The sequence below is a fragment of the Antedon bifida genome, chromosome 3, assembly GCF_963402885.1.
Source record: "Antedon bifida chromosome 3, ecAntBifi1.1, whole genome shotgun sequence".
NCBI classification, from domain to species: domain Eukaryota; kingdom Metazoa; phylum Echinodermata; class Crinoidea; order Comatulida; family Antedonidae; genus Antedon; species Antedon bifida.
Window position 1 is genome coordinate 9,181,187 of NC_136228.1, and position 243,793 is coordinate 9,424,979.

The 243,793-nt window shown below is 34.3% G+C and overlaps 20 protein-coding genes, 4 long non-coding RNA genes and 1 other non-coding gene across 31 annotated transcripts; 15 read left to right on the forward strand and 10 right to left on the reverse strand.

Annotated features, from left to right (window-relative positions):
- Positions 1-8,225: 8,225 nt before the first annotated feature.
- LOC144838121 (protein mono-ADP-ribosyltransferase PARP14-like) lies at positions 8,226-30,103 on the reverse strand. The gene is made up of 21 exons (XM_078693480.1): positions 29,983-30,103; positions 29,531-29,773; positions 28,997-29,254; positions 28,544-28,837; positions 27,892-28,134; positions 25,614-25,850; positions 23,727-25,358; positions 22,542-23,137; positions 22,140-22,373; positions 20,978-21,193; positions 20,759-20,855; positions 20,055-20,246; positions 18,577-18,648; positions 18,132-18,302; positions 15,862-16,065; positions 15,578-15,738; positions 15,300-15,377; positions 14,725-15,079; positions 14,238-14,392; positions 10,404-10,578; positions 8,226-9,868 (listed from the first exon to the last, which is right to left on the reverse strand). The coding sequence occupies exons 1-21, from the start codon at positions 30,101-30,103 to the stop codon at positions 9,606-9,608; spliced, it is 5,997 nt and encodes a 1,998-aa protein (XP_078549606.1). The 3' UTR covers positions 8,226-9,605.
- Positions 30,104-41,407: 11,304 nt separating this feature from the next.
- LOC144838122 (uncharacterized) lies at positions 41,408-41,997 on the forward strand. Its single transcript, XM_078693481.1, has 2 exons — positions 41,408-41,556; positions 41,706-41,997. Exons 1-2 carry the CDS (start codon positions 41,408-41,410, stop codon positions 41,995-41,997), a joined length of 441 nt encoding a protein of 146 aa, XP_078549607.1.
- Positions 41,998-46,863: 4,866 nt separating this feature from the next.
- Positions 46,864-66,847, reverse strand: LOC144837057 (protein mono-ADP-ribosyltransferase PARP14-like). Its single transcript, XM_078692040.1, has 25 exons — positions 66,622-66,847; positions 63,948-64,039; positions 62,313-62,697; positions 61,853-62,092; positions 61,236-61,547; positions 60,787-61,026; positions 60,133-60,390; positions 59,626-59,922; positions 59,108-59,356; positions 58,591-58,827; positions 56,796-58,439; positions 55,879-56,462; positions 55,537-55,770; positions 55,080-55,295; positions 54,645-54,735; positions 54,034-54,240; positions 53,593-53,664; positions 53,236-53,403; positions 52,924-53,127; positions 52,180-52,340; positions 50,846-50,923; positions 50,319-50,685; positions 49,221-49,375; positions 48,453-48,627; positions 46,864-48,252 (listed from the first exon to the last, which is right to left on the reverse strand). Exons 1-25 carry the CDS (start codon positions 66,830-66,832, stop codon positions 47,990-47,992), a joined length of 7,140 nt encoding a protein of 2,379 aa, XP_078548166.1. The 5' UTR covers positions 66,833-66,847; the 3' UTR covers positions 46,864-47,989.
- A 361-nt stretch (positions 66,848-67,208) lies between these two features.
- LOC144837060 (uncharacterized) lies at positions 67,209-75,651 on the forward strand. The gene is made up of 9 exons (XM_078692048.1): positions 67,209-67,273; positions 68,214-68,278; positions 68,695-69,085; positions 69,603-69,682; positions 70,003-70,183; positions 70,508-70,581; positions 71,975-73,681; positions 74,008-74,219; positions 74,621-75,651. The coding sequence occupies exons 2-9, from the start codon at positions 68,228-68,230 to the stop codon at positions 74,694-74,696; spliced, it is 2,772 nt and encodes a 923-aa protein (XP_078548174.1). The 5' UTR covers positions 67,209-67,273; positions 68,214-68,227; the 3' UTR covers positions 74,697-75,651.
- Positions 75,652-77,159: 1,508 nt separating this feature from the next.
- LOC144837065 (cationic amino acid transporter 4-like) lies at positions 77,160-80,910 on the forward strand. 2 transcript variants are annotated; one of them, XM_078692052.1, is made up of 4 exons: positions 77,160-77,200; positions 77,609-79,428; positions 80,009-80,117; positions 80,586-80,910. In XM_078692052.1, the coding sequence occupies exons 2-4, from the start codon at positions 77,866-77,868 to the stop codon at positions 80,753-80,755; spliced, it is 1,842 nt and encodes a 613-aa protein (XP_078548178.1). In that variant the 5' UTR covers positions 77,160-77,200; positions 77,609-77,865; the 3' UTR covers positions 80,756-80,910. The 2 variants fall into 2 exon arrangements, with proteins under 2 accessions (XP_078548178.1, XP_078548179.1); XM_078692053.1 differs by lacking the exon at positions 77,160-77,200 and having other exon boundaries at positions 77,474-79,428.
- Positions 80,898-82,670, reverse strand: LOC144837075 (uncharacterized). Its single transcript, XR_013611439.1, has 2 exons — positions 82,548-82,670; positions 80,898-82,094 (listed from the first exon to the last, which is right to left on the reverse strand). It is a non-coding gene; the product is annotated as an uncharacterized LOC144837075 (long non-coding RNA).
- Positions 82,671-85,610: 2,940 nt separating this feature from the next.
- Positions 85,611-121,043, reverse strand: LOC144837059 (uncharacterized). Of its 4 annotated transcripts, none has more exons than XM_078692045.1 (5): positions 121,002-121,043; positions 119,452-120,808; positions 117,697-118,281; positions 116,561-116,721; positions 85,611-86,884 (listed from the first exon to the last, which is right to left on the reverse strand). In XM_078692045.1, exons 2-5 carry the CDS (start codon positions 120,802-120,804, stop codon positions 85,699-85,701), a joined length of 3,285 nt encoding a protein of 1,094 aa, XP_078548171.1. In that variant the 5' UTR covers positions 120,805-120,808; positions 121,002-121,043; the 3' UTR covers positions 85,611-85,698. The 4 variants fall into 4 exon arrangements, with proteins under 4 accessions (XP_078548171.1, XP_078548170.1, XP_078548173.1 ...); XM_078692044.1 differs by having other exon boundaries at positions 119,257-120,808; XM_078692047.1 differs by lacking the exon at positions 117,697-118,281.
- Positions 95,717-100,161, reverse strand: LOC144837472 (uncharacterized). The gene is made up of 2 exons (XM_078692606.1): positions 100,120-100,161; positions 95,717-98,638 (listed from the first exon to the last, which is right to left on the reverse strand). The coding sequence occupies exon 2, from the start codon at positions 98,632-98,634 to the stop codon at positions 95,824-95,826; it is 2,811 nt and encodes a 936-aa protein (XP_078548732.1). The 5' UTR covers positions 98,635-98,638; positions 100,120-100,161; the 3' UTR covers positions 95,717-95,823.
- Positions 98,864-98,935, reverse strand: Trnad-auc (transfer RNA aspartic acid (anticodon AUC)). Its single transcript has one exon. It is a non-coding gene; the product is annotated as a tRNA-Asp (tRNA).
- Positions 121,044-122,176: 1,133 nt separating the features above from the next.
- LOC144837069 (ES1 protein homolog, mitochondrial-like) lies at positions 122,177-128,469 on the forward strand. Its single transcript, XM_078692060.1, has 6 exons — positions 122,177-122,371; positions 124,050-124,102; positions 124,948-125,058; positions 125,591-125,710; positions 126,289-126,381; positions 127,390-128,469. The coding sequence occupies exons 1-6, from the start codon at positions 122,258-122,260 to the stop codon at positions 127,673-127,675; spliced, it is 777 nt and encodes a 258-aa protein (XP_078548186.1). The 5' UTR covers positions 122,177-122,257; the 3' UTR covers positions 127,676-128,469.
- Positions 128,470-129,243: 774 nt separating this feature from the next.
- On the forward strand, positions 129,244-131,982 carry LOC144838570 (uncharacterized). Its single transcript, XR_013611658.1, has 3 exons — positions 129,244-129,968; positions 131,643-131,717; positions 131,883-131,982. It is a non-coding gene; the product is annotated as an uncharacterized LOC144838570 (long non-coding RNA).
- Positions 131,983-138,711: 6,729 nt separating this feature from the next.
- Positions 138,712-142,492, forward strand: LOC144837556 (ciliary-associated calcium-binding coiled-coil protein 1-like). The gene is made up of 8 exons (XM_078692728.1): positions 138,712-138,833; positions 139,225-139,331; positions 139,684-139,853; positions 140,235-140,379; positions 140,784-140,856; positions 140,959-141,145; positions 141,693-141,796; positions 142,267-142,492. Exons 1-8 carry the CDS (start codon positions 138,717-138,719, stop codon positions 142,351-142,353), a joined length of 990 nt encoding a protein of 329 aa, XP_078548854.1. The 5' UTR covers positions 138,712-138,716; the 3' UTR covers positions 142,354-142,492.
- A 5,462-nt stretch (positions 142,493-147,954) lies between these two features.
- Positions 147,955-150,663, forward strand: LOC144838123 (aqualysin-1-like). Its single transcript, XM_078693482.1, has 8 exons — positions 147,955-147,969; positions 148,289-148,412; positions 148,494-148,603; positions 148,877-149,024; positions 149,173-149,357; positions 149,643-149,814; positions 150,096-150,231; positions 150,648-150,663. The coding sequence occupies exons 1-8, from the start codon at positions 147,955-147,957 to the stop codon at positions 150,661-150,663; spliced, it is 906 nt and encodes a 301-aa protein (XP_078549608.1).
- Positions 150,664-151,036: 373 nt separating this feature from the next.
- Positions 151,037-159,121, forward strand: LOC144837487 (ornithine aminotransferase, mitochondrial-like). The gene is made up of 9 exons (XM_078692624.1): positions 151,037-151,139; positions 153,198-153,375; positions 153,973-154,197; positions 154,563-154,786; positions 155,211-155,333; positions 155,616-155,744; positions 156,158-156,271; positions 157,035-157,179; positions 157,492-159,121. The coding sequence occupies exons 2-9, from the start codon at positions 153,201-153,203 to the stop codon at positions 157,653-157,655; spliced, it is 1,299 nt and encodes a 432-aa protein (XP_078548750.1). The 5' UTR covers positions 151,037-151,139; positions 153,198-153,200; the 3' UTR covers positions 157,656-159,121.
- Positions 159,122-159,375: 254 nt separating this feature from the next.
- LOC144837635 (transmembrane protein 127-like) lies at positions 159,376-165,197 on the forward strand. The gene is made up of 5 exons (XM_078692833.1): positions 159,376-159,480; positions 159,934-160,394; positions 161,713-161,883; positions 162,433-163,116; positions 163,733-165,197. Exons 2-4 carry the CDS (start codon positions 160,088-160,090, stop codon positions 162,741-162,743), a joined length of 789 nt encoding a protein of 262 aa, XP_078548959.1. The 5' UTR covers positions 159,376-159,480; positions 159,934-160,087; the 3' UTR covers positions 162,744-163,116; positions 163,733-165,197.
- A 219-nt stretch (positions 165,198-165,416) lies between these two features.
- LOC144838554 (transmembrane anterior posterior transformation protein 1 homolog) lies at positions 165,417-173,790 on the forward strand. The gene is made up of 12 exons (XM_078693964.1): positions 165,417-165,769; positions 165,971-166,101; positions 166,969-167,087; positions 167,793-167,955; positions 168,580-168,715; positions 169,386-169,483; positions 170,239-170,389; positions 170,504-170,613; positions 170,988-171,047; positions 171,416-171,484; positions 171,824-171,900; positions 172,597-173,790. Exons 1-12 carry the CDS (start codon positions 165,520-165,522, stop codon positions 172,907-172,909), a joined length of 1,677 nt encoding a protein of 558 aa, XP_078550090.1. The 5' UTR covers positions 165,417-165,519; the 3' UTR covers positions 172,910-173,790.
- Positions 173,791-174,242: 452 nt separating this feature from the next.
- LOC144837592 (uncharacterized protein C6orf163 homolog) lies at positions 174,243-180,704 on the reverse strand. Its single transcript, XM_078692779.1, has 4 exons — positions 180,536-180,704; positions 176,522-176,724; positions 176,022-176,224; positions 174,243-175,555 (listed from the first exon to the last, which is right to left on the reverse strand). Exons 1-4 carry the CDS (start codon positions 180,651-180,653, stop codon positions 175,180-175,182), a joined length of 900 nt encoding a protein of 299 aa, XP_078548905.1. The 5' UTR covers positions 180,654-180,704; the 3' UTR covers positions 174,243-175,179.
- A 153-nt stretch (positions 180,705-180,857) lies between these two features.
- LOC144838553 (HEAT repeat-containing protein 4-like) lies at positions 180,858-192,598 on the forward strand. The gene is made up of 15 exons (XM_078693963.1): positions 180,858-180,924; positions 181,405-182,356; positions 182,860-183,003; positions 183,580-183,794; positions 184,273-184,384; positions 184,926-185,099; positions 185,817-185,870; positions 186,673-186,842; positions 187,154-187,168; positions 188,596-188,895; positions 189,270-189,453; positions 189,852-190,037; positions 190,591-190,780; positions 190,999-191,197; positions 191,555-192,598. Exons 2-15 carry the CDS (start codon positions 181,411-181,413, stop codon positions 192,467-192,469), a joined length of 3,804 nt encoding a protein of 1,267 aa, XP_078550089.1. The 5' UTR covers positions 180,858-180,924; positions 181,405-181,410; the 3' UTR covers positions 192,470-192,598.
- On the reverse strand, positions 192,570-194,293 carry LOC144838558 (large ribosomal subunit protein bL35m-like). Of its 2 annotated transcripts, none has more exons than XM_078693968.1 (4): positions 194,153-194,293; positions 193,505-193,747; positions 193,253-193,381; positions 192,570-193,104 (listed from the first exon to the last, which is right to left on the reverse strand). In XM_078693968.1, coding segments are annotated over exons 1-4 (660 nt in total). In that variant the 5' UTR covers positions 194,155-194,293; the 3' UTR covers positions 192,570-192,818. The 2 variants fall into 2 exon arrangements, with proteins under 2 accessions (XP_078550094.1, XP_078550093.1); XM_078693967.1 differs by having other exon boundaries at positions 193,505-193,749; positions 194,135-194,293.
- Positions 194,294-194,347: 54 nt separating this feature from the next.
- Positions 194,348-198,697, forward strand: LOC144838555 (copper homeostasis protein cutC homolog). Of its 2 annotated transcripts, XR_013611655.1 has the most exons (8): positions 194,348-194,486; positions 194,956-195,015; positions 195,482-195,650; positions 195,992-196,032; positions 196,396-196,431; positions 196,593-196,754; positions 197,249-198,060; positions 198,232-198,697. XR_013611655.1 is itself a non-coding variant. In XM_078693965.1 (7 exons), exons 1-7 carry the CDS (start codon positions 194,435-194,437, stop codon positions 197,467-197,469), a joined length of 741 nt encoding a protein of 246 aa, XP_078550091.1. In that variant the 5' UTR covers positions 194,348-194,434; the 3' UTR covers positions 197,470-198,697. The 2 variants fall into 2 exon arrangements, 1 of the variants encoding a protein (XP_078550091.1); XM_078693965.1 differs by having other exon boundaries at positions 197,249-198,697.
- On the reverse strand, positions 198,172-199,754 carry LOC144838556 (coelenterazine h 2-monooxygenase-like). Its single transcript, XM_078693966.1, has one exon. It carries the CDS (start codon positions 199,435-199,437, stop codon positions 198,745-198,747), a length of 693 nt encoding a protein of 230 aa, XP_078550092.1. The 5' UTR covers positions 199,438-199,754; the 3' UTR covers positions 198,172-198,744.
- Positions 199,755-200,099: 345 nt separating this feature from the next.
- On the forward strand, positions 200,100-214,264 carry LOC144837061 (armadillo-like helical domain-containing protein 3). Its single transcript, XM_078692049.1, has 24 exons — positions 200,100-200,125; positions 200,730-200,891; positions 201,091-201,147; positions 201,427-201,492; positions 201,943-202,023; positions 202,527-202,634; positions 203,051-203,143; positions 203,310-203,384; positions 203,834-203,920; positions 204,231-204,287; positions 204,671-204,714; positions 204,964-205,030; positions 205,565-205,611; positions 205,984-206,065; positions 206,465-206,627; positions 206,916-206,974; positions 208,097-208,232; positions 208,372-208,432; positions 208,880-208,968; positions 209,564-209,773; positions 210,599-210,674; positions 211,059-211,137; positions 211,734-211,850; positions 213,508-214,264. Exons 2-24 carry the CDS (start codon positions 200,796-200,798, stop codon positions 213,598-213,600), a joined length of 2,043 nt encoding a protein of 680 aa, XP_078548175.1. The 5' UTR covers positions 200,100-200,125; positions 200,730-200,795; the 3' UTR covers positions 213,601-214,264.
- Positions 214,265-217,177: 2,913 nt separating this feature from the next.
- LOC144836774 (negative elongation factor A-like) lies at positions 217,178-224,617 on the reverse strand. Its single transcript, XM_078691625.1, has 10 exons — positions 224,402-224,617; positions 223,623-223,794; positions 222,941-223,102; positions 222,404-222,493; positions 221,676-221,867; positions 220,589-220,710; positions 219,656-219,785; positions 219,002-219,282; positions 218,593-218,692; positions 217,178-217,922 (listed from the first exon to the last, which is right to left on the reverse strand). The coding sequence occupies exons 1-10, from the start codon at positions 224,615-224,617 to the stop codon at positions 217,744-217,746; spliced, it is 1,644 nt and encodes a 547-aa protein (XP_078547751.1). The 3' UTR covers positions 217,178-217,743.
- A 5,652-nt stretch (positions 224,618-230,269) lies between these two features.
- On the forward strand, positions 230,270-232,338 carry LOC144838559 (uncharacterized). The gene is made up of 3 exons (XR_013611656.1): positions 230,270-230,429; positions 231,050-231,190; positions 231,713-232,338. It is a non-coding gene; the product is annotated as an uncharacterized LOC144838559 (long non-coding RNA).
- A 7,563-nt stretch (positions 232,339-239,901) lies between these two features.
- Positions 239,902-241,945, forward strand: LOC144838647 (uncharacterized). The gene is made up of 3 exons (XR_013611682.1): positions 239,902-240,060; positions 240,696-240,830; positions 241,369-241,945. It is a non-coding gene; the product is annotated as an uncharacterized LOC144838647 (long non-coding RNA).
- The last annotated feature ends 1,848 nt before the right edge of the window (positions 241,946-243,793 follow it).

Sequence of the window (243,793 nt, forward strand, 5' to 3'; positions counted from 1 at the left end):
TTATAGCGGAAGCCATCACAACAGCAATTGTATTTCATTATATTTAATATGACTATCCATGATATTGTGTCTCATAACCAGCAGACTATTATATATGCAAATTTCTGAAAACAGTCACTTGTTGCATTTGTTATTACCCTTATAACATAAACCTTAAAATACGATTCCAATTGTCAGCTGCACCGTAACGCAGGGGAAAAAGTCGACTGGTTTAGCACTCCCAAGGGGCCCTCCAACACGAAAGTAGTTGCATTGAGGTTTTTCATAGTCGGGGCCCCTGGGTTTAGCCAGTGAGAGCTCATAGTGGCCACGTCATGTATCACTGCACATTGGCACAAGGCACTGAACAAACAAAGAGAAGAATATCGGATGAATATGTCAGTTATAACAATTAGGCCAAAGTGCTGTAATTATTATAACAGTTTAAATCCTAATATATAGGCCTAGATTAAAGCTATAGATCTCAAACAAGAATATTTTAGGGGAATTTTTGAAAAATAATTGCACACACAAGAAGTTGGGTCCAATTTCAAAAGTTATGACATTGTTCAGGGCAATAAACAAGGTAATAAATTAAAGGAATACCTCTCTTTCCTGGCTTTATGACTCGAATACTGTATCATATGGATATTATCCTTGTAGAGGGAGACATACACAATAACAACATTTAGTGATCAATCATTTTATTGTTATATTAACGATTACTTGTTTAAATTTGTTCTGTACCTTTTACTTTTTACTACCAGATAATGAACCACACACAAGTAAAACAGCTCAACAGCTATTCCAAATTTAAATTGTGTGAACTAGAAGTAAGTAGAAGACCTACACGATATTGTTATAAAGATCAATGACAGTAAGGTTACTTCGTCACTATTTCCCTTCTACAGAAATTGGAAAGGGTTTAGCTTAATCCCTTGCTTGTAATCGATAACATACTTTTCAAGTAGTTCTTTTATATTTTCTCATTTGACAGCAAGAAACATGATTTTCATGATATTTATTATGTTGTTGCCATGTGCTCTCAGTTGTCTTTAATTTTAACTGTTCTAGCAATTTGAAAATCGACTATGACATTCCTCATCTAGTTGTGTAGTTGTTCTGCTTGAATATTTAACAATCTTCTTTAACAACTCCCATAGCAGGTTCAACAACTAATTTCCCCATGTTTTTATAACACGTAGAAACTGAATCTTCTCCACCAACAACCGGTTCAGCAACTAAATCAAGGTTTTTCTCTTCCAAATATTCTTTAAGAATATCAAATTTGTCCTCTTGATCTACAGAAACTGAACTTTTTCTAACAACTTTCCACGTCAGTTTAAGAAACTGAACTATGCCGATCACTAAGTGATGCTTTAGACATTCTTAAGTTTTCTTCATTTATCTGATCTCCAGAAGCTGGATTTTCACTAACATTTCCCACAACAGGTTCATAAACTGAATTACGTCGATCACTAAGTGATACTTTAGACATTCTCAAGTTTTCTTCATTTATCTGATCTCCAGAAGCTGGACTTTCACTAACATCTCCCACAACAGGTTCATAAACTGAATTACGTCGATCACTAAGTGATGCTTTAGACATTCTTAAGTTTTCTTCATTTATCTGATCTCCAGAAGCTGGATTTTCACTAACATTTCCCACAACAGGTTCATAAACTGAATTACGTCGATCACTAAGTGATACTTTAGACATTCTCAAGTTTTCTTCATTTATCTGATCTCCAGAAGCTGGACTTTCACTAACATCTCCCACAACAGGTTCATAAACTGAATTACGTCGATCACTAAGTGATGCTTTAGAAATTCTCAAGTTTTCTTCATTTATCTGATCTCCAGAAGCTGGACTTTTTCTAACAACTTCCACAACATGTTCATAAACTGAGTTACGTTGATCATTAAGTGATGCTTTGGAAATCTGCAAATTTTGGTATATCTGACCTCCAGAAGATGCAGAGCTTTCTCTTACAATTTCCACAACATTTTCAGGAACTGTGTTTCGCCTATTACGCATGTTTTCCTTTTTTAGTGGTTCAGGTTCTTGTTTCTTTCATCTACAGAAACCGAATTATCTTTTTTCATAAAAGTAGGTCTCATAGTGGAATTATCTTGTTGTTCTGTGCTGATTTCAAAAGAGGCTGATACCGTTCTTATCGCCGGGTTACTTGCAGAGGAACGAACTGAAGCCTTGTGCGAAGCTGACTCGAAGTAAGAAATAGACCGGCGTTGAGTGTGCGCCAAAGTCATTCGCCTGGACTCTTCAATTGTGTTTCTTTCCGGACAACATATTATTACGTAAACTTTCGGCATAAAAAGACATAGTAACAATGTATATGCAGCAAAAACAAGAACCGCTAGTTGTAATAACGTCTTGAGACGCCCTTTTAAGAGTAAATATGGCGGTAAAAGTGTAAGCCAGACGGTATAATATGCTGCCATTGTGATTGTCATGTGACGAGATTCGTTGAAGTTTACCGGAAGATGTCTGGCTCGAAAAGATAATATGAAACAAAGAGTAGCAATGATCCAATTGTATGAGTATACAGCAAGTATAGCAACACCTGTGTACTGGCACTGTATGTATGTGATATTAGGTTCTTCAATGTAAACAACATACGGTGGTTGGTAAATTAAATAAACTGTTACAGATACAATTTCGATTAAAGTGAGAATAAACACGAGGATGAATTGTAAATGATGGCCCATCAACCATTTTTTGTTCAGAGATGGTAAACGAGATTCGAAGATAGTCAACACGCGATGTGTCTTTACAAGAAATATCGATAAAGCGATGGTGACAGACGGGCCTTGTAATGCGACTGCTAAAAGGCATTTGAAATGTGACGGCAATCCAATATGAATGAAAGGAAGAGAAAAGTCTAATAAAAGACTAAACAGCAGAAGCATGCTGAGGTGATAATTAGATGCTTTAACGATGGGCGTGGCTCGATATTTAATAAATATCACCATGACGACTAACGTTGTCAAATGACCAATAAACGCTAGAATGAGTCCAATGTACGTGCCGATATCTGTCCATTCTAAGTAATCGATAATATTACTTTCGCATCTCCCGAGTTGTACGTCGAAATATTGATGCGTTTCGCACTCTAAGCATCCGATTAAACCTGAAAATACGATTACAAATTAATTCAAACTATCAAATTAAGTTGATGGAAATGATGCAACCTATAAATAATGTATAACACGTAATTGTTCACAATAGTAACAGAAGCGATTTAAAACACATCTTACTAAAATTACAAAAGCGACAAGTTTATGGTTTAATTATTGAGTAATAAAGTTCCGTTAATAACAATTTTATAACTTGTCTGGCGCATGTTTGCTGAAAGTACAGCAGGACAAAGGCTATTTAATAGGAGTGTAATTAAAACAACTTCAGCACAGCAATACATTATCTCACACGGAGAGATAGATAATCTATACGGTTATTCGTGAATTGCCTGATTGGAAGTAGGGTTAGGCGAGGTAGCTACTGTTGGGGATTTTAAAGAAAGATTGTACTGATAGATTATAAGCTACATTTGAACTATCCCGATAATGTGGTTGGTGGGGTGGAGTGTACCCGCACTGGAGACTATCTTTTCTAGCAGCATTATAATTAATGTACTAACAAATGGTGTTTATGGAAGATAATATTAAAATTAGTTATTTGAATTTATACTTTTATGTTAATTATATTCTATAGGCCTATTCAATAATATCATAAATCACGATAGCTAAACATATTTTGCGAGTGAATGTCCCCTCTCAATTTCCATTCATTTAATCAGTGGGATAAATTAGTACATTTTTGCGTTTGCGATACAACTTACCTGTTGAACTATTCAGAAATGGAATAGAATTTTCGCATTCTAGGCAAATAGTACAGCACTGCCGCGAGTGATGTTGTTTAATCTCATAAGAACCCGTCTTGCATGGCTCATGACATGTTGAAACTGGTATCTAAGAATAAAAAATAACGTCCTTTTATTATTTACTTTTTTTTCCTTTTTTTAAAACCATACTGTATTTAATGAGGGTGATCCATCCAACAATTGCTGATCATTAGGGACCCTCAGATGTTCACAAGACAAACATATACACAAGATGCTCTACATAAACAAAGTCTTATTACAAGTCTTTAGGAGTGGAGTTGTAATTGTGTCCTTACATGTCCTTACATGTGACGGGACTTGAACCCAGGACCCTTGGAGTGGTAGTGGAGACCCAGAAGCGAACATTTATAATTTAAATGGACGTTTACCATATATGAAAGATAATTTTTAGATAATTAATATTTGAGTCAGACTCTTCAATTTGTGAAAATCAGAACATATTGCAAATTTACATTACGTGTCATCCTCTGTGTTATATGTATGTATACGTTGTTTGACTTTCGTGAGGTTAACATGGTATCTAAATATAGCTGATTTAATTTGAAACTGAAAATTGTATACAATGTTTAAACTTCGTAGTGTTGTCAATGCTTTCGGTTAATTTAATCACAGACAATATGTTATAATTTGACAAAGCATTATTGTTTAGAATTAGAATGTCACATTGAATCTTGTTTGATTTTTTATCCAACAAATATTAATCGTTCAGTATTTCACCAAAGTGGTAAATATAGTAACATTATTTTATAATAATGTTTAAACTGCGTGATATTATTAATGTAATATCAGCCAGGCACGTGATCTTTAATGGACTATTCTTCAGTATGAAAACATGTCACTATTTGTTTTAGATCTATGGTAAATAATTGTTATGTTCGTGATATCCAATTTGAGTGCTTTACAAACGCGATAACATACACTACTGTTGAAGAGGAAGATTCAACTAAATAAATATCTAAAATCTAAACCAGAACCATTAACACATACATTCAGTTATGTTATTCAGTTATTTTGAAAAAAAAAGAATAAATAGGCTACTGTACTGTCTGGAGCATGAAAGCACAAGATTGGTGCATTTTTATATCAACTTAAAAGGTTCTTTCTCCGGAATTTCAATCATTGAAAAACTGGGTAATCCCTGTGGCATCCAACATATATAATTTCTTGTTTGCTTCAACCTCAAAAGGCCGTAGAGGAAAAATATTAATTCATAAAAACAAAACTTACGTTTTCTTCGGAATTTTGAAATACTGTTTCTGAAATGTTGATTCTTAATTCATTGCTGCCCGACATGGTTTCGCTGTACGTGCCAACAAACTTTCTTACTACAGCATTTGTTTGTTGTTCCGTGATTTCTGTTTGATAGTTTACCAGAATAAAGTTAGTAGGAGAGTAGTTGTTTTTGTCAAAATAAAACTGCTTTCCGTCTGAACCGATGAAGTTCACCTAAATAAAAACGTGAAATTGAGTAAGTTTATTGGTACTATATATTATTGAACAGGCCTATAAGTTTAAAGGAACTACTACGCAACATGGATGGATCAACTTCTCTGTTAAAAAATTTTGAAATAAGAAAAATAACTCGATGATTAATCACAATGAGTAATCTCCTAATGTCTGTATTACTGCAGTTGTTAATATTTATGAAATACCATCTTGCTTACCTTTTGTAGATTGTTTACGAACGCAGTCTTATTTAATGTTAAACTACCTTGGTGGTCATCTAGAGAACTTGTCAATGAATGCGCTATGGCTTCTACGGCTCGTTCCACATTTCTGTTTTTAGATTGCACATTTCCATGTAAAGATTGTAAATCATTACATATAAAATCTGTTGCAATATATTTACTACAAGCTAACGCATTGTCTGTGTTTTCACCAAACTGGTTGCCACGTGAGCTGTTGCAGATGCTTTCCAAAACGGTGTACCAATGAGTGCCAGTTTCATACTGGTCATGTGGTTCTCGGGTGATGCCCATTCCTTGAATGTATGGTGGTATGACAGAGTTCGTTCGGTCTTTAGGTATAACCCAAACGAGGTCTGTAATAAATAAATATGTTATTCTTACTCTATGTCATGCGATTGATAGAAAATTTATATATATGTGATAAGTAGAAAGCAAAAAAAGGAGCAAAATAGCCTAGTTTGTAGTAAACATACCTAAAATACTATTAAATTGGTGAAAGAATAGCGTTTTGCGAAAATTGGCTTATGCCGTGAAAACTACTGAACATTGTTGTTGGAGATTTATGAAAAACACCATGAAAGGAAATGTATTAAATAGATTATGTTGAATGAATGGTCAAATATTATGTGACAATGCTTACCAAAAAAGGTTTCATCCGATGGCAAACTTATAATATCCTTAAAGTAATAAATATCTAAAAGCGAAATTATTACTCTAACTTTCGCAAAATCTTTTATAGTCTGTTTAAGTGACATTTGATCCTCTGAGACGTAACCTGTCATGAATACCTCGAAAGCAGAACAGATATTATACATTGGAGCTTCTGATAACACGTGACTAACAAACAGACGACTGTCTGATGTATCGGGAGCAATTATACCTATCCAATCCCAAAAAAATTGACTAAGAAGCTTTAAAATCGCGCTAATAATCGAACGCCAATTTTCTCCAACATAAAAAACGTTTTCGTTAAAATCTTGAAACATTTCCTGATGGTTATCAATTATTATTGGAGTATGAAACGCTTTACAGATTTCCATCATAGTTTTGGTAATGCCGCTGCTTTTCGTTGTTGCAACCAAACTTATCAAGTTATCTGTTGTAGGCCTAATACATAATCCTTCAAGTTGTTCAATATCATTCCTTATTAAAGATATATCGCTAAACATGACGACTCCTAATGTTATGTTTTGCAAAACATCTTCGTTAACATAATCTACTGCCGCTAACATGTTTATAGTGATGTTCAAAATCGACTGCGAATCGTCTGAAAAATCTGATGTTTCTCCAGAATCTACGTATCCAATGAGATAGTCTCCTGGTTGGTAATAGATGACTTTAGATGATATAGATTTAACATGTATTATTATATATATTATTATAACTAAAACATACATACGAACGTAAAAAGAAATATTTAACCGGCCATGAACCATTGTTCTAAGAGACTTTGAGTACGATGCAAAAATCCATCACTGCAGATAAGAAAGTCTATTTCATTAGAAAACAAGATAAATGAGTCAGCGCTTTTTGTAAGCAATAAATGCAGGTTAACTGATGCTTTCAAATATAAAATACAGCATTATTGAATTTTGTCTTAAACGTATGCAAAAATGCCACTTAATAAAATAACGACTATTCAAGAAGCACTAAATAAAATTACTTGTTTGTATCATTGGCTCCATAAAAATTCAACAAAATAATAAATACAACTCAGCCAAATTGTATCCACTAAGCTGATGACCGTTGGACAGTTTCTATACTGGAAACCGTTAGTAGGCCTGTTGTAATTTCTCTTCAAGTGACATCAATCCTTGTATACCGTCTTTAGTACAGTAAATCGGTGTCTCTCGTTAGGCCTAAATCGGTTTCTCTCGTTAGGCATATTGTTCTTTACAAACGTACATTAAAGCGACTTGTTACCTCAAACGCATCCATTTGGAACGTAACTGTATATAAACGTTGAATGTTGCCAGCATTAAGGCTCAGATTAGACTCAATTATCAGTCTGAGTTGAAAGGCGGTAATAGGTATATTCATGCTTTAATACAGTTACTATTATTGATTAATTTAGATGAATATCGCCGACCGCGGTATTAATAGAAGTAGTCATCTTCAAGCGTGTTTAATGTCATCTCATTGTACTAAATCTTATTAAACAATTCGCACAATTGTGTTGTCCGTAACCATAAGAAACAGAAATACATGATTGTATTATCATCGCCAAATCATCTAAACAAAATAGCTAAAAGAGGGATAATTCTGTACATTTTTCTTTTGTGCGATCTCGTTATGCGTTGATGTTTTTTGTTCAATAGAATAGATAAGTAACAGGTTAATTTTCGATTTTCAATTCAATTAAAGTTTATGGTATAATGTGCAAATTCGCATACGTAGGCCTACGTTATGTGGAATTCTAATATAATCTCTGTTATGGGTCTGAGCTTTCAATAGTAGTGTGATCCTAGAGGAATCTAAATAATTCCTCCAGGATTTAAGAAATGTCCGTGCTCAGTGTTAATCTTAAGGGGATGGCTAACAATTAAATTATAGTAACAAACATCCTTTCTCTTCAATTCAATATTATATAAATGATATATGCCAACTATTAAAACAAATACAGCCTTGATTTCATTGGATATAGTAATTTTAATTAATTTGTAAATATTATAGTGTATAGTATCATAGTGATTATTACATAATTATCCACCAAGCGACGTTCTGATGCTTAATATATAGCGAAACTACCATTAACATAGTCTGTCATAAAAAATGTTCTTAACGTTTGAATGAATCTATTTATATTTCCTTAGTTTTTAGTAGATCTAATGTACCATGTTTGTCTAGAATATTACTACCCAGTGAATTTAACCATAATTACAATGCTATTATTTTATATATAACATTTTCTCAAATGATTAGACGTTTTATAGTTGAATGATCATTTCTTAACAAATCTATATTGGATATGGAAACAATTCTATTGTCATGATTACACAAATGATTAACACATAACATTTTCTTATAATAATATAGGCCTAAATAATTCTTGTATGGAATACATTTAGTCATTTTTTTAAAAGTTGATAATGAAAACTATAATTAACAGTTTTGTTTAATCATCAAGGTTTAAGGAACAAGGTAAACACTTTATTTAAAATTATAATTATTGGAATGAAAAAAGTTTTTACATAATATTAAAAATACGCTCTCACATCTTAAATTCGAATTGGTCACATTAAAACTGAATTAATTATTTGTGCAGAAAATGTAAAGTCTTTCGTTTCTTATATCGTTTAATAGATAAAAAATAGCAAAAAGTATTTTTTTATTTTACTTTCATTTTGGCAACCTGATATTTGACTTACATGAAAATGATTTAACAATATGTGCTCTATGTGTAGAAAACAACAAAGAAACACAAGAAAGTCGCACTAGAATCAACATTTCTACAAAATTGTAAAACGTTCGGAGTTTATCAAATATTGAATAATATATGTTTAAACAATGCAATTAATAAAAAGATATCTAATATATAAATACACTTACATCTATTGTCCCTTATATATAGAAATAAACTACATTATTGTAGGGCCTACTACCAGTAGTATAATCATACATGTATTGTCTAAATTTTAGTCCAGTTTCAAAACTAAACTAATTTCAGTATAAATTATGTATTCTTTAAAATCATAGTTTAGTATAAGAAAATTAACGCTTTCTATGTAGATATAATATAATAAAAGTATTAAAATATTTAGTAACCTAAATAGGTCTGTCTACTTACAATGGATTGACTTAATATTAAAAGTAATATTTGACTACTAAATTTGCTTAATGTTTAGCTTTAGGTTTTTTGTTCTTAAAAGTTCAGGTTTATTAAACAAATGTTTAGTTATGGTAATACTCCAGACAATGATGCAATGATTAGCGATTAATGTATATTAGTATATATACATTCATATAAAATATGTTTAGTATTAATATATCTCAAGAGTAGAGATGACACTTAGGTTTACTTAAAGGTAATAAGATAACTTGAATAGGCTTGAACATCATTAAATATGACGATAATTTGAGGATTGTTAGGATCATTACAAACACTGTGAAAGCCATCTGGTGGTGCCAACATGTCAGGTTTTCCTTGTGTACATTTCCCCACAAGAACATGACACATGTAGATGTGTTTTTGTCCGTTTGCATTTCGTACTGAATATTTGTCACGAGCAGAATAACCAGCAGAGGTAGCGAAGTAGGTTCCTTGCCCATAATAAGTTGCTGAAAGAAATAAACAAATTTTAAATAACTTTATAGCTAAAATAATTACAATGGTTAATAATAATGACAAAAATATTTGAAAAGTAATAACAAAAGCGACTGAAATAATATGGACATGTGAAAATACTTATACTGTAAATAATAAATATCAATAACATATCATAATAAAATATTCTAGAAAAGTTGCCAACCTTTCCAATATTCAAACTCATTATTTGTTTTAATTTACATTTTTTTACAGAATTAATATTATGTAAAGATGTAAACATTATTAGTGACCATGTTTGAGCGCATTACATTACAAAGCTGATAGAAAAGAAAAGATGGAAAGGTCTCTAGAAATAGTTTTAAGATATAAAAAAAATCAACAAAATTAAAAAGAGACTAGGCCTATATATTAAAAATAAACTTGACGATTATTTATAATAAAAAATTTCGTCATCATTTTGAATGGAAAGGCCACCATTTCAATGGAAGTGCTTTTATTACTAGGCCATTATTAAATTTTATTAAATTTTATTTTATGTGGAAATACCATTTTTTCCAGCATAGCTTCTGTTGAAACCTCCTATGTTGATCTTTTCAATGGTTCCATCATCAGTACCGTGGTACAGAACTTGTTCAAATGCTTGACTGGGCATAGTCTTTTCAAATGTTTCTTTTTTAGCAGCATATTGTTTCCACAACTCAATATTCTGAATGCGACTTATCTATAATGAAAGAAATAATAGCAGTTTGACTTTTGTAGCTAAAATTGACTGTAGTGTTTAAAGATGTGTTGTTCCCTAAAACATGTGAACTTTAGATTGTAACAAGCGCTTGTAGAGGCAATTTGCATATGTGTTAGCAGGTGTAACGAATGGCATGCAAACCTTTTTTATTCTTTGTCTCTCTCTCTCAACTATACCGACCGTCGAACAAGCAGGACGTATTTGTTTTATTTACTACCGTTGTTTGTTAACTCAAGAAACTTTGCGTATCCTGTACATGTACAGAAGAAACTATATTATCGGAATATATTATGTGTATATAATTACGGAGCCAAGTATAAGAAGCTACTGATGATATTTGAACCCAATGCATGCTCTCACAACACAGTATAGTGGGTAAGTTGGATCTCACTAAACGCTGTTTAACTGCCGCTCAGGAAATTTCTGTTTTTTGGTGCCTTTTTAGATTGAATTTACAAGTTTTTTGGTGTTTAAAGTTTCCGTGGAACTATTGTTTATACGTTTTGTGAAGAGTTTGGTGATTCTATTTTGTGGATAGTGTCATTTAAATGTGTTTTGATCTCTGTAGCCTCACTACAGATACCTGGTTGGTTAGCCGCTCGGACCCGCATATCGTAAATCGTTTCGATTTTCGATTGATATGCAAAGTGGGCTACTGGAGCAGTCTAGATAACTCATTCGAAAGGCCGCCTTACATTAGGCTACACAGGATGATTGTTGTTCTAATGTGTATTTGGACTAGTCAAATGGAAATACGGTTTTAGATTCATCTTAGTTATTACGGAGTCTTGGTTAAGCGACGGAATTTCTTTTCGATTAGCGAGGAGTGCACACCTGACGGGTTTAGTTTTCAAAGTTTCCCACGCCAAGGAGACGTGAGAGTCGGGGAATACTGATTATATATAAGTCTGAACTTAAGTTTAACGCATGAATTTAAATCGTTTCAGCATGTTTGTATGACAGTTCTCACTAAATCTTTTAGATTGATTGCCGTTTACCGCCCCACTCCTTCACAGAAAAATGGTATAGAACCATCGCAGTTTATTGACGAATTTGCCGATTTCTGGGAGAAATCGATGGCCTACCCCTTGTTGTTGGTGACATGAATGTCCACGTTGACCAGCCTGAGAAAAGTTTTGTGTCAAAATACCTACAGAGCATGACTTCAAACAAACCGTTGATGAGCCCACGCAAATCAGAGGTCATATTCTTGATCATGTCATCTGTCGTGAAGATGATGGTGTCGTTGCGGACTGCGCGGTTTTGCCACATAGATATGGTTCGGATCACCACCTCATAAGGGTTAGGCCTACGCTAGACATCAGTAAAGCAGATCGGATGAAGCGGATCATAACGTCTCGCTCTTTTAAAAAAACTCGTTTAAGTAAGAACTACAACACGAGCTTAGTATTATTTTTGGACTAGAGGATCCTAAGCACAATCCAAGACGTATAATCATGTGATTAAATCAATTCTCGACAAGCATTGCCCTGAAAGAACACGCGTGCGCAAAATAGACAGTAAACCAAGTTGGTATACTAGCGAGGTTGAGGTTGCGCGAAAAAACCGGAGGATACTCGAACGCAAATGGAGAAAAACAATGTGTGTTTAGATAAGTCTAACTTCGACGAACAGCACAAACGTGTCTGTGATTTAATTAAATTAGAGAAAACAAATTTTGTCAAATCTGTCTTTTTAGATGCAATCCAAAAGAAATGTATCATGTTCTCTATAAATCTAAACGTAGTTTACCATTGTGTATTTCTAATAAATCACTATGTCAAGAGTTTGCTGACTATTTTAGAAATAAAGTAGTTAATATCCGAGCATGCATAGATGATCGTGTGATTGAGACCAATGATGGCCTGGCTCTTCCCCCTGTAGAAATGTCAACCAATGTTTGCTTAGAAACTTTCCCACGCGTGGAGGTTGAAGACAGTTATTAACAAGATTCCAAACAAAACAAGCCCCCTTGACCCATATCCACTTGGCTACTTAAAGAATGTTCGGAACAAATTTACCCTGTCATAACCCATATAGCAAATTGCTCCTATGCTTCCGGTATTTTCCCACCGAGAAGCTGCTGTAACTCCCACAATCAAGAAAGCTTCACTTGACCCAAATGTCTTGTCAAACTGTCGTCCCGTTTCGAACTTGCCTATTCTTGGCAAGATTTTAGAAAGACCGATCATTAAGACTTTTAACCAGCACTGTCTTTTAAACAATTTAACAGAGCCCTTACAATCCGCTTATAAAGCTACGTACAGTACTGAGACTGCATTGTTGAAGGAAAAAACCGATATCTTACAACATTTTGCTAAAAGTCGTGTTGTGATTTTGGTGATGCTTGATTTGTCTTCAGCCTTTGATACGGTGGATCACCATAAAAAAAATTGTTTTGGGATTACTCAAAATGCTAATAAATGGTTTAAGACATATATTGAAGAGAGAAATTGTAAGGTTACATTAAATGCTTTGGAATCGAGGATATCATCCCTAAAATTGCTGATGTCATTAAACGTTTTTTATTTCATCTTTATGCAGATGACATGCAATTATATACCAGTTTTGACCCTAAACTACCAGGTGATCTTGAAGTTGCTTTGTTTAGAAATTACAAAATGTATAGGGGATCTATTAAGTATATGGATGTGTCAAAACAAACTGAATGAGTCAAAGACAGAGTTGCTTGTTTTGTCTCCATCGAGAGTTGATGTCAGTAACAGACATATAGAACTTGTTATTGGCGACGTAACTCTGTGACCATCCATTACAGTTAGAAAACTTGGGGTAATTCTTAATACTTAATGAGCTACACTAGTTACCAGTTAAGAGTAGAATTATGTTCAAGGTTCTATTGCATTACATTACAACCGAGCACCAGGTTATCTTAAGGATTTCATTAAGCTCTATAATTGTGGGAGGCGTGGTCTCAGGTCGGAAAATGATCCAACCAGGTTGAGGACCACCTTGAAAGGCGTGTCTCAGGGGACATTGCTTTCTCCAAATTTGGAGCAAGTTTCTGGAACCCTCTGCCAAGAGACTTAAGGGAACTAACATCGATAGATCTATTTAAGAAAGGCCTTAAAACTTACTTGTTTCCTATGCATTATAATGTAAAGCGCATTGATCAATTTGGAGGCGCTATACAAATTGTATTATTATTATTTAACATGAACAATTCGGATAACAAATCAAACTTTGAATAGGCCATTTTGTAGTTTTAATAAAGTTATTCACTTCCAAAGAAAAAAAAACACTTATAAAAAGAAAAAAATAAACAGTTAAATTCAACCGAAAAACCATTGACTGGCAGCCAATTTGCCTATTTTTGGCTTTAAATTATATTTTTTTCGGGTATATTGTTTTTTCCAATCTAATTTTTGGTCAAAGTGAAAACTATTTTGTGACATTAAAATGGCATATTCTACAAAAAAAATTTTAACAAATTATTTTTTCAAGAGGAAATATATTTAACAATCTATCTAACTAAAGATTGAAATGTATTAACCAATAATTTCCAGTTCTTTAAATATCATATTGTTTAGAAACAGATCAGTATTCACATACGAATACTATTATGAGAACAAAAACTTAGAGGAGAAGTAGTATATTAAGAACAAATTATTTGTACAAGCCTTGTCAATAGACTGTGGTTGATACTCAGTCTTCAATGAAGTAGTAAACTCTGCCTCCACAAGTTCATATTCATTACTACCTGGCTTAACTTCCTCAACTTTCAGATGTTCATTTTCCTTCATAGGACTCCAATTAGGAGGAAGACTCATCCCAGCTTAAATAACAAATAGAATAACAATTGTTTATAATCATATAGGTATCTTTACATAAAGTATCCTAGTCCGGTTTGTTTGATTTCATTGTTTTTGTAACCACAACACTGTAATCCCAAAATAGTTGTGCTATACAGCCATTACCAAATACCAGAAAAGATATGTATTACTGTAACTGTTTACTATCAAACCCCTGATCAACTTATTCTTCCCGGCCTAGAAAAAACCCCAATATTTAGTCTGATCCTGTAAAGCTACCATTTGTTTACCAACTGAAGTAACAGATCCTAAAATAATTCTTTGAAAACAACCAAAAATTTGTTTAGAAGTATACCTTTGAATTCTTTACGAATAACACGAAATGTTTTCTTCAACTTTAAATCAGTTCCTTCCATCTTATTGAGGTTCACCTTATATGTGTGCTTATTTGAAGTAAACGTTATTTCTTTCTTGTTGTGTGGGTAGCCCTTTTCAAGCAAAACTGTAATATGACCACCAAATTCAACCATGTCATCCTTGTCATCTAAGTAAAACCATTTAACATCTTTTAAAATTAACTCCTTTTCTTTTTCTGCTTCATGTATTTTATCAGTTAAATCAAATATGGCACGTTGAGCTTCCATCACATTAACAGGCCTGCCTTGCAATTCAATGGTGTTTGACTTGACGTTTTGAGTATTAATATAAACCTAATGAAGAGACAATAAAAACATTTCATGTAAAAGCAAAATTTGAAAACCTTTAAAAGCCACACTTTTATTTAAACACAAAGAATGATAAACAAAAATGTACAAGTATTTTAACGGAAGTACTGATATTTGCTACATTTTGAACAAATATCTTTCTACTTTTCCTGACACAAAATGGTGGAATCGATGTTCTGAATTGCTAAAAAGTATCATACTGCACCTCATAGTTGCCAGCAATCTTGTTTAACTTTGCAATCTGTTGTGGAGTAAATCGACTGAAAACTTCTTTATGTACAATCTTGAACAAAAGAAACTTTAGTCAAGCTTTCAGACTTAAACTACCCAAGTTACAAAAGCTTTAATACTAGATTAATAATTAAGGCTTGTACAAAATATTAACTTACTTGAATTTCAATGAAACCAAAACTTATCATTTTTAAATATTTCATATTCATTTTTCTAAATATATCATTATTTTATTTTATAATTAAAACAAACCTGGTTTGTCATTTCCTCAGCTATTATTGATTGTATTTTACTCTTTGCTTCTTTTATTTGCTTCTCATCTAGTGATAGAATTCTTAAGGCGAGTTGTGGGCTAGTATTAGCATCTTCGTCGGTTACTTCCTCTGTTCCTAGGACTTTTGCCTTCATATAATCTGTAATAATGAAAAAGAAAAATAGTTTTTTTTTTTTATTATATTTTTGAGTATGTGTAGACTAAATAACTTTTATCAATGCCAACACATTAATTGTTTGTACATTTTTGGATTTATATTTACCATAACCTCTCTGAATAATGCCTTTGTGCTGAGGCTGCTGTCCTTGCATAGCTTCCATAGTAGAAATGAATTCTAAAGTCATAGGCATTTCAAACACAATGATCAGGATCTTTCGTAAGTTGGTTGGATTTTCTTTCTTTGAAAATTTTTGGATGCATTCAAAAATGAATGTAGCTGCTTCTTTAGGTGATTTTCCAATGTTTCCTACAAATAAAAAATTCAAAATAACATGCATGCATGACCGCAAAACTAAAAAAAAAAATACACGAATACAGATCAATTCCTTTTTTATGATAACATGGTAAGTTTCTGCACACTTCTAATTTGGGCACATTCAATTCAATTCAATTCAATTCATATTTATAATGCGCCAAATTCTTTCCAAAAAGATAAGTTCTAAGGCGCAACGCCAGAACCGCTAGCACTCATAAATTTGTTGAAATAAATATGTTTTCAGATGCCTTTTAAACAAGTCTGTAGATGTTGATTTCCTGATGTTAATCGGAAGAGTGTTCCATACAGATGGAGCGCAGACACTAAACGTACGATCACTGTACGTTTTTAGGCGTGATCTAGGTACGTGTAATCTTATATATGTTATCATTAGATGATCGTAGTGAACAATTGCTGTGTTGGTAGCTTAGCAATTCGCTCAGGTCAGTAGCAGAATTTTGTATTCTATGCGTTTCTTTATTGGTAACCAGTGCAGTTTGATCAAAAGTAGAGTAACATGGTCATACTTCCTGCGCATATATATGATACGTGATGTTGAGTTTTGAACAAGTTGTAATTTTCGGATCGTAGTCTCAGGTAGGCCATAAAGATATTACAGTAATCTAGCCTTGATAACACCAATGAGATTAGGGTGTCTAGAAAACTCAGATCTAGAAAACTCAGATCTCAGATATATCTGAGTTTTCTAGATCTAGAAAACTCAGATATCTGACTTTTCTATAGATCTAGAAAACTCAGATATCTGTCCAGATCATCAAATGGATCGTTCCATTATTATTAGAGGGTAGCTTGTTTGAAATTCTCAGTATTATACGTTTTCTTACTAATAATAATAATAATTATTGTAACTAATTGTAATAGCAGCCTACGACTGAAATCATAAAAAAATACAGTATACACCTTTTAAAATGTAGGCTTAGCATTTAGGCCTAGCCTATAGCTAAGCAAACTCAATTCGAGGCTCAACATGTGGGCGCTATCGCGATGTATTGCGAAGAGTAGGCCTGGCCCTACTAGGCTAGAAGTGGTCAACTCGTACCCAAAATAGCTTCTACATGTTACAATATTAGTAAGAAAACGTACACAGTAATCAGTTTTAATAATAGTATACTCTAGTATTTCAAATGACCTACCTTCTGATTAATAATGTAATGATCCAAATGACCTACCAACCAATCATTTGATGATCTGAGTTTTCTAGTTCCATTTTGGAACTAGAAAAGTCAGATATCTGAGTTTTCTAGATGTAGAAAAGTCAGATATCTGAGTTTTCTAGATCTAGAAAACTCAGATATATCTGAGATCTGAGTTTTCTAGATCTGAGTTTTCTAGACACCCATGAGATTACTGCCTGTTTCGTCGCTTCGACAGTAAGAAACGGTCTGATATTCGCTATATTACGTAGATGATACATTGAAATTTTTACGATATTGGACACTTGAGGTTTCATCGATGTATTACGATAAAAAATAACCTCAAGATTTTTAACCGGGAGTTTTGTAATTACTATATCACTATCTCCAATACGAATGGATTGAATATTGATTTTGGATAAAGAGATATCGGATCCGATGATTAAAATTCCGGTCTTGTCAGAATTAAGTTTTAACTTATTTTGAGACATCAAAATAGATATGTCACTCAGACATGCCTCAACTTTACGTATAGCTTGAACGATGGAATCTTTCGGAGAGACAGTCAAATATAGCTGCAATGCGGGACGATTTCGTGATTTATTATTATTGTCGCTAGCGGTAAGATATAGATGAGAAAGAGTATCGGTCCGAGAACGGAACCTTGTGGCACGCAATATGACAGATAGTAAATGATCGATTTAACGTCATTGATTTTAATACGTTGCGAACGTCTGGTTAGGTATGATTTGAACCACTTAAGACTGTCCCTTCAATACCTAGGATAGGTTTCATTCTTTCAAATAAAACGCTGTGGTCAATGAAATCAAACGCAGCACTCAGGTCTAATAGTGTAGACAGAGATTTAGTCCTCTCGAATTAGACAATATTATTTTATCTTACCTGTACCAATAGCTGGCAATGCTATTGTCTCATTCTTCCAATTGTTGGCTGTTGTCAATATTCTGACTAGCATTGCTTTAAGCTGACTGATGTCGCCCCTAGGAATAGGTAGATGGCAAATTGCACCACAGTTCAGTCTACCTGAACCTGTCCACACCTCTTCTGAATGGGCTGAGAAAAGGAATACAATATCAATCTGTAGCATATTTTGAAATCAATTTAGAATGCAGGTTCTAACTTTGCATATTTCTTTCTTACACATATTTTCAGTCATTTTTAATGTAATGTATGAAAAGTTACTGTAAAGTTGCAGTTTGTGAATTGAGCAGTTGCTCGAACAACAATTTGTCAAACTTCCTTTAGTGTAAAGGGTTTCAAAGTAACAATTGTATCAGCATCTATATAGTATTAGGAAATAAAATCAATTTGCATGGGCGAATCTTACATTTAATATTGTTTTTACATTCTGTTTGAATGGCTGATCCTCCTGCTTTAAGGATTGCATTTGAGACAGCTCCTATAAGTAAAAAAAATGTTACTGACCACAAATTAATAAACAGAATACTCATCAATAAAATGGAATTATATAGCACACATGGTATTGTGTTAGACTGTGTTGTGTTCAGGAGTTACCTAAACCACAGAACTCGGTATGTTACTATTGAATCATGCATAAATTAATAAAAAGAGAAATAAAAGTTGGTGTTCTACAGGGATCTACCATTGCCCAATTGTTATTCTTATTATTTATAAATAAAATCTTTTGTGTACTGTAAGCAAACATGTCAAACTTATTATATTTGCGGATACACACATTTACGACTGAACAACAAACTTTCAATACAAAAAAACTAAATATACAATCTGTAGAGGGTAACATACAACTATACGTTAATAATACTACACTCGAAGAGGTAACCCATATCAAATTTCTAGAAGTTAGCTTAGAAAAATTGTTGTCCTTTTGTAACCAATAGCATTGCAAACAAAGAATCCTGATTAAATTAAAGTATTTTCACAATATATGATTCTATTGCAAATCTATAAATCTATATCCTTCCCCATTTAAGGTTTGTAATAGTACTGTAGTATGGGGCACTTTCAGTCCAAATAAATAAACCGGCTTCACATTCTCCAGAAAAAAAAACTATCAACATCCTTCCCAACCGTTATTTATACAAACCAACACATTAAATTTTAACATTTTATTATTTATATTTATATTTTTACTAGTTCATTTTATTGTATATCTTTGTGTTTTTATATTTTTTATATTTAAATGACTATAATGAATTTAATTGTCAATTATTTGTCACCCATGATGAATGAAAAAAACAGACAGATAATCAAGGTTCAATATCAATAAAGTTAGACTGAATCCAACTGTAACGTGGAAAGTAAAGACCCTATATGTCTTACAGTTGAAAAATCAAATCTAAACATCAACAATGTCAAATGTTTCAACCAAGACTAATGTGTTTTTGTTGATCTGTGTCCATTACATTCATCTTGAGATTTACCAAGATGAGAGCTTACTCAAATAATTATTTTGGTAAAACAATAAATTATAATTATTATAATGATAATTTATTGGTTCCTCATTTGACACAGAGGAATACTCTCTTGAAACAGAAGAATAACCCCTTGAAACAGAAAAATACTGTACTCCCTTGTAGAAGAGGTTCGTCGACCATACAATATTTCCAAGGTAGGGCCTATACAATTGAAGTAATAAATACAAAAAGAAAAACAAATATGGAAAGCTCACTCTCGATCAGGAGAGGAATATACAACAAAAATACTAGATTTGAAACCTGCATCAACATTCACTTCCACACTTGCACAATTTTTAGAAGCCAGTTGTCACACCAAATACCTTTTCCTATAGTACAGTATAATAGTGTTGTATACAGAAAGACTTACCAGCACGTAAATTGAAATCACTTGAGGTTAAATTGACAATTGAATCTGCATCACTAGCTGTTATATCTCCTTGTTCAATTCTAACAGTTACACATCCAATTTCCATCTCTGCCTGATATTTACTTAACTGTTTGAAGTGCTGGTATGGTGATGAAGTTACATGGTCTGCTGCAGTTTGTTTAACTTGGTACACTAGCATTATAATTAAATATGGCTACTAGTTTAAATTACTGTTACTATTAAAAAGCTAAATATTACAGGATTACAGATAATCTAATCTTTACTGACTGAAATGAAAATCTTTTGGATCATAATTAGTTTGGACAATTCACTTGTCTATGTCAAATACAGTACCGTAGACAAGTGACTTGTGCATTATGATAAATTTTCATAGAACAAATGAATGGCTCAATTTGTTTATTGATTATCCGCACTTGCCGGATAATGTTAATGTCAGGATCTTTTTTTTTTCTATCTTATTCTTCTTTCTTTCCACGAATTTTGTTCGCAGCATATCTCTAATTCTTGTTAACATAATATAAAGTTTTACTTTTTTCAGGTCACAATGGCATAATCGTTTTTCTGTGCGCAATATTCTAACGTATGACATGCACAAGGCATTTGCACAGCGGATAATCTAACTCATCCATAGTGACGAGTTCGAATCTAGTAAAATTTGAAATTTTAAACCAAATTAGACCTACTTCTTTCAGGATCTTCTTTAATTTGTTGTGGTGTTTCTTTTATTTGTTCTTCTTCATTCGCTGGAGATCTTAGATTATTTATCTCAGAGTCAAATGCCTATGAAAAGTTTAAGAGTATAGTATCAATTTACTGCAGCCTAGAGGTTTGATAACACTAAAAATAATTGGATACATGAGGGATTTCAGAATATCAATCCGAAACATAAAAGCAAAACAAACCTGAATAGTTCTGGTATCTTTGAAATAAACTACAAAATGTATTTCCTTCAGATTGCTTTGTGGCTGATTTCCACTGTAATCTATGGCTTCCTCATACATGACTTTGGCCACTTGATCAGCTGGATACTTCAAGTTCCCAGTCCCTAGTGCAGGAATGGCAATTGAGCTCATATCAGATGCCGATGACAATATCGTCTTGAGAAGTACTCTTATATTCTGAAAGAATCAATAACTTTCAGTATATCACCTGGCGGTTTAGAAATAATGTTCTATGCCTAATGTATATATAAAAAGTATCTCTACGGAAATCCCGCTTAGTGAATAAAAATACTGATAGATGGAGGGCATATCAATTTGATCTCTGGTGCGCGTGCGTACAATTGAGGAACTATAGTGCTGTTTCGCCGTACCACGCCGAGAATGTTAAAGAGTCACTATCCAATCGGGTTTGAACTATACTATGAAAGCCCCAGTGGTCTAATGGTTAGGACATCTGCATATCAAGCAGAAGGTTCCGGGTTTGAGTCTCGGTTGGGGCGACTTTTTCTCATTCTTACAGATTTCCTCATTTTTATCGCTTCAAATTAATTAATTAAATTTCAGTATATTACCGGGCGGTTTAGAATTCATGTTCTGTGCCTGATGTGTTTATATATATATATATATCATGTTTATTTGAATAAATTCCCTGGGGCGTATATTGTTCAGAAGGGTTTTTAGGGGGGAGTTTATTCGGGAGAAGGTGTAATATGGTATGTATAATCAAATAAATACCCCCTAGATATGAAAAAAAACAACACAATTAATATCGAGAAGTGATAAAATACAGTAAAAATTGTATCAAAATGTAGATCATGTCAATCAATAAATTCTACTAGACTAAAAATAGAAATGTGTTGTAATACAATATATTGTATATATATTGTGTATATATGCATGTGGAGGAAATAAATAAAGGTCCCAGGGCGTCTATTCGAGGGAAGGGCGTTTATTTTTTTTGAGGGAGGTGTTTATTCAAAGCAGGGCGTTTAATCGAATATATACGGTAATTATGTTCCACCAAAAAGAATTAGAAACTCGTAATTTGCCTTCAAATGTTTAGTTCTGATAAATAAATTAGGCAAAGGAAATGGGTATAATAAATAATAATACTGTATCAAACCTGAATTGAGGTTGGTCCTTGATATTGTTGTGATGATGTGTGGAATACTTTCTGACATTTCAAAGCAGCAGGACCAGTTTCAACAAATCCATTTACTGGAATATTTCCATTAGTAGCTTTTATAGCACTGCATTCTTGTTGAAGTTGAGGACCTGCAGCTTGAAGAAGAGCTTTGGAAACATTACCCTTGGTCAGATTAAGATCGCTTGAAGTTGTATTTACAATGACATCCACCTGGAGAAATTATCATTTGTGGTGCAAGTATTATAAATGCAATTTCAGTGAGTTTTACTTTAGAGCAATAATTAACATACAATTATTTTAACAAAGTATTTGTGTATTCATTCCATAAAATACCAACAAATAATATAACAAATTATATTAAAACAAACAAAATTATACCTCAGAATCTTCAATTTTCCCCTTGATTAGCTTAATATCAAAGCCTTCTTTCGGTGTTACTACATCATTATTTATTTTCAGTCCAGAATTCGAAATAGTTGGTATGCCCGAAGCTGCTGGTAGGTCAACGAAATCATCATAATCCTCAACCATGAAAAAATCATCCTCTTCTTCCTTCTTAACTTTGAAGACAGATTTCATAGCTGATTCAAAGGCTTTGCAGACTTTCATATCAACACTTACAAAGTATACGTGCTGTAGTGTCGATCTAGGATTATCCTTAAAATACTCTTTAGTTGTTTCTAAGATTATCTGTGTACATGGTTCTAAAGGGTAGCGATATATACCCGAACTAATGGCAGACATTGCAATAGAAGTGAATCTAATATTATCTGCTTCTTCAAAGGCACCAGTCACTGCCTTCATGAGCATCATTTTCACTTTGGGCTGGTTTGGTTTATACATCGGACCAACAGTGTGAATAACCTTTTTGCATGGAAGTTTGCCAGCATTAGTCACCACTACCTCTCCTGACAGAAGCAAACCTCTTTGAGTTGACATTATTCTGTCACTTTCTATCTGTATTTCTTTTCCTCCTAAAAAAGATTGAAACATAAACATGTACAGTTAACAAAATAAGGTTGTAATTATACTACTAGTAATTAACAATTTGTTGCAAAGACATACTATGTATTTCTTCTACTATAAAACAATGAGATTGGATGAGAGTGTATTTACAAATGCATATTTGATTGGGATTTTTTTTTTTTTATAAAAAATGCATTTTCAATTCTTTCACCAGCATTAGGTATAACTTTATAAAACATAAATAAACTATAAAATGTGTCAATATAAAAAAATTGTATAGTGCTAATAACTTGAAGTCGCAGATCTCTAAGCATCTGATTAATTGACAAAATATGACTTATGGCAATATATATAATATTAGTATTACTTTTTAATATCACTTGTTATTTTGCATGGGGTGGGTGGGCAATGTAATTGTATTTAAGTGTCATTTTTGTTTTTGTTCTTTCTGTTTTTGTTAAAGGTGTACAATGGTTTTTTCATGCTTTGCCTTTATTGTACAGTATGTCCTTTATCTTAGTTTTGTATTTGATTTTTTTTTTGTGATTATGGTGGAAATAAAGGTTGATTGATGGATGATTGACATCAAATGAATACCTGCATTAACAATAGCTTTAGCTAATCCACCGACATGTTGAAGTCGGTCATTTGCAGCATTCACAATAGCATCAACATTCATTTCTGTCATATCTGCTTTGCATATGATCAACTCAACTCCTTGCATCTTGTGTTGCAACAGTACTTGCATTGATGATTCAGTGCCTGTGAACTTGCCATCAACCTCTATAATACATTTGAAATTATTTTCCACAGATTTTAGTGCTGTTCTTCCTTTATCTTCTTTAAAATAACTTGCCATACCTGGTTGAGATATCAGGTGTTTGCCTGTCTGCACATTTCTTTCAAATTGTGTTATCTTTTCAATCGCTTTATCTATACCGCTACGATTACCTCTGATTACAACACAGCTAAGGTCTGCCTTAGGTATTAACTTTATAAAATGTGCATTCAAAGCTGTTTCCATAGTATCAATTTCATGTGAATGATGTTTCTCCAATAAGAGGACTACTCCTTGGTTCACAGGTTTGTTTTTCTCCAATATCTGGTTGGTGAATAAGAAGTCATCCAATTTGTTGATAACTTGATCTACAACCATGTCAAATCCTGTAATCACGATGCATGCTTCACCCTTTGCTTGAGATATTCCAACTGTCACCAATTCGAATGCCTTAAAAGATTCAAGTACTTCTTTGCCTTCAGCAGATTTAATTACTTTGACTTTATCACTTGAAAGAGGATATTTCTGACATCTTATTTTCTCAATAGAGGATTTTGCAGCCTTGGCATGGTCAAGAGACTTAGAATACACCTTCACACGGTTTTCCTCAATAACATACTCAATGTGAAGATGATTATCCTTTTGTACACAATGTATGACATCATCATAGAATTTCAGCAGAAATTTGGAAACTTCTGATTCACATATGAAAGAGATCTCAACAATATTCTCAAGATCTCTGTAAAGACACAACGATGCTGAGTCTATGTCAATAGGAAGTCCCTTAAATTTTACTGTACTGCTTTTATCATCAACGACAAAATCGACTCCAAATTTACTTTTAGCGGTTTCTTCAAAATGAAGCAAATGGATTTTTTTCAATTTTACAGGTCCACAGTTTTCATCTCTTTCTACAATGTTCTTTTTTCTCTTGATGTCATCATTCATAACATCGAGTTGTTTTGAAAGTTCACACAAAACTTCTTCAACAATATGCCTTACTCCTACAATTAGTAGGGATGAATCATGATGTTGCAATTCCACACCTTCTGTCTCTGCCTTTTCAATGTATGGCTGGAAATCTCCAATGCATTCATCCCCAATGTCCAACCACTGTACATCAAATTGGTCACAGAGGTGTTTGAAGGTACTTGCAGCATATTCATCCCAACCATAGATTTTTTTAAGATCCAATTCAGAACCAACATGCAATTTTACGACATCACAAGCTTCGTTATACTCCATCTGTATTCCAGCAGCAGACAGTTCATTCATGAACTCTTGATTCTTACAAGCAAAGGTCAAAAGGTAAGGATCAACCTTAACAGAAACTGGATCTGGTATCCATTGAGAGCCATCCGACACAACTTCACCAATTTCATCATAGTATAGACACATTTCTAGATCTTTTTTTTGAAGTTCATGTTTCATATTACAGACAGATTTTACAGCTAAAATATAGAAAAAAAAGATAACAAAAAATCATATTACTTTCACTTTTATTTAAATATTTGCTTGTCTATACATGAAAAAACAATAATATAGTATTTTTTTAACAAAGCAGTTGCAACAATGTTGCCTTTTTGTTGTATGTTGAAATACAGACTATAGTCCTAATACTACCAAATTATCGTTTTGTATCACCACTTACATTATGTTTACTTTTTTTAGTGGGGTGAATGCAGTTGAATGGATCAGCCACATACCTTTGTAGTTTTCAAATTGTATTTTTCCTTCTTGTCTTTCTTTGTCAATATACAGTTCTTGAATTGGTCCTCCACCACTTCTGCTAGGATTTTCAAAATAAAGCATCAGCATCTCCTCTGTACATGACTTGTTCAGGTTCTTCACAATGACTGTGTCAACATCAAACACTTTCCTTGCATCGATTGTTACACCAGAAAGTTTCTGTTCTTTAATCTTTGATATGACCATATCAATATCTGTTAATATACAAAACAAGATGTCAAATAAACTATACATACAGGTATATAGGGTGCCATTTCCTGCAGAAGAATTATACCAAAGGCGGACATGTAACCACCATTATTTTGTTTTTTTAATATAGGTAGGTGTATCTACATCATTTATGTTGTGGTGCTTGTGATTTTAGGTAATGTATGTGAAGGTGGCTTTGTGATGGATTTGATAGTAGGGATGAAGGGCAAAAAATGAAAACAGACATAATCTGATCAGTGATGGCGCCAGGTTGTGGGGGGTAATTGGGGGCGCTACAAGGAATCAGGCCCCCTCATAAGGGAATGTAATATACAGTAAAAATCATTGTTTGTCATCGATCGCAGATGTTTTTTCGTTTCGTGAAAAAGGCGTATTATTAAATTTACGATTAACCCTCTGTACTGTGCTGGTACCGTGGGGTATATATAGACGTTTCATTGCAGGCCTACATTACTAAACAAAAAACATGCAATTTTCATTTAGCCAACATCTTATTATAGCTACGTTATTACATTTTCCAATGTCCTATATGTCATGAACTTATCGCACTTTTGAGAAAATGGCTGTTAGGTAATAAACTGATTTTCCCGATGGAAAATGGTCTGTTTACGCATGATTTTTGTTTTGTTGTTTGTTTCGCAAGTCACGCATGCTATCAGACCTCGCCGAAATGCAATGTGTTTTGAAAATAACAAGTGGGTGTTTACAGATTTTTTTTAAAAACTTGGATCGTCAGATTTTTTGTACCTGATTTTAAATCCCATTTTCTCTTTAAATTATATATAAAAAAATATATTACTATAGGATACTAAAATAAGCTCTTTCACTATGTATTTATTACATAAACAGGCCTACTAATATTGTAGAATATATTTTATCAAACTAATTTCTAGTAAACCAATATATTTAATATTATAGTAAAACGTCTAATTTACAAACTTATTTTCATTGTGGTTCACGTGTCGATATCTGAGCTGTATCAAAGTTACAAGGACCAAAATGTAAATCAAGTTATTTCTTCTTTTTTACTACTTCATCCTGGTCTGGCAGTGTCCCTTTGTACGAAACATTTATACGGTAACTCTATATTTAAAAGTTGGCCCATCTGGGTTCATTCTATACACATCCAGGGACTAACATTCATAGTTACGAGAGGCTGTATCTTCCCGTTGTAAGAATCGGCCATTCATTCGCAACTATCATTTACAGGTCTGCCCACTGTCACTTTCGTTGGGTTGTTTACTACTCTAGAATATAGCATGTACTAATATCGCGCACGCTCGCACATCTTATACAACAAAAAGTTGCAAAGGGTCATGATTAACGATTTTTAAAAATTAACGAATACCTCTTTGCTCGTCGGTACGTCTTATGTTCGCGGTTTGCGTATATTTTCTATGCTAAAATTTACCCGATAAATATAGGCATATTGAACTTTAAAGGTCACTTCATTTTTTAAAATTGAAAGAATGTATTTAAACACAGTCACATATATCGGCCCTCTTGCAATGTGTTTTGCCTACAATATGCTATTTAATAAATGTACCATAAAAAAATGATAAAAGTGCCTCCCCTAAATCTGATTAGAACAGACTCAAATTACGCTAGAACGCATTGCTTCCCAGGGCTTCAAACCCTGGACCCCCACCAGCCAAGTGATGCTCACTTCGCCACGTCCCAGTGAGGAAATTAGACTGTACTATAATGATATGAGAGAACAGAATTGGAAGTGTTGAAATGAAGTTACTGTCGTTGTTGCTCTTTTGGTACTCTAAATATGAACCTTATCGTATTTGAAAATATTGAAATACAGTACGTCTGTAACATGATGACTTTGTAAATCTATGCAATTGCAACAAATACTACTGTGGGTGGTGATGAACCAGGTCAGTGTTTACATGTCAGTGAAAGTCACAGTGAAATACAGAAAAGTGAAGTTTGTTTATATTATTCAGCTGTCGTCTCACTTATTTATTGATATCAAAATTTAAATCTATCTACAGTAGGTAGAGTAAATAATAGTACCATTAATAGGGTCTGCGTAAGTCACCATAGCTTTTGTGGGATCTTTTCCAAACTCGACTCTTGGGTTATTCATTGAAGTCATTTTTTCCAAATAGAGATCAAATACATCCTCGTCTAAAGGTTTTGGAAGATCAGTAATCAATAAACAATTCTTTTTGATAGGCCTTTTAACTTGTTTCGTTCCAAGTTTAACTGTCAATCCTCCACACAGCTCATGTTTATGTTTAACCACTGCCTCAGCAACTAAAAATAAAGATACATATTACTGTAGCAAGATTAATTGTTTTTGTGCTTTTCATGTGTGTAGACTTTTAAAATAATTATTTTGGAATATTTGGCTTGATTAAGTTCAAATCACTTTTAAATATATTAAGATAATTTTATAAAAGAACTATATTTCTTGTATTTAACCAGTCATATGAACTCACTTAATACTTCAAAGCTAAATATGAATTTCTTTCTTCAATCATAGATGTTTTAAAAGCACATATCATAATCAAGCCGTAAAACAATCATAAAATAACTTGTTACAAAACTTTATGGCCTTCTTCTTCACACATTTTGTATCATTTAATGATGATGAATTTGACCATTTGTGGGGAAAATCAAACAAACAAATCATTACAAAGTAATATCCAACCCATTAATATACCTCTATTTTGTTGAAAATGTATTATCCAACTATCAGGAACTTTCTGGTTCTTCTGCATTAAAGCAATTGGTCCTCCACCAGATTTATTCTTGCTTTCAAAGTACAATCTCAAATAATCCTCTGATATTGAAGATTTCACGTTCTCAACTATTAATGGAACAGTTTCATCATCCTCTTGTTGTTTTGCTTTCTTAGCATTAGGCTTGATGGTGTTAAAAACCTTTCCTTTTGGTTGTGGCCTCAGAACTTTAATATTCCATTTATGATTTGGCTTTTTCAAGACACTGTCAGCAACTGAGATCAACATAAATAACATTTAAATGTATGATTTGATTGTTGGAAGTCAATACAATAATTTATATATTGAATTTGTTTAGATTTTTTATGAAAAAAATAAATTAGAATTGTTTATTGTTGTGTTGGTGATATGAAATCATATCACATAAGACCTACCTTCAGAACTTGAAAATCTGATTGTCCACACACTTTTATCTTTATCATACTCAGCATTAACCTCTTTACCATTACCACCTGATTTTGGGGATTCAAAATACATTTCTAAAATCTCTTCAGTAATATTTTCTTCAGCTCCATGTACTTCAAGTACTGACTTATCCACACTATCCTTAAACTTCCACTCTTTATTGGGGCGTTTAACAGCAAGTGGACACTTGCTAATCTTGTGATCTTTTGCAAGAACTCTTTTCACAACTGAAATGTTAAAAAAATATGTGCTTTTGTCACCAGCATCGTTCTACCAGTTATCCTACAGTGATATGGCCCCTGGAATTATCTAACTTCCTTAATTGTCTACGAAAATTCTACAATTTTTAGTCTGAGAAAAAACAATTATTTGAAATTATTGTCCCAGCAAGTTCTTCGTAGGCACTGGCACTACATACATTATACTGGTAATTTATTTGACTTATCAAATGGTGCACCAGACAATTTTAAAATGAGTACATTTGAATAATAACTTGTACTTACTTTGTTCATTTTCAAATGTTACAATAAATTTACTTTCATCTTCACTCATTTTAGAAGATACTATTTTTCCTCCACCCGATCGATTTGTGTTTTCAAAATACATCTCAAGAGTTTCTTCTCCAATCATGTGGAAACATTCACTCACTTCTACAGTGTTTGGTGCAGGATCAGTTTCCTCAATTAATGAAACGTCTAGATGTTGACCTTGCCAATTATGTGACCGTCTGGAAACATTTTCTGCAACTAATTTTTTAAATAAACTTGACTAATCAATATATAATAACTACAATTAAAAAAATTCATCTGTGTTAAAAAGTTCTACTTATAGTAACTGACAGCATTAATATTTCAGACCTTTGATGATGATGGCAAAAAGAATTATCAAGAAAAATCAGAACTTGAATTTAAAATAATCAGAAATGGTTATGTGAAATAATAATATAAAACGCTACCTCCAATCTCGCTGAATTTTATTATTACATTTCCTGGTTGATGTAAATTTGATTTCGAAATGACTCCACCACTGGAATGTTTCACACTCTCAAAATACAACAAAAGCATATCCAGCTCCATCTTTTCTTCATCGAATGTGACCAGAATACATACACTGTTATCAACTGTGAGAGAAGTTTGCTCATTCTCAAAATGTGTAGAAACAACTCTTGACAACCTTTTTCCCTGCTGCCTATGGTAAATCTCTTTTCCAGGACGATTAACAACAAGCTTGCAACTGCTTAACTCATGTTTTTGTCCAAGAACATCCTCCACAACTGAAAAAAACCAAGTTAACACCATTATCATTGTAAAGGATAAGTTTACAAGCTGAAATGTTCAAGTTCAACAGCAAAGGCAAAATTAAGAAAAAAATTGAGTCAACATTACTGTGACAAAACACTAAAAAAATACTAGAAAATAAAATTTAATTTGCGAATTTCAACCATTGCCCCTAAATTAAGTTCCTTAGCCATCTTTGAGAATGTCTCTTAAATACAGTATTATCAAAAATACATTATGACCAAGGCGTACCTTTTTCATCTGAAAACTTGATGGTGAATTTAGTTTTGTCTTCATTCATGCCAGAATTTAAAATTTCGCCGCCACCAGATTTCCTGTGATTCTCAAAATATAGCTCAAGCACATCTGAGGAAATTGAGGAAGTGAAACCACTGATCTCAATGGTGTCTGGTTCTGGATCTCTTTCTTCCATTAAGGAAACACCTAAAGGTTGTTTTTCCCAAATATGTTGTCTTGTAGAAACATGTTTCACAACTAAAAAATAAACAAAATAGTATATATTTTAATGTATTCCACGTGGTTTACAATGTAAATACAGAGGCCTATTTCTTATCTGTAGATAAAATTACAGTTTCAGTTCACTAAACATTTTCAATAAATTAAACCTATTCATACAATTCAAACAGAATGTATGAAAATAACCTTTCTATTCCGAGAAAAAAACAATTTCCTAAATTTACCAGAAAACACGCCAACCGTGAAATATATTGATGAAATAAAAACCAACTATGCTAACTATGCTACTCAGGAAATAACAATGCAAGCAACTACTACTAAACTATTACTACATGATAACTAGGAAATGACAGTGAAAATTACTAATGCATTATAACAAAAAATATCTCTGCTGCTCGACTTTTTGAAGTTTAGTTAATGTTCTTTCTTCATTAAATGATGCTTTTTTAATTGATATTCTATTTAATAATTAAGAAATAATGATTTATCATTAATTATGCCCAATCCTAGTTCCCATTTTTTAAGCTTCTGCATAATACAGTTTCCTTATGCTCTTCTGTCCTCTTGTGTGCGAAAATGTAAGCTACATCATTCCACAGGATACTAATTTATCAGGAAACAATCATCTAAACTACTGCTTTTTTTTGGACCATATTTAATGATGAGGGTGATCCATCCAGCAATTGCCGATCATTAGGGACCCTCAGAGGTTCACAAGACAAACATATACACAAGATTTTCTACATAAACAAAATCTTATTACAAGTCTTTGGGGATGAAGTTGTAATTTTGTCCTTAGAAAAAATCCTGACATTTTACAGGATAGTTTATCAGTAGGAAACAATCATCTAAACTATTGCTTTTACAGGATAGTTTATCAGTAGGAAACAATCATCTAAACTATTGCTTTTACAGGATAGTTTATCAGTAGGAAACAATCATCTAAACTATTGCTTTTACAGGATAGTTTATCAGTAGGAAACAATCATCTAAACTATTGCTTTTACAGGATAGTTTATCAGGAAACAATCATCTAAACTATTGCTTTTACAGGATAGTTTATCAGTAGGAAACAATCATCTAAACTATTGCTTTTACAGGATAGTTTATCAGGAAACAATCATCTAAACTATTGCTTTTACAGGATAGTTTATCAGTAGGAAACAATCATCTAAACTATTGCTTTTACAGGATAGTTTATCAGGAAACAATCATCTAAACTATTGCTTTTACAGGATAGTTTATCAGGAAACAATCATCTAAACTATTGCTTTTACAGGATAGTTTATCAGTAGGAAACAATCATCTAAACTATTGCTTTTACAGGATAGTTTATCAGTAGGAAACAATCATCTAAACTATTGCTTTTACAGGATAGTTTATCAGGAAACAATCATCTAAACTATTGCTTTTACAGGATAGTTTATCAGGAAACAATCATCTAAACTATTGCTTTTACAGGATAGTTTATCAGGAAACAATCATCTAAACTATTGCTTTTACAGGATAGTTTATCAGGAAACAATCATCTAAACTATTGCTTTTACAGGATAGTTTATCAGTAGGAAACAATCATCTAAACTATTGCTTTTACAGGATAGTTTATCAGGAAACAATCATCTAAACTATTGCTTTTACAGGATAGTTTATCAGGAAACAATCATCTAAACTATTGCTTTTACAGGATAGTTTATCAGTAGGAAACAATCATCTAAACTATTGCTTTTAATTAAAAGATAATTTACTAGAAATCAACCAGAATAAAATCTTCATAATTGATTCAATTACCAACTGAAAAATGAATAAAAGACCTACTTGTTGATTGCTCAAATGTGATGTGTACCACTCCTGGTTTAACCAGCTTATGCTTTGCAATAGGTCCACCACCAGAACGTCTCTTACTTTCAAAGTACATTAATATCATATCCAAGGAGAGATCACCAAAAGACACTTCTAGAAACAGCTGTGCATCATCACCACCATCACCTTCCCGGTCATTACCAAAGAGGTCTTCAGCATCACTTCTGGTGTCAAAAGGTGTACTTGTACTTTCCACTGAATGTGAAGGCACATCCTAAATTATTAAAGTACTAAAATATTAGTATAAATGGAGTACTGTATTACTATTAGTATAAATCAAACATAATGTGTCTTTTTTTCTGTACTGTTTATATGAACTGTAGGAAAAACATTCAATTGAACACATTATACTTATATAAATTTGTATACAAAGGAAACAAGTATGAAATCTACTATTTTTGTCATATATTACGTTTCAAACAACTACACATAACATGTCACAGCATTATCCATGCTTCTTTTTTAAACTTTTGACAACCACCATCCCACTTTTAGTATGGAACAACTTTAAAAACCCACTTGTTTAATTGTCTTGGACAATAATTTGTAGGTAATTTGATTTATTCTTAATTGAATGTTCTCTTCACTTTATTTATAATTATTATAGTTACTTTCTATGTTGATGGCTGGTAGCAATATCACAATTACAATTACAAGAGCAATCGCAGAGAATTGCAACCTCCGGCAGAAGTAAATAGAGAAAAAATATTAAGAATTGTCATCCGGGTCCTACCTTGCGCAGTATATGTGTAAATATGCGAAACGTTTAATAATTTAAATAATGAATGTTTATGAGTGTAATGGTACAAATAATGGCATGAGGAAAGGTTATATTTCAACGAGGCGAAGCCAAGTTGAATCGTTCACCAAATGGCATTATTTGTACCATTACACAAATATAAAACATTCATTATTTGTTTTGTATAACATCTAAATAGATTCCTGTCATTGGAATCAAATAAAAGGTTAGGCTTACATTTGATTCATATTGATTAATAATAAAACAATAACATTTGGTTTTTAATAATATATTAAATATTATATTTATTTGGATTTTATAAACACACCTACTGTAGTGTAAATTATGTCAACAAACGACCAAACAATCCTAGGCCTAGCAAGGCTAAAACGCCTAGGCCTAGCCTAATACTCAAGGCCTACTATAGAAGAAAGGCAGCAATACCAAATACGAAACTTCGACAGGCAACTGGAATTTATCTAATCTAGGATAATTATGTTTTTTCCAATGATTCCACGTCTTGTAGAGATTAATTAATTAAAATCAATTAAACAATCTAAAGATATTTAAATGCCTTTTTGATCTAAATTAGCTATATCTCTCCAAAAATGTACTTCCATCGCAAAACCAGCAATAAAATTCAATCTTCTCGGCGAAAGTACAAAATAGGTGGCGCTGTTGTATTTCAAAAGCAATTGTATAAAAAAATATTTTCCAAGCGCGAAAAAATTGTTTTCTATTAAACAAATAAAGGTGCGTACTATTGCACACCATTTCAGACACACAATCATCCAATCAAACGACAGGAATTTATTTAGGTGTTACATAAATATTATACAGATATTGCCTGCTTAGAGGTAAAATATAAGATTTGAAATTCCAGAGTGAATAATATTTTGCTCGAGGGAATATATTTCCCGAGGAAAAGGCGATTATCTGTTATATTATATAGCCAACAACAAGTAGAATATCTACTAGGTAGGGTAGCTAGGCCTCCTTTATGTAATAAGCCTGCCTAGTTAGGCGTTGCATTCACCTTACCTTGCGAAGAATAATATACAGATAATTACTAATTAATGATTCCTTGGCAATAAAATATTCACTTAGGCCTAGGTCGTTTAAATTAACAGAAGAATTTTCCATCAATGCCTACATCAATAATAATAGTATTATTGTCATGTAGGCCGAATAAATAATAATCCGTCTTCTTCAAGCCGAATCACCGGATGTTCAGCGCGCTGCGCGTACCAGGTTACTACCATGAGTATTGACCAATCACAAAAAGTCTTTCTTCAAGCAAGTTACGTGGCGTGGCGTGTAAAACGCAGTGGCATGATGATGTGGAATAATCTTTGCAAGTTCAAGTCCCAGACTTTTGTTTCTTATTTATCGCCAAATGTGAGTGTTGCCACACGTAAATTACACAGTCAATATCAAACTCGTCAAGAATTTACTGGATTTGATATACGATCCTCACAGCAGTAGTCATGTGATGCAGTTTCAACCAATCACATCACATATTTACATAGGCTATGTAATATATATATATATATCTAACATCCTTGGCAGAGGTAAATTATGTAGGCAGCATCCAGTTGGTAACAACAAAAAGAATTGAAATCCTGGTCTGGATTGCCTCGAAAATGGAGTCTTCAGTCACCACATATCTATCTATTTAGTGGTTTACAAGATCCGTCTTTTAGTTTGATAGACACACAAATATAACTTCCTCAATGATAATAATAATAAGTTATTTTATTTAGTTTTCCCAATGTGTTAATATATTTGTCTATTTTGGGAAGTAATGGGTAACTGTCTGAAAAAATAGCCTTAATTGTTGGAATGGGATTTCTGAAAATAAAGTTCAAACATAATTCAATAATCATAGATTGCAATATCTCTATAGTCAGGTTTTCATGAATATTTATGAGTTCAGAATATTCATACCTACTGTGGCTTTCTATTGTTTGTTGTTTGTTTGAACTTTGAGCAATTTATATATTATAGATAACATATTTTATCTCACTGCTTCTAGCTTTTTTTAGGTAGAATTATTTTGAGTTAAAATTGTTTATATAGTATCTACACAGGAACACTAAATCAAGTTTATTAGTTGATGTTGTTTCTATATACTCTACCATTTTTCATTACAAAATTGTTGGGTGTGACCCTAATTTTCTATTGAATATATTATATGTTCTAACTAATAAAAATTACTTTTGAATTGCTGATAAAATTAAAATTTGTATAGAAAATTACATTTGTAACACTAAGAAACAAAATACCATTTTACTTTAAATTAAAATTGTGGTTAGAATACGAATTAGTCTATAAATTAAAATATTAAGTTATGTATGGATGAGGCTGAGAAAGGAAGAATTGAATAGTAGGCCATAGTTTTTGTGCTAAACAAAGTATTAGTGTTTTAATTATATGCCAAAGTCATTTAGTTTATTCTTGTTATAGTATAGATCTAATTTTATTCTACAAAACATTCATCACATTACCTTCGATACCTATATAAAATGTAAAGATACTTATTATTGGAACAAAATCCATAATTTCAATATATAAAAAAGACATTATGTTCAGTTAATTCTACCATTTTGAGATTGCCAGGCTTATAAGGTGTGGAAGAGGAAAGAGGAAAGGGATTTCTCTTGGCACCACAGCCATGATCCTTCTCTTCTCTTTCTCTCATCATGACAACCTACCTCAGACATTCCAGCTTCTACTAATAACCCAATTTTCTTGTTATCAATCATCAATGAGTGATTTTTCTTTGCCAAGACATTTTGTACACCTAAAAATAAACACATACTTTATGTTAGGTACTGCTATTCAACCCATCGCTATCTTCTACAACCAATCTCAAATCATACTGTAACAACTTTTTTTTAAATCATAGCAATTTTACCGTAACTTTGCAGAGAAGTTTTTTGCAGTACCGTATGCCTAGACACAGCAAAAATACAAATGTTCCATCAAATTCACAATCTATATATAAATTATGCTTAATTCTGACATAGGCGAGCACAATGGAAAAACTTTGGGACAAATCTCTGCCTTGGATACATACCTCATCTATCTCAGATGTACCACAAAACGTAGATATGATAACATAACTTATTACGATATTGTTCCATATTTCTAACTTAGGAAGATATCGGTAGATTTTCAACCGTGTACAGTAGAAGTAATGCCGGGTTATGGTGAATTCACTGGTTCACCTTGCAACTTCTAGCTGGTTTCAACTAAGTTAGCCATTTTAGATTTTGTGAAAATCCTGATAGCCGAGTAATTGTTGAGTAAGCTGGCAGGAATAATTGTGGGCTATCTGTGTCCCGTTAGGTCCTTTAGGACCGGGATACGTCTGCCCATGTTGCAAGCCGCCTATAAGGGCCCTAGCAAAAACATCCAAGCGAGCCAGAACGTCCTTTTAAAACCGGTTTACCCGAGTCATCCGAGAACCATCGTCTACACTTCCTACTAGTATTAATAATGAACTACAGTTCCTTACTTTTTCCTTGTATATTTCTGCCATAACAGTGAATGGGCTCAATAGTACAATATTGTAGTTATTGATTTTTCACTGATAAATAGAGTTTTTTTTTTTGGTATTTTCTAACTTTTTTCCGAATGTTTGAATTAACACCAAATGTGTAGGTCACTTAAAGTATACTGTACTCACTTTCTAGATCATCAAAAATGATAATTGCAAATGGAGCATCATCCTGTGTGTGTATGTTCACAGAATCTATATCACCTCCTCCAGATTGTTTGGAACTTTGAAAATAAAGCTGAAGTTTGTAATCTAGGTTCGGTGGATATGGCTGAGAAAGACCTTCAAATCTTACACAAACTTCTCGAGCTCCACCTGTGCGGTTTTTAAATGCTGCCATATTGTATGTTGGTAATTTAAACCTGTCCTAGCTAGGTTCAGGTCTGTGTGGAACCAAATCATTTACATTCACTCACAAACATTAAAACCTCATGTCCGAAATTCAGTAGGGCCTAATAAACAAGTTTCAACGTAAATAATGTTTCTTTTGCGAGCACAACGTACTTCAACCTGTGCTAACACCAGCAAAATACATTTTTTTTGTGGAATTAGCTCTTTTTTCGAAAGCCTGGAAATTCCCAGAGTTAATAAAGATTGCATAATCTTTTTTATGACGTTTAGATTGAACTGTCCAATCAAATTTAAGTTGGAATTTCCCTGTTTTTATGGGGCGCCATAAGCAGCAAAACTATGTAGACATAAACAACACGGCTAGTATTCATTGACAAAACGCAAAATTAACAAGAAATATTTCTTACAAAAAACGCCGCTCGACATTTTAACAGTAATCATTGTTCTTTTGATTAATTTATGATTAATTATTAAAAAGATGTCCTTTAATCACAAAATACATACAAATCACAGATAGTTCTTTAATTATGAATTAGTCAAGTCAAACTGTTTCAAATTACCCCAAAAAAATTGCAAGAAAATGTTTTTTGATGAATTACAATAAAATATGGTCTTAAAAACATGTATCAAAAGTTTACCAAATCGGACTACCGCAAAGGTTCAAAATTTGACGTTAAAAAAGATGGCCGCCAATTTTTGAAAATTGGTAACCGCTTGTAGTAGACAGCTGTATTTGGTGTCAAATTGTTCCAAGTATATATGTTTATATTTACACTTTTTGAACATTTTGTTAAAACAGGACCGGAAATTCCATTTTGTGACCTTTGACATTTATGGAATGACGTTTTTATATTCAAATGGTGTCAGATGAAATCGGTCGCGCTTGAAATCGGTCGCGTTTGAAATCGGTCGCGATAAAATCAACTTCCGGTATTTTGTATGGCGCGCCGCTAGAGCTATACTTTTGATTATATCGGTCGCGTTTGAAGTCGGTCGCGTTTGAAATCGGGATCGCGCTATTTTGTATGGATCGAGCGGGATGCATGCTAGAGCGGGATATACATTTTTCGTTTATATAGATTTAATTGCTATTTTTTAGGAACTAGATTATTTTTGTGGATATTTTTTATTTGGTTAATAAATATTTATTGTCAATCATTAAATAATTAAAATAATTTAAATAATTTTTTTGTATTTCACAGGTCTCGGAGAAGGACTGTGTCTGTTTAAAATGGCCATTTCTGAACACGTTTAAATATTATATTAGGCATAATAATTTACCTCTATTTATATGTACTGTAAATCATATATTATATAGAGAATATACGTCTGTTGTGTCTTTTATTATGCAAACAATTACGTATGGTTTTAGGATATTAATAAAATATATAGATAATATGCCGTTATAAATCAATCTACCGGCCTACAGTAGGACTATGATGTACAATGATAGATGTGAGAATAATAATGTATGGATAATAAAGGTGGACACGATTCTCAAAGAGGTAATGTGCACTGATATTAATTAAACATTTATATTTACGAACGGGGTAAGAATGTGAGACACTGAGTTGCACTTACTTAATTATTTACATTAAATGATTATTATAAATGAAGAAATAAAAGATATTCAAATTAAAATCTATAGTATCGCCGACGTATATACGTAAATTATATATAAATCATACTGTCAAATTATAGAAAAAGTGCTTTATTCGGAATTATTATGGATAAGCAAGCCTGTGAGCTACAGCGATTTTAATTGCTTTTGCTTATCCTTGCCTCCTTAGATTTCCACGTGTCTTGATTTGGTTACCTATGTTTTAAATGTATTTCGATTTTAAAGGCTAAGTAAAGAACGAATGAATGAATGAACATGATCTCATAATCGCGTCGAGCATCTATAGCTCATTGGATCGTTTCACAAAAACACGTGCAGAAGGCCTATAGACGTTTCAAACGTATGGATGGTTATTAGTAATAGACGTCATCTTTACCTCGCCATGGACAACGATCGTACGTGTTTTGTCCATGATTTGACACACTAACAAGTGCGTGTTTTTTAAAAAGGGCAAACCCCGTCAGCAAAATAACGTATTGTTAGAGGAAACAGCTGTACTGCACGATCACATTTTACTAAAATCTATTTTAAACATTAGAAATAAAAATATACACGTGATTTGCCTCAACAATAATCATTATACACTTAATATTATCCTACATACCGGAGAAATAAAATAGAAATAAAAATAAGGTGATCGAATAGTATGTTGTTAACGACATGGATATGATATAATCTGTCACAGTATGCATAAGTATAAAAATGGATACGCTGGCTTTACGGGCTATATTGTAAAAATTATTGTTTTTAAATAAATTGTTCTCTTTTACGTAATTGTTTGCATAATAAAAGACACGACAGACGTATATTCTCTATATAATATATTAATTACAGTACATATAAATATAGGTAAATTATTATATGCCTAATATAACATTATGCCTAATATAATATTTAAACGTGTTTAGAAATGGCCATTTTGAACAGACACAGTCCTTCTCCGAGACCTGTGAAATACAAAAAAAAAAATTAATTTAATGATTGATAATAAATATTTATTAACCAAGTAAAAAATATCCACATAAATAATCTAGTTCCTAAGAAATATCAATTAAATCTATATAAACGAAAAATGTATATCCCGCTCTAGCATGCATCCCGCTCGATCCATACAAAATAGCGCGACCGATTTCAAACGCGACCGATTTCAGACGCGACCGATTTCATCGTACCCTGCAAATCACATGCCCATTTTTTCACTAGTTAATTGTATACACAGCATTTGAAAGAAGACATGTGTACCTTTCCAACAATGTGAAGGATCTCGGAGTAGGTTGGGCCCAGAGGTGCAGTGTGCAGGCCCACCGGCGTGTGGACACGTCCTGGCACTCACTAATCAACCACCCGCTGCCTTGCGGATAAAGCTCTTGAAGCAAAGGCTAAGAGAAGGAAAACTCTGATTTCAAACCTGGGCAGATGAAGCTCGTTAGCCGTGACATGGCAATTCTTATAGGAGAAGGACACTCTGACATAACACCTACGATCCAAGGAACTCGCTGTCACCGTCCAGTTTTCTAGGCTATGGCAGATGAACCCTGGGTTTAAAGGAGTGGGGAAAGTAGTGCGCACACTGTACTCCACTCCATTGCGCAGGCGTGAAGGACAAGTCACCGTCTTATATTTTATATATTTTTTCTCAAGTCCTACAGCGATGGGAAAGGGCCAAGATCGGCAGGTGGAAGATGTCACTGGAAGCCGGTTGTTCCAATCCTGCATGTAGGCGGTTCAGGATATTGGTCGCTTGTTGATGACCTGGAGACAACAGCAGCATTCGGCAGCACCCTGATTGTCCAAGCAGCCTTCTCTAGGGATAGCACTGCTTGCTCCACACGATGATTATGATCAGGAACTCCATTGCTTCAAGACTCGTAAATTTACCAACTGGCGACTCTGATCGAATCATCTCCATGCGGATGTTACTTAGAAACAAACAGCATGTCCCCCTGTTAAACCTACCTGCCCCACAAACCCCTCTCCAGAGCTGCTATGGAAACCTGAAAACTGCTATCCAGCAGGCCTCTGAAGAAGTCTTAGGGTTCTCCACAAAGAAGAACAAAGACTGGTTTGACGAAAACGACCAGGAGATCCAGAAACTGCTGGCAAAAAAGAGATCTGCCCACCAGGCGCACCTTACTCAGCCATCGTGTCCTAGAAAAAAAGCAGTTTTTCGTCTTATCTGTAGCAACCTTCAACGGAAACTTCGAGAGATTAAGAACAACTGGTGGACCAAACTCGCCGAGAGAACCCAACTTTACGCAAACAGTGGTAACTACAATGGTTTTTATGAAGCTTTAAAGGCAGTCTATGGCCCATCATCACACCAGGCACAATCGCCTTTGCGGAGCGCTGATGGCCAGATCCTCATTACAGATACAGAAATCCATCCTGAAGCGCTGGTCAAACCATTTTCAATCCCTCTTCAGCGATGAACGCATAGTACAGGATTCAGAAATTCTTTGTATCCCAATCTAGCCAGTAAAAACAGAGCTAGAGATGGTTCCAACTTTTGAGGAGACTGTCAAAGCTATAGAACATCTAAAATGTGGCAAGGCAGCAGGAGCTGACGGATTCCACCCGAGGTCTGGAAACATGGTGGACCAACATTACACACTAAGCTACACGAGTTCCTTGTCTGCTGCTGGGTAAAAGGGAAGATACCATCGGACCTTCGAGATGCAGTGATCATCCCTCTCTATAAGAAGAAAGGGGAAAAATCTGATTGCTCAAACTACCGGGGGATAACCCTGCTGTCCATTGCTGAAAAAATCCTGGCAAGAGTTCTCTTAAATAGATTAGCGCCTGCCATCGTAGAACACAACCTCCCAGAGAGTCAATGTGGCTTTCGAGCCAACAGAAGTACAACTGACATGGTATTTGTGCTCCGGCAACTCCAAGAGAAATGTAGAGAACAAAACATGAGGCTGTATGTGTCTTTTGTCGACTTGACGAAAGCGTTTGATACCGTAAGCAAGAACGGTTTATGGAAAATCCTAGAACGCCTGCGGTGCCCCATCAAAATTCCTCAGCTTGGTCATCCAGCTACACGAAGATCAACATGGTCAGGAGGTCAGGCACAGCAATGAACTCTCAGAACGCTTTCAAATAGCAAATAGTGTCAAGCAAGGTTGTGTGCTAGCGCCAACACTCTTCACCATTTTCTTCAGCATGATGCTCCAAAGAGCCACCGCAGATCTTGATGATGAAAATGGTATCTACGTACGTTATCGTACCGATGGCAGCCTGTTCAACCTCAGACGACTGCAAGCCCACACAAAACTTCAGAGCAACTGTTTCGAGAGCTACTTTTTGCTGATGATGCTGCCCTTGTTGCACATACAGAGACAACACTGCAACGTTTGACATCCTGTTTTGCAGAGGCTACAAAGCTCTTTGGTCTGGAAGTTAGCCTGAAAAAGACAGAAGTTCTCCACCAGCCTGCACCTCGGACAGAATACCGTCCCCCTCACATCGCCATCGACGAGACCGAGCTGAAACCAGTACATCAGTTCTGTTACCTGGGATGTACCATCTCCTCAGATGCCAAACTTGACAGAGAAATTGACAACCGACTGGCAAAGGCAACCAGTGCTTTTGGTAGGCTGTACAAAAGACTCTGGCACAACAAACATCTAAAGAAAAATACGAAGATCAGTGTATATAGAGCTGTTGTAATGACCACCCTCCTGTATGGTTCTGAATCATGGGTCCTGTACCGTCACCACCTCCGACTCCTTGAGCGTCTCCACCAACGTTGTCTTCGCACTATCCTGAACATCCACTGGAGTGACTACATCCCCAACACCGAAGTCCTCTTATTTTTTTTATTTTATTCAATTTTCAGGCACAAAAATACATGACAACAAGACAGCGGTGCAGCACCCTGAGGATTGCCATGAGTGCAAAGCACTATCGAGATGGCTCTCCATATACTGCACTTGAACATATAAGTAAACAATAAAAATACAAAGATATAACAATTTTAAAATTGCGAGGCTAAAAGTTGAACAATCATTAAAATTGAATCTAAAAAATATATATATATAAATATTATGTACAGATAAAAATGATTGTTTAAAGATAAAAAAAATAAACAGTTTAAAGTTGCCTGACATAAGACCGGAGAGCTGTAACAAATGTGTTAAAACTAAATAAAGAATGTTCTCTAATATAATTAGGAATCTCTTGCCATACACGGGGAAAATTAGTGAACAATGAATATTTAAAAGAATTGGTTCTGGCATATTTGTGTTTAAAAATAACTGATTCGGAATACCTTGGATTAAAATCAACAAAATCGTGAATATTAAGATCAACATACATTTCATAATAAAAAGTATACTGAGAAAACACACTCTCTGGTCCATAGATGGCAAATTTAAATGTTCGAGCCGTTGCTCGTAATCGCCCTTAGCACACAATTTTGTGATCCTTCGAAGAGGTTTATTTATGCTAGTAATATGTTGTTTTTGATGAGGTACCCAAACAGGGGCAGCATACTCAAGTATGGGCCTACATAAACCGTTAAAAAGCCTCATCAAAATTACAGGGTCGTTAAATATCACAAAACGCTTTATGAATCCGACAATTTGGAGAGATTTTGTGGTAATTGCGGACACATGCGTTGACCAAGAGAGATTGCTTTCAAAGTGAATACCAAGGTATTTGTAGGAGGTAACTGCTTGAAGGTCATTAGTGTGAATATGATAACGAGCATGAATGGGATTACGTTTGCGAGTAATATGGAGAACTTTGCATTTTTTAGCATTAAGTCTCATCATGTTATTTTGACACCATTCATCGATGTTATCTAGATCTTTTTGAAGTAATATCGCATCATATTCACATCTAATTGGCCTAAACACCACCGTATCGTCGGCATATTGTCTAATTTGAGAGGTGATCGACATAGGGAGGTAAAAAACGAACGAGTTGAAAAGTAATGGGCCAAGTACCGAGCCTTGAGGTACACGGTCAGATATCAGTCCATTGAGGACAATCTGTTGGCAACGGTCAGTAAGAAATGAGCCCATCAATTTCAAAATTGGTCCACATAGACCAAAATTGTGGAGCTTACGTAATAGTTTACGTCTTAAAAGCTGATGTAACCAGTATTGAGTCCATGTTGATGAAGATGCAGCTACGATGGGCAGGACCTATCTCCAGAATGGAGGATCACCGATTACCAAAAATAGCACTATACGGAGAACTATCTTCCGGTCATCGAAATATAGTAGCTCCAAAGAAAAGATTCAAAGATAACCTAAAGAAAAACCTAATTTCTGGTCACAACAACCATAACAAATGGTCCACTCTAGCCACAAACCGTGTGGCATGGCGTCACACCACCCATCAAGCGGTCAACTCCTTCGAAAACACACGCAGGATAGCCCTTGAAGAAAAAAGAAAAAAGAGAAAAAATCGCAATGCTGAACCACAACCACAAGAGCTGCACCCGACATTCCTCTGCAGCCGCTGTGGACGGACATGCCTTTTTCGCATTGGACTTGTCAGCCACAAACGAGCCTGTGACAGACGTGGACAAACTTCTTCATAAAAATCTTCGTTCGCGAAGCAAAGCCAAGAAGAAGATTATTTGCAAACAAATTTCATTTCATTTTCATTTCATTATTTATTTGGTCTATTTAAGTATATACAAAACAAAAAAAATGAAATTGGGGAGACCAGGGTCAACCTAAGTGAACTTAATCACTGTAGCTGAGCCGGTTGACCCAACCCCAAAGTCAGTTTACACATAAAAGACAAAATACAGCGAATCAAAATGAATATGAACTTTTATAATGAAGGCTGATGGGCTTTCTAGGACTGCAGCATCTGTCAACGGTCTGGGAAGCTGGTCCCAGACACGGGATAACCTGATTGCTATAGAATGGAAAAAAGCCAGAACCTTAAAACAAAATATAATAAGAAATTTATCTCTTCTAACAGACTGAAACTGAAAGCAAATTTAACCTCTCCTCATGGCACATCTGTCCACGATGCTGTTTGAGAGCAAGACGAGTTGCTCTCCTATTGACCCCCTCAAGCTGATCTGACAAAGACTTCGTCCATGGAAACCAAGCAGGTTGCGCATACTCCAGACCAGGCAAAACAAGACTTTTGTACAAAGACAAAAATGCACTGGTCGAAGCATGTCCAGCCACACTCCAAACAAAGCCCAACATACGTTTAGCTTTGGAAACAATGACATGGACATGGTCATCCCAGGTCAATTGTCTCTAGTTATTATAATATATTAATCTACGTCTAATTCAAAAATGGCATTTAAAAATGGTCAATTTTGAACTTCAATGTGCTGTAGCCTGTTTGTGTGTGACTTCAACCTGTACTGTAGGCATGCAACTGAATACCCTCTAGAGACAACGTGACTTCACGGTGGTACAAGTGATAAAATTCTTCCAGTCTGTTGATTCACGTCAACCAATCAAAGGGCGAGAATCCAAAATCGTTCAACCGTGAGCCCTCATAGACTCTCTTTTCCCAGACGTTTTTAGGGTTCAGCAGCTGGGACCTATAAATTATAGTCGAGTTTACAAATTCGCAAAATTGTCATACTAAAGCTACCGCTATGAAACAGCTTATTAATGAATATGTCCTCTTGGGACATAGCTGGCTAGAGCCGCGGCGCAAAACGTTATGCAAGTGTAGGGTAAACATATTTATGTAGGCCTAAGTTTTAAAAAATGCATTTATATTTTAATTTTAAGTCAACTCTTTTGATCCTTTAACTTAGTGGGGGAGATGTAAAATTTTGAAATATCTTCCTGGTAAATCTAATGAAATCTGTAATAGCATAACAGTATTCATCACAAATAAAAAAAAAATAAAAGTTAAATATAAGAAATTTGCAGAAAGAAGCAAAAACACTGTTATTTCAAAGTTCGGTCTAATGTTACGGACGTTCGGAAATACACAAATATAATTTGGCTTTAAATTATAAGAAACCCCTGGAAAAACGCAATATTTATGGACAAAGAAATGACGGGTTTTTCCCTCGAACACAGTGTGTGGTGGTCTTTCGTACCTTCTCATGACGCACCACAAGCAACTAGGTCAGAAATGTATTCTGTGCATGCTCAGAAACATAGACCTATATACAAAAAAAAATGCCAACCGCCGCTACTCTGTGTGTGGTATTGTTTTTCATTTATTACCTCCTTGGCACAATATAGCTATTTTTGTCTTGTTTGTGTGTATAAATAGCAAAATTAATAAAATTAAAAAAAATTAAGGGTCGCGACAGCAACAATGCCATAACACATGAGTGTCCACAACGCCTACAACAAACTACAAAATACAAAAAAAATGTAAAAAAAACATTTAGGCTAGACAAGATAAAACACACATAAATAGAATAAAATATTATATTATAAACAACAATCATTAATTGAAATATAATGCACTCATATAATCTGTCCAAGTCTCAATTATCACAATGTTGACTGCTGGTTAAATTTTACGCTGCAGTCTGTCAATTTAAAGATATTCTCTTCCAGCCCTTGACTTCTATAACGTTATATGGGTATTATTTGCGATGAAATTGGATCTAAATTTTAATTTAGTGGCAGAAAAATCATTAGTATGAAATTAAGGGTGTTGCCTGATTAACTAGGGCAACATCTCTGATTATATTATCTTTTTAGGCACAAGATATTGGTTTCCTATGACTTTATTTTAAGCGAAGGGGGAAAAATATATAAAAATTGCTAATAATTAGAAATCCGACAGTGGACAGTTTTTGACAAATACACTGATCTCAAAGCTCTCACAGTAAGTCGAGAATCCATTATGAATTATTACTTCGGACTTTCCGCAGTTGAAAGTTTGGCTTTAGTGGTTTCTGTGCTGATACTACTAGTTGTCTGTTAATTGTCTTAAATTACTTTTATTTACAAACAATAATGTAAAACAAACAAAAAGAGAATTGAACAGTTCACATATAGTTTTATTGGTAAGATAACTTTTCTTTAATTTCCATTCAATGCGTATGCTTAACATACATACAGTTCCTATCGTATATCTAATAGCATAGCTCTATCTCCTCATAAACCGCATGACAGATTATTAATTTATACTTAGTTGTACTTATACTTAGCTTAGTTGTAAAGCTTTGCTTGTTCGTGGTTGCCCTATTCATTTTCATATTAATATTATTATTATTGTCATTTGATTTAAAATTGTTATGTAAAACAATTATGATTTGGAATAAAGTGAAATGCAAACTTCAGCTAAGTAAAGTAAGGAAGTAAGTAAGTAATTCTCCTTTAGCTATTTGACTAAATGTTTGAACAGCAAATGTTTGTGAAAAATGTGCTTTTTAGACACATTTGTCACGCCGTGCCTTTAGGCAGTTACATTTAAAAGGACGGAAGCATTAGGAAACTGTATCACGCGGAATCTTTTACTTACTATGGAAAAATGGATATTTGGAAACTCGGACTGGGTATTGGTTGTCAATTTATCTTTGTCAAAACAATCCTTCCTCTATAATAAATTTTTTTGCCGAATGGTGTGTATAGAAGAATTGTTTGATTGATTATCGGCGGCTGGGAAATTATAATTTTTGTTTGTTGTTAATTTTTGTTTGTTGTTTGTTGGGGTCCCACGGCCTTAGGAAGTAACGCCTCAACCCCACAATATGTACTGTACAGTACTATATTTTTAGTTTTCATTTCAGACTATATTTACGTTACACAACATTTTTACTACTGATTGATACAAAAATAACTGATAATGAATCATTATTTCTTAAATGATTAAATAGAATATCAATAAAAAAAAAAAAAATTAAAATTGTTACTACATCAAAAAGTTGAGCGGCGTTTTTTTAAAGAAATATTTCTTGTTTACAATGACCGGATGCCACATTTTGTAATACGTCACAATCAGATAATATAGAGGCCATCACTAAATAGTTGGTGCAATTATATATTATTTTGACTAAAAATGTACCTAACAGCAATGTTGCTTTAAAATAAAACACTACTGCATTGTACTTAAACTAGCTGTATCAACGTAAAATACTGAACTATCAATATCCCTACAAATAATTTTGGTCTAATTAAAGGTAATAAGATAACTAGGATAGGCTTGAACATCGTTAAATATGACAACAATTGACGGGTTGGTAGGGTTATCTCCAACACTGTGAAAGCCTTGTGGTGGTGCCAATAGGCCACCTTTGCCTTTTGCACAATTACCTACAAGCACATTGCACAGGAAGATGTGTTTTTCTCCTCTTGCATTTGGTTGAGAATATTGTGTTTGGGCAGAATAACCTGCACAGGCAGCGAAGTAAGTTCCTTGCCCATAAGCAGTTGCTGAAATGATTATTAAAATAATAAAAGTAGGGATTAATAAAAAATGTTATTGAAAATAATGAACGCAAAACCAACTCAAAATTGGGCAAAATTGACTGAAAGTGTAAATAGAACACTATAAACAGAATAATGTGCATTGTTACAAAAAAATATTGTGTACAAAAAAAAAACTACTCTAGGATGGCAATTTTTTAAACTACCATTTTTTCCAGCATAACTTCTGTTGAAACCTCCTTTGCTGATCTTGTCAACAGTTCCTTCATCAGTGCCATGGTACAGCACTCGTTCAAATTGTTGACCAGGCATAGTCTTTTCAAAAGTTTCTTTTTTAGCAGCATATTGTTTCCACAACTCAATATTCTGAATGCGACTTATCTATAATGAAAGAAATATTACATATGAATCTAGCAACACAGAAGAAGTTTTATTCAGTTCTAAAATCAATGTAGTACTGTTCAGTGGTTAGTCATTTTTTTCCATTTTATTAGAGGCTAAATATGTTTATAACAGTTAAATGCTGTTGAACAGGTAATACTCTGCAAACAAAATATGGGATATAATTAAAGATTGTTTAAACCAATAAGAATAAGTTTTAAAATTCATAAAGCCATTGTAAAATCAGACAAAATACCCTTCTGTGTTTGTATATAAAGTTTGTTTCAATAAATTGAAAACAGATTTCTTTACAAAAAAAAAAATTAATAAACATAAAAGCATAGAGTACATATTTTTATTTTAAACACTGAACATAATGTATATCCGTAAGGCACTAGCTGATATATGACTGTAAACTTGGTCCAAAATACATCATACCTTACCACAAATTCATATGTGGATGTATCCTCTTTGGCAATTGGACTGACTCAGCTTACAGTTATGTCTAACAAGTTGTAGGCCTACAGTACAACCAAATTCTGAGCAAAAATGTTTTGTGGCCCATTTTTTAAAAATTTCATAAACGTACAAACCTTGATGATAGATCGTAGTTGAAACTGATTAGCCAATGCAGTAGTAAACTGACTCTCAACACTTTTATATTGGCTACTACCTTGCAAAAGATCTTCTACTTTGAGTTGCTCATTTTTCTTCATTGGACTCCAATGAGAAGGAAGACTCAACACAGCTATGACAGGATAACAACGCATAAATTAATAACATCAAAGTTTAGTATCGTTTGGTTTGATTTTGCTTTTAACCTTGGTAATGCAGTGTAATATGTTTTATTATTTTTGCTATCTGTTATTTTTATTACTAGCAGTTACCCGTGCTCCGCACGGTCATTTTCTGCCTTAATATGTGGTCATATTCTAATTCGCATGGGATGAGTAAGTATAATAAAAGCACACCCTTCCCTGATAAAAGTACTCAAATTTTTTTAAAAATTGTATCAAGAATAAAATTCAGAAGTATTTAGCCCATTGATTTTGTTATACATTATTTAGTATTCCTTTACAAGCTCAAAAATGAAAGCAATACTGGATATGGAACTTTATTGTGTTAAGACTAAATATTAATCAGGGTGCGCATCAGAAAAGTGACAACGTGCATGTACATGTCGAATACGAGGGCAAGACGTAGATGAGAGGGACATGCATGTTGAACTCTGTTGATCAGTCGGCAGTTTAAAATATTTCAATGATAAAATATTAACAGGTAATCTACAGAATTAAGATATGAAATTATTGAAATAATAAAACTACAGCTGCTTACAGACTTAATCAACACAAAAAAGTAGTCAAAATTATATGATGCACGTGGACACTAACGGAAGTATAAAATACCAAACTATATATTTTGGGTGATTTTCGTGGTGTATTAATTGATATTTTTATGTATTTTATGATATTTTTTTGTGGGAGATTTCCTACTTTTGTAATTAGTTAATTTTTCAAATTAGGTCCAACTTTTTTGTGGTTACATTTTTAATTTTATTTCAACTTCTGTCGCCATGAATTAGAAGGATTATTTTATAGCACTGTAAAATACTCAGTAAACTGAATTCATGCAATTTGGTTTAAATTTAGATAAAAATGCTTATAATGACAAATATGTATACATCACTATACCTGTTAAATCATTACGAATAACAAGGTAGGTTTTCTTCATTGTTAAATCAGTTTCTTCCATATCCTTAATGTTCACCTTGTATTTGTGATTATTACTTGCAGTATACGTTACATACTTCCCTTTTTTTTTGTAGGCTTTTTCAAGCAAAACTGTAATATCACCATCAAATTCCACCATGTCATTACTAACACCTGTGTAATACCATTTAACATCCTTTAAAATTAACTGCTTTTCTTTTTCTTCTTTTTCTGCTTCATGTATTTTATCAGTTAAATCAAATATGGCTTGTTGAGCATCCATTACATTAACAGGCCTTCCATGCAATTCAATGATGTTTGACTTGATGTTACGAGTGTTAATATTAACCTAAAGTGATAAATAAAATGAAGACCGATTAAAATAATGTTACTATTAAGGTAAAGAAAAATAGATATAGATAAATAAATTATACTTAACATTTTATCTATATTTTTATTTTAAAAAAGGAATCCTACACTGTTTTGAATTGTAAAAATGTACCTCATACCTCATGATTGCCAGCAATCTTGTTTAACTTCACAATCTGATGTGGAGTAAATCGGCTGAAAACTTCTTTCTCTAAAATCTTGGAACAAAAAAAAAATATTGCAAAGGAAGAGGAAGAAAATTGTTTGCTGTTGGAATTTAATTAAGTAGAGATGTTAGACAATCAGTGTTATGAATATTACAGTTCATATTAATAATATTAGTAATAATGTGAATTTTTACAAAAATACAAATACACTGTATTTGTTTTCTAAAAAAGAAACCTGAACACTGCCATTTTTACATTTTTTTAAACCTTCAGTAAGAAAATCTAAATAATGCTTTAAATTATTTACTTCTGCCAAGAAGGTATGTAATCGATCACATGTGTTGTTTTTTAGCAGGATTAAACAATAAAATTTATTGCAAGATCTTTACCAAAATGAAAATACAGGATAGATATGTGGTCAAGGACCACTCCATTAAATTTTGGAGGCAATCCGGACCACGGTCCCAATTCTAGACCACTTTTTAGTATTTTTTCAGACCTGCTAGTGTTAAAAGATAGGACAGAATTTTCAAAAGCCGGCGAACAGTCTTAAATTAATAAAGTAAACTGAAATTACATTTTCTCAATAAACTTCATTTTTGTACAAGAGGCAAGAATTATAATTTGAGATTTGTAATTTTAAAACATAATTTGATTTAATATACAGATTTTTTGATATGAGTAGTTTAAAAAAACCTATTTCTTTTCAAATTCACCCGTTTGTTTTTTGCTGTTCTTTGTCTGACAGGCTGGTTACATAATCTTTACACCAAACTCGCATACACATGCCTGTAGTGAAATTAGCCTAAATCACACATAGCATTAAAGACACACACAAATATATATTTTTTTGGAGAAATCTTTTTAGTCAGTTCATTACCAACAACATACACTCTTTTCATGTAAACCATTATATTAAAGATGTATTGTCCTCTCCAAAAACATGAAAAATGAAGATTAGTTAAATCAGACTTTGAATATGTTATTTTGTAGTTTTAATAAGTTAATCTCTTCCGTAGAAAAAAAACAAAAAAAAAACTAATTGTTTCACTTATAAAATGAAACAAGTGGTTATATTCAACACAAAACCCACTGGCAGCCAATTTGACCATTTTTTGCTTTAAATTACAGTTGTTTTAGGTAAATACATTTTTTTTCCGATCCAATTTTTGGTCAAAGTGGTTAACTATTATGTTACATTAAAATGGCATATTCAACAAAAATGTTAAGAATTATTTTTTCAGGGGGAGAATACATCTTTAAGTTCCTAAATATATATTTTAATTTAGAAATGTTTGAAAATCAACCTTTTCTGTAATTTCCTCAGCTATTATTGATTGTATTTTACTCTTTGCTCCTTTAATTCCCTCCTCATCTAATGATAAGATTTTAAAAGCAAGTTGTGGGCTAGTATTAGCATCTTCGTCGGTTGCTTCCTCTGTTCCTAGAACCTTTGCCTTCATATAATCTTCAAAGTAAAAAGACAAAAAAATATTACCTCTAGTTATTTAAATAAATGTTCTGATTTGATAAAACAGGTTCCTCAAATAAACACTCCCAATAAATAAATACCTCCCACGATTAAATGTGTTCAATTTTTCCTTGGATTCATAATACAGTACACAATATTATAACACATTTGTATTTTTTATTAGAATCCATCTCTACCATCCATCCATCTACAATTTTCAAAACATTTTGATATAATTTGTACTGTATTTTATCACTTCTTGACTCATATTTGTAGTTGTTCATATTGAGAGACATTCTAGCATAAAAACTCTCCTAAACAATCAATGCACCTTGTCGTTTATTTGAATAAATATAGCATAATTATTCTTTTTAGCCTGTACTTTGTAGACAGTAATAATAATACTTGATTAATATTTATTCTTTGACCAAGCAGTGAATTTAATTTTTCATTATTGTTTTAAATAGTATTTTCTATAAATAGTTTATAATATATATGTTTATGTTATGAAACTTAATTAAATTAGCCTTAATTTAAGCCTAAATAAAAATATTGACAACATTTTTAGATTTATATTTACCATAACTTCTCTGAAAAAAGCCTTTGTGCTGAGGCTGCTGTCCTTGTAGATCTTCCATAGTAGAAATGAATTCTAAAGTCATTGGCACTTCAAACACAATGATCAGGATCTTTCGTAAGTTGGTTGGATTTTCTTTCTTTGAAAATTTTAAGATGCATTCGAAAAGGAATGTAGCTGCTTCTTTTGGTGCTTTTCCAATTTTTCCTACAATAAAAAAAATCACATCAGATACTCAGTTCTTTCCTTCTTAAGAAAAAATACTTAAAATCCACACCCATATTTACTAAGTTATGTCCTTCCTATAATAATTACCTGTACCAATAGCTGGAAATGCTATTGTGTCATTCTTCCACTTGTTGGCTCTTGCCATTATTCTGACTAGCATTGCTTTAAGCTGACCGATGTCATCGGGAATAGGCAGATGACAAATTGCACCACAGTTCAGTCTACCTGAACCTGTCCACACCTCTTCTGGAGGCACTAAGAAAATAAGGACTTCTTAGTTAAATACAGTAATTCATAACAAAAACACAACAGTACAAATGTGAATGTAGAACTACAGTATATTAAGTGTTTTATTTTTGCAAATATTGCATTAACAATTTATAAAACTCTTGTTGAATTGTTTTCCTACTAAATAATATTTGAATGAGAAGGGGAAAATCTTACATTTCTTGTTCTTTGTACATTCCGTTTGAATGGCTGTTCCTCCTGCTTTAAGAATTGCATTTGAGACAGCTCCTACAATATAAAATAGATTTGATTAATAAGGCAACTTATTTATTATTTATTTTCAATCTTTTACATAATAAAAAAAATAGTATAGGGGTGTAGCAGAAAAGAAAAATAAATAAAACTGTCATCTTGTGATGTGCTTAACCAGCCCCTGAAAATAGAACTCAAACACCATTAGTCATATTAAAAAAGTGTGAACAATTTATAAAATACATTTTTTTCTTTAAATAAAAGTTTTAAAAAACCATATATTTCCATTTTTATACAACTACAATATTAATATTGGGGTTAAATCCAATTAAACATCAAGTATCATCATTGCAATAAGCATTTTAACTAATAACAGCATGTACTTTTTATAGGTTTTGTAATTACCATTACGCAAATCAAAAGCACTTGATGTTAAATTGACAATAGCATCTGCATCACTAGTTGTTATATCTCCTTGTTTAACTTGAACAGTTACACATCCTATGTCCATCTCTGCCTCAAGTTGATTCAACCGTCTAAAGTGTTTATATGGTGATGAGTTTGAAAGGTGGTCAGCTGCTGCAGCAGGGTGTTTGAAGTTAACTGTATCCACTGTAATCATTAAGATTATTTATAAGACTAGTTATCTATCACTTTCAATAATGAATTTTCATAAATAAAAATGCATACAATATTTAAATATTTTTATTTCAATAATATTTATAAATGATTTTATAAAAGACCTGAAATTTATCAATGTTTCTGCTTAAAAATTCAAGAGAGTTAAGTGCTTAAGTGTGAAAACACTTATGCTTTATTTTATCAAACCAGTTCTGTTTATCTTTTGGAATGGACTTAAAATAGCTTATATTGAAAACTGAATTACAGGTAAGAAAAATCATATTACTAAAAACATTTAATAAATTTGACACTAATAAATGAATGAATTATGGAATATACTGTATATAGCAATCAATCAGTTATTCGTTGATGTTTTAAAACTGAAGTATGCCTACTTCTGTTTCCAAGATCTTCTTTTCGTAATTTTTTAAGTGTTTTTTCTTCTTGGTCAGGATACTGTAAATTCTTTATTTCAGAGTCAAATGCCTAAAACACCAACAATAAAATGAAAAGAATGTATTATTTATTTTTATTTATTAAACTTTAGAAAGGCGCACATACAAAGAAAAAAACAGAAGTGCCAATGAAGGGAAAAGCTGAAAAGACACTAAACATATCCTCCAATAACACAAAATAAAAAGAAACAAAAATGTTTCTCAAATTTTGCATCTAGAACATCTGTAACATGCAAATACTAGTGACATCAAATTAAGTATTGAAAAGATCAAGAAAGATATCATAGACTATTTGTTTAAATAAATAATATGATGATGTCTTTGAAAGTAAAATAATTAATTATTAATTTATGAAATCTGAATGAAAACACAAACCTGAATTGTTCTGGTATCTTTGTGATAAACCACAAAATGTATTTCCTTCAGGTTGCTTTGTGGCTGATTTGCACTAAACTCTATAGCTTCCTCATACATTACTTTGGCCACTTGATCAGCTGGATACTGTAGATTTCCAGTTCCTAGTGCAGGAATGGCAATTGACTTCATGGTGGATGCTGAAAAGAATATGTTCTTGAGAAGTGTTCTTATATGCTGAAAGAAGAAATGTTTGAAATCAAATTAATCAAACATTTTTCTAGGATATCATTTCATAATACAATTTGGTGACAATGTTCTACTGTAAAAGAATGCACATAATGTTATCTGATTATATTTAGAAGAATTTAGAATCTCATAATTTGCTATATTATAATGGTTGGAAGTTTCAGATGTTCAGTAAATTTGACATGAACAACTTGGGAGATTATCAGAAAAAGACACAGTAATAGCAGACCTGCATTGAGGGTGGTCCTTGATAATGTTGTGATGATGTGTGGAATACTTTCCGACAATTCAAAGCGGCAGGACCAGTTTCAACAAATCTATTTAATGCAATATTCCCTGTAGTAGCTTTTATAGCACTGCACTCTTGTTGAAGTTGAGGACCTGCAGCTTGAAGAAGAGCTTTAGAAACATTACCATTGTTCAGATTAAGATCATATGAAGTTGTATTTACAATGACATCCACCTGGAGAAATACATTTAACATATTTTCAGTTAGCGAGTGCAATAATTAGAGTATTATTAGAGTAAAAAAATTTAAATATACAATATGGTAATAAAAGTCATACTGTACCTTTGAATCTTCAATTTTCCCCTTAATTAGCTTAATATCAAAGCCTTCTTTTGTTGTTAATACATCATTATTTATCTTCAGTCCAGAATTTGAAATAGTTGGTATGGCAGAGGCTGCTGCAAGTCCATCAAAATAATCAAAATCATCCTCTTCATCCTGCATAACTTTGAAGACACTTTTGGCAGCTGATTCAAAGGCTTTACAAACCTTCATATCGACACTTACAAAGTACACGTGCTGTAGTGTCGATCTAGGATTATCATCAAAATATTCTTTAGTTGCTTCTAAGATTTCCTGTGTACATGGTGCTAAAGGGTAGCCATATATCCCAGAACTAATGGCTGACAAGCCAATAGAAGTGAATCTAAGTTTAGCAGCTTCTTCATAAGCCCCTGTCACTGATTTCTTGAGCATAATTTTCATATTTGACTGGTAATGGTATGGGTTATATTTTGGACCAACAGTGTGAATAACCTTTTTGCATGGGAGTTTGCCAGCATCAGTTACAACAACCTCTCCCGACAAAAGTACTCGACCTCGAGCTGTCATTATCTCATCACTTTCTATCTGTATTTCTTTTCCTCCTAAGAATAAAAAATAAAATATACTGTCAATGTACAGTACTGGTTTACCTCATGTAAAGTATGTTTATGTAAACTTTATTTAGATATTGGATATGACAGTGGGAAAACGAAAAAAGCATATTAAATTATTTGTTTGAAGGTTGCCTGGCAAAAATCAATATGTTGATATAAAGGTTGAGGTATATGTATAGTTCTGGAAAGAACTATTGAGAAACTTAACAGTTATTTTCCGAAAGCAAACTTTATATCAATGTATTACATTGCTGCGGCATAACATTAAATTACTCTTGAATATTTATACAAAACACTTTTCAGTGGTATTGTTTTATATACCTGCATCAACAATAGCTTTAGCTAATCCACCAACATGTTGAAGTTTTTCATTTGCAGCATTGACAATAACATCAACATTCATTTCTGTCATATCTGCTTTACATACGATCAACTCAACTCCTCTTTGTAGCCTGTATTGCAACAGTACTTGCATTGTTTCAGTACTTGTGAACTTGCCATCAACCTCAATAATACATTTAAAAGTATTTTCTACAGATTTTAAAGCTCTTCTTCCTTTTTCTTCCTTAAAATAGCTTGCCATACCTGGTTGAGATATCAGTTGTTTTCCTGTCTGCACCTTGCTCTCAAAAACAATAATCTTTTCAGTAGCTTTATCAAGACCACTTTGATTACCTCTGATTATAACACAGCCAAGCTCTACTTTGGGTATCAACTTTACAAAAAATGCTTCCAGAGCTTTTTCTACACTAGTAATTTCTTGTGAGTGATGTTTTTCTAGTAACAGAACTACTCCTTTGTCCACAGCTTTTCTTTTCTCTAATATCTGGTTGGTGAGTAAGAATTCTTCCAATTTGCTGATAACTTGACTCACAACCATGTTAAATCCTGTAATTATAATGCACATTTCACTCTTTACCTGAGACAAGCCAACAGTCACCAAGTCTAGTGCTTTAAAAGATTCAAGTAATTCTTTGCCTTCAGCTGATTTCATTACTTTAACTTTATCACTTGAAAGAAGATATTTCTGAAATTTTACTATTTTCTCAATAGAGGATTTTGCAGCCTTGGCATGATCAAGAGACTTAGAATACACCTTCACACGGTTTTCCTCAATAACATATTCAATGTGGAGATGATTATCTTTTTGTACACAATGTATGACATCATCATAGAATTTCAGCAGATACTTGGAAATCTCGGATTCACAGAGAAAAGATACTTCAACAATGTTCTCCAGATCTCTGTAAAGATACAAAGATGCCGAATCTATGTCACCAGGAAGTCCTTTAAAGATTACTGTACTGCTATTATCATCAACGACAAAATCTACTCCAAATCTACTTTTAGCGGTTTCTTCAAAATCAAGCAAATGGATTTTTTTCAATTTTTCAGGTGCACACTGTTCAACTTTTTCTACAATGTTCTTTTTTCTCTTGATGTCTTCATTCATAACATCAAGTTGTTTTGAAAGCTGACACGTAACATCCTTAACAATATGCCTTGCTCCTACGATTATCAGGGATGGTGACGAGTCATGCAATTGCAATTCCACACCTTCCACTTCTGCCTTTGCAATGTATGGCTGGAAATCTTCAAAGCATTCATCTCCAATATTCAACCACTTGATATCAAATTGGTCACAGAGGCGTTTAAAGGTACTTGTAGCATGTTTATCCCAATCATGAATATTTTTAACGTCAAATACAGAATCAACATGTAATTTTACAACATCAGGGGAATCTTTATCAAACTGTATCTGTATTCCAGCAGCAGATAATTCATTCATGAACTCTTGATTCTTACAAGCAAAGGTCAAAAGGTAAAGATCGACCTTGATAGAAACTGGATCTGGTATCCACTGAGAGCCATCTGATACAAATTCACCAATTTCATCATGGAATAGACAAATTTCCAGATCTTTCTTGTGAAGTTTGTGCTTTCTTTTACAAACTGACTTTACAACTGAAATAAAAAAACAGTCTTTTTTTTCATTTAACTGCTGCAGTATATCTTTCATGAAATAATAATTTTTATGAAAACTGCTTATTTAAAACAAAATTTACCAACATTCTATAAAACCAAAACTATGAAGTTTAAACAATCTGCAACCTACCTTTGTAGTTGGCAAATTGTATTGTTCCTTCTTGTCTGTCTTTGTCAATATACAGTTCTTGTATTGGTCCTCCACCACTTCTGCTAGGATTTTCAAAATAAAGTTTCAACATCTCCTTTGTACATGACTTTTTCAGGTTCTTCACAATGACTGTGTCAACATCAAACACTTTCCTTGCATCGATTGTTACATCACAAAGTTTTTCTTCTTTAATGTTTGATATCACCTCATCAATATCTGTCAAAAAATACCTAGTAATTATTTTTTAAAGTCTATAAAAAAAAGTGCTACATCTGGAAAATAATTGCCTTCTTGTCTAGTTTGTCATTTTATAAAATTTATGAAGTGCATATTCACACATTTTCTGTGAACATATAGAAATAAGATACAGTATATGATTATATTTAATTTGTAGCATAAGTCACAGTGACAGCTCTTGTTTGAGTCAACTTTATTATTATTATTAATTTCCACAATACTTTCAGCAATAAAATAATTCAGGTAAATATTCTTTTACCATTAATAGGGTCTTTATAAGTCACCATAGCTTTTGTGGGATCTTTTCCAAACTTGACTGTTGGTTCACTCATTGAAGTAACTTTTTCCAAATAGAGGTCGAATATTTCCTCATTTAATTGTTTTGGAAGATCAGTAATCAACAAACTATTCTTATTGAGAGGTCTTTTTACTTGCTTCATTCCAAGTCTAACTGTCAATCTTGTTCCAGACAGCTCATGATGCCTTTGTTGAACCACTGCCTCAGCAACTATAAAAAATGCATATTAAAATTAAACTAAAAATAGGGGTTCTCAAATACTTTTTTTGTGTTACTGGGTTCTCATTTTTTACAATTTATGAGTTGGATTTTTTAGAATTCTAAAGAAATCTAAAAAAATATTGGCAACCAAGCTACTAATGATTATATTTCATTGTTTACAAAATACATTTCTCACACATTTTTTACTATATATAAGTAATGATGATGAAAACTATTATTTTGTGGAGAAAAGCAAAGCAAAACTATCAATTATGTACCTCTATTTTGTTGAAAATGTATAATCCAACTGCCAGTAACTTTCTGGTTTTTCTGCATTAAAGCAATTGGTCCTCCGCAAGATTTTTTCTTGCTCTCAAAGTATAATTTCAAATGATCAACAGATATTGATGACTTCACATTCTCCACTAACAATGGAACAATGTCTTCATCCTCCTGTTTTGCCTTCTTAGCATTTGGCTTGTTACTAAAAATCTTTCTTTTCAATTTTGGCCTTTGAACTTTAATATCTTTCTTGCCCAATTTATGGTTCGATTTTTTTAAGACATTATCAGCAACTGAAGAATAACAGAATTGAAATGTCATATGTTATGATAACTTCAAATTAGAATTGTTCTTAAAAGTTTGGTTCTGTGTGTGAGTGAGAAATAATAATTCATAAATGCATTGTGTTGATATGATGTTTGATGCATATTTATTTAAAATTGTTAGTATTTACCAGAATATATTTAGGTTCAATGAACTTTCACATAATATCTTAAAATTACCTTCAGAACTTGAAAACCTGACTGTCCACACATTTCTATCTTTATCATACTCTACATTAACATCTTCACCATTACCACCTGATTTTTTTGATTCAAAATACATTTGCAAAAGCTCTATATCAGTATTTTCATCAGCTTCATTTACTTCGAGTACTGACTTATCCATATTATCCTTATACTTCCATTCTTTGTTTGGGCGTTTAATAATAAGAGGACACCTGTTTATCTTGTGATCTTGTGAGAGAACTCTTTCCACAACTGAAATGCCGCAAAAAAATATATGTAAACAAATGATAATTCCATTATTGTCTACAGTACCACAAACATAAATACTGTATCCATAATCATGGGATATGAAGGCAAGGTTTCTATGCCAACAGTATAAACATAAACATTTGGATGGAACTCTTTTTCAAAAATAAGATTATTGAATATTTAAATGCTGTTCAGGCAGTTGATAATTTAACATTTTGCATACATTTATGTTAACATTTTGTGCCATTAGAAACAGCTTTATATAACAGCAGCAGCTACATACAAATAATTTGGTAAAACCCTTTTACAGTAATATAAAAGATAATAAATACTGTATACAAAATAATTATTCACATTGACAAATATTTAAAGGTTACTGTACATTTACATCATACTTACTTTGTTCATTTTCAAATGTTACAATAAATTTACTTTCATCTTCACTCAATTTAGAAGACACTATATTTCCTCCACCCGATCGCTTGTTCTCAAAATACATCTCCAGAGTTTCTGCTCCAACCATAGGCGGAAAACCACTGACTTCTACAGTGTTTGGTGCAGGATCAAGTTCCTCAATTAATGAAACATCTACATGTTGCCCTTGACATCTATGTGACCGACTGCAAACTTGATTTGCAACTAATTTTTTAAATAAATTTGATGGATTAAAATTCTAAACAAAATATATACCAAAAGTTGAATTTCATTTTTGTACATGTAGCAGTAATACTATAAACTGATTATGATGGCAATACTGAGAATTGCAGAGAAAAATGGTTTAATGAAAAATGAGATATCATAACCAAAATAACCAAATAAAATGTGATATAATACAACTAAAATGGTACCTCCAATTTTGTTGAATTTTATTATTAGACTTCCTGGTTGATGTAAATGCGATTTTGAAATCTCCCCACCACCAGAATATTTTTCACTCTCAAAGTACATCAAAAGCATTTCCCTATCCAACTTCTCTTCATCAAATGTGACCAGGACACTTGCATCATCATCGGTTTTTAGAGAAGCTGGCTCATTTTCAAAATCAGAAACAATTCTTGACAACCTTTTTCCCTGTCTACGGTAAATTTCTTTTCCAGGACGTTTAACCACAAGTTTGCATTTGCTTAACTCATGTTTTTGTCTAAGAACCTTCTCTACAACTGCAACAAAACCAATGGAAACTTAAATATTTTATAAATAAATCATAACTTCTGTTGTGATTGAAAATACCAATAAAAGTTGTGTATGAGATCAAAATTACTATATCAAAGGCAAAGATTTAAGAAAAACTAAGTCAGTGTTTTTTATGTACTTTTTTTTTTACTTTTTTATCAACAAAACACTCCTAAAGAGGAAATATATAAATATTAAATATTACCTGATAAAAATCATTTGCAAGTGCATCATTAAGTGCACCATGAGAATGTCCGTCCCAAAAAAATATTAAAAACAAGGTGTTTCTTACCATTTGCATCTGAAAACTTGATGGTAAATTTAGTTTTGTCTTCATTCATACTAGACTTTAAAATATCACCTCCTCCGGATTTCTTGTTCTCAAAATACAGCTCCAGCGTTTCCTCAGGAATTGAAGAAATGAAACCACTGACTTCAATGGTGTCTGGTTCTGGACCTCTTTCTTCCAATAAGGAAACATGTATAGGTTGTTTTTCCCAAGCATGTAGCCTTGTTGCCACACGTTCCGTAGCTTATATACAAAAACAAACAATACATTGTAATGGATACATGCACACATGCAGTTTCCAGTTATTTGCATTTGTGGATATTAACAAACATATACAACTTCACTTTAACATTAATTAATAGAATGTATGAAAGTGACGTATATCAGATACAACAATTTTTGTACATTTCTTTTTTTAAATATCATGATTCAATATTTATCAACACAACAATTAAACACTTACTTGCTGATTCCTCAAAAACGATGTGTACCACTCCTGGTTTAACCACCTTACGAGTTGCAATAGATCCACCACCAGAACGTCTCTTACTTTCAAAGTACATCAATACTGTATCCAAGGAGAGATCCTCAAAAGATACTTCTAGAAATGGCTGCTGTGCATCACCATCACCTGGTGGGTCATCATTTGTGGTGTCCAGTGAATCATCATCATTATCTTTATGTTCTGGTCTCATTGGCTGTTCACTAGAATTAGCTCTTCCACCTTGCTGGTCATTGCCATAAAGGTCTTCAGCATCACTGCTGTTGTCAATAGATGGTGACCGAAGCTGAGGTGAAGGTGGATTAGTATCATGTAGACCACCCTCCATTGAAAGTTCTGGTACATCCTATTATTATTAAATCAATACTATGATTCTCTCGGCAAATGTATATACAAACAAAATATGATTTAACTTCAGAAAAAAACAGTTTAGAAAAACATTGATTATCATTGGAACACATATTAAGATATTTTCAATTTTATTTTAATATAACATTAAAATAAAATTAGGGCCTAATGATTAAATGTAATTGAATGAATTATAATTGTTGGGATTGCTATTAATCACTTTATACAATTTATATGGGTCTTTATTTTATAATATTTCTCATTGTTTTATTTATCTGTTCATTTCAATTGGTGTTAAAGGGAAGTAATGGTATCCATTGGCTGATTTCTGTTTTTTTCAAGTATGTTTAAACAAATTAAATTATTAACTGTAGATTACAGTTTTACTCATGAATATTTATCAGTTTTAAGTAGTCTCATGACTACTGTGGGTCAAAGTCAAACATATCTACATTCTATTGTACATTGTTTTCTGTTTCCGAGATTGTAATTGATAAGGAAACATCATGGCTTCTGATTATAGGTGGAATCAGTAGAACTTTTTTTTTATAGGAAAACTAAATGAGGGCGTATCAATTTGATCTCTGGTGCGCGTACAATTGAGGACTAGTGCTGTTCCGCCGTACCACGCCGAGAATGTTAAAGAGTCGCTATCCAATCGAGTTTGAACAATACCATGAAAGCCCCAGTGGTCTAATGGTTAGGACAACTGCATATCAAGCAGACGGTCCGAGTTCGAGTCTCGGTTAGGGCGACTTTTTCTCATTCTCACAGATTTCCTCATCTTTATCGTTTCAAATTAATTAATTAAATTTCAGTATATCACCGGGCGGTTTAGAATTAATGTTCTTGCCTGATGTGTTTATATATATATATATATAAATCCAAAGGCAAATTACTGAAAAAAATGACAATGCTGTGGGTATCAGTGGCTGGATCTCAATGGAGATACAAAAAAAAAAGCGAAAAGCTAAATCAAAACAATAAAGTATATATATATATATCCAATGTGCAGACACTGTTTCGATCTTATTAGATCTCGTCAGTGCAGCTCAGGTTTCGAAATGAAATGTACCGCAGAACTGGCACAAATATATATATATATATATATATATTATAGAGAAACAAAAACTATATTTGCTTTCAACATAGAATTTGTAGTTATTATTTTAACACATAGTATTTTACCGGTAGAACTTAGATATATAGTATTAGTAGATATATATTCTTTAAAAAATTAAAACCCACCTTGAACATTCCAGCTTCTTCTACTACTAACTTAATTTTCATATTGCCAATAACCAATGTATGATCTTTCTTTTCCAAAACATTTTGTGCACCTAGAAACAAACACAGTAACTTAATGATTAAGTTCTTTCTTTTAAATCTACTCCCATGTCATTTCTCGTATTACCTTTAACTAGTTTTTATAAAATAATATTAATGTATCATCCCCCCAAAAACATGAAAATAAAGAATAAATAAATTTACTGTTCTGATGATGAGAATAGTTTCTCGAAACATGTCACATTTACGTTTTAAGGCAATTTGCCTTTTTATTAAATGCCTCATTATAGTCATCCTAACTCGCAAGTTTGGTGGTATTATTCATGAAATAAATTAGACTTTAGAATATGCTATTTTGCAGTTTTGATAAAGTTATTTCCGTAGAATAAAAAAAATTCAAAATAATTTATGTAACTAATAAAAAGACAAAATATGGTTTAAATTCAACTAAAAACGGAAATCATTAACCATTCTCTTAATACCGGCATAGTGCCAGATGAACTGAAAATTGCTCACGTTCGTCCTTTAATAAAAAAGCAAAACTTGGATCATAACACGCTGAAAAATTACCGCCCGGTGTCGAATCTTTCTTTTCTTGGAAAGACTCTGGAGCGTGTAGTGACATCACGCATTACTCCATATCTTCAAAAGCATAATTTAAATGAGAATTACCAGTCGGCATATCGTGCATGTCATAGCACGGAGAGTTCCCTTTTAAAGGTACAGAATGATTTGTTACAAGGAATGAATGATGGGAAAATAACGCTATTGGTGTTGTTGGATTTGTCAGCAGCGTTTGATACAGTTGATCACCAAAGACTGATAACCCGTCTGAAAAATCGCATTGGCATAAATGGTGTTGCTCTTAACTGGTTCCAGTCATATCTTACAGGAAGACGTCAGCTAGTCTGTATCAATGATGCATTCTCAGATGAAGCTTGCCTGGAATATGGTGTACCACAGGGGTCAGTAATTGGGCCTGGCCAGTTTTCCATTTATACGCTTCCCCTTGGTGACATTATTCGCAAACACAGTCTACATTTCCATTTCTATGCAGATGATACACAGATTTATGTGTCAGTTAAATCCAGTGCAAAGGGATGTTGCTGCAGCAATCAGTAAGATGGAAGCCTGTATAGAAGATGTTCGCAATTGGATGACAACAAATTACCTAAAGTTGAATGATGGAAAGACAGAGTTTATTATCGTCGGGTCTAAATGTAACATCTCCAAAATCAACATCACACATATCAGAATCGGAAACTCTAACATCGCTCCCTCATCGGTGGTCCGGAATCTGGGAATCATGCTGGATAGTAATCTCACTATGGAAGCACAAATAACAACTGTATCCAAAGCAGCATGCATATCGATTAGGAACCTTGGTCGTATTCGCGGTAATCTTAACAAGAAAACAGCTGAATTGATTGTACACTCATTTGTCACTTCTAAAATTGACATTGGTAATGCCTTGTTGTTTGGCATACCAAAATCTCAAATACAACGTTTGCAGCGCTTGCAAAATATGGCAGCTAGAATTGTAACTTATACAAAATCAAACGCTCACATAACTCCTGTCCTGATGGATTTGCATTGGTTGCCTGTTCAACAACGTATTAAGTACAAACTTGCTTTGTTTGTATTCAAGATCCTAAATGACAGTGCTCCTGCTTATTTATCTGACCTTGTGGATCGTTACGAATCATCCCGCAGAGGCCTACGATCATTGTCACAAAACCTTCTTCAAGAGCGTAGAGCGAAAAATCAGTGGGGTCAGAGATCTTTTTACGTTGCGGCCGCAAGTGATATGGAACAGCTTACCAGCAACAGTTAAATGCTCGACTAGCCTAAACAGTTTCAAGACCAACCTAAAGACGTCGCTATTCGCTGATGTTCTCGCACGTTGTTAATGCACAAAGCGCCATGAGCGCCACATGGGTGGAGGATACCGGCGCTATATAAATTTTCATTTATTATTATTATTATTATTATCTGACAGATAATTTGAATATTTTTTTACAGTTTTTCACACAAATACATTTTTTTTCATCCAATTTAGGTCAAATTTAGGTAATATCTGAGTGTATGGCCGAGCAGTTAAGACATTGGAACCTTAATCCATGCCGCCGTATGGCAAGGGTTTGAGGCACTTACGAGTACTGTATAGAAACAATGTCAACCCAGTTCTGATTGATTGGTAAAAATGCTTACGTATTATATATATTTTATTCATTCATATCTTTATATGGTCTTTAATATGATTTAGAAAGGAGTTTATTTTGGAAGTTTTATGTTTAGGAACGAGTTTTATATTAAGGAGCGAGTTTTATATTTAGGAAATAGGTCGGCCAATCAAACGTAGTTGACAGTGTTTTCTAACGGCATATGTTTGAGGCTCGCACTCGTTTCTGGTGGTATAGTCTCAGATAAGGACTATAAACCGTAGGTCCGGTGTACTCAAAATCATGTGCACTTTAAATAATTCCTAGTACATCTTTTTGAGATGAATGTCAACCAGAAATATAAATCACTGCAGCACTTTTGTGAACTCTACAAAGGAGAACTTTAGAATACTGTAGATACTGTAAATCAATTGTGGAGTCACAATTAAAATAAACGTCCATAAAATACTCACTTTCTAGTTTTTCAAAAATGATAATTGCAAATGAATCATCATCCTGTGTGTGTATGTTCACAGAATCTATGTCACCTCCTCCAGATTTCTTGTAACTTTGAAAATAAAGCTGAAGCTTGTCATTTAGATTCGGTGGATATGGCTGTGAAAGATCTTCAAATCTTACATAAACTGCTGGTGGTCCAGCTGCACTGTCTTTAGATGCTGCCATGTTTGGTAATCTGGACTATATATAGTTATAGGCCGCTAGACCTATGTAATATCCTTGTCTACTTTACTTAATACTACCAGTCACTCGCTGCTGCTGCAAGCAACATCTGTTTTGGTGGAAGTTTTAGGCCTACACCCAGCCTATTTCTATGTCCTCTACAATTACGAGATTGATCCAACAATCTTTAATAAACGACACAATAATGTTTCTTTAATGAGCACCTCAAACTACATCGACAAATATAACCAGGAATAATAGATTTACTTTGAAAAAGCCAAGCCTGGAAATTCCCAAATATAATTACTATGACGCAATGACTTCTGTTGTCCAATCAAAATCAAGTTGGAATTTCCGACTTGTCTTTTTTTTTTCATGATGGCGATTTCCCAGGAAGCTTAGAGCCCTAGGCCTAGGCCTAGTTTAGATACGTTAATCAAAACAGTGTGTTTACTTTAGTATTTTTAATATCAAAAGAAAACAAGTATAGTTAAATTATTTAGTTTTAATGACAGGTATAGTAGGCTATCTAGCTAGGTAATAGATATAGGCTAGCCTAGTAGGGCTAAGCTAGCTAGCCTATAGTATACTACTAGGCCTAGGCCTACAATACAAAAACTACTACACAAGCTACTGCACTTTCGCACCTAAAGGAGGTGAATTATTTTTAAATTGGGTAAGCTCGAGAGAAAGTACAGTAGCACCCAAAGCAGCAGTACAGCCTACCCACCAGCCAGGCCAGCCTGCTGACTGAGCAAACCACAAGGGGTGCTGCGAGAGCGACCATTATTAATGGCATTAATGCTAGTACTAGTAGTAGTAAGCTCTGTTTTGTTAAAGATATTTAAAATTGATTTGAGACATTATTCTTGATGACTGTATATTTTTTAAAAGGCCACCTGAATAATTTTCATAATGTATTTAATTTAGAAATTAAGAAAATTGGCAAAAGTGAATAGCTTGATCAAAAATACAAAATTGCCTATTCAAATGTTTATTTTCATTTGTTCATTTATTTTTTCATCTTTTGGGGAACATAAGTTTAATATTAATAACATGTTTTTTAATTTTCAGTTATATCAAGTACTAATATATGTGATCTACTGTAAATTTTAATTTAGTGGCATAAAAAAGCATTTAGTAAGAAATAATTTAAAGGGTGTTGCCCGGGCAACTGGGCAACACCCCTGCGTCCGCCCATGATAATAAATACTAAATGATGAAAATATTATCCTAAGAAGACAGTATAAATGGTTATTCTTTTTAAGAAACCTTTCAAGTTCTTTTATTTTATTTTTTGTTTTCTGTAGAATGAAATGTATATTTATTGTCAATGCTCATAGTATAAACAGACTAAAATTATCATATCTGGTTTTTTTTTTAGTTTCTTTGGTCATCATGGATAAATCAGAAGTTGGAGATGGTAATTTCATCATTCAACAACTTAATGTAAGGTTTTATTTTTATTTTTCACTTAAAATTATTCTTCTTTCAAGCATTACACAGCATACAACAATAGTACAAACACTGACATTCACAAAAATATGCAAAAATAGCAAGACCATTACTCAAAAACAGCAAAAGTAGTCGTATTTATTAAACTATGAACAAACACATTGCTAACGGAGCAGCACCACCAATATTTTTTTTTTTTGCCGCCACCAAAATATATCGGAGATAGTAACCCTGGAATAAAGTAATAATTTATAACACTAATATTTTATGTGTTCTGAATTTTATTCTATCAATTTGTTTGTGTTTAATTTGTTGGTTGAATCGTGTTCTGCCTACAGCATTTATTGTCAGACAGACTTTAATCATGATTAAATTTATTTATTTTTTCATTAATTAAAAAAATAAAACAGGATGTCTCTGTTATTGAATTAAGTGAGGTCATTGCTGAACTCGAAAGGTGTTTGAATTTCAAAAGTCCTCATACACTGCAACAAATGTCAACATGTGATGGTGGAGCTTTAATTATATGCGATGACTGGTCCAGTAATTTATACACAGCAATATCATTAACCAATCAAATAGAAGAATATCTTCGAGCATGGTACCAAGCTAGATGTGAGGTTGGGAATGTCGATGTGACTTCACAAAGTTTTCTTGTCACTGGATTCCCAGCTGGAATGACATCAGATAAAATGCAAATCGTACTTCAGAGAACTAAAAGTGGTGGTGGAGAAGTAGAATGCATACATCCAGTTGGTGCACTGAATCACTGTGCAATTGCCATATTTGGCGACAGTCATGGTATGATATCAAACACTTTTAATGTTTATTATGCAGCTAGAGGATAGTTACAGCAAGGCAATCCTAACAACAGGATGCTAAGCTCCGGAGATCAAAGGGTTTATCAGAGAATATGTACTTAGTACAGTACTGTTGGTATTTGTCGCAGCCAGACATAAGATCAAAGGACTGTTACAAGTTCCTATCTTGGCGGGGTGAGCTCAGTGTCCTGTTGTTAGATTGCCTTGGTAAATACAGGTACATGCTACATATCCCATACCCTTCTAATAAGAATAGATGCAACTTTTGATATACTTTCTTTCTTTTTCTTCATGAAATACTTTGTTTGGTTTTTTTATATAAAAATAAATTAAAATATTAAATATAAAGCAACCATTTTTCACTGAATGTTGAATCAACAACATATACACAGTATACAAACATTATTTGTATTATAAATTTTATTTATGAAAATAATAATAATAATATCATTTATATAATATATTATAATATTGTGACTATTTTATTCCTACTGCAGTTGCTAATAATTTGAAGAAAAGAGGAAAATTTGTTTCTGACAAATTTCCCGATGTTGTCTTTAACATCAAAGCTCTCACTGTAAGTCAAGAATCTGGTTTTTTTTTCTGTGATTTAATAGTTTGACTTTTTTTGCTCTTTCTTTGAAACTTCAAAGAGGTTTTGGTGGCTGTGGTTAAGTACACCATTGCATTCACCAATTACAGTTAAGTGATGTATTTCCCTGGTGAATATGCACAGGATTACACTTTGAGACTAAAAACCACTACCTAAGCCATGTAAATCTTTAAAACAGAGATATGATTTTCAAGACCAAACAATAAATAATGTTTTCCAACTAGATGCTATATTTGTGGTAATACTTTTTCTATTATTGTTAATTATTCTTTGTTTCCTTATAGGATTTGGGTGACCTTGGTGGCATACAGGTCAAAGGTTTAAAAGAATACCCGACAAATGAACAGACAAAAGACAGGCTTACGATTAACCTCCAGCGGAATGAGGGTGGTGATGTTGATGACATTATTTATCCATTTGGTTCCAGTGAAGACATCGCTTTTGTCAAGTTTGAAGACGATACAGGTATAGTCTATTAATGAATTCTATTACATTTAGTAAATTTCCTCATTCTTAACTGAGATTCTAGTGACTGATTTGGGGCAGATTACAATAACAATACTTCAATGGATGTCCTTAATACCCATGGAAGAACTATTTAGAATGTATATATGAATAATTCCTCCATGCTCATGCATGCTCAACGAAACAAATTTCCTTTTGGACCAATAAATTTCTGTATTCTGTATTCTGTATAGCACCAATCCTCTATTTATTATTACCATTTCTTTATTTTTCCTATAAATATGTTTTTTTTTTATATTTAAATATTGAGAAATGTTGTTTCAGTTTCAGATAGATTTCTTCAAAAAGAAACAATTATTGCCAAAGAAGGAGCTACTCTTCATTTCAAGAAAGTGTTGGTAAGAAAAAAATATCCTATGGTTATTACTCTATCTATATTATAATATTATCTATATCTGTCAATAAAATTTGTCAAAATCCTGATCACCCACTGTGAATCAAAACACATTTGTTTATAATTCTATTCATGTATTAAATAGGTTTGTTAGATCTCTGTAATTTCTTTGTTATTGTATTTATATCAAATGTAAATCAACCAACCAAATTTCATTTGTACCTTGTTGTATAAATGAAAATAAATACCATTGTATCGTATATTTATATACATTATATATATTTTATGAATAGGCAAACTGCCTTAAAATGTGACATGTTTCGAGAAACTATTCTCATCATCAGAACAGTAAATAACACCTAGAGTGCTTATATATCAATAGGACAGGTTGTATGTAAATAAGTAAGTAATTAGCATAATAAAACAAGGAATGTAGGCAACAAACAATCATATGGCAAGTGTGACGCCTAAGTTATAGATATGTTTTTTCAAGGAAGGTTTACACGTGATGTGGAGGGCTTTCCTTGACCTTAAGTTTGAAAGCGGAATCGGCAGAATCCAGAACGGTGAAGCATTCTGCCTTAGCGAGGGCCTTACACCGTTCTGAATCCTGCAGATGTTGAAAAATGTGAGAAGCCTTGTCCCTGAAATGTTCACGCACCCGCAGTGACCATTTCATTACTGTTCTGATGATGAGAATAGTTTCTCGAAACATGTCACATTTTAAGGCAGTTTGCCTTTTTATTAAATTCCTCGCTATAGTCATTTTAACTTGTAAGTTTAGTGGTATTATTCATGATTATATATATTTATATAAGACCTTTGTACTGCCCTAGGTTAAAAAAAAGAAATAATATTATACATATTGATTATTTTCATGTAATAGCTGTCATTTCAATCCCTCGCATTGTTTCAAAAACCTTTGGGCAACTTGGAACTATTATAGCATATAAATACACCTTTGTGAAACATGTAGAGATATATTTTCTAGTCATACTGTATAGTAAGTTAATTCTCATCCTTACAACAGAGATTATTTTTGTAGTTAGGTACAGTACTATTATATTAGGCATTTTATATAATTTTATATAAATCAAAAAATTAAAATTAAAATAAAAAGTGTATAGCATTGTATAAACGTAGATCTCGAGTACACCAGCAGTGAAGTCAACTGATACTATGTATTCATCAACGAAGGCCATGTGTCTTCAGAAGTTGACAGCTACAAGAACATTAGCAGTAAATTTTCCTATCCAGCAAATCATTGATGCCTAACAAAGAAATGCACCAGTGTTATATAATATTGACTATTCCTCCATCTTTTGCCTATATAAACCATGTTCTACTACTGTATCATGGATGCATTTCTTTATAACATTTTAAAATTTCTTTTTCAGTCATTTGTAAAATGTTTCAAGAAAGCTGTCATTCTTGAAATGAGTGATGTTGTACATCAAATTCCAAAAATAAATGAAGTCCTTAAAAAGCAAGAGGGTGATAAGTGGACACGTATTTCCAATAACAAATACTTATTCTATACTGAAGATTGTATGAAAGAGTTTAAAAGTATTGTTGAACAAGGTATAATGAATAAACAGCTAGACCCTACTGGTTCCCCATATCGGCAGCATGATGTTAAACATCCACCAATGAATGATACCTGTGGGTACAGCGATGACAGAACATCTTTGGATTATTCAATGGCAGGCGAAGGAGCAGAAAGTGAAGACATGGATTTGAATGCTATTAAACATCCACCAATTCATGATACATTTGGAAACAGCAATGAAACAATGGCTTGGAATTCTCCAATGGAAGTGGAAAGAGAGTTTTTAATTGGAGAATATCTTGGGGAAGAAATACAGAGTGGAAGGTCAAACTTTGAAAGTATACTCAACGATCTGGAGTATACTCTATTGAATGGAACAAAGCTGATAATTCGACATGGAGATATCACAGATGAAGATGTCGATGTCATCGTAAATGCTGCAAATTGCAGTTTAACTCATTCAGATGGTGTTGCATTAGCCATTGCTAAGAAAGCTGGACCAGGTATTCAGGATAAAAGTTATGATAGGTTGCAGGTTAAAGGTCGTAACCTATTAGTTACTGAATTTGAAGTGACTGGAGGGTACAATCTTAAGGCCAGACATGTCATCCATGCTGTAGGCCCAGATAAACATGAGCATGATTTTTCTAAGAAACTCTATCAAACTTTTTGCCATTGTCTTGATTGTGCCAACTCTCGACTGAATGCTAGGAAGATAGCATTACCTTTAATCAGCTCTGGAATAAGTGGTGGAGATGTGCAGATATGTGCAGAAATGATGTCCAATGCAGTCCTTTCATTTCAGCAAGAATCACGGCCTTATTTGAAGGAGATCAGAATTGTGAGTAACTTATTGGATGTTAGCCTTACGATTCAAGACACATTTAAAGGTGTAATAGACAGTAATAGATTTACAACGGAGAACCATACGAGTGGACTTGCAGAGACTAAGTCTATGGACTCCAAACAGAAGCAGAAAAGAGAACATGACCTGACATCTGCATCACATGACTTACTATGTTGTTCGTGTAAAAGACCAGCTCCAAGTCTAGAGCAACTAAAGTGTAACCATACAATATGCGATAGGTGTTTATCCTCAATACTAAAAAATCATGGTACAAAAAAATGTCCACAATGCAGAGAGACTATTGCGAATAGGCAGCAAGAATGGCGTTGTAATGAAAAACTGAATGAAGATCTTAAAGAAGACATGAATGAAGATCTTAAAGGCGACATGAAATCAAGTTCTAGAGAGGAGAGCAAAAGCCACAGTAGTCCACAAGAAGCAAAAGAAACATGTGTAATCTGCCTTGAAGACCTTGATGATGATGATGTCAAAGAATTACCTTGTAAGCACAAGTTTTGTCACGGCTGTATCGATCAAGCATTCAAAGTAAAACCAGTTTGTCCATCTTGTGGCATGATTTGTGGACAAATGAAAGGAGATCAACCTCCAGGAACAATGACAACAACACATCAGAGATGGGATCTTCCCGGGTATCAAGGACAGGGGACGATTGAGATTAATTACAGGATTCCATCAGGAACTCAAACGGTACGTTTCTTTTAATCACATTGTCAGAAAAAATTCTGAGCCTAATTCCTTTTCATTTAAATCATAATAATCATAAAGAGAAAGGTAATACAGTGACTGTTCTTGTATAGTATTTTTGTTTATTCTTTGTTATGGTGCTGTTTTCTTGTGTAATGTTTCTTGTCTTGCACTACTAATTTAATGACAAACTGTATTTAATACTACTGTATTACTACTGCATACAGTACTTTTTTTGCGAGTAGGAGATTACTATTCCGTCTGGTTTCAGTGCTTGATACCATTGGTAGAGCTAGATATTGAATAACAATTTCTGCATTTATTTTTAGAAAGCCCATCCAAGCCCTGGTCGTCGTTTTCAGGGAACGCATCGTACAGCTTACCTTCCAGATAATAACGAAGGAAAACACATTGAAAAACTTTTACGAAGAGCATTCGATGCACAACTTATATTTACTGTTGGAACATCAACCACATCAGGCTCCTCAAATGTCGTGACATGGAATGATATTCACCATAAAACTAACTCACACGGTGGACCGTAAGTTCTTAATTTGTTTTCAAACTAATGCATTCTATTACATTTGATTGATTGGATAAACATTATTAAACATTAAACATCAGTTTTTACATCAATGACTTTTGTGTTATTGTTAAACACCCACCACCAATAATGCCGGAGATGGGAATGTATGATATAATAATAATACAGTAATATGATTGAAAATAGTTTGTATCAAAGTAAAAGAATAAGGATGATTTTCTTTTAATTAAGAATTTATAACCCTTTTGATTTGTTAATAGTTAGAATAATTGATGATTATTGCCTTGACCCTTAAATCAATAATCCGATAAGCAGTAATTTTAAATATCATATATAAATCAATATTAATAATCAGTTAATTAAAAAGTACAATTTAAAAAAAACACTTTTTTTTTCAGTGACAATTATGGTTATCCTGATCCAACGTACTTGAAACGAGTTAAATCTGAGTTATCAGCGAAAGGCATTGAGTGAAGATACTGGAGTGATGTAAATCAGCATGTTAGCTTCAGTATCAACAGATAATGCATGGTCAGGAATTTTTTCTTTACTTTCTCAAAACAGCTTTCAGAACAGACTGTTGTATCTGTTTTTCTATTTGTTTTTACACAAAATGAAGTGGAGTATTAAAACCTTTCTTGCACAATCCAAATGCTTTATATTGGTATTCTGGTGGAGCTGCAGCTTGGTGGTTAACATGCATGCCTTTCAATGAAAAAGTCCAAAGTTTATCCTGAACTAATAGTGCCATGGTTGTAACTAACGACTGGTTCTACCACTTTCTATAAACCTCAAATGAGACTTTGTTTATAAACATCGTTGTTGTTTGTATTTTTTATTTGAACCATATTTAATAAGGGTAATCCATCCAGCAATTGCTGATCATTTGGAAACCTCAGAACAGATACAATACACATACAACAATAACAGTAAAGTTAAAGAAAAACAAAAGCCTATAAATAAATAAGTTACATGAGAATTAAAAATCAGAATAAGAAAATTTGGAATATAGTAAATATTCTGATATGTTAAATTAAACAAAAATAATAAATATATATACTTAGATCTAATATTTTACAATTTAAAGTCTGGAAAAGAATTACATAGTTTTTATTATTCATTTTTTTGTTAGTATATCATTATTGTTTGCTCCATGGTTTATCCATGATGTGATGGCGATTTTCTTGATGTTAGATGTGTTGAAGATAAGAAACTACTGTATATATCTATGACAGCATTGAGAAAAGATACAGTACCCTGATAAAAGGAAATGCCAATCATATTTTTAAAACTTTTTTGGTTTTACAAGCTTGACTTTATTGCCCTACCTTTAAATAAATGAAATCACAATAGGAATAAGAGAAGCACGTTCATGTTGCATATCTTTAAGAATATTACATTAAATAACATTCTTTTTATTAAATAATTATATTATATAATTTATATTATTTACTGTAAATAAAAATTAACACAGTTATTCAGTGAGATTCTAACTATCATCTCTCATGGTTAGTTTCTCTAACAAACCTTCCTGCCTTTTTATATCTTCTTTTACGGTATGCCGGTACGTATTTTTTACGCAAAAAGCACACTCTTAAAAGAGCAGATTGACTAGATACATTTGAGATATATTATATATAACGTTTCGGTGGGTTTGGTATGCTTGACTTAAAATAGCGGGTGTGGTTGGGAGATGGGGTTGAGGCAAAGTCCTTAATGAAATTTAAGTTGTTCAAAACAACTTTCGGTCTTTCAGAGATGTTCAAGAACGCTTTATAAATGCTCAGTATTATTATATTACTGTTACAATTTAGTTCCCGTTACCCACGGCATTGTTCCGGTGTTTTCCGTTGGTTGATTTGGGGTGGGTGGCTCATAGTTTTTTTTTTGGCCACTTAAAAAACAATTCATTTCATAAAATAAATACTGATGATTGTGAATTTTTTTGTTTTCTTCTTTGTGTTGAAGTCACTGTAGCATTGATGCCGCTGATGTGTTGTTTTTTATTGCCATAACATGTTTATAAAAGTTTGCGTGACACTTACGGGCCACCGTTAATCAAATATACATTGCCACTACCTACAGAATCCGTATCGCTGCATGCGTGACACTTACGGGCCACCGTAAATCAAATATGCATTGATACTCCCTACAGCATCCGTATGATTGCATGCGTGACACTTACGGGCCACCGTAAATCAAATATGCAATGCCAATCCCTACAGAATCCGTATCCTTGCATGCGTGACACTTTCGGGCCACCGTAAATCAAATATGCATTGCCACTCCCTACATAATTCGTATTGTTGCATCGCATTTGAAAACCCATTATATCAACTATCCTTTAACAAGTTAAAGGAGTACGGTCTATATGACTAATTTCATACAGGTAGGCCTAATATTATGACAGATGGTTCACGTGTAAACGCATACCATCTCAATAGGCATTAAAACGGGTACAGACAAACGAAGTGTCGGTGTATATACGGCTATTTTTCTACATACATATATGTCTATGATACAGTCGAAATCAAAGTTGTTTAAGGTAGGCCTATAATTTAACTTTGTCGCACAAGCGTCACAACACACATAATAATATCGATAAGATGTACCGTTACACAACGCTTATTTAATATTAAAATAGCCTACTTTTGTTAGTGAAAAGAGTGCTTTTGTATTGTGCGTTGAATACGTGCTTGCTATTCAGGGTAGTATACTGAATAAAACAAATTGAAAGAATTCGTAATCTAAAGAAAAGTTAAAAAAGTGTATAGGGTATTGTGCAACTCCAGCAATGCATGCTTACAAATGGATTCGAGCTACAGCCACTGTATATAATATGACGTCTTAGTCATTTTAGTGGAAGGGAGTGGATAGCTTTAATGGTTCAAAAGTGTTATTCAAATCAAGAAGTTTGTTGCAATATCCGGTAGGCATGTACTGAAGTGTTTTATACTGTACAGTAGTTGTTTTATACTGTACAGTAGTTGTTTTATACTCTACTGTAGTTGTTTTATACTCTACTGTAGTTGTTTTATACTCTACTGTAGTTGTTTTATACTGTACAGTAGTTGTTTTATACTCTACTGTAGTTGTTTTATACTGTACTGTAGTTGTTTTATACTGTACAGTAGTTGTTTTATACTGTACAGTAGTTGTTTTATACTGTACAGTAGTTGTTTTATACTCTACTGTAGTTGTTTTATACTCTACTGTAGTTGTTTTATACTCTACTGTAGTTGTTTTATACTGTACAGTAGTTGTTTTATACTCTACTGTAGTTGTTTTATACTCTACTGTAGTTGTTTTATACTCTACTGTAGTTGTTTTATACTGTACAGTAGTTGTTTTATACTGTACAGTAGTTGTTTTATACTGTACAGTAGTTGTTTTAGTCTATTGTTGTAAGTCTATTACTTACAATTATGCTAAAGTATAGGCCTATATTCGAGGGAACCGATTTTCAACCCCGAGGCAGCTAAACTAACCTATAATGCTATGTAAAAGAAATAAACTGTATTGTACTATTGTCATATCTGTTGAATTAAACAAGTTACAATAAGACAAAAACCAGTAATAATTCAGTTACATGCTTTTATATTCTTAGAAAGTGATCAGTGGTCGATACGGAAAGTAAATTGATATGGGAAAGTTTAAAAATATATTCGCAAATATAATTCGACGAAAGACAATTCGTTCAGATATTTTAAAGACAAAGCTCAACAGATGCTTAACAACATTTGATTTAACATTTATTGCATTAAGTTATATTCTTGGTGTTGGTGTGTTTATTTTATGTGGGTCTGTTGCTGCCACCCTGGCAGGTCCATCTGTAGATGTCTCAATACTCATCGCGGCTGCCTCGGCCTTGCTTTCAGCCTTATGCTACGCGGAATTTTGTTGTCGAATTCCGCAAGCTGGTAGCGCCTACCTATATACTTATGTGACAATTGGTGAAATATGGGCGTTTATAATAGGATGGAATATGATATTAGAATATGTAGCTTGTGCTGGAAGTTTATCTCGTGCATTGTCAACAACTATCGATAACATGTTTGGCGATGTCCTACACAATTTAACAGTCAATTATATATTGAATGGAAAGGAATGGAATACGCCATTTTTAGCCAACTATCCAGATTTTCTTGCCGCATTTATGATATTATGTTTTACAATAATTCTTCTATTTGGAGTTAAAATATCATCGCGTATAAATTCAATCATTGTAATATTTGTATTGACGTGTATAGCTATTCTTGAAGGATATGGGGTTCCTCATATTAACTTTTCTAACTGGTCAAACTACGGTGGATTTTTTCCGTACGGTTTCGGTGGTGTTGTGTCGGGATCTGCCAAATTGTTCTTCCTCTATGCTGGCTTTGAAGTTATTTGTATATCTAGCGAAGAATGTATAGACCCCGTAAAAAGTGTTCCAAAAGCTTTGCTATCTGCCGTCTTGGTGAACACTTGTATTAATTTAGTATTAGTGAGCACGTTAACGCTGATTGTACCGTGGTGTGAAATCAATCCGATCGTGCCACTTTCAGATGCTTTTCAACAGCTTGGAGAAGTCGTTCCAACATACGTTATTGTAGTTGCGTTGACATTTTCTGTTTCTGGATCCACGTTGGTAACCTTACATGCGCTGCCAAGATTTGTCTATTCAATGGCTAAAGATGGACTCATGTTTACACAGTTATCACAAGTTTCATCAAGAAATCGTGTGCCGGTTACAGCAACTCTAATATTCGGAGGAATTACAATACTTGTGGTTTTGTTCGTAGACTTTTACACTTTGGTTGAATCTCTTAACATTGGAAGTTTAATCTGTTACACAGTTGTTTCAGGGTCTGTTATAAACCTTCGGTACAGACCTGAAGAAGAAAACGTTAAAATGTTTAACAAGCAATGCAGCCTTTCAACGGACCTTCGTCGCAGCCGTGTTGGCGAATTAAGTGGAACATTGAAACCGAAATTTCAATGTTTAAATTTCTTGGCGAGTGAAGTTCCCGGACGTACTGTTGCAACAGCAACGATAGTGTATGCACTGTGTTGCGCCTGTGTAGTTGTTATGCTAAACCACGATGACGTCATGAAAGGGTCCTGGATTTATATTATACTGTTTTTCCTATTTATACTTGGATGCATATTTTCATTTGCTGTTATATTGATGCACTACCAGAATAACGAAGAGTTGACTTTTCGGGTAAGACATGTAATACAACTTGGTAATTTTACTGTATTGTTTCCTTAGAAAACGCACTCCATAAAACAATATAAAAACTAAAACGTCTTGCCATAATTATAGTCACAGAGATGCCAAGTTATTCGCAACGTGAACCTAAGTCACAATTATTAGTTCAGGCTACCAAAAGGTCTGATGTTAAACAGGAATGTATTTTTAAATTTAAAATGTTGCACGTTAATGCTGATCCGGCCGGTCGCCGCGGCCTCATTCTTTCTCAAACTTAGTATTTCTGGTGATCTGGTAATAGTATTGATTTTAGTTCAGACGAATTGTGCTGTATATGCTTTCAAAATATACGCCGATAAATATTGATTCAAAAAAATAAAATTCATATTGTTCTTATTGATCATTGCATCATTTGATTTGACTAAGACCATATGACGGTATAGATCTAGGATTATAACTTATCCATGTTTTGTTCTGTTAGAAAAAAAAATAGGGCCTATTTTGTATAGACCTATTTATCTTCGTTAGTTATCGTCCATAAGTTTCCTTATAAGTGTAGCTAAATCTATTTTAAATGTTATTTTTTCCCCAGACTCCGTATGTACCATTTGTTCCAGCTTTTTCCATGCTTTTCAACATTGTGCTTTTGGTAAATTTGTCGATATTTACGTGGATTCGTTTTGCTATATGGGTATTAATAGGTAAGAGTTAGTACCTTTTAACGTTTAACATTTGGTTGCAGCACTACCATTCAATAAATCGAGAATATGAATGATGCCATCGAAAACCATTTGAGATCATCACGATAAAACTAATAAAACTAAAGCAAAAAGTGAGGTATTTCAAACTCTATTTTGTTTGGACTGCCGCACTTTCAAACTTATTAATGGATTTGGCTACTTCATCCGAAGCATTTGAATTAGGAAGCTTTCGATTTGGGATGACCTATGACATACGCATGCGTCGTTGGTCGTCGTCTGGACGTAGAAAATAACAACAAAAACTCGTGTCGAAGAACACAGTGATGAAAAACGTCCCACTAACCACGCACCAACCCCACCCCTACCCCCTATGCGTTCTTTGTCGTCGAAAATCGAATGCTTCCTAAATGTATGGATGTACCTACATGTTTCTATTTTGGGTAATAATATACTTTTCGTATATTAAAGGGTTGATTATATATGCAAAATATGGCTATCATCATAGTAAGGCTGCAGTAGACCTAGAAGAAGAAGAAGAAACATTGTGTGATAACCCGAACGATGATCCGCCTACTAACGATTATGGAACCGTGCAGCTTTTGAAGATCCAGTCAACAGGCGATGAAAAGAATGAATAAGAAATCAGACATTGGCTTGCTCGGCTTAACACACAAAGTGCGTCAACATTATTTATTAAAAGTGCGGAGAAAGGTTTTTTTTCATAATTTCAACATTTCCTTTATGGAAATTCAAACAATATATTTGAACAAATTAATAACATCTGTTTGTTGGTTTTTATTCGTCCGCCATTTCAAAATAATACATTTATTTGCTTATTCTATTATACGGGAGAAATAGTTTTATGAAAACGGTTGACACAATCAATCAAAGAAAAATGAGTCGTTTATAATTTATAATATATTATTTATTAAATGTTGTATTAGATTCATATAGAGCCTAGGGCTAGCTATTGCATAACAAAAAACCTGATTATTTTTCTTGTTGCGTATATACCAGAGAAAAAAAGCTCAATGTATTGATGTTTTACTTTTGAATATTAAATGGATTTTCAGTGGGTTTATGGAAACATTGTTAGAAATATTTGTTGTGTAAAACAAAATGTAAGAAATTGTACGTTTTATTTATCATTGCGATGCACTTGGTATACATTTGTGCGATATCGTCTTGTGCTCCATCGTCGATTATCCAATCTGCGGCGATAATGATGCTTGCGATAATTCCGACTACGACTACGTACGTAGCGACCATTGCGATAGTGATAAGTACTGCCATGTTTTTTATATGTACGAACCAGAACCCATTTACTATGGATGCCTATGCGATGAAGGTAGTACAGACTTCCGTGTTTCCATCTATAACGGACGTGTCCGTAGAATAAAAATCGGCCTCGTTTAATACGGTAGTAAAGACGACCTCGGAACCAGAAAAAGAATGGTTTTGAAGAGTGTATACCCCAATTATGACGGTATCGGCCATTATGGTAAGTGTACAACTTGTGATTAAGAATATACGATTTGATGAATCGCCATCTTGAAAATGGGCTGTCGTGAATTTTGAAATACAGGCGGTGATGGTACCATCGGTATTGTAGTAGTCGGAGAAAAGATCGTTGTCTGAAATCTGCGTAGGACATTGTTTTACCGCGGTGAATACGTTTTATTGTCTGTCGAATGTACAAATAAAGATGACCTTTGTTCCAGAAGAATCGATGGTAGTTGTAAACATGGTACCGATTGATATCTTTTTTAATACCTTTTGATTTCGATTCATCTCTGAAAATGTTGTTGTTTTCCCTCAAGTTTGACTCAGATTGTGTATCTTGTTTGGTTGAAGCAAGTTTTGATTGTTTAGACGTCTGGGCGAAATTCTTCAAAGCGACATCTTCACTTAGAGCACCTACGATGCACGCTGTAGCTGCTAACACCCAGAAACAAACAACTGTGTGTCGAAACATTGCTGTTGAGTGAATATACACACAATATAATAACTTGTTGTTTGAAATTGCAATATTTGTCATTGCTGAAGACTACTAAAAGCATTATTAAAAATATAACTAATCCTTTCTAGATTCCATTAATTATTTTAGCAGTAGGCCTAAAAGTGTCAACATTTAATTCTATACACCAATCTTGGTGTAGGCTACTGTAGTAACACTAAAACGTATTTAATACCATTAGGTTGTTGCCTTATATAAACATTCATTAATCAAATTAAACATCTACTCTTTGTCGACAATGTCCAAAGAAACAACAAACAATATCGCAAATCAACAAAACAGTTTAAATTAAGATGTTGATTTGAAAATCCTGATATTGACAATGTTACCCCGTGCGCAAATTCTTCCCATACTAAATAATAAGCCTATAGTTTATTTGTGTGTGGTAGGCATATACATTGAAAATGACTTACCGGTTACAGCAACCACGAATTACGCGCTCCAACTCACAAAGCTACAATGAGTTTAGAATGTTGTAACAGACGGTAATATTGATAATAGACCTTAAATGCTGGTACAAAAAAAATACAGTTGAGTGTCCAACGTCAGCACTTAAAGTCACAGACATAAATCATAAATATCCATGTTAGATCGGTTGATAAATTCTATTCAAAACGTTTGTATAACGTATTTATTCAAATAAACGCCCCGCTTTTAATAAACGCCTCTCTCGAATAAACTTCCCCCTACCCCATATAACATCATTTTGGAATAAACGCATCGAATAAATGCCTCGACTAAACGCCCAACACATACATAATATATACACAATATTGTATTAAAACACATTTCTATTTGTAGTAGAATTCATTGGTTGACATATTCTACAATTTACCAAGCATGTTGATACCATTTTTACTGTATTTTATCACTTCTCGATATTAATTGTGTTATATTGTTTCATATCTTATGATATTTATTTGATTATACAAGTCATGTTACCATACTACAGGCAAAAAAAAACTGCCTCCCTCGTATAAATTCTCCCTAAAAACACTCCTGCACATTCGATTAAATACGGTACTTGTTTATGTACGGTACCAATTTGTTTGATTTTTGTTACGGAATCCATTCTGTGAACGGTCCTATTCTGAGAAATACTACACCCTTTTTTTCCACACAGAAAAAAGGTGGAATCCGTACATAGTGTGAACGTAGCTTTATCTACGATTAAATATCGACCCTAAGCTAAGAAAGTTTGGTGGAAATGTATGATTCCAAGCTGTTGATGGTGGTTATGAGGAGATTGATAGTCCCACCAGAAAACAATCTTTTTATGATGAGTTTTTCTTTTTAACCACTCCAAGTAGTGGGAATTACCGAGATGAATGGGCCATTTATGATAAACATTGTTTATTAGGAGAAGCACTGTTAACAATTCTATTTATCGTCATAATTTTCACAGCCGTACCAACCAAGAACAACTGTATAATATAACACTTTCAACAACTGATTTATAAAACTGAACCATTATTGAACATATACTAAATGATTGTAGTCTGCTTTTAAAAGAAGAGCCCTTATTTTTTCCTACACTTATCCACTTGCTGCGTCTACTTTGGGTTTCCCGTAATCCTAAAATGATAAATACGTCGATAGAACTCAAGTACATTAAATACAAATGTGGCTTAATTGCATTTGAAAGTCCAAACGCCTTTCAATAAAAAAAGTTTAATAACTGTAACTAAAATCTTTGTTACACTTAAAGGACAACTTTACTGAGAACCATATTTTAACAGCATATTAGGAATGTACGTATCATTTCAGAACAATCGCGAGATGTACGATATCACCGCACGCGCTCGTCATACAGCCGTCGCCGTAGATTGCTGTGACGTCGCAAGTGCATGGCAAAATCTACCTCATGAGTTTTCACTGTTGTTAACATACAACAGATAGGTACCGTCACTTCAATTGCTAATTTGACCTTTATTAGGCTTACATTTGCCAAAATGTTTAGTTTGGTATTTTGAAAAAAACACTTCAATATCCAGATAGACCACAAAAGAAACAATACAAAAAAATCAACATTTATATTTTTTACGATTTATTTAAAAAGTATGTTAACTAGAAATGTTTGCGCTTTGCCAGAGTTGTTTATTGACCCGAAAAAGTAGCTAGAAACATGACGTATGATGCTCTGGAATCATTCAACCATACCGAACTAAACACTTTTTTCATACGGTCGCGGTGATTTTTGGTGAATAAAGACGATGATGTTTATAGCAATCCACCGGCCTAACCTTGTACTCAAACCAATGGTGAGTAAATTATAAAAGTTCATAAATATAGGCGTTCATAAACAGCGGCATAAATAATCAGACCGGCTCGATACCTAGCTAGTAGTGTAGCTAGGCTAGGCCTAGGAGGCTGAGCATAATCACCCTAATAGGTATATCAATATGCTTCAGAACCACCACCACACACCGACACGACCCGTCGCGTGTCACGTGTAACCACAGAGGAACATAATCTGAACGAACTTAACCCAATGCTTCTTGGTCGTTTAGGCATAATTGATTTGAGTGTTTGTTGTATTGTGTTAGAGTTAATTTGAATATGATTTGAATAGCCAACAGTGTAATAATTTAATTGTATTATCACCTTGTTAATCCTATATTGGAATTTGTATTTTGAGGTCTATAATTTCGTTATAGTAGGTACGTAAGTGAAACACCGTCATTACAACAAATAGCACATATCTGCATCGACCAAATAGTATTACACAGCTGTAGTTCTATAACTTTTGCTTGTTCGATTTATTGTGGATACATTTTTTAGTTTGCCACAATTCCACAACTCTGTTTTCTGTTCTTAAGCCACCGTCAGCCATGTTCTTTTTATAGGCCTAGTACGTTACTGCTTTGCAAATCTGTATTTTGATTTACTTCAGTCTAGATTTGTTTTGTTTTAGTTTATTTAAGTTTATTTTCTATTCTGTCTCATAAAGCGTAGCCAGACTTCATGAGGGCTTATTGCCGATAGGATAGTTTATATAACTCATCTAAACTAGACTGTATTCCATTAGGCGAATTTATTCAAGTGAATCAAAAACATTGACTAAAGCGCATGCTTATTTTTGTGACGTGAAAAATAAGGCAACTAATCAGAACTAAACAATATTTGATTCGCAAAAATATATTTGCTAATGGAAAACTGCCTCTATGCGTGTAGGCCTGTTGTTTTGCTCTACAGTTCACTATGTCGGTCAGTTGGTCGGTCGGTCGGTTGGTCGGTAAACACTAACTTGCACGCGACTGCAGCCATGTATATGGCATTGTTTCAATTTGTCTAGCGAAGTTAGGTTGGTGGTTGAATAAGAAAGAGGCGATTTCAATGTATCAAGAAACGACGTGGTATTCCAGCCTTTTAGGTAATAGAAGGATGACAAATAATTGCATTTATGTTAACATAGGCGATGGAGGTAGGGCCGAACCAGAAACGAGTCAAAATAATCGAAACAAAATTACTGATGATAGTATTCTTAATGAAATTTATTAGCTTATAACATAATTATGTACAGAAAGACTTCTTTCAATAATTATTTTATATCGGTAGTCTTACTTAAGCAGATGATTGAGAGGAATATGTTTTTGTGTAGGTAGTTACCGTCCCACCGGCAGTTTTAACGGTGTGACTTGAAGTTGAAGAGTGGCTTGAACTTGAGCCACCACCTGAGACTGAGCCACCACCGGAGACTGAGCCACCACCTGATACTGAAGAGCTACCACCGCTTGAACTTGAACCACCTGAAGAACTAGAAATGAAGGTCGAGCAGCTCACCCATCCTCCGTTTCTTCTGAAGCGGTTAAACCTTATCCATTTTCCACCATAATAGTAATACAATATACCACCACGTTTACGGTAGTTTACACGGACATAACGAATACTTTTACCACGGCATACACGGAGATAGAAACGGTTGTTTCTCCTACATACGCTATATGTGGTGCGAACTCTTATTCTGAAATGGCGACAGCTTACCCATCTTCCGTTTCTTCTGTAGCGGGAAAATATTCTCCATCTTCCACCATAATAGTAATACAATCTACCACCACGTCTTCTGTAGTTTATACGGACATAACGGATACGTCTGCCACATTGTACTCGAAGGTAGAAACGGTTGCGTCTCCAACATACTCTGTATGTGGTACGTACTCTTATTCTGAAATGACGATAGCTTACCCATCTTCCGTTTCGTCTAAATCGATTGAATCTTATCCATCTCCCTCTGTAAAAGTAAAACAATCTACCACCACGTCTTCTGTAGTTTACACGGACATAACGGACACGTCTACCACAGCGTATACGAAGGTAGAAACGGTTGCGTCTCCAGCAAACTCTGTATGTGGTACGTACTCTTATTCTAAAACGACGATAGCTCACCCATTTTCCGTTTCGTCTAAAGCGATTAAATCTTATCCATCTTCCTCTGTAAAAGTAAAACAATCTACCACCACGTCTTCTGTAGTTTACACGGACATATCGGATACGTCTACCACAGCGTATACGAAGGTAGAAACGGTTGCGTCTCCAGCAAACTCTGTATGTTGTACGTACTCTTATTCTAAAACGACGATAGCTCACCCATTTTCCGTTTCGTCTAAAGCGATTAAATCTTATCCATCTTCCTCTGTAACGGTAAAACAATCTACCACCACGTCTTCTGTAGTTTACACGGACATATCGGACACGTCTACCACAGCGTATACGAAGGTAGAAACGGTTGCGTCTCCAACATACTCTGTAGGTGGTACGTACTCTTATTCTAAAACGACGATAGCTCACCCATTTTCCGTTTCGTCTAAAGCGGTTAAATCTTATCCATCTTCCTCTGTAACGGTAAAACAATCTACCACCACGTCTTCTGTAGTTTACACGGACATAACGGACACGTCTACCACAGCGTATACGAAGGTAGAAACGGTTGCGTCTCCAGCACACTCTGTAGGTGGTACGTACTCTAAAACGACGATAGCTTACCCATTTTCCGTTTCGTCTAAAGCGGTTAAATCTTATCCATCTTCCTCTGTAACGGTAAAACAATCTACCACCACGTCTTCTGTAGTTTACACGGACATAACGGACACGTCTACCACAGCGTATACGAAGGTAGAAACGGTTGCGTCTCCAGCACACTCTGTAAGTTGTACGTACTCTAAAACGACGATAGCTCACCCATTTTCCGTTTCGTCTAAAGCGATTAAATCTTATCCATCTTCCTCTGTAACGGTAAAACAATCTACCACCACGTCTTCTGTAGTTTACACGGACATAACGGACACGTCTACCACAGCGTACACGAAGATAGAAACGGTTGCGTCTCCAGCACACTCTGTAGGTGGTACGTACTCTAAAACGACGATAGCTCACCCATTTTCCGTTTCGTCTAAAGCGGTTAAATCTTATCCATCTTCCTCTGTAACGGTAAAACAATCTACCACCACGTCTTCTGTAGTTTACACGGACATAACGGACACGTCTACCACAGCGTATACGAAGGTAGAAACGGTTGCGCCTCCAGCACACTCTGTAAGTTGTACGTACTCTAAAACGACGATAGCTCACCCATTTTCCGTTTCGTCTAAAGCGATTATGGCCGAGCGGTTAAGGCAGGGGCGCCGTTTACCGTACCTAAAGAGCCAACAACAACATCGGCAAGGGTTCGAGGCCGACTCGCTCCTAGTTCTGGTGGTGGAACAAGTCTTCTCGGATAAGGACTATAAACCGTAGGTCCAGTGTACACAGTTATAACCTGTGTGTACTTTAAAGAACCCAGTTCATTATTCGAAGAAGAGTAGGGGGTTACCCCGGTGAACTGGTTCACACAATAGCCCCTGTATCAGGGGGATTACCACCTATCTGATAGGACAGTGATTAATTCACTATTGGTAATCCTTGGCCACATTGCCTAAAGACATAAAATAAAATAAATAAAAATTAAATCTTATCCATCTTCCTCTGTAACGGTAAAACAATCTACCACCACGTCTTCTGTAGTTTACACGGACATAACGGACACGTCTACCACAGCGTATACGAAGGTAGAAACGGTTGCGTCTCCAGCACACTCTGTAAGTTGTACGTACTCTAAAACGACGATAGCTCACCCATTTTCCGTTTCGTCTAAAGCGATTAAATCTTATCCATCTTCCTCTGTAACGGTAAAACAATCTACCACCACGTCTTCTGTAGTTTACACGGACATAACGGACACGTCTACCACAGCGTACACGAAGATAGAAACGGTTGCGTCTCCAGCACACTCTGTAGGTGGTACGTACTCTAAAACGACGATAGCTCACCCATTTTCCGTTTCGTCTAAAGCGATTAAATCTTATCCATCTTCCTCTGTAACGGTAAAACAATCTACCACCACGCCTTCTGTAGTTTACATGGACATAACGGACACGTCTACCACAGCGTATACGAAGGTAGAAACGGTTGCGTCTCCAGCACACTCTGTAAGTTGTACGTACTCTAAAACGACGATAGCTCACCCATTTTCCGTTTCGTCTAAAGCGATTAAATCTTATCCATCTTCCTCTGTAACGGTAAAACAATCTACCACCACGTCTTCTGTAGTTTACACGGACATAACGGACACGTCTACCACAGCGTACACGAAGGTAGAAACGGTTGCGTCTCCAGCACACTCTGTAGGTGGTACGTACTCTAAAACGACGATAGCTCACCCATTTTCCGTTTCGTCTAAAGCGATTAAATCTTATCCATCTTCCTCTGTAACGGTAAAACAATCTACCACCACGCCTTCTGTAGTTTACACGGACATAACGGACACGTCTACCACAGCGTATACGAAGGTAAAAACGGTTGCGTCTCCAGCACACTCTGTAGGTGGTACGTACTCTAAAACGACGATAGCTCACCCATCTTCCGTTTCGTCTAAAGCGGTTAAATCGTATCCATCTTCCTCTGTAAAAGTAAAACAATCTACCACCACGTCTTCTGTAGTTTACACGGACATAACGGACACGTCTACCACAGCGTATACGAAGGTAAAAACGGTTGCGTCTCCAGCATACTCTGTATGTGGTACGTACTCTTATTCTAAAACGACGATAGCTTACCCATCTTCCGTTTCGTCTAAATCGATTGAATCTTATCCATCTTCCTCTGTAAAAGTAAAACAATCTACCACCACGTCTTCTGTAGTTTACACGGACATAACGGACACGTCTACCACAGCGTATACGAAGGTAAAAACGGTTGCGTCTCCAGCATACTCTGTATGTGGTACGTACTCTTATTCTAAAACGACGATAGCTTACCCATCTTCCGTTTCGTCTAAATCGATTGAATCTTATCCATCTTCCTCTGTAAAAGTAAAACAATCTACCACCACGTCTTCTGTAGTTTACACGGACATAACGGACACGTCTACCACAGCGTATACGAAGGTAGAAACGGTTGTTTCTCCAACACACTCTGTAGGTAGTGCGTACTCTTATTCTAAATCTTCCAGCTAACCTCCATCTTCCACCAAAGTAATAATAAAACCTTCCACCACGTCTTCGGCATCTTACACGTACTACACGAACACGCCTACCGCATTGTACACGGAGATAATAGGCGCCTCGTTTTCGGAACAGTCGATAACGACAGCATACTCTTCGTCTTCTACATCGACCACATCTACGGCGTACTACTCGTCTTCTACATCGACGGCGTACTACTCGTCTTCTACATCGACGGCGTACTACTCGTTTTCTACATCGACAGCGTCGTTTTCTACACCGATGACATCGGCGGCGGCATCGTCTGCATCGACGTACTTTGCGACGTCTACAACAAGCTCTTACTTTGTCAGCTCCTTCAGAATTAATTATATTCAGAGGAGGGGAAGCAACCAGTGGTTGCTCTTTTTCACTCAAGCTGATATCAGGTCTACTGTCGGATTTACTCTCCAAATTAACGTCAGGACGGGACACCGAGTTAATGTTCTCTGCGTCATTTTCAACTATTTCGCCGCTTACGGCTGACACAAATAAAATAGCGAACAGGGCAAACCGAAGCCAAGACATAGTTCTGAAAATAAATATACAAATGCATTAAACAAAATGTATTTACTATTTTGAAACGCCTAAATATATTCCTAAATATTTCTGTCTTTTGATTAGAAGATTGTGGGTCACATGATAAAAAGTAAGTGTCCTATCAATCGCTCCACATAGCGCGGTGAATTCCGATTTTTTTACCGTATGAAGCCCGGACAGCGCAAAACATAACAACAATGCTTTGCGCATGATCCAACGATTTGAAACATGCTACGTGAATTAGGCCTACTATCAACTTGCTAAAGCCGGGAACTACGCGCGACCTTAACAGCAAAGAAGATCAGAAAGGCGGTCGATCTCTCAGGTTTTGCTCTTTCGCGATTACCTAAGCAGATAAATACCTTCTTTAGAAAAAAACGAATTAGGTATCCTAGCCTATAGTAGGCATACGTTTTAATCTGATTACAATGACAAGAATCTACTTTTAGTAGTGTTTAATATTCGTGCTATGGTATAAATAATTTCATTCGGTAGAGGAAAGGTCATATTTCCACTCGGCTATCGCTTGAAATTGAAATTATTTATACCATCGCACGCACGTTTCGTTGCGCCTACGTCGTTGCATTGCGTCCAAGCGGAAACCAAGCATAAATCGAGAAAATTATAGCATTTCTCGTCTGACAAGTACGGTACCTCAAGTATCAACAGTATATTTTGGGTATGGCGATTTTCAATATAGATTGATACTTTTCAACAAAACTAATAATTAAGTGACAGAATGATTGCATATAATATAATAAAATATTGTTATATATACAATATACAAATAATTGTTTCGAATATTAAAAGAGAACTAATTATTTAGCTGTTACTACTTCTTAAATTATATAATATGTACTATTTTCTATTATTGTACTTGGGCCAGTGGCCTACATACTATTGAAAAAATGAATGAATGAACAATAAATGTTGAATCTGAAGGAAATGTTCAGGAGTTGAAAGATAGACTGTTTCTCAGTTAGGCTTTTATTTAACGAATATAAAACATTCATTGTTTGTTTTATAACACATCTACTGGTCGAAAATAAATGTTTATTAAGTGAAACCGTGTGTTTCATCTTTGATCAATGTCAAAGGCTGTGCTATTTAAAAGTTACCGCTTTTGGCCGCGGAAAACAGTAAATTGACGGCCCACACCACGGGTTTAGAGAAACGCGCAGCACTCTACGGCCTAGCGTTACACACAGTGTTGGAAAATGCTGCCATGTAATAGAACCATTGAAAAGTACCATAATCAACATACAAAGAGGGTTATTGATACAACAATAATCAATTCAGACCACTATCCAGTAGCACGATTGAAAGGCAAAAGGTTTAGCCGATGTTTACAAAGTTAGAATATTTTATTAGAAATATCAAAAGAGTTATTCTTACCTTGATCTATGTTGCTCAGCTTTTTGAATGATATTGACAACCCAAAACGAATGAAGTATCAATATTTTTCGCTGTTTATATAGGATTTTGATTAACTTTATTTTTGTTTATACTGGTGGTATTGTAACTTAACCTGCCATTTGAAGTATCATCAACTTAGGTAGTTCACTTTCGCAAAAAGTACAGCCATATGGTGTAGAATATAAATGTATATAGTTATAACATTATACGTACAGAAATAATAAAATAATAGATTATTTATAATTTTTTGTTTAAATGAAATATAAAATTGCATCATCGACATCTGTCGGTAGGATTTACTTAGATTATATTAATCTTTGTATTTATAATTCGCAATTATACAGTAGTTTAAGCAAAACTTCATGGACAATGCAATTAAAACAGCATAATTCACAAAGTTATGTTTATTTAAAATACCACATAAGTTCGCGGTATGATAATGATCGTCTGGGACATTTATTATCATGAACTTATGGGCATCGTGTTGGTTAAAACATTTTTCTTCTGTAACATTGCAAATGCAATCCGCACGACGAAACGTACGGTATTTTTCTTTTTTCTCTCTCTTAGTGGTCAAGGTAATGGCATCTAGGGAAACAATAATTGACACTACAGTAGGTGTGTTTATAAAATCCAAATAAATATAATATTTAATATATTATTAAAAACCAAATGTTACTGTTTCAATCAATGTGAATCAAATGTAGGCATAGGCTTACCTTTTATTCAATCTGATTTAAATGACAGGAATATATTTAGATTTGATATAAACTAAACAATGAATGTTTTATATTCGTGTAATGGTACAAATAATGGCATTTGGTGAATGATGAAAGGGTATATTTTATAAATAAATGTCATTGTAGTATACTGTCAAGAAAAAAACAATTTAAATTGTTCCATTTGTTTTCAAATGTTTCCAGAGTAGCATTTTTATTATGAATCATTTTTCTATATTATTATTTCGAGTTAATAACATTAATAGGTCCTGACCTTCAGCATAAGTTTTTTAAAAACGTTACGTGTATTTAAATGTATTGCTTAATAATACTAATAACTAAACTTTGGGTAAAAAATGATTTAACGCACTATAAAACGGATAAAAAAAACCAAAGATAATGTTCTCTGAAATTGGAAGTTAGCCACACTTGTTAATATAATGTTTTCATTCTAACCATGTTGAAACGGTGGAAGTTCAGTTTTCCTTTCACCAATTAGCTGCAAAAATTATTTGTTTTGATAATTCGGTGTAATATTTTGTATTATATAACACCTAAATAAATTCCTGTCATTAGATTGGAGTAGTAGAATAGTACGCACTATTTAACGATCGTTAACTTCTTTTCATGTACGAAAAATAAAATCTTTTCGCGTTTGGAAAATATTTTTTTATACTATTGCTTTTAAAACACAACAGCGCCACCTATTTTGTACTTCCGCCGCGAAGATTGAATGTTATGACTGGTTTCGCGATAGAAGTACATTTTTGGAGAGATTAGTATTACGCCGTGGTTAGAATTCCGGCACCGGAACTCAACTGCCCACCGTTAGGGAGTCCGACACGCTATTGCGCATGCCCAGAGCTCTGGGAAGTGAATTATAGCTTGCACTAATAGTGCCACACCACCACACCACGGAGGTCGGAGTGTTATAGGGATTTACTGTAGCCTAGATAGTCGTTGCGCGGGAGAGAGAGCGATGGATGAAACTTGGCCTATGCTATACATGAATTAATAATTAAAATACGACTACGCCACGCGTTAGAATAATTATAATGATATTAATAAGTATCAGTATCTATCTAAGAATCGTAATGCTGTTTTTAGCGTTGCGACCCTGACTTCCCGAACAGTTTTTTCACATCCACGCGGTGGCTGCCGTCAACAAATCAACTTGTGATTGCATTATGTACAGTATAATGCGTTATGAAAAATCATAAAACTAGTCATGTAATTATATAATTCATAATGATATGAAGTTTATATATGAATGAAGCAACCACTTTTTAATTACAAAATAAATACTATAGGCCCACTGGTCACGTCTAACTGGTAGCCCTAGCCTAGATTAGTGGATCCCATATTAGTAGGCATCTAGGCTAGTTCGCCGTATGTGGCGCAGCTATGAAATGATCCATCGCTGTTGATGATAAGTATAGAGTCGCCGATTACCTCGCTCTGGGCATGCGCAATAGCGTGTCGGATTCCCTAACGCTGGGCAGTTGAGTTCCGGTGCCGGAATCCTAACCACGGCGTACTTTTATTCAATCTGATTCAAATGACAGGAATCTATTTAGAAGCAATTAATGTTTTATATTCGTGTAATGGTACAAATAATGGCATTTGGTGAATGATGAAAGGTTATATTTCAACTTGACTTCGCCTCGTTGCAATATAACCTTTCGTCATTCACCTCATGCCATTATTTGTACCATTACACTCATAAACATTCATTATTTGTATATTGTGTAATTTGGATTCCATTGTGCATTTATAAGGTAACATGTCTCCCAATTGAAACGTACGGTATTGATGTCAAGCTACAAAGAATGATACGGAGGTTGTCCAAACTGACAACTAATCTCACTGTTTTCTGGATTACAAATGCCATTAATGTCAAGAGGCATTTAATGAATGAATTAATTAATTGAAGAATGCAAATATTGATATAAAGTTTGCAGTACACCACGTATATTAGTTCTGAAAAGAACTGTTGAGTTTCTCGACGTTTCGATCAATATGTTTTGATTGTCCTCAGGAGCGAGAATGCAAATATTGACGTGAGACATTTTTATTGATTATACATTATATATATAAGAATATTATTTGGTTTTGTTTATTTCTTATCATTGTCCACCTTATTGAACTACTTGAAAGTGATTTAATTCGCTTTTTGTGGATTTTTTAAGAATCTCTTAATGTTCTTTGTCTTTTGTAACTATAGTCTTTATACTTACGAAATAAATGACCTGTTAGATGACACAATTGTATTGAGAACCAAGCATTAGCATAATAATGACGTCATTTATATGAGCTTAAGTTTTTATTCTTCTGAGATGTACATGTGGCTTTTAAGGTTTAATAATTCATCTCTTAAATGAGGGATATTGCTGTCAAATGAGCTGCTTAAAAGCTGTTCTATGTGTAGACGTCATACACTTTATCGGATTTGGGGTTTCAACTCATCTCAGACAGCATCGTACGATTAGGCACGATGAAACGTCTTGACCCGTCGGTGGTGCTGTCTGAGTTAAATCCCGATGAGACGAGTCGTCTTGAGATAGCGTCGGGCGTACTTTTTAGGTCGTCAGGGGAACATTAAACATGTCTAATTATCTCCCGATGAGGCGATTCGTCGGGCCTCGTCGTACTTCGCAGTGTGAGTCTGTCTTAATAAACTGCTCAGGAATAGCAGAGTCAGTTTGTAAATTACATATTGGCCAAATTGTAGTCCATATTATTATACTACAGAATTATCTGACATACTAATTTACATTAGTGACGACTGCTCCATCGAACATAGAGTATATATAAATGTGTTCAATTGTAATGTTGCTCGTAAGTTTTTCACCTGTCATAAGTATGCCTTCTGGCATAATTTTGGCCAGTTCGCAGCTTAAAAAATCTTGCATAATTTGACCAATTTCTGTCAAATTTAGCAAAAATCTGGCATCCATTTTTAATGTAAAGGAATACTGGTGATAGATAACTAATTTAAACTAATTCCAAATAAATCAAGTGAATAATTGTCTTTTTTTGTTGTTTTTATCACCCCTGGTTTTATATGCGATTTGGTGTTACCATAACACACAATATAGCGTCACCAATCGATTTAGCATTCAAAACATCCGTTTCCATTGGTCTATGCCATAAAAGCCTTTGACCACACTATTTATAATGCATTTATTTTAAAATAAAGATATGCATTAGTGTGTGACTATACCCTCCCGACCCCAATCCCCAAATGCTTGGTTTTGTAATAGTAACTTCTACATGAAGCCCATTTCAAGATATAATGGACTTTGCGAACTAGTACTAAATATTGAATAACGTATGTATGTTTATGTTAACATGAATGTTCAAGTAACAGAAATAAACAAACACGATGAATAGTTAGTTGTTAGAGTGATTTAATAACAGATACCTGTGATACAATACATAATATATGATGATCGTGTCTACAACAAGCTCTTATTTGTCACCTCCTTCAGAATCATTTATTGTCGAGGAGGGAAATCAACTAGTGGCTGTTCTTTTTCACTCAAGCTGCTTTCGGCTTCAGAATAAATTATTTCCCGAGGAGGGAAATCAGCTAGTGGTTGTTCTTTTTCACTCAATCTGCTTTCGGCTTCAGAATCAATTATTTCCCGAGGAGGGAAATCACCTAGTGGCTGTTCTTTTTCACTCAAGCTGCTTTCGGCTTCAGAATCAATTATTTCCCGAGGAGGGAAATTAGCTACTGGCTGTTCTTTTTCACTCAAGCTGCTTTCAGCTTCAGGATCGATTATTTCCCGAGGAGGGAAATCAGCTAGTGGCTGTTCTTTTTCACTCAAGCTGCTTTCGGCTTCAGAATCAATTATTTCCCGAGGAGGGAAATCACCTAGTGGCTGTTCTTTTTCACTCAAGCTGCTTTCGGCTTCAGGATCAATTATTTCCCGAGGAGGGAAATCAGCTAGTGGCTGTTCTTTTTCACTCAAGCTGCTTTCAGCTTTAGAATCGATTATTTCCCGAGGAGGAAAATCAGCTAATGGCTGTTCTTTTTCACTCAAGCTGCTTTCGGCTTCAGAATCAATTATTTCCCGAGGAGGGAAATCAGCTAGTGGCTGTTCTTTTTCACTCAAGCTGCTTTCGGCTTCAGATTCAGTTATTTCCCGAGGAGGGAAATCAACTAGTGGCTGTTCTTTTTCACTCAAGCTGCTTTCGACTTCAGAATCAATTATTTCCCGAGGAGGGAAATCAGCTAGTGGTTTTTCTTTTTCACTCAATCTGCTTTCGGCTTCAGAATCAATTATTTCCCGAGGAGGGAAATCACCTAGTGGCTGTTCTTTTTCACTCAAGCTGCTTTCGGCTTCAGAATCAATTATTTCCCGAGGAGGGAAATCAGCTAGTGGCTGTTCTTTTTCACTCAAACTGCTTTCGGCTTCAGAGTCAGTTATTTCCCGAGGAGGGAAATCAACTAGTGGCTGTTCTTTTTCACTCAAGCTGCTTTCGGCTTCAGAATCAATTATTTCCCGAGGAGGGAAATCAGCTAGTGGTTGTTCTTTTTCGCTCAATCTGCTTTCGGCTTTAGAATCAATTATTTCCCGAGGAGGGAAATCACCTAGTGGCTGTTCTTTTTCAATCAATCTGCTTTCGGCTTCAGAATCAATTATTTCCCGAGGAGGGAAATTAGCTAATGGCTGTTCTTTTTCACTCAAGCTGCTTTCAGCTTCAGGATCGATTATTTCCCGAGGAGGGAAATCAGCTAGTGGCTGTTCTTTTTCACTCAAGCTGCTTTCGGCTTCAGGATCAATTATTTCCCGAGGAGGGAAATCAGCTAGTGGCTGTTCTTTTTCACTCAAGCTGCTTTCAGCTTTAGGATCGATTATTTCCCGAGGAGGAAAATCAGCTAATGGCTGTTCTTTTTCACTCAAGCTGCTTTCGGCTTCAGAATCAATTATTTCCCGAGGAGGGAAATCAGCTAGTGACTGTTCTTTTTCACTCAAGCTGCTTTCGGCTTCAGAGTCAGTTATTTCCCGAGGAGGGAAATCAACTAGTGGCTGTTCTTTTTCACTCAAGCTGCTTTCGGCTTCAGAATCAATTATTTCCCGAGGAGGGAAATCACCTAGTGGCTGTTCTTTTTCACTCAAGCTGCTTTCGGCTTCAGAATCAATTATTTCCCGAGGAGGGAAATCAGCTAGTGGCTGTTCTTTTTCACTCAAACTGCTTTCTGCTTCAGAGTCAGTTATTTCCCGAGGAGGGAAATCAACTAGTGGCTGTTCTTTTTCACTCAAGCTGCTTTCGGCTTCAGAATCAATTATTTCCCGAGGAGGGAAATCAGCTAGTGGCTGTTCTTTTTCACTCAAACTGCTTTCGGCTTCAGAGTCAGTTATTTCCCGAGGAGGGAAATCAACTAGTGGCTGTTCTTTTTCACTTAAGCTGCTTTCGGCTTCAGAATCAATTATTTCCCGAGGAGGGAAATCAAGCAGTGCCTGTTCTTTTTCACTCAAGCTGCTTTCAGCTTCAGGATCGATTATTTCCCGAGGAGGGAAATTAGCTAATGGCTGTTCTTTTTCACTCAAGTTGCTTTCAGCTTCAGGATCGATTATTTCCCGAGGAGGGAAATCAGCTAGTGGCTCTTCTTTTTCACTCAAGCTGCTTTCGGCTTCAGAATCAATTATTTCCCGAGGAGGGAAATCAACCAGTGCCTGTTCTTTTTCACTCAAGCTGCTTTCGGCTTCAGAATCAATTATTTCCCGAGGAGGGAAATCAGCTAGTGGCTGTTCTTTTTCACTCAAGCTGCTTTCGGCTTCAGAATCAATTATTTCCCGAGGAGGGAAATTAGCTAATGGCTGTTCTTTTTCACTCAAGCTGCTTTCAGCTTCAGGATCGATTATTTCCCGAGGAGGGAAATCAGCTAGTGGCTGTTCTTTTTCACTCAATCTGTTTTCGGCTTCAGAATCAATTATTTCCCGAGGAGGGAAATCAGCTAGTGGCTGTTCTTTTTCACTCAAGCTGCTTTCAGCTTCAGGATCGATTATTTCCCGAGGAGGGAAATCAGCTAATGGCTGTTCTTTTTCACTCAAGCTGCTTTCGGCTTCAGAATCAATTATTTCTCGAGGAGGGAAATCACCTAGTGGCTGTTCTTTTTCACTCAAGCTGCTTTCAGCTTCAGGATCGATTATTTTCCGAGGAGGGAAATTAGCTAGTGGCTGTTCTTTTTCACTTAAGCTGATATCAGGTCTACTTTCGGATTTACTCTCCACTGCTCTGCCTCTTACGGCTGACACAGCTAAAATAGCGAACATGGTAAGCCCAAGCCAAGACATAGTTCTGTAAAGAAATTTACAAATTTTATTGAACGAATTGTACCGTAGTTCTCTACTAATATTGTGTCAAAAGGACAGTATTTTTATCATATATATATATATATATATATATATATATAAACAAATCAGGCAAAGAACATTAATTCTAAACCGCCCGGTGATATACTGAAATTTAATTAATTATTTTGAAACGATAAAGATGAGGAAATCTGTGAGAATGAGAAAAAGTCGCCCCAACCGAGACTCGAACTCGGACCGCCTGCTTGATATGCAGATGTCCTAACCATTAGACCACTGGGGCTTTCATGGTATTGTTCGAACTCGATTGGATAGCGACTCTTTAACATTCTCGGCGTGGTACGGCGGAACAGCACTAGTCCTCAGTTGTACGCACGCGCACCAGAGATCAAATTGATACGCCCTCATCTTACAGTATTTTTATTCACGAGGCGGGATCTCCGAAGAGATTGTCATTTTTTCAGTAATATATATTTTCTCATTCTCACAGATTTCCTCATCTTTATCGTTTCAAATTAATTAATTAAATTTCAGTATATCACCGGGCGGTTTAGAATTAATGTTCTGTGCCTGATTTGTTTATATATATATATATATATATATATATATATATTACTGAAAAAATGACAATGCTGTGGGTATCAGTGGCTGGATCTCATATATACCAATTTGATATCTGGTGCGCGTGCGTATAGTTGAGGGACAAGTGCTGTTCATCGTTTCAAATTAATTAATTAAATTTCAGTATATCACCGGGCGGTTTAGAATTTATTCTGTGCGATTCAATGTACCACCTGACCTGTAGCTTGTGGTGATTAGTCAACTAAATTTCTACGTCATAGCGTTGCGTCGTAGTTAACTTTGAAAGCATTGCGGCATTTTCTATTCTTTTCAAATTTATAATCTATTGCTTTTCCCCATGCTCATCTCGTTTAAATAATATAATGATTGATAGTCATGGCAAACATATTACACAGCTGCAATGAGTCTATTACCACGGAATAGTATCGAATTATCAGAGTTGCCATATCCGCCATATACTGTGAATTTAAAAACTTCACAAAGAAATAATAATATAATTTTAACACATATTTAAGTGACATCAAATTGCATACCGTAGTATGACCATTTTGTTTGTATTATGTAACGGTATTTTGGAATGGTTTTTTTTCCTGAGTTGAAAACATTTATTCAACGAAAAACACACTGGTCAAAAAAATAAAGGTTTATTTTATTAAATCAGTTTTTTTTTTCAATGCCAAGGGCTCGGTCATTAAAAAAAGTATCGCTCATATTTTGGCCGCGGAGAATTGAACAGTTATAGACGTCCCACACCACGGGTTTACGGGTTTTGAAAGTGCCATGTAATAAAACCAATAAATAGAACTTTTAGCGTGGATTAGAACTAATACTGAAGGACACGTGATTTTATTAGACGAGATATCAAAACAGATTATTTTTTCTTACCTTGGTCTTCTGTCGCTCTGCTAAGAATAATATTGACGACCCAAAACTAATTAGATGTCAATATGTTGTTGCCGTTTATATAGCTTGATTCATTCGATTTTTTTTATTATACGGGTGGTCTTATAACTTCAACCTGCTATTGAAGTATTATCATTTGTTTCGTTTATTAAACATTCCATACATTATTATAAACATTATAATGTTGAACAAGTTCGAAAACAGCAAGAGTGTTTACTTTCGCCATATGTTGTAGAAATGTTTAACATCATACGCATTGAAATCATGAAATAATCGATTATTTTACCATCGGCATCTGTCGGTAAGATTTTTTAGATTATATATATCTGTGTATTCACATCGTGTTATTAGATAGGCAAAACTTTGGGTATACAATTAATAACTAACATAATTAAAGTTACGTTAATTCACGGTAACAACAATGATCGTCTAAGACAATATTACCATGAACTTATAGTTATAGGACACCGTATTGATTGTATTTTAATGTTCTTCTGCAAATTAGTCATTGTTTATGTTTCCGAATATCAATGAAAATATATGTTAATAATTTATTTTTTGGTTATTACAAATTTTAGAAGACAATAAAACATAATGTCGCATAAATCAATACTGCTACGTCGTGTCGAACTAGAGGTCCAGAGTACACCGCTCTGGAGACCAATGATATATCTTTCGAAAGGAAAGAGTAGGGGTTAACCCTGTGTACTGGTCCATCTTGGCCTTCGTCGTGGACAGACACACGAGCGCCGTTTGGTGACTAATGCTGTACGACACGTTAGAGGAAAAGAAAGTTGCAATTAAACACAGTAGGCGGCGAATCTTATTACCTGTAATTTTTTACGATATTTTCCGTTATGATTGGTGCTTTTTGAGGGTTTGATTAATTATTTCTTAAAATATAGATATTGCTGTAACATTATTTGCTTAAAATCTTCTTTACGACCTAGCTCTCGACGTTATGCAATTGATCTAATTTGAGGTTTCGAATTCCTAATATATATATATATATATTGTTCACTTAGCTGAAGTTGAAGTCCATATTATTATACTATTAGCATACTACATTACAAAGTGACGACTGGTCCACTGAAATAGTAATAAGTAACAACTTTCGTTTCATGGGTCTATATATATTTTTTTAAACCGTTCACCACATTTTTACAATGCATTTATTCTTTAATACATATAAGCATTGGGTTACAGCCATAAAACCACGACAAAAAAACTATCTTGGCTAGAAAAGCAGCGATGCAGATTACGCCAGAAAACTGAAACAGATCTTGGCCAATTCTATTTCTTCCAACGATTCTACGTCTTGTAGAGTTGTTTCCAATAATTAATCAAAATAATACAAACAATCTAAAGCTAATTTAAGTGCTTTTTTGTTTTTGGTCTAAATTAGTACATTTTGTTCTCCAAATCGTCGACGATCGAGTGTGATTTCGAATGTTATTGTTCATATACATAAGTGGTCGCGAAAACAACAGGCGGCGCTGTTGATTTACGTGGAGTTGTTCACAGTCGGTCTTGAGAATTTTTTTTCGTACAAAAAAAAAAGAAAAACAAAGTATTATCAGTAAAAGATAAAATAACATAGTTACCACGATGAATAGTTTTGTTTTTAACAGTAGGTGGTTATTTGTCCTAGAGGTGAGGGTGTCCGGTGTGTAGCATGCGTAAATAATTTTAACTTTATTAATAGTAAATAGAACTAGTCAACAGTCATCATTAAAAAACCATTCTAGCTTCAGTTGATTTATTAAATACTTTAAATGCTTCCGTTCAAGCATAATGGTCGAGAGTAGAGAAAACATCGGTTTTTGGGCCCGATGCTTTTGTGTTTACCAAAGATGTGATATAAATGCGTTCGTAAACTTGTCCGTCAGTATCGTAATTCGATCGACAATGCATTTCACTGTGTCCTAGCTGTGGCGAGTTAAAATCTAATGTACTTTGTTATGACTTTGTTTAGGCGTGGGCTTATTTCAATGAATCAAAAAAGTTACAGATATTCCGGAGGTTAGGCAATTGATGACAAATAATTTGTTTATTAGCATTCCATTTATCTTGGATCATTACTATTTTGCGAATGAATGTTCTTATACGTGTTGGTATAGTAAACATGCGCATAAGGACAAAACTGGTCAAACAAAACTTAGGCGATGGGGGCATGGTTAAACTACAAACGAGTTAAAACAATGACAAAAGATTTGTGATAATATTCGTATTTAGATTTATTAGTCAATATTTTGTATAACAGAAAGACTTCTTTTTAATGTTATATCGGTAATTTTACTCAATGCACATTTTATTTATATCGGTATTTTTGAATTAAAAAGAAGATTCAGAGGTAAAACCTATAATCTTGCAGTTTAACCTGATCTTGGGCACGTTATCCATATTCCGTTTCTTCTGTAGCGGGTAAAGATTCTCCATCTTCCATCATAATAATAATACAATCTACCACCACGTCTCCTGGAGTTTATGCTAACATAATGAGCATGTCCACCACATAGTACTCGAAGGTAGTAATGGTTGTGTCTCCAATATACTCGTCTTCTATGTTGACAGTGTCGTCTTCGTGTTCTACGTTGACGGCGTGCTACTCGTCTTCTATGTCGTCTTCGTATTCTACGTAATCTGCCACATACACAACAAGCTAATACTTTGTCAGCTCCTTCAGATTTAATTATGTTCTGAGGAAGGGAATCTGCCAGTCTTTGTTCTTTTTCACTTAAGCTGAGACCACAGTATGTACTTCGACGACGTCGTCTTCTAAATCGATGTCGGTGGTGGTGGACATGATAGTGGTGGTGGTAGTGGTGGTGGTGAATGTGATAGTGGTGGTGGTGGTGGTGAATGTGGTGATAGTGGATGTGGTAGTGGTGGTGGTGGTGAATGTGATAGTGGTGGTGGTGGTGGATATGGTGATGGTGGTGGTGGTATCTGTGACGTCTACAACAAGCTAATACTTTGTCAGCTCCTTCAGATTTAATTATGTTCTGAGGAAGGGAATCTGCCAGTCTTTGTTCTTTTTCACTTAAGCTGAGACCATAGTATGTACTTCGACGACGCCGTCTTCTAAATCGATGGCGGTGGTGGACATGATAGTGGTGGACATGATAGTGGTGGTGGTAGTGGTGGTGAATGTGGTGGTGGTGGATGTGGTGATGGATGTAGTAGTGGTGGTGGTGAATGTGATAGTGGTGGTGGTGGTAGTGGTGATAATGATGGCGGTGGTGGTATCGTCTGCAATGCACTCTGTGACGTCTACAACAAGCTAATACTTTGTCACCTCCTTCAGATTTAATTGTATTGGAATCTGCCAGTCTTTGTTCTTTTTCACTTAAGCTGGGACCACAGTATGTACTTCGACGACGTCGTCTTCTAAATCGACGGCGGTGGTGGACATGATAGTGGTGGTGGTAGTGGTGGTGGTGAATGTGATAGTGGTGGTGGTGGTGGTGGTGGTGGTGGTGAATGTGGTGATGGTGGATGTGGTAGTGGTGAATGTGATAGTGGTGGTGGTGGATATGGTGATGGTAGTGGTGGTATCTGTGACGTCTACAACAAGCTAATACTTTGTCAGCTCCTTCAGATTTAATTATGTTCTGAGGAAGGGAATCTGCCAGTCTTTGTTCTTTTTCACTTAAGCTGAGACCACAGTATGTACTTCGACGACGTCGTCTTCTAAATCGATGGCGGTGGTGGACATGATAGTGGTGGTGGTAGTGGTGGTGGTGAATGTGGTGGTGGTGGTGGATGTGGTAGTGGTGGTGGTGAATGTGGTGATGGTGGATGTGGTAGTGGTGGTGGTGAATGTGATAGTGGTGGTGGTGGATATGGTGGTGGTGGTATCTGTGACGTCTACAACAAGCTAATACTTTGTCAGCTCCTTCAGATTTAATTATGTTCTGAGGAAGGGAATCTGCCAGTCTTTGTTCTTTTTCACTTAAGCTGAGACCACAGTATGTACTTCGACGACGTCGTCTTCTAAATCGATGGTGGTGGTGGTGGACATGATAATGGTGGTGGTGAATGTGATGGTGGTGGTTGATGTGGTAGTGGTGGTGGTGAATGTGGTGATAGTGGATGTGGTAGTGGTGGTGGTGGTGGTGAATGTAATAGTGGTGGTGGTGGTGGATATGGTGGTGGTGGTGGTGGTATCTGTGACGTCTACAACAAGCTAATACTTTGTCAGCTCCTTCAGATTTAATTATGTTCTGAGGAAGGGAATCTGCCAGTCTTTGTTCTTTTTCACCTAAGCTGAGACCATAGTATGTATTTCGACGACGCCGTCTTCTAAATCGATGGCGGTGGTGGACATGATAGTGGTGGTGGTAGTGGTGGTGGTGAATGTGGTGGTGGTGGTGGTGGATGTGGTAGTGGTGGTGGATGTGGTAGTGGTGGTGGTGAATGTGGTGATGGTGGATGTGGTAGTGGTGGTGGTGGTGAATGTGATAGTGGTGGTGATGGATATGGTGATGGTAGTAGTGGTGGTGGTATCTGTGACGTCTACAACAAGCTAATACTTTGTCAGCTCCTTCAGATTTAATTATGTTCTGAGGAAGGGAATCTGCCAGTCTTTGTTCTTTTTCACCTAAGCTAAGACCATAGTACGTATTTCGACGACGCCGTCTTCTAAATCGATGGCGGTGGTGGACATGATAGTGGTGGTGGTAGTGGTGGTGAATGTGATAGTGGTGGTGAATGTGGTGATGGATGTAGTAGTGGTGGTGGTGAATGTGATAGTGGTGGTGGTGGTGGTGGTGATAATGATGGCGGTGGTGGTATCGTCTGCAATGCACTCTGTAACGTCTACAACAAGCTAATACTTTGTCAGCTTCTTCAGATTTAATTGTATTGGAATCTGCCAGTCTTTGTTCTTTTTCACTTAAGCTGAGACCACAGTATGTACTTCGACGACGTCGTCTTCTAAATCGACGGCGGTGGTGGACATGATAGTAGTGGTGGTGGTAGTGGTGGTGGTGAATGTGATAGTGGTGGTGGTGGTGGATGTGATAGTGGTGGTGGTGAATGTGGTGATGGTGAATGTGATAGTGGTGGTGGTGGTGAATATGGTGATGGTAGTGGTGGTATCTGTGACGTCTACAACAAGCTAATACTTTGTCAGCTCCTTCAGATTTAATTATGTTCTGAGGAAGGGAATCTGCCAGTCTTTGTTCTTTTTCACTTAAGCTGAGACCACAGTATGTACTTCGACGACGTCTTCTTCTAAATCGATGGCGGTGATGGACATGATAGTGGTAGTGGTGGTGGTGAATGTGGTGGTGGTGGTGGTGGATATGGTGGTGGTGGATGTGGTAGTGGTGGTGGTGAACGTGGTGATGGTGGATGTGGTAGTGGTGGTGGTGGTGAATGTGATAGTGGTGGTGGTGGATATGGTGATGGTAGTAGTGGTGGTTGTATCTGTGACGTCTACAACAAGCTAATACTTTGTCAGCTCCTTCAGATTTAATTATGTTCTGAGGAAGAGAATCTGCCAGTCTTTGTTCTTTTTCACTTAAGCTGAGACCATAGTATGTACTTCGACGATGTCGTCTTCTAAATCGATGGCGGTGGTGGACATGGTAGTGGTGGTGGTGGTATGTGTGACGTCTACAACAAGCTAATACTTTGTCAGCTCCTTCGGATTTAATTATGTTCTGAGGAAGGGAATCTGCCAGTCTTTGTTGTTTTTCACTTAAGCTGAGACCATAGTATATACTTCGACGATGTCGTACTCTTAATCGATTGCGGTGGTTGACAGATTTAATTATGTTCTGAGAAAAGGAAACTACCAGTGGTCGTTCTTTTTCACTCAAGCTGATAACATGTTGATTGTCGGATTTACTCTCTAAATTAATTTCAGGATGGGAAACCGAGTTAACGTTCTCTTTAAATCTCTCTCTGTCATTTTCCACTATTTCGCCGCTTAAGGCCGACACAACTAAAATAGCGGTCAGGGCAAGCCGAAACCAAAACATAGTTCTGAAAGAAATATATAAATATACCATTTTAGGGAACGGATTGTACCGAATTGTAACGTATATTGTAATGAATGTTTATGACTGGAATGGTACAGATAATGAATGTTTTTGAGTGGAATGGAGAAAATATGAAAAATATATGACAAGCACCCTCTTGTCGAGCGTGTGTATGCTCACTCACTGACCCCCACACTCACTGTGTAACAACAATTAACAAAGTTGTAGTAGGCCTACTTGATTTACATAACGATTTACACGCGCTCGAGTGTGCTACATCACTTGTCTTTTCATGTGACCAACAATCGTCCAATCAAATGAAAATAATCTATGTAGGCGTGTTAAAATATTGAATAATAACTCTGGCGTATTAGATATAACACGACTCTATAAATCTTATTAAATTGATTGTCCTCATAAATTAAGGCCTTCTATTTTGTGCACCTTTGTAGTAGGAGTGCACAATGCAATTCTTTAAGTGCGCAATTCAATTATTAGTCGCGTGCAAATGCGAATCTACAGCTCACTATGTCGGTCTGTCAGTTGGTTGGTCGCTCTAATTTGAGCACGCGACTGCAGCCATGTATATGGCCTTGTTCTTTATTCGTTTCGAGGATTTGCTAAAGAAATTCATTCACGAAGTTGCTTATCATTGTGTTAGAATATTCATAATGAAATAAGGTTTAGAAAATACTTTTTCAGATATTCTGATGCTCGATTCTAAAATAAATATTATGGTAATTGTAATAATTCAATTGATTCAACTTTTTAAAAAGGAGAGAAAATAACAATAAAATCACAATTTAAAAGACAATACAAGTTGCGTTGCATTACGAATGTCCATATCATCAATAAAAGTATGAACAAACGGATTTCAACGAATTCGAAACATTATTTGTTTTTTAACACCTGATGGTCGAAAGTAAACTGTTATTCAATTGCATCGATTTTCCATCTTTAATCAATGTCGAAGTCTAGGACATTAAAAAGTGTATCCCTCCAATTTTGGCCAGGGATTAGAAATAGATATAAACGGCACTACAGGTTGTCTTTAACGCGCAAAAGTCACCAGCCTCACGTATCACAAGAATCTAAACATTTCTATAAAAAGCTGCCTGTAAAGAACCATTAAACATAAACTCCTTGTTTAACTAATAATTAGCCGCATGTGATACGAAATCAACCGATTAAAGTGTGGGTTATTATACAATATCTTGTTACGCAGCGAACGAAGTCAAATCGACGTTTCTCGCTGGAAAGGCAAAAGCCATAGTCGATGTTTACTCTACAAACAAACAAACAAAAGTCGTTATTCTTACCTTGATTTCGGTTGCTCTGCTTTTTTTAATGATATTGATATAGCCCAAAGCTAATGTAGTTATCTCAATGTTTTCGCCGTTTATATAGCATTCGAATCGATTCGAATTCGATTTTTGTTTATACTGGTGGTCATCTTCTTAATAAAGTATCATCATCTAAAGTGTTTTCTTCTTAAATGGACACCCATATGGTGTACAGTATAATTATAATTAGTTATCGGTATATGAATAGAAATATTGAAACAATAGATTGTACATAATTCTATTTAAGAGTAGGCCCTTATAGCATTGCGTTATCGACATCTGTCGGTAGGCAATGGTTTACTACTACAATGATCTTTATACACAGTGAAAAAATTAAATTGTTTCTCTATTTATGCAAAACAATAATGATAGATACGATTAAAAACAACAAATAACCTAACAAATGTATGTTGATTTACGGTGCCCTGTAAGTTATATGGGAGATCAGTATCATGGACTTGTGGGACATCATATTCAGTTTTAACATTTTTGTCTGTACATTGGTCATGTTTATTATGTTTTTCATATACGACATTTATGTTTGCTTAAACTGTTTCCGTAGGCCTATCGTATTCATAAAATACCGTAAAACCTTTAAAAATGTTTGCATAAACTTTTGTTATTGAGTGACATTTTTTTAAATTTCATATATTATTTACATTGTGAGTAAAGTGTGTGGATAGGATGTGAACACTTCTTTTAACATAAAAGTTAAATAATTACGATTGTGTAATGTACGACCGTTAGAACGAAGTACACTGTACCACCCAATGGATACAGTATGATTTTAATTCAAATTGAAGGGGCGGCTTCTAAAAGTTACATGTGTGGCCGGAAAATTAGTGTTGATACAGAGAGATTTTTAAAATCAATAAAAATGAAACTTCAACTACATCATTTAGAATGCAATGCAATATGGGAAAACTGTTTCCTATCCGAATTAAGGTTGGTTCTCACTTGAGACGCAACGCGATGGCATAGACGCAACGCAAGCGAGTTGCCTTAAGCGTGGTTCCCACTAGCGACGCAACGTAACGCAACGCAGCGATGTTTTGACGCAAAGTGCTGTATTGCGTAATCACAAGTGGGAACCGACGACGCATTAGTGCTGTAAACATCGCAGATTTGATTTCACGCAGGCGGGGGAAAACACAATTATCGGAAGGGCACTTTCTTACGTTGCGTAGATTGCGTTACGTTGCGTCTCTAGTGGGAACCACGCTTAATGAAAAGCAACAAACGAATAATCCATCCATCACTTACGTTGCGCTACGTCCTTGTGTTGCGTCTCTGATGGGATCCAAGCATTAACAAATAATGCCTGGAAGATTCTTTCATATAAATGTTTCGTTGTTAAGTCTCTTTTTGTGTTTAAATGAATATCATCTGCGAGGTAATACAGACGATTATCTGGATCATGTGATATTCTTGTATAATGTTTAATATTGTTGTATTAAAAAGGAAAAAAGAAAAGTATGCATATTAAAATAGGTTGCATGTGTATGTATATTGTCCGACAGGTTTCAGTGATTTTTGGAAATGAAATAATAAAAAAAAAAAGTATCAGTGATATGTATATTAAATCATTGAGTGGCCAGTGGTTGGAAGAATGCTGGCGCAAGCAACAGACATTAGGGTAGACGTATACTTTTTGGCTATATTAGAGGGCGGTATGTGAGCATCATGAATTAATAAACAGGTTGTTAGGTTTGACTGAAAACAATGCTATATATATTTTCGTACGATCAGATCATACGTACTGGAATAAAAAAGTGTTTTTAGACAAACTTTTGATGTCACGTGTCTTCATCAGAAGCGTCCTAGGAGATTCACTCCTTGGATTCTTCTGATGACGACACGTGTCAAAAATTCAAAGTATGTTGAATTTCAAATCAAATCAAAGCAAATCAATTCAACATTTATTTCTTCCACTATAAGATAACAACAAATGTCCAATATAAATTGTAAAATGAAGGAAGAGGGAAAACTCAAAAAGTAACGCCAGATGAAAAACAGAAATTCTATTAATCATAAGACCTTGTGGCGAGCAAGCCCTAAATGAATGATATAAATAAAAATTACAAACTTATTAACGTACACAAACACACAGACAGGACAGGGCAAGTAAAAGCGCGAAAAAAAAGAACAAACGATTATGTGATAAAAAAGCTGAGGATGGTATAAATACATTTTATAAATCATATTTTGACAAAAGAAATGTGTTGGCTTTATAAGAGAAAATTTTCCTGGAGGGGGTTGCAATGATTTCAGGAGGAAGGTCATTATATAATTTAACACCGCTATAACGGTGTTTATTTTAAAACACTTTCTATTATAATATACAAATAATGCTAAATGTTATCAGTGGAGTCTCCATTCAGTCACGAACTAGCCTGTAGAAATCCGTTGACATTACATTTCATTTATATTATATATTTATATTACACTATCTTCTAATTCATGTCATCATGTAACGAAATAATATTGAAGGACAACTGGACCCAGAACCATATTTTAACAACGTATTAGGGATGTACATACCATTTCAGAACAATCGCGAGATTTACGATATCGCCGCGCGCGCTCGCCGTACAGCCGTCGCCGTAAATTTCTGTGCATGGCAAAATAAAATCTACCTCAAGAGTTTTCACTTTTGTTAAAAATAAATACAAGAGATATGTGATGATGATACATATAAGCATTGGGTTAGAGCCATAAAACCACGACAACAACTAGCTTGGTTTGCCTTGGCTAGAAAGGCAGCGATGCAGATTACGCCAGGAAACTGAAACTGATCTTGGCCAATTCTATATCTTCCAACGATTGTACGTCCTAAAGAGTTGTTTCCATTAATTAATCAAAATGTAAGTGCTTTTTTTGTTTTTGGTCTAAATTAGTACATTTTGTTCTCCAAAAATTATTGTTTATGGCCAAAGTTGTCGCAAAAACAACAGGCGGCGCTGTTGGATTCCACGTGGGGTTGTTCCAGTCGGTCTAAAGATTTTCTTTCGTACAAAAAAAGAAAAACAAAGTACTATCATTAATAGATAAAATAACATGGTTACCACGATGAACAGTATGTGGGCATTTGTCCTAGAGGTGTGGGTGTCCAGGGTGTAGTTGTACTATGGCATAATTTTCCAAATATTTTCTGAAAATAATAATCAGTCGAATAATCTCTGTTCCCGATTTCGGCATGACGCATGCGTAAATGATTTTACCTTTATTACTAGTAAATACAACTTGTCAACAGTCATCATAAAAAAATATCCTGGCTTCAGTTGATATATTAAATACTACTTCCGTTCAAGCATAATGGTCGAGAGTAGATTTTTTTAGTAGGTTATTGGGCCCGATGCTTTTTTGTGCTTACCAAAGATGTGATAGAAATGCGTTCGTAAACTTGTCAGTCAGTATCGTAATTCGATCGAGAATGCATTTCACCTTTGCATTGTCCTAGCTGTGGCGAGTTAAAATCTAATGTACTTTGTTATGACTTTATTTAGGCGTCTGTTCTATTCTGTCTCTAAAAAAGACGTCCAACCATTGGGCTTATTTCAATGAATCAAAAAACGTTACAGATATTCCGGAGGTTAAGCAATTGGTGACGATTAATTTGTTTATTAGCATTCCATTTATCTTTATCATTACTATTTTGCGAATGAATGATTTTATACGCCTTGGTATAGTAAACAGGATAATCAGCATAAAACTGGTCAGACGACAAAACTTAGGCAATTAGGCGTTGGGGCATGGTTAAACTACGAACGAGTTAAAACAATGTTTCCATTAATTAATCAAAATGTAAGTGCTTTTTTTGTTTTTGGTCTAAATTAGTACATTTTGTTCTCCAAAAATGTTAGTTCCGTCGACGATCGAGTGCGATTTCGAATATTATTGTTTATAGCCAAAGTTGTCGCAAAAACAACAGGCGGCGCTGTTGGATTCCACGTGGGGTTGTTCCAGTCGGTCTAAAGATTTTCTTTCGTACAAAAAAAGAAAAACAAAGTACTATCATTAATAGATAAAATAACATGGTTACCACGATGAACAGTATGTGGGCATTTGTCCTAGAGGTGTGGGTGTCCAGGGTGTAGTTGTACTATGGCATAATTTTCCAAATATTTTCTGAAAATAATAATCAGTCGAATAATCTCTGTTCCCGATTTCGGCATGACGCATGCGTAAATGATTTTACCTTTATTACTAGTAAATACAACTTGTCAACAGTCATCATAAAAAAATATCCTGGCTTCAGTTGATATATTAAATACTACTTCCGTTCAAGCATAATGGTCGAGAGTAGATTTTTTTAGTAGGTTATTGGGCCCGATGCTTTTTTGTGCTTACCAAAGATGTGATAGAAATGCGTTCGTAAACTTGTCAGTCAGTATCGTAATTCGATCGAGAATGCATTTCACCTTTGCATTGTCCTAGCTGTGGCGAGTTAAAATCTAATGTACTTTGTTATGACTTTATTTAGGCGTCTGTTCTATTCTGTCTCTAAAAAAGACGTCCAACCATTGGGCTTATTTCAATGAATCAAAAAACGTTACAGATATTCCGGAGGTTAAGCAATTGGTGACGATTAATTTGTTTATTAGCATTCCATTTATCTTTATCATTACTATTTTGCGAATGAATGATTTTATACGCCTTGGTATAGTAAACAGGATAATCAGCATAAAACTGGTCAGACGACAAAACTTAGGCAATTAGGCGTTGGGGCATGGTTAAACTACGAACGAGTTAAAACAATGACAAAAGATTAGTGATAATATTCGTATTTAGATTTAATATTCAATAAAAGAAAGTAATTTTGTATAACATTGATTATGTACAGAAAGACTTCTTTCAAGAATAATGTTATCGGTCATTTTACTCAATGCACATTTTATTTATGTCGGTAGTTTTGAATTAAAAAGAAAATTCAGAGGTAAAACCTATCATCTTGCAGTTTAACCTGATCTTGGGCAGGTTATCCATATTCCGTTTCTTCTGTAGCGGGTAAAAAATATCCATTTTCCACCATAAAAATAATACAATCTACCACCACGTCTCCTGGAGTTTATGCTAACATAGTGAGCGTGTCTACCACATAGTACTCGAAGGTAGAAATGGTTGTGTCTCCAATATACTCGTCTTCTACGTAGACGGCGTGCTATCCGTCTTCTACGTCGACAGTGTCGTCTTCGTCTTCTACGTTGACGGCGTGCTATTCGTCTTCTACGTCGATGGTGTCGTCTTCGTCTTCTACGTTGACGGCGTGCTATTCGTCTTCTACGTCGATGGTGTCGTCTTCGTCTTCTACGTTGACGGCGTGCTATTCGTCTTCTACGTCGATGGTGTCGTCTTCGTCTTCTACGTTGACGGCGTGCTATTCGTCTTCTACGTCGATGGTGTCGTTTTCGTCTTCTACGTTGACGGCGTGCTATTCGTCTTCTACGCCGATGCTGTCGTCTTCGTCTTCTACGTTGACGACGTGCCATTCGCCTTCTACGTCGATGGTGTCGTCTTTGTCTTCTACGTTGACGGCGTGCTATTCGTCTTCTACGCCGATGGTGTCGTCTTCGTCTTCTACGTTGACGACGTGCCATTCGTCTTCTACGTCGATGGTGTCGTCTTCGTCTTCTACGTTGACGACGTGCCATTCGTCTTCTACGGCGACGGAGTTGTCTTCGCCTTCTACGTTGGCGGCGTGCTATACGTCTTCTACGTCGACGGTGTCGTCTTCTATATCGACGACACCGGTGGTGGTGGTGATGGTGGTGGTGGAAGTGGTGGTGAATGTGGTAGTGGTGGTGAATGTGGATGTGGTATTGGCATCGTCTACAACGAACTCTGTGACGTCTACAACAAGCTGATACTTTGTCAGCTCCCTCAGATTTAATTATGTTCTTAGGAAAGGAATCTGGCAGTCTTTGTTGTTTTTCACTTAAGCTGAGACTATAGGTTGTACGTCGATGACGTTGTCTTCTAAATCGATGGCGGTTGTGGACATGATAGTGGTGGTGGTAGTAGTGAATGTGATAATGGTGGTGGATGTGGTGGCGGTGAATGTGATAGTGGTGGATTTGGTGATCGTGGATGTGGTAGTGGTGGTGGTGAATGTGATAGTGGTGGTGGTGGTGGTGGATATGGTGATAGTAGTGGTGGTGGTATCTGGGACGTCTACAACAAGCTAATACTTTGCCAGCTCCTTCAGATTTAATTATGTTCTGAGGAAGGGAATCTGCCAGTCTTTGTTGTTTTTCACTTAAGCTGAGACCATAGTATGTACTTCGACGACGTCGTCTTCTAAATCCATGGCGGTGGTGGACATGGTAGTGGTGGTATGTGTGACGTCTACAACAAGCTAATACTTTGTCAGCTTCTTCAGATTTAATTATGTTCTGAGGAAGGGAATCTGCCAGTCTTTGTTGTTTTTCACTTAAGCTGAGACTATAGTATGTACTTCGATGATGTCGTACTCGATTGCGGTGGTGGTAAGATTTCATTATATTCTGAGAAAAGGAAACTACCAGTGGTTGTTCCTTTTCACTCAAGCTGATAACATGTTGATTATCAGATTTACTCTCCAGATTAATTTCAGGATGTGAAACCGAGTTAACGTTCTCTAAGTCATTTTCCACTGTTTCGCCGCTTAAGGCCGACACAACTAAAATAGCGGTCAGGGCAAGCCGAAACCAAGACATAGTTCTGAAAGAAATATATAGATATACAATTTTAGGGAACGGATTGTACCGAATTGTATTTTATCTTTTTTTTTTTTTAAAGGCAAAAGTCCTAGTCGATGTTTACTCTACAAATATTTATCTCAAACTTGTTAGAGAATATTCAATTAAATGGAATTATCGAAAGAGTTATGCAAAAGTCGTTATTCTTACCTTGATTTCTGTTGCTCTGCTTTTTTAATGATATTGATATAGCCCAAAGCTAATGTAGTTATCTCAATGTTTTCGCCGTTTATATAGCATTCGAATCATTCGATTTTTGTTTATACTGGTGGTCATCTTCTTAATTAAGTATCATCATCTAAAGTGTTTTCTTCTTAAATGGACACCCATATGGTGTACAGTATAATTATAATTAGTTATCGGTATATGAATAGAAATATTGAAACAATAGATAGTATACTAGTACATAATTCTATTTAAGAGTTGGTCCTTATAGCATTGCGCCATCGACATCTGTCGATAGGCAATGGTTTACTACTACAATGATCTTTATACACAGTGAAGAAATTAATTTCTTTCTCTATTAATTTATCCAAAACAATAACGATAGATACGATTCTTTTCTTCTTTCTTTTATTTCAATAAACAATAGCCTCCGGCCCATTTCACATAATAAAATCTATATTATTTTCGGCCATACAGGGTTTTTCTCTTTTTTTCATAAGCTTTACATAAATAGGTTGCAAAAGACTTAATTTTTTGGGTTTCATTGTTTACAAACAAATTTTGTAATATGTATACATTTAAATCAGACATATATTTTTTCCTAATGTTTTTATAAAAAGGACAGTAAAAAAGAAAATGCTTTTCATCTTCTAAACTTAATTGATCACAAAACATACATATTCTAGACTCTCGGTTAATAAATAAATGTCGCCCCTTTTCAATCAACAGATTATGGCACGATAATCTTAAGCGTGATGGTGTTCTATACTTAAAACTTAAATCATAAACATAAGGTTCGTAAAAATTGTCAAACTTAATATTTTAGATTAAAAACAACAACAAATAACCTAACAAATGTTGGACGTTGGACTACTGATCGAGAGATCGAGGTTCGAATCCAACTATCGCTACATTGCTTGTATCCTTAGGCAAGATACTTTACTTACGTTTGCCTCTCTCTACCCAGGTGTATAAATGTGTACCTGGTTAGATCTAGAGAGCAAACATTTCTAGTAAACACACCTTTTAAATAAATCGTAAAAATATAAATGTTGATTTTTGTTATTGTTTCTTTTGCCTATCTGGATATTAAAGTGTTTCCTTAAAATACCAGACTGATCATTTTGGCAAATTTAAGCCTAATACAGGTCAAATTAGCAATTGAAGTTACGGTACCTATCTGTTGTATGTTAACAACAGTGACAATTCATGAGGTAGATATTTCCATGCATTTGTGACGTCATAGTAATTCACGGCGACGGCTGTACGGCGAGCGCGCACGGACATATCGTAAATCTCGCGATTGTCCGAAAATCACATGTACATCCCTATAATACGTTGTTAAAATGGTCAAGTTATCCTTTAAGTCATGGAAATTAGGCCTTCTTATATATAACTCTTGAGAGAGTGTATTACGAAATATGTCATTTAAAATATCGGTAAACAGACACAATATTGCGTTAATTTTATTTTCGAAAGGAATAATACAACTTGAAAAGTTCAGCTGTAAAAAGATGTAATTATACTGATAAATAAAAACATCGGATAATAAAAGTTAGAGCAGAACAAAAAATTAATGATAACAACATTATTAATATTCTTCATCAATCAATTTATTTGCATTATTATTTTATCAACGTTATTATTAGGCCTACTTATCAGCTAAAACACATTGGATTTATAAATGAATTATCTTTTAAATCTGGATTCCTAATAGTGATGATATGTTGTTGTAGTGACGACCGTTCCACCACCGGAAGTGTGAACGGTATGAGTCGAGGAGTGACCACCGCCGCTGCCGCCTGAAGAAAAGCTTGAACCACCAGAACTGTGAAAGCCTCCGCTTGAGCTGGAACCGTGACTGGAATAGTGGTGGACTACGTGGGACCCTCCACTTGAGCTGCTGCTTGAGCTGAAGCCGTGGCTTGAATAGTGGTGGTAGTGGCTTACGTGTGAGCCGTGATAGTGGTGGTGGTGAACTGTGTGACTTGATGAACTGCTTACTCGAAAGCTTGAACAGCTTACCCATTTGCCGTTTCTTATGTAGCGGGTGAAGATTCTCCATCTTCCACCATAATAGTAATACAGTCTACCACCACGTCTTCTGTAGTTTATACGGACATAACGGACACGTCTACCACATTGTACTCGAAGGTAGAAACGCTTGTGTCTCCAGCACACTCTATAGGTTGTGCGTACTCTAAAGTGACGCCAGCTTACCCATCTTCCATTTATTCTGTAGCGGGTAAGGATTCTCCATCTTCCACCATAATAGTAATACAATCTACCACCACGTCTTCTGTAGTTTATACGGACATAACGGACACGTCTACCACGTTGTACTCGAAGGTAGAAACGCTTGTGTCTCCAGCACACTCTATAGGTTGTGCGTACTCTAAAGTGACGCCAGCTTACCCATCTTCCATTTATTCTGTAGCGGGTAAGGATTCTCCATCTTCCACCATAATAGTAATACAGTCTACCACCACGTCTTCTGTAGTTTATACGGACATAACGGACACGTCTACCACGTTGTACCCGAAGGTAGAAACGCTTGTGTCTCCAGCACACTCTATAGGTTGTGCGTACTCTAAAGTGACGCCAGCTTACCCATCTTCCGTTTATTCTATAGCGGGTAAGGATTCTCCATCTTCCACCATAATAATAATACAATCTACCACCACGTCTTCTGTAGTTTATACGGACATAACGGACACGTCTACCACGTTGTACCCGAAGGTAGAAACGCTTGTGTCTCCAGCACACTCTATAGGTGGTTCGTACTCTAAAGTGACGCCAGCTTACCCATCTTCCGTTTATTCTGTAGCGGGTAAAGATTCTCCATCTTCCACCATAATAGTAATACAGTCTACCACCACGTCTTCTGTAGTTTATACGGACATAACGGACACGTCTACCACGTTGTACCCGAAGGTAGAAACGCTTGTGTCTCCAGCACACTCTATAGGTGGTTCGTACTCTAAAGTGACGCCAGCTTACCCATCTTCCGTTTATTCTGTAGCGGGTAAAGATTCTCCATCTTCCACCATAATAGTAATACAGTCTACCACCACGTCTTCTGTAGTTTATACGGACATAACGGACACGTCTACCACGTTGTACCCGAAGGTAGAAACGCTTGTGTCTCCAGCACACTCTATAGGTGGTTCGTACTCTAAAGTGACGCCAGCTTACCCATCTTCCGTTTATTCTGTAGCGGGTAAAGATTCTCCATCTTCCACCATAATAGTAATACAGTCTACCACCACGTCTTCTGTAGTTTATACGGACATAACGGACACGTCTACCACGTTGTACTCGAAGGTAGAAACGCTTGTGTCTCCAGCACACTCTATAGGTGGTGCGTACTCTAAAGTGACGCCAGCTTACCCATCTTCCGTTTATTCTGTAGCGGGTAAAGATTCTCCATCTTCCACCATAATAGTAATACAGTCTACCACCACGTCTTCTGTAGTTTATACGGACATAACGGACACGTCTACCACGTTGTACTCGAAGGTAGAAACGCTTGTGTCTCCAGCACACTCTATAGGTTGTGCGTACTCTAAAGTGACGCCAGCTTACCCATCTTCCGTTTATTCTGTAGCGGGTAAAGATTCTCCATCTTCCACCATAATAGTAATACAGTCTACCACCACGTCTTCTGTAGTTTATACGGACATAACGGACACGTCTACCACGTTGTACTCGAAGGTAGAAACGCTTGTGTCTCCAGCACACTCTATAGGTGGTGCGTACTCTAAAGTGACGCCAGCTTACCCATCTTCCGTTTATTCTGTAGCGGGTAAAGATTCTCCATCTTCCACCATAATAGTAATACAGTCTACCACCACGTCTTCTGTAGTTTATACGGACATAACGGACACGTCTACCACGTTGTACTCGAAGGTAGAAACGCTTGTGTCTCCAGCACACTCTATAAGTGGTGCGTACTCTAAAGTGACGCCAGCTTACCCATCTTCCTTTTCTTATAAAGCGGGTGATAATTCTCCATCTTCCTCCATAATAGTAATACAATCTACCACCACGTCTTCTGTAGTTTACACGGACATAACGGACACGTCTACCACGTTGTACTCGAAGGTAGAAACGGTTGTGTCTCCAGCACACTCTATAGGTGATGCGTACTCTAAAGTGACGCCAGCTTACCCACCTTCCGTTTCTTATGTAGCGGGTAAAGATTCTCCATCTTCCACCATAATAGTAATACAATCTACCACGACGTCTTCTGTAGTTTACACGGACATAACGGACACGTCTACCACGTTGTACTCGAAGGTAGAAGCGGTTGTGTCTCCAGCACACTCTATAGGTAGTGCGTACTCTAAAGTGACGCCAGCTTACCCATCTTCCTTTTCTTATGAAGCGGGTGATAATTCTCCATCTTCCACCATAATAGTAATACAGTCTACCACGACGTCTTCTGTAGTTTACACGGACATAACGTACACGTCTACCACGTTGTACCCTGAGGTAGAAACGGTTGTGTCGCCAACATACTCTGTAGGTAGTGCGTACTCTAAAGTGACGCCAGCTTACCCATCTTCCTTTTCTTATGAAGCGGGTGATAATTCTCCATCTTCCACCATAATAGTAATACAGTCTACCACGACGTCTTCTGTAGTTTACACGGACATAACGTACACGTCTACCACGTTGTACCCTGAGGTAGAAACGGTTGTGTCGCCAACATACTCTGTAGGTAGTGCGTACTCTAAAGTGACGCCAGCTTACCCATCTTCCTTTTCTTATGAAGCGGGTGATAATTCTCCATCTTCCACCATAATAGTAATACAGTCTACCACGACGTCTTCTGTAGTTTACACGGACATAACGTACACGTCTACCACGTTGTACCCTGAGGTAGAAACGGTTGTGTCGCCAACATACTCTGTAGGTGATGCGTACTCTAAAGTGACGCCAGCTTACCCATCTTCCGTTTCTTATGAAGCGGGTGATAATTCTCCATCTTCCACCATAATAGTAATACAATCTACCACGACGTCTTCTGTAGTTTACACGGACATAACGTACACGTCTACCACGTTGTACCCGGAGGTAGAAACGGTTGTGTCTCCAACATACTCTGTAGGTGATGCGTACTCTAAAGTGACGCCAGCTTACCCATCTTCCGTTTCTTATGAAGCGGGTGATAATTCTCCATCTTCCACCATAATAGTAATACAGTCTACCACCACGTCTTCTGTAGTTTATACGGACATAACGGACACGTCTACCACGTTGTACCCTGAGGTAGAAACGGTTGTGTCTCCAACATACTCTGTAGGTGATGCGTACTCTAAAGTGACGCCAGCTTACCCATCTTCCGTTTCTTATGAAGCGGGTGATAATTCTCCATCTTCCACCATAATAGTAATACAGTCTACCACCACGTCTTCTGTAGTTTACACGGACATAACGGACACGTCTACCACGTTGTACCCGAAGGTAGAAACGGTTGTGTCTCCAACATACTCTGTAGGTGATGCGTACTCTAAAGAGACGCCAGCTTACCCATCTTCCGTTTCTTATGAAGCGGGTGATAATTCTCCATCTTCCTCCATAATAGTAATACAGTCTACCACCACGTCTTCTGTAGTTTACACGGACATAACGGACACGTCTACCACATTGTATACGAAGGTAGAAACGGTTGTTTCTCCAACACACTCTGTAGGTAGTGCGTACTCTAAATCTTCCAGCTAACCTCCATCTTCCACCAAAGTAATAATAAAACCTTGCACCACGTCTTCGGCATCTTACACGTACTACACGAACACGCCTACCGCATTGTATACGGAGGTAATATGCATTTCCTCTCCTAAACAGACGATAGCTGCAGCGTATTCTTCGTACTCCCCCAGCTAACCTCCATCTTCCACCAAAGTAATAATAAAACCTTCCACCACGTCTTCGGCATCTTACACGTACTACACGAACACGCCTACCGCATTGTATACGGAGATAGTAGGCGCCTCGTCGTCGGAACAGTCGATAACGGCAGCACACTCTTCGTCTTCTACATCGATTGCGTCGTCTTCTACATCTACGACGGCGTACTATTCGTCTTCTACATCGACGGCGTACTACTCGTCTTCTACATCGACAGCGTCGTCTTCTACACCGACGACATCGGCGGCGGCATCGTCGGCATCGACGTACTCTGCGACGTCTGCAGCAAGCTCTTACTTTGTCAGCTCCTTCAGAATCAATGATATTCAGAGGAGGAGAAGCAACCAGTGGTTGCTCTTTTTCACTCAGGCTGATATCAGGTCTACTGTCGGTTTTGCTCTCCAAATTAACGTCAGGACGGGAAACCAAATTGACGTCATTTTGGTCATTTTCCACCGATTGGCCTCTTACGGCTAATACAACTAAAATAGAAAACAGGGCGATCCGAATCCAGGACATGATTCTGTTGAAAATATATAAAAAAGTATCAATAGTAAAATATATCATATTATTATATTTCAACAAATTACGTGTACAGTATAAATAATTATTAAAGTAAAATGATTATAATATCGTTTATTTCTTTAGTCCTGTATGGATTTAAAAATTGGTACTAAAATAATTGTAAAAAAAAAACTAAAACAAATTGTTCCTACCTGGATTGCTATTGCCGCTCTTCCTATAATATTGAAAACACAAACTACTGCAGTTCCCATTTTTGCCGCTGTTTATATAGCATTCGGAGCACATATTTTGTGTTTTTTCCTGGTCTTATTCTAGCCTAAACATTCCATTGAAGTAGTACCATCAACTAAAGTGTTTATTAAACATCCATATGGTATGGAAGACTGTTTCCTGAGTTGTTAGAATCACAAACAAAATGTTTTTAATTTAAAAAAAACAACAAAATAATGATACATCACAGAATAGCACAGTTGTATATTAAACGGACACCCTCAGGTCCATGGGGAAAGGTGGTGGTGGTCGTTGCGGAAGAGGCTCAGAAAGCCAACATTGTTATCGCTTTTTTAGTTTACCGGTGGAATGTCAGGTTAAGTTTTAACCTAAAAGTGCCACTTGTTGTATAATAACTTTGCTAATAGTATGACATATGGCACTGCTAATATAGTTGATATTACATTACCTACCAACTATAACCATCAATATGAACTCAATTTGAGTTCAATTGTCTACATCATACCAACTGTACTACTTAATACCCTTTAACATAAGGCACATAATAATAATTTAAATATATGATTTATGAATAATTTTTTTATATTCATTAATATTTTTTTATGAATCTTTCATTTGGCCAATTTGTTTAAAAGTATACTTTAAGCATTGGTGGATTGGTGGTGATTTAACCGGTATAGTTGGAGACGTTTTTGATTAATTTGTAATTGATTTGATCGAATCTTTAAATTTCAATAGATAATAATGACGTCATTCACAATCAACCACAAACAATCACCAACCAAACCCGGTTTTATTTTGAGTAAAAAATGAGCTGCAACGTGATCTGGATCTGGATCTGGATCATTTTACTCCAATAAAGCACACTAGAGTTTATGACCCGACCTTTATGACCCGTGATCTTTGTTATTAACAAAACCGGTTTTCTTTGTGTTTTGTTTTTACTTTTTCAGCAGAAATAGAGACATATTTTTGCTCCAAAATGTTTTATTCATCTAACCATTTATATGACCTTTCTCAGACCATCCGTAATCACTCTTGTATACTACCAAGTTTGGTTGTATGTGTAACTTTAGAACTTTAAGAATAAGGCACTGATTGCGTTCCATATATTTGAAAGTACGCTCGAGTTGGCTTTCGCTCGAGCGTTTTATCCCGTTGCAGCACACACTGTTTTTGACTGCTGTGATAGAAGGTTAGGCCTACTAAGAGTAACATGCTGTCTCGCCTACAAATTTGGACAAAACCTTTGTATATACACGTATTACGCAGCAGTTCTTGTAGTATGTCTGGATCAAGAGATCTCCATAGCCAGGCGAGAGTCGCTGTGGTAAGACCAATCCAATTGATTAACATATTAAAAAAAAAGGGATTGGCATATACATTGCCGAGCAGGTATTGCTCTCCGACCGGGCATCAAGCCACAAAAAAGGCCAAGCCTGTTCTGTAGGTCTAGGCGGCCCTAGTTAGATAGAGAGTAGGCCTAACATCATGTCTAGGCGCCTAGCCTCTAGGAAGTCTCTACTATGTCTGTAGACTGAGGTTTCGCAAATTATGTCAAGGCTGTGTGTGGGCCAAATTTTGAAATGAAAGGGTCGCAGATCATCTTGTTGAGAAATTGGAAAAAACAACAAAAAAATGTTTTTGCATCGTATGCAGCTAAAGTAACATTTACAACAAAAAACCCAGTGAAATGTCGAGACGAGATTTATTGTCCCCTAAAAATATGGAAAATAAAATAAAAAATGGCATATTAAAAACAAAAAAATTGTAACAAATGTTTAAAGGAGGAAAACATACTTTTTAAAAATATTCATCCTCAAATTGAGGAAATTTTCAGTTATTTTCACGCCATGTCCCCATGAGGACATATTCATTAATAAGCTGTTTCCTTACGGTAGCTTTAGTATCTAAGGCTGACAGTTTTGCGAATTTGCAAACTCGACTATTATTTATAGGTCCCAGCTGCTGGACCCAAAAAACGTCTGGGAAAAGAGAGTCTATGAGGGCTCATGGTTGAACGATTTTGGATTCTTGCCCTTTGATTGGCAAGACGCGAATCAACAGATTGTGGAAGAATTTTCACTTGTATCACCTTGAAGTCACGTTGTCTCTAGAGGGTATTCAGTTGCATGCCTACAGTTCAGGTTGAGGTCACACACAAACAGGCTACAGCACATTAAAGTTCAAAATTGACCATTTTTAAATGCCATTTTTAATTATTTGTTGGCAAATAATACATTGTTGGAAAGGTACACATGTCTTCTTTCAAATGCTGTGTATACAATTAACTAGGGGAAAAATGGGCATGTGATTCATAATTAAAGAAGTATCTGTGATTTGTTTGTATCTTTGCGATTAAAAGACATCTTTTTAATACTTAATCATAAATTAATCGAAAGAACAATGATTAATTTTAAAATGTCGAGCGGCGTTTTTTGTAAGAAATATTTCTTGTTTTATATAGTACCATAGTCCAACAATTCTGTGTCCTCAATGGCTTAATGTATACTGTCCATAATATGTTCGCACAACCCTGCTCTAGTCTAGGTGGATGCTAACGACAATGTCAATTGGAGCGATCCTATCTGTCACAATGCAAAAATGAATTTTATATATTAAAAAAAAATTGTTTTTTCCAATGATACCAAATTTTATAGTCAATATCTTTTTATCCATTCATTGTCAACATTTTATTATATGGTGACGAATACAAAATCGAAATTGACAGAAAAAAAAACTGAACCGTAGTACAGTTTATACTGTAATAAGCTGCAATAGCTCAGTGAATACTAAAGCTATCATGATTATTTAAAAACAATTTTATTTTTCATTTAATATACTTTCCAACGGTACAGCACTAAAATTATGCTCTCCTTAAGTAACTCTGAAAGTCACCAACATTTGTAATGTAGGATTAGGACATAGCCACCTAGTAACAGTTTGTAGTGACTAGGCCTACCTTTTATTTTATGTTTTTTATCAAAATCTTGTTTCTAATTGATTAGGTTTTCTCGGGATCAGGTGTCTACGATGGAACTGAAGTCCATGAAGCCTCTGCGTATGTGTTTTTTTTTTTCTTTGTGATGGGTTGTAATAGGCCAAGGTGCAAAATCGATTACAATACTTTTTATCGATTACAATACTTTTTACCTTCCATGCTGACTTTCGACTGCTCTTGCAATTTTTTACTTTTGATGTGTTTTTGACTGTTTCTTTTGTTTTTTACTTTTTATAATTCTTACACTTCTTTAAGCAATACTTTTGACATGTTTTTTACAATTTCGCCATTTGGCCAAGAGGGTTCTAGGACACCTACCCCCTAGACAGTTACCCCCCGGATGTTTACCACCCGGACAACTACCCCCTTAGGACAACTACTCCCCGGACAACTACCCCCTTAGGATAACAACCCCCCGGAAAACTACCCCTCGGACAACTACCCCCTTAGGACAACTACCCCCTTAGGATAAGGTTAGGGTTGTTGTCCTAAGGGGGTAGTTGTCCGGGGGTAGTTGTCCTAAAGGGGTAGTTGTCCTGAGGGGGTAGTTGTCCAGGTGGTGGTTGTCCGGGGGGTAGTTTTCCGGGGGTAAATGTCCAGGGGGTGAATATCCGGATACGGGCCAAGAGATGTCAAATTGGTCAGTATTTTTGGAAATAACAAGAATATATACAGTATATACTCAATGTGAATATATTTATTATGCAATGCGTGATGTATTTTCACATATTATATACTGGCCTGTATTATAAATTGTAAGGGTACAACATTACATCCCAATTCTACTGTACCTACCAATAATGAGAATTTCTTGATATTTTGAGGGCATTATTAGCAAAAATTGTATAACGAACAATGCTTTCTCTCAAACAGTATCATAACGCTTCATACATTTCTTTACATAGAGTGCTGGTTCATCTCAGCCGGAGTGATGCCAATGTTGCTATGTTTGCCCCCGACAAGCAACAGATGCATGTGATTGATCATACTAAGGGAGAGCCTACCAAAGAGACCAGGTTAGTAGAGTTTTTTTACACAACAACCCCAAAAGGAGGTAAAAATGCTACGAACAAAAATTTTTATGAATGATACCACAACACGATTAAGTAGATAGCCTCACAACACAATTTTAATTTTTAATATATTCATATTTTTTATTTGCAATGCATGGCTGTAAAACTAGAACATCCAGCTCTTAAAGACACCTTCCCTACAATTTGTGACGCTTTGTAAAAATAATACATATATATTACTTTAAAAACATTAAACCGGGTCATTCCTTGTCTTAAATGTACGTTTTATGGTAAATTATGATAAAAAGTGAGAAACAATGCACTACCTAAGTAGCTTGCGGCGAATGACCTCTCGTGGACGGTCTTTAGGCCTAGCCTAGCTAGGCTTAGTTTTGTAGGCCTAGCTGGTAAACATCGGTAACGTACGAACATCGTACGCTAGCTATATACCTAGCCTGACGTTGTATAGTTGCTGCATTAATTGTCTTTCTATTTTTGCCAGACTCCGTTGATACAAATACATATTTTGTTTCAGGAATGTTTTGGTGGAATCGGCAAGAATTGCACGTGGAAAGATTGCTGCTCTGTCGACACTTGACGTTAATAATCACGATGCAGTCATCTTCCCGGGTGGATTTGGTGCTGCCAAAAACTTGTAAGCTTTGCTTATAACTACTCATCTTTGCTATTCTAATAGATAAAATGGGTACTGGGTTTATTTCTGGCCAATTTCACACAAAATGGTAGAATGGTTTAAACCTACTGTAGTATACATTTTTACAGGGGTATAAAGCTAGTACAAATGTAATAGCTAAATTGTAAGCTACAGCTAAATTACTGAAGATACTATTTGGTAAAACTTAACCAAGATACTGGGTAAAAAAAAAATGTGAAGATATATTTGGAAATTGTTTATTTCCTAAATAATGCAAGGTTTCAAGACATCTGACAGATTTACCTAAATATATATACAGCAGTAGAAACCCTCCATTGGAACACCCCTGTTGAGGGGACATTTAATGTGAAATGAATGAATGGAAATTATGTTTTACACTACAGCCAACCCCTATTCAGGGGACACTTTTCTGGAAACAACCAAGGAGCAATATGCTTTAACACTACAGTCAACTCCTATTCAGGGGAAACTCCCCTATTAGGGTGTCCTCCTAATAACGGTTCAGTTGTATAAGAAATATTGATTTAATAAGTCTGTTGTGTTTTTTCTTAATCTAGGTCTACATATGCTGTTGACGGTGCTAAGTGTAAGATAGATCCCACAGTTGAAAAAGTCATTAAAGATTTTGTTGCAGCCAAGAAGCCATTGGGGTAATGATTAATATTCTCTTATTGAATAATTTCATCTAATTAAATTAGATTGTTTACAAACAAAATATATAGACAAAACAAATCCTTTGTTTTATACTGTATATTATTGTAACATGGTGGGACCAAACCCTATTAGTCACACAGGCTATTCACCCCTTATTCTCCCTGATGCCTACTTAACTTGGAAAACTACATTCCTGAGGTGGGTCTTCCAAGGAAAGTCAATCAGGATGTGGTACCATTTAATTAGTCATCCTTCCTGTCCCCTAATATAAATATATGTTTTGTAGTTAAGTTAGTTAGTTCAGGTATTGATTCTTGAGACTATAACATCAGTCAGAATCACTACGTTTCACATTGTTTATTAATCTTACTTTTGATATTATATTTTGTACATTGAATATTTTGTGCCATCGTTATTGTCTTGGCCCTCGACACGACTACCGTTACAATTATTAAGGGTAGAATAAAATGTGTCCAAATTATTTGACTAGGTAAGCTTCACTTTGTTTACCATTTAAACCTGTCTATGTATTTAGCAAGATTTTCGTTATAATCATACATACATTTTTTCAGTGACTGCCTCATAAACTACATCTACATTAAAACTAAAATATATGTTAAGCATTGCAGTAAAAAATATGAAGTTACTAACTACAATTACTGCCACAGTAGAATAATTTATTTATTTTTATTTATTCGATATATAAAAAAAACCACAACAATCCCAGAGGGCAAACATGTGATTTACAATACACAACAATGACAATTAAATAAAAAATGATTATAGAAATTTAAAAAGTTTACAAAAATATACTGAGTTATTATAATTATTATTATTCATTAAGATTAACAATTATTTATTTATATACAAATTCAAGTAAGCCATCTTTTGCTATTTTACATCTTTTGAGTACAGGCAAACATTAAAAAGATATTAAAAATATAATTTAAAAAATGCGAGTGTCATATATTGGTATGATCCCTTATGTTTATATATATTTTTAGTTTGTGTTGCATTGCTCCAGTGTTGGCAGCAAAGTTAATCCCTGGATGTGAGGTGACAGTTGGACAGGACAAAGATGATGGTGGGCGCTTTCCATACGCAGGCACTGCCGGAGCAGTGCAAGAGATGGGAGCAAAACATATAAACAAGAACGTATCCGAGATCCATGTAGACGAGGCTAATAAAGTCGTTACTACGCCAGCTTACATGTGTGAGACGAAAGTGCACGAGATTCATGACGGCGTAGGAGAAATGGTTCGAGCTGTTCTTGATCTTTCTAAGGAATAAAAGTACAATTATCTATATAATATTTTAATTATTGATTTTAAAATATCGCCGTTACATAATAAGATGAAAAATGTCAATATAGAGATTACGGTATGGAACTGTAGTACTCTGAAGTATGTGGCATGACTGTGTAAGGCTTTGTGGTGATATTATACCATAGCATACCAAGATACAAATAGGCAATCATGAAGACATTTATTTTGTGTTTAATTGAATCCTCCTTAGGTATTTTGTTGTGGTGTGTATTATAGTTACCATGGGTACGGCCAGATGTTGTGTACTATATGGCCAATGCCACATTGAAAGTTTGTGAAATAATTTTTACTGATTGTGATAATGAAAATACCCACAATGGTTTGAGGTAGCTATTGTGTACACTTTTATATGAAAAAAAAATGGAATTCCTTCTCGGGACTCCTTGAGCATCGGGTGTTCTTCAGCACTTTCTCTAGATGCTGCTTACAACCAGAAGAACTAGATCAGTGTAATGGTGGATTTTGTAATCTTTTATTGGGAGACAACAGGCCTGGTTTGAATGGAGGCTTTTCAACCAACTGATTGTCCTCACTGTTTGCACTTGGAATCCCTTCCAATCCCCGGACATCATTAATAAATTAAATATTTAATATTTATTTTCAGGACTAAAGACAAATACATTGATGTAAGTATAGCATCAAAACTAATTGAAAGTAGACATATAAACTTAAAATCAATATTGAGATGACAATTTATTAAAATCAATTAATATGTTATTGAATCACAGAACTGAAATAATAAATAATCTATAACTGTTATAAAAATTTAATTACATTGACTTCTTTTTGTTGATATTTGGAATAGATTATTTTAAGTAATGTTTAAAAAAAATGAGTTGATTGTGTTTATGATATGTAATTGAGATGCTCCACATACACTGCAAGTATGATGACCCTAACTCACGAAAAAACGTCTTCATAAACTGAATTGTTAGATGTCATAATAATTAGAGAGCATGCGCGAGTTCTTGACTTGTGAATAATAAATTCATAAGCTTCACTGATGATAATTTCGTTTGCAGCTCCTCCCCGAAACCCAATGCGGGGAGAGAGGAAATGGTCAGTAAATTGTGCCTACACAAATTTATTAGGGCCCGGCGAGGACACCACCCCAAAAATATTTCAATTAAAAATGGCACGAAAAAACATTACAATCTTTAAAAAAAAGGGTGAAAAGACAAGGAGATTCAGGATAGCCCATGAAAGTCCAGATGCGCAAGTTATTGACTCATCTAGCAACAAGCAAACTACTGTTTGACTACATTTAAAGATGTATTGTCCCCTGAAAAAATAATTCTTTTTTTTTAATGTCATTTTAATGTCACCTAATAGTTAGTTCCACTTTGACCAAAAATTGGATCGGGAAAAAAAAGTATATACCTAAAAACCGTAATTTAAGGCAAAACTAGTCAAATTGGCTGCCAGCTAATGTATTATTTTACGGAAGTGATTAACTTTATTATATACTACAAAATAATATATTCACAAAGTCTGATTTTATTAATCTTTATTTTTCATGTTTTTGGGGGGAAATACAAATCCGATACACGAGTATTTTTAAATTAAAAGTATACATTTGATTCGTTTAGGCATAGAAGCATGTGAATATATTAGCAGAGGATCCATGCATTGCATTTTATAAACAATATTCTAAACCCCAAGATGCATAATAACAATTTTTTTTTTAAATGCTTTTTTATTGTTACCATGTTTCATGCTTTAAGGACAACTTTACCGAGAACCATATTTTTACAACGTATGAGGGATGTACATATGATTTCAGAACAATCGCGAGATTAAGAATATCGCCTCGGTCAAGTTGTCCTTTAAACAACTTTTGGTCGATAGATGTACTTAACAACATCATAATCATATGTATATGGCTGTTGCTTAGCATAATTCTCTCATCATGTAAAATCAGACATCATATGCACTGAACGGGTGGTTATTAAGTATACGTCAACAGATCAATATAAATACAGCGGTTTGAGATTGAGAGCATTGATTGTTCATTGTTCTTAAATCATGTCTGAACGACGTATGACACCGTTACACCTGTTTTAATGGAGTGGTTGATAAGAATGTTTAATAGTCCGTAGTTCATTATGTTTGTGTCTGTGATTGCTGCCAACTCACGCCATGTCTCTTTAGGCCTATAATTCGTTTTAATATTCGATGTAAGGCCTCCATTTATATGATTTTCAGCAGGATTTAGAAGATTTTCCGCAGGAATCACACAGTGTTTTTTATTTTGTAAAGTAAGTTGTTTTTTTCTCTTCAAACTGTATCCTCTCTGCTGTAGGCCGTCCTTACCATTATTCTTGGGAAGGATTATGTGTACAGTATTGATAATATAGGCCTGTATTAAGATTTAAGAATATTGTGATCGGTAAATCAATTCTTAGTTTAAACATTATAGTTATAACGTGTAAATTCTATTGAGATAATTAAATGTGTTTTGTAATATTTAGGTATTATACTTGTGCTGACTTTTAATAATACATCTTTGGGTGTGTATGTGTGCTACGCGCTGTAGGCCTGATAACCATAAGTGTGTGATAGGATTTGATTTTCGAGAAAAAACATACGTTTCTTTATACTTTTTAAAACCTGTTCTTTTTTATCTTATTTTTTTAAATCTTATGTGGGTTCATCCCACTTTTATTTCTATACATATTATTATATTAACAATGTTTGTTTTCATCATCTGTTTACATACATTTTTTTTAAAGAGTTTTGTTCTGCATATTATCACATTTTCCTCTTTTTATACATACATTATCTTATTGTAACAAGTTCTCTGGCCGTTTCAGGATGTTTGTATGCAAGTTTATTTATTAACTAATTAATTATTTTATCATATAAATGTTATTGTGTATTGTAATTATGTTTTTGTTACACCATCCACAAGATGTTCATAATTATTCTACCAGGTTCAGTTATATTATATAGAAGAAGAATTATTTTTATGGGGACTCGGATCTGGAATACTGATGGTGGATAATTTGAACGTGGGATGGGTGGTGGGGGGATTTTATTCATTGTTTTATAGTTTTTTTACTGTGATTTGTGTATAACTGGGCCCTCTGGGAGAACAGTTTTTTTACTGAAAAGGTTACCCAGTAACGAATAATTAAAGAAATAAAATATTGTGGAAATAAATAGAAATAGAAATGTTATACATTTTCCAGGTATGCTATAGTGTGTCTGTTATACTAATATGCTGCGATCTAAAATATTGAGTATAGCATTATCATGAACAACAATTCATCATCAGTAAGCTTACAGTGTGTACGTTTATCGTTTTTTAATGGCCAGAACAAATAATAGTGACTGAACCTGTTCGTCATTAGGGCGACGAATATCCACGTTACCGAGATATGATTATATTTACTTGGCAACATTGTCATTTGTAGAAATGTTGTCAATAATCAAGCAAACATTGTTTGAACAGATAAGTGCAATTGTATAATATAGGACGGTTATAAGTAGGTTTTTGATATTTCATAATGCACTTTCAAACGTTTGTAGGCAGTTTACGATCACACTCGGCTAATGGTAATTTAATGTATGCTTTTGTATGTTTTCATCAAATACAGTACGACCGAACAAGGTTTAAAAAAGTTATTTAGCATTTTTTGAAAAAAGGCGGGATACGATAATGGAGCTAACATTAAATATCCCATCTCATCATGCCGACTACGATGACACATTATTTCGGTCCTTCGGTAGTCTGATTCGCTGTTTTTCTCCGATTTTCTAGACTACAGTACAAGTGTTTATTTATTCATCTGTTTTTGCTGTTTTGCCGTCATCAAGAAAACTATGACAGACAATAAAGACCACACAATCATGTCTTTGTTCGTGGTAAAATAATAATAAATAAATACTTTATTATTTATACTAATTTTGTTTTATATGTTTGCAAAAAGCCATTTCAGACGATGTCTAAATCAAGGCGGCTGAGAAGAACGTCTTCAACCATCTCACCACTAGCCGATCGACAGGTACTGTGTTTCTGAACGTAAAATCCAGCTCGGCTTCGTCTCGTTGAAATATAACCTGTCATCATTCACCTCATGGCATTATTTGTACCATTCCACTCATAAACATTCATTATTTGTATATTATGGATTATTGTCTTTAACTGTATTTGATTTATTTCTTTTCAGCTTGGTGATCTAAACAAGACCAAGAGACGGGCTTCTATTGCAACGTTGCCTCATAGGCCTAAATCGAAAAAAACTTCAAAGGACTATGCAATGACAATAGTACGCTTGAGCATTGATTTTTTTAAATTTTTACCCTTATGCTTAACAAACATTTAATAACTAGACATGAAACTCGTCACTTTGACGAGTTAGTTATCCGCACCACGACAAACGCCACGTGCACGTCATACGTTGGAATATTGCACACAGATAAAGATTATGGCATTATGACAAGAACTGAAGAATATGACATGCTGTTAGTGCTGAATTTTGTGTCATATAGTATATACATGCAAACAGTATAAGCTGTATACATATTACATACAGTGTAGAATAGGTGAAATTACGGGACCCGCCATTTATTCCAATTTTTAACATGGCGACGGTATCAAAATGAAACACTTAGATAGCAATTTCAGAAGGAAATTATCTCAGGAACAACATATTAACGTGTAGAAGAAATTTGAATACGTAAAATATAGATGCGCACCCTTTTAAATGTGATGAACTATTACGCAAAATATGAAAATACGACTTTTTTTATTCAACTGGCCATATGATGACGTCACAACATCCGATTGGCAAAATGTTTACATGAATTCGTATCTACAATCCAATAGCTTCCAGAAAACGTTTTAATCGTGATTATCACATTTTATTCTTACGAGCTATTACAGATTAAAATTTACTGTAAAGATGAAATTAATGACCCACGTAATTAAAATTTTTAGGCATGATGACGTCATAAAAATTAAAATATTTTTATCTCATGCTAAAGAAAGTTGATTGACCTACACAATATATAAATGTAGGAGAAAAAGGAATACAGATAAGCGCGATGCGCTCCATTGAATGTGATGAGCAATAACGAAAAAGACAAAAATCCTATATTTTACATTCGTGTGGCCATACGATGACGTCACAATGTTTTTTTAGCCTTATTGATGCATGATCCGATATCTACAACTCATCAACTTCTAGATTTTGTAATAAAAATAAACGGTTAACGGTTTACTTTAGAAACTATGACTGTTTAAAAAAAGACATAATTTTGACGATTTTTTAAGCTTTTTCATAAAAAACGCGCACGAATTGTCTAATTCAACGTGTTCGTATGGCGTTATTTAAACTGGAAAAGGTCTAAATTGTTTTCAAAATCACTGGGAAAGGCTTGAAAAATATAATTCAAGAGAAAAAAATATGTTTTTAACGCTATGTGCGCACCGCGCGCATAAAAAATTGCGCGCCCGTGGGAATTTTTGACATGCTCAAAATGACAAGAAACGCGTAAAAAGTTGATTAGAAATTAATTTTGCGCATTTTGAAATTTTAAATGCGCGTGCGCGCGTAACTTCTTGTCAAACATGCCATTTTTAATCCGTAGAAAGTTTGCCCCTGATATGACTTAAATTTTGTCAAAGTGTCAATACTAAATGACTTTTGGTTTTTAATCTATGATCAATCATTGAAATTCATAAAATTGCGCATAAGTCACGTTGCGCAACTATGACGTCATTCAAAAATAGGAGGTGCACAACTTCACGTAAATGCCCATATGTTGTCAAAGTTATGAAATGTTATGTTTACACATTTTAGAGGAACACGACTCACAAAAAGGAAGGAAGGAAAGAAGAACTAGACATGAAACTCGTCACTTTGACGAGTTAGTTATCCGCACCACGACAAACGCCACGTGCACGTCATACGTTGGAATATTGCACACAGATAAAGTTTATGGCATTATGACAAGAACTGAAGAATATGATATGCTGTTAGTGCTGAATTCTGTCAATTTTGTGTCATATAGTATATACATGCAAACAGTATAAGCTGTATACATATTACATACAGTGTAGAATAGGTGAAATTACGGGACCCGCCATTTATTCCAATTTTTAACATGGCGACGGTATCAAAATGAAACACTTAGATAGCAATTTCAGAAGGAAATTATCTCAGGAACAACATATTAACGTGTAGAAGAAATTTGAATACGTAAAATATAGATGCGCACCCTTTTAAATGTGATGAACTATTACGCAAAATATGAAAATACAACTTTTTTTATTCAACTGGCCATATGATGACGTCACAACATCCGATTGGCAAAATGTTTACATGAATTCGTATCTACAATCCAATAGCTTCCAGAAAACGTTTTAATCGTGATTATCACATTTTATTCTTACGAGCTATTACAGATTAAAATTTACTGTAAAGATGAAATTAATGACCCACGTAATTAAAATTTTTAGGCATGATGACGTCATAAAAATTAAAATATTTTTATCTCATGCTAAAGAAAGTTGATTGACCTACACAATATATAAATGTAGGAGAAAAAGGAATACAGATAAGCGTGATGCGCTCCATTGAATGTGATGAGCAATAACGAAAGAGACAAAAATCCTATATTTTACATTCGTGTGGCCATACGATGACGTCACAATGTTTTTTTAGCCTTATTGATGCATGATCCGATATCTACAACTCATCAACTTCTAGATTTTGTAATAAAAATAAACGGTTAACGGTTTACTTTAGAAACTATGACTGTTTAAAAAAAGACATAATTTTGACGATTTTTTAAGCTTTTTCATAAAAAACGCGCACAAATTGTCTAATTCAACGTGTTCGTATGGCGTTATTTAAACTGAAAAAGGTCTAAATTGTTTTCAAAATTACTAGGAAAGGCTTGAAAAATATAATTCAAGAGAAAAAAATATGTTTTTAACGCTACGTACGCACCGCGCGCGTAAAAAATTGCGCGCCTGTGGGAATTTTTGACATGCTCAAAATGACAAGAAACGCGTAAAAAGTTGATTAGAAATTAATTTTGCGCATTTTGAAATTTTAAATGCGCGTGCGCGCGTAACTTCTTGTGAAACATGCCATTTTTAATCCGTAGAAAGTTTGCCCCTGATATGACTTAAATTTTGTCAAAGTGTCAATACTAAATGACTTTTGGTTTTTAATCTATGATCAATCATTGAAATTCATAAAATTGCGCGTAAGTCACGTTGCGCAACTATGACGTCATTCAAAAATAGGAGGTGCACAACTTCACGTAAATGCCCATATGTTGTCAAAGTTATGAAATGTTATGTTTACACATTTTAGAGAAACACGACTCACAAAAAGGAAGGAAGGAAAGAAGAACTAGACATGAAACTCGTCACTTTGACGAGTTAGTTATCCGCACAACGACAAACGCCACGTGCACGTCATACGTTGGAATATTGCACACAGATAAAGATTATGGCATTATGACAAGAACTGAAGAATATGATATGCTGTTAGTGCTGAATTCTGTCAATTTGTGTCATATAGTATATACATGCAAAGAGTATAATCTGTATGACATATTACATACGGTGTAGAATAGGTGAAATTACGGGACCCGCCATTTATTCCAATTTTTAACATGGCGACGGTATCAAAATGAAACACTTAAATAGCAATTTCTGGAGGAAATTATCTCAGGAACAACATATTAACGTGTAGAAGAAATTTGAATACGTAAAATATAGATGCGCACCCTTTTAAAGGGGGGTTCCGGGTTTAAAATGAATAGCAAAAAATGTAAAATATATTTGTTTTTCTCTTGAACGGTAAAAGTTTCAATTTATATAAGCGCCCAGTGAAGCAGAACGAAGGCTGTGAAATGAGGCCAGATAACAAGTGCAGCTACGGCAAAATCACACTGTGGTTACAGAATAGGAAATTCGTGAAATGGTCAATCTTCCGACGACTCGTTATCATTAACCATATCAATTACTTTTGTAAAATTATACTTATCTGATGTAATTTTAGTCGGTCTTCCCATTTATAAAGTCAATTTTTTATGATAATCCACCAAAACAGTGAAAAATTAGATATGTTTGCACTTTACGTTTGCCGATTTTCGCACTGACTTAGGGAAAGCTTTCAAAATCAATGAAGCGTAACGTATACATTCCTGAGCGAGGAGAGCGCGACGACGATACATGTGCTCACTCTCTGCCCATGCCTGGCATCGTCACGTGATAAGCAGATACAATATACAATACCAAACTGGTCGGGTCGAGTATACCCCGTCTATAATCACAACATGAACGATGTACAGTATTTGATTGAAGGTCGACTCGACCTACCGGAATGGTATAGATAATATAGCTCGAATGAGAGAGTTGGAATATTTGTAAACATAAGTATTGCTAATTTTAAAAAGTGTAGCCTATAGTAAAAGGCCTGGTAGTATCAATTCGCATAGGGTCTACTACACTAGCTAGCTCAATTTTTAACTGGGCCGGATCGGCTAGGTCTCCTTCCTACTACCTGGTCTACTTGCTTGATGCAGTATCCGCTTTTTTGGAGAGTAACTAGGCCTATTTTAGGCCTACGTATTAGACGATCGGGACACCATACGTGCGGAAGGCGATCGGACCTCGTTTTGCCTCAATATTTACAGCCGATTTTGTAGAACGTTTTAGGCTTAGATTGTTTAGGAGTTTGGTTGATAGGATGGGTTTGGAATCCACTGAGTTTTGTTATTTATGGGCCAATCGTTTAGTAGTAGGCTAGCTAGGCCCATGATGGCCCCAATGTTTTAACGTAGCCATCGTGGCATGGAATCCCTAGTCAGAAATGGCTCTCACCCATGAATAAAATGATTTAGGCTAGGCCTAGCCTAGTACGTGAAGCCGATATACGATCTGTACTATTCGAGGTATAAAAATAGTATAATTTATGACTCCGTAAATCTGTACTAGTAAATTTTGTATTTCATTAAATGTCAAATAAATATATGCTACTACTGTTATTATTACACTTTAGGCCTAGCTTAGAAAATCTACAAAAAATGTATTTCACAATGATCGGGTGGTCGTCGTTTGATGACAGGGGAGAGAGCTAGAGATGCAAGTTGACAAACACAACGTACAAGCTTGACGTCGCGAGTTTGGAATCCACTGATGACGTGATTTTGTGAATATCTCATGAATATTAATGAGCTTCCCTAAGCTGCTGAAAAACAGACTTTCCATGAATTTACCCTAAAATGTATATAAAATTTAATTTTTTTAATTTCTCGTTATTACTTCTTCATTCTGACATGTCTATATTGTTATAATATTTTTTATTTAATAAATAAACGATATTTAAAAGCAATTTTAAACCCAGAACCCCCCTTTAAATGTGATGAACTATTACGCAAAATATGAAAATACGACTTTTTTTATTCAACTGGCCATATGATGACGTCACAACATCCGATTGGCAAAATGTTTACATGAATTCGTATCTACAATCCAATAGCTTCCAGAAAACGTTTTAATCGTGATTATCACATTTTATTCTTACGAGCTATTACAGATTAAAATTTACTGTAAAGATGAAATTAATGACCCACGTAATTAAAATTTTTAGGCATGATGACGTCATAAAAATTAAAATATTTTTATCTCATGCTAAAGAAAGTTGATTGACCTACACAATATATAAATTTAGGAGAAAAAGGAATACAGATAAGCGTGATGCGCTCCATTGAATGTGATGAGCAATAACGAAAGAGACAAAAATCCTATATTTTACATTCGTGTGGCCATACGATGACGTCACAATGTTTTTTTAGCCTTATCGATGCATGATCCGATATCTACAACTCATCAACTTCTAGATTTTGTAATAAAAATAAACGGTTCACGGTTTACTTTAGAAACTATGACTGTTTAAAAAAAGACATAATTTTGACGATTTTTTAAGCTTTTTCATAAAAAACGCGCACGAATTGTCTAATTCAACGTGTTCGTATGGCGTTATTTAAACTGGAAAAGGTCTAAATTGTTTTCAAAATTACTAGGAAAGACTTGAAAAATATAATTCAAGAGAAAAAAATATGTTTTTAACGCTACGTGCGCACCGCGTGCGTAAAAAATTGCGCGCCCGTGGGAATTTTTGACATGCTCAAAATGACCAGAAACGCATAAAAAGTTGATTAGAAATTAATTTTGCGCATTTTGAAATTTTAAATGCGCGTGCGCGCGTAACTTCTTGTGAAACATGCCATTTTTAATCCGTAGAAAGTTTGCCCCTGATATGACTTAAATTTTGTCAAAGTGTCAATACTAAATGACTTTTGGTTTTTAATCTATAATCAATCATTGAAATTCATAAAATTGCGCGTAAGTCACGTTGCGCAACTATGACGTCATTCAAAAATAGGAGGTGCACAACTTCACGTAAATGCCCATATGTTGTCAAAGTTATGAAATGTTATGTTTACACATTTTAGAGAAACGCGAATCACAAAAAGGAAGGAAGGATCCAAGAATAATACAGAAAAAAAATATTGATCCCATACAATAACAAGGAGTTATCCGCTCTACCAAGCGGATAACTAATAATACAGAAAAAAAATATTGATCTCATACAATTACAAGGAGTTATCCGCTTGGTATACCAAGCGGATAACTAATAATACAGAAAAAAAATATTGATCTCATACAATTACAAGGAGTTATCCGCTTGGTATACCAAGCGGATAACTAATTACTATCCACACTATACGATTGCTTTATTAGTTTTATAATACTAATATGCCTATTAACTTGGTAAATCAAAATCAAATATATTAAAAACTACATCAATAAAACAAAGTTCACAACATGTTTCGGGTAATAAATTGTTTAGGCCTATATCATTTGACAACTTAATTGTATTTACCTTTGCACACACGCGCGCAACATCAAAACAGAAAAAGTTCGTGTATTTTGTACCGATGAGGGCGATATTTCAAAACTCCATAGCAACTTTAAAATGGCGAACACAACAGTCAAAGGGTCAGGAAAGAAAGGCAAAACATCACACGCTACTATTCAAATTATGGGGAAAGGGCAAGACGCATATAAAGATATAAACTGGAAGACGTTGAGTGTATGATTGTGTATATTTATGTTTTTTAAAAATCAACAACAATAGCTTAAATTTAAGCGATATGCTAGGCCTGCCTTTTCCGTTTTCGGGTTGTGTTTATGTTATTCAATTGAGTGAGGCGGTCAAAACACTCTTTGGCCCGAGCATTTTCGAATGCAAAGAAGGCATGTTGGGGCCTAGCTTAGGGTACAATTAGATCTAAACCTATTAGGCCTAGTGATCATGCATGCCTCTATCCACCATATGTACTACTACGGCCTACTAAAAAGATACATCCGCTTTATAAAACAACTATTCAACAGCAATACAAACAATATTTATAAAGTGAGTGGTTGTCTCAATTAATGTTATAAACTTTATAATAAAGTGGATGTTGTCTTTATTAAAATAGGATGAAGAGGCCAGAAATCTGGAAAAAGAAGGATCTCTTGCATGGAAGATCTTGTCAAACTCACAGACACAAGCTCTTCAAGATATGACAGTAGAAGATGTTGAGAAGTAAGCGCAGTCGTCCATAGGCTCTATGTGTATCTAGGAATAGCCTAGGCCAGTAGTCAGGACATACCTAGCCTATCAATCCATACTAGTATTTAGAGTAGGCCTAGTTGTTTTTATTGGTTATAAATTTCTGACATTAATTTATATTAATATTAAATGTTTTAAATAAACTTGAATTGAATTATATTTTATGAATATGTAATTTTATATTAATTTTTAAGTTTTATGTTCTCTAACTAAGATGATATTTCAATGAAAATATGAGAATAAATTTATAGTTGATTGAATTCAACATTGTCATCATCATGAACAAAAGCCTGTAAAAATGTAGATGTTTTCAATATCTTTTCAGAAAATTAGCCGTCATCTTGGAATTAACAAATTCATCGACTGACCCTCAGGATGCAATTCTACTTGACTATTACACAGTTGGGTTTTGGTGGGCCAAAGAAGAGGGTTTCACATCACAACAACTGTCAGCATTCATCACAGTGTTAAATAGGCTGCTTGAAAATATTAAAGGTACAGTACCAAATATGGTAGTTCTGTTGATTTCATTTCATGTAGGCCTGTACAATAAGGAACAAGAATAAAACATGAGCATAATGAATAACAGCTAAGGACATGCCATAGGTCACCCCAAACAAAAACTAAATCACTGTCACTGTAAGCAGCGGTGACCCTCGGATATATAAAAAATACATTGAACAAAATATAGATATAAAACTTTAAAAACATGTGAAAGTATCCCCAACTAATGATGTATTAACAATAAATATTCAGATTAAAAATTAATATGGTTACAATTCATGATACAAATTGAAAATTCCAAAGCACACTTTTTAAGTTTAAATGCTTTTTAAATTAATTAAGAAATGTTTTTTTCTTTTTCAATAACCGTAGATAAGAACTACTCGTTATCAGAAAATATATCAGATTTAAAGTCCATGATGGTTGGTATAGGAGCAGACAGTGTTGAGGCGTCAGGTGGTCTTGATTTTTTAGATGTTGAGCAAGCAATCAAGATATCTGACTATATTAAGAGCTCGTAAGTAAAGATATTTGGTAGCCATGGTAGACCCCTGTCTCGACATTGCTCGCTGGACACCTGAAGGACTGTGGTGGGGTAAATGTGTACCCTCTTCCTTTATTTTGCTACCTAGGAAAGATCGTGATAGCGATAGATGCGGATGGTGATCTCTCGGAGACTAGACGAAAGGGATTGTACATAAAATTTATTTAATTTTGTATACACCACACACTGTATGAAAAAAAGTGGAATTGCAACAGCTATAGCCAGTGGAGCAGTAACCTTCAACTATGAAGTTTGCTCCTAAATGGAAGGAGAAGAAGGAAACTTTTTCTTCCTGTGCATACTGAATACAAAATAGTGTATTGCCATTCATATCAATATCGTATTGTTTATCAAATTTCATTACTAATCTCCATTAGGTTATTTCAACATCATAGAATGTACGAATTCATGTTTCACGGTCAAAGGAAAGAAGAAATTATTGGTACAGAGGTAAAATACTTTAATGTTTAGTGTATGAACAATGGAGAGAATTGCATCGCAGCACTTTTTTCTTTATTTTATCACTACAGTAAATTGTGTTTTCGTTTACAGCTTTGTGTTGAAACATTACCCGCAGCTAATGTCCCCTTCCCAGCTCCACTTGATGAAGGCCTTGTTGAGGACATGTATAATGAATATATTGCACCACCAGAAGCATTTGACGAAAGTGAAAATGAAGAACTTGCAAAATCTGCAACTCCAAATGAAGAACAATTAACAGAAAAAAAAGATGAAGAAGGTATTGTTGCTATTCATTTTAACTTGCACCTTCTTTGATCATTTTGAGGTTTTAAAAATGGGATTTATAGAAGCTCATGTGGCTTATGTGCTTTTTATTTTAATTAAGGACTGTGTCAACACTATTCAACTGCTGCAGTTACTGCAGTAACACTTTAATCTGTTTATACATACACATGGTTTATTGCAATAACTGACTCAAAAATTTAAATGCATTATTGCAGTAAAAAATTACTTTCTACAGTAACTGCAGTAAAATAATTTTGGCAGGTAAACGCAAAATTTGTTTTGGCAAGTAATGATTAAATTTTTTTATCTTTATTTGATAATCATCTTTATTTGATCATCATCATTCCTGATGATCAAATAAAGATCGAAACGTTGAATAATGGCTTGCCTCTTGTTATTTTGAGTCATAGTACTATGTTATTGGCATGATTTCTTATACTTTGTTTAATTCAGGTTGTTTATTTCCACAAAATAATAAACCTTCAGAATATGCCCCATGTAGTAGGTTTTATGTAGATTTGTTATGAATTCTTTTACAGTGCTGAAAGTCCAAGTGGAGGTTGATCCTTTAAATGACGTCACAGCTGACGATGTCAAACGAATGTTTGATATTGTGTCTGCAGAAATGTTTGGAAACTTACAGGTCAGTTTATTGTTTTCAGAAAGTCACTTTCAGTATCCATTGATGGCACATGAATAAATATATTAATGGAAATAACCATGTTCCTCACAATTAGTATTCTCAAATGTACTTGGTTCTTGAGGTGATAATCCCTATTTCAGCTCAAATAATGCTATATTGTCGGGATTGTGTGCAGGCAAACAGGATATAAAGGGCCTCCCATAACTGCCATAACATCAACAGAACTCAGGGGTAAAAGATGTCCTTGGTTCTTTAAGTTGCACATGGGCCATAAATGTATACTAGACCTCCATTTTTTGTAAGTCTTATTCACCACTAGAACTATGAATAAGCCCAAGAGCTACAGTATTTTAAAGTTATACAGTAGGATGCTGTGTAAATAAACTCAGCTCGCCTTGTACTTACTATTTAGTAAAAACATTCTTCTGTCTACTTATAATCTATACAACCTTCATTTATTTCATTTAAAGATTGACGTCACTAGAAAGCTACGTGAAAGAGAAGTGGAGATCATCACAAGAATAAACAAAATACACAAAGTTGCAGAAACTACATGAAAGACATTGTTCAGTCATTTTAATTTATATCGATGGGTCAATCATCTCTATGCTGTATTAACATAGAATAATATTTCATAAGAGTATTATTGTATTAAAATTAATACATGTATATATTTTGTACAAATAACATAAAGTATGTTTGTAAATAAAGATTTTGAAAATAATATATATCTATTTATTTATTCAATTTTCTGCCATATACAATACAAAGAAGACAAAACAAATATAAAAGTGGTCAAGGAAAGACCAAACAGGTGCTAAACACCTGCTAGTTGGTCAACCCAGAACAGAGCACAGAAATAAACAAAAAAAAATTACATTCTACAATTAAAGCATATAGGCCTACAAGACAAACTACACACATTTTCAATATCAAAATTATATATTGAGATATTTGTTTTGTGGTACATAATTAAATAGAGTGAAGCTGAGAATTTCTCGATGTTTCGGTTGTTGTGTTATTACAACCATGTTCTGGAGTAATACATACGACATATTTGGATTCCTTTCTATAAACAAACTAATCTGACATAGGCCCTGGGGCGGATCCAGAGGGGGGGTCCACGGGGTCCGGACCCCCCCTAAATTTTAAGGGTGCCCTTTTTTTAGAGGTTCAATATTTTATTTGTGTGACATATTTGTGTGTATATTAGTATGCACAGAGTAGGCTACACTAACCCCAAAAATAAAAACAGAAATTTATCACAATGAGCGCGATGTTAAGTTACGGCGGCCGATCAAAGAGCATCGTGAGAGGTGGTAGTCCATGGGATTTAGACTTTTAACTCACAAAAATTGCAAGAAAAGGTTTTTTTGATGAAATGTGTTCTGTAGACCCTACTGAACACATTTATCAACGTTAGGACATTTTTCGACAACGGGAAGTAGCCTAATTTGCATAATTAAAAATGGCGGCCATTTTTAATAACGTACTATGTATCTTGGAAACCGCTAGTCACAGATACTTAATTATGGTGTTAAAATCGTTAGAATATATGTTTTTATATTCACTTTAATGAAAAAGTTTGTCCAAAAATGAATGGAAGTGCTATTTCTAACATTATTGACCTTTGACCTTGATTTATCATATCTCAGCAACCGCTAATCGGAGATAGACAAATTAGGGCTTAAATTGTTCAGAAACTACACATTTATATCCAGTCTAATGGCATGTTTTTACAAAAAATGGCGGATTCTAACATTATTGACCTTTGACCTTGATTTATCATATCTTAGCAACCACTAATCTGAGAGACACACAATATGGCTCAAACTGTTCAGAAACTACATATTTATATTTAGTCTAATGGCATGTTTTTACAAAAAATGGCCGATTCTAACATTATTGACCTTTGAACTTTGCACTACATAAAATCGCATAACTTTGAAAATATTGTACACATGAAATTATTTTTAGTGTCAAATTGTACAGAACATACATGTTTCTATAGAGTTCAATGACACATTATGTCCAATAATGACCTATTGTATGGTTATTAACATTTGAACTATATTTGAAAATGATTTTTAAACCCGGAATCTTCTTCATGTAGGCATTCATTAGAACATGTGATTTGGCACTACTTGTTTAGAATATGGTGGTAATTTAAAGTGCATGTAACCAGTTGATTTAATTTAGTTACTGAAAATATTCACTTTAAAAAAAAATATTAGACTACATACATTATAGGTTTAGATTATTAATACATTTTAAATTATTAGGTCTTACATCTTACTCAGGAAAAAGTTGATGTTGACACTATTAACAGAGCCAACAAAGAGGTAGGCTTTTTTTATGATATATTGTACATACTTTAAATAGGCCATGCCATTTTGCAGGTTTATTAAAGTTTTTTTCAAGTTAGTAATTTATTTTTTGATCAAATTAAATTGGCATTACATAGCATATTCAACAAACAAATTTCTAAAGATTATTTAGTTTATATTTTGTTAAGGATAGCATCACTCTTCAGGGCATTCTTTTAGGTTGAAACATAGTCTTATTTATTAAGAAGGCCTTTTCTACTACTAGACGCATTGTTGACAACTGGAATTTTAAAAGATCGATATTAATGCAACATATTTAGTTTAGTTTAATTAATTGGCTATCGAGACTCATAGTTAGGCTGACCACCACTTGCAATATTTTCGCCGTATACAGTAAAAACCTCAGTTTATTTATTTATTTCAATAACCATATACAGTATGACTACTAGTGGTGTATAGTTTTTAACCTTTTATAATTTGTTTTTGTATTTTTTTTACGTGAATGTATTGTGTATGTACCATGTTTCTATGTGGTTTAATTTTTACCATTTTTTAACCATCAATTTTAATGCTTTTAATATAAATATCTTGTAATTCAGCTTCAGCTGCGAAGACGATAAGAAATAAAATAAACAAACGTGTAAACTTGTAGGCAGTTTATGGATGAATGCAATAGTTTATGCTTATAAAAAATGTAATGTACCATGGCCTACTTTAAACTAAACATAATAAGTCAACGTTGCAACTCTTACATTTTAGAGTGCCAACTCACATGTTCTAATGGATGTCCACATGAAGAAGATTCCGGGTTTAAATCCTTTTCAAATATAGTTCAAATGTTATTAACCATACAATAGGCCATTATTGGACAAAATGTGTCATTGGACTCTATAGAAACATGTATGTTCTGAACAATTTGACACTAAAAATAATTTCATATGTACAATATTTTCAAAGTTATGCGATTTTATGTAGTGCAAAGTTCAAAGGTCAATAATGTTAGAATCGGCCATTTTTTGTAAAAACATGCCATTAGACTAAATATAAATATGTAGTTTCTGAACAGTTTGAGCCATATTGTGTGTCTCTCAGATTAGTGGTTGCTAAGATATGATAAATCAAGGTCAAAGGTCAATAATGTTAGAATCCGCCATTTTTTGTAAAAACATGCCATTAGACTGGATATAAATGTGTAGTTTCTGAACAATTTAAGCCCTAATTTGTATATCTCCGATTAGTGGTTGCTGAGATATGATAAATCAAGGTCAAAGGTCAATAATGTTAGAAATAGCACTTCCATTCATTTTTGGACAAACTTTTTCATTAAAGTGAATATAAAAACATATATTCTAACAATTTTAACACCATAATTAAGTATCTGTGACTAGCGGTTTCCAAGATACAGAGTACGTTATTAAAAATGGCCGCCATTTTTAATTATGCAAATTAGGCTACTTCCCGTTGTCGAAAAATGTCCTAACGTTGATAAATGTGTTTAGTAGGGTCTAAAGAACACATTTCATCAAAAAAACCTTTTCTTGCAATTTGTGTGAGAAAAGGGTCATTTTTTAGCTAAATCCCATGGACTATGGTGACGCGTGATGATCTCTACTTAAACTTCTAAAAATAGATCGTTTCACATACTACAGAGGGCGCATGTAAACTTTTTACGATTCAACTCCGCGTACGTTACCATGCGCGCTATGTCATTGACTCGATTATTTGTCCATTGGTAAACACATTTTTATGTATTATTATTCTGAAAATAATTGAACTGTAAACATAATTCTTTTGAGTATTTGTTTATTTACATATCATTCCATCAGATCAACTATTTTTTATTTCCATTACATCGAACCAAACATGTAAAAAATGTAGTTAAAATATCGTACTATCTAGCGCGTACGACCATACGCGGTAGATTGTTTACTAAAAAATCATCGAAATTAGACTATTCAACCTTGTTTTTGTAGTTGAGCCTCTCATGACCTGGGATTTGTTTGTCTTCCTATGCCAAGATAATATAGTTCTACAAGTTGAAGCCATGTGCTTTTTTCTCTGAGAAATATTTATTATAAGTGCCAAAAAAAATGTTTTTTTCTCGATATGAAGCCTTTATTATTCAAATCTTTTAAAGAAAAATCACACATACCATAAAGAAGGTTCATTTATTTCATTTTTGAAACAATATTTGTGAAAATTACGTGAGGCTCAACTACAAAACCACCATTTTGTGATATGATGTCATCGTAAGCCAATCAAAGCTGAGCTTTCCCGCGATCGGCAGAGCTCACGGTTGAATGATTTTGGATTCTGGCTATTTGATTGGTGGACGCGAATCACCCACAGCGGAATGTTTTCTCTATCTCGCGTGTACCAAGAAGTCACGTGATCTCTCTGTACTGAACGGTACTACACAAATTTAGAGCAATGAATTTGTACGAATTCCGTTAAATAAACAACTCTATATATTTTATAAACATTTAATAACATATTTTATTGATATTTCCAATGTTGATATATAAAAGAAATTACTATAAAACGTAATTATATGTAATTATTTTAGCGAAAAATGGCGCAATTTGTTTACAACGTTCGTGGCTAAAAACGATCATTTTCGGCAATGTTTTAGACCCTATATTTCGAAAACTACAAGTCAGATTTTCGTAATTCTTTCTTTATTGGAATATTGAAACAAAATACCAACAGATAATGTTTAAATTGGTTGAAAAATAACAACTTTTAATTTTGCATCGTTATACCCTGCTAATAAGTGTCATTTCCGGCGAACTAGAAAGGTGCCATTTATCATGGATTTTGCGTGCGAGAGTGCCATTTCCGGCCATCTAAGTGTGTCCTGTAACAAAATTCGCTTCGCCACAACCCCCACCATGGGGGGGCTGTGGCTCAAATACTCAATATCTGATGTGCCCTTTTTATCGGCGGACCCCCCCTCTCAAAAATGTCTGGATCCGCCCCAGAGGCCTAACGGTATAACGATGTATAAAGGCAAAGTCTGTAACGATAATCATCAGTAATATCAAAGGTACATACAGATAGCACCAATACGTGCTTTATCCTGATACGAATTGTATGAATAATGATAAAAAACGGCAATACATTGATCATCAAGTCAGAGAGTAAACCTATTTAGATTTTGTTCTCGATTTTACTTATACCACATCGCAGCTACATTTCTTCTATCTAGTAAGTATGTTATTCAAATGAATTGAGTTTGTCGTAGAAATGTAGTAACAATATAATTTACAGTATATACTATAGGTTAAATCGCTTAAAAATCACCCATTTATACTGATGCTGCAGTATTAAGCCATACAGTCAATCTGTAGGATTTTCTTAAACTATTCTAAAAATGTTTAATGTTTGTTATTTTTATAATATAATCAGACTTCCATTAGTTGATCTGAAATGATGAGATCCATTCCTCTGTTTTTCATCATTGCTTTCGTCGGATATGCTCAGTCAAGAGCACCTCTGCTGAGCACAGAAGATCATATACTTGATAAATACATCGCTGTACTTAAGGTAAGTCTATAGAGCTTGTATGAGGACATTTTGTCAAGTCCCAAAGGTGTCCCCATAATAGTGGTTTCTTTTTGATACTTTACAATTTTGTTTTCAATTAGGATGGAGTTGATGTAAATGCGGTAATACTAGACCGGTTACAAGAAATTATCTATGAAAAAGGACTTCGCTTCGACGTCAAGCACAGGTACAATGCGGTTCTAAAGGGCTTTAGTTTTACGGCACCGGTAGCTGCCATTGAATTGGTGAGTTTCTGATGATGACGATTATAGATAAGAATGCAGGATGCCAGGAACGATGGTAACGATACTGGTGACGATACGCAATATACTAGTGCTTTGATTTGACACAATGAAGCGGTTATGTCGACGAATAGGTTCCATAAAACTCTGTCTACACATCAAACTTTATGTGACAAAAAGAATGTGATGTGCCCATATATGGACATGATGATGTCATATCACTACCATATTTTGGCATATCACTACCATATTTGGGCACATCACACTTTTTTTTGGTCAAACTAGTTGTATAGTGTGGACAGAGTTTTAGACGAAGCTTATATAATACTATTAATGATATGCAAAGATAATATGGCAGTCTAATGTGTTTATTCCAGATACGTAGCCACTCGTTAATAAAGTACGTAGAAGAAGATGGTTTTGCATATGCTGATGAAACTTGGGGATTGGACAGGATCGATCAAGTCAGTCTGCCACTGGACAACACGTTTGTTCCAGAAGGTATGAATCCTTTTAAAAGAAATGGTCTCGTTTTCCAATAACAATTATTGTCATGTTGCACATTAAACGTTTGTATTTCAGGAGATGGCAGTGGAGCGCATGTATACGTACTCGATACTGGTGTACGTACAACGCATGAAGAATTCGGTGATAGGGCGCAGTTTGTGAAGGACTTTATGGACGACCCAGAGGTATGTCTGCGATTAAATATAATATTATAGGCCTTATAGCTTATGTCTAATCCAAGGACACATGAATATAGGCCTACCTGAATGCAACATCCACTGACAAGAGGGAAAAAGGGGGACATTATTGAGGCCGGTCGTCGAACACTCGTAGAACATTCAAGAATTGTTTTCATGATTTTACTTTCTAAATTAAATTACCACCTTTTCTAAATTTGGAGCAATTGTTTTCACGATTTAACTTTCTAAATTAAATTACCACTTTTTCTAAATTCTAAGGGCAATGGCACAGATTGTAGGGGCCACGGCACGCATTGCAGTGGGACGGTTGGCGGAACCAAATATGGCGTTGCCAAGAAAACCAATATCTACGGAGTTCGTGTACTCGGTTGCAACGGTAGTGGCAGTTGGTCTGGAATAATAGCCGGTAGGATAAGAATAATATTTCAGTTTATTTTTGGAAATAAATGCAAGAAAGATATTAAATAGAATTTTCAGAAAACCTATCGTATAAAAAATAGTAGGCATAAGTATCGTTATGTGGAATGGGATAACATTATGTTCCTAAATTTCAGCTCTGGATTGGGTTTCGGTAAATGCTCTTCGACCAGCTGTCGCGTCAATGTCTCTAGGAGGTGGTGCGACGTCAGCTGTTGATGATGCCGTGAATAAACTCTACGATGACGGTATTCTATCACTCGTGGCTGCTGGTAACAACAACTATGATTCCTGTAGAAAATCACCAGCAAGAGCTGCAAAGGTATGTGACGATCAAGGTTGTGGTTCTGGTTCAAATCCTTGATAGAGCACTAGATGTATTTGATATGCCATGGTTCGAAAGCCACACACACGTTTATTTTTCTTTTATAGTGATTTTTTTTTAAATTTTTTATAAATGCAGAGCCACGACACCTATTTATATAATCGTAACGTTTATTTATGAGGCGTCTTAAGAGACATATTTAATATAAAGTAAATTAAGTAATTTTAAGGTAAATTAAAAGTAATTTATAAAACAAAATTTATATTTATTACTGCACTATAGGCTGTTACAGTAGGAGCCACAAATATTTTGGACAACAGAGCATCCTTCTCCAACTATGGTGGATGTGTGGACATCTTTGCACCAGGTAGAAATATCACAGCTGCATACAATGGAGCCGATGACCACTACAGAACCATCAGCGGTACATCGATGGCCACACCTCATGTCGCAGGTGAGTTTATAATCAAAACTATACATACCTTATAGTTTGCGCACTATTTTATTCTTACCGCGTACGCATTAAATTCGTTTTTAAAATTTGCATTGTCGATGCCAGCCATTTACTGCGTTGTAGGCAGACGTTAAGAAAGAGTAGTCTTGAAAAACTACAGTACTACTTTGGAGAGGATGACCAGCCGCCTCCCTCTCATGTGGATAAAATACTGGAATATCTTTGTGCAAACAACTGCACAACTATATTTGTTTTTTTTTAAACCTAAACATTTTTTGTAGGTGTATGTGCACTCCACTTAAGCCGTGACCCCACATTAAGTCCAGGTCAACTAACCAGTTTGCTTTTAAATGAGGCGTCACGTGATCAACTAAAAGGCATCAATGATTCGCCTAATCTTTTGTTATATATTAATGGGTACGTACGATCATAGTGAATTGAGGTGTGGGGGATGCTTTGTATTTATTGTTTGTTAGGCAAGATGCTCACATCGTATGAATAAATAGCTGAGCCTATTTGGTAATGTGAGACTCCGTTTTCGGACTTTTTTCTGTTGTCTTTGTTTGTTTTATTAGGCTTTTTCCTGGTTTATTTAACAATAACATTTTCTTTCTTTTTACACTTGTATTAAACAGCGCATCAAACTATTTGTATTTTGCGCTATACACATTTAAAACCATTAAACCATTAATAGGCGATTATTAGGCGATTATATCTAATTTACATTAATGAGATCATCACTATAATACATATGAAATCACATTTTAGGCTTTTTTTATGCATAACTTATTAGGTTGTATTTTATAAAGTATGTTTTTGGTTTTTTTTTACAGGAGAGTAAGAACATAAAATGAAGTGATGAAATGTATCAAACCGTTTTACGAGAAAAAATTAACACGTGTCTGTGATGTAGTCTTCTCATTTATTAAACGTATATATTTCTACTTCGTAGAACAGTTGCTAAGATAAAGGTTGTGTAATTTGAAATATTTATTAAAGGGCACCTCCGAGCTTTTGTTCTATTGTTATATAAAAAAATAGTGATATTGAAGATATTAAAATATATTGTTCGTGTCATTAATAATAGTCGCCTTAGCAAAATAAAGCAATAAACCTAACTAATATTTGAATTTGGAATTATTTTCGTGCTAATAAAAATGCACAAACGACGTGCCATACTTCAATCGTGGCAGTGCGAAAATGCAGCCATGCATTACGCACAGGATGCAGGCAGGAGGAGGCATGTGTTGATTGGGAACTCGTCGAGATAAACGTGTTTTTATCACCTACTTGACCGGGCCTAAATAGATATACGGATAAAACTGGTATGAATATTACTTATTTGAACGTTTTGAACTATTAATTAGTTATGCTATGTTTAATTTACCATAATTGAAAGAAGAGGTTGCAAATGAAATGATAATTGTTATGAAAATATTGAGAATTGGTTAAGATTAGGCCTAGGTAGGAAATGCCTCCAGTCAGCAGTAATTAAATTAGTTTAAAGGCCATCGAACCAACATGAACTTACCGCCGTCGGCTGGCGTTTCAACTGGTCTAAAGGCGGACACCAGTTCGGCCTAGCTAGTTTACCAGCATCTTTGTTACATAATATCGTAATTACTATTATTATTAGAATCATGGAAGAGATTTAGGCTAGACCTAGTCGGTCCTAGCTAGAGGAAGGCCTTTTATGATTTTTAACATTAAAGTTTTTGTTTACTTTTTACACAGATTGTATAGATACAAATAATAGGCCTATCGCAGCCATGTGTTTTTCTTTTTTTTTCTTTTTTTGTAGTCACTGTGTACATTCTGGAGGCTGATCGATTATTTAATATTTTGTTACACCAAATTGCCTCTAAAGTTAAAAAATCATGTTTTCACTTGTTAAAATGGCAAAATAAATGGTTAAATTCAACCAATTTGTCTATTTTTTTTCTTGAAATTACCGTTTTTCATTTTGTTTTTAAATCCAATTTTTCGTCAAAGTGAATAACAGGGCTGAAAATTAACCTTTAAACCATAGTGGCCAGCAGGGCCAGTTGAAGTTGAAGGATGGTCGCCCTTATTAAAAATGGCTGGCCCTTATTAATTTTTTTTACATTTTTTTTTGTGTCCGAGGGGTGGGGGGGGGGGGGGCGGAATTTATCCCCACCCCTCCCAATTATATCATTTATTACTTTTGATAATTAAATTACTCTCCCCAAAATCCCCCCTCCTCCCCTCCCCTCCCATACCCACATTCACACAATATTTTCCGTGGGGATCGTCATTGAAAAAAATCAAGCCAATTTTTTGTATGGCCTGGGTAGGCCTACATTGGGTTTCAGGAGCCTGGAGAATCCTGACCAACATGTCTTTAGCCTAGGCTAGGCCTAGCTTTTCTAGCCTAGCTTGTTGGCCTAGAAATCAGACAGAAAACTACCTGTATTTCATAAATTATACAATTCTAACATGCAATAGCCATTAACATATTGATAATAAGTTACAAAGTATCATTTTAAAATAATTAAGAAAGATATTTAATCGTGTTTACATGTGTCACACATGCACGCACAATTGGGGAGAGCTACCTGAGAGAGCTTCTAGAAGATGATGACGTCACACGTCAGCACGTGTTTTGAGGAGGATTTGAGTGACCAAAATTGGTTGGAACTTTTGAAGAAATAATCCATCAATGACATAATTAAAGCAACTAAGCTTTTTAAATAACAAACATTATATTTAGGCCTCCTATTAATGTTTCCTTTTAAAATTAAAAAAATTTTATAAACTCGTTCCATAAAAACACGCAGTAAGCATAAAAGGAACAATTATTGGTTGGGACATGACGTGCTTGCTGTAAAAGAGGTATTTCTATGACACCGTACTGGATGCACTATGAGGCGATGAAGTAAACTCGCCCTTGAATGCAGGCAGGGGAATCCCCTTTTTTGGTACCTAACCTCGCACTGTGAGATGGAGCGCGATTAGTTGCTCTCCTTGAAGGTTGTTGATAAGCACGATCGCGCTCGCGATCCTTAAAAACGAGGGACTGCCATTAGGCTTGTAGCTTATAACTTAGCTTATATATTATTAGCCTAGGCCTAGATTAGTTATAAAAGGTAGGTGGATGCAGTTTCTGGAGGTCGCCAGACGGGTCGACCATCACAAAATTAATACTCGCCCTTACCAAATAAAGGTCGCCATTGGCGACCGGGCGACCGTTAATTTTCAGCCCTGGAATAACTATTATGCAACATTAAAATGGCATATTTAAAAAAAAAATTTAAGAATTATTTTTTCAGGGAACAAAACAGCTTTGTAATGTTAGTCAATTCAGTAAGTCCCTGTAATTGACCCTGCTGACAGTATTACATCAGTTTTCTTTAATTTTGTAGAAAATGTTCAGCAAACATGTGATCAGAGGACAACAGTTTGTGAGCAAGCTGACCCGCGCTCAGAGCACAATAACACGTCCAGTTCCTGCGACAACTTCCCAGCAAGTGTTTGACAGAGAGGCCAAGTATGGTGCACATAATTACGGCCCTTTGCCCGTAGCAATTACCCGAACTAAAGGTAAACATTTCTATATTGTTTTACTTGTTTTGATTGATTTTTTATTACAATTTATTTTATGCACATAAATTAGTGAACACCTGTTTGCCTCATTTCCCCCATTATGCAAGTAGTGTTTTATGTTAATTGGTTTGTTTTTAGTACCAAATTGTGTGATACAAAAATGTGTACTTTTGATTGCAGATTTTGAATTTTTAAAATAATCATGGTTATTTCATTAAAAACTATACTCTAAGAACCTCTTATGTTTTATAAAAATCTGAAATCAAGATAGTACATCGAATTTCATTTTCTTTAAAAAGGTCTGTGTTGGTTTTCCCCAACAATAGTGTGTGCAGGTTTGTCTTTGCAATGGTGTATGTGGCTTAGCCTAAGCAGTGGTGTATATGGCTTGACCTCAGTAGTAGTAGCCTTTTTCCAGAAATGCGGGTACAGCTTTGCCCCAGAAGTAGTGTATTTAGCTTAATGACCTCAGTAAGTAGTTGTGAGTGTAGCCTTTTTCCAGCAATGGGGAGTGCAGCTTTCCCTCAGTAGCCTTGTCCTTTGAATTTATATTACAGTAACAATACATTTTACCCATTTTGCCTTGACCGACAGGTGTACATGTATGGGACATAGACAACAAGCGTTATTATGACTTTCTGAGTGCTTATGGGGCTGTCAACCAGGGTCACTGTCACCCCAAGATTATAAATGCCCTGAAAGATCAGCTAGACATCATGGCGCTTACATCTCGGGCATTTTACACGGATGTATTGGGCGAGTATGAAGAGTATATCACCAAGATGTTTGGTTATGACAAAGTACTGCCAATGAATACAGGTATTGAATACAGTAACTCCTTATTTGGGACACCATTATTAATAATCATATAATAAAAAAACACTTTCCTGTGAAATGAACAAGCAAAAATATATGTTTTAACACTATGGGCAGCCGTAGGGAACCCAACAAAATGTCCTAATGGATTCATTCCTTAAATATGTAGTGTTTCTTTTTTTTTCATGAAACATTTTACAGAGTTTGGTTTTCTTAGTTTTAAATGGTTTTTCTTATATCATCTTACTGTACGTAATCTATTATTTACTAGAATGCAAAAAATGTCATTTTCTCGGATGATATCAAATGTTATATTATACCTCTAACCAGGCAGTATCTGTATAATAGTAAAACCTTTCAAAACCTAGGCGTTGAAGGCGGTGAAACAGCCTGCAAACTGGCAAGACGATGGGGCTATGATGTTAAGAAAGTACCAGCGAACAAGGCGAAGATTATTTTTGCTAATGACAATTTCTGGGGAAGAACTTTGGCAGCTGTTTCATCATCAACTGATCCTAGCTGCTACGAACGGTTTGGTCCATACATGCCTGGATTTGAACTGATACCATACAATGACCTAGCTGCACTTGAGGTACAGTAGGTTTACCGTCCCCTCCCCTCTTCTTCTACCACCCCCCTTTTTTGTCATACAATTAAATAAACACCCCAATTCTTGTTGTGAAAAACAGCTGTTTTACATCGGTATAGCAATGATTTAGGTCCAGTGAGATAGTATTATACAGTACATTATTTTAAAAAGTCATTTTCATTTAAATTCCATCGGGGAAATTAAAGTTTCTCTTTGCTTTGTAAAGTAAGCATGCCAAGCTAAAGTGCCACTACTCCAGACACCTTTTCAAAGTTGTTGGACCTCTTCTTAACTACAAACTGAAATCGCCTATAGCAGATAGATTTACTATCTGGGGAATTGGTCTATAAAACTTGTCAACTATACTATTATTAATGTATATTGCATGCTTGTTATATAAACGATATATTCAATTCTTTTAATTTAGAAAGCTTGCCAGGATCCGAATGTAGTTGCTTTCATGGTAGAACCTATCCAAGGAGAGGCAGGAGTTGTAGTTCCCCATGAAGGCTATCTGCAAGGAGTAAGAGACATATGTACCAGACAGAATGTGAGTAGCCTTGGGAAAGAAAACAATGTAAAGGCATACATAGAACAACTTTGAAAAAGTAGCCTAACATTTGGAAGAAGCCCCTCATACTATAGGGAAACCCACATACATACCAATCCTTTAGTTACTCAATACATGCAGCCTACACAGTACATGAATAGAAAGATTTGCTTTTTTAAGAAAAAATGAAGATAGCACTCAATGTTGTGAATAAAAGGCATTACAGACAAGATATTAAATTGTACAAATATGATTAGTAAACAAAACACTTTGAAACTTTAGGTACTGTGGATCGCTGATGAAGTGCAGACTGGGCTTGCCAGAACTGGCAAGATGCTATGTGTTGATCATGAGAACGTTCGTCCAGATCTAGTTATCCTAGGAAAAGCATTATCAGGTGGTGTATATCCAGTAAGTATGTACCAAAAGCTTGTGCTGTGCACCAACCCATTCCCATACTAAATAAGAATATCAGGTGTGTGCTGAGGACTCAATTTGGTTTTAATAATCAGCCTCCAAAGGACATTATGACATGCATGTGAGGAGGATTTAAATTGGCTTTGAGATTTACCTCCAAACGACAGTCATTTTTAGATACATGTGCTGAGGACTCAATTTGGTTTTAATAATCAGCCTCCAAAAAACATAATGACATGCATGTGAGGAGGATTCAAATTGGCTTAAAGATTGAGCCTCCAAAAGGCAATGAATAAATGAACCAATACAATTAATAAAGTAACAAAAGAAAAATGAACTATACATATACTGTACATTCAAATCATGGCTAGTTATTTTTTGATTAAATAGCATAATTTGTTCTACAGGTGTCCGCAATCTTAGCAGATGATGAGGTGATGATGACAATTAAACCTGGAGAACATGGCTCCACATATGGTGGAAATCCACTTGCCTGTAGGGTAGCCATCACAGCTTTAGAGGTATACACTTGAAACCTTATTACAGTTAAATTAATATACATAAAGATGTGTTTCAATGTAAATAGATATTTGATAGTGGAAAAGTAATTTTCAAAGAAAAGTAAATATTTTATTAACAAAGTAACCAATGGACCAGTCAACTGTGTGTTTAATTTATTAATATGTTTAACTGTGCATCTGATGTGACATTTTCTATTTCCACAGTTAAAATTGTCAATAGATAAAAAGGCAGTGTAAACAATGAATTTGATACATGGTCGAAAAAAAGCCTCTACACCAAATATTGGCTATTGATAGGAAAGACTAATTTACATACCCATTTCACAGTGTGTTCACTGCCTATAGAAACATACAGTCAACCACGCCAAGCAGCTTTGCTCTGTGGTATCAAACTTAAGTAAACAACGTGCCCAGATGATAACAGTATAACTAATCAATATGGTTCGGCATAAGGCTTATTAAATAACCTACTTCCCTAGATTTCAGCCAAATAAAGCTCTGTCTACACTATCAAACTATTTTAACAAAAAAAGTGAGATGTGACTAAATATGGTAGAGATATTCCCAAATATGGTAGTGATATGACATCATCATGTCCATATATGGACACATCAAATTGTTTTGTCACATATAGTGTGATAGTGTAGACAGAGCTTAACCCTTGAGGTTCGTCATGAGGCTTAGGTAACCAACATACCTAGATGTGAGATTAATAAACCAGCTTGGTTTAAGACTAAATATTTCTAACAAATATTTTGTACAGGTTTTGGTAGAAGAGGACTTGGCAAACAAAGCTGATAAACTTGGTGTTATTCTGCGTGAAGAACTCAGCAAATTGAATAAAGATATCGTGTCAGTTGTACGAGGGAAAGGCTTGATGAATGCCATTGTTATTAAAGATACAGCAGGTATGCAGTGATGTATCTAGGGAACTTAAGAGTGGGTGGTATATAAATAAAACTGTAATTTGAGGTACACAGAGGTGTTTTGGGTGGGTACTATGTTGAAATTATGCTGGGTGGATGACCATATAATAAGCTTTAGGGTGGTTGGAAGACTTTGAAGGTTGGTATCACCTCCACCAAAATTACAGTACATCCATGGCGTATGAAGTGCTTTTAAACAACTGATAAGCAACAATAATTCTTGCCTTGCTGGAATGTTGTCTGGATCTTACATAATATCAATAATATATTCTTATATTATTTTTTCTTTCACAGATTACAATGCATGGAAGGTGTGTCTCAAACTGCGTGACAACGGCCTGCTTGCGAAACCGACGCACGACCACATCATACGCTTCACTCCACCGCTTACCATGACGGAAGAACAGATGAGAGAATGCACTGATATTATTAAAAACACAATCATGAGTTTCCAATAAATTCAGAAAATATTTTAGTTATATTGCAGTGAAACAAGCCTGAAATATTATAATTAATTTTTAATGTCTCTAGCTCATGATGTACAGTATCTCCAGTCAATTGAGTCCTCAGCGTTACTTCTACTACTATCATAGGCATCATAATCAGATAATCATTGCTATTATCAGGCCTACAAAATTGTTATATTGCTCTAACCTAATTCAACCAGGGAAGAGTGAGTGTAATTTCAGTCTTCCCTGATCCAACCAACTATTTTTTTAAATTGTGCTTGTGCAACATAACATCTTTTAATCACATTATCAACCACCATACCTTGGCATCACATTGATCATTTATATATATTATTAGTATAGTGTAAAAGCAATAACAATGACATGCATACTAAAATGTGTTTGTTTATTAGATTTGGTGCAATTCAATCAATAATTCCCATAATACTAATTACCACAGCTCTTGTTACATTGGTGATAAAAACTGTTTAAAATAATAATTTATGTAGTAGAAAAAAATTAATTGCAACAATAATTATACAGTAATTTTGGTATGGAATACCTTGTAAGTATTAATGTTTGTTACCGCATGGTATTCTGTATATATTTCTCTGTATTATATATTTATAATAGACAGTACTGTATTTAAATTCAATGCAGCTTTTAACACTTCATTCCATGTCAATAATTTATTGAATCATAACAATTGTATACAGTTTTCCTGAATCATATTCAGAATCAATATATTTAACAGTTGAATCAATTTAGATTGAATTTAATCAATTTAGATTTAATTTAATCAATTTAGATTGAATTTAATTAATTTAGATTGAAGTTAATCAATTTAGATTGCATTTCAATAATAATGTGCACTTTAATAATGCCATGCATTGCTGCTATAACAATAATGTATTAAATCATTAAAATAAATTATATAATGTTCAACTCTTTGGTTCTCTTGAATCAAAACAAATTATTTACAATAATTTTCCTGAAATAGGAAATTTTGGAGCCATAAAGTAATATTATTTTGGGTTTTTTTTCACACAATATCTTTGTTTATTAAACAGTTAATGTCATGTATCTTTGGGTTCATAAAATGTAATAATTGTGGTAAAATTTGAATGATCATGTTTAATAAAAAATGTGTTACTACAAAACTACATATGCCACTCTAAAATTAATATAATACAGTTATTTTATTTATTACTGTCAAAATTTAGCATAGAATGTGTTGATTGATATATTTAAAAATAGTGACGTGATGATACTTAATGCATTAATTGGTTATCTAGACAACAGTGGTTATACACTATAAATAATATAGTTCTTTTTTTTATAAAGTTTTCGTTACCTCTGCCCCTAAACGCCATTTGTTGTCTTCTCAACATTAATTCTTCAGGGTTGTTTTACTATTTATTTACTTAATTAGGGTGTTGCCTTTGACTTTTACTCTAATAAAATACTGAATCATAGATAGAAAATGTACAATTTATTGCTTTATATGTTTCCATTTGTCAACTTTTGTTTGTATGGTATTTTTAGTTGTCAATCATAAAAGAATTGATAAATCACTATTGCAATATATCGAATTTTCAGTTATATTGATTGGTGTGTATTTGTATTACCATACTACTGTACTGTTGTACATTTAAATTTATCATTCATCATCTCCTTGTGTGATAGCTTGGAAAAACAAAACAGCGCCATCTATAGGGTGTCGGGAATAATAAAAACAAGAAAAGAACGACAGCAATAATCTCAAGAAACTAAGCGTGTAAAAACCTATATTATTTCATGTTTATGTAATGAAATTGTGCATTTAAATATGACTGTAAGTATCTTTAATATTTAAAGGACATACATGTACTAATATAATCGTGTAAGATGTACTATATTATCATTTTTAAACAACCTTTGTGGGCACTTCCTTGTTACCTCTCGACTACGGGTGCAAGCAATGCGAAAAACACAATTAGCCTAGCCAGCCTAGCCTACACAACAGGAGGCTTAGCCTATCTATACGAGAAACTAAACATATAGGGCCTAGCTAGAACTTGTAATGGATATAACTTATTATTCTGTATTGGTTTATTTCATTAGTTAAAACAAATTAACCTGAGAATGTTTATTGGCATTTTGTAACTAACAGTTCATGTTTCAATAAACTGTTTTGGATGTTTTATAGTACATTTATTATATTAATTAAGGGCCTAGGCCTAGACTAGCCTAATATTGATTATATTAATATATAACATAATATTATTAACCATTTTTTCTTTGTTAGAGTATAAGTGATCATCAATTCTAATTGGAAAATTCAGGAAAAGCTACAGTAGTAGTATGCAACAATTCTGAATAGTAATAACTAATATCTACACAACTTTCGCCATTATTAATAATTCTTAAATAAACGTAAACAATAAAGAAGATATTGCATCATGACAAGCAGTAATAGCAACAACACGACTTCAGCAAACACGGTGACCACCTCTTCATCGAGCTCTGGCAGGTCAAGTCGTAGACATCGTAGAAGACATCGTCATCACAGACATCGACGTAGCAGGCAAATCAGACCAAAGACAACTGAACGAAACCTTGTAGCCGCAATCATGGGCATGGTTGTTATCGCGTTCTTAATCGCTGCGCTGGCGGAGCAGAAATGGTTCAGTCTTCATGGCGGTAAATGTGACAAGGAGTATATTGGAGCATATGAATTCCTCACACCACATGTTGAAAATACCCCTTGTAAGTTTATATTGTTTTTAGATTAACATTTTTTTTAATGTTCATTTTTAAATTTATTAAATATTGAATATTGATGATAATGGGACAAAAAAAGTACATGCTACAGTACACTGCAGCCTGCAAGGTAACTTTGGATTGGTTACAGCCACAATAGGTAAAACAGGTTTACAGTACATTTTAAATACAATACAAACAATAGCTGTTTTAAGCAAACATGAACTCAATGTTAAATGTGAAATTTTAGTTGATGCCAACATGACATGCACTGTACGATCTCCCCCAATATAACATTTCTGACAATTTAAAACATATTCAGATTATATTCAACCTTTTACTGTAGTTGTTTTCAACTTTACTTTGACATCATAAAGCATTAGTAGGGATGTACAGTACCAGTACCCACCTTTTGACATCTAAAATAATATTATGAACTACTTTTTTTGATACAGTACATTATTATTATTATTTTTAATTAGCACTCCCGTTTAAAAATCCTGGATCTGCCCTTGTCATAAGATAAGATAAAAACAAATTAACAGAATGTGCATCGTCACATCCTACGTGAACAATTCCCACAAATATTATTTAAGTAATGTCATAATCTGTTCAAGCATCACAAATGTTCACTCTACTTTTGTACTGTAAGTAAACATAGAAACTATTATGCTAAATTGTTTGTGGTGCATTATGCTTTGTACTACTATGCAAAATATTCTCCTCAAAATACAAACAAGATTATTCATGCATGTCTAAAAAAAAGTGCACTATTATGTCTACACCCTTTGGAAAGGTGACAATTGTTTTTTAAATGCAGTTACCATTGACACATTTACAGTAGCCATGGGAATTTTCAATATTCCTTCATAAACTAGACATTTGACTCTCTTCATGTACCATGTAATAATACATTCTAACAATATAATACAGTATTTACTGTACTACTGTAAATAAAGATGTATTCTTTTTTATGTACCGGTAATTCATATGTTTAAATAAGTACCATTGATGATTGTATTTAAATAATTGAACTTAAATTAAAATGAAACACAATGGGGTGTTGTGTAAACGTCATGATTTTTTTTCTAGTTTTTAATGATTGCTTTAACAGAAGCAGCAGTGTGAAATTACACAGAAACAAATCATGATTCAATAAAACCTTCTTTAATCATATCTATATTTAAGGTTAAAAAAACCAAAAAACATGACATTTATTCTTACAAAAATAGTATGGATGTACAGTTTTCATAATATACAGTATGTGTGTGGGACTGTGTGTGTGTTTTGAAATCCTTAATAACTCTGGTCTGTTTTATTTCAGCCATGGAATATTGTATCACCTCTCAGGTTGTCACAATAATGAGAATTAACATCAGTTTCATCTTCCTGTCTATCATCAGTAGTTTAATCGCATTTTTCCTTGATACGCTCGGTCCGATGAAACACGTCATAAAGACAATACGGAGACACTCGGTTGGAAATATAGTAACAGGTAGGCCCTCTCATGATCATTTTATTTCATATGGTTAGTGTATGTTGACTACAATATGTTTTTCAATCCATGTGCCATTTTTTTATGTTGCATTGTGGGATTTATTGGCAAAACATGTCCATGTTGGTACAGTATGTTCTAAGTAATTCAAAATTGTTCTAAAAACTTTTTTTGTTTTTTGTTTTTTTTTTCATACGCATCCAACAGTGAGCACAAACTCGCCAAAAACTATGGATAAACTATTTTATAATTTATCATGCTTATAAACTAAGTCTCATTTGAAGCTTAGGGAGTGGAGTTGGAAGAGTCGTGAGTTACAATTCTGGCACTAGGTCAGGATTGAACCTTGGGATTGGAAGGCAAGCATTAAGCTACAGCTCCATTACTTTGATTTAGAGTTACTTCAATTTAGGATTTGAATGTTTATAATAACAAAATTATTATCATTATTATTCAAAATTTATTATATTTTAAATTGTCCACAGTACATAAATTAATATAATCTCATCAACTGTATAATAATAAAAGTAATTAATTAATTTTTTTTAGTTCTGTTGTGTGTAACCATCTGCGGATTCTGTTACTGGGTAACAACACTTATGGAAAAAGTTTTGAACAGCTACAAGTTAGCCGAAGGAAGTAAAGTATCGGTATCATACGACGTCGGCTTTTATCTCGTGGCTGGAGCCGGTTCCCTGTCTGTCATCATCTCGGCAACTAACCTCTTACGGCGGTACTCAGCATATGAAGTCGTCCCACGGGAGCGACTGATGGATGATTGGGATAACTTTCTGGAGGCAGAGTTACGAAGTGCTCCTCAACTTACAGAGATGCCTCCACCACCCGCTTACACCCCTTAGCAACATTTCAGTGAAACCCAACACTGATGTATTCAATATTAAATTATACTGCATAGAAAAGATTTATTTTTAATATTATTTTATAATATAATAACTAAATTGAAGAGTGGAAAGACAATCAGGGGTCTGTCTGTTACTTTTAACAATTTGAATGCATTTTCATATGCAAAAATTTATTTGTCTTTCATTATCGTTCAAATATTGATAGAATTTTAGAAAAATTCTAGAATTTTTATTTTACCCAGAGTTAAAAAAAATGGCCTTTTCTGTTTAATTTTAAAATTCATTGAACATTGGTTAAACCTATACTGTATAACGCTCATTTTTTAGTCCAGTACATAGAGTGTTCATGTTTGAGTTCAGTACATAGAGTGTTCATGTTTGAGTTCAGTACATAGAGTGCTCATAGTTCAGTACATAGAGTGCTCATGTTTGAGTTCAATACATAGAGTGCTCATGTTTGAGTTCAATACATAGAGTGTTCATGTTTGAGTTCAATACATAGAGTGCTCATGTTTGAGTTCAATACATAGAGTGCTCATGTTTGAGTTCAATACATAGTACTCATGTTTGAGTTCAGTACATAGAGTGCTCATGTTTGAGTTCAATACATAGAGTGCTCATGTTTGAGTTCAATACATAGAGTGCTCATGTTTGAGTTCAATACATAGAGTGCTCATGTTTGAGTCCAGTACATAGAGTGCTCATGTTTGAGTTCAGTACATAGAGTGCTCATGTTTGAGTTCAGTACATAGAGTGCTCATGTTTGAGTTCAGTACATAGAGTGCTCATAGTTCAGTACATAGAGTGCTCATAGTTCAGTACATAGAGTGCTCATGTCTGAGTTTAGTACATAGAGTGCTCATAGTTCAGTACATAGAGTGCTCATGTCTGAGTTTAGTACATAGAGTGCTCATAGTTCAGTACATAGAGTGCTCATGTCTGAGTTTAGTACATAGAGTGCTCATGTTTTTGTTTAATTCTAGAAGTGTTCATGTTTCAGTTCAGTTACTTGAAGAGGTCATTTTTTACTTAAGTTACTTAACGCTTAGTATATGTTGAGTTCAGTTGGAGCGCTTACTGTATGTTTGAGTTCAGTTACTTTAAACACTTTCAGTATGTTTGAGTTCAGTTACCCGGAGCACAACCGAGTTGCTTGCAAGCGGGTAAGCTGGCATGAAAACTCTTGAGCCTTGTAAGTTTGAGTCATGATTCTTAGCCTTGTTAGAAATAATCACAGCAGATATTGTATTGTTTTTTGTTTTGAGACAATGTTGTAGGGAGGGGGAGAGGGTGGGCATGTTGTCTAATGTTAAAAATTTGATTCTTTTTTCATAAAAATGATTATCTTTAAACAATTTTTTTTATTTATATTTTTAGATGAGGATGCAATAGTAATTTTGCTGAATGTTCTAATTCATGTTGTGTGTATATGTGACTTGTAGATACTTGTAATAAATATATTTTTCAAATCTGTGTTGTAATTAATGACACTATAGGATATAGTTCTTTCTCTTGTTTTTAATGTACAGAGTTACGTAAAAGGCTACCTGCTTAATGTACTTTCTGTATAACATTGAATATTACATTTATACATATAATAATGTTATAACTATTACATTACAGTAACTTAAAACAACGTGGTTACTGTATATACTTAGCTATTATGATTATATGGCATATATTTTGCATTATATTGTTATTACTGTATAATATACAGTAGCTCCATAATGGTTTATGATTATGAATTGTTTTATATGATTTTTAAGTTGACTATAAATACATTTTTAATTTCTATTCATAAAATATAGTTGTATACCATTTGATACTTTTCTTTATAATAATACTTCTACTACTAGAAATAGAATATTACAAAATTATATAAGAATTTTATTAAAAATGAAATATCAACTATCCTCATAATATCTGACATTATAATTTGTATACTAGGTAATTCTTATTTTTATAAACTGTATTGTTATTTAAAGCTAGAACTAGCGTTGTTTGATTTGAGAAAACTGGCAACTAAATAATCATGTAAGAATGATTTGGAAAAGAAGTGTGTAAAAATATGACTTAAGTAGTATGTGAATTTGACTTGGAAAATACCAACAGAAAGGGAGTCTGTGGATTGTATGTAGTTATGAAATTATACAACACAATCATCATAAAAGAATATTACAGTATTGTGTTCATAATTTTGGGCTTGCCATTTGACAGAATGGAAGAAACATTTGATTTGTTTCGACAAACTTCCAAGCGTGGGGAGAATTTACATTTTTGGATGTGTATGCTAAAGGTATTTCATATCATTTTCATGAGGTAAAATCTATAGTTTAATTTGTGAGTACTGTAATATTTTGTGGGGTTTTTAAGGGACATGAAAACATACCTTGTGTACATTTTTAAACTTTATCAAATTTCCAAATAAAGATTTTATATACTATCATCATATGTATGATTTGTCACTTTTATTTTATTAGACCGCCAGTCTCCATCGCACTTTATGTTGTAATGATTTCTTGTTTATTTGTTTTATTTATGTGGAACACGCTGGAAGATACAAGTTTTGTGAGATGACAATTTCACAGCAATGTGAATAAATGAAAAGAGGCGAATTTCTAAAATTGTAGGTGGCGCTCTGTTTTTTGAGAGTCAATCGTGTGGTCGCATGTTTACCATGACCATTTTGCAGCATATGCGTTGGTATTTTTATGTCTGTATAATGCTCAACTATTAATTCCACGTATATTTTGATAAACTGCAGGATTTTATAATGCAGTCTGATACTAACACTTTGGGAAAAGGTGATTTTATCACACCAAAAGATGGAGATGAATCCATTGAATCTAGGCCTCGGTGTAGCGGTGGTAGGCCGACGAAGGAGGAAGGTGACACAGATGGCGAAGCTGTCGGTGGTGTTGACGTTGTCCCACCATCACCGCCTGAAACTTCGAAAGCTGAGGGGGTGGCTAAAAATGTGTCTAATACAAGAAGAGAAAGCTTTACGAACAATTCGGATAACAGTACGCGGTTTTAAAACGTTTTTATTTATTATTAGTTATATAATAATATAGCCTTCCTGAATTAATTTAAAATACCGTATTTAATCGAATAATAAACGCCCCACTTTTTAAAATATAAACGCCTCCCTCGATCGAGCCCCTCGAGTAAACACCTCCCTCTGTATTACATCAAAAGATAGACTTTATAATGTTTGTTTTCAGATCTTTCTTTATTTAAGTATCTAAATGCAGAATTAACAAGAGGCTATTTTCTACAACATGATGAGGCAAAGTATGAACAAAAGCGAGAGCGTGTTTACACATTTTTTAAAATTCAAAAAGAAGTTGAAAAGGTAATAATATTAAGTGCAGTATACAGTATTATCTCTATGATTAAAGATGTATTGTCCCTTGAAACAAAAAAAAATGAATGTCAAAATATTCTAAATTTAATTTGGCCATATCAAAGTAATAATTAATATTAAAGTTATTCACTTTAAGTCGAAAATTCGCCAAAAACAAAAACAACAAGTTTACATAATTAACAGGTAAATTAATTTAATTACATTTCTTCTGGAAAATCGTCGCGAGCGAAAGTAAACAAAGATTTCAAACCACGAGTATGCATTATGCATGATGCTAATTAGGATTGTTTACAACTCGTCACAGTTGAGAAGGTGTTTTCACACAAATCTCGAGGAAATTTTTTTTGATTATGCATACAGAGTAGCCAAACAAGCGCGTTGCATTATGAGATATGTTTTGATCAAAGTCAAAGTTATTTTTTGAACAAAAAAACGTCTGTATTTCAGTAAAATGATTTTTTTTTGACTAGTTTTTGGTGAAAGTTAATAACTATTATGATACTTCAAAATGACCCACTTTTTTTCGAAATATTAAAAAAAAATGTTTTTTGGAATTAGTCAAAGGGACAATACATCTTTAAATAAACGTAATTTATTTTATTATTTCCCTTTTTCCATAGGTGTGTGGCTTTTGACTTTATTGTATTCTATACTGCTTTATATTCCTTGTCAATAAGACTTGTCTACAATATCAAACTTAATGTCACAAAAAAATGTGATGTGCGCATATATGGACATTTCATATCACTACCATATTTGACCATATCACTACCATATTTGGACACATCACACTTTTTTGTCAAACTAGTTTGATAGTTTAGACAGAGCTTTATGGTTTATTCTATTCTTTAACAGATGATGTGGTATGGCTTTTTCCTCTGCATGGATGCCTTTCTATTTTTGTTTACATTCCTACCAATGCGAGTGTTCATGGCGCTCCTCAAGATATTTATTGGACCCTGTCAAGTGCAACGGTAGGATGTGTGTTTATTCAGGGGTTGTGGAGTGGGTGTTTGCCTTTTCCTCTATTAATTCTTTCTATATACTTTGTGTTTGGATATACGAACATTTTAGATCTCTCAGTGTTTTGGTAATTATACCGCTTTTTTAAAGAGGTACTCAGGGGTTATCCATTATGTTATTTTTAACTGGCAGACTGAGGCAGCCAAATTTAAATTTACTGGCCATCAATAAAACATGAACATTTCTGTGGAAAATTAAAAGTCTATAAACATAAAAAAGTGGGAGTGCCAACATCTGAAGTTAAAAAAATGGAAGGTGGTGTTTTTTTTTTAGGTCAACAGCGCCCTCTATCTGTTATCGAGAGGTAAGGAATGCAGTGTGTAACGTCACAAGTGGTATCGCGTGGTATCCGTTAGAAAAGTTATGACCCTAGATGGTCGTACAGTGGTTTAAATATCGTAAATTTTCTCCTTTTAGTTAAATTTTAATGCAGCAAACTACACACATACATCAAAATTCAGTTATCTTTGTAATCCGGGAGAAAATATGGGAAACCGGGAGCACAATATTAGCCAGGGAGATGAGTCTAAAATTCAGGAGTCTCCCGGGCAAAATGAAACTGTAGTAAAGAAAACATTAAATACCTTATTCAAAGTTTGGAGAGGTCATCCAGTATAATGAGAAGAATAATCATTTATTTTATATTTAATTTTCAGAGGTGGCCGGTGGCTGGAACCAGCTCAAATGTGTGACCTGTTAAAAGGGTTTATACTGATTTCCTGCAGCTGGATTCTTAACTTTGTAGACATTTCGATGTTGTATCATATTGTCAGAGGCCAGGCCATGATTAAACTGTATATCATCTACAATATGTTGGAGGTATTAATGATTGCTTCTTTTAAAGATATATTGTCCCCTCAACAAAATTTTTTCAACATAATAGTTATTCACTTTGACCAAAAACTGGATCGAAAAAAAAATTATTTTCCTAAAAAAAATGTTAATTTAATTAAAAATGGTTTTTGGTTAAAATTAACCGTTTCTTTTGTCTTTTTATAAGTGAAATAATTATTTTTGTTGATTTTTTTTTCTACAGAATTGAATAACTTTATCAAAGCTGCAACTGCAAAATCTAAAGTCTTTAAATAAGATTTAATAAATCTTCATTTTTCATGTTTTTGGAGGACAATACATCTTTAAGGTTTAACTGTGATACACCAGGCCTCTTAGGCTTCCAAAAAGAAATGAAGTATGGTCAAGACATTCTTGACTTTATTCCCTTTCAGAAAAACATGGTGCACCACAAACCAGACTATTGGTTGCCTTTGATCAAAAGTTATAGATAAAGCATGGAAATAATAGTTTTTTTCAATTCACAGAAAGAAAATTTTTATAAAAAAAACAAGTCAAGACATTTTGCATCTGGCTAAGTGTGTCCAGTCAAACTTTATTGTAAAAGTTTATGGTTTCCTTTTAATTAACAATTTATTTGTTTTAATGCAGGTAGCTGACCGCTTATTTTCATCATTTGGTCAAGACATTCTGGATGCTTTATTTTGGACGGCAACCGAACCAAAGAAGAAAAGGAGAGAACATTTTGGCATCATTCCCCATTTGGGATTAGCTATTGTTTATGTCTGTATCCTTTTTTTTGGTGAAAGTTTGCTATATTTTTTAACGCCACATTTCAATAAATGTGGTTTAGGCCAGTGAGCATTCTTACAAGTATTTTAACAGTTGAAAACAATAAGTGTCTATGTAAAGTTTATTCAATTTCCTATATGGTTAGCCCAAAATTCTGATTTTCCAAAAAGTCTGTTGGTTTAAGTGTACTATTCCTTTTTAAAACGTACAAGGAGGTTTTCTGTTTAAAGGTTGACCATGTCATTTGCATGTCATTGTCAACCATTTTTATATTAGGCAAATTGCCAAGGACAACAATAAGCGAATTCATTCTATCCTTTTTAAAGGTGGCGATCATGTTCACAAGACAAACATATACACAAGATGCTCTACATAAACAAAGTCTTATTACAAGTCTTTGGGAGTGGAATTAGAATAAATCCTGACATATGATATGACAGGACTTGAACCCAGGACCCTTGGATTGATAGCCAAGCATCCTAACCAACAAGCCACAACTCCACATGCCACAACCATGCTTGTAATTTCTTAATTTCTATCGACACAGTTGACTTAATTGCATCTAATAGAAAAATGACATACAGGGATGACTGTGCTGATAGCTTCATTCCTTACTGCTTCATCCCATCGGTCTCTTTTAGGTTAAATACCTTAATTTAATTCAGTTTTACATGCGGTCTTAGTCTTATTCCAGGCTACTACATTGAATGTGGCATTTAATTCACACACAAAAGCTCTACTCACCATCATGATGTCCAACAATGTAAGTCTGAGTCTGCTATTTTACGCAAATGACCTCATCCTTCAGATAGGACGTGAAGCCATTGGTCACAATGTATGTGTATGATAAAGAACTTTACACTGATTATACCTTGTCCAAATTTCTTTAGTTGAACTGAAGGTAGAATAGTAATACATTTTTATGTATTCACAACATGGATTTTGAATTGTTAAAAAAAGTTTAACAATATTTTCACACTTCACAGTTACATACAAAGTATTAATTTATCCAAACATAAAAATAATTGACACTCCAATAATTGGTGTAATTTATTATATTACTCAAAGAGGCCTAAGCCATTCCCCGCAACAAGCCATCATTGAATTGTGGTCTGAGAGAATCAAAAGAAATAAAATTGTTATCTGATTTTTACTTGTGTATCTACTGCCTTTTGTTTTGATTTTCTTTGTAACACCTTGTATAACTAATTGTTTATATCTCGTTTATATACTTATGAATAGACTGTAGTTATAATTGTTCATTCCTGATGATCAAAAAGATCGAAACGTTGAATCATGGCTTGCCTCTCATTATATGGAGTCAGTTTTATACTACTCCGTGTTATTTAAACATAATCAGTCCATCTATTGGTTTTTGTGTAACTCGATATTCTTTGTTTATTTCATGTAAGCACTGTTTTATTCAATCATGTGTAACTCACTGTTGATGTGTAGTCATTTGTGTAAATCACTGTTCATTTTGATTTCAATAATGTAAAAACTTTTTTGTTGGTGCAGTTTGTAGAGTTGAAAGGAAGCGTATTCAAGAAATTTGAGACGCGTAATTTATACCAGATGTCTTGTGCTGACATACGCGAACGCTACCATTACCTGGTTTTACTGTCAATTGTCGTTCTCAGAAACATGACAGAATTTTCCTGGAATCCAGGTAAGTTTAAATGATGTACTTGAGCCTGGCCTAGATTTTGGAATTGTAGCATCTCTCTCTTTCTGCCTGTTTGAACATTCTATCACGTAAAATTTGTTTTTCTTTGAATTTTAGAACATTTCAAACAGCTAATCCCAGACCTAATCTTAGTGCTCATGGCAGAGGTCTTGGTAGACTGGGTTAAACATGCATTCATTACCAAATTTAACTGTATTTCAGCTGAGGTAATTGTTTTTTTACCAAAAGTTTTTGCTTTTCAATATAACTATATAAATCAAAATAATTATAATATTTTTATACATTTTGCTGATATAAACTACTTAGTCTATTTCGTGCCTAGCTTACCTGGATAAACCGACAATAAGAAATGATGATAGTGGTTTGTGGGGAGGCTCCCACCTAAGGGCATAGTTCATGGACTATACCACTTGTGGAGAGGGGTGTTCAATGAAAATTTCTACTTTTCGAGGTATATCTCGCTCTTCGAGGAGAAAGGGCTATTGTCGGTTTATCCAGGTAAGCTAGCACTCATAGACTACCAACACCACTGTTGGTTTGTGTAAACTAAATTATTAATTTGTTCTTGTTTTTTTTGCAGGTTTATCTAGAATATCGTGCAAGTTTAGCAAATGATTTAGTATCAAGTAGAAAAAAGACAGTAAGTATTCTTTTTGTCATGTATTTTAAATACAATATTATATTTATTATTTATTTTAATACACTGTACTATACTAGTGTAATTAATAATGCATAAACAATTTCAGTTCTTCCCAGACACAAAACCCGTATCACTCCATTGTGACTGGTTTCTATTTTTCATTAGATAGCTGCTAAATGGGTTATTGCATTAAAAACAACCAAATCAGTCCTGAAATAAACGTTTTTGGGTGGATGCAGACACTATCACAACACCAATTTATTCTGGTTTTGTTGAGCATAGTCATTATTTCTATTGCTTTGGTTTGGTAATTTATGCAAGTCAAAGGTCATTGATCAATTTCTCCTGGTTTGAATCATTTTATTTAGGCTTACTCAGATCACACAGACTTGGTGTCCAGACGAATGGGGTTCATTCCATTGCCTATTGCAGCATTGGTAAGTTCCTTTAAAGTGTGTTTTTTATGTATATGTCATGAACTATGTTATAAATGCATTCACAATCGGTTTGAGTTTACCCTTTAAAATTGTTTGGTCACATCAAAAAAACTTTATTTTTGATGTTGATTCTTCACTTTGTTGTTGTGTTATTTAATTCCGATGATGACATTACAAATCTTAATTATATTTTAATTTATTTTTTAAAATTTGTATTTGTCTGAAACAGATAGTGCTCATGTATTTCATTGCTTGAAGTATTTGTATTATACTATATATATTGAGATTAGTTGAGTGCAGTATAAACTTTAAATTAAAAAACTTTCTTTACAATTTTAGGGAATACGTATCTTCACCCAGTCATTTAAAATGAGTGGATTCATTTCAGTTGTTATCATCATTCTTTCATACATAAGGTAATTTTTAAAAAAGTTATTCAATGCACAGATAACAAAGATATCATCCACTAACATTTAAGATATAGTTTATTTGAACTAACTAACAGACAAACTAAAAACTTCACCTAGTAGAGTTGTAGCTTGGTAGTAAGCATGCTTACCTTCCAATCCCAAGGTCCGGTGTTCGATCTTGTAACTGTAAAACAAATCTACTCCTTAAGCCTAAAATGAGGTTTAGTTTTTAAGCACGATATAGTTTATCAATCCTGCAAGTGATGAGTAAATGTTCGAATGAAATTTATTTTAAATTGAAATGCTCAATAAAATCATCTCATCATAAATAAATGTTAACACTTAAATCTGACATTCCCCATCTATTAAAAGGGAAATCCGCAATATACAACAATTGAAACTAAATAGAAAACATAGATATAAAATGCATAAAAACAATAAAAATAAACAACATAATAAAAACAAAAACAGTGCTAGATAGATGTATTTATAAACACAAATGAAACCGACTATTTATAGGAATAGCAATAGTATAGAACTGTGAAACATTAATGAGATGATAGACTTATAGAAAAATATAAAACTTGTGGATAGACAATGTAACATTTAAAAAAAAAATAGTAGTATAGGAAAATAAATTCATATGAATATACAACAATTTATTTAACCTACTATAAAGACGTTCACCATTTTCATTTACAGCATTACATTACTGAAGATTTTAATCAGCATCGTTTTACTCGGAAAAGGCTGTCAGTATGTTAAAGATTACAAACTAGACGAACCACAAACAAATAAAGCACACTCAACCCTGAACAGGGAAGCATCTCAAAGCGCCCCAAACCTATATCCTGACCCACAGTCACCAGGCCTAGTCCCTTCAGACAGTTCAATTTCTTTAACAGGAAGTGATCTGACATTTAGTAGTAAGGCACCCGGGGCAAAGAAAGTTCAACATAATAAATCGTTAAGTGATATTGATAGGTATACTTTATGTAGTAATCAAATTGTTTAACGTTTTACCCTGCCCCCATATTTGAAATTAAATCTTTCCTAACCCATCTTCTATCAACTAAAAGTCAAAGTAAGTCACCACAGATTGACTTCTTCATCAGTACTTTCAATAAATGGAAGACTAGTTGATTATACCTGCACTACCATTTTGATTTTATGAAAGGGAGGAAAATTTGCAATCAAGGTTGGTATAACGTATATGTAACAAAACATTTCGCTGCCTTTGTAATGTGCTAGAAATTATTTTAAGAGGCCAGCAAGAATAAACATAACCCACCTAATAATCAAATAACGAGGCATTTAGTAAAATAATAAATATATTTGTCAGAAATCTAATTGATTGTTCTCACAAATGAAAAGCTTCTCTAATACAAATTTCTTGTTGGTAATTAGCATTGGCCGTTGCAGAAGCATACATTAGTACAGTGTAATCCATGTTCCTGGCTGGATCATATAAACGCTGTGCACTCATTTGTAAAAGTAGCTAATCTAAAAAAGATTCCTACCGTAGTTGCATTTTTAGTGTTCAGTTTCAATTTAATGGAAATTCTGGTACCGTATTTTGTCACACACTATTTATAAGTATTGTAAATATAACTGTAAGCGTAATGTGTGTAAATATCCAATAAGGGATGGAAGCTCTAAAAAGTTGCTGGCGGCAAAAGCTATTAGCTTTATATTTTTACTGCACATTTTCTCTAATTTAATTATGTATTTATATATTTTTATCGAATTATAATTTTTACAATAGTTTTATGCTGCTCTACAGCTTAAAATTTAAAAATGTACAAATTAAACCAAATTATCAAATATGATATCGCATATTGTTTATTTCTATTTATAGCAATAAAATAATTTCCGTCATGGAAATAAAAAGTTAAATATTGAAATGTTTTCATTATTATGTTTTACCCCAGGGTTCCTTGCTGTGGTGTAACACAGAGGCATGAGGCCCTGATTTAAAATCCCCTGGAGGCCTCGGATGTTTTTAGCCTTATTTTAAAGCCTGTTGTTTACTCTGGGCTCAGTTTCAAGCCTGTTGTTTCCTCTGAGCTCTGCTCAAGGGCCCCTGTAAGTCCCAGGGTTCCTGTAAGTCCCAGGGTCCCTGTAAGTCCCAGGGTCCCTGTAAGCTCAGGGGCCCCTGGGTTTAGCCAGTGAGCGCTCATAGCCGTTATGCCACTGGCTCCTTGAGCATACATTTTACTTCTGCGAGTTTCTAGAGTTCAATATGCCTTTAAATAATTCTGTTTTACCAGTTCTAGTCATCCTGATAATCCCTTCAATATTACTCAGTTGATTAAAAATGTAAACAAAAAAACATAAGACACACTAACTTATTTATGGATATATTTAATTACAACATTCTTTTATAAATTCATTACAAACATGAAGGTTGACCAGGAAAATAGACAAGTTTTGTCAATAGCACAAGCAACGATAAAAAAGCTAAAAAAGCTGAACATTGTGAGAGTTAATACTGTAGTAATACTGAGCAATGTGCACAAAAGCTAAATAAGCACACAATATTAATATCAAGACTGAATATTTTCATATTTTAGGTTAAATTACAGCACATCATACTACAAAATGTAAAGAAATCTTTGTGCCTTTGCTACAAAAATTGTGAGCTTTCATTTTTGGACGGTAAATGAATGTTAAACCAAGGCAATCTAACAACAGGATGCTGAGCTACAGAGATCAAAGAGTTTATCTGTGGCTGTGACACGATCAGTTTCACACCCTTTAACAGGCACTGCGCCACAGAGAATATGTACATAGTACAGTACGACCTGGTACAGCATTTCTCGCAGTCAGACACGAGTTGCTATCTTGGCAAGGCAAGCTCAGTGTCCTGTTAGATTACCTTGGTTAAACTGACCAAATACAGTCTTAAAGAGAAACGGAATGGTAACCTGGCTTATACGCAGATTTCAGAGTGGGTTTCTCCTTCGTCTAACATCCCAAAACAAAAACTCCCCATTGTCTTTTCCCATGTAACTGTTCTGTTTTTGTGTGGTAATAGTACATAGATGTGTTACATACTATATTTATACTATTTAATAGTGTTAAATAGTATATTTATACTATTTCTTTACTTCACTGTGGGGACACAAGACTAATATATCTATTCTACCCCATTGGAAATACACTGTGTAAACTACGTTATGATAAGCACATTTTTATTAGAAAAAAAAATTGTGTATTCTATGAAAAGACAAATCCAAAAAGATACTTTGGCATATAAACAAATACTTAAAAGAAGCACACCAATCACTCAAGCAAGAAATCTGCCTGGCCTGGGCAAAATCCTTTTGTTTCATCTATAAAAAGCTGATAAGAATCCTTTAAGCCATTGTACTTTTTCACCCATGAGTCTTTTTCTTTGGTCATTTGTTCCAGTTCATTGTCTGTTGATTTGTGCGCTTTTTCTTCCTTGCTAAGTTTCTCTTCCAATTTTGCGATTTCTTTGGCGTGTAACTGTTTCAATTTTTGCATTTCTGTTGCAGCTGTTTGTCTCTCTATTTTTTGTGTCTCGGAAACGGCTTTTGTTTTTTCATCTGTTAGTTTCTTGTCGAGGTCCTTCAGTGCATTTTGTTTGTCGTTTGCAGCTTTCTTTGCAGCCTCTTCTGTGTCCTTGGCAACCACTCTAAAATTAGAAAAAAGTTTTGAATGTAAAAAGTGTCATGAGTAAATATTATAGTCATTATTATTATTATAAATAATAATTTGTCCCCAAAAACATGAAAAATGAAGATTAATAAAATCAGACTCTGAATTGGCCATTTTGTTATTCACTCCCAAGAAAAAAAGCACAACAAAAACTATGTTTTCACTTATATTATAAAAAAAATTAGCTGACACCGACAGCCAATTTGACTCTTTTTTGCTTTAAATTACAGTTTTTCTAATTAGTATTTTTAATCTTTGAGTAGGTTTCTACACAGTGGTGTAACGCTAGAGGTCTCAACATGTTTTAATGCCTGTTTTTTTCCTATGGGCACTGCTCAGGGGCCCCTGGGTTTAGCCAGTAAGCTCTTACAGCCATTATGCCACTGTTTGGTTTGGTAAAAAAAAGGATGTTGTGGAATACAGTAGACAATACTATCTCTTACATGGCAACCCTTGCAGCCTCTTTAGCTGCCAAATTCTTTTCTTCTTCTCTTGCACACTGTACAGCTTTTATTTTCTCCTCTTCACATTCTGCCTTCAACTTTTCAACTGTCTTGCGTAAATGTTCTTCTCCAGATTCTCGTTCCGCTCTTACTTGCTCTATTGTCATTTTCTGCATTTCTCCTTCTATTCGCAATGCTTCTTCCTGAAAAGAATTTTATTTACAATAACCTAATTAACATTTTGTACACATGTTTTTGGACTCTAAATAATTAATAACATCACTTGACTCAACTGTTTTTAATAATTTCCCATCTTCTGATTTTCCCATAGCTATATTTACATGACTACTGTTGTCCAGGTTCCATAAGTTTTATTTAATATAGGCATATGTGAACGTTTTTTTTTATAAAATTGTAAAAAAATAATCTGTATTTGAAAAACTTTTTTTTTTTTATTCAATTAGATTCAATGTGTTCCATATTAGGCTACTGTTCTGTACCTTAAAATGTCGTTCATGTTGAGATTGTAAATCTTTTAATGCTTGTTCTTTTTCTTGACCACATCTTAGTTGAACTTTGTGTATTTCTGCATTTTTTAACCTCTCTCCCTCGGCCCATACAGAGTCTTCTGTCGCTCTAATGGCAGCTTCTCTTTCAGAAAATGCATCTCTTTCCCATCTTGTATGAATTGATTGGCCAATATCTGAAAAAAAAAATGTATATTTATTAAATAATAATACTAGGCCTAGCCTCTAGGGCCAGGCCCCTAATATCTGTCTATTGTTCTTTCATACTAGTACTAGGCCTACCTATAGGCCCAGCCCCTAGATAGCTAGATAGAAAGGCCTAGCTATCTAGTGTAGTAGGCCCTATAGGCTAGAAGGGCCTGTAACGCCAAATGAAGTGACATTGCCAAATGAGGTGCGCGTGGTCTGTATCGCACAAGGCTAGGTCACTTAATTTGGCAGCACGTTTCTGGCGAGCTAATCGTGTTATTAAATATTGATATTATTTATTTCCAAATAAACACAAACTGAAAATGATTAACCTGAGTATTTCTAACCTAATAATCTTCATTCATTGTATGAAATTAAACCATTATAACTGAAACATACGACGAAAATTTACGATTTTAGTGTAAAAAACGAAAGGTACTGCCATCGAAAAATATAGAAAACTCGACATGCATGATGGGAAGCCTACCGACCCCTTTCTAAGCAGCTGGAAAAGAAGACTACTCGTTTTAGCGCCAAAGGGAAGTGTCTGAAGTCACGTCTGCATGTTATGCGGACATGGTCTGGGACAATTTGCCTTTAGCGCTAAAACGTTGATTGTTTGAGTTATGGGACGCCATTTCTGCATTATTTCCTAGTAATATTTTGATTTGACGTTCCTTTCGTCGGTACATTATTCCCGTTACTATTTTGTTCGTTTTTATGAATTTCTATGTTTATGTTTTCAAATTAAAATGATTATTCGTTGAATATGAATGTATCCCGTTATTCTATTGATTATATTGTATATATTTTTTTGTTTAACATTGCTTAACTATACAGTTTCCTATCCTTTTAGTTTCATTTTTAATCAATTCCGTTTTTTTTTAATGTATAATGTTATTTATGTTTTTTATTTATAAGTTCTTTAAGAATATGAGTTACATGATCACATTTATTTCACTTATTATACCTACAGTATAACACTATATTTACTTTGATGTCTGAAACATTAAAACATAAATTCGGAATAATGGCGAACCTAAGTCGCAAATTGTTAGTTAGATATTTGTTATAATTTCATCATCTCATTTGTTACACGTGTGTGTGTGTGACCTATAATAAATAAATAAGGGATGGCAGGCTACAGGTAGGCCTACTTCGAGGGGAAATTCATCAAATTGTTTCATCAAAACAATAATTCATAAGGTCGGAAACATTTAGAACATAAATAGATAATGAAACCAAATTTTGAGATATTGCGTTGTTCTCTTTTGTTATTAATCTTTTCATGTCACGTACCGTAATAGAAGGTAACAGTTGAACATGCATATCACAATAAATAAATAATGGTAATTAACTAATTAATTCACCAATCCTAATGTCATTTTCATCAAGTTTTAACAATCTTTGATGTCGGAAACATTCCCAATAATAGAGACTAATTTTGCAATATGTTAGATATTTTATTCAGCTGGTACTTTTTACCTTGATATCGGGAACATTTGAACATAAATTCGCAATAATGGATCATAATTGTGCAATGAAGTCGTGTCATCTTGTTCATATGATGTGGGAAAAAACTTTGGATGAGATATGGGGTGAGCGAAATTCTAAGCAAGCTAAATACATGATACTTATTTTGAGGTTGGAAAAAAGCACGTGAATTCGCAAATAATTGAACCTAATTTTTCAATGAAGTCGTCATCTCATTTGTTCATATCGATGTGAGAAAATGTTTGGACGGGAATGTGGTGAGCGAAATTCTAAGCAAGCTAAATACATGAGTTATTTTAAGGTTGGGAACACAACGTGAATTCGCAAACAATTGAACGTAATTTTGCAATAAAGTCGTTTGTTCAGATCATATTACAATGTGGGAAAAAAGTTTGGATGGGAATGGGGCGTTGAGCGAAATTCTAAGCAAGTATTACTTCGAAGTCGGGGGAACAACCTTAAATTCGCAATAATGCAATGGAACCTAATTTTGCAATGAAGTCGGTCACCTTGTTTGATACGATGTTGGAAACACGTTTGGAGGGGTGGACGAAATTCTAGGAAGCTAAATACAGTTAGTTATAACACTAATTATTTTGAGGTCGGGAATATTAGAATTTATACTTAAATGGAACCTAATTTTGCAATGGAGATTGCATGCGTTACCGGGATGCGTTATTTTCATCTCGGTTGTTCGTTCCATCAATTATACGTCGTACATAATGTGGAACATGCATGCACTGTTATATTTTGTGGGGTGATGAGAGTGGGATGCTACTGTAATCAAGTTAATATATTATTTATTGACATACAGTAATTTAATTAGCTATATCGATGGAATAGTAGATTAGGCCTATATTTACACATTTGCAGCCTTCACTATTTATAGAATAAATCAGCATTAAATAAGCCAGTGGGTAAATTTTTATGGAATTCATTTAAAAGCAATATGCTATATAACATTGAATCACGGTGAAACATATAACAATAAAGAAACAAGTATAGAAAAATGGGTAGCTTTAAGAAATACTATTATGCTAATATAATTTCTAATTTGCTACGATTATCAGAAAAGGAATTCACTGTGATACGAGTTACAGGTGGTACTGATCTGATTTTATTTCCTTTCATCTTGTATATAAATTACATTGTATAATCCGGGTTGTAAAATGAAAACAAACAAATGAAAATCTCACAAATTCTTTATGTGTAAAATATTTTAAAACGAGATATAGATGGTAATGATGATCATTGTCAAGTGTATAGAAAAATATGAACATTAATGAAATAGGATGTAATACGGAATTGATAAATGTAAAAATGTTACTGATGAATTGTAACGACATTGGGAATTAACAACTGTGTTAAATAATATGTTTGCGCCACAAAAGAGAGAAAAAAAGCTATCGATGGAATGGTGGGTACGAAATCCATGATAATTTAGCTACTTAGCTGAAATAAATTCGACGGGAACCTGATTTCACAAGAGGACCTCTTATATGAGTTTGTGAGGACTCCGTTTATAGAGGACATCTTAATATCTGTTCTAAAAACTCCTTAATATCAGTTCCAGAATTAACCTTAATATCATTTCTTTTCTAATGAAGAATCTGGGCAATTTACAATCAAGCAACAACACCACATAATTCTACGTGAATTCTACTGTACGTGAACTAGCCTTAATACCGCCTGATTACGGTATATAGGCCTACAGTATTAGCTTCAGAATAAATGACGACGCATTCTACAGATATTTAAAAAAATGAAAATATTAAATTGGCTTCGTCGAAATGTTGTACCTTGATAGACAGACCCCCAAGCACAGGTAAATCCTCAGATTCTGCTTGATCACAGACAATCTGCACTGCAGCACAACTAAAAAGCAGTAAAAAGATTTTGGCACACAAGGCGTATCATATAATTTGCGGACCATGACCGAAGCACTTCCGCTTCGATCTATTCGACGAAAATCAAAAAAGGATAACTATTTTCTGCTTTATATTTAATTTAATGTAATGGTGATCTAATAACAGGCGTAACAACACATAATACATATTGTAGTTTAATACTGGCTTAAATATAATTGTTTTATATAAACTGTATTTTAAAAAATGACAATAGAACTTCATTTTGCAATAGTACCTAATTTGGCGCCTTAGACGCCAAATTAAGTGCGGTACCTCATTTGGCAGCGGTACCTCATTTGGCGTGACAGGGCCTACCTACCCTAGATAGTCTAGCTAGGATAGGATAGCGATAGGCAGGCTATGTTATGCCCAAAACAAAAGCCTACTTTTTACTCACCTATTATACTATTGTGTGTAAAAGCTTGTGTCTGCACTGGTTTAGTGTCTTCATATCTGCGTGGTATTCCAGTGTAGTTCGGATTTAATGCTTTATTTGACTGTAACTTTGTATTCATTTTTCAATAACTTTTTCAGCAGGACGACGATAAAAACATGCGCCACACTTTCTTTTTAATTTTCATCAGTATTGTAAAAACACAACAGAATCACTGATGTGTAACTGTTGTCATAGCGAAACCAAGCCAGCGTATTTACGTTTCTATAACAACTAACTATAGGGGGCGTCCTTTATTATTTACTATTTTTGTGTGGTGGGGAAAAGAGGGTGGACACAACAATAATTATATTGTATAATATGAAAATGAAACATAAATTAATAGAAATCAGGTTAGTATGTATTGTGTGTATGCCTCTCCTCTCTAGGCCTAGCTAGCTAGGCCTATTATTAGCTAGCCTAGTACTAGCCTACCTAGCCTAGACCTACCTAGTACTTAGCCTAGCCTAGGCTAGGCCTAGGCCTAGTTCCCAACCAAGACTCCTGACTCTGCTGAGTGAGTACTAGGCCTACCCTATCTATCTCTAGTCTAGGGCCTAGCCTAGGCCTAGTAGTAGCTGCTAGCTAGTTAGTAGTAATGCTAGGCCTAGGTCCATCGGTCCAACCAGGGAGCAGGCTAGGCAGCTATGTCCCTACTAGAGTACGTAGTGGTAGGGTAGGCCTAGCCAATACAATTTAGGCCTACTTCAAAATATTATTGTAGCCTATATATATTGTAATTTTGTATGCTGTGAGTGAGGCCTTTTTTCATATAGATTGCTATGGTTTTTTAAATTTCTTATTATTAATTATCCTTTTTTTTGTTTCATCAGGCAATTATGAATGCTCAGGAAAAACTACTCCATCCACAGCTTTTTGTTTGTGCAGACAGAGTCAAAGTCCCACAAGTTGGAGATGACGAAAGAAATTTCAAATCATTTCACCTTGAACAAGCTATCAGTCGTCACTTTCTGCAACCAGTAGAAACATATAATAAGAAATATATTAAAAAGATTAGTGCTGATTTAATATTCAGTGAAGAGGTAGTACGCCATCATGCTGCCCACACACTTCCCTACGATAAAGATGCTATTTGGAGGTCGTTCAATCCTTCAAGCATTGTTGATCGGAAACCCGTTAAAACATCCGGAATTATGGGTAGATACAACCAACGAGGGGCTGAGAAAAAGCATCTACCTTGTCACATAAAGACCATCTCACAACACAGGTTGAAACCTCTGAAAAAGAAAGTCAAACATCCCAAACCAGATAACGTAGAAGACAAAGAAGAGGAGGTTAAAACAAAAGTAAATTCTCCTCAAGATTTATCGAAAAAATCATCTGTATTTTTAACACAAGATGAGACTGTTGATGAAAACCAGCAGAATAAACTAAACAAAAAATCATCAACTAAATGGGATGAGCATTTAATGATGAGTTTGAGTAAGAATACGGCTCGTTGGATCGTAAGCGAACGTTTAAGTGAAGGGCCTCAACAAGATAAGTTGAACAGATTACTGATTGATATATACGGTGAATCTTTAACCACTGTTGACACACTGATTCGCGACGATGCTAGCATCAGCGATCTTGGTAGTGCAGAGGGCGCCGATCTACCTGCCCGTCCAAAATCTTTACCTCCTGTACCATCAACTACCAGTACACAAACCGAACTAAAAAAAGATGTTATTGATGATGATATCAATTCTCAATCGTTAGCTTCCTTTTATCGTCTTCCTGAAGGGGTGCGAAGAACCCAACGAAACCTAGAAAAAGAATTATCAGGTACTGTTGTGTATGTCATAGATCAATATTAAACTATAATGCCTTAAGACCCTACTAAAATTAAAATCACATGGTTACAGAAAACCAAATAATTTTGTATGGTTTATCTGTATTAACTATAATGTACACTCAACAACAACAACATTTATAATAGAAACAGTTCATGAAATAAAAAACAGCATACATTAATTACAATAATTTAAATGGTAACTGTTTCAGGGATCAGAAAAAGAAGTAAAAGAACGCAAATACCAACCCCTAAACAAAAAAGTAACTGCATGACAAATCATTAGCTAATAATAGTAGATCTATAAATTATAATCCTAAAAAAATTCATAAATGTTTTAGATATTTCATCTAACAAATAAAAAATCTAATTACGGCACATTATTGTATTTGGAAACTTTTTTTTGTTTAATAGTTTTTTTTTTAATATTTTAAGGTTTTTACAGCAAGTAGTTTCTATAGACTCATTTCTTTATACTGTGTGGTTTGTATTGCAGGTGCTATCAATGCTACAGCTAAAACTATCTCAATTCCTCAAAAGAAAATCAAATCACCGCCTACTCTGAAGGATGTGATGAATGCAGGTGTAGGAAACAAAATATACGAAACTGATAATCAATATGAACAGGAATGGCTGTCAGGTATGAAATTGACTATTGGCATGGTCAATCATGCATCTAATTTAATATTTTTTATCAGCTAATTGCCTATGCCTATAGTCAATATTTGGTGTCGACCATGCATCAATTTTATTGTTTGCTAAAAAAATAGTTCATTCTTATATATCGCATATAAGCAAGCTCTCAATGCGCTGCTGCACCCGGTCATTTTTGGATCAAACTGGTATGGAAACATACTCCCATAATAGTGCGGCTATTAATCAGCGCAAAGTTGTGTCTTGATTTAACTGGTACCCATTTTATACACATGGGTGGAGAGAGGCAATTGTAAGTAAAGTGTCTTGCCTGAGGATAGAAGCAATGCGGCAAGAGTTGGATTCGAACCATGATCAGTAATCCAACGTCCAACACACGCCTTATCTCTATGATTTGTTGACTGTGCACACACACTGCCAATAGCAGTATTAAACTGTCATACTGTTTCTTTTTAATCATAGCTGGACCACTTTTTTCAATACCTTGTTGCTTATCCTATCTTGGCATCCAGAAATACAATATCCTTGAATAACATTAATTTATGACATTTTCTAAATACAGGAGCCCAACTTGTACCAAGAAAAGACAATTCAATTTTAACCTTTGACACTGGTAATAAATACAGAAAGGTAAAACAAGAGAACTACCCAGCAGACCCTAAACTTTGGCACTCAAAAGAAAAGAGTAAGAAAAGCAGGAAGGGTCACAAACCAACCAAAGACAAACTTCCTCACAAAGGTTATAGAAAGTGGAGTGACCTGCCAAAACCAATTGAGGTAAGTGCTGTATGGATGAGACTATCAGCTAGGTCAACCAACCATGCATGTCATTTAAGTTTTCTATATGTGCACAGTCGACCATGCATGTTAAATAGTATTTTCTATCTGCATGTTTGACTATGCCAATAGTATATATTTGGAATTTCCAGTATGATGTATGTGACAAATCCAAAATCCTTTAGTTTTAAAAACTAATTAGACAAATAAAGTAATTTTTGCAATCTTAAAGCAAATAATATGTATTTGCGCTAAGATTGCAAGAATCTTTGAGCAAATACTGTACTATGTATTTGCTTTAAGATTGCAAAAATTTGTTTTAAGCATGTCATCTAGTTGCCTAGCACGGAAGGTAAAGTTGGAAATCAACCATGTTACTACAAAATGAATGTGTTTTCAATGAAACTTCATTTGTATTGTACTGTATATAAATCAATTTAGAATGCAGTAATTGAAAATCAAATTCTTATTAAAACAGAATGAAGCAACGTTATCAATTCATGAAGCAGGCTATGATGCAGAAGCTCATCGAGATCCTGACCCTATGACCCTGAAACAACATAGGAGTAATATCGCCCTCATCAGAGTTGGTAAGACGCATTTGAAGCCTATACTAAAATTTTACAATGTATTACTTTATATTAAGTATATGAAACACGGCTGTAGCTGTATTGATATGTTAGCAAGCTATGTTAACATGTGCCATTTGATGCATTTTTCATGTAGATTTATTGTCTTTTAAATTATTAATTATGCCAAGCAAAATGAATTTCCATTGTAATGGACCAATAACAATTCTTGAATCGTGAATCGCATTGTTATCCAACATTAAATGTTTGATATACTTTTTCAGTCGTTGGATAACTGAACACATTCGCATGAATGTCAATTGTCTTTACTGAAAATGACCAGTTGTTATTTTCTGTCCTGTTTTTATTATATAACAGAGGGAAAGTTCAGCTGAGTTTGTCAATGTTTGATTTTATCAATCCAGCATACAATGGTATTAATGTCTGCAACAAATAATGTTTCTTAAAGAAAAGGTGGTTTTTTTCTCAGTACTTACAATATTGTTTTTAATTTGCGTTTTTGCAGTCTAACTTAATCTAAATTTAACCTTTTCTTTTCTAGTTGATGAGTGGCGCAATAAATGGCATCTCGGTAACAAGTGGTATGACAGTTCTATAGACGACTTGGAGCGTGATATGTCTGATATTAATGAGCACGTCAGGTTACAAGCTATAGCAACTGTTGCTAGGGCAGCAACATTTAGACCACAAGCGGATCCAGGCATTCCTTTGAAAAGTAAGACTGGAACATTATTCATTAATCATTTTAAGTACAGTCAACTCTCCAAATACCAGACTCTCTGAAAACGGGAAACTCTCCCAAAACCAGACTTTTCTCAAAGTCCAAAATGTCCCATATTCCACTTTACCATTAAAAGCACATTCTGAATACCAGATTTTCCGGAAAACCAGACATATTTGGCCAGCCCAGAGGTGTCTGGTATTGGGAGAGTTGCCTGTATAAACGTTAATTCTTTTTCTTCCCATTGAGACCTAGAGCCACTCTTGAGCACGTTTAGGCTTAGTTACTTGCATGGGTAAGTTGGTGATCAACCCACCATAGTTAACTATAATTGATTCATGAGGTCAACTTACCCAGGTAAATAACTATAGGCCCAATTCAATTGGTAGAGTTGTTTTTAGCCTGATGCAGCAATAAATGACAGGGGCTTAAATGGATTAGAACACCAAAAAAATGTACTGCATTCTTTTAACAAGCCTGATGTGTACACTGGACCTCCTGTTCAAGTCCTTATCCAAGACTACCACCAAACCAATATTTGATTAAACCTTTGCCAATATTATGGATCTAGTTTGCAGTGCCCCTGTCTTAACTGCTGAGCCTCAACTCGACTTTCTCTCCTAAATATTTTAATTATCACTTTTTTATTTTTCATGAAAAGTAACTGTTAAGTTTTAATTTTTGTTGCTATTTGATTTGCGTAAATTTTAGGCAAGATAATGAAATGGAGGGCGAAAACAACTAGTATGATGATTGGTCTAGCAGGTACAAACATTGGATTGCCGTGTGATGTGCATGACTCTGTTTAAACCTAATAATTGATAATTCACAATCATATGTTTCAATCTAACAAACACTAAATATTGATGAAATTATGATATTATTGATATTGAAATGGAGACAGTGGCTTAACGGCTATGAACGCTCACTGGCTAAACACAGAGGCCCATGAGCAGTGGCCAGAGAAAAAAAACAGGAATTAATATATGCCGAAAAGGCTAAAAAGCCCGAGGCCTGCAGCGTTTGAACTTGGAAGGCCACTTAGGTTTCCTCAACCAGGGGCCTCAGGCCTCTGCATTACGCCACTGAATGGAGAGCGACATCAAATACATTAGTATGATGATTAATCTAGCAGGGGCAAACATTGGATTGGCGTGTGTGTGTGCATGATGGTGTAAATGTTTAAACATTAATTGATAATTCTTATTCATATGTTTGAACTAACTAACACAATTAACACAATGAAATTATGGGAACAATTATTATGAATTTGCAGTTTAAAGTCACCCAGTAGAAAACTCCATGTCATTTTGTTGATTTAAACTAATTTACTAAATTAACCTCACTATGTGATAATATATTTTGCACCCAAATTAAAATATTTTCATTTTGTTTATGTTTTGAAGTTTTATGTGTCATGATTACATCAACTATTTTCATGCAGCTAACAAAAGAAAAAGTGTTTTTATTATTTTGAAAAAACATGATTTTTACAAGCAGCTAATATTCAATATTAGAGTACTTTATTTTGATATTAAATAATAATTATTATTTTTTAAAATTGTAGGTACATTTAAAAAATCCAGTGATGGCAAAGAAGGAAAAAAAGAAAGTGCAGAAGGAATTTTACCGGACAAGCTTTATAACTGTGTTATTAAGGCCTTAAGAGACACGAGTATCAGGGTTAGGGTTACAGCAGCGATGGCTTTGTACACACTCAACAGACCAAATGAAGAGGTGAGATCACTCATTCTTGGCACATACACACTAAGAGAGCTCTGGCTTGTAAACATAGAAATCATTTTTTATACGTTTATTACTGTATATACTTAATAGTATTGTTAACATAATATATATGTAGATATTGTGTACAATAGTACAATATTCCAGGTATGGAGCTCTCCGGGTGTGCCTGGTTTAAATTGCTAATGTGTTTTGAAAGAACATGATTGGAGACAATTCACACTTTTTGGGGTTTAAAATACATTACTATATATCATGATGATCCACAAATTAACCAACACATTTTCTTTTAAATATTTGAACAGCCCCCATATGAAGAAGTAAGTACTATCTTGTGTGCATGCAATTGTACCTAAACTAAATTTGTTGTAACCTAATTTGATGCTATTCTTCACCTGTGTTGCTACTGTATGCATGCATGTTGTGATAAAGCATTGGCAATGTCATATACAGTATGATGTGATATCAACAACAATCTGGCTAATTAATACCAGTTGACCAACTGGGTTGACTATGAGCTTTTACCAACTGACCAACTAGTGATCCAGATTTAGGTTGTCTGACCATCAATCTATCTTTATCTCCATGATCAAACCAACCAACCAACTGGCTTTATTTTTGTTTGACATATTGGTAACACTGTATACAGTATGTAAATGTAAATTTACACATATAACACTGTATACAGTATGTAAATGTAAATTTACACATATAACACTGTATACAGTATGTAAATGTAAATTTACACATAACACTGTATACAGTACAGTATGTAAATGTAAATTTACACATATAACACTGTATACAGTATGTAAATGTAAATTTACACATAACACTGTATAAAGTATGTCCTTGTAACATCCTTGTTTGTGTTTTTACTAATATTGTAATGATTAACTTGATTGACGTTTCTAAACTGTTTGTCTGTGATGGAGGTCGCAATTCAATTTTGATGATAGTTGGAAAATAACCACAAACAAATTGCACTGCACTATAAGACAAACTTGCATGTAAATGTTAAAAATGTCTTAAGGCTATAATATTACTACTCTTAATAGTATTTACTTTGTCACTTATACAGTACTGTTTTGGTGGAATAAACTGGTTATTGTCATATAAAACTTCCCACTGAGCATGTAGAAACCGAAGATAAGCTGTACAACAAAACAAAATGGAACTTCAATTAAATATTGTCATGTACAAACTTGCATAAATGATGAAAAATCAGTTATAAATTAATATACTATAAGAATACTGTGTGGTGCCCATAGAGGAGAAGTGGAGGAGAAGTGATAGATGTGTACAAACCTTTCACTGACTGAGTGTGTAGAGATCGAAGAAAAGTCTTTAAATAAATATACTATAAGTTGTCTATCAAGAATACTGTGTGGTGTGAAAAAGTCATTCAATAAATATACTATAAGTTTTCTATCAAGAATACTGTGTGGTGTGGAAAAGTCATTCAATAAATATACTATAAGTTGTCTATCAAGAATACTGTGTGGTGTGGAAAAGTCATTCAATAAATATACTATAAGTTGTCTATCAAGAATACTGTGTGGTGTGGAAAAGTCATTCAATAAATATACTATAAGTTGTCTATCAAGAATACTGTGTGGTGTGGAAAAGTCATTCAATAAATATACTATAAGTTGTCTATCAAGAATACTGTGTGGTGTGGAAAAGTCATTTAATAAATATACTAATAATATATTTTATAGTTTCTATTCTATTTGTTTAACTGTAGGCAAGAAAGACACTTCATGAGGTGATTCGTGTTGGCAATCCGCCTGAGCGTTGGGCCGCAGCACAGTGTCTGGCTCATGCAGGTGTATGTGATTCATACGTCGTCGGAGAACTTGTCAAACAGTTCTTTGACAGTACAGAGCCAGTGAAACTAGAACAGTGTGTCCACTTGATGTCAAAGTTAAGCGATAACTCCACACTAGTACATTCAATGATTGCGGAACAGTTGAATAGTACGAATTGGCAGCACCGCATGATGGCTTGTAAGGTTTTGCCAAAACTGCATGGGCTTGTCAATAAGGTGGGTTCATCTAGAGTTTGACAACTATATTATGAAAGCCATTTGCATATTGATCAAAAGGTCGAGAAACTCAACAGTTCTTTTCAGAACTAATATATACCACAAACTTTATATCGACATTTGATTTCGCCATGCCAACCTTCAAACAACGCCATATCCACAACTCATTTTTATTTACCTAGTTTCGTGGTGTGTTTCCTAAAGCTCTGTCTGAACTATCAAACTAGTTAGACAAAAAAAGTGTGCCCAATATGCTAGTGGTATGCTTAAATGTGGTAGTAAAAACAAGTTACCTGATTAAAGCAGACAGTAAATTAATCACACAATTGCACATGTTATTCATTATTTATTATATATAATCATATTTTTTGTAGGATATTATGCATAAATTAGCAACTCTAATGTGGCATGACTGGCACCATGAAGTGAGACGTGTTGCAGCTCAGACACTCGGCAAGACAGGACACGGCAAAGAGGTTCACAACGATCTTCACGACCGTATCTTGACTGGAACAGAGAGAGACAAAGTTGATGCACTACAAAAGATAGCTCACCTTGGTAATAATAATAATATATATAGAGCAGAAGTGGCCATTAAAATATACTGAATGATGTGTTTTTTTACTTTGCTTTGAGAGTTACGCAATATATTTCTAGGTTTTACTTTGATGAATTACTGTATTTAATTAGTAAGATAATAATAATAAGAGATCACGCATACACAATAGTTATTGTGTAAAGAACACGCCAACAAGTGTTGGCTTATTTGACTGCTATTGAAATCTAATCATTGCAATCACTGTAGTGTAAAAAAAATACAAACATTCAAGTATATGTATACCTTTACACAAAAGCGTAAACATTTTAGGTCTATACAGGAAAATATAAAGAAGTGATATCTAATGTTCTCTTTAGAAAATTTCACTGAAAATTATTTTGATAATTACTTTTTTCAGGTATTATGACTGCACGCCTATTGCCAGCATACCTCCAGTGTTTTGATGATGGCTATATATCGGTTCGTCTAGCAGCAGCAAGGACTGCTGGCATCCTCATTGTGGATGATGATCGAGTTCTCAGAAAGCTGCTTTTTATGACTCAGTTTGATATCAACTGGAAAGTAAAAGCCCATGCTATTCAAGGTATGTGTTTTCTTTATATATATCAGCACATAGAGGACAGTGTTTTCGATGGACATACAACTAAAAAATGTTTAATAAAGATGAGTAGCAAACGCCTTCCGGTCCTGAAAAAGTATCCAGATTATAATGTTTGGCCGATAGGGTCAAACATTTTACCGCGCTTATGTTGGATATTGTTGACAATGTTTTTTGTTTTGGAAGCTGTGTATTTCTATTGCATTGTTTAGGATTAGTAGGGCAGGGGGAAGATTACATTAATTTAATCAAGGATTTTTTTAATGGGAAAGAACTTTAACATCATAATATTAATAGTCTATCAAAAATGGATATCACTAAAAAGTAGTTTATAATGTTTTAATTGAGGGGATTTCTTCTCTGAGGCTGATGTTTCAGTATTTTCTATAGAAAGTCAAAAAACCTTTGAGATGTCTGGTTGCGGTAGGCAAATTGCCATACGTACAACTCCAGAAACAGCTTCTGGAGTCCTTATGGATGTGGTACAGCATTAAATACACTGATAGTAAGTTAAAAAACTGATATTTTTGTTTTCCAGCTCTGGCATTAGTTGGTAAGGTGACAACTCCAATCCGTGACGCCATCATCTGGGCACTGAGGTTTGAGGCAGAGCCTGGTGTACGAGCCGAGGCCTGCTCAGCACTTATAAGCCTCAAGATCACCGGGGATGACATAGCTCATATACTGCAAGATAAGCTGTTAGTTGAGCCAGAACAGTTGGTTAGAAGGTATGATTGTTTGACTGCCTTCTGGGATGGGTAGATGGCAACGGAGAAAATTCACCATATTCTTTTTAATATAACACTTATATAAAAGATGAAGAACTAACATTTTAAATTGACTACAGTATTCCTAACTACTGTAAAATATTTAAAAGGAAGTATAGTATTACACTTAGTAATATTTCCCTTATTTTAATTTATATTTTTTCTTATTATTGTTACAGCCAAATTGTTCTAGCATTAGAATCAATGGGCCTAAGTTCACACGGTGACATGGACATGGTGTTGCAAATCAAAGAAGAGGTTCGACGTCTGTGTACAAGATATAATATAGCAGCAAAGATTGCTCAGAATGAGAAAAAGGAGAACAATGATTTATATGTTGACAAGTTCTTCAATTTACCAAAGTCACCAGAATTACCAGTAAGTTTATTTTGTCCAGTTATTTAGTTAATAAATTTCCTTTATGCAAAATTCTAATTATTGCATTGTTTTTTGGGATTTATTTTTGTATACACTATGCAACAATGCATGCATGTAAAATTAATTGGATTCAAACTTTCAGTAGGCCTAATCTTGATAAGATTATTGAAAGACTCCAAATCGTTTATCACTCAATAGCCCTTTTCTAACAGGCCAGAATTCCAGTATAAATTCATGGAATGTTTCAATAAACTTGGAGAAAGTTGTATATGGTATATCTCATTCCTTATAATATGGTAATTTTGTTTTTAGTTTTAGCAGTCAATGATTGATTTACTGAAACTTGTTTTATTTTAGGATTTGGATGAAAATAAAGATGAAAGAGTAACGTCTGTGAAGACAAGAGGAACCAGTGCCAGTCGTCCTTCCACCAGACACAGTGCAAGGACAACAACGCCAAGCATCATCATTAGCCTCGAAGATGAAATCAATGACAGCTCTGACACGTCTTTGTTTCAGGCCAACGGTGGAAGAGATCATCGTACTGGTGGCCTCACAGGATCCTCTAAAGGAAGTAGAGTCCAATCTGCACACGACAGGAGAACTCCTGAAGAGCGGCTTGAGAAACTTATTGATCTTTACGAAGGTATCTGCACCTCAGATGAGTATAATGAATTTGCTCATCCAGATGATAAAACAGATGAAGGTAGCGCATCAAAAAGTAATGTAGAAGTGTTGGAATCAATCCCAGAAAAAGAAATGGAAGAAAAACCTTCACAAACAGGCGACACTGAAGCAAGTGATGTTAAACCAGCTGTTACTGAATCACCACTGGACAGAAGCACTTCAATCAGTACTCTTGTGGAAACGATGTCCGCAGGCGATCAACTCGATAAAGAATTTCCTGACCTGATGAGTGTGGAAGACAGTGTCCGTCCATCAACTGATATGACATCAAATGTAGAATCTGTTGATATTGAGCAATTTGAAGAGGCTATCGAGGCTATCAAGAATGCTCAGCATTCTGCTAAAGATGAAGCTGATGAAGAAATAGCTGATGAAGTAGCTGATGAACGAGTTCATTCAAATGAAACTGTAGATAATAAAGATATTTATGACAAATCTATTATTGAAGAGATCGATGACAAATCTGTGAATGAAGAGATTGATGACAAATCTATTGATGCCAATGATAGCCTACAAAGTGAACCTCCTGAAAGTAGAGCATCAGACGTTAACTCTCGGTGCGAATCAGAATCTTCCGATGACTAAATTAAATGAATAATTCATGTGCATTTATTTTAAAAATTCCTTGTTATAGATGATGTGATGCATATTCTTCCCTACATTATTTTTTTGATAGCAGTCAATATTGTAGAAATAAAATAACTTTATTATGTATATTTGTTACCATTCTTTCTTGTTTTTAATCAAGCAACACTATGAATATATTTAAGTCATTGACAACACTTATCTGCTACTGAACAATCCTGTTTTTATGGGGACAATAAATACAATGTATCATTGTCATGGGTTGATCCGGTGTTCAATTTTAACTCTCTCTCTCTCTCTCTACCCTAAACCCCTCAACAATACTATTCCTCCTTGATGCACAGTATATTTAGTCCTTCATTCTATAGCCATGTTTTCCAACTCTTTCATAGTTGGCATGTGCAATTTTTTCACCAGGCCATGTTTTAAATCCATTAAAGTTTCTTTCTTGGTACTTGTCATAAGGATGGTCGACATAATATTTACGCTCTCTCCAGTATCTGGTCACCATTAAATCTAACATTTTCGATTGCGTTCTGCTGCAGAAAATATGATTTTTAATTCGCTTTTTCCGGTTTAAAGACTTTTTGAAAAGCTTCTTTTTATAGCCAGCATATCTTCTAAGCCATAATCCACTAAAAAAAGAGGAAATTATAAGTATTAATGATGTCATAATAATTATTCATATTCACATCAGCCAACTGCTATGAAGAGGACACTTTGTTGGTTCCAAAGGCAACTTTGTGTCCCCTTAATAGACGTTTTATTGTATTGAATGCTTACTTTGAAAATCTGTAGAATCTGGAAATAACTGCCTTAACGGTCTTCTTTTTGCCCTTGTTCATGCTACAACGCACAACCGTCCTTGATGGTTGGTCGTTTGTAGATGCAGTTACTCTTAGTAAATGTGGTCTGAAAAAAAAAAACAGGGTTACAGAGATGAAAGAATAGTAAGCTTACCGATACCAGAATATTTTAATTGTTATTATTTAATTACTGCAACTAGAATATTTTATGATGCGGTGGTATGCTTACAAATTTGCATTTCTTTCATTTAAAAACATCCCAACAGTTACAGTAGGTTGAGTCACATAAGATTTTATCAAACACGTGGAAAATGATCTTTTTAACGACTCTGGTATAACAGGGTTACTGACAACATTTTCTGGGAGTACTTTGTATAGAGGAGTAGAGAATTTTTGAAGAGGTTGTTGCGATATTGGTGTTTTTCTGCTTACTCCATGACGACTTGCCAGTCTTAGCAAAGCAGTCCTGAACATCTGTAAAGAAAGAGATACTGTTAGAAGTTTTCTACTTATAATACACAGTAGTAATTTCACACCTGACAGTGAATTAGTATATTATGCATCATTCATATGTTAAAATGTAGCCAACCCAAAGAAAAATGCATTTTTTTGTAACAATAATAATAGGCAGTACGTTTATCTTAACATACATAAATGAATTTTAAATATAAAAATAGGTAAATACATACCAGACCTAGAGTCTACTAGGCTATAATAGCTAGATTACACTCTAGGCCTATTGACCGTTCGTGATCGACAGTCTGCGCTGTTATGGCCGACTTTGAAGGCGGCTGAGAGCGCAGTGGTACTGCTGGTAGGCCTACTCTACTACCTAGCCTACATTTAATAAGTTAAGTACCCTTGTTTACTGAAAGATATCTTTCAATTATTATAAAGGAGAACAGTGTATTTTCACGGTTTTATTGCAACATAGGAAATATTTTGCAATTTTAGTGTATTTTAAAAAATCTTGAGCGAAGAGAATTTTTAGTTTTTTATGAGCACATGTGTCTGCTGCCCTCTGTGTCAAAACAACGGGAAACTTTTCTCAGATGAGACGGAAACGCGCAACGCGTTACTGATGGTCTCTATTGTGTAGTTTGTTAACGCGTGGTTTGTTGAAGAATAAACTTTGTTTTGTTCTTTAAAACATCTGAAAATGGAAGTCTGTGTTGACTCTGTCGAGTCAGCATTGATTGCTGAAAGGGGTGGTAAGACTTACGTAAATAATGGGTTAAGTAAAAGTTGTTTAAATGCTAAATCTTTGGCAAGAGGCCTGCCTACTAATAACTAGCCTCTAGCCTAGGCCTAGCTAGGCTAGTAGGGCCTCTCTAGAGCTAGGGCCTCTCCACAAGCCAGGCAAAGCTCGGCTAGCCAAGTGGTACTATCTAGGCCTAGCCTAATTAGTTGGTCTGCAGCATCAGTGCTGCTAGGGATAGCTAACATAACATACCACCACCAGGTCTATCATGGTGGGGGCTACTCCGTAGCCTACTAATACTAAAATAAGGACTAAAGGTCAACATTTTTTTTCAAGATGACACCGGTTGATTGTCATTTGATTGAGAGGAATATATGATAATTATTTCATTTATTCATCTCAAATCAAATCATTGAGACGTTATATTTATTATTAAAAAAATGGATTCTTTCTACACCAGTCTTTTTTTTATCATTCAGGTGCAAATCGCATAGAACTCTGCAGTAGTTTGATAGAAGGAGGCATTACACCAAGTCAAGGTACTACGATATACACCTTTATCACGAAACGGAAGACATCTTTGATCGATGAAAAACAATGCTGTGTAGGGAAGCGTAATCAACAGAATTAACAAAGCGTTTTCAGGGGATTTCAGGACACCATGTTAATTAAAAAATCGTAACTCTTGAAAGGAGGATTGTATGAGAAAAAAAAGAATATTTTACAGTAAAAATTTTGTCCATATGACTGTCCATTAAGGAGGAATTTTTAAGTAAATTGTCCTCTGAAAATATTCTCGCCGAAGATGTCTTCCGTTTTGTGAAAAAGGCGTATTATTCAGATAATGAATGTTTATGAGTGCAATGGAGCAAATAATTGCATTCTACGAAAGAGGAAATGAAATTATTTGTACCATTGCACTCAAACACTTTTAATTAGGTAATTGACATTTGAACATTACAACCAGAACAACTTGAATCGTCAATTTTTTTTTCCAATCTCCAGGTTTGCTTAAAATAGTTCGATCAGAATGTAGACTACCTATCTTTGTGTTGATTAGACCTAGAGGTGGTGATTTCTGTTATTCTAACTCTGAGCTTGAGGTCATGAGGCAAGACTTGCTAGTTGCAAAAGACTGCGGAGCAAATGGAATTGTGATTGGCTTTCTAACTAGGTAACGGGAACAAGGCTGTGCAAAACAACATTGTAGCCTTTAAAGTTATTGCTAACTGATTTAGCAATAACTTTAAAGGCTACAAATGAATGCAAAGTCTAGCCTACTTGCTGTGTCATATATCATACCGATAAATTGTATTTTAATATTGCCTTTTAAAATTTCATGTATTTTTCTTTGTTGTTTTATTGTCTTTATTATGCCACGCAAAATGAATTTCCATTTTAAAGTGAACCAATAAAATGTCTTGAAACTTAAATATCACAACTACAATTCACCTTAAAACGACAAGTCTGCATCCTCCTCCAGACTTTTAATTGTTCTTTTTAATTTGATTACAGGAATGGGGAGATTGATATTGAAAGATGTAAAGAATTTATTTGTAAGTACATAATATATTTATACCACAATAATAACGACCAGACATGTTAGACTTTAGTAGAATGAGATCTTCTTCTCTACTCAACATAACAAATATGGTGATGCAAAGTCCAAACATATGCTCTCGCAATGCTCTGTAGAACCATACCTTAATGTCTATCTTGAAGTTGTTGATTGCCATTTAAAATTCTTTTTCTAAAATGATCCTCTCCTTTAGTCACTCTGTAGTCATGGATTACGATCATACTCCAGAAAACGGTTGTAGCACAACAAACCAAACGTCAATACATTCTCAACCTTAACTTTACTATTACAATATGTTACAAGTATCATACCTTCATTTATACTTACTATTTACTTGTAGCCTTAAGTCGACCATTGGAAGTAACCTTTAGTAGAGGTAAGTACTTTTCTTTCATAGTTCAAGGGTCAAATGCTTCCAACCAAAAGGCAAGCCTATCTGGAAAAGCATTTATTTGCATATTGTAGGTTCTGCTCTAATATCATTAATAGTCTTGGAACGTTTGTATAAAGAGGTCATTATATTTCTTCATAATTTAGCTTTTGATATGGTTGCTGATCCATACAGGTCACTGGATGTCCTGATAGATCTTGGCTTTGAACGAGTCCTCACCAGTGGTTTAGACGCATCAGCATTAGAAGGTTTACCTATTATTAGAAAATTAATTGAACAAGCTAGAGGAAGAATAATTGTTATGCCAGGTAAGTTGGAACTGAGGCATTTTGGTGCCAAATTAAAGCCTGTGCTTTAGAACATGTGCCTTCATAATTTCAAGCGAGCGTGCACTCTCCTCTCTCTCTCTCAGCCAAAATAAATTATAAAAAATGATGACCAGTTGAATATTATTTGTTGATATGGAAAGAAGAAGGCAACAAGTATTGTATTGGAGATGTAGACATCGGGCTAAAGAGTCAGCTCTTTGTAATACGAATAGTTGAAGCTGTATTGGTTTGCAGTCCAATGATGGGAGCAGGGGTCGTAAAACATACGGTTAGTCTGTGGTTCTTCTTGCTAGCGCCTTCGGGACCACAGGCTGGCTGAAATTTCTAGCACCCTCGGACCACAGGCTGGCCCAAAAGAACCACAGACAAGCCGTGTGTTTCACAACCCGTTTAGAATGATGGTGATTTATTCATGAATTATTTATGCAATACAGTAAAATTTAACCAATAATAGAAAACTATTTTCTTATCAGGGGGTGGCATCAATGACCGAAACTTAAGAAGAATCCTAGTAGGATCCTGCGCTAATGAATACCATTGCTCTGCTAGGACTACTCAAGATTCTAATATGTTATACAGAAATAAAAAGGCTTTCATGGGAGGTGTGCTGAGACCACCAGAGTTTGTACAGAAGGTTGCTGATGTAGATATGATACGGAGGTTGGTTGAAGAACATAGTGAACTGTTGAACTGAGGTTAGATGTGACCACTGTGGAATTGTATAGAGAAGAAGTTCCATCCTCTTGTAATTAAAAAACTTCTTGAAAAGGAAAATATTTTTGTGTAATGCTGGATGGTGACATTACCCAGCATCTCATTTTTTTTGTTCTTTCAATCACGTTGGTGCTACTGTAGATTTAAAACATGACTGCAAGTTTAATTTGTTGACTCAACTGAAAGGAACTACAGTAGTTGCACAAGAGAAGTTTCTTTCACTTTCGAATAACTGAAGAGAATTTATAAGATAAGTAAAACGAATTGGTTGCGGTTATCCACAACAACAATGCGCGAAGCAATTCAAAGTTATGTTCAACTGAATGTAACTCAAATGCACTCATGTCAACATATTTTATACAACTATGTGTGTTACTTTGACCAGTTGAGTTCCATATCGACCTAACTCCACATTAAGCTTGGTTCCTCCCACTTGGACAAACTGCAAACGATTTGACCAATCATGACCCAATGGATCATCCAAACTGTTTGATGTGATTGGTCAATTCACTTGGGTTGAACCATGTCGTTGCCCTATGTCCAAGTGAGAAACTAGCTTTAAGTCACATAAGTTGGATACCACCAGTAGTATTGCATGAAATGAAGTTAGTTACTACATCTCAGTTCACCACATTTCTGCAAAAGGTGGCTTTTTCATGGTCCTTCATGTCATTTATGTTGGTTTTGTGGAAAAAAATATATTTGAGTTATTAAGTTCAATGCAGTAGTAGTTAATTAACAGTAAGTATATTTTGACACTCAGGGTATTAATACTAATAAAAAAGTTTTCTTGAAGTTCAGACACACTCAAAAGGAACATTACTGTACATGTATGATTTTCTGTACACATGCTTTCTTTATTCTAGATTGGTTGGAGGCGAGGTCATCATATTATGCTAATATTTTAAGGCCTTCCATCTTCTTTCCTTAAGTTTCTGATGGTACAGCATTTTAACAATGTTGATAAAGGCAACAACTCGCATTTTATTTTTATTTTATTAAGATTTATAAATTTCGTACTGGAAAATCAAATTAGTGCAATTAAATTGTGTAGTTTTATTAACATTCAAGTACTTCAAGTAATTTCTTCCCTTAAACCACACTTGCCTAAATTAATAAGAATTTGTTATTAATATTATGTTGGTAGAAATATACTATTTAGTTTATTGAATAAAAGGACTACCATCATGTAATTTGTTTTACAGTAACTTGTTTTCACTAATTTCCTTTCAATAGTCAGTACAGTAATTTTTGTCTAAGAATAGAGTTTTTTCATAAAATGATAGATTGCTTTTCCAATATCATCTGGTGAATCTTCTTGAAGGAAATGCAATCCTGAGACCGAAACTGTCTCCTGATTCGGCCAGTTCTCCGTCACTTTGGTAATTCCACTGCTGAAGAATCCTGGCTTGCCATTGATGTACAACTTTGGAATATCGGCAGACTTCAATAGCCATGTGCGATAAGCATTGACAATATCAACCACATCTTGAGGACCATCTGTGGCAACTGGTATTTCTCTTGGCCATGTGAGAGTAGGACGTCGGTCTTCACCTTTTTGTAAAAAAGGTTCCCTATAAACGGCCATTTCCTCTGTAGAAAGCTCACGCATTACTGATAGTGGTAGAAGTTTTTCTACAAAAAAATTATTCTGAAGTACCATCTCTTCACCATTGTCAGATCGCAAGGCCTGGAAAATGTCTCGCGCTATCTCAGGAAAGGCTTCCCACGAAGGCACCACAGCGACAATGCTTTCCATGTGAACAATTCCTTTTACTCTTGCTTGATTTTGGTGAGACCAATGAAATCCAAGTCCAGAACCCCAGTCATGACATACAATGATCACTTTCTCTGGAAGATCTACACTTTTAAACCAGGAAGAAAGATATCGGTAATGGTCCTGAAAACGATATGATTTTGTATCCTTCAGTTTGCTCGAGCGGCCCATTCCAATTAAGTCAGGTGCTAAGCATCGTGCGAAACCTTCGACATGAGGTATAATATTTCTCCAAAGGAATGAAGACGTTGGGTTCCCGTGCAAGAATACAACTGCAGCCTTATCAGAACCAATTTCAGGCTTGCTGAAGTTACTCGAATCATAATATTAATAATTCATTTCAGCATCCAAAACATTGATTTTAGTACATTTATCAAACCAGTTAGCTGGTGCACAACTTGAACTCAAACCACATTTTCTAAGAAGTCCAAAAGAGTTAAAAATGAACCTTGTTTTGATTCGTGCAAAAGACAAGGCTGCCATGTCGATGGTCGCGGCGGAAGGAATACGAATTTTAATCTTTAAAGTACAATCTCTGTTACTGTATGATGGGTTTAAGAAATGCGTCAACAAAACTAATTAACTGGTTTCAGAAAAACGCAAGCGTTTCACAAGTTAGTTGTGACATGCACGAAGGCAAGCTACATCTTTCATTTTATGAAAAAAGGTGTTTAAATATGTTTATGATAAATTTATAAAGCTATCAATGTTTGCTTATGGCACATGTATAAATCTCCGTGAAATCTAAAACATGTGAAACGCGTTTTTGTCTTTATCAACGCTCCTTCTAACAAAACTGACGTGGGTGGTCACAACGCATGAAGCCTGATGATCTGACTGACGGAGTTGATAGAGAAATGTATGCCGATAAAAGATTGATATTTTATTAGTTTTGTCATCTTATGTCTTTAAAAAAAATTGTTAGAGGTGATATTATAAATATAATGAGCCTATACTGATGGTGTTAATAAAATATTTAGCTTAGTTTAGGAAATATAGGCCAACCTAAATCTAGGCCTAGCTAGGCCTGACTTGTTGAGCTTGAGGGGAAAGGCTAGCTAGGCCGCTAGCTAGAGTAGAGGTGTCCTCCCCTCCTGGCTTGACCTCACCTAGCCTAGGCCTAGGTACTGGCTAAGACCTAGGCCTAGCTAGAAAGTGCTGTGTAGACCTAGCAGATGTTTAGTATAGGCCTAGGCTTAAGTAGAGTAGGAGAGGCTTTTTTTGTTATTGCTTTTTGATAATATTAATATAGGCCTAGGCTATATTATATATAGCCTATAGGCTATAGGATAACCCATCTTCCAAGTTCCACCCGACTTAAGCTCATTTTAAGGTCTTCTAATGCTCATTTTAAGACCTTCCACCTGGTCGAATTTTAACAAAACATGCACCCCAAGAAAATTATTTTCCGACATCTCTGTATATTATATTGTATTGTATATGATTTATTATTATACTTACAGGTGCACACTTACACTACAGTAGATGCAATTTTAAGATAAATTATTTAGCCAATATTACACAACACGATGCCAGATACCAAAGATGGACTACTACGGACCAGTACTGGTTCCAAGGGAGCACTTAAGGAAAAGATTGTTCAAATATATGATGCATTTTTTCAGGTAAAAAAACTGAATGAGTAAAGCAACTGAAATTTGTTTTTATAGTATTTTGAAAAGATTATTTACACAATGAAAATTATAGGTTTTATTAGTACCAAGGTTATTAAATAAATCAATAGTAATTTTTACATTCATATACAAACTGCTAAAAAAGACACCATTCATAAACATAGTAATATTTATTTTGTTTATATTTCAGGGAAAAGATCCATCTAAAGGCGTACCAAATTTTTGGGATGAGATGTTTCTTTTAAAGGTACAGTATAACCATATCACATTGTTTCAAGCCCAACACTCAACACTTTTAAACGAACATATCAGTCACTCATAAAAACTATGAGAGGAGGAGTAATACTCTTTTTCTACTTATTTCACTTTACACACTAAGGTAAGGTAAACAATGCAAAAAGTGATAATGTTTATTTATTACCATATGTATTTTGGTTAACCTATCTACTTTTGTGAAGCTTATCATTTAGAACCCTTGTATTGTATTTTTATGAAGACGGATGTTGTATTTTTTGTTTTATTTCAGGCAAATGTACAATATATAGAATCTGAGTTTGGAAAGATGAGCCCAGAACAAGTGGTTGCACTCAAGGTACTAGAAAGTTTACACTGATTTTTAAAGCTCTGTCTACACTATCAAACTAGTTTGACAAAAAAGGTGTGATGTGCCCAAGTGTACTGATATGACATCATCATGTCCATATATGTGCACATCACATTTTTTTTTCACATAAAGCTTAACACTAGATTTTATTAATATACGAAGATGGTTCGTTATTTATAAAACATTCACTGTAGTGTATACATTTCTCTTTCCTTCACTTCCTGATCCATCAGTACACTCTATCTTGCTTCTTGACTTTCCCAGTCTTATGGTGCAGCTTGGTGTATGAAGGAATGTCTGAAATAACAAATCTCTGCAAATATCATGGCTATGTGATCCAATAATCCCCCTCTAAACGTATACTCGTACCACTATCTTATGAGGTTCAAATTGAACACTGTTTCAATGTTTTGTTTATTTGTTTATATTGCTGTTTAGGAAAATATCAATACTATTTTCTACCACTGTGTTGAGACGTTGAAAGAAGATTACCTTCTACGAATAGTAAATGCATTACAGGTATATATGTATTCATAATGTTCTTTATTTATGTATGTATTCACCAATAGCAAATTGGAGCGAACAAAAATAGCTTTTGCTAATCCAGGATTTGCCCCATACTAACAAATACAATAACAAATAGCAATAACAAAAAATTGACATAATAAAAAACTATATATATATATTAAAAGAATGTACAAATTATGATTTTTATGAGTCACCAGCCTCGCTATTCTAAAACTGTTTACAAAAAGCTGCCTTGTAATCAAACCATTGAATAGATCTTTTACCATGCAATAAGAAATAGCAAGGCTTACACTTGGGTGTGCTATATTAGTTCAATTCACCCTCTGTGCGACACATCGTAACAGCTTGGAAACCTCTATTCAGGGGACATCTTTCCCTTTGAAATGAACATGGTGAAGTCTATATTCAGAGGCACACTCCTATTAAGGGGACACTTAATAGGGGTTTTATTATATAATGTGGGAGTATAAAGATCATTTTTTGTTTATATACAGACACTCTGTGCACTTGTAAGAGGAGTACACAAGAAACGTTTAGGAGATCACAGCTTCGATATCATCAACATTTTAATAGGGTTTGATTCAGCAGAAGCACAGATGCAGGTATGTATGAAGTATGACAATGGACTAATACCGTAGTTCCCTCGAGTATAATCCCACCCCCTTGTACATGAAATGTACTATACCCAGGGATTTCCCGGTGCATGAACCCAAAATGATGATCCTTCTTCTGTCTATGATCTAATTATACAAATAGGCTATCTAAAGCTGTATTCTGATGTAGCAATTAGACTGGCCAGCTCATTGCCAGCCTAATTGGTCTTACCTTGTGCCTATCGTTATTATACTATTTGCCCAGTATACAAGAAATTCACAGGCGCACGAAATAGTACCCACTACTGTATAGTAGTCAAAATAAGTATGGAATAAATTTCCTTGTTTTCAATAATGTCGAGGACTAATGTATGTCTATTTCCGTCTACATTTGCTTTGACTTGGTTACTCTTTTTTTTTCATAGGCTCTCATAATGCATTTGAATGGCTTTTTAACGGGTGAATATTCTGTAAGCCTAAAGAACCTCACTCTTCGACTTTTGCTAGTTTTGGTCACAGTAAGTAATTTAAAGAAAATTGCACCTGTATATATATAATATACATTACAAACATTGTTGAATATATGTCAAACAATTTAATATGTTTGTGCTTTTTGGTTGCTCTCTTCAAGACTCTTTGAAAATGGCATCTTATTGAGCCCAACTATGTTTCATTAACTTACAGGTTACAGACAATGTTAGTCAAAATACAATTCTGGAATATCTTATGATTAACAGTGTCTTTGAAGCAATTTTAAAAGTAAGTGTAAACATCATAATATTTTCAAATCCATGCAATGCAGTAATCCTTTCAATTTGCTGGAGAGACATGACCATTGGCGATAGTTGTCTTTGGCAGCTCTTGTCTCTCCTCAGTGCTCCTTTTTATGTATCACTGAGAGGAATATACTGTAGTATTGATACTTTGGACAACTCTATCCAGTTAGCACAATTATCCACTTCGCAGTTTCGGGGATAGGGAGTTGTAGGAGATAGTTGTAATAAGCTCTGTCTAAAATATCAACAACAACAAAAAGTGTGATGTGGCCAAATAAGGTAGTGAAATGCCCAAAAATGGTAGTGATATGACAACATCATGTCCATATATGGGCCCATCACATTTGTTTGTCACATAAAGTTTGATAGTGTAAACAGAGCTTTAGAATCCTTTCAATCTACTGTAGTATTGATATTGTTGATGTGTTATAGATACTTGCAGATCCTACAAGTAGACAACATCATGGGTTTGATGCAGTGCTCTTGCTTACCATTTTAGTAAATTATAGAAAACATGAGGTGAGTTTTAAAAATCAGCAAAATACAGTATAATATTCATCAGTTGGTTTAATAAATCTTTATTCAGTATCAATAATGAAATATAGGTGAACACCACTATTCAAAGGACATACTTGTTAAGGGGGGCACTTTCCCGGTCTCATGAATGAGTGGAAATATATTTTTTTACACTATTGTCAACCCCTATTAAGAAGACACTTTGTTTGGTCCTGCAGGCGTCCCTTTAATAGCGCTTTTTAAAGTACCAAATCAAGATATATGGGTCATTCGGGCAAAAAACCTGTTTCATAAATCATTTATTTTTTTTCAGTCTGCCAATCCGTATATTTTGAAATTATCTATCTTGGATAATGAACTGGCATTAACAGTAAGTAATATCGACTGAGTATTTATTTTATGTTACTTTTATTAGCAAGTCCTGTGTCTGAATTTAACCATAACGATGCTTTCTGTCTGTCGAAGTTTTAGTGGGTGGAATTATACTCAAAAGCATGCTATTATTATACTCAACTCAGAAAGGACTTGCCACATAGATGTATGAGAATAGCTTGTTACTACAGTAGTTGTTTATTTTGAATTCCACAAATAATACATTCTTATAAATCATTAAATATAGATAAAAGTGGACGGTGGTCAGCAGAGTAAGCAGAGACCAAATAGAAAAAACATTACAATGAGATGTTATGCACTGATTGAAAAATAGTTATTTTCTTTGAAATGAATACCTGTTTCTATGATTATATATTATAGGGTCTTGGTTGTGTAGTTTCATCAGCATTAGCAGAATTCAACAGGTATGTACATGTTAAAGTAATTACTAAGCATAATTTATCAACATATCAGGATACATTATATATACCCCTTTCTGATATTAACACTCAGGATGGTAAAGTATGATCTGTAACATAGACCGGAAGAACAATTTGATAATTGTTTGAATGCATTCTTCCATTCAAATGGCATGGATTACTGTACACCTTATTAACGCCACATGTCTAAACAAACCCTAAATTTCAATATAAAAACCAACTTTATTTTAACAGGCAATTTGGGGCAAAAGGAGAAGATGCAGTTTCTGGTGGTGGATGGTTCTCTGCAATTACAAATATGGTAAAATTATTTTTGTTAAAATACCCTGCTTTATGGAGAAATAGATATTTGGTTTTTATGTAAATTTAATAAAGGGTCCTTCCAGGTTCAGATAGGTGAGGTGCCTTTCGTAACAAGTAAGTGGTCGGCCCCTTTCATGCATCATACATGACACACCTTTCATCATTATTCCATGAAATGGAAGGATCAAAGTATTTACAGCAAATTTATGTATTTATAGAATGAATTCATATAATGTGAAATGGGTGTCATTTTAAATTAATTATGATATAAAGATGTATTTCGCAAAGGAACTGTAATAAAAAATGATTGTTTATCATTATGGTTAATTTAATCTCATAATAGTACCCAACATATTGTAAATTCACTTACAGTTTAAAATTATACATTCATGTTTTGTTTATGAATATTTATAAGAATGTGAAACAGCGCCCTCTATTTTTATTTGTTCTCAAACTTTTTAACAATTTCTTATTTTATGCTTTTCCTGGTTATTCTTTCTGATAATATTGATATATTTACTATAACCTTTAGGTTGGAAGTATTTTTGTTGCTGATACAGATGGAATTCAAGCAATTGGGTACAGTTTTTATATCTTATTGAAAATTATCTACTCCCATTCGTAGTAATTTGTGATAATAAACTGGTAACAATGTTAAGCCTTGTCTACACTATCAAACTTTATGTGACAAAAAAATGTGATGTGCCCATATATGGACATGATGATGTCATATCACTACCATATTTGGGCATATCACTACCATATTTGGGCACACTTTTTTAGCAGAGCTTAAAGATATTGATGTTAAACCCCACCCCTATTTTTTCTGGTTTTTTTTTTCTCTTCAGCTACTTTGTAAATTGTATGCAATTTAGAGATATGATTATTTTTTTTAATAAATACTACTACTGCTACCCTAATTTCTTATATTCTCCTTCTCTTATTTTACAGAAAGGACACCAACCTCTCTATACTGTTAACTTTGTATGAAGCTGTACACCTTAATAGGAATTTTATCACAGTCCTTTCACATGTAAGAATATTTCTGTTTTAATTTAACACCTGCAACAGTTTGTATATTTAATGGTTCTCAGATTGTTTGGTTTTGTATCAAGTACCATGTCTAATATTGGAACGATTGAGGGGACTATTGCATGCTTAACTCATGGTTAAAAACCATCCATTAGTGTATGCCATCTATAACTGCTCTACCACACAATCAAATCCAAACATTGTAGATTGTAGATGGAAGCGACAGATTATTTGAATAAATGTCTGATGTGTTATAAAGAAAATGAATGTATGTTTTGTATTCATTGAGGGACCAACACGTATAACATATTTTGTTAAGCTGATACAGATTGTTGTTCACTGCAATATATGGTCTTCATATAGCACATACCAATATCCATTTATCTGTTGTTTTTATTAGAACCATGCAGAATCTGATTCCAGGCTAGAGATGCCAACATCCGCCTCCTCTCCAGCTGTGCCTGGGCTTCATTCAGTCGACACATTGCTGGTTAATGAAACACCTACTAATATCCTCGCTACGTTTTTTAGTTATTGTTCTATTATCATGCAGGATACAAAAGGTATTGTTTATTTGACCTACAACAATAAATTTTAAAAGTTAATTTGTTTGGACAATAAATAATAACACAGTCTCCGGTCTAGCTCTGGCTCCAGTTTAGGTTCCTGTGAGATTGTGCGTAAATACATTGTACTTTTCATCTTCATGATGAACCATGGTACATAGCTGTGTGGCACGTCGTGAAAAAAATACATTGAGGCATGATTTTATTATGTTGAAACCAGAGCAGTTGTGACAGGAACTAAATGTGCAACAACAATGATCGTTTTATTACTTTCTTTACTTACAGACAATGAAAGGTTAAACCATGCTAGACTATGTCTCATCATCTTAAATTGTATTGCTGAGGTAAGAATGTGTCTTATGTATAAAGGCTACACATAAATACTGTACAGTACAAAGCTACTCATTGCATTTATTGATATAAGCAAAGAATATATATCACAAGAATGAGTAATCCGCGATTTTCCCTGTAACAGTAATATTGTCCATGTGGTAGGGTGCCGCCATAAGTGTGGATGTATCTGGGATGTATACAACTTTTTGTGACAGTTTCACTAATCAAAGGCTGGACCACCGGTAGTATTTTCATGATAAAAAAATGTTATCAACTACATGCCAACATCATGTTAAATACTATTTGGATATTTAATTGTTCGTTTTATGCAATTTATTTAGTAAAAACTGCCGTGTAAACAGTTTGCTTTATCAACCGGGCGCTACGATAGCGTGACCGGGCGTGTTGGTGTTTACGCGTTTTCACGAAGGATAGTTTAATAATATTCCTATATTTAACTTGTTTCTGGTAAAACAAATAAATGTTAATGACATTTAACATTTTGTCCTATTAATAACATGTATTTTATACTAATTTATATCATAAAAACAATACTTAATTTACCGGGCGTAGAGTAGTACACGGCAATGGTAAAGAATAGGCCATGCTGAGTAACGATTCGTTGATTTTTGGTGTTGCTGTATTAGGCCTTTTTTGTGAACTAACTTAGCATGTTAGTAAATAATTGTCTGTAAAAATGAATGTACACTAGTTTGTTAATAAATATGTATTATTAAATAGTTTACAATTGCAAAAACTATTATCATAATTCCATTTAACGTGACATGTATAATATCTATTAAATCAAGTCTTATTTAGTATGTATACATCCGCTCTTATGAGGGCGGGCATCACTCACTGGAGCTCTCTGTTACAAATTTCTCATGCAAAAATCACGGAATACTCATTCTTGTGTTATATATTCTTTGATATAAGCATTTATCCTTTCTTTATTTAACTTTATAGTAAACCACTAGCCAGCATCACTCATTTTGACAGAAAATCATACTGGTATAGTAATACCATATACCCCGTATTTTCCTGGCACACAGTGTGAGAAAGCGTCTTTACTAATGCAGAAATGAATAAATGTATTGATTGACATTATTTTTTCCTATTATTTTTTTTATTAGGATCAGTATGCAAATTCCTTTTTACACGATGCCAATTTAACATTCAAAGTCCACCTGCATAAAGTACGTATGAGACATCGGAAGCCCTTAGCAGAGAGGGATATGCCATCAAGACCCCTAGCCTGTGCTCTTCTTGGTAAATTTTAGTATATTTTGCATCATATATTACAGGGTTTTTAGTTAAATTAGAAAAAAAGGATTATTTGATGGTGTAATTAAAAAATTCACGCCGATCAATTAATTTTGTTTTGTTAATAAATCGCTTGATTTTTCAGATTTGATGGTAGAGTTTGTGATGAGTCATATGATGAAGAACTTTCCAGAACAATTGTACTTGTAAGTGTTTCGTTACTGTGATATAGTATACAAATAATGAATGTTTATAAGTGAAATGATACGAATAATTTCATCCGGTGAAAATAGAACGTTTCATCTTTTTCTAAATGAAATTATTTGTACTATTGCACGAATATAAAACATTCATTATTTGTTTATAAACAACCTTTTAACGAGAGGTTAGGCCAAGGCCTAAACCATCCGATAAGGCAGCAATCCAATTTGGATGTGGAGTAGAACAATATAGACGGCGTGACACTACGCATTTTATTTGTACAATCCTGTGTAGTGCCAGGTTTCATTTGCCCAATGTCCTGTAACTGCCAAAAATGTAATACAACAAAATATAAATTGATAAAAACACAAACAGCTTGTTAAAAAATACCCAATTAAACATCTCCTTTTATGTACTGTATTTCTGTAATATTCCATATTTGTTATTTCCAGAAAATGTCTAAGTATCATTCATCGAATCATGTGTTATCAAAAAAAATGTAGAGTACGTTTACATTATTGCTGGAAAGATTTATGGACAGGTATGTGTGCCACCTCAGTGTGAAATAGTATGCAAATAATGTAAAGCTCTGTCTACACTATCAAACTAGTGTGTGATGTGCCCAAATATGGTAGTGATATACCCAAATATGGTAGTGATATGATATCATAATGTCCATATATGGGCACACATTTTTTCACATAAAGTTTGATAGTGTAGACAGAACTTTAGAGATATATATTTTCCCAATTCAACAAATACAAAACATTCATAATTATAAAATAAATTTTTAATCAATTCGTCATAACAGATGGCACACTCCACAGGTTGTATTCAATTGTGTATCGGGCCCTTCATCTCTGCAATGTATTATTATATTAAATATGGAATCTTATTTTATTCAAAGTAATTCTATGCATGATTTGTTTATCATGCTGATAAAAAATCGTAACTTCTCTCCTTTTTAGGCCCATTTGCTGTCTTTAAAATTAAGAGATTAAATATTATGAAGGGTAGAAAGAGGGGAGGGTATTATGAGAGGAGTAGAAAGTTGTGTCATCCACACCTGTGCGCAATTCAGCCCAGTAGGCTGCAAGTCGCAGGTTATTTTACCTATTTACCAAATTTGTTTTCAGCCCTGATTAGCCTCCTGAAATATCTTCTTTCAAGTGAGCAGATGTTAATGCCACAGTTTGATGTGTTTGAGGTAGCTATCCAAGTAGTAAACATCTTTAATTTGTTTATCACGTATGGCGACACGTTCTTACCGAATCCAACGAGTTATGACGACTTGTATTATGAAATTATAAGGATGCACCAGATATTTGATCAGTTATACTCAATGGGTAAGTAATGCACAGGCATGTAACTGATCCATACAATATAAAGTCAACACCTTTGGGCTGACCTACTATGTCCGGTTTTTCGAAAAGTCTGGTATTCTTGGTTGAAATCTTTTGGTCTCCATGAAAGGTCTGGTTTTGGAAGAGAATCCGGTTGTCAGAGTCCTGTATCGGGAGAGAGAGTTGACTGTATATATATTATATATAACTTCAGCCTTTTGGTTTAAGGCCCATGGACTATGTGTACTAGCCCAATGCACTCCATGTGTACATTGTAATAACCCCTCTCTATAGTTCAATTTGAGGCAATAATCTCAATTTGGGACCTCTGTCCTTAAATGTATAGCCCAATTTGAGCCCTGTTTGTATACACGTATAAGTCCAATTTAGACCCTCCGTACTGTACATACAATAGCCCTGTTTGGCCTTCTCTGTATAAATGCAATAATCCAATTTTTGCTCTTGTGTACATGTAATAGACCAATTTGGGCCCTGTTTGTGTACATGTAAAAGTTGAATTTAGACCCTCCGTTAGTACTGCACATGCAATAGCCCTGTTTGGCCCTCTGTGTATAAATGCAATAATCCAATTTTTCCTCTTGTGTACATGTAATAGACCAATTTGGGCCCTGTTTGTGTACATGTAAAAGTTCAATTTAAACCCTCCGTTAGTACTGCATATGCAATAGCCCTATTTGGGCCCTCTGTGAATATACTCCTATATTCAATAACCCAAGAATATTAGTCGCTATTATGCACTATTTAACAACTATATCACCTAATTCGTAAATATAATAAAAGCTAACCCTATTTTTCCATATATTTCAGCTCTGAGACATTCTACTAATAATGGAGATTATAGAGAGACAGCAAACAAACTTACTAGCATTCTTATCAATATCAGGTATGAGTAACATTTATCAAATACCATCATTTGTTGAAGTTAAATCATTTATCAAGCCTATGCTTTACTGTTGGAAAATAAACAGCCAACGATTGGAGTTGTGGCTCTGTGGTTTTGATGCTTGGCTACCAATCCAACAGTCCTGTCATATTTCACTTCCAAAGACTTGTAATAAGACTTGTTTTTGTAGAGCGTCTTTTGTATATGTTTGTCTTGTGAACGGGATTGCCACCTTTAAGAAGGATAATGAATTAACTGGCTTATGATTATCCCTTTCAATTTGCCTAAATATATAAGAAAAAGAATAAATAAAAAATGCTTTGTTTTCTTTCTGCGACATTCATTCATGAAGCATATTATCAGATTTCTTGTTTTATTTTTTAGAGCAATAATTAATCACTTCACCCCTAAGATTGATTCTTGGTCAGCAGCCAATAACTTGACGACCTTGACTGAAGAACAGGTATTGTAATTAAATGTATTGTAGTTACTTATTCATTACTTTTCTAAGCAACACATTATACTAATGAACGCACCACAAGTACATCTTTTTTCATAATCAATCAGACAGAAATAAACAGAATTGTTATAAATAATATAGTAATAACATTAACAAACATATCCAAACAATAATTAGCTTTTGTCAATGCGTGTGTAATGTATACTTCCGTAGAGTCAATAATTAATCATTTATATTATAAACCAGGCCTGAATAACAATTACTGAATTTGAATATTATACTGTACTATAGATTGTTTAATAATAACAGCACAATCCCTGTTTAACTTTATTTATTTTTATTCTTACACAATTCATAGATACATGACATAATTGAACAAAGTTGGGATGAGTGACAATAAAAAATTATCTAAAAAAAGATAAAGGAATTATAAAAAGATTACATTTTGTGTTTATTTTATTCCATTTTTGTGTAAAAACCATTGTTTAAAGGTCTCAATTCCAGCTTCTCCCTTTATTGGCACTTTCTTTCTATATGTTTCTGCCTTTTAAACTTTAATAAAACACAAAATAAATTTCTAATAAACAATAATTTTTTAGGTTTTAGATGTTGTTCGTGGAAATTACGATACTTTGACATTAAAACTACAAGATAGTCTTGATCAGTACGAACGTTACTCCGAGAAACCAAAGGAAATTGCTTTTTTTACTCAGATGGTAAGTTTCTATATTTTATATATCGCATACCTTTAGGTTGAACAAATGCGGAAAATATGTCCGCCAATATGGGGTGTATGCAAGGGGTCGCAGGTTCCCATTCTAGACTAGAGGGTGGGGAGGGGAAAGAGGTAGTGAAGTCTCTATTTCTTTCGCTACCACAAAATCCTGCATCTGCTTGTTTATGCACATTCTTTTTCATTTGCACGTCCGCGATGTTAGCTGATACCATATGACATTATTTTTATGTGTGCATGCGCAAGTCGACTGGCCCATCAACTGCCAAATTTAATCGAAACATTCATATACCTGTAGACGAGTACCAGTAAACTGTAATCCATGTGGACGTATTGTACACGTTCACTCAAATCGAAAAGTCGCTAATAATAATAATGACTCATATAGCGCCTAATAGAAACTATTCTATAAAACACTTTACATCATATTATAATGCACTTTATCACAGTAGTAATGTAAGTATGAAAACGCAATACTCCTACTCTTCTGAAAGATGCATTGGGTTCTTTAAAGTGCACATGTATGTAAGTGAGTGGTGGAGCGGGTAGAGTGAGTGAGTGGTCGAGAGTGGTTGAGACAGTGAGAGTGAGTGAGTGGTCGAGCAGTTAAGACAGTGGAACCGTAATACATTGCCATAACATTGGCAAGGGTTCGAGACTCATTCGCTCCATGGTTCTGGTGGTAGAACAAGTCTTCTCGGGGATATATAAACCATAGGTCCAGTGTACACATCTGGCTCATGTGCACTTTAAAGAACCTAGTACATCTTTCGAGACGAGTAGGGTGTACTAGTACACACACAGCCACTGTCACAAATTCATCATATATACTGTATTCAAGGCATCCTGTAATTGGCGATATTGCTGTTGGATGTATGTGAAATAAAATAAATAAAATGTTAACACTGGATCTCCTTATCTGAAAAGACTTCATGCCTATTTGACACAATTTTGAGAGGTTTTTTAAATTTGATGCTATCACTTTCTGTTTAGTTTATAATATTATAATCCTACAATAATTATTATGATTGCTTTGTAAACAATTTACTAGGGGTATGGGTAATCCTGGCTTATAGACATGTATTATTCATTTCATATGTTTTTTGAATTAATTTTCCAAATCTAAATTAAGAAAATAAATTATTTATCATCGTAAAGTGCTTGTTGTAATTAATTATCTAAAAATATTATATAATCCTTATGCTATAACATAATGAGAATTTAAGATATTCTAAGGTGAATATACAACACACTTTTGCGATGTAAAGCTGTTGGTCTTGTGTATATACATTGCTCTCGTGCACGATAAAGAATCATGTAATAATAATAGTTCATTCTTATATAGCGCATATAATCAAGCTCTCAATGCACTGCACATTATTACCCCGGTCATTTTTTTAATCATACTCCCTGGCCCATAATAATGCAGGTAGTAATCAGTGCAAAGTTGTGTCTTGATCTAACCGGTACCCATTTTATACACCTGGGTGGAGAGATGCAAATTTACACTATTTGATTAGGGTATTGATTTGATGATCATATTATAGTCCTGTACACTGGGCCTTCTGCGAGAACAGTCTAGTACTGAAAAAGCCACCCAGTATAAAAAAGAAAAATAATAATAATTCATATTTTTTCAGGTACGCACTGTTGTCTGTGATAGTCGTAAGAATCTGAGCATCACCAACTTAGAACAGCAACGTCTGCTTAAGGAATTTTCGACCATTACATAATCGACAGAGAAAAACTGAGGATGTGAAGTAATGAAGAAATTCTCTCTTAAGCTCTGTCTACACTATCAAATGTGACAAACAAATGTGATGTGCCCATATATGGACATGATGATGTCATATCACTAACATACTTGGTCATATAACTACCATATTTGGGCACATATTTGTCAAACTAGTTTGACAGTGTAGACAGAGCTTTATAGAAAATTTACTACTAACTGTAGTGAAGAGGTGATGGGCCTGTAAAGTGAATCAATGTTGAACCAGCAACGTCTGTTTCAGAAAACAGTACATAATTGATAGAGAAATTAATTATGTGAACATATTGCATTATGATTAATAATAAAAATCATATATAGACCATTTACAGTGAAATATTATTATGGTCTTGTAGCGAAGATTTGTTAAAATTTTAAAATTAGCTTTATTAAAATTAAAATAATATTATTTAATGTAACTTTATTGATATTACTGTATTATACTCTGTGATAAACTAGTAGCAATTTGTATAATAAAATAGTACAAGTAAACTTAATATTTACTGTACTTACTATAGTATATTATAATATAACGCACATTTTTGTGGTCTTGCCATTTGATTGGCTAATTTTATGATTCGCATTTCATTCGGAATTAGCTGTAACTAACGGAAAAGTCTGAATTACATAATGTGTTCTGCATTATGTTACCTCAACATAGTTTTCAACTGGTTACTATGAGTCTATAAGTTCATAATAACGCAATATATGCACATATAGCAATATTATCGCACAGTAACTGATATTTGGGCAATTTTTCACAAATTCAAACTTTTTAAAATTCAATTATTATGCAATAATATGGCTATATATGGGCATATTTTACTTTGTATTATCTTATAGAGCCATAGTAACCAATTTTGTCGAAAAATAAAAGGGTCGAAATTTTGCCATATTTGGAAAAAATCCCTGTACTATAGTAAGGGAAATTTTCGAAAAATGGCCATTTTTCAACCCTTTTATTTTTTGACATAAATGGTTACTATAGCATAATCAACATGCGCAGAGTCGAATATTGGGTTCTGCGCATGTCAATTGTGCTATAGTAACCAGTTTTATCGAAAAATAAAAAGGTCGAAAATTGGTCATTTTTTCAAAAAATCCCTGTACTATAGTAAGGGAAATTTTCGAAAAATGGCCAATTTTCGACCCTTTTATTTTTTGACATAAATGGTTACTATAGCATAATCAACATGCGCAGAGTCGAATAATGGGTTCTGCGCATGTCAATTGTGCTATAGTAACCAGTTTTATCGAAAAATAAAAAGGTCGAAAATTGGTCATTTTTTGAAAAAATCCCTGTACTATAGTAAGGGAAATTTTCGAAAAATGGCCAATTTTCGACCTTTTTATTTTTTGACATAAATGGTTACTATAGCATTATAAACATGTGCAGAGTCGAATAATGGGTTCTGCGCATGTCAATTGTGCTATAGTAACCAGTTTTATCGAAAAATAAAAGGGTCGAAAATTGGTCATTTTTTGAAAAAATCCCTGTATATAGTAAGGGAAATTTTCGAAAAATGGCCAATTTTCGACCTTTTTATTTTTTGACATAAATGGTTACTATAGCATTATAAACATGCGCAGAGTCGAATAATGGGTTCTGCGCATGTCAATTGTGCTATAGTAACCAATTTTGTCGAAAAATAAAAGGGTCGAAATTTTGCCATATTTGGAAAAAATCCCTGTACTATAGTAAGGGAAATTTTCGAAAAATGGCCATTTTTCAACCCTTTTATTTTTTGACATAAATGGTTACTATAGCATAATCAACATGCGCAGAGTCGAATAATGGGTTCTGCGCATGTCAATTGTGCTATAGTAACCAGTTTTATCGAAAAATAAAAAGGTCGAAAATTGGTCATTTTTTGAAAAAATCCCTGTACTATAGTAAGGGAAATTTTCGAAAAATGGCCAATTTTCGACCCTTTTATTTTTTGACATAAATGGTTACTATAGCATAATCAACATGCGCAGAGTCGAATAATGGGTTCTGCGCATGTCAATTGTGCTATAGTAACCAGTTTTATCGAAAAATAAAAAGGTCGAAAATTGGTCATTTTTTGAAAAAATCCCTGTACTATAGTAAGGGAAATTTTCGAAAAATGGCCAATTTTCGACCTTTTTATTTTTTGACATAAATGGTTACTATAGCATTATAAACATGCGCAGAGTCGAATAATGGGTTCTGCGCATGTCAATTGTGCTATAGTAACCAGTTTTATCGAAAAATAAAAAGGTCGAAAATTGGTCATTTTTTGAAAAAATCCCTGTACTATAGTAAGGGAAATTTTCGAAAAATGGCCAATTTTCGACCTTTTTATTTTTTGACATAAATGGTTACTATAGCATTATAAACATGTGCAGAGTCGAATAATGGGTTCTGCGCATGTCAATTGTGCTATAGTAACCAGTTTTATCGAAAAATAAAAGGGTCGAAAATTGGTCATTTTTTGAAAAAATCCCTGTACTATAGTAAGGGAAATTTTCGAAAAATGGCCAATTTTCGACCTTTTTATTTTTTGACATAAATGGTTACTATAGCATTATAAACATGTGCAGAGTCGAATAATGGGTTCTGCGCATGTCAATTGTGCTATAGTAACCAGTTTTATCGAAAAATAAAAGGGTCGAAAATTGGTCATTTTTTGAAAAAATCCCTGTACTATAGTAAGGGAAATTTTCGAAAAATGGCCAATTTTCGACCTTTTTATTTTTTGACATAAATGGTTACTATAGCATTATAAACATCCGCAGAGTCAAATAAAGCGTTCTGCGCATGTCAATTGTGCTATAGTAACCAGTTTTATCGAAAAATAAAAAGGTCGAAAATTGGTCATTTTTTGCAGGGATTTTTTCGAAAATTACCTAAAATATCGATTATTATTATGCGAGAATATGGCTATATATGCGCATATTTTGCTTTGCGTCATCTTATAGAGGCATAGTAACCACTTTTGTCGAAAAATAAAAGGGTAGAAATTTTGCCATTTTTGGAAAAAAATCCCTATTTTGCTTTGTATCATCATTTTTTCGAAAAATGCCCAAAATATTGACTTTTTAAAATTCAATTATTATGCGATAATATTGCTATATATACGTATATTTTGCTTTTTATCATCTTATAGAGCCATAGTAACCAGTTTTGTCGAAAAATAAAAGGGTTGAAATTTTGCCATTTTTGGAAAAAATCCCTGTACTATAGTACAGGGATTTTTTCGAAAAATGCCCAAAATATCAACTTTTTAAAATTCCATTATTATGCGATAATATTGCTATATATACGTAAATTTTGCTTTTTATCATCTTATAGAGCCATAGTAACCAGTCGAGGGTTACCAGTTACCAGGTCGAACATTTTCCATTTTTACAAAAAAAAAAATGTTTGTTGTACATATGCATAATGTGACATATGTTGCCATAACATATTTTAATGTGGTTTAGTGGTTTTAGTGGTTATTTATTTCTGTATTAAATAGTGATTACTACCCAACATTTTGTACTACAGGTTGTCTAGTAACGAGGTCCTATAAACATTCCATAGTTACAGTATATTATTCAATTCAATTTAGGCATACTACCATGGATAACAATCATAAGTAATTTCAATTTCTCATAGGTGGTAAGCATTTACACAAGATGCTCTCTTGTTACAAGCCTTTGGGAGTGGAGTTGATTTTTGTCGCAAGAATAAATGTTGATGTCTTCAAGCTTAACAGGAAACGGAGGAAATTCAGATTAGGCCCTCCACGGACCCACAGCAACCAGCAGTGCAGCGCCTACCAGATCAGCACACCAGGAGACGATCCCCCACTCTTTGTGAATAGTGTACCAAGTTCTTTAATGTGCACTATGTACACAGGACCAACAACTTTACATCCCATCCAAAGGACAAGGGAGTAAAGCATCTTGCCTAAGGATACAGTTAGTATGGTACAGATAGGCTCGAAACCCATGCCTATCACATGCTAGTCCGATATTATCGTTACACCATCACTCTTCTGTATATACAGCACCCATCACGATTCCAGATGGTCTCCCATCCAGAATGCAACTGGGCCCAACATTGCTCAACTTTGGCAGCCGTTGAAATCCAACTACTCTACTGAAGTGGTTTGTATCGTTTAAATCGTCGCCACTCTCCTGAGGCATAGTTCATCTGGAAGAAAGTATCTGCCATCATCAATTGCTCTTCCCCAGAGCCATCTGACTTGGTCACCATCTCTGTTTCTTCACTCAGTTTAATAGTCATTGAATCACCCTGCTGAGGACACGGGTTCTCTTCAATTACAAAAGACAAATTTTTAAAATATCAATCAGTAATTTCGTAAAGTAAGTAACTGGAGGACTGCTTTTAAAGTAGATAGCTTATAACCAATCAAAAGTTTTTTTTTTATATTACTTATTAAGCAGTGCGCTTTGACGCAAAACTGTATTTTATAATAAACATTACTGATTACAAAGACTATGAGTAGATTCGGTTCCACTAATTAATTAATCTTGAATCAATGTTGATGTAAGAAAACTTTTCTTTCACATTTAATCAAAAGCAACATTTCCTAAACTAATTAATCTTGAATCAATGTTGACGTATATGCAGATTTTAAAAGTACATACAATACAGTATACGATACAGATTTGATTTTCAACAGCTAACAGTCACAGCCTGTCCATTGCACAAAACTTCCTGTACTAATAGTACCGGGATTTTTTTGAAAATTACCAAAATATCAACATTACAAAATTCAATTACTGTGCTATATATTTCTATATATGTGCATATATTGCATCATTATGAACTTATAGAGTAACCAGTTATGTCAAAAAATAAAAGCTGAGTATGCAATATCATTTTCCATTTAATATAACTACGGCATGTGATATGTAATTAACCAATCAAATGGCAAGGACATAATGAGGTGTGTAAAAACAAACTCTATTTTATGCTTACCCCTTGACCCCGCCATGAAACCAAGAATTAGCGCCTTCTCGGGTCTGGTAACCTTGTTTGATTGTCGAAACATCTCTTGAGCAGCCAACATTTGCTCCCTCTATAAAAAAACATGGTACATTATTTTCCCATTAAGATTTGATGAATAAACAATATATCCATTAGGCGCAGTGTGTTGGACGTTTGACTACTGATCGTGAGCTCGAGGTTCGAGTCCAACTCTCGCCGCATTGCTTTTATCCTTAGGCAAGATACTTTACATATGTTTGCCTCTCTCCACCCAGGTGTATAAATAAAAGCTTTTCCAGACGTGTTCAAATTTCAGCAAAATCTTCAGCTTCAAAATTTGGCCGAAATGATGATATATGCCCTCCCATGCCGAGAGTAGGCTAAACATTATAAAACTTACAGTGAGTGATAGTCCTTTCTTAGGAGCGGCACTTGGTGTAGCAGCAGGGGTACTGGCTGGTGCTGCTTGAGGGGTAGGTACAAGAGCTGGAGCAGGCTGGTGGTATGGTGGCGGCGGGGGTGTTGGTTGTGGGGGTTGTTTAATTTCTTCTTCTTTTTGTTGCTGCTGCTGCTGTTGCGTGTAAGCAGAAACGTTATATTGTGGCGGCTGCTGTTGTAGCTGTTGTTGGAGTTGTTGGGATAAGTTTTCTCTAGCTGATATTGAAAATGATTGAGAAGGACCTGAAAAGACAATAAAATTGTACTATTTTATAACTCATTTTACCAACAATATCATGAAGGCTCGATCCTCGACCATAGGGCTGGTGGAAGAATGTACATCACTGGTGTGTGTGCATTTTAAAGAACCCAGTGCATCTCTCGTAAGAGTAGGGAGTTACCCTGGTAAACTGGGCCATCTCAAACACCTGTCGTTGTGGACAGACGAATGAGTGCTGTTTTGTGGAACCCTTGGGTTTTGTACGTGCCGTCCACACACATGTGCGCAAATGCAAGAAATGGATTATTCCCTACATTTATGTATACATATTCATATTAACTGTTGAATATCGATAAATTGTTAGTCAGCCAAATATCTATCTATCTAGATTGTTACCTGTTCCAAGTGTTGCTGAAAATAGAGGTGTGTTCACACCAGCTGGCCTTGCTACATTGATATTTGGCATGTATGTTGGTGTTGAAGGTGTTGGTTCAGTCTCTGCTGAAGTTGAATCTACCAACGTTGGCTAAGTAAAAACAATATGGTAATTTACAACAATCAATCAAGAAACATTTACTTCCAAAAAAATGGTGGCGTCACCTAGAAAGCAAATCGTTGTGTCAGGGAGGCCATAACAGATAAAAAGAAAAATAAATAAATATATATATAATACTGAATTGAAAATAACAGTAAAAACGTCCTTAATATCTAGTCATAGGAATAGTACAGTAGTAGTGGATGAACGGACGTACGCGCAGCACGAGCGAGTTGACCACTGACAAGCCACTGTTCGAATAAGCCATTGCTTTTGATTGGTCAAATCACTTACGTTGCGTTACGTCCTTGCATTGCGTCGCAAGTGAGAACCAAGCTTTAATATGCTTATTTAAAAAGGTGTTTAGAATCGGTTTACCCAGCATGAATAGCTAATGGAAACCAAGGAACACAAAAAGCTTATTGAAAAAATATCTTATTAAAAATAGCATGCACGTAATCATATTATTATATTTCTCAAAGAAACCATTTTTAACCAATAAGCCATAGGCAGAACCAGTCAAAAAATGATAATGCAAAAGATAGTTCAGCACTTCATTGCACCTTCAACTTTTAGGCCCTAGTGTATTTCAAAATCCTGTATCTGCTGCTAATAAAAAAAGTTGTATCTGGGTTGTTAAAATGCTTTGTTCAGCCCAATGTCCTGGGTTCAAACCATGTTAAATAACATACAAAAAACAACTCCACTAACAAAACCTTGTGCCTATATGACAATACTATTTTTATTTATTTCCTTTTATTATACACAATATAAAAATATAATCGGTGTATCACCTGTCGACTCTGACTGGCTGGAGGTGGTAGTAAGGATGCAGCATAATCTGGCGTTGGTTGCGCCACTGTTGTAGCAGCTGCAGTCTCCTTTTCCTTCTTGGCCTTCTCAATTGCTTCTTGTTCTGCAAATATTTCAAACATGTTTTATTATTTATTTGGTCGTGAGGTAATTTCCCGCATGATCGTAATCAAAACGGTACTGGGTTTGGTCTACTAGCATTCCTGCTTCCAACTAGTCATCCATTCATAGAAGCGTAGATGAAGCAAGTCTACCTGGTGGTGACTATAGAAAGGTCCAGAGATAACGACTATACTTCGGCTTTAGTTGATAGAAGATTGAAATATTAGTTTAGAGTATACGATGTTTGATTATATTATTTTAAACATTTATTTGGTAGCATATATTTCCATTACACCATGTTCACATGCAATTACAGTAACAGTATTTTTTATACATTTCAACATTAATTTCAATTTTGCAATAAATAAGATAATCTTTCATAATTTTGTGACGTCAACAATATACAGATTTGTATATAGCTATTTGCAAAAATGTCAGGACGATAAGTTATCATACAAACAAACATACAAACAAGTAACATACTTGGCAATATGCAATATATATTTGTGAACCTTTTAAGCTGATCCCCATTTCATATATTATTCGTAACTACAAAACGAGTATAGTTTTTGATCTATTTTGCACATTTTGCATTGAATCAGGAATGATTCATGATTTATATTATAATATAATTATAGATTTATTGAAAGTAATTTACTAACATTAATTTACTAAAAATGCCATGTCAATTTTGATAAATAGTAGTTTTTAAAGTCCTCACTCCCTTTGATGTTATGCTAGGCCTAGGCAGCCAAGCAATACATACCTGTGCTTCGTTCAAATTTACCACATTCATATTTCGGACGGCGCCCTCAACATTTTTTTGCCATGCGAAACAGATTTTTACTGGCTTATGAAAACGAATACGTGTGTGTGACGTATCCATTTTCGTTATCGTATTCGTAGCATTGCGAAACCTCCCTAGTGACAAAATTGATAATTTTAACATTTCTATGTATGTCATACCTGCTTGCTTTTTCCTACGCTTAGCAGCTGGTCCACCTCCTATGGGCTGCTCTGTTATATCTAATAGCTTGGTACCCCTTTCTTTTCCGACACTTGACATTCTTGATATATTGCGGTTCAATGGCACTGTATTCCTTCTGGGTGTGTTTGCCGTCCGAAATCCAGGTGTTTTAGGAATGCCTTTTAACGGCGCTTAAAAACAGTACAAAAAAGGTTAACATTTATCATTCAGTTTGAAACTCTATTTAAAAATACAGTAAAACATCTATCAAGGGGATACACTCAGTACCCAACAAAGTGACCCTTTAATAGGTGTTTCCTCTAAATAGGGTTGGCTATTATATAGTGTTAAAACATATATTGCACCTTGTTCTTTCACAGGAAAGTGTCCGCTTAATACTAGTGTCCACTGTACAGGGCTTTACTCTATTCTAAATTTCTATACCAGCACCAGACTACCCATGGACCCTGCCCTTGTTGAATACAAAATTATTATGATTGTAACAAGATTTTTAACAATTTTTTTATGTTTTTTTCCATGTTTTTACCTCTCTAGCACATACAAAAACATAGGAAAATCCACTTTGTTTATAACCTATACCAACTCACGAATGGTTAGTGACATCATCACTGTTCACAAAACACTCAATTAAACACATTAATTTTGTATATGGTATTTACCATTTCTAGTTTATGTTTTTAGTCAATCAATGCTTCATTATACTTACTTAAGTCATCATTCTTGCGAGGTGTCATACCACGACCTTTAAATGGAGCTGTTGCTCCAACCTTACTTTGTTGCTTAGCAGCCTCAGCAGCTTAAGATAAACAATAAACATGGTTTCATTCATTCATCAGTGGAAAATTATATCCATTTATTATGATTTGCATATAAAATATATATAGAAATAATGTTTGCTCGGGGATATACAAAAACAGATAAATAAAAAAACAATTATAATACTACATCACAATTCATGATAGATACTGTAAACAATGATGACAAATCCCCAAAATTTTGTTTACAATAAACGGGTTATGTCAGGTAGCTATGAAAAGACATTCATTTTCATAACACAGTTTATTAAATTCTAATTTTCACACTGTTTCAGTGTGAGCTGACCTCATCTCAACCAAAGATTGAGGCGAGGTCAAATTGAGACCATAGTTGTATTGCAGTTAAAATCTTGTTGTGTGTGAGCCCATGGTTGCATTGTTTGTGTGTGTGTGTGATATGACCAACAAATTAGAGATAGCATACTCACATTTGATAAGTAACTCTGCTCTTAAGGCTGCTGACTTTGGTTTCCTTTTTAGAGCAAAGTGCTTTACTAGTGGACGTTGCATGCCCACTAACTGGGTGAGAGCATTAGGGTTAAGGTATAGACATTCAAGTGGCAGTAATGCATTGCTATCTGTTACAGATACTGAAAAAAAAAATGTATTATTATACTGTAGCTGTGCTGAGGGTGTCATAGAATAAAAAAACACTCAACTACAGTAATCATACTTAATGCAACACTCGCTACACAGTGGCGACACTTAATGCAACACTCACTACAGTAGAAATACTTAATGCAACACTCACTACATTAGCCATACTTAATGCAACACTCACTACAGTAGCCATAATAAATGCAACACTCACTACTGTACAATAGCCATACTTAATGCAACACTCACTACATTAGCCATACTTAATGCGACATCTCAGTACAGTAGCCATACTTAATGCAACACTCACTACATTAGCCATACTTAATGCGACATCTCAGTACAGTAGCCATACTTAATGCAACACTAACGACAATAGCCATACTTAATGCAACACTCATTACAATAGTCATACTTAAAGCAACACTCACTACAGTAGTAACACTTAGTGCAACACTCACTACAGTAGTAACACTTAGTGCAACACTCACTACAGTAGCAACACTAACTTACACTTGACCCTTAGTTCTTGTAGTGCTTCAGCCAACGCTGGGTGCTCTTCTTCCACTTTTAAATTAATTTGACCATTCTGAGGGAATGTCCTTAAGAGATCAGCTATCATACACACCCATTGGTCACTATCGTGTAAAGCAAGTCGCAGAATATCCTCTAAATCTTCCTTGTGCTGTATGCAAACAAAATCATTTCACATAATTATAAAATATATAATGCCATTTTGGTATTGTATTAAATGAAATTAATGTAGTCACAGAATAATGTAGGCCTACATATGGTTAAGAATTACATGTTGTTGTATCTATCTACCATAGGTAGGGCCTACAGTAGAGAAGACAAATATATATATTTTTAATTCATTGATCAGTATTCTTTTTAGTTTACGGAACTTTTAATACGTTCTTTGAGCTTCATGATCAATTTGTACAACGTAATTGTCCACTTTATATAATATGAAATTGTGCAGCAAAATATGAAATTGTACAAGATATTCTCTGTGCAATTTGACATTTTGAACTGCACACTTAAGGATTTTATATTAAATATTGAAATTTCTATTTAATATAAAATATAACCTTATTTCTAGGCTAGGCCTAACTAGCTAGCCTACTAGATATCATAGGCCTATCCTGAATCTATAATAACAAAAGGTAACATCCGCTACCCAGTGCAAATATCATATCAGACCAGATTTAAATTTGGTACGAATCGTCCTACGCAAATAGAAAATGTCACCTAAACGGTTCGGACCTGCGAGTGAACTACTTTAGGCCTACCTCCAGTACCGCTCTCCTTGGTATGTGTAGAAACGCCATTAGTAATTTCAGCTTCACTATTGGGGTTAACGTTGTAAAACATGCCTGCACGTTTTGAATAACTTCTTTACTGGCTAAATGTGAACAAATTCCACTAATACCTGACCACAAATCTTCGTCTCCTAACTTATTATGAAGCCACAGGCCCGTGCTGTCGCTATTCTTAAAAGTCGCCATATTGCATTGATTGTATGTTTGTTGTGTTTATTTTTTATTATTTACTCCTCGAATTGGGCAATCTCAGCTCCCTCGACCCTTCTTTTTAGAAAAATACAGTTTATTGTTACAACATATGTTCTAATTATTATTATTATTATTCACATTATTATTTAATACTTGTTTGAAACCTGACGTTTTAAAGATGTATTGTCCGCCAACAAAATTGGAAAATGAAATAAAATTGCAGTTTTAATAAATTCAAAATAAATTTTTCAGAGGGACAATATCACAATATCATCATCACTGTAAATTGGTACAATAATCAATATTACTAACATAAAAGATATAACAATCGCAATCGTCAATAATTATCGGTTAAAGATGTATTGTCCCTTGAAACACAAAAAAATGAAGATCAAAATATTCTAAATTTAAATTGGCCATATCAAAGTAATATTAAAGTTATTCACTTTAAGTTGAAAATTCGAGCCAAAAACAAAAGTTTTACGTAAATAACAGCTAAATTAATTTGATTACGTTTCGTCTGGAAAATCGTCGCGAGTGAAAGTAAATAAAGATTTCAAACCATGAGTATACATTATGCATAATGCTAATTAGGATTGTTTACAACTCGTCACGGTTGAGAAGGTGTTTTCACACAGATCGCGAGGAAGTTTTATGATTATGCATACAGAGTAGCCAAATAAGCGCGTTGCATTATGAGATATGTTTTGATTGAAAACTTTGACTGGAAGTCAAAGTTATTTTTTGGACCAAAAAACGTCTGTATTTCAGTGAAATGATTTTTTTTTCGACTAATTTTTGGTGAAAGTTAATAACTATTATGATACTTCAAAATGACCGACTTTTTTTCGAAATCTTTTTTTTTTTTTTTTTTGGAATTTGACAAAAGGACAATACATCTTTAATCATCTCGTTCCGCATAAAAAAACATTATAGTATACAGATACAACTGGCATGTACATTTTATTTATGTTCAAAAAGTTATTATATCATTCACTATAATATAATAATTCACTTATTTATTAATATTTTTAACTGATCATAATAATGCGAAGTATGGAAAATGGCTTTATACTAACGCATTATAATCTCAATAGAAGAATACATTTGACACAGTAAACCTACATTAAAATATTATCATAATGACCGATTGCATGGTGACACTGACAGTATTCATTAAAAAAAAAAATTTGATTGATTGTGTATAATATGTGATAATAATAATAATAAATCTTTCTTAACAGAAGTAGCCCTACATTTGGATGATTTAAGTAAGGTACTCAAACTTCACCAAACAGTCGAAATGTGGAATATTAACAATTATATATAACATTTAAATAAATTCATGTCATTTCATTGGACGATTGTGGCGTGCAAAAGTACGCATTATTTAACGATCGTTAGATAGTACTTTTTTTTTTCCGCGTACGAAATCAATTTTTTTCGCGTACGAAACATTGTTTATGACAATTACTGTCGTGGAAAAACCTTCATCATTCACCTTATGTCATTATTTGTACCATTCCACTCATAAGCATTCACTATTTGTATACTATTTGTTGTGTCTTATTATTATAAAGGGTTATGGTTCATTTTACAGTGTGGTTCATTAGCATGTGCCTGCTGTCTTCAGTTTGATGGTCCGAATGCTCAGGATTTTTTGTAAACACTTTTGTAACGGATTGTAAGGATTTTGAAAACAAGCAGTCGAATGAGAATATTCGGGGAATAATTTCGTTAGTGTAACATAGCCTAAAACTACCCTCTACTACACATTTACAAAATCGTAGGATAGCAAAACATTCAAGTAAATGTTCTAGACTAACACATTCAGTTTGATTAGCAATTATTGCTAAACAAAAATGTTAAAATGAAATGTTTCTGTTATTATAAGGATTGATTGTGAAAACTTTACAACAAGTGGAGACACGATTGTTAAAACGTAATAGTGATCCTTTCCCAAGGGTATATTATATCAACTAACTCAAAATGTGTTTATATAATAATATGCAGTTAAAAGCATGAGTGCTTCCGTGTAATTTGGCGTAATGTATAGTGACACGCTTTTTAATGGCAACACATTTGTGTAGTATAGTAAATGTCTAATTAATTATAAACATAGAATATTTTATGGTGTACTAAATAATGTATTATTTACACGGAAAATGAAGTGTTGTTCAATTTACTTCTTCTAACTTCTAAAAATGGACATAATAAAAGTAGAAATTATAATGCATTTGTACTACTATTTGTATAATAGGCCTATACAATTGCGAGAACATGAAAGTATAGCTACCGTGTTAGTTTAACGTAAAGTGTAGTGTCAATAATGTAGGCCTACTTAATAATACGTTATAACAAATTCTTTCGTTTTTCAATCCAGTGCCTTGAGCACTTTGTGGGTTTATGGCGCTTTATAAATCTTATTATCTTATCTTATACTTATTATAATATAAACATGTCTCACGATAATTTGCCTACTCATGGAGAGAACATGTGAATCATAATAAAATAAATAAATATTTTGTAATATGTTTATTTGTATAATAATAATGAATTATATTTTATAAATATTGTACTGTACTTTTTTATTGTTTTTAACCTTTTCTTTACGTATTTTAAACTGTTTTATCTGCTGCAGTGTTTTAACAAAGATTTTCTGATTTTTATTTGAATTAGACCAATAAAAGATGAATTGAATAATATATTATAAAATGTATTTGTACTAAATTGATTAATACAGTTTTTTTTAATTATTAAACTAAAATGTAGCCTATACATATAGAATATTATTTTTACAGTATTTGTAAATCTTCTAAAAACTGATAAAATATAAAAATTGTAATTAAACACAATAGAATATTATGTGTAATTGTACTAAATTCATTAATACTGTATTTATACGCGAAAGGGAAGTCTTTGTTCATTTTCCTCGTATTGTAACTGTCACGTTAGATTGATTGTTCATAAAACATCTAGTATAGCTTCTACACTTTGTAAACATGTAAATTAATCCGTTATACGGAGACTAAAAATTTAATAAAGATACATAATATGATACACACAGACTAATATACATATTAAAAGTAGGCATGGTATTCCGTCAGAGAGTCAAAGGAGCGTATACTTTCGATTTGCGACGATCTTGGACCTAGGACCGATGGCGTTTGTGATTGGTTTGTAAATTGTTGCGAAGTCGCCTATTTTAGATTCAAATGATCATTTTGATTCTGTATCACAAACATACATCTTAAATCTTCTTGGAGGAGGGAGTGCACCATCGTCGCGAACAAATTTAGTTGCCCGTTCATTACGAGGGAGTCCGGGCTCTGGGATAAAATAGAAAAAAAACATAATTATATCTTATAGGCCTAGTACTTTAGTGAGCCCTTAGTACGTGTCGTCCAAATATATAGAATAACAAGGAATATGTAAGAATTAAGCGACACACGATAAGACAATCATGTATTTCCCTGCCGCTACCAATGTTTTGACCAAGACAAAACCCCTTCTTTGCATGTCAAAAATGTTGTTATATACAGTACTTGAATGTTCATGAACGCCAGTTTCAATTCCTTCATTAATTCTTTTCAACGTTTTGTTTGCTTAAGCATCTTTAAACCGCTTAATAAATGCAAACGCGATGCTATTGAATAATAAAGGATATTACCACATCAGCTGGTATGGGAGAAATCGTTAAATATTATATTACACGATATATTTATCCGAAGTAAGAGTTGCGTCATGAGAGTTGCTTCTTTGCATTAATATGTTTTCAAAAAAATTAATACCATAACAGTTGTTTATAATGAACTGTGTTGTTACAATCAAAATATTGTGAGATGAATACTTCTATATTTTTATTATATATTCTGTTCGATATTTCATTTATATATTGTTCTTTTCCGATGACGTGACAATGAATAAAAACAGATAAATGAGCAAAAACACCTACCGTTTTCATTGAAGTCAGTGCACGTTAAAGAACCAAGGAGGATTTTCCTCCATGAAAGAACTAAGGTACATTATTGGAAAAGAGTATAGGATCGTCTGCCGGTGTGCTGATCTGGTAGGCGCTGCTGTTTGGCGTGGTTCCGTGGAGGGCCTTTCCAGTTAAGCTTGAGGACAAAATATTAATACCTTTACCTTTATACACCTTCATTGGGTTTTCGTTTTCTTATGCGGTTTGGCTGCGTGGTCCTTACGTCCTCACAAAAGGGAACGATGATATCCAATTTTATAATGTCTTCATTTTCTTCTTTTGGTTTAAGTAAACTCAATTGATGTGGTCAGCAAAATTAGCACGGTGGTTTTAGGTTGAAACATTATGCATTATCTTAACATTGAATTTAAACTTCCACCTAGAACAAATTAATTTATATGTAAATATAACTCTTTATAATAATAATTTATTCATAATTCTTTTTGTAATTAGTGATTCATTCTTTTGAAATATTAACACACTGTATTATATTTTATCGATTTAAAGATGTATTTCCTCCAAAAAAAATTAATTTTGTTGTTGAATATGTCATTTTAATGTTACGTAGGCCTAATAGTTAATCACTTTGATAAAAAAAATGGAGCGTAAACAAATTACCTGAAAAAAAAAAGTAATTTAAAGCAAAACATTATCAAATTGGCTGCCAGCCAATGGGGTTTTGGTTGAATTTAACCGTTTATTTTGTCATTTTTTAAGTGAAAACATTATTTTTTCGGGGTTTTTTTTTCCACGGAAATGATTAACTTTGTTAAAACTACAAAATGGCTTATTCAAAGTCTGATTTTATTATTTTTCATTTTTCATGTTGGGGACAATGCTTCTTTAATAGATTGAAGAACAATGACAAGTTTGAAGTCCGATTATGTATCCGGCCTGTATAATTATTGGTTAGAATTAGGAGAGACAGAACGGAAATAAATGAATTTTCGGGTGAGGACGGGAGATGCTGAACGAAGAACAATAAAAAACGATTATGTATCCTGTATAATGCATTGGATAGAGTTAGGAGGGACAGCACGAATAACTGAATGGGGGGGGGGGGGGGGGTTGGATGTAAACGGAGAACAATAAAAATCCGCTTTAATGTCGATTATGTCTTGTATAAATCTTGATAAGAATCCTTATATATTATATATATTTCTGTATAATATTGTATTCAACATATAAATCATTAAAAACATATAGTACGACTATTGCAGCCCAATAGGATGTGATGTGCCCATATATGGACACGATGACGTCACATCACTACCATATTTGGGCACACACATTTTTGTCAAACTAGTTTGATAGTGTAGACAGAGCTTTACGAGAGAACACTGCATGATTACAAGATGATGATGATTATTATTTAGAGTAGTGATGTTGTTATTAATACTTATCTTAGTAACTTGATTCTATAGTGTACATTTATTTTTGACATTTTAATTGACTTTCTTAAATAATATTTTGATCTGATCTGAATCTGAACCGGTAGTAAAAATTGATTTAGAATGATAGACGGTGAATAATATGCAAATTCATTTGATTAAATTACAAGTTTAGTATAATTGAAAATGTATACGTCAACATCACGTGACATTATTCGAAAAATTATATATAATGTTTGAAAACGAAAGAAAAGTTGTCATTGAATCATTTCAAGTGTATTGCTCCAATTGAGAAGTTTACTTTATTCACTATTTGTATTGCTTTGTACATCCACTAAAATGAGTAACAACAGAATGGTATTTTCTCTGCTTTTTCTGTTGATCAACACATATATTGTGTTTGGAAATGTATTTCAAGAACGTCTGGCTGAAGGTAAATTATTATTATTTATCTACGTGTTGTTTGTTTTTGTTTTTTGTGAAGTGTTGATTTCGTGTGTATGGTTGGTTATTGTTTTTTAGACGGATTGAATAATGTATATGATAGTAAATGAAGAGGTTAATTGGATCCTATGTACAGAGCCTCAGATATAATAATATATATTATAATATGTTGCTTTAGTTATTTATTTGATTTTAGCTCAAATGTTTGAAATGTTTTGTTTATTTTGTATTTCAATTAATTTTTAAACTTGATTTTAATAATAATAATAATTGCTAATTTTTGTTTTAATATCTGATAACTATTATTCAATTTAAATTATTAAAAATGCATCATAGGAAAAAAAAAAGCTCGTTGCACTAATTGCCCAGGGGTGGTATGTATAATATGAATCGACACTGATTAATATTGAGCTATTTGAAAGCAATAGAGGCCTATTATAAAACAGATCAGATTCACCAGTAATGTAAAGGATAATAAAATGACAATATTATTAGAATTTAAAGAAAAAAATAAAATTAATTTTAGATTATAATTAGTATTATGATTACTGCATATTATTTAATATCATGACATAGGCATGTTATTGTTATTATTATTATTATTTCTAGATGCTGAAATAAATGATATCTATCCTATCTGTTTTTCTGAATCGGAGATAGACGCTGCGCTGTGGAGCTGCATATCCGATTACGAAGCCAGAAAAGCAATAAAGAGATTGGAGGAAAAGAGGGGCCGTCCTTCTTGTCAATGTAATATATCTTTATCTATTTTTTAGTTACTTTTTAGGCCTATGGTAGCATATATCCAGGTTTTTTTACAGGGGGTTCTTTTTTACACAAAAGGAAACGTTTGTCACCAAAGAGGCATAAATCATCATCGTCATAAGCTATGTAATAGGCTAGTTAAGCATTATAAATTATTACTTATGCTGATGATCTCTAGTCCGAAAAGAAATGAAAAAGGCACGTCAGGAAAATGCTTCGTTCTCACCCTTGATACGGTCTAAAAATAGCTTCTTTCAATGATTACATGTACATGCTTTATTTCATTACAATTTAAATAAATAAATAAGAATTATAGTATCTCATTTCTTTGATTGAATAATGTAGAATTAAATTGATGCGATGACTATACTTTATTTGACAAGCAGTCAATAACAATTACGATAAGAAATAAACTTAAAACTTGAAGAAATGTTAAGTAATTTGTTGATGTTTTTAGTGATGCATTTGTTCATTGAAACTGTTACACATTTTTTTGCAATTTTTCAGTTACAGGACTATGCTAAACCATAAGAAGACTCACCGTACTGTATGAATGCCCTGAATATTGCTGATTCTCTCATCTCTGTTTAATGAAGGAGACACTTGGATAGGGGTTCCCGTTTACGCGGGAAGTACAGTTTTGGTGTTCTCTAAATAGAGGTGTCTGATGGAAGGGATTCTGCTGTAATTTTTCTTTTCAATATCATTTTTTTTTCTTTCGTATTTATATGGTGTTGGATTATTTTGTAATATCACGAACTTGTGTAAAACAATCAATGTTGATTGAACGAGTTGCTGTACATCAGTCTCGTGAATAAATCAAGTTTATATATATAATATAGTATAGCAAGCCTATCACGTCGCAGAAACTTATATTTCTTTTCGTTTAATCCCTATCAATCCATTCTTGTTCCGATCCGATCCCATGTAATGTTTTATGACGTCATACCAAACAATACAGTTTTTGGTGTATTATTGTTATTGAGTAGGCCTACGATAACACATGAATTTGAATTGGTAAAATAATATTTCTACAGTAGTAGTAGCTTGATTCAATAATTGTTGAATATATATAATACGTACATTTTTGTATTTTTAAATTGTTTGAATTCGTAATAAATGGTAATGGTATACATTTTGTGAATGTAAATTTATTCGTGGGTCTGTCTACACTATCCAACTTTATGTGACAAAAAATCAAAGTCTATATACTTCTTTGTCAAACTAGTTTGATATTGTAGACAGAGCTTTAGAGAAAATGCAATAGCAGTCAATCTTTCAACTCATGAAATATCATCCAAACTCACCTCAAGAGTAGACATATTAACCGTCCAAAGAGAATGAGTCAATATTTCAACAGGCTGATTCAAGACGGAATTCTTATTTATCCATGAAATAACATAGATTCTATATTATGGACAAATCGACGAACCATATGCCAGGTTTTACCCGAACACAGTGCGTGTTGGCCTCCTTTCGTATCTCAATGACGCACCACGCAAACAACTAGTCAGTCAGATATTCATCTTTAAAAAAATATGGTGGCCGCCGACACATTGTGCGCGGTATTGGTAAATGCTGGTTACATTTTACGGTGCAGTCTGCAAATTTACAAATATTCTCTTAAGTTCCAGTCCTAGACTTTTATAACGTACTATATGGATATTTAGTGGCAGAAAAAAAATTGGTATGAAATTAAGGGTGTTGCCCGGACCACTAGGGCAACACGCCTGGGTCCACCCCTGCTCCGAAATCCGTGCACCGGATCACATCCGTATGGAATCCGGTATGCGTTAGTGTGAACGCTTCTATTCTTTAACACTATACCCAATTTCCACGATTTTTTCTCCCGTCATCGGACCTGAATCCGGGCTTAATGTGAACGTAGCTTGATAGAAGAACATTTACTTTACAGTAGGTTATTATACAAATAATGAATGTTTATGAGTGTAATGGTACAAATAATGGCATGAGGTAAATGATGAGGTTATATATCAACGAAGGAAAGCCGAGTTGATATTTAACATTTCATCATTCACCAAATGTCATTCCCCCAACTAGGCTATCATATTATATTGTAGATACCATCAGCAACCAATATTATATGATCTAGCACATTGTAAGGAATACCGAATGGTCTATTACAGACCCCCTATGTATTGCCTTAATCCTGGCAGATCCCGCTAAATTCGACTAGATGCTATAGGCATTCAGACAACCGTTTTGAATTTAAATGAACCTGTTTCCCTTTATAATTGTTTTTATCTATTTTTTTATTCATTTGATGAGTCTAATTTGCAAATAGGTTAATGCACTGATATACTTAATCTTTATTCAATTAAACTTTTTGTTTTGATTTTTTCTGGAATAATGGTATTTATATTCTGGTACCTGCAAATGATAGCCAAGATGATACAAATGTATACCTTATATTCAAATGGGGATGATACAACTAAGGTAGTATACATTTTATATTCCTTACAATGTGTTATAGATCATTATATATCTATCTCGAAATGTTGGAGTGTGGGGGGATGTCGGAAGGACCAGAGCAGTGTATAAGTAGTCTGTAATACGCCATTTGGTATTCCTTACAATGTGCTATAGATCTTTTTTCTGCAATATAATATTGGAGAAGGGGGTATCTATCTCGAAATGTTGGAGGGTGGGGGGATGTCGGAAGGACCGTACCAGAGCAGTGTATAGGTAGTCTGTAATACGCCATTTGGTATTCCTTACAATGTGCTATAGATCTTTTTTCTGCAATAACATATTGGAGAAGGGGGTATCTATCTCGAAATGTTGGAGGGTGGGGGGATGTCGGAAGGACCAGAGCAGTGTATAGGTAGTCTGTAATACGCCATTTGGTATTCCTTACAATGTGCTATAGATCTTTTTGATGAAATAAAATATTGGAGAAGGGGGTATCTATCTCGAAATGTTGGAGGGTGCGGGGATGTCGGAAGGACCGTACCAGAGAAGTGTATAGGTAGTCTGTAATACGCCATTTGGTATTCCTTACAATGTTCTAGATCATATAACATTGGTTGCTGGTGGTATATCTAATGTAAACTACTTGAGGTACAGTAAGGGGCCCTCTAGTCGAATTTTTATTTAGGGGGTCTTTCAGGACCAAGGCTGTGTATATGTGGTCTGTAATAGGTCTTTTGGTAAACCATACAATGTTCTAGACAACATGACATTGGTTGTTGGTGGTATCTACAATATCTAATGTAGACTACTTGAGGTAAGGGGTCTCTAGTCGAACTTTATTGGGGGCGGGGCGGCTGTCAGGATTAAGGCAGTGTAGTAGAGGTGGACTCTAAATCCAGTAGGTCTTCCTTACAATGTGCTAGGTCATATAGCATTGATTGCTGGTGGAATCTGCAATTATTTATGTAGGCTATATTGGGGTAATGGTGTTCTCTCCTTTATCTTTAGCAAAATCTGTCAGGACCAAGGCAGTACATAGGTGGTCTGTAATAAGGCATTTGGTATCCTTACAATGTGCGAGATAATATGATAGTGTTTTCTGGTGGTATCTCAAATATCTAAGATAGATAGTTGGGGGAAGGGGACTGGGTGTATAAGTGGTCTATAATAGATCATTTGGTATTCCTTACAATGTCCTAAATGATATAACATTGGATTCTGGCGGTATCTACAATCTAAGCTTTAAGATAGGTACAGTAGGCCTAGTTGGGGAAAAAGACAGTGGTGAGCGTCTCTAGTCAACTATAGCGGGGTCTGTCAGGACCAAGTGTATAAGTGGTCTATAATAGGTCATTTGGTATTCTATACAATGTCCTAAATGATATAATATTGGTTGATGGTGGTATCTACAATCTAAGTTCTAAGATAGCTACAGTAGTTGGGGAAAGGGAATGGGGGTGAGCGTCTCTAGTCAACTTTAGCAGGGTCTGTCAGGACCAAGTGTATAAGTGGTCTGTAATAGGTCATTTGGTATTCCTTACAATGTCCTAAATTATATAATATTGGTTGCTAGTGGTATCTACAATCTAAGTTCTAAGATAGGTACAGTAGTTGGGGAAAGGGACTGGGGGCGAGCGTCTCTAGTCATCTTAAGAGTGGTCTGTCAGGACCAAGTGTATAAGTGGTCTGGAATAGGTCATTTGGTATCTACAAATAGCCCCAATGGGGGTTTCTAATCATACTAAGGCGTCTGGTACTTGCGGTGCAGTGGACAATTAGTCTGTCGTTACCCATTTGGTATTGTATGAACTCCACTTGTTTATGTCATACAACTAGTTTGTTATGGATCAGAGGGATTATAATCATTGATTAATAGGCTTAGTCATAAAGAGTAGTTACATAGTTGTAGGGCACTATATCATTGGTGGATAATGAATGTTTTGTTGTTGAAATTGGTAAGGCTGGCGCCCACGAATTTAAAGACTGTCAAAACTAAATTACTTCTTTATATAATAAATTAATTTTAAGTGAAACGCTACAAAAATAATCCTCCGTTCCTCCTCTGCATGGATACCTAATAATCAGTCTAGAACGTATCTTTGTTACGTTTTACTGTCAATCAATTTTCACATCACGCAACTTCCATTTTTCAACAATATAATATTATAATAATATAATAATTGCATGTGAGAGATTAGTTACAGTGTTGAATTTGAATAAACCATTGGTAGGCTTAACTTTTCCGTCACATTTTTCAATTTAAAATGACCTTGCTGTTATTAATAACACTAACAACATTATTCAATCAAAGAAACGCTCTACTACACATCAGAAATAGATATGTGATGTCGGTCAATCAGTCAGGGTACACTTCTGACGACGACTAAAACAACGAAGATCAGATAAATGTATTCGTGATTTTATTTTATCTCTAGCTTGTTACATTATCAGGACATATTATCGGACTTCTCCCTCCCTCTCTCGCAATGAACGACAATACAGATCTTCCTTATCTAGGCTTGTGTGTGTAAGACAACGTCATTCATGGGAAAAGTGGCCGCTTACGGGAATAGGGCCAACATCAAGTATTATGTCTATGCGCGATATTAACGTTCTTAACGCAATGGGCCTCTAACTTCTCCAGCTAATTGTATTTTATTGTTTATGATCAGGTGGTTTAGTATTATTTATGATTTTCATACCAATTTTAAAAGCTTTTATGCATGAAAATGGTCGGTCAAATCTGTGTAGTTTTCACATCTTCTAATCATCTTCACAGAAATGTTTAAAACCGCGGCCTATCAATCCAATTGAAAAAAATCATTACAAAAGTCACAACCATTTTCTTTTCTATTTGCCGTTTATTTATTAAGGGAGGTGGCCGCTTACGGGAGGTGTACAGTTTACACCGTTTACACTCATCTCATTCCGGATCCGTGTGTAAATGAAACGTAACTCAACCCGGAGGCCGGGCCGGGCCAACGGTTTACAGTGAACGAACTTTTACAATGTATGGCGTGTATAAAGATGAGTTTAGGTTATAATTATCTCTTAAGCCGTTTCAGGGTTTTGCCAACTAAAGAGGGAGCTGCACTTCCAACTAAAGAGGGAGCTGCACTTCCACCTATGTAGTTGAAAGTGTTCGTTGAAGCGCTTGGCACAGCTTTCAAGGTCTCCTACTCGCGTATTAAGTTTAAATTTGTTTTAAGGAATTTCAATCAAAATCATTTCTTAATTTCTTTTCAGTTTGATAAAAATGATTCTTTGTTTCATTTTCTTTTTTTTACTAAACTAGATGCTCTAAGTTATAACCACCTATCTCGAAAATAGTGCACGACCCACCACTACTTACTATTTGATTTGAACTTTGTAAATTAATTTACACAGTTTTGATATCAAATAATTGTGTTAACTGCGATAATCTATAAAACTGATACCTTTGATCAATAATAGATACAATTGACTATATTTCAATTAAGATGATTATGTGATAAGTATGGTATAATAATAATATTTAAGCATTTAATGGATACTAAATAGAAATATATACGTACAAACACGTGACATTCGTTTGAATAATACAGATTTGATATTATTTGAAGACGATTTCTAGTGAAATTGATCATTTAATCTTATTGCTTCAACTGAGTTTAATTTATTCTACACTTTGTATTTCTGTGTACATCAACTAAAATGAGGACCGGAATGATTGCGCTTGCTCTGTTTTTGTTGGTAATCAACAGCTTTGCTTTTTGGAATAACTTCATAGGTCCACAACGCTCGGATTTTGTTTTGTCTTGTGTGGGTTCGTCCCACTTTTATTATAGTTCTCTGTTATAAATATAAGAATATATATATATATATATATATGCACATTTATATATTTCTCTTATTTAAAAAAAAATTTAAAAAATACATATCTTTTAAACAGTATATACATAGGCTAAGATTATTTTTGATGTTAAAAAGAAACCACATTTACATTCATATACATTTTTAAAAATACAATTAGTTAAAATATGTCGATGGCAATAAAATGACGATAAAAATTGATTTAAAAAAAACGTACTTATGAAAAAGTGATTGTTATTGTTTTATTCTGTTCGTGTCCGTCTCTGGGTAGAGAGGCTATAAACTCAGGGGAAGACTATAAAGTATCTTCCCTTTTCACCAAGACAAAAATGGATGAGATGAAAACGAAGAATGCAAAAGCTTGAAAAAAGGGTGTTTAGAATGGATAGGATGGAATGATATAATTATATAATGAAAACCGTAAGGTTAGAGTCCATACAAGGTGCAAGTCCAAGGTAATATTAAGAGTGAGTAAGTGAGACGCTTCATACCCGGATGACATATCTTAAACGTAATAAACGCTCGGATTTTGGTAAATTAATTTATAATTTTTTTATTATTTATTTGAATGTGTTTGTGTGATGGAAATTATATCCAATAATTTGTGATATTTTGCTGACACGATTTGTAATTGATTCTATAATGTATTGGAGGCCGTAGTTTCGAGTTCAAACGGAGAATTAATTGATAACAATTTACAGGAAAAACAATCTTACCAAATTATTAAACTTTTCCAAGAAAACCTCTGAATCTGAAATAATAGAAAATACCCAGTAATGATAATAAAAGAAAAGTAATATCAGTAACATAAGTATAATTCATTATTATTTTTGCATTTTTAGATGTTGAAAGAAATGATATTTGTTATCATGATTGGGAGATACGTGCTTCAGAAACGTTTAGAAAATGTTTACTGGATTACAAAGACGAGAAAGAAAGAAAAGAAATAACGAAAAAAGATAAGGAAGATTTCCATCCCTGTGATAAAATATGTAAGATATTTACAAATTAGTAATAAATAAATATATATAATTGAGTTGATGTTTTTTTTTAGGGGTAGGGGATTGATTGAGTTATTTATAGGGCTTTTGCTTCTGCTTATTACTATTCTTATATTTTGCTATTTTCAGACACAACTCCATGTCGTCGACGACGTTAGATTTCTACTAAAGTTCACCCATAATTTACAAGTTACTGGTGAAATTACTATGTAACTCATAGTAAACGATGACACACGTAAATCGCCGAATGTGTGATATCGTACCTAGCACGTCGTGCTTATGTTTTTGTAGTTTTAGTCCAAATCCATTGTTATATCCTTGCTAATTGGTTGGTTTTGTATCATTGTATCACGTGGCAGTAGTAATAATTTTCATTTCATCTGGAATATTGAATGTTGTATTCAACGACCAGTCCTGAAACGCGATCAGATGAATAAAATAAGCAAAAACCTAAATAAAAACGATAATATAAAACAGTCGTGGCAATTTGCAATAATCAGTGCAATGTTTACGTAGTTACGAAGAAAAACAAATAGAGAAAAAAAAAATGTGTTTGTAAGATAAGATCTAATATTTTTTTTTCTAATCTGTAAACTCTTTTAATATATCTAATAACTTCAATTTGAATATAACGTATTTCTTTAAAAAATGGTTAGTTATAGTTATATAGTTGATTGGATTTAGGCCTAATGCATTAATGATATTTTTACATAAACCGATTGAATTATGTATGATCTATATAGAAAAAATATTTAGTTTTGTGAAAAAAATTAGATCGATATCCAGCTTTGATGAAGCAATATTTAATTTTGAATTGCATTTTTGAATTTGAATTGTTATAAATATTTAGGCGTTCTACTCCACGTGTTAAGTGTGGATATAAATATCGCCAATAAACTTGAAAAAAAAGTTTTTTTGAGAAAAAGTTCTTCAAAAGCACGTTTCATGATAAAGTTTCCAGTCATTTACGCGGGAGACCAGGACCTGGGATAAAATGTATCTTTAGTACGTCAGTGCGCCCTTATTAGTACGTGTCGTCCAAAGAATAACAAGGAATATGTAGGAATTAAGCGACATACGATAAGATAAAAAACAATCATATTTTCCCTGCCGCTACCAATCTTTTTACGAAAGATAAATCACCCCCTTTGCATGCATTCAAAACTTTTGTTATGTACTTGTAAACGTTTATGTGCGTCTATCGGTGTGCTGATCTGCTGGTTGGCGTGGGTCCGTGGAGGGCCTAATCCGAATTTAGAATGATAGACGGTGAATAATATGCAAATTCATTTGATTAAATTACAAGTTTAGTATAACTGAAAATGTATACGTCAACATCACGTCCCATTATTCGAAAAATTATATATAATGTTTGAAAACGAAAGAAAAATTGTCATTGAATCATTTCAAGTGTATTGCTCCAATTGAGAAGTTTACTTTATTCACTATTTGTATTGCTTTGTACATCCACTAAAATGAGTAACAACAGAATGGTATTTTCTCTGCTTTTTCTGTTGATCAACACATATATTGTGTTTGGAAATGTGTTTCAAGAACGTCTGGCTGAAGGTAAATTATTATTATTTATCTACGTCTTTTTTCTTTCTTTTTTTGTGAAGTGTTGATTTCGTGTGTATGGTTGGTTATTGTTTTTTTTTTTTAGACGGGTTGAATAGTGTATATGATAGTAAATGAAGAGGTTAATTGGATCCTATGTACAGAGCCTCAGATATAATAATATATATTATAATATGTTGCTTTAATTATTTATTTGATTTTAGCTCAAATGTTTGAAATGTTTTGTTTATTTTGTATTTCAATTAATTTTTAAACTTGATTTTAATAATAATAATAATTGCTAATTTTTGTTTTAATATCTGATAACTATTATTCAATTTAAATTATTAAAAATGCATCATAGGATAAAAAAAAGCTCGTTGCACTAATTGCCCAGGGGTGGTATGTATAATATGAATCGACACTGATTAATATTGAGCTATTTGAAATCAATAGAGGCCTATTATAAAACAGATCAGATTCACCAGTAATGTAAAGGATAATAAAATGACAATATTATTAGAATTTAAAGAAAAAAATAAAATTAATTTTAGATATAATTAGTATTATGATTACTGCATATTATTTAATATCATGACATAGGCATGTTATTGTTATTATTATTATTATTATTATCATATTTCTAGATGCTGAAATAAATGATCCTATCTGTTTTTCTGAATCGGAGATAGACGCTGAGCTGTGGAGCTGCATGTCCGATTACGAAGCCAGAAAAGCAATAAAGAGATTGGAGGAAAAGAGGGGCCGTCCTTCTTGTCAATGTAATATATCTTTATCTATTTTTTAGTTACTTTTTAGGCCTATGGTAGCATATATCCAGATTTTTTTACAGGGGGTTCTTTTTTACACAAAAGGAAACTTTTGTCACCAAAGAGGCATAAATCATCATCGTCATAAGCTATGTAATAGGCTAGTTAAGCATTATAAATTATTACTTATGCTGATGATCTCTAGTCCGAAAAGAAAAGGCACGTCAGGAAAATGCTTCGTTCTCACCCTTGATACGGTCTTGTTAGAGATTGACAAAACAAAAAATAGCTTCTTTCAATGATTACATGTACATGCTTTATTTCATTACAATTTAAATAAATAAATAAGAATTATAGTATCTCATTTTCTTTGATTGAATAATGTAGAATTAAATTGATGCGATGTGACTATACTTTATTTGACAAGCAGTCAATAACAATTACGATAAGAAATAAACTTAAAACTTGAAGAATGTTAAGTGATTTGTTGATGTTTTTAGTGATGCATTTGTTCATTGAAACTGTTACACATTTTTTTGCAATTTTTCAGTTACAGGACTATGCTAAAACCATAAGAAGACTCAATCAACCGTACTGTATGAATGCCCTGAATATTGTTGATTCTCTCATCTCTGTTTAATAAAGGAGACACTTGGATAGGGGTTTCCGTTTACGCGGGAAGTACAGTTTTGGTGTTCCCTAAATAGAGGTGTCAGATAGAAGGGATTCTGCTGTAATTTTTCTTTTCAATTTCAATTTTTTTTTTTCTTTTTTCGTATTATGGTGTTGGATTAGTGTGTAATAATATCAAGAACTTGTGTAAAACAATCAATGTAGATTGAACGAGTTGCTGAGCTGTACATCAGTCTCGTGAATAAATAAAGTTTATATATATAATATAGTATAGCAAGCCTATCACGTCGCAGAAACTTATATTTCTTTTCGTTTAATCCCTATCAATCCATTCTTGTTCCGATCCGATCCCATGTAATGTTTTATGACGTCATACCAAACAATACAGTTTTTGGTGTATTATTGTTATTGAGTAGGCCTACGATAACACATGAATTTGAATTGGTAAAATAATATTTCTACAGTAGTAGTAGTTTGATTCAATAGTTGTTGAATATATATAATACGTACATTTTTGTATTTTTAAATTGTTTGAATTCGTAATAAATGGTAATGGTATACATTTTGTGAATGTAAATTTTTTCAATGTTTTGAGATTTAAAAAAACAATTTATTCGTGGGTCTGTCTACACTATCCAACTTTATGTGACAAAAAATGTGATAAGTCTATATATTTCTTTGTCAAACTAGTTTGATATTGTAGACAGAGCAGAGAGAGAAAATGCAATAGCAGTCAATCTTTCAACTCATGAAATATCATCCATGACTCACCTCAAGAGTAGACATATTAACCGTCCAAAGAGAATGAGTCAATCTTTCAACGCATAGGCCGATTCAAGACGAAATTCTTATTTATCCATGAAATAACATAGATTCTATATTATGGACAAATCGACGAACCATATGCCAGGTTGTACCCGAACACAGTGCGTGTTGGCCTCCTTTCGTATCTCTAATGACGCACCACGCAAACAACTAGTCAGTCAGATATTCATCTTTAAAAAAATATGGTGGCCGCCGACACATTGTGCGCGGTATTGGTAAATGCTGGTTACATTTTACGGTGCAGTCTGCAAATTTACAAATATTCTCTTAAGTTCCAGTCCTAGACTTTTATAACGTACTATATGGATATTTAGTGGCAGAAAAAAAATTGGTATGAAATTAAGGGTGTTGCCCGGACCACTAGGGCAACACGCCTGGGTCCACCCCCGCTCCGAAATCCGTGCACCGGATCACATCCGTATGGAATCCGGTATGCGTTAGTGTGAACGCTTCTATTCTTTAACACTATACCCAATTTCCACGATTTTTTCTCCCGCCATCGGACCTAAATCCGGGCTTAATGTGAACGTAGCTTGATAGAAGAACATTTACTTTACAGTAGGTTATTATATGAATGTTTATGAGTGTAATGGTACAAATAATGGCATGAGGTAAATGATGAGGTTATATATCAACGAGGGAAAGCCGAGTTGATATTTAACATTTCATCATTCTCCAAATGCCATTCCCCCAACTAGGCTATCATATTATATTGTAGATACCATCAGCAACCAATATTATATGATCTAGCACATTTTAGGGAATACCGAATGGTCTATTACAGACCCCCTATGTATTGCCTTAGTCCTGGAATACCCCGCTAAATTCGACTAGATGCTATAGACTACTTGAGGTAAGGGGTCTCTAGTCGAACTTTATTGGGGGCGCGGCTGTCAGGATTAAGGCAGTGTAGTAGAGGTGGACTCTAAATCCAGTAGGTCTTCCTTACAATGTGCTAGGTCATATAGCATTGGTTGCTGGTGGAATCTGCAATTATTTATGTAGGCTATATTGGGGTAATGGTGTTCTCTACTTTATCTTTAGCAAAATCTGTCAGGACCAAGGCAGTGCATAGGTGGTCTGTAATAAGGCATTTGGTATCCTTACAATGTGCGAGATAATATGATAGTGTTTTCTGGTGGTATCTCAAATATCTAAGATAGCTAGTTGGGGGAAGGGGACTGGGTATATAAGTGGTCTATAATAGATCATTTGGTATTCCTTACAATGTCCTAAATGATATAATATTGGTTGCTGGCGGTATCTACAATCTAAGTTCTAAGATAGCTACAGTAGGCCTAGTTGGGGAAAAAGACTGGGGTGAGCGTCTCTAGTCAACTATAGCGGGGTCTGTCAGGACCAAGTGTATAAGTGGTTTATAATAGGTCATTTGGTATTCCTTACAATGTCCTAAATCATATAATATTGGTTGCTAGTGGTATCTACAAATAGCCCTCTAGTCAAACTAGGGCGTCTGGTACTTGCGGTGCAGTGGACAATTAGTCTGTCGTTACCCA

Excerpts from the sequence above, each read along its gene's own strand:
- LOC144838121 (XM_078693480.1), bottom strand. The coding sequence starts at position 30,103 with ATGGAGCTGGATATGCTTTTGTTGTATTTTGAGAGTGTGAAACATTCC. Across the intron at positions 16,066-18,131 it reads ATTGCCAGCTATTGGTACAG|GAAACATTGGAAAATCACCT; the intron begins GTAAGATAAAAT and ends TTTTATTTGTAG. Across the intron at positions 14,393-14,724 it reads TATTCGTAAAGAATTCAAAG|CTGGGATGAGTCTTCCTCCT; the intron begins GTATACTTCTAA and ends TTGTTATTTAAG.
- LOC144838122 (XM_078693481.1), top strand. The coding sequence starts at position 41,408 with ATGGTTCCAACTTTTGAGGAGACTGTCAAAGCTATAGAACATCTAAAA. Across the intron at positions 41,557-41,705 it reads AGTTCCTTGTCTGCTGCTGG|ATTAGCGCCTGCCATCGTAG; the intron begins GTAAAAGGGAAG and ends TCTCTTAAATAG.
- LOC144837057 (XM_078692040.1), bottom strand. The coding sequence starts at position 66,832 with ATGGCAGCATCTAAAGACAGTGCAGCTGGACCACCAGCAGTTTATGTA. Across the intron at positions 62,698-63,947 it reads AAGAAGCTGGAATGTTCAAG|GATGTACCAGAACTTTCAAT; the intron begins GTGGGTTTTAAT and ends TAATAATAATAG. Across the intron at positions 59,923-60,132 it reads CAGGTTTTCAAGTTCTGAAG|TTGCTGATAATGTCTTAAAA; the intron begins GTAATTTTAAGA and ends GTTATTCTTCAG.
- LOC144837060 (XM_078692048.1), top strand. The coding sequence starts at position 68,228 with ATGGATAAATCAGAAGTTGGAGATGGTAATTTCATCATTCAACAACTT. Across the intron at positions 69,086-69,602 it reads CATATTTGGCGACAGTCATG|TTGCTAATAATTTGAAGAAA; the intron begins GTATGATATCAA and ends TTCCTACTGCAG. Across the intron at positions 69,683-70,002 it reads TTAACATCAAAGCTCTCACT|GATTTGGGTGACCTTGGTGG; the intron begins GTAAGTCAAGAA and ends GTTTCCTTATAG.
- LOC144837065 (XM_078692052.1), top strand. The coding sequence starts at position 77,866 with ATGGGAAAGTTTAAAAATATATTCGCAAATATAATTCGACGAAAGACA. Across the intron at positions 79,429-80,008 it reads ACGAAGAGTTGACTTTTCGG|ACTCCGTATGTACCATTTGT; the intron begins GTAAGACATGTA and ends TTTTTTCCCCAG. Across the intron at positions 80,118-80,585 it reads TGCTATATGGGTATTAATAG|GGTTGATTATATATGCAAAA; the intron begins GTAAGAGTTAGT and ends CGTATATTAAAG.
- LOC144837472 (XM_078692606.1), bottom strand. The coding sequence starts at position 98,634 with ATGTCTTGGCTTGGGCTTACCATGTTCGCTATTTTAGCTGTGTCAGCC.
- LOC144837059 (XM_078692044.1), bottom strand. The coding sequence starts at position 120,804 with ATGTCCTGGATTCGGATCGCCCTGTTTTCTATTTTAGTTGTATTAGCC. Across the intron at positions 118,282-119,256 it reads GGCGACACAACCGTTTCTAC|CTTCGAGTACAACGTGGTAG; the intron begins CTCAGGGTACAA and ends AAGCGTTTCTAC. Across the intron at positions 116,722-117,696 it reads GGAGACACAAGCGTTTCTAC|CTTCGAGTACAACGTGGTAG; the intron begins CTTCGAGTACAA and ends AAGCGTTTCTAC.
- LOC144837069 (XM_078692060.1), top strand. The coding sequence starts at position 122,258 with ATGCTGTCTCGCCTACAAATTTGGACAAAACCTTTGTATATACACGTA. Across the intron at positions 122,372-124,049 it reads GCCAGGCGAGAGTCGCTGTG|GTTTTCTCGGGATCAGGTGT; the intron begins GTAAGACCAATC and ends CTAATTGATTAG. Across the intron at positions 126,382-127,389 it reads GCAGCCAAGAAGCCATTGGG|TTTGTGTTGCATTGCTCCAG; the intron begins GTAATGATTAAT and ends ATATATTTTTAG.
- LOC144837556 (XM_078692728.1), top strand. The coding sequence starts at position 138,717 with ATGGCGAACACAACAGTCAAAGGGTCAGGAAAGAAAGGCAAAACATCA. Across the intron at positions 138,834-139,224 it reads TAAACTGGAAGACGTTGAGT|GATGAAGAGGCCAGAAATCT; the intron begins GTATGATTGTGT and ends TTATTAAAATAG. Across the intron at positions 141,797-142,266 it reads AAATGTTTGGAAACTTACAG|ATTGACGTCACTAGAAAGCT; the intron begins GTCAGTTTATTG and ends TTTCATTTAAAG.
- LOC144838123 (XM_078693482.1), top strand. Across the intron at positions 148,413-148,493 it reads CAACACGTTTGTTCCAGAAG|GAGATGGCAGTGGAGCGCAT; the intron begins GTATGAATCCTT and ends TTTGTATTTCAG. Across the intron at positions 149,815-150,095 it reads GGCCACACCTCATGTCGCAG|GTGTATGTGCACTCCACTTA; the intron begins GTGAGTTTATAA and ends CATTTTTTGTAG.
- LOC144837487 (XM_078692624.1), top strand. The coding sequence starts at position 153,201 with ATGTTCAGCAAACATGTGATCAGAGGACAACAGTTTGTGAGCAAGCTG. Across the intron at positions 154,787-155,210 it reads ATGACCTAGCTGCACTTGAG|AAAGCTTGCCAGGATCCGAA; the intron begins GTACAGTAGGTT and ends CTTTTAATTTAG. Across the intron at positions 156,272-157,034 it reads TAGCCATCACAGCTTTAGAG|GTTTTGGTAGAAGAGGACTT; the intron begins GTATACACTTGA and ends TATTTTGTACAG.
- LOC144837635 (XM_078692833.1), top strand. The coding sequence starts at position 160,088 with ATGACAAGCAGTAATAGCAACAACACGACTTCAGCAAACACGGTGACC. Across the intron at positions 160,395-161,712 it reads ACATGTTGAAAATACCCCTT|CCATGGAATATTGTATCACC; the intron begins GTAAGTTTATAT and ends GTTTTATTTCAG. Across the intron at positions 161,884-162,432 it reads GGTTGGAAATATAGTAACAG|TTCTGTTGTGTGTAACCATC; the intron begins GTAGGCCCTCTC and ends AATTTTTTTTAG.
- LOC144838554 (XM_078693964.1), top strand. The coding sequence starts at position 165,520 with ATGCAGTCTGATACTAACACTTTGGGAAAAGGTGATTTTATCACACCA. Across the intron at positions 168,716-169,385 it reads ATTAGCTATTGTTTATGTCT|TTTTACATGCGGTCTTAGTC; the intron begins GTATCCTTTTTT and ends AATTTAATTCAG. Across the intron at positions 170,390-170,503 it reads AGAATTTTCCTGGAATCCAG|AACATTTCAAACAGCTAATC; the intron begins GTAAGTTTAAAT and ends TTTGAATTTTAG.
- LOC144837592 (XM_078692779.1), bottom strand. The coding sequence starts at position 180,653 with ATGAATACAAAGTTACAGTCAAATAAAGCATTAAATCCGAACTACACT. Across the intron at positions 176,725-180,535 it reads TACACACAATAGTATAATAG|ATATTGGCCAATCAATTCAT; the intron begins GTGAGTAAAAAG and ends TTTTTTTTTCAG. Across the intron at positions 175,556-176,021 it reads GAGGCTGCAAGGGTTGCCAT|AGTGGTTGCCAAGGACACAG; the intron begins GTAAGAGATAGT and ends TTCTAATTTTAG.
- LOC144838553 (XM_078693963.1), top strand. The coding sequence starts at position 181,411 with ATGAATGCTCAGGAAAAACTACTCCATCCACAGCTTTTTGTTTGTGCA. Across the intron at positions 183,004-183,579 it reads TGAACAGGAATGGCTGTCAG|GAGCCCAACTTGTACCAAGA; the intron begins GTATGAAATTGA and ends TTCTAAATACAG. Across the intron at positions 183,795-184,272 it reads ACCTGCCAAAACCAATTGAG|AATGAAGCAACGTTATCAAT; the intron begins GTAAGTGCTGTA and ends TTATTAAAACAG.
- LOC144838558 (XM_078693968.1), bottom strand. Across the intron at positions 193,382-193,504 it reads AATGAAAGAAATGCAAATTT|ACCACATTTACTAAGAGTAA; the intron begins GTAAGCATACCA and ends TTTTTTTTTCAG. Across the intron at positions 193,105-193,252 it reads AGATTCTACAGATTTTCAAA|TGGATTATGGCTTAGAAGAT; the intron begins GTAAGCATTCAA and ends CTCTTTTTTTAG.
- LOC144838555 (XM_078693965.1), top strand. The coding sequence starts at position 194,435 with ATGGAAGTCTGTGTTGACTCTGTCGAGTCAGCATTGATTGCTGAAAGG. Across the intron at positions 195,016-195,481 it reads AGGCATTACACCAAGTCAAG|GTTTGCTTAAAATAGTTCGA; the intron begins GTACTACGATAT and ends TCCAATCTCCAG. Across the intron at positions 195,651-195,991 it reads GTGATTGGCTTTCTAACTAG|GAATGGGGAGATTGATATTG; the intron begins GTAACGGGAACA and ends ATTTGATTACAG.
- LOC144838556 (XM_078693966.1), bottom strand. The coding sequence starts at position 199,437 with ATGGGCCGCTCGAGCAAACTGAAGGATACAAAATCATATCGTTTTCAG.
- LOC144837061 (XM_078692049.1), top strand. The coding sequence starts at position 200,796 with ATGCCAGATACCAAAGATGGACTACTACGGACCAGTACTGGTTCCAAG. Across the intron at positions 210,675-211,058 it reads AGCATTCTTATCAATATCAG|AGCAATAATTAATCACTTCA; the intron begins GTATGAGTAACA and ends TTTATTTTTTAG. Across the intron at positions 211,851-213,507 it reads TTGCTTTTTTTACTCAGATG|GTACGCACTGTTGTCTGTGA; the intron begins GTAAGTTTCTAT and ends ATATTTTTTCAG.
- LOC144836774 (XM_078691625.1), bottom strand. The coding sequence starts at position 224,617 with ATGGCGACTTTTAAGAATAGCGACAGCACGGGCCTGTGGCTTCATAAT. Across the intron at positions 221,868-222,403 it reads TCGCAAGAATGATGACTTAA|CGCCGTTAAAAGGCATTCCT; the intron begins GTAAGTATAATG and ends ACTGTTTTTAAG. Across the intron at positions 220,711-221,675 it reads GCGTAGGAAAAAGCAAGCAG|AACAAGAAGCAATTGAGAAG; the intron begins GTATGACATACA and ends AAATATTTGCAG.